This window comes from Triturus cristatus, chromosome 5_1, assembly GCF_964204655.1.
Source record: "Triturus cristatus chromosome 5_1, aTriCri1.1, whole genome shotgun sequence".
NCBI classification, from domain to species: domain Eukaryota; kingdom Metazoa; phylum Chordata; class Amphibia; order Caudata; family Salamandridae; genus Triturus; species Triturus cristatus.
Window position 1 is genome coordinate 719,500,808 of NC_140587.1, and position 288,358 is coordinate 719,789,165.

The following is a 288,358-nucleotide window of genomic DNA, read 5'->3' on the forward strand; positions in this document are numbered from 1 at the left end:
GCTGTCCATGGCATTTCAGTTCACCAACACACACAAAGTGTAACTAGTTCTACCTCTTTCCCTAACAAAAACCCAGACCTATAGGCTTTGCAGATGCTCATTAAAATACAGATTTCCTAAAGCATCCCTCACAACACTACAAGAAAATTGATATTCTTGGTTTGGCGTCTGAGGGCCTCATGTAGGAAGCCAAATACCGGTCGGTAACGGCCGATTTTCGGTAATTATACCGTTACCGACCGGTATTTTGGCTTTTGAGATGTAGGGGGAGACTTTCATGATTCGGTATTTACCGAATCGGTAAAATTACCGAATCGGTAATATTACCGATTCGGTAAATTTACCGATTCGGTAAATACCGAATCATGAAATGAGATGTAGGGGGAGTGTGTGGTGGGTGTGGGGATTCGTTATTTACCACCAACTAAAGGTTGGTGGTAAATGACGAATAGGTGACAAAAAGCATTTTTGTGCACGTTTAAGTGTGCAATGTGGCAGACATACATGCCCTTAGGGCATGTATGTGCGCCACATGTGCACACATGGCCGAATCAGGGGTGCAACAGGGTGTCAATGTGACACCCTGCCACCCTTGCATGTGCTCCCCCATTACCGAATCGGTATTTACCGATTCGGTAATGAGGCATACCTTCCCATCAATGGGAAGGTATGCCTCATTACCAAATCGGTAAATACCGAATCGGTAATTACCGAATTTTTCCGAATCGGTAATATTTACCGACTCATTACCTACATTGCATTTACCACTTCATAAATACCGAATCGGTATGATTCGGTATTTATGAAGTGGTAAATGCCAGCCCACCTACATAAGGCCCTGAATGAGGTATAACATTTCCATACTCAACATCTTTCAATGAAGCTAACAGACTATACAGTTAGTACTTTACCAATTTCCGTTTTCATTGCCACAGTTTACATTTTTTGTCCTAGCCCTGAGAATTTGCTTGAGAATTGATGTTTTGCAAGGGTTTAAAGAATGTATTTGATGAAATTTAAAAATGCAGTTATCAGATTTTAATAAGGGAGATGCAGTTAGTGGCCTCCTCTGAACTTGATGGCAATCTAAAATATTGCCAATGGAGTGTTCTCAAAATACTCCATCAGTTATGCCTAGGTGAGCAAACTGCACCAACCTAAAAGAGAAGAAATACATTACAGCCAGCATCAATCAAACAGGTGTACCTCAGGCCTCCACTCTAACTTAACCTTGTAAAATCAAGGGTTCGGGGGGGTGGGGGGGGGGCGTGGCTGGTACGCTCATCTGAAGCAAATCATATGAGACAAGCATGCAATTTGACTTTTTGAAACAAGTCAGAATGTATGGTGCTCGTATCTTTGTTTGCAGCATACAGGATATGTGTATTAGAAATTAGACACTCTCCTGGTATCAGTGCATTTGCAGAAATGCTCATTTTCAGCCAGCATTTCCTTCGGGTATTTGAAGAAAATCATACCTGATACTAAGAACCGGATTTTGTCAACAGGAGGTACTATAGAGAATGTGTTGAGAGCGTACTAAAAGTGAATAACAAGCACCAGGTTTTATGGGGAGGATGGGTGAGAACGTGTGATCCAGCAGAAACGGCGTACATTTTATAATCATTCACTTTATCCCTAATTTGTTATAATCAGGAACTTTGAAAAAAACGAGAGGTTTGGGCCCATATAAACTCAATAACCACTGACATATATCAGGTTCTCCAATAGATCTTTGGTAGAGCTAATAGGGACTCGATAATAAAAGACAGATGCTATTTCCCTCATGAGGCCCTCTAATGAAAGAAAAGCCTGTCCAGCAACATTAATCCCAATAAACATAGGTCTAAATATTCATCAATATTGACAGCAACTTTGCATACTTATCATGTTACTATTTTCTAAACAGTTCAAAATATGAATGGTCAGCACACAAGTACATAGGAAATATCAATTCTTCATTATTCTGTTATTGCAGGTAAATTCACAATAAGGAAACACAGCTCTTGACATCAAAATTCAATAACAAGTATAAGAGGAAAGAGATGAGAGACAAAAGAATAAATCATTGCAATATCAGTATGCAGATCAGAATTTCATATGAACCTAGATCAAAGAATACTAATGCACAGCGTGCAAGAGTCAGAAATAGCTAACCCTTCGGCCGAAAAGGTGTAGATTGAGCAACATCACCAGCCGATGAAGTGCAAGATAATCAGGATAGTCTTGCTCCAGAATTGCAAGGATAATAGCCAGCCAGAGTAGCATAGAGAGTACAGCAGCAAAGGCTTTCTTCTCATAGAAAAAGTTACTGCCAAGTTCTTTTCTCACGGTAATAATTATACCCCAAATGTTAAAAAGACCAACCCCCCTAAAGTTGCAACGCCACAGTTCCACACGATTTTATTGGTCAAACTTATTAAGTTCAGGAAAACTTTATTGAATCATACAAAGGTGTCAATACAAAGTACATCTTAAGAACCTCATTGTAAAATAACCAGCATCAACATATTTATAAGAATACGAATCAAACTTATAAATGTCAATATAAGAGATACAAGTAATCATCTGAATTCTGAAGACTAGTGAAATATAGGAAAAAAGTAGGAACGTTTAGGGGATCAGGGAGGTTTGGGAACTTCTTGTTGTAATGGTTGTAGCTGAAAAACTTCTGAGCACTTACATCAAGAAACAATGTAACAGGTGACCATAAGTCCAAACGTTTCGTTGCCATTGTAAGAGGATAAACAAAAGCAGTATCTAACCGGTGGTTATGGCAAACATTATAACACCAAGCTCTATATGAAATTTTTGTAAAGTCTTTCCAATTTATAGTGATGTGCTGAAAAGCAACAGCTAATAACAGATCAATAATTTTAACATTAAATGTCATGTTTTCCCATACAGGCGAGAGACTCCCTAAGAAAACATTAGTAAAGGAGAAAGGAAACGTAGTATCAAAAATTTAATTGATTTGAGTCCAAATTTGTTTCCAGAAATTACAAACAAAATCACAAGAAAACAACATATGAAATAGATCAGCTTTTGGAGATAAACATGTCCAGCATACATCAGAAACAGTTGAGTAACTTTTGCTTTAAACATATGGTGATAATAAAAGTCTATTATAAGCAAAAAACAGTGTTTGCTGCCCTAGAAGATTTACGTAATTTAGTCCATAAGCTCCTCCATAGAGGGATTGACCTAGGGGTCTGAAAGTCCTGTTCCCATGCTACCTCAATTGTGGATTTCTGTCTGGAAATTGCTGTGCGCTGTAGAAAATTATAAATAATGGAAGCTTTGGGAGATTATTTTAATATGGTAGATAGTTGTGAGAAGGAATCAGCGTTATTTGATAGAGCAGGAACACTGGATTATTGAGTGTAGTTGTTCATTACAGCTTCTTTTAAAAGACTGTATTTAGTAATAAATGAAGTAGGTAGGTTAAAAGTGTGGCTGAGTGAAGAGAAGGGAAAAAAAACAGATTGGGAAAATAACTGGTGGACCCAAAGTAATCCTCTCTGTCTCCAAGTTTTCCAGTAAAAAGTTTTATCACGGATAAGCAGGGTCTTAGAATTAAGAAAAGAGTCAATAGTGTGTCGTTGAGGAGGAGATGATGGCCGGAGGAGTTTAGAAGTCAACTTGATTATGGGGGTGGAAAGGGATTGCGGTTTATTTGAAAAGGAGAGATACTCTTGAAAAGAGAAAGGAGATAAGAATAGGTTTTCAACTAAAGTCCACAAAGGACGATCGTCTGTAGGGTCAAGCACCCAAACGGATGCCTGGCGTAGGAGAAATGCTTTCTGATATGTCCTAAAATCTGGAAAATTGACTCCACCTTCGTCTTTAGGGCGCATTAGTCTGTACAAAGACATTCTAGATTTTTGTTGTTCCATAGGAAGGAGGAGAGGATTGAATTGATTCTATGAAATAATTTGACAGGAATCGGGAGTGGTATGTTAGATATAGTATATAGAATTATGGGAGTCAACATCATTTTAATAGTGTCCAAACGTCCCCACCAGGAGAGATACAGAGGATACCATTTAGTAGTGAGGTCTATGAGCTTTTGAATGCATTTATTCAAACATAGTCTAACTGTGTCAGAAATGTTGGGAGTGATATAAAGTCCTAGATATTTAATATGATTTGGGCTCCAAGTGAAATTGGAGGTACTATAGTCTGGTTTAAAAGTATATTTAGTTAAGGGTAAGATTTTGCATTTATCGTTGTTTAGCTTATAGCACGAAATAACGTACTTCAGCTAGAAAGGCGGGAACTGACTCATGTGGATCGGACATAAAAAGCAAAATGTCATTAGCATAAGCTGCAAGTTTAATGTGAGAATCAGTCGTCCTGAAGCCATGTATATGTGAATTTTGGCGGAGTTTGAAAAGGAAAGCTTCTAAGGCCAAATTGAACAGAAAGGTAGATAAGGGGCACCCTTGACGGACTCCTCTACCTAAATCAAAAAAGGAGAATACCAAACCATTTAAAAGCATAAAACAAGTAGGTCCACTCAGCCCTATCAAAAGCTTTCTCCACGTCTAAAGCAATTGCAGCCAGGGAATGCTGCAGGCGGGAAGATTTGGACAGGATGTTAAAAAGAAGTCGGGTATTATCCGTTATAGAATGGCCCTTAACAAAGCCAGACTGCTCCTTCCCCAATAAATTTGGTAAGTAGGAATCCAACCTAATAGCTAATGCTTTGGAGAAAATGTTGTAATCTATATTAACCAGTGAAATGAGTCTATAGTTTTTGCAGAACTTAGGATCTTTACCATCTTTAGGAATTAGGCAAATGTGTGCTTCTGAAAAGGAGCCAGAAGAATTGTTAGAAGAAGTGAAAAAATCTATTAAGAAATGCAGCTTATGTAAAAGGAGTTTGGAAAAGTGTGAGTAAAATTCTACAGTGAAGCCGTCCGGACCGGGTGCTTTATCAGTTTTAAGATGTTGTAATGCAAACAATAATTCTTGTTGTGTAATATCTGACTCTAAGGAGGAGAAGTCTAGAGAGGAGAGGTGAGGTTTTGGTATGTGAGAGAAGAAATGTGATAAGGATTCGTCAGTAGAGATTTGTAAAAGAGGGAAAATTCACTTAAAATTTCAGCATCTTTAAATTTTAAGTTCAAATCATTATCATAAATCGATTCTATATTTAATTTGTTCTGCCTAACCTTTAAGTAATTAGCCAGTATTTTGCCGGCATTAGTCTTACCACCGTAGGACTTAGCGCTAGATTTTAACAAATATAGTGAGGCATCATCGGTCGATTTTTTGTTAAGTTGCATCTTAGCATTTATAAGAGCTGTAAGGCAATCTTTTGAGTGTGAAGTATACTAGGAGTGTTCTAGCTTTTTGATGACTTGGAGAAGATTTTTGGTCTGTAAACGGATAGCTCTACGTTATTTAGCCACAAAACCAATAATGAAGTCTCTCGCTGAAGCTTTGTAAGCATCCCATATGGTTGAAAATGAAATATGTTCCGTATAATTTAGTTCGAAATATTCATTAGAAAAGTTAGTGAAGGAAGTGGTAAAGTCTAGGTTTAAAAGAAGAGAGTTATTGAATCTCCATCTTTTAGGGAGTGAGGATTTGGGCAAAAAGTCGATACCGACTGAAACAGGAGCATAATCTGAAATTAAAATAGGACCAATATCTGCATTTGTTAGATATTGTGATATGTGGTGTGAAACGAAAATATAATCAATTCTGGACTGAGAATGATGGGTGGGAGAGTACAATGTGTATTCCCTGGTAGTTGGATTACACAGTCGCCAAGCATCCAGCAGCTTGTGTTGACTTATGGCATGAACAAAGGATTTATGTGGTTTGTTGGGAACAAAAGGGAATCTAGAGTTCCTATCAATAAAAGGGTCAAAAACCTGGTTGCAATCACCTGCTAATATGAAATTGTCTTCCATTGAGTGTGCAATCTGCTCGGCTATTGTGGGCCAAAAAGAAGGTTCACCATTCGTAGGGGCATAAACATTAAGAAGAGAAACTGGAACATCCCTTAATAACAGTTTGACAGATACCCATCTACCATCAGTGTCCAACTCTTGGGACAGGAGTGAAAGTGAAAGTGATTTGCGACAAAGTATCATAACACCATTGCACTTACCATCTCCTGGGGAAGAAAAAACATTCCCTACCCACCCCTTGTTTAATTTTAAAGATTCAGTATCTGTGAGATGAGTCTCTTGTAAAAATACCAAGTCGGCATTTAGTTTAGCTAAATGAGTAAGGACTCTTTGTCGTTTGATAGGCGAATTTAGACCCCTAACATTCCATGAAATGAGCTTCAATGACATAGGTAATCAGAAACGAAATACAACAAAACTCTGAGATAAACGTTTGATTAGTTGCAACAACATTGTGAATTATTAAAAGAAAGATAAAAGAATTGGATAAAGAGCAGAAAGGTAAATACAAGAAAAATATAAGGTATGGAAAAGATAGACCAAAGAAAAGAAGAGAAAGTTGGTGAAGAGTAAAACATAATACTGATGATAAAATGAGGCAAGTGTAGAAAAGATAAAATGCTGAATAATGGAATAGAAAATGAGAAAGTATAAAGGTAAGAATGAGAAAAGAGGTAGATGAAATTTTATAGGATACAAGAAGCAAAAAATGAGATCATGTACAAAATAAGACAAAAAAGAAAGGACAAAACGGAAAACATACTTACAGTGAGGGAAGGAAAAAGTGAGGAGAGGTGGAACCACAAGGAGTGGGTGAAACATCCAACGAGGACCGAACTGGACCTTGAGGGGAACATGATAAAACATATATCTGGCAATAGAAACGGAAAAAAGTAAAATAGTAAGATTGACTCTAACTTACATGCGGAACACAAACAAAAACTTGTTACACGGTAATAACTAGGAAATGAACAGAAAATGATATAGATATGATAAGCAACAAGAGAAATGACAATCGAAGTAGCAAACTGAAATAACTTAAGTTCCATGTGAGGAAGATGGAGCAGGAGATTCCATGGAAACTGTGCTATGCGCATTGATGAAACTTCGTAGACGCACTGGATCCTCATATGAAATAGTATTATTATTGTAAGTTACTTTGAATAGGCAGGGATGGAAAAGGCCATATCTGGCGCCCATGGATCGAAGAGATGGTCTCATATCCAAAAAGGCTTTACGTCTGGACGCAGTAGCTCTGGAATAATCCTGTGCAAAAAATATTGTGGCACCAGACCAAGTAATCTTTTGACGGGCTTTAGCAGCAGCTAGAACTTTTAACAAGTCTGTATACTCCAGAAAATATAGGATAACTCCTCTAGGCCGCTGTATGGACATCGCGTCGACGCTAGCACGACCCAGCTTATGATTACACTGTGTATTTAACCTGGTATCATCTGGCAAATGAAGAATTTTAGGCAGGAATGACTGAAAGAAGGCATTCGGATCAGTACCTTCAATCCCCTCCGCCAAATTGTAGATGCATAGGTTATTTCTCCTATTTCGATTTTCAAGATCCTCAAGCTGCTTCTGAAGAGTTGACACTTGAGACTTTAAAGAAGTGACGCAACTGGTGGTATCCTGAAGAGAAGAAACACTCTGTTCCACAGTTGAGAGTCTAGCATCAAGTTGTGACCAATTGTCAGATAAAGATTGTAATTTGGTGTTTGTTTCCTCCATAAAAGGTCTGAGGGCCCTGATCTCCTGCAATAAGAGTTCCATTGATACTGGAGAAGTTGACTTTGGCGGAGAAGGGGGGTCTTTTTTTAACCTTTTTGTGTTCGATTTCCCTGTAGAAGGCGGCACAGAATCCATATCTGCGCCGCACTGATCCGATGCGAGGAGACCCAAACTGTCCAAGTCTGAAAGTGCTGAGAAGACTTTAGAGTTTTTGATGAAGACGTGTTTGGGTTTGGATATGGCAGAACCAGTACCTTTTGTTCTTCCCATGTAAAATGACGTCACTTAGAACGCATCCCAGAATATGCAAATGAGTTGTATGAAGAGGCACAATGAGGTAAGTGGAGTCAAAACCAAAAAGCAAAAGAGCAACCTTCAGATGAAGAAAGACTCCAGCCCAGTCGCACAAAATAATATAGGCAAGCCAGTGCAATTCTCATAAATGCTGCAACAATGACACGTAATGTAAAATGAACGAAGTAAAGCGCCAGTGACCACCCCGCCTCAACCTCCACACAGAAACGAGGTGAAAATGGAACACTGCGCACCACCAGACTCCCACCTGTATATTGGAGGACAGATGTATGCAGCAAAAAGGCCTTGCGGGTGAGCAAAAAGCGTGCACGCTCCTATTCGAAAAAGGGTGGAGAAGCCAATATAGTAAAATATATTGTCTGAGTTACCATTGCTTCACCAATGCAGAAACAACAACAAAGAAGAGCTGCTGAGTAAAGACACATCGTGCTAAATAGAACAATATGGTGAGCACATGAAACTTGTACCTCAAAAAATAGCCATAACTGCAGTAGGTTGCACTTGTGAATGAAGATGATCCTCAAAATGGCGGTTGAAAATGCACTCTCTCATATCATATAGGGAGTTGAGGGCTGAATAGTAGAAAATCATGGAGAGAAAAAAACTTGCGAGAAGAACTGTAGGCGCGTTTCCCCCGCACTGGAGCAGGAGCCTCAGTGAAGCGCCGCCATCTCCAACGGGCGCCAAGCCACACCCCATTGGTCAAACTTATGAGGTGATCATCGTCCCAGTCAGTTCATCTGGATTTCTCTGTTAAAGTTCTTTGTTAAAAATGAATGTCATCATCGCTCTCCGGAAGCAGGAAAAGAAATTGTGATTTCTTCATGTCCTCACGCTCGTTTCCACATCAGCTTGCAACATAGTTGACACAATTATTCATAGAAAGTAATTATTCGTAGAAAGTACTACTCTAACTAGTAGGAAAGGAAATCCTAGTGATATGCTAAACACAGGTAAACAAATAAATCAGTATCTGAGAAATAATGAAGGACAAAGTACATTCTTCTGTGGCCTACATTAGGGAAAGGAAAATTACTCTAGCAGGGTTTGAGGTATTCATGGAGAAACCAGGAAAACCATTAGTTTTCTGAAGAATAAAACACACTTCATTTAAGGGAAACAAAAGAAAATACATAAGAAAATCAATTATTCAAGATTCATTATTATAATTAAATCCATAAGTATAATCTAAATGTTCAGGAATCAAGCTATTAATAATAATTATTTTTCTCTTGTTATGAAGAAAGGATAAACATTTCATGAAGCATTTTCTGTAATGGTTTCTATTATCACTGTTTCATATTCCTATAAGTAGGTTTTTAAATGCATATTTTCAAGTCTCTCTCTCGTAACCATTTAAAAACTCTACAGCATACAAATAATTAGCATTTCCCTGAGAAATAGAAATGAGTAATCAACAAAAGGGATAATATATTCCAACCAAATAAACCATACCAGCTACACAAAAGACACAAACAACTATCTTCAAGCTTCTGTCACAATTGTATGAGTACATAGAGCATTTGAAAACGATGCCATTAATCTAAATGGAAGGTTAGGAAAAGTCTAAACTCATCTCTGCTGTCCACTTTCTGTAAGAAAAAAACACAGTATTGCAGGTTGTTTAGGAAAAGGGCTTTGCAGACCGGGCTGATCACATGAATGTTACATAAGCCTCCAATGCAAACCGCAGGAGTATCTCACAATATGTGTGAGGTGATCTAACTGGCAGATTTCGTAATATAGTAGATGGCCCTGCCAAATTAAACACAGCATAGTGTGTCAGTGTAATTTTCAGCAGTCCAAGTAGAGACTATATTGTGTAAATAGCAGAAAGCAAGTCATTTTTCCCACTGCTAAAAGCGTCAAATTAATAGTTTACCTCTTTAGTGAGTAAGTAGCTTGGTACAATATTGACTGTGCTCTTTTTTAACCCTTAGCACAGTGAAACCTTTGGTTGTTTGAGTGCATTATAAAAGCTGCTCCGCAGTACATTAGCAAAAGAAAATTCCTCTAGGGTGACTGTACTGCCATTTCAATTGTAAGCATGGCATTACCCACACATTTGAACCTCAACAAATCAACTGCACTCAGCCCATATCCACTAACATTAGTGATACTAATACAGTGATGCCTCCATTGTGTGTTTCCCAGATAAAGGTTCTGTAACACATCAGGGCTAGTATCCGAGCACCTAAATTCAGGGATTAGGAGTTATTTTACCAGAATGGCAAATAACACACAGATCGAGGCCCACAAGGTCCAATTCTGAATGTGTTTCCACTTTCAGGGGAAATATTGGGCTGGAATCAGCACACATTTACCACCTGGGGTGACTTTACTTATGGCCAGGGTGTGGGGGGTAGATGGTAGCGAGAGGGCAGGGCAGATTTACCTTCAGTCAGCAGATGTTTTTCTAGCAGAAGCCAGGTGTGGCAGCTGCTTACAGCCTCAGCAGTTCTACTGACAAATCCAGGTCTGGTGTTTCTCTGCCCATAATTATTGGGTTCAGAGCTTGCAGACCTGATATTTAGAGACAGTTGGAAACTTGTAGTCTGCTGGAGCTGTATCCCTCTCAAGGGATTGCACTCCATCAAACTCATAATTTAGAGTGAAAAATACATGCCTGTTAACCTAGAGTGACCTAGTGTGACTTTGATTGGTGCAGCCCTGGACAGCACCCCTGTGGCCATCTGAAATTGAAACTGGTAGAAAGCTTTTGAGAAGGAGGAAGGAACAAAACAACCTTGTTGTTTTACCATAGAGGACACAGAGAAAGATGGGAAGGAAGAAATGCACAACAGTCGGTACATGTTTAATTTTAAATCACGGGAAGCCAAGGAAGAAGGAGGACCGGACGAGAGAGCAGAGCAAAGGAAAAGACAAGAATATAGGGATGCCAACATGTAATCTGGACCCAATACCAGGAGCGGTCAAATCCGCAAGGATGAGAATGGACCAGAGGAACCAGTGATAGAAAGGCACTGCCAAGATAAAGAGGTAGGTGAAGGGGACTTACTACTACTTCGAATCCTTGACCAAAAGGAGGGTTGTGTCTTACCAGGTGAGTGACGAGGTGGTAACAGGCCAGACTACTTAACCTTCTAAGCAATCTTCGAGCAATAAAAAGCAAAGTATAAAGAACTGTACTCTCTAGGGTCCATGAGGAGGAGCTTACACTGAGGCCCAGAGACCTGATACCTGGGAAGGAACAAGGGAAAAGTTTGAAATTTTGGACAAGTAAAAACGTATACCTCGGAAAAAGTCATACCTTACAGGAAAGGAAACCCAATAAGGAAAATCTGAATACTCCGACAACCTATCTCCTTTACAGTGATATCTAACATTTGTTCACTCGATGGCCCATGAAAAGGGGGTTCAACTGAGACCCAGAGACCTGATACCTGGAAAGGAACAAAGGAAGAAAAAGAAAGTTTGCACAAAAAAAAACATATTTCCAGGAGAAACTTAAAGAGTTATAACAAGTGCTGCCCTAGAAATCGCAAGACTTGCCTTATCGGAAAGAAAACCAAGTAAGACAAACGGTCTCCTCTTGTCATTTAGTAAATAACTAATTACAGCTCATGTCTCGCAGGGGCTCTTAATTTGTATGTTGATTTCAACCTAATTGTCCATCATCAGTTTCATTCTTCAGTGGACTAAAAACACACAAAGATCTCATTTTGAGTTATTATTTCACTCACAACATATTCTTGACAGCAAAGTGGGAAATGAACTAAGCCTAATATTCTGTCTATTTCAGGAAGAAAATCAGTTATTATTATGAGGACCTGGAGGCATAAAGGCATCCATCAAAGTACTCTTATATAGTGTTTGACACCAGCACTACCGATGTGATGCCCTACATAATCCAATACACTTATGAAGTGTGAGTGGCAAAATTACTTTATGTCTTTTGCTCTCACAGTAAAAAAATATCATATGCAAATGAGAGACTTTTGATATAAGCATTCGGATGTATGTTTCTTTAGCGCTAAATGTATTCAGTTGTTACATCTAAGAATAGCGCTTCAAAAAAGACCCAAATACAGTATATGCCAGGGATGCGTTCTGGCTCCCATTTTGTGTTTGATCAGTGTTCTGGCTCTCCTTTTGTTTTTGATCTAGATTAACAGGGTGGAGAATTATTAGTGCTCTGCTAGAAAAGACATACCACAATTGTGGAAATGCCCAGTGCTGGTTCTTTAATATGCAACAACGTGGTCCTCATTGGAAGGACAACTAATGGGTTATAAATCCTCCTCTATGGCTTCACAAGGTTACTGGGCCCAAAAGCTAGCAGCACAAAATGGAAGTTTCTATAATGAACCTACCACTCACTTGGTCCTCCGATGGACCTTGCTATGTGCTGAGAGGGGTTGCATATAAAAGGTACCAAAAGTCATCCAATGAGGACCAGCAATTGGATAACTGAACTACAAAGTTGATATCAAGCTCATCGATATCAAGCTCATGAGGATTACTCTCAGGACAACACTATAAAGGTAAACAATTATAACAGCAAGCCCAAATCTCCTGAAGAAATGCATGTGAGCCAAAATCATACATACCAAGAATTTAGCTAAAGTAGTACAGAATAATATCATTAGAATTTGGTGCTGTGAGATCTCTCTAATAGGATCTCCCCTTGTCATTAGTAAACCCAAATTGGAAATGCACTCTCACTTATATAAGGATAAAACATGACAGCGGAGTCAAAATAGTAAATTTAGTTTAGTTTACAAATATTAGAAAGATAAGTACATCAATATACAGCATAGGGTAATAATACCAATAACAAAAGCGTCCAAATAAATACCAAAAGCTCAAGAGTTCAGGAAAGGGATAAATTTGCCAGTTCAAGTAGTCCCCGATGGAAGAGACTACAATCGCATATAGCATATGCATCAATTCGGGAAAGAAGCTAGATGAGTCTGCATCAGGCAGGTTAGTTTGCAAAGTAAGTTCCGCAAATCTCCATCAGTAGTTTGTAATCAGCTGGCAAAACAGATCAGCAAATCGACCATCACCATTGTCATAAAATGTTCAAGAGAGAGCCAATGATGCATCTAGTCAGACAATATTATATTCTTAGCATTTCCGGGGAGACACCTCCTCGAGTCACCTCATCTGGTCAGACCACTCAGTCCCTTGGTCAATTCATATAGAGCGTGTGTCAGGCAACATAAAGAAGACACAAAATGCAGAGAAATAGGTAGGGCAATTACGCAGTTCTTAAGCCATCCGGTATGTGAAACGTTAAAAAAATACTCCTTTAGCTAGAACATAGGATGAAGTTCAAGAGGACAGTTTCCCAGGCAGATGTTATGAGATAGTAACACAATTATAACAAAATCTTTCGTTCAATGCGTATGAACTCAATAAGGAAATACACTGTTGCACAGTGAGCTTAGCAAGGCAAGAAAACTTCATGAATGTGTTCAGTCCCATATTAATTTAGGCTAATATGACGCAGTATATAGAATTCCAAGCATACATTCATAAAGGTATATGAAGATGTCATATTTTTCGTATAACTTCTGATGCACTTAGGAACACTTAGTAGGATTGCAAATAATACGTGTCAATATAGGGTACTTATAACTTTTTGTATGTACCAACACGTAAATACATTTCAAATCATATATTTTTAATGTCGTTTCAAACTAATGAAATTGTTATATAGGTGAAGTACATTCTCTATGAGTTTTACGGAAGCATTATCAATTAGAAATGTGTAGCACCTACTTTTCTTTTGTCCTTTTCGATGCACACGGTTACACACACAAAGAAGTAGATTTTAGTAAACTTCCCTATCATAATTAAGATTAATCATACTTTTTGATAAATCTCATTAGTTATTCTTTCATATAAATGATTATTCAGAAACAATTAGAAGTAAACTTTGTAACGTGAGAGTGCATCACTTGCATATTTTCTAACCCATGTTAATCAAATATAGTTATTCTTCTTGAGTAAATCACAACCTATGGTACCTATACATATATAATCTAAACTACTCTTATTCTGCATGCATTTAAGATGCTATAACTAAAATTCTTTGTTTTCATCATCTTTTCTATAACGTGTATTTGACAAACGTTTGTTTATTTTTCTCTCAAAAAGTGTAATGTTCGGGTTCTCTCGTCATTTATGGTAAATGTGGTTTTCCACTCCAACAGTATGTTGATTTCAGCCTAATTGTGCATCATCAGTTTCATTCTCCAGTGCACTAAAAGCACACAAAGATTTCATTTTGAGTTATTATTTATCTGAGGACACAGTCTTGATAGCAAAGTGGGAAATTACCTAAGCCTAATATTCTGTATATTTCAGGAAGAATAGTAACGTGTTATTATGAGGACCTGGAGGCATAATGGCATCCTTCAAAGTACTCTTATAAGGTTTGACACCAGCACTACCGATGTAATGCCCTAAATTATCCAATACCCTCACTGAGGTTGAGAGATAAATTTACTTTATATCTTTTGCTCTTATCGTAACAAAATATCATATGCAAATAAGAGTCTTTTGGTCTAAGTATTCAGGTGTATGTTTCTTTAGCACTAACAAATATCTATTGAAATGCTGCATAAAAGAAAAAGTATTCAGTGGTTACATCTAAGAATAGTGCTTAAAAAAAAGACCCAAATGCAGAATGTGCCAGGGATACGTTTTGTCTCCCATTTTGTGTTTGATCTGCGTTCTGGCTCCCTTTTTGTTTTTTGATCTATATAAGCATGTTGGAGAATTACTTGTGCTCTGCTGGAAAAGACATGGCACTATTTTGGAAATGCCCAATGCCGGTTCTCTTATATGTGGACAATGTGGTCCTCATTGTAAGGATCACTAATATGCTATAAATCCTCCTTACAGGCTTCACAAGCTTCATAAATTGCTTAGACATAAAAACAAATTTGATGATATCCTTTACCATGAGAAGTAGACCCAAAAATGCTAAATAAAGGACACATCTCATAGGAGGAGTGCGAGTTAGCAAAAGTTAGAAACTTCACGTATTTGGTGTTCCCGTCTGATTCAGCTTCAAACTAGGGTTTTTGCGTAACTTAAGAGCACAGCAATTTCACAGGTCTATTGAGTCTGCCATACATTTCCCAGCAAAGTTGCACCACAAGCCGGTGAAGGAGATATTACAAATATACAGGGGTAAGTCAGGGCCTGAGTAGGATATCGAGCGGACCACAACCGACCGACCGTCGCGTCTGCTGAAATCTGCCATTTCGGAAACACACATAAACCCATAATGACGGCGAGCAACGAGAGGATGGACGTCGACTTCTGTCATTTAGATAACTTGGTTTTATTTGAAGTTATTGCTGTTTTCTCTGCCTATGTTGACGGAATTGTACTCTGTAGGGTGTTGGATCCCGGGTATGGCAGAGGCCAGGCAGAATTTGAGTAGGCAAATCATCCATCTCTGGGGTTATGGGGCTCTGGAGAAATACATATTTTGCGGTCCTCTATTCAAAAACGGAGACATCATTCACGAGTGCCCTGGTAATTAATAAACCCTGCACAAATACATGCTTGCACAGAAAGGTTTTAGTGTGGAAAGTACCAGATTTGCTTAATTTTGAAGGCTAAACTTTTTTATCACACTGTATACATGCAGATACAGCACTGTATAAATACAAATACCGCAGGGGCGATATTTATTGAGTGCAACTTCACCTCATGTGTTATCACATTCGACATGGAAAAACAGTGGGCTGTGTTTGTAAGATATGTGTTTCCATTATTTAACGATAAAGTTGTTACCTACAGGTCTTACTGCCACAAGTACACTGCACAGTGAGCCAGAAAAACCCCGTTCGTGAGTGAAATGACTCGCAGCTCTACATGGCCCACCAACGGAGAAATTATTACATGACAGATGAAAGACATGACACAGCAGTGCGTCACTGGATGTTTATTGCACATCTAGTGCAGTCATGCAGCTGGAGCGGTACAGGGCAATGCCGAGCACACTACACGATATGGGCCCGTGGAGGGCCAGCCTGAGTCCATCCAGGGATGACAAGTCCTGCGGATGGGTACAGTCCGCAGTCTGGTCGCCGTGTCATTGGTCATCAAACAGGATGTGGCAGTCCATGTCGCTGTCCAAGGTGAGTGCATCGTAGTGTATCGGGAGTCAGTGGAAGGTCATGAGGCCATGTGCGGGACCAAGCAGAAACAGGCCAGGTGGCGGAAATGAATGCTAGTGCCTGGTCCTTCTGACCACAGTCCCATCCAGGTCCTCGTCCTTGGGTGTGTGCCCTGCGGCACCTGTGGGTGTTGCAGAACTGGCTGCGGCACTGTGTGCCACTGACACATCAGAGACCTGAGTCGATACGTCTGTCACACTGAGAGGCACTGACACACCAGGGGGCGGGGGTGTGGATGGTGGGGGGGAAGCAGCATTCATCAGCGCCACGCCTTGTGGCGGCAATGCCATGATGGAGGTCTGCAGGGAATGATAGATCCCAGCTACATTTCAATGATGTGCAGCGGTGGCTGCCATCCTTTCCGCTTCCATCTGCACCATGTCCTCCATGAGCCTCCGCATGTGTGCCAGCTCACGGATGGCCTCAATGGAGCCACTCTGAGCGGACAGCTGTTCTTCTCTCTGCATCATGACTCCAGCGATGTCAGTCAGGACTTGTTGGAGACCATGGGGAGGACATAGACACCCAAGGATGGCGTCCAGTTTGGCAGCCATGATGCCAAAGCCCACCCACACCTGCTCAGCCGTCTCCCTCTGGCACTCCAGCACACAGCGTTGGAAGGCCATGTGTTGTTCCTGGAGGTCTTGTTTTGGGAGAGTGCCGGGGCGGTGGGTGCCTCCTGCTGGGTGGTTTGGGTGGTGGGTGGGGTCTCATCGATGTAACTGGGCTGCCCTGATCCTGGAGGTGAGTGGCAGATGAGGTCAATGATGGCTTGAATGGTCTGGGTGTTGATGCTGGTGTTGTCCTCCTCGTCATCAGTGAAGAGTGGCCGGGACTGCTCTGCAGGAGGTGTTGACGGTGCCCCTGTGATGTGAAGGGAAGATGGTGTATTACAATGTGTCCACATGTATGTAGCCGCGTGGTACATGTTGACATTCAGACAGCATGGCATTGTACATTGTGACAGTGTGTAGATCTGGGCGAGGAATCTGCTTGATTGTGCATGTGTGCCATTGTGGCGATCTCCAACCATCCCCCCAGTACCTAGTGGTCACTCACTCTGTTGCGGTTGTGTTGTGTCCTGTCGAGCAGTGTCCGCTCCCCCGACTCCAGCCACAGCCTCCACACTGATGACTGTCAACACCAGCTCCTCCATGTCATCCAGCTCCAGCTGTGGCGCTGGGCCCCCACCTCCAGTTAGCATTGTGGCCTTCTGGTTGGTGGAGAGTTTCTCCTTGGTCTTCCTCTTGATGTCATTCCATAGCCTTGTGACCTCGTCCATTGTACTCTAGTGCTCTCCGCCGGCATTCACCTTGTCGACGATGTCCCGCCATATTCCAGTTTTGGTGCACAGTGACACGTTGGAGGTGACGAACAGTTGTTGATGGTGTTCCATCACCGCCATGACTATGATCCAGCTCGCCTGCGGTCTGAACTTCGTCTTCCTCGTCTTCTTGTCCTTGCCCTTCCCTGTTCCCGAGGTCCCGGGCTGGTCGTCCGGGGTGCTTATGGGGTTGCGCTCGACCTCTGCGCATGCTCCGGCTGCCTCCATGGTGCTTGGGTGTAGGTCAGTTTGTGTTTGTTTTTTCTGCTTTTATGGTGATTTTTCCCACCTGCCTGGTGTGTGTTGCAGGCCTGATGCTGCTTATCGCTGATTTCCTCATCGCGCTTTGGCCCATCGCAGAATTTTTGGTGTTGTGGTTTGTGTTTTTATCTCCATTGAGGTGGTTGTATCGCGGACCTTGTCTGTGGTTTCGGCAGACTATCGCATGCTACCGCCTTGTTGTGAATTCCACGTTGACACAGGGTTATTTTTCCGCGATGGGCTGCAATATTGAAAGTTGTGTTACGCTACACTTGAGGTAGTTATCACACGTTCTTGTGAATATACCCCTAAGTTGTAAAATCTAAAAACTGAACTTTACCCAATTTCCTAAAAGAAAGTCAACAACACCTTTTGAAAGTCATCAAAGCAGAGCTCTAGCTCGGTGGCACCTCTTGAACTGCAGATGAAGCTTTGCATTTGTACCAACATGAGCGACTTATTGCTCTTCTAAGGATTTTTCCAAACCTAGCTCCAAGCGGCCAGTCACAGGGCAAGAGTTAAGCTGTTGCAAGTCCTGGCTTGACAACTAAAGTTGAGGCAGAGGCATGGATTGAAGGCGTAGGTCTGGAGTAAGGAGTCCCTGGATCCCAGGAGGACACACTGCAGGAACTTACCCAGCATCTGCAACACCCACCATGAGTGCTTCACATTCACTGCATGCTCTAGTCATCAACTCACAGCTATTTTGTTTTCTTGTAACAACTCCACTTCCTCTGAAAATGCAATCTTACACATTCATTGATTTCAACTTTCAGGACATCCCAAGGGCACAGCAATCGGTGACAGCATGTGGTAACAATAAAGCGCTGCTCCCAGAAGTACAGCCTCAAACTTTATTTATGAAGCCAGGGATTTTACTCTTATTAATTAATTTATTTTTTGACAACTAATTTACAATGCTCTTTGACACAAAATAGACTGTTTGCTCCTTTCAGTAGTTTTCAAGAACATTGTAATGTGGATCTCAACATATGTGCCTGTTCTCCGAGAGACTGATCGTGCCAGAGCGATTTGGCAATTCTTGTCTATCTGTACAGCTAGTTGTAGGGTACTGATTGCAGTCATCATTGCACCCAACGCTGAATGCAGTTTCTGAATGCTGGCTCATCAATCTCCCATGAAAATCTGAAATAACTTGCCCTGGAATCTGCTAATAGTCAAACATAAAATCAAGGTTGCCACCTAGCTCTCTGCTTCCAGTCCTGGGCTTTACTATGAGGTGTACAACTGGATTTACTATAAGGTGTACACTTGGCATTACTATCAGGCGTAAATCTGGCTTTACAATCAGATATACACAACTGGCTTTACTAGGAGTTGCACAACTGGCTTTACTGCCGGTGTGCAATTGGTTCAAAGGAAGCAAACCAAGTTGCCAACTCCCAGAACACTTTAGGCTGTCATATGCAAGCCCAGGACTAAAAACGTGGTGCCCTGATGACAGAATGTGACATGATAATCCCACATAAAAAGTGGTCTTGCATTTGCGGGAGTTTGAGCTATCAGCATTAGAAATGACAATGCCTTTTTTATATGTGTTGGTTTTCAAAATACATAAATAAAAGGCATTGTCATTTACAATGCCAATAGCTTAAACTTTCGCAAATGCGAGACCTATTGCATTAAAAATGTTTGTTTAAATATCTTATCTGGTCTGAAGCTTTACCTGAACTTAATTTCAAACTCCGAAATAGATTTTATCATACACAGCTTTGTTTTAATATCCTCCATTATTTGGTTGCATTCCCTATGCAGGGACCTGGTTCTCAACCATTCAAAAACGTTTCTGGGATAATGTTTACAATCAAAGCACATCTCACTTTATGCTTTTTTGTACATTGTATAGTTCTTATTGCAAACGCTTCCTGGCCCAAATATTATGAGATGCTACTATTAGTCAATATAAAATTGGAACGGCTGGGGTCAACACATATTTGTTGTAGCATGTGGATTACCTTGTACTGAACGTTTTATTCTAATGTGCAGAAGTCTTTTTTAATTTTATGTAATCATTGATATGCACTTGTATGTCTATATTCGCTGAATAGGGTTTTATTGATTAATTAATTGATTGGCATTCTGGCTCCAGTGAACATGAACCTTAAGAGAACAAAGAATCATCCACCAACCCACTTAAAACATGTTGACTCTGTTCTGCATACTCTTCTGTTAAGGGTTGTATGTTATTATCTTTGTGTCCTTCCACAGAAGAACTGATATATTTTCACAGGTCCACCTGCAACTACTGCCCAGTAGATTATCATTGGCCCATAGTCAAATGCATATTTAAACCAACATAGTATCTTCAGAGGGAGAAACAGACAGGCTGTGAGTCACGCATCTCCCATCACTTACCTAGTCATAATGCATATTTGATAAAGGATGTATGACAATAAAACGCATGCATTTACCACACATGCATTTACCATGCAAGTTAAGTTAAACATTTCCATATATACTTTAGTAATTGTAAATCATTTTTATTTTTGGGGGGACCCTCCTTTTGTTTACATTATTATGTATTTAATTTTTTTCTTTATTGGGGGAGACCTTCGAAACCCACCCTTTAAAAATGACATCAACCCCCTTTTTTAACCTTACCACCCTATGCACTTACCCACCTCTAAACCCCCAAAATACCCTTTCCACCCTATACCCTTACCCATCCCTAAACCCTAAAAAAAACCTTACCACATATATCCTTAACCAGCCATAAGCCCTTAAAATACCCTTATCACCTCTACCTGTACCCACCTTTAAACCCTAAAAATGCTCCTACCTACCTCTAATCTATAAAAAATACCCTTACCATCATATACCGTTGCCTATCCCATCACTATAAATACCCTTTCTACTGTATATCCCTACCAACCCCTATACCCTAAAAATACTCACACCTGCCCCTAACCTATAAAAATACCCTTACCATCCTATACCCCTAACCATCCTGAAATCCTAATATACCCTTACCACCATAACACTGTGTCCACCCCTAAATGCTAACAAATACCCTTTCCATCCTATACCCTTACCCATTCCTAAACTCTGATATTACCCTTACCAACCGATACCGTTACCCTCACCATGCATAGTTTTCTCATCAATAATTTTACTGCAAATGTTACAGTGATATTATCAATGATGTCAAAGAAGGTGTCATGAGTGATGTATTATCTGGAGTAATTAGCAGTGCATGGGGAGGTTGCAAGTTATAGTTACCATATGGCATGTGTTATAGTTACTTGAAATAACTCTAAACTAAACTATAAAAGCAGAATTTCTATGGTTTGTGCGTGTAAAATTTGACACTAACCATTTCTATGGTTAAAAAAAAATTCTATTTCCTAACTATAGTGTCCCTGTAACCTTTGTTTTTTTCAGTGAATTTCTAGTTTTTTTTAAATTCAAGCAAGATACCCATCGCGATGCACGGCGGGGAGGGGGATTTACAGCTTCCCTCAATAGTTAGCTTGCTGCCCCATCTACCTGCTCCCTACCCTCTGTTGTCCACGCCCATGTACCAGCCCCCTCCCTCCTGTCCTGCATGTTCTAATGTACTGCCACTGCTCTCCATTTAGCTTGATGTCCATGGCCACTCCTCCTGCCCTCCATTGCCAATTCTATGCTCCATCATTGCCCTCCTGCTTAGCCTCTGTGCTTAGCTTGCTGCCCATACCCATCTTCCCCCTGCCCTCCCATGCCTGTGCTCATGTCCCTGTTCCCTTCTTTTTGTCCACCATGTTCCATGGACCTGCCCCTGCCCATCCTATCTACAAAGAGTGTTCTATTGAACTGAGACTGCCCCTCCCGACTGCCTATCATGGTCAGATGGCTACCACCTGACCCTAACACCTCCACCCTGCCTGTCCGAGTTCCATGCAGCCCCTATCCCCTCTCCCCTGACCTCCATGGTCCATTTTGCTGCCACTCCCTTCTGTTCTCCATGCTCTATTGTGCTGCCACTACTCCTCCTGCCTGCCCTGTGTGATCTGCTGTGAAGCTCTTCCCCCAGCCCTCTTTTGCCGGTGTCCAGCACTTACCCCTCACTTCTATCCTCCATGGTCCTTTGTGCATGCCCCTGAACCCTCCCTCTTGCCCACCATGGCTGTTGTTCTGCCACTAACCTTCCTGCTTGCCATGCATGGTCTGCTGTGCTGCCACAGCCCCTCCCACCTGCTCTATGTGGTCCACTTCCTGCCCCTGACCCCCACCTTCCCTCCATTGTCTGTGTGCATGCCATTATAGTCTCTCACACAGTGTCCCCTACCAAAGTCAACGCTAGGTGCAGCTGCACCAGTCTCACTGCCCTAAAGCCAGTCCTGCTCCCAGCAATGGGCAGGACAAGCATTTTCAGGAATAGGATGAGAGCTAACATCATACCCAATATATGCAGGAAAAGATCTATGTAAGTGGTGTGATACTTCCCCCAAATTCCAGCAAGCAAAACAAGTTAACAGACTTTTTGTAACTGATTCAAGGGAGAGTAGACTTCTCCCCTGAGAATTTTTGATAAGTTTTGTGATTAAATTTGCTAAAATGCCACAAACCCTTAGGGGCATTCATGAAATATTTAAGTACTCTCATGGTGCACCAGGGAAGCCTGGTTTTTCCTCGGAGTGGATCTCATTTTTATCAAATGTCTTAAGTCAGAAATTACTTCCATTATACCAAGGGCATCATTTTTTCCTGTGGAGCCCCTTATGCCAAGGAGTTCATTCAATATATGCCAGACATTTACCATGGATACTTCAGCCACAGCCATATGTACCTCGAAAAATTGCCTCCAGTATACGAGGGTCAGCATTTTGCCATTGACACCCTTTATAAAATGAGTGCAGGCTGTATGCTGGGTCTGGTGGCTCAGTGGACTAATGCGTCCACTGCAGAGGCCTGTGTTTGACCTTTTGGTCACAAGTTCAAATCTGGCTCTTCTCTGGCATAACCTGTGGTAGCGGTGGGCTCACGGTTATGACAACCGCGCCCCATTACAATTGGCCTTCTTGCAAGTGCAGCTGAGTGCAGAAGTAAGGGCCCTATCTATGATGGGTTTTACCATTCTGTATCAATGGGGAAATGTGTTCGCACAGATGGCCCTAAGTTATTGCCAAACTTCCAAAATTTGCACACACAGACAGACACACACACGCACATATATTGGTGCACCGTTGCACCATTTCCCTTTGGGACAAACAGTGTAGGAATGGGCCACCGAATCACAACCCCTGGGTGACTTGGTGTCTCTCCTCCATAACAGCCTTGAGCGAGTACACGTTGCACTGCTCTGTTGGGGATGTTTGAGTAAAGTTGGTTTTGCACAAAGACCCTCCCTGGGCAGTACTTGAGCCATCTTTAGTGTCTGTTGGGGCAGTGCCGGCAGCTGGTAAACTGTGTGTGAGGACCGTATGAAGTAACCAAGCTGAGGCAATGAGTTGCAAGCTGGTTATTTATTTGGCTACATGGAAAACAGAGCTCAGTGGACCAGCTCTGCCAACAGCCTCCACAGGAAAACCAGTACAGGAGGTTGCTAGGACACAAACATTCCATAAGCAAATACATCATAAGACATGCTTAAAGAAACATCACATAATAAAGAGATACATCACAACATATCTTCTTTTCCTACAAATAACAAAAAAACAAAAACAAAACAAAACAACAAAAAAATACAAAATTAAAATAAAACGATACCCTGTATCTAGTGGGTTAAATGATAATTCTAGAACTCCTCCTGTAAGGCATTTGAACAGGATCAGAGCAAACGTTTTTCATTGAAACAGATGTAACATTCTTTTCTTTAATCTTAACTATCCTATTCAGGTTCCACCAGTGACCACCATCAACCATAACAGCATTTCTATGTATTTTCACAACTTTTTTTTTTTTTTTTTTTTTTTTTTTTTGTTGAAACCGTTTATTGCAATCTCAAATATATACAAGTATGGGCCTACAACCTTCCGGCCGGCTGCTAAAGTGACAGAAGCAAATGACATACATACAATAAGGCACCTGACTTTGCAGAGACACTAAAGCAGGAGGTATCAACAACGTGGGCCACATGACTCTGAGCCCACAATACGGTTTCGTTTTATACAACACAACAACATAAAACCACACCCGCAAGGCAACCCGCGATCGAAAATGACGACACGTGCTCCTCCAGTGGGGGACCCCAACCATCCAAAGAAATCCAGTGAGGGGAAGGGAAACAGATCCGGGACTGGGAGAACAATGTGCCCAAGGCTGAGGGAGGGGGTCAACTAGGGGGATGGAGCTGGTGAAGTGGGAGGCAACAACGGCGGCTCGCAAATACCCCCGCGGTAGGCGTTCCAGGGGCCCCATATCTTCACCCATGCCCCAGGCTTACCCCGCGCCACATACACCACCTTTTCTCGGAACATGCACCAATCCATGTGTTCTTTCCAGGCTGACACCGCCGGGGGCCTCTGGGATCCCCACAGTTGAGCAATGTCACGTTTAGCTATCATATATCCCAGAGTCACCCATCGCGTCTGCGGAACCGAGTAATCTGTCGGTTCCCACACATTCAGCAAGCATCTCCTCGCTTCAGGCAACAGCGCGACATGCGTAACCGCTCGCAGGACCTCATGCACACCACGCCAGAATCGCTCCACCCTCGGACATTCCCACAGAATGTGCAAAAAAGTCGCCAAAGCACCACACCCACGCTTACACAATCCATCCTCGGCATAGCCCATACGCAGAAGCCTTGGCCCCGTCATATACACCCGGTGGAGTATCTTAAGCTGGACGAAGCGAAGGCGAGCCGGGATGGCCACCTCCTTCGGAGAGGCCACCGCGGAAATCCAGTCCTCGTCGTCCAACTCCAGCCCATCGGCAACCCAAGCCTCGCGGAGGCCAGTCAGTAAGCCCGAGCGGTCATTTATCAATTTCTTGTAAATGAGGGAGATCGTGCTGTCCGGAACGTGGCCATCTAGCACTCTATCCTCCAGGGGGAAGGACTCCGGGATGGAGGCCACGTCTGGGAAGACGGAACCCAGTGCGTGACGGATCTGCAGGTAGCGAAAGTATTCACTGCCCTGCAGCTGAAACTCCGCCTGCAGCGTCTCGAATGTTTTGAATCCTCCCCTCGTCCAGAGATCTCCCACTGTACTGATGCCTATCATGTCCCACCTCTCGAAGCCCTTCGAGGTCCACAAAGAGCCCAGCCTCTCCGACGCATACAACGGTGACGCTCGGGTCAAACGGTCCTTCCATCCCATAGCTGCATTAGCCGCGTGCCATACTCGCACCATGACACGCGTGGGTCCCGTCAAGCGGGAATCGGGCACGCTAGTGTAGAGCGCTCGATTGTAGTCGCCACCGGGCAGGAGCATTTTGTCCATTTCAAATGCCGGGTTTAGGGCGGGCCCATAGAAACCGTGATTAATTGCAGCTAACTGGGAGGCCCAGTAATACCGCTTAATATCCGGGAGGGCAATCCCTCCGTCGTACCACGGGAGCGTCAATTTTGCCAGAGCTATACGCGGCCTCCCGTCCCAAAACAGACGGCGCTGCAAGCTTTCCACCTCACGGAAGTAGCGCGCCGGGACCAAGTCCATAGTGTTCTGGAGAGCGTACAGAAAGCGCGGTAATGACATCATCTTGAACAATGCCGCCCGGCCGAGCGGCGAGAGCGGCAAGCGCCGCCAGCGCGCGACGTCCTCCTTCAAGCGCTGGAGGGGGGAAGCAGATTTCGCTCGTAGCGGGCCACCGGGTCCAGCGTAATATAGACCCCCAGGTATCGAAATCCCTGCGAGGCAATCTGGATCGGACAACCCCGAGGGAGGACAGGAGCCTCCCTGGAAAGCACATAGACACAGGATTTAGCCCAGTTGATGACAAGGCCTGAATTACGGCCAAAGGAGCGCAAAACATCGACCAGGACAATCAGTGACTTGCGCGGGGAGGCTAAGTACAAAAGGATATCGTCAGCGTAGAGGGACACGCGGTCCTCATACTCGGGGGTCCAACGGAGACCACGGATAGAAGGGTGCCACCGCAGCCACTCCGCCAGGGGTTCCAAGGCCAGTGCAAAAAGGAGCGGCGACAGGGGACAACCCTGTCGCGTGCCCCGTCCCAGCACGAATGGGGCCGAGACTCGACCATTCACCACCACCTGTGCCAATGGGTCCGAGTACAACAATTTGACCCAACTGATGAATCCCGGGCCAAATCCAAATTTCGCCAGCATCGCCCAGATGTAGGGCCATTCGAGCGTGTCGAACGCCATGGTGGCGTCCAAGGACGCCAAGATGGCCGGCTCCCGCACGAACGGAACACGCGCGAGCACCCCGTGCAAGCGCCGCAGATTAAGGGCCGTATTGCGATGGGGAATAAAGCCGGACTGGTCTTGGTGGACCAAATCGCCCACCACGCCGACCAGCCGGTTGGCGAGCACCTTGGCGAGGATTTTAGGCTCCGCGTTCAAGAGCGATATAGGCCGGTAGGATGTGACCCGGTCTCGCGGTCTCCCCTCCTTGTGGATAACCACGATGGTAGCCAGACGCTGGTCCGGCGGGAGGGAGCCCCGCGAGTGGGCCGCAAGGAACATTGCGCGGAGATGGGGTGCCAGTACATCCGGTCGCAGTTTATACAACTCGATAGGAATGCCGTTCGGGCCCATGGCCTTGCCAGAAGCGACCGAGCGGATGGCGAGGGCAATTTCGTCCGAGGTGGGGGCGGCATCCATCAACTCCCTGTCCTCCATTGAGAGGGAGGGCAGCGCGATGTCACGCAGCAGGGCATGGGAATCCTCCTCCGGGCAGGGAGAAACCGGGGAATATACCTCGCGGAAATAATCTGCGAAGCAAGAGACAATGCCTTCCGGCTCAGTAACACGTACACCATCCATTCTCTCAATCAGCGGGACCACACGACTAGCTCTCTCCTTCTTATCCAACCACGCAATCAACTTGCCAGCCTTATCACCCACATCATACAATCGCCCCTGTTGCTCTCTGCTGAGGCCCCTGGCCGCCTCCGTGACGAGGGACCTATAGGCCGCCTGCTTAAGGTGTAGAACGTGCAGCGCAGCGTCAGTCACCCCACTCCCCAGATCACCCTCCAGTTCAGTAATTTCGGCCTCCACCCGGGTCTCCTCCTCCTGTGCGCGCCTCCGGGCATGGGAAATAAAGGAGAGGGCCTCCCCTCTAAGCACTGTCTTGAAAGCCTCCCACAGGGAGATGGCCGACGAGACAGACCCCACATTCTCCTCAAAATACCGTTGCAAGGATTTAATCAAGTCCGCACGAATAGTGGGGTCGCGCAGGTACCAGGCATTGATTGGAGCTACCCTGCCCTCCCCCCTCGGGAAGACATCAAAGTGCAACAGGAGTGGGGAATGATCTGAAATACCCCGCGCCAAATGGCGCACCTCCCCCACTCTCCCGGCATAGGCCGCAGGGACAAGGACATGATCAAGCCGCGAAAGGCTACCATGGGCCCCCGAATGGAAGGTGTATTGCAGCTGAGTGGGATGCTTTAGACGCCAACAGTCCACCAATCCCAGTGTGTCCAAAAGGCCAGACAGCCACGCTTGTGCCCGGGGGAGGTCCCTAGGGGGATAGCGATCCATAGTCCCAGAGGCCACCGCATTGAAGTCCCCCCCAACCACCAGAAGCCCCCCCGGAAGGTCAAGCAGGAGGCGTCCCAGGTCCGCAAAGGTGGTGGACTGTAACCCCGGTGGGACGTACACTGAGACAAAGACAACTACTTTGCCCTCCATTCTCCCCACCAAGACAGTGTAGCGTCCCCTCTCATCATGGCGCACCTCGTCTATTTCTAGCGGGAGCGAGATCTTGACCATAATGCCCACCCCTCGTGAGCCTGATGTGAAGCCCGAGTGGGCCACCAAACGATAGCCACGCCGATTCATGGCACAAAAGGTGTTACCAATGAGGTGCGTCTCCTGCAAAAAGACCACATCAGGCGAAATCCGTTTCAGATATTGCAGGACCACACCCCGCTTAATCCTATCACCCAGTCCGTTAACGTTCCAGGACAACAAAGTCAGGTCCCTACCCCCCATCACATACAGAAGCCATCATTTGTCCCCCCGAGAGCATCTCAAAAACACCAATACAGTGAAGGGTTTGCCTTGCGGTAGAAACGAACCACACCCCACCCCAACCCACCCATCCCAACAGAACTCCCCCCACCCTGCACCCCTGCATGAGCCCAAACAGCCCCCCCAAAGTGCAGTGTGCCTGTCGCCCCATAGAAAGAAAACTAACTAGTCCCCCAGAGGAGGAGGGAGATCCCCCAAGAGACCCCACACGACCTCCACAGGAGGGGAACTTACCCTAACAGTCAATGGTGACAATAACACAGTCCAGAGCAAGGCCTACCATTAGTCCCTCAGTCCTGATCCGGCGGGTCCTCCCCACCAACCGCTCCCCCCCCACCCCCCCGGCCCCGATCTCCGGGCAAAGTGTCCAGCCAGTCCCCGGCCGCTTCGGGACGATCAAAAAAGTGCGTGCGGCCATCCACCTCCACCCTCAGCTTAGCCGGAAAAAGCATCGCATATTTGAGATTCAGGTCCCGTAGGCGACGTTTGACACCGAGAAAGCTCAGTCTCTACTTTTGGACCGCCGGAGTAAAGTCAGGATAGAAATTTATATCCATATTATCAAGTCTGACCGGCCCTTGTAGCCTGGAAGTCTGCAGGATAGCGTCCCTGTCCCGGAAATTGAAAATCCGGGCGATGAGAGGCCTCGGAGGGGCTCCGGCCTTAGGCCTACCCCCGGGGACCCTGTGGGCACGTTCCACTGCAAAGAATTTACTCAGCCCCCGAGGCTGGAGATGGGTGAGGACCAAGTCCTCCACAAACAGATCCGCTGCCTCTGCCTCGCGTCCTTCCGGCACCCCGATAATGCGGACGTTGTTTCTCCGGGCCCGACCCTCGGAATCCTCCAGTCGACGATGCATCAGGGCACTCGCCTGGCCAAGCCTGCGCACCTCCTGTTGGAGGGCCGCCACGTCAGATGTGAGGCCCGAGGTAGAGTGGGCCAAAGAATCGACCCGGTCATTTGTTTTTGACAGATCGGCTCTCACGAGGCCCACGTCCACGAGGACCGAGTCGATCTTCTGTGCCAGAGTGTCAAAGCGCTGGTCCACCGAGGCCTTCATCTCGGCAATGGCGCCCATGACGTCTCGGAGGGTCAGGTCCGTGGGCAGAGCAGGAGCATCAGTCGGGCCCGTAGGGGACCTACGCAGCGCCTCTGGAGACCCCTTCTGGAGGGTGTAGCGATCCATGTTGTTGGATTGATGGGCCGCGCCACGACGGGTCGACTTCACCTTAGCCCGGTCGCCATCTTGTTTTGTGGCCATGGTCGCGGTCCCCAAATCGAGCCAATCTCCTCAAAAAGGGGGTAGACAATCCCGTTCAAGGGCTCTGGGGGGGGGCGACCACCGCTCCGCAGGACGGACCGCAGCCGGCGGGCCGGCAGGGCACCCCAACGAGGCCACACCACCGCGACCCTACCTCGCCTGGCAGCAAGGAGGGCGCAAAAGCGAAAGTGAAAGTGCGGGGTGCGCGAGTCGCCCGGCCTTGCCCGCCGCTGTTATTCACTTTGTCGCCGGATCGCCCCACAACTCCAGTACGGGGGGCCGGTGTGGAGAAGGCCGCAAACCTTAATCGGTGCTCCCGCCGGTGTCCGAAGTCCGAATTGAAAACGGAAAACGGGCGTCACCTCAGTTTGGGTTCACAAACACAGTCCCCTCATCTAGGACAGGATTCGGTCAGGATTTATGCAGGAGGTCGCGGAGGTCCTCGGGAGCCTCGCACCTACGCGGCCATCTTGGGTGCGCGCTAGGCTCCTGAGATTATTTTCACAACTTTGACCGGCTCACTGAATTTACTGTTACCTTTCATGAAATGAATGCTAGACTTAATCTTGATCATGTCTCCCACGTTGAGTGGAACTTTTTTTACACCCTTCCGAGAATCAAAATACTCTTTCTGCTTTGTTTGAGTGATGGCCATTTTCTCACAGGCTAAGGACATCAGCTGACTAACATCAGACTCAGACTTGACCCACTTGCTCATCCATGCAGGTCTAAAACTGGTGTTGGGCTTACGCCCGCGCAAAAGCTCAAAGTGTGAAATTCCGGTAGAGGAGTGAGGAGTGGTTCTGTAAAACCACACCATCGTGTTTATAGATTTACAAATGTCATGTCCTCCTGCTCTTGCCCATTTAACACACTTGCCCACCCCTCGATTCATCCGCTCAACTAAGCCATTTGTTTGTGGGTGATAGAGCGAGCTTTTATAGTGTTTAACACCTGTGTCTGCTAGAAAAGCTTCAAATTCCGAGCTAACAAATTGTTTTCCATTGTCCGAGACCAGAGTCTCAGGCAGTGTGGAAATATGGATTTTTCTGGTCAGTTATGTCCCCTATCTTGGACCCCAACGGTTTCATGTATAAATCACAAGTACATGTATGTTTCCTCCAGTTCCAGTTATGAAGACGCAAACACATGTGCGTCCACCGCCAACATGTCCTCTTTCAGATCCGCCATGAATGGGCTGGATATTCTATCCCTAAGTATGAAAGGCCACCGGCTTTATATGGTTCACTTATCCCATTTTACAGTTCAGACGAGTAGGCCCTGATTCTGCCATCAAGCCTTTTCCTGCCTTCTGCCTCTGAAAGCTCCAGTCCGAGCTCGCATCTGTACCCATGAACTTTGTCCTACTCCCTGCGCGGCTAACGGTGCCTGACTCCAGCCTGTTGCCTGCCAAAAACTGTATTTCACCTTCAAGATTATCTGCTTTGCTCCGCTCCCTATCCAATGCATTCCTGTCTAGTAATTTAAGTAAACATTCTTTCAGCTACCGAGCAAAAGGCCCGGCTTCTCTGTCTTTATGCAAGTAATTCATAGCCCTGTTAATATGAAAGATTTCGGCCCTCGCATCTAGTGTAGACACTTAGACGCTTGTACACGCATTAACAGTCAGTATAGTCAGTATAGAATAAGATTCTATCCTAAGAAGACCTTTCTTTCTGGATAACATAGTTCTCTAAACATAGGATATTAGATATGATTTGGGATTAGGTTGACTTGACCCTCCAGACTTCTGTCGCCACATGTAGAGCTAAATGTCAAGTCCCCTTCACCCCCTAGTTACACGTCAGTCACACGTCATGCTGCTGCGTGCGCATCTCTGCCAAGTATTTCTGCTGACATTGCGAAATTCTTTCATGGAACCACCCATTTATGACGTCATATCCAATGACGTTCTTTAGTTACACCCAGTTACACCCATTTTTGCTACGCATGTATGTCTTATCTTTGCTATCAATTGTTACGCCTCCTCCATCTGTTTCACTGTAATGCCTATTGTATAAAAATGATTACCTGTCAATAAAGTTGGGTCTTCACTTCCTGAACCTTCATGGTGATGGAATATGGAGCTCATCGATTTAAATTGATTATGGAATAAAGCCCGTTCCGAACCTCTAATACCACGGATTCTGCCTCTTATTTTACTGAGCTATTGTTATAGATTTTCCGCATCAAATTAAGTCCCGGTAATTAAATTATTTACCACATGAATGGCGCCCGAACAGGGACACTTTCTCATCTCACGCGCCGGAGGTGCGTTGCAGGCCCGGTCTCCTGTCACGGCTGGACGGACAACAACGCGTACCCACAGGATTTCCTGTATCTCCCTCCTGCCGAGCGGGGGTAACTGAGGCTGCGATCAACACCCAGACGAGGCGGTGAGAAGTGCGAAGTATCCCGACCAGAGCCTAGCTGAGAGAGCAAGATCCGAGGTATACAGAGGCCCACCAGTTCCGAAGTCCCGAAGCTCCGAAGTATCGAGTCGAGTCCAGTCCGGTCCGAGTCCAGTTCAGTTCAGTTCCGAGGCCTTCCGTTCCGAGCTACCCGGTGAGTACCATTATCGGGGAGGCGTTCTGACGTGCACAAAGGTTGTGCCGGTCAAGACGGGTTTGGGTACACAAATCCGGTCTGCACTGTTTCAGCAGTGTACCTGTTCTGTTTAGCAGTATATCAAGTATGTCTAGTATATGAAGTCAGAATTATCTAGTTAGTATCGAGTATTATGCTTAGTGAACGGCCATCATTGTTGTTCATTAAATATTAAATGTTAAATGTTTTAAATACGTTCTGCATATTGTGGTATGAATGACTGTTCATTATTGTGTCTCGTTGTTTTAAACGTGTTCAAAATTTAGGTATCAGATCAGATCAGTTCTCAAAATGCCGCTCTTTTCGAAATTAAGACAGATCAAAACTAGAAAAGGGTTACTCGAAGAAGCTGTTCCCATTCCTCCTAGGGACACTCCAGGGTACTTTATGTATCATAAACATGGCCTAGACGCCATATTATTTCTTGATTTATGGGTAGACTACACCAAGGAATTACCAGAAAGTCACAGGTGGCCCGCAGCTGGGACCTGGGATGCAGATTGCATCGTGAAAGTAGAGGAAGAATTATGGAAAAAGAAAGCTAGACAATCACAGAAAGACGCCATTGAATTATGGCGTAAAGAATCGTATAGACGTACAGAAAAAGCACGTAGACAGGAAGAGAAGAGTAAGGAGAATTCAAATAAAGTTCGAGAAAATATATTAATTGAAGAAGGTACTCGAGTAAAATCAGAACAAGGAGACAGACAACGAAATACCCTTATGAATGGTATGTATCCTCTCCTGGCCGAAGAATTACCTAAGGCTACGCCGGAGATACCAAAAGACTTGCCACCCCCATTGTTTCCGATAAAGGTACATCCCAAAGGACATCCCAGAACCGCAGAAGATGTTTTTCTTTCCTCTTATTTAGACGACGCAGCTCCCGAGTATACTAATGCTGCGCCACATAGACCGCCTGCAGAAGGGGTTCAACGCCAAGACCCTCTTCCGTCTGTACCTCCGCAACAGCAAACTCCGACACAAGTTCAGGCAAGCACATCTGCTTCGACATCTGTATCCACACCTATAGTTGCTATATCACGTTCGACGAATCCTTTCACATCCAGCACCCCAGGTGGGGCTACCGGAGGTGCATCAAACATTTTTTCCACGCCACCCAGAGTAAATAAACTTTCCTTTCAAGAATTAGCTCACCAACGTACGCCCAAACTAGTAACTCCCAACACGCTCAAGGAACTTCTAATAGACTGTAGATATGACCCGGTGCCCGGAAAAGGGGACGAAATGGTGCTAGCATCATTACGTATCCGACGAGCTGCTATATATTTAGGGAAGCTACCAGGAATGACTACGCACTTAGAAAATATATATCACTTTGTCCAGTCAGGACGAGATTCCGAAAGTATTGACAGAGCCATGGAGTACCAAAAAGTGGAAATACAGGGGGAACTGTTACGTTTCCTCATAAATTGTGTGATCAGAAATCAAGACCGACCAGGGGTAAATCCGAAAGAAATGCAAATTCTTACCACATGGAGTCAGAATATATCAGAGGGGAGACACGATAAACGATCATGTATAGTAGCTATGTGCCGAAAAATCCGCAAAGAAATAGAACGAATACACGAAGACAGATTAGCAGTAGACGAACCTGAGCAAACAGAGGAGGAGGAGGAATTAGAACTACCCACAGGACAGTTAGAAACCATGGCCTATGTAGGTAGAGGAAGATCTTGCAATAATACTAGATGCTTCACTGATCCGATACGTCCGGTACGTCCAGATAATAGCAGAAATTTCCAAACTCCTATAATAAATATAAGGTCCCCCGAACATTCGTTCCAAGCCGCTGACAACCTACTCCGAGAACGAAGGGGTTATCATATACTCGATTCTATGGACGAACAAGAATTAGCCAGGTCAGCCGTTCATTGGGTTGACAGTCCCGGAAAGTATAGTGACGACACACTAGCACACACGTTTTTGAACCTCGCTCCAGATGAACAGCGTTTAGCTGGTACCTATATGATTCAACAACTCCTTATATTATATAAAGGCCAACACTCCGATCCTGGTCCATTACCTGATATATTGACTAAATTACTCACGAATAAATGGAGAGGTTCAGGTACTGAGCTAATCAGAGAAATACTAGAATCCAGAAAGCAGTACATTCTTTTTGTATGTCCCGAACATGTTTCACTGCCCATCAAGGAAAGAACGACGTACTATATGGATAGACAGAATCCCTTACGCGAAGTGCACCCGATAAAAGGTGAGGACAATCAGTTTAAACGTGTGTTTGTATACACACCCATATCTAAAATAGAACTATTGGAAATGAAGAAGGTGGTACCCAGTCATGATAAAGACCCAGCGGGTTTCCACCGTGAAATTAAAGACATGTTGCTCATGGGAGAGTATACCTATCCAGACATTATGACGATATTGAAGGTACTAATGCCTGCGGGCATTTATGAAAAACTCAAGGAAAAAGATTGGGAAGTGGGAGACCAAAAGATAGATTGGACCGCATTAGAAAACGAGGAAAAAGCCCGAGGTCCAGGTGCAGGGCTTGGGGAGAAGACCAAAACACTACCAGGTTTACTAGTACAGGTACTGCCACGTTTATTAACTACGAAAAAGGAAGACTGGGGTGCAATATCAGCCTGTAAACAAAAGCAAGATGAAGACACTAGTGATTTCTACGCCCGATTCGAAAAATGTTTTGGTATAAATAGTGGAATAAAAGCAAGTAGCGAATCGTATCCACATCTGTTTGTGACAAAGTTAGTTGAAAATTCTTTGCCCCAAGTTAAGAATAGAGTATTGAAATTCGAGAGTACCTGGCAAGGTAACACTCCGTCACAAATGTTACAAATGCTACAGTACCATCACAATAGAATTAGAGAAGAACAAGAACATGAACAAAGACGCATGAAAGACACGAAAATGAAAATGCTAGTTTCCCAGACAGTTCCAGCTGACGGTCATAAAAAGGGTATGACACAGTCCAGTGTTTCAACAGGTCCTGTAAAAGGAATGTGCAACTATTGTAAACAGCCAGGTCATTATGTACACGATTGTCCAGTTTTAAAACATAATATCGCCATAGGTAATACTAAAGAAAGACCACGGCCACCTAGACAGGATCAGAACACACAAGGAGCTCCGCAGCATGCACAGTCCATGCCAGCTCCGCAACAGTCCATGCCAGCTCCACCACAGCAGCCTATTGCTGCCACACAAACAACGACACAACAGATGTACCAGACCGCACAGTATGACTATCCTGATTATCAACGATACTCATGAAACAGCCTAGAGAGGGAAGTTGGCTTACCCCTTATTGAGGTCCCTGTAGATCAAGAAGGACCTTATGTACACAGTGAACTATTAGGCCAAGATAGAACATTTTTACTTGATCCTCTTTCAGATCCGCCATGAATGGGCTGGATATTCTATCCCTAAGTATGAAAGGCCACCGGCTTTATATGGTTCACTTATCCCATTTTACAGTTCAGACGAGTAGGCCCTGATTCTGCCATCAAGCCTTTTCCTGCCTTCTGCCTCTGAAAGCTCCAGTCCGAGCTCGCATCTGTACCCATGAACTTTGTCCTACTCCCTGCGCGGCTAACGGTGCCTGACTCCAGCCTGTTGCCTGCCAAAAACTGTATTTCACCTTCAAGATTATCTGCTTTGCCCCGCTCCCTATCCAATGCATTCCTGTCTAGTAATTTAAGTAAACATTCTTTCAGCTACCGAGCAAAAGGCCCGGCTTCTCTGTCTTTATGCAAGTAATTCATAGCCCTGTTAATATGAAAGATTTCGGCCCTCGCATCTAGTGTAGACACTTAGACGCTTGTACACGCATTAACAGTCAGTATAGTCAGTATAGAATAAGATTCTATCCTAAGAAGACCTTTCTTTCTGGATAACATAGTTCTCTAAACATAGGATATTAGATATGATTTGGGATTAGGTTGACTTGACCCTCCAGACTTCTGTCGCCACATGTAGAGCTAAATGTCAAGTCCCCTTCACCCCCTAGTTACACGTCAGTCACACGTCATGCTGCTGCGTGCGCATCTCTGCCAAGTATTTCTGCTGACATTGCGAAATTCTTTCATGGAACCACCCATTTATGACATCATATCCAATGACGTTCTTTAGTTACACCCAGTTACACCCATTTTTGCTACGCATGTATGTCTTATCTTTGCTATCAATTGTTACGCCTCCTCCATCTGTTTCACTGTAATGCCTATTGTATAAAAATGATTACCTGTCAATAAAGTTGGGTCTTCACTTCCTGAACCTTCGTGGTGATGGAATATGGAGCTCATCGATTTAAATTGATTATGGAATAAAGCCCGTTCCGAACCTCTAATACCACGGATTCTGCCTCTTATTTTACTGAGCTATTGTTATAGATTTTCCGCATCAAATTAAGTCCCGGTAATTAAATTATTTACCACAGCAGTCCCCCTCTCATCCAAACCTCTTTTAGGAAATCCACAATAACTTTACTGTTCGCTTCCTTAACAATCTTCACTTCTGGCAATTTAGATGCATAATCCATCATGACCAAAATGAAACGACAACCCCCAGGGACAATTTCATAGGGCCCCATGACATCTATACCCACTTTTAACCAAGGACCCTTAGGACACTCAATGGGGATCAAAGGAGGAACAGACACTTTCAAAGTTTTATCAGATGCACCACAGACACAGCAATTTACAACGACCATGTCAATCTCAGTGTCCGTACTAGGCCAGCAGTATGTGTCTTGGATGCGCCGTTTTGTAAGGGTAGAACCAAGATGACCTTCATGAGCCTTATGGATGATAGTCTTGCGAAATACCTCAGGAGGCACAAATTTATCCCCCCTTAACAACACACCATCTTCAACAGAAAGCTCATCACCAATCTTGCAGAAAGCTTGAAGAGAGACTGGAAGAGCCTTTTCTCTAGGCCAACCATTTCTAACAAGGGGAAGGACTTCACGAATCACTGGATCAGAATCTAAAGCGTGGACCCAATCAATCTCAGAATTAAGATTAAACTCAGGAAGATCTAGCACAGCAACAAGACAATCATCACAATCTTCATTGGAAAAATCTTCTAAACAAACCTCATCCATTTCATTTGCTATGATGGGAAAGCGGGAACGAAAATCCGCACGCACATTCTTCCTTCCAGAAATGTGTTGTACTCTGAACTGGTATTGCAGAAGTTTAGTCACCATGCGCATGATTCTAGGAGAGCAACATTTGCTAACACCTCCCCACAAAATGTTCACGTGTGGTTTATGATCAGTAAACAATAAAAAATACTTTCCCCAAACATAAGGTCTAAATTTTTCTCTGGCCCGCAAGCATGCCAACAACTCTTTTTCGATTACCGAATACTGCAATTCCGGAGTCCGTAACACACGAGATGCAAAACATACTGTGTTCTCACATTTTCTCCCCCATTGGGTTAAAGTGGCACCAATTCCTGCCTGACTAGCATCAACTGTCACACAGCAAGACAAATTTGGGTCAAAAGGTTTCAAAATGGGTCCACCCTCTAAAGCTGACTTAACCAGCTTCAAAGCAACCACGCACTCCTCATCCCACTCAAACTTAACCCCTTTCTTAAAAAGGTTACTAATTGGACGTGCAATTGATGCAAAATTGGGGATAAATTGCGAGTAGTACTCACATAATCCTAACAATGACTTGACCCCTGCTTTGTCTATTGGTTCTGGGGCATCTAGAATGGCTCGAAGTAGACCTGGACGAGGACTCGCCCCATCTTGAGATATGACGTGACCTAGGTATTCAACCTTTGAACAAAGGAATCTGCACTTCTCTTCCTTTAACACTACACCACGTTTTTTGTAGGGTGTCAAAACTTACCCCAGGACGTTATCATGCGTAGTAATGTCACTCCCAAAAATAAGCACATCGTCTTGAAACACTACAACGCCATCTACACCCTTGACTATATTTCTCATTATCTTCTGAAAAACAGATGCCGCTGAGGCAAGACCAAATGGCATGCGGCAGTAACAAAACGTTCCAAAAGGTGACACAAAAGCCGTAAGGTGACGTGATGCAGGATCTAGCTCAACCTGATGGTAGGCGCTTGCTAAATCAAGCTTTGTGAAAAATCGTGCTCCCTTGGTGAGTGAAAATAAGTCACTGATTTTTGGTAAAAGGTACAAATCTACCCATATTTCTTTATTAAGGGATCTTAAATCCTCGTCGCCATGAATATGAAGTAACCAAGCTGAGGCAATGAATTGCAAGCTGGTTATTTATTTGGCTACATGGAAAACAGAGCTCAGTGGACCAGCTCTGCCAACAGCCTCCACAGGAAAACCAGTACAGGAGGTTGCCAGGACACAAACATTCCATAAGCAAATAAATCATAAGAAATGCTTAAAGAAACATCACATAATAAAGAGATACATCACAACACCGTGGTGTCAGGCACTGTGGTTCTTTTGTTGTGTGTGTTGCTGGTGTTAAATGACGTACAGGAGCCGTGATTGAAGGTTTGGGGCCGTTCTCCGGCAGAGGAGTTGTTGTGATACCTTTTTGGTGTGGTATGGCATCTTTTAGAATGTGCTGGAAGACTCTCATTTGGAGATGTTGCCGAACTTGCTGTGTTTTGTTTGTTGTGTGGAGTCCAAAAAAGCTCAGTTGGAGTTGTTGCTTTGTTTTGATGTGTTTGCGGTATGTGCTGGTGACCTCTGGACCAGGGTGGATCGCGAAAGTGCACGTTTCCACTCTCGTTTTTTTTTTAAATTAGTGGCAGCAATGGTGATTTTTAGTGTATGGGGGACACTGTAAGTGTTTTGCCGTGCCTGGTGTTTGTGACTGCGATAATACCTGTAAGCATTTATTGCGAGATCCTTCCTTGCTGAGTTGCCTTTTTTTGTTTTGATGTGTGTGTTTTGGCCAGGGTACATTGGTGGGTGTGTGGTAGAGTTATTGTGGTGCCATCTTTTAGTGTGCTTTGTGGCAGTGGTGGCCACTGGTAGAGTATGTTTGAGATTCGTAGTTGGGGATGGTTGCGGTTCTTTGTGTTGCCAAGCTTTGGATCTGTCCTGGTGACCTCTGGCCCAGAGTGTGTGTGGAGGCTGTCTGTTCGAAGTGGTGTTGCCGTGCCTTTCTTTGGTGTGTGTGTGAAGACGGTGGTGGTAACTCCAGGGTGTGTTGAGAGACTCTCGGTTGGAACTGCTTTGGTGTGGGTGATCACTGGAGCAGTAACTGGGCATTGTTGTTTTCCCACCACATCTGTTTACGCTGTGAGGTGGTGGTAGTCATCGCTGTGTTGCGTTCAGTGATTTATTTGCTGTGTTGAGTTTCTCTTGCCTACAAACAATTTGACCTTGTCCATGTTGTTTCTCCCCCTCTCAAACATTGCCGGCTCCAGGCTCCAGCACCAGGCGATAGGACAGAGTGGCCTGCGCTCCCTGGCAGACCCCGGCTGCCTGACGCACAGCTCGGCCGAGTCCCCCTCCATGGCAGCCGCCAGCCCACCACTAGTGTGTCCAGCCTGGCCGAGCGAGGAACACGGGCACGTCCACCCTCTCGATCACTTCCAGCGACGAGTCCGAGTATGATCAGGGACCGGCCCAGACGGACAGACAGACAGACTCCACCGAGGCATCAGGAACACAGACTCGGAGAGCTGCAATGGACCTGAACTTGAGCACACTGACGGGGGCATGTGGCAAATTGCACTCTTCACAGACACGACCCCGCGCCCGCGCCACCCACGACGGAGGCTGACCCGCTTGCATGAAGATTCAAACTTGATATCTGGGAAACACACTCTGCCCAACTCCGTTCCGACCCTGAACCAGAAACTCCTCAGAGAGGGAAGTCAGACACCTCCTGACACCTATTTTGTTGGGTTCCCTTTCTTCTCTGTTTAGTCCAAGTGATGGTCAGCCAAGATGCAATCCTCAGTTTGTTTTTTATTTTTGTTCAGCAGACAATCATTTTCTTCGTAAGCACCTTTTATCTACTCTTCTGTCACTGCCTCTGTGGGTACTGGTCAATGTGGAAAAAGAAAAGTTTATTACTGTAAACAGATTTTAATTTTTATCTAAAAATTTTATATGAATGATGTATATCTGAAATGATTGCGGTCATTTTCCCAGCGTGTAATGTATGTGTAGAAATGCTTGTAAATGGATCTGAAGACGCCCCTTGTTTACTTTCGCCTCCCTCTTTTCACTCTTGTCCCTGCCATGTTTCCTTGCCTTTTCTCTCACACTTTCATTTATCTCTCCTAGCTTCGCCCATTCACTCTCCTCTCTCACTCTCATACCTCGCTGTCAGTCTCTACTTTCCCGCTCCATTCCTCTCTTTGTCTCAGTCCCACTTTCTTACTTTTTTTTCTCTCACTCAAAATGTTCTACTTAGTGAATCATCTATTTGTGTTACACTTGCTGCATTTCTAAATTATTTTTTCTGTGTCTCAGCCTCTCTTGTGTCTCACCTTCATCTCCTTTTGCTCCCTTCTCCCCCCCACTTTCTTTTTCTTCCTTACTCCAATCCTCTGTCAGTGTTTCACACATTTCCTCTCTCTTATCTTTCATTGTCTCGCTCATTCGCCCTCTCACTTTATCTCTGTACTATCTCCATTATTTCCTCCTAGCCTTCCTTCCTCCGCTCGTGTCTTCCCTCTGCCCTCTCTTTCCTATCTCCCGCTCTGTTTCACTCTCCTCCATTTGCCTCACGGTCTCCCGCTCTCTACATCTCCCTCTCTTGCGAGCTCATTCTGTTACGCTCTGTCCTTTCATCTCGCATTTTTTCCTAATATATCGCTTTTATCTTTCTTTTTTCACCTTTCCCATGTTTTCTCTCTCTGTCGCTACCCCCTCTCTCAGTCTCTTTCTTATTTCTCTCTCTATATCTCCACACAACCCCTCTCCCCTCTCGTTCTGTTTCTCCGTCAGTGATGTCATTTGAGATGTCATCAGTGATGTCACTGATCATGTCATGAATGATGTAATATGTGACGTCATCAGCAGTGCATTGCGTGAACTAACTATAACGGCGACATTTCTATGGTTTGTAGGAGTGAAATGTCCAACTATCTATAACTCCCCTGAAACCTTTGATTTTTTCAGTGAATTTCTAAGGTTTTTTAAATGCTAATGTCTAACTATAAAAATATATATATATATATATATATATATATATATATATATAATTTTTTTATTTCATATAACTTAATGTAATTTGAAATGTAATAATAGAAACTTCCCTGTTACAGTAATTATTAATGCACTTTATAATTGTCTTTAGTGGAATTTTTAATTACTGCACGTTAGCACTTTAAAATGCAATATGTGCAATATTCTGCCATATTAATTATTGATGTATTTTGATTTCATTTTATTTATGTCATTATATATAGGGAATTAGTAATTATTGCAAGTTGTCACTTTAAAGTGCAAAATGTGCAAAATCTTGTTATAGTATTTATTTATGTGTTTTTATATGTGTTACTAATGTAATTAGCTATGTATGATTAAGCTCATGTCTGATTGGTTTTATATCCTTTTCTTAGATGTACAATGTATGGTGAATAGATCTGGTTTTGTAATATTATTATGAATGTATAGGTAAATTCTTAAATAGTATTTGTGGTACAATTTTAAATATTGTGGGATGTGAAGATGTTTTGATTGCAATGATGTTTATTAATCAAGCAATAAAGATTTATTATTATCATTTATCATTTGAGTACAGGAAATCGTATGACAGGAGTTACCTCAAATATCGGTTGCAACATTTTTCTATGGATCCACCCCATATGCTAAGAATTGCATGCATCATGTCAGGGTCTTTGTCCTGGTGTGGTGGTGTGTGTTCTGTGTCCCTGCCACTGAGTATTAATGGGCTAGCAGCTTTCTCAGTTAGACAGTTTGGTTTCTCACAGCAAATGGTGGTGTCTTAATAGAATCATGTCACAGTCTGCAGTTTGCCATGGGTAACACCTCCCATCCATATTATATTAGTGCCCTTGTCCATAAGGCAAGAATAACCTCTAGTATGCCAGACCAGCAGCACACTTGCACGCATAACACACATACACTGACACACACATTCTTGCACACACACACTCTCATTATATTTCTTGCACTCTTTCGGACATTGGTACTCTGTCACACTCACACACAGACACACTGCCACTCACACTTCCATTAGTCAATCTGCTTTTATTGTGTTAGAAAAGCTTGCTCTGCTGCTTCTGCTATACTTGCTTTGCCTTTTTAGTGAAGTGTAATAAAAATGAATTCTTTATAAGCTGTTCAAAAATAAGAATATATGCCTTGTCAATGTTTGCTACAGGTGTGATGTGAATGAAAGTACACTTCCTTAAAATAGCTGTACGGGACATATATTTGGTTTCATGTGTGGATCAAGCAATTACAGTTTTGGAAATGAACTAATCCACATTCTAGCATGTAATATCACAGCATCCAACAGATCCTATGAAATGCTTGACTTATTTGGCAACCATGGATTTTATACAGTACCACTTTGCAGTTTGAAGATTTTGAGCAACAACTTACAATGTAAAAAAAATAAACTATAAGCCCGGGAATGAAACATTGTAGTGAATAGAAAATCAGGAATGGCTGAACGTCTGACACAATCCTCAATCCATCACCATACCCCAAAGCCTCAGCCCTAGTCTCCCTCCTTTCCCCATCCCACATTCTCAGTTCACTCTCCCTTCATGCACCAACCCCATTGTTGCAGATGTAAATAAGTAGGCATCTAGAGCTACATAAAGAGGGAATAGTCTGTGGGTGCCTTTGCAGAAATATGTGTATATTCTTGAAAGTTGTGTAATTTTTATGTGCAGAATCACAGGTGTGCTCGTGGAAGTGCTAGTGACTAGAGTGAGTGCAGCATGAGTGCTGCAAGTGTAGGGTAAAAAATGTGCTTATATGAGTGTTGGGTGAGCTGCATAAATGGAATGTGAGAGGAGGGCTGTTGTGAGTGTCTAGTGAGAGGAGTGTGTGCTGAGTGAGAGGTGTGAGTGCTGTAAATGCAGGGTGAGTGGTGTGCCTGTGTGTGGTGCTGGGTGAGCAGCTAGAGTGAAGGTTGATCTGTGAGGGTGACTGGTGAGTGTATGCTGAGAGGAGTTAATGCAGAGTAAGTGGTGTGTCCCTATGAGTTCCGGCAGACTAGTGTCCCTGTGTGCAGGCAGGATGACAGAGTGCCTGTATGAATGTTGTTTGTGTGGTGTGAGAACAGGGTGAGTGCTGTACCCATGTGAGTGAAGGGTAAGCTGTGTGAGTGACAGGAGTGTCTATGTGACTGCACAGTGAGTGATGTGACAGTGTGAGAGTAGGGTGGGAGGAGCGACTGTAGGGTGATTGATGAGAGATATGAGTTTGGGTGCGGGTGACAATGGAGAGTGGGAGGAATGAATCCATGGTGAGTGATATGCTTGTTTGAGTGATATTACAGAGTGAGCAGTGAGAGTGACAGGTGAGTGAAGCGTAACATGAGTGCAGAGTGAGTAGTGTGCTTGTGTAAGTGCAGGGTGAAAGCGTGGGTGCATGGTGAGTGGTGTGACTGCATTGTGATCACTGTGAGTGCAGGGTGAGTGGTGTGCTTATGTGACCACAAGGTAAGTGGAGGGAGAATGAAGTCAGTTCATGACAAGTGGCTTAAGTGCAGTGTTGTCCCTGTGAGTGCAGGGTTAGTGATGTGCTTATGTGAGCACAGGGTAAGATGAGGATGAACAGTGGGAGTGCAGGGTAACAACACAAGTGCAGTGTGATCACTGAGTGTAGGGTGAGCGGTGAAAGTAACAAGTGAGTGGAGTGTTATGTGCGTGCAGGGTGAGCGGTGTGCTCGTGTGAGTGCAGGGTAGGAGGAGGGTGAATGGCGTGAGTGCATGGTGATCAGTGTGAGTGCAGTGTGATCGCTGTGAATGCAGGGTAAACATGAAAGTGAAGGGTGAGCGGCGAGAAGGAGGACGGTGTTGTCTGAATGCAGGATGCAGTCCCAGACACCTGGAGTAACTCAACAGTGTATTGGCGGCCGGCATAGGCTGTCAGATATAAGTTAACCCTTGCTATTATTGCATCAATCAAGGATGGAGGGTGGAGGGAATAAATAATGTGCTGATCCTGCAACAAACTTCCAGTCTCCTGATTAGGGTTGCCAGCTGATCGGATTTCTACCGGCACCACCGGTATTCTGATGTCCCAGCCAATAGAAAAATAAGCAAAATCCCCTAAAGCAGGTAGTTTTAGCACCTATTTGTGAATACTTCAAACATCAAATATAAATAGCACTTTTAAAAGTGTTCTAGGGCTGCTTTAATGATCCATGAGTAATAACTAAACGAAACAAAAACAGAAAAGTAATGTTATAAATGAATGCATGCCATTTTATTTACAGCCCGCTTTAGTGTCAATGTGAGAGGCCTTTTTCAGACTCTTTAAAAACACAAATGCCAGGTATTTTTGCCTCGGAAAGGTGGCATCCCTAATCGTGAGGTGACCTTTCACGAAATGCATTCTCCCACTGGGGAAGTATAGCTAAAATACAAATGTAAGGAATAGGAGGAGTACAGACCCAGGGGGATGGGAACCAGTAAAAAACCACAAAGACTCGTTGGCCAGTTCATAAAGGCATGAAAATGGTCGTTTAAAGACCTGTGAAAAATTCAGGTGTGGCGGAGATTACACTCCCGACACTGCCCTGGCAAGCCCACTGCGGCTCAAGCTGCAGCAGACCGGGCTGAGACACATGACGGGTGGGGCTAAAGTAGGGTGACCAACCGTCCGTAAATTTCACAGACCATCTGTTATTTCAGCATGTTGTCCGTTGTCCGTCATCATTCCTTTTATGGACACCATTTGTCCGTAATTTGGGGGATTTCAGCAAGCTGTGCTGTTTCCCCGGAGAAGCCCTGATAAAAGTTTAAATGTTATTGCTACCGGGGCCAACTCGCACTTCTCAAACTGTAGAGGCTGTGTCAGACCCTCCCAGACTTCACACAGACTGAGGACTGGCCCACTGTCATTCTGACTTTGGCTGATTGTTACATACAGAATGACAATGGGCCCTTGGGTAGTTACAGCAGGGGGTGCATCTTCTCCCACATCTGCATAGGGCATGGCAGTGTGCTTTTGCTGAGCAGACATGCCGGAAGCATCAGCAAAAATCCGAATGAATGTAGACCAATCTTGTCATGAACTTGTGAGAGTTATAAGGTGAAGTTATTTGATTAATCTCGATGTTTACATTGTAATAATTTCCTAACTAGTACCATTTAAAACACGTTTCATGTTATTAGTTATCCAATAGGAAAACCCGACTACTACTTCATACCATAGAAAAAAAAACTTCCAGATGTGCACTATACTTTGGATCCTTACTTCCTGTCCTGAATTTGGTCCTTCTGACCTGAATTTTTGTCCTGAATGTTGACCCTTTTTAACACTCACTGTCCTGAATTAGTACCAATGCCAGTTGGTCACCCTGGGTTAAAGCCCTTTTTAGCCCTCTCTGACTTTTTCTGCATGCCGTGCTGCTCCTCCCCTCCCTCCTCTTGTTTTGACCATGGAGTGTTGACAAACTCTGTGCATGGTGAGTCATTTGTGCTGCAAAGGCTCTCCTCAGTGTAGTCCCACAAACTGTCAATTTGCCAATGCCGCATACATGCTTTGTGGCTTTGCGCAAAAGCGCTCCACGCTGTATGTTAGTGTCAAAGGCTATTTTATTAGGACAAGGTTGACAACAATAATTTAACCCAAACATCAATAACATATCCCATCCCCAAACTCAGATCTTTCATCCATCAGCCACTCACACACTCCAGTTACTCTTTCCCAATTCACTCAGCAACCTCTTCCCTTCTTCCATTCGCTTCCTCACTTATCATTTACCTCCTCCAGCATCTCGAGCCATCGCACTCTTGCATGCTGCACCCCCATCATAGACCTGCATCCCCCTCACCGGAGGGGTGAGTATGCCCGTCATAGACTCCCCACCCCTCCAAAGTACTGCCAACCAGGAAACCCCTAAAGGGCGGTTACCTGCCCCACCATGCGTCAGTGCACCTTTCGCTCTCAAACCCAACGGCACCAAATGGACTCATTCCACAGTTTACTAATGACATCCCTCATTTCCATCATGTAGTACGCGTTACCCATGTGCGAAAGGTGCACTCCATCATCTCGAAAAAGAAGTGGCTCTTGAAGTCGCAATCCCACATGAGCAATCACTTTAATACCGTTGTTCCCCCAAAAAACTCTCATTGCACGATTCAATTTTTGCCTCGCTGTCTTAACTGCAGCGGGCTTCAGTGCCCCCGCCAAATCCTTCTCGGCACAAACTCAGTCCATACAATACAGGTGCCTGCCAGATTGCTCCTCATGGCTTCCAGATCCCGTTGCATCAAATGTAGCAGGAACACGCCGGATTGCTTGATTAAGTCATTCTCCCCCAGGTGGATAATCAACATGTCCGGGCAGCCTCTTTGAGCCACCTTTTTCCTCAGCCAGGGCAACAAAGCTCCCCAGCGTATCCAACTCTTACCCCACCAGTGTACCTCATGGCAGCTGCTTCACAGGCCCAGGCTATGACCGTACACCTGCCTGTCTGCATATTTCGATGCCCAGTGTACAAACGAGTGTCCGACAATCCAGGTAACCGTCTAGGCTCCTGGACCCCCAATGCAACCTACGAAGAGAAACAAATATTAATACCACTGAACCAAACACACAACTACCCCTCCCGCACCCTTACGGCCTACTCCAACGACACACACCTGACTCATTTGCGCACATAGTGTTCGCAGCAGCGGGACCTCCATCGCCCAATTAGTTGAATCTTGTCCCAGGCCCAACCCAGGCACGATGCCGCCGTCGCTGCGCCAATACGAAATGAATGCTTCCCATACCTAGCAAAGTCCCTGCCCAAGCGCCTCAAAGCCATTCGTAACACCGCCAGTAACTGAAAAGCCGTCACCCGCTTTTGGGAAGCATGACAAAAGATTTCCCCAGCTACCTGCTGCATCCTTAGACAAAACTCTCCTCACTCCTGCACTGGGCATGCCTCCACGCATCCGCTGTTGCCCAGCCACACCCTCTTGCCCCTCCCAACCTGATCCGTCTTCGAACGACCCAACCAAATACCCAGACGCGTCCCATCCAAGCGCATGTCCTCATACACCCTACCAGCTTTGCCCCCCCCCACCAATTCGGACACCCGGAAAGCCCCAGAGAAGATCCAAATCATACACAAATGAAACACTGCCACCTCATACTCATCATAACAACAATGCGATAACTCAGCCAACAGGCCTCGCAACAGGTCAAAAGTAATCGCCTCCCTAGGCGCCTCCCCCCATCCCTCGCCCCTTTGACGCGCCCAACTTATCAACATTCTACACAACAAATCACTTTTTGCAGGATCAAAACCCATGTACAACATGCTGTAAAAAGAAATCCCCGCCAATTTTCCTGCAATCGTAGTCTGAGACAATCCTTTATCAATGCAGTCCAAAACAAAACGAATGACTCCCTGCTCACATCCTTGTCTGGACATGTGCCATGTCTCACTGGTCCATCCCAGAAACGCGACGAATTCAGACCACGCCAACCTGTAAGAGCGCCTCATAGAGTCAACTATGGAGTTCTCGACCAGGCCCACTACTCTCACTCCCCCCAAGGCCCAGATACCGTCAGGCACCTTGGTCTTGCAAGCCTCCGCTCCCGGTGCCAGATGTCTGAAATGCTGCCACTGCGAACGAGACAATGCATCCGCAATGTCATTGCTTGCACCTGGGCTATGTTGCGTGCGAAACAGCACATTAAAACGCAGGCATTGCAACATAAAACTTTGCAACAAGTGCAGCACACGCAGCACACGCAGGTCTCTTCCTTTCTGATTGCTCACCAAGTCCAATACTTTCCTGTTGTCCACGTGGAACAATACTGACCTGTTCTGGAACTCCGGGCCCCACACCTCTAGTGCAACCAGCAGTGGGAAGAATTCTAAGAAAGCAATGCTCGTGCCTTGTTTCAACCAATGCTCTGGTCACTGTTCCGCGCACCACCTCCCGTCCCAGAAGACCCCAAAACCGGAAGCCCCTGCGGCATCAGAGAAAAGCTGCACCTGCCAAACTATCTTGTCATCCACAAAATCCAGCGACACACCTTTGAAATCAGACAGGAACCTCTGCCACACAAGAAGGTCCGCCCTGACTCCCATCGAGATCCTGACTCTGTGATGAGGGAGCACCGCACCCGACATGGCCATGCCGAGACGTCTGCAGAAAGTCCTCCAGGCATGCACCACCCGGCATGCAAAATTCAAAAACCCCAGGAGTCATTGCACCGACTGCAGATCGATCTTTTTCTCCCAAATCACATGTAGCAGGAAATCCTGCATGTCTGTCACCTTCTGCTCGGGTAACCGGGCCATCCAAGCAACTGAATCCAACTTAATGCCTAGGAATGTCAGACTGCAGCTGGGCCCAGCTGTTTTCTCCGGGGCTAAGGGAACCCCGAAATCATGTGCTAGGGCTTGAAACTGACTAAGCGCTCTCTCGCACTCACCAGACCGTGCCCTCCCGACGAACAGAAAGTCGTCCAAGTAGTGAGACACCTCACGATGTCCGCTCCTGAATGTAAATGCCCACTGCAGAAAGAAGCTGAATGTCTTAAACAAAGTACAGGAAATCACGCAACCCATGGGCAAGACCTTGTCAACAAAGATGGACCCTTCGAACTGCATAGCCAGCAGGGAGAAATCAGCAGGGTGAATGGGAAGGAGGCGAAAGGCCGACTTAATGTCACACTTTGCCAATTCTGCACCCTGCCCACACACCCTCACCAAACTGATTGCATCGTCAACTGAAGCATACAAAACTCTAGGATCCTCTTCAGCAGTGAAATCATTGACAGATCTCCCTTCCGGCCAGGACAAATGATGAATCAGCCTGATTTCCCTGGGCTCCTTCTAAGGCACCACTCCCAAAGGTGATATAATGAGATCTAAGACAGGCCAATGGTCAAATGGGCCTACAATCCTACCTTCTAGCACCTCCTTCTGCAATTTAGCTGCAACCACACTTGGGAATTCCGTCGCTGACTTCAAATTCTCCGCCCATCTCTGCTCCCGGGGGTCCTGGTATCCCACCCGAAAACCCTTCATGAATCCCCAATGAATCCTCAATGCGGCCTTTCTATCGGGGTACCTAGAGAGCCATGGACCCATGGCCTCAACGTCAATGTGTGTAGGAGCCTTTGGGCCCAGCTTGCCCCCTCCCTTTGGTGACCTGCCACTGTTCAGATGGTGTGGCCAACGTGAAACATTGCGTGAGAGGGTGGCGTCTGCCACAGTTGGAGCACTCGTGCTTGAATTCGCATGGGTGCCGTGTGCAGAAACCCTTGTTGATGTTCCAGCATGCACCTGTACTAACCCCTGTGGGCTTGGGCAACTGTCCTGTTGACCCAGTGTAAGTGCTCTGTCCTCCATCTCCGGTGTAAGAGCTCTGCCCCCGCCCCAGTTTGGGCAGGACCGACTGAAAAGACCGGTATGTGACGGGAAGGCCACTGGCCGTGTGTGTAGATGCCGATGACTAAGTGGAGGACATCCACTGCATCCAGAGCTCCTGATCTACCTCACCCCATGGCTTATCGGGGTTGACGCATATCCTAGCCCTAAACTCCTCGTCATAACTGAGCCACGCGAAACCACCGAAATGCATCTGCGCTTTCCGGATTATGTCCATATACTTAAGCAATGCTATAGCCCGGACCAAATGCTTCTCGCAATATGTACTTGGGTAAATCAGAAAAGCCGACGTCCAATTCTTCATGTTAATCGGCACCCTCGGCCGCCTAGTCAGTTCCCACTCTTCCTCCTTGGAACCCTCCTTGGCCTGGATCTCCCTATGTAACAACTTGAACACATCGACATACTAATTTTTCCATATCCGTGACTTAGTCTTCTCAGATAAATGTGACCCCAATGCCATTGCCAGGCCCATGTATGGTAACTTTTTCTGATGTTTGTCATCTCCTTTGTCATCCTTCCCGTCCTGGTCATCTGTCTTGTCCGTCTGAACGCCTGCCCCTACCAGCTGCTTGATCCCCCCCCATGGGTACCACTGCCAACTTGGCAGGCCCTCCCGGGTCCCGCACAGACCCCTCACCCACACCCACTGACCAGCAGGCTTTCTTCCGCCCCTCTGTGTGGCCATTGTCCCAAGCCGCCACCAGGCACCCTCACCTGATAAGTTTGTGGGCGCCTCCCGATCCTTTCCTCAATGGAGGGCAGGCCGCCGCAGACCCCCTGCTGCTTCTGCCCGGCGTCTAGGGGCCGTCTTGCGCCCCGCCGACCCACTCATGCCTCTTTCAGCCTCTACCGCTGGCTTGTGCCCCTCCCCTAGACAATCTAAGCCTGAGGGGGCCCCAGCGCCATCAGGTCTCATAGCTGTCATGGCGGTCCCTACCCCCGACAACGGTGGCCTCGACTCATCCACCCAAACCCACTTGCCTCCCGGCCCTGATGCCCCTTGGCCAGGCCCTGGCCCTACTCTCACCTCCAAGCCGTGAGCCGGGGCCCCATTCCCCCCGAACACACATCCCGGGGACCCACGACTCTGGCCGCACACAATTCCTGCCACTTAAACTCGGTCTCCTGAATAATGCGGCACTGGTCTCAGATCTTTTCTTCCAGGGACATGCCTGCCCACCTGGTCCCAGCGGGCCCCAAGCTCAGGTCACTTGACTTTGGCCCTCGGGCCCCCAAAGGGCCGGGGGCACTCCCACCTACTGGCTCAGGAGGTCGGAGCTGTGAGTCCCACTTCCAGGGCCCCTGCCCCCCACCCTCCCTGTGAACAGGCCCCCTCCCAACCCCAGACGACAGATCCACAGGCTGATCACATCAATCCCCTTCCTCCCCCCACACAGATTCACTGCCAGACAGAATGAGGGCAAAATCCTTCTGCACTGGCTCTCCCAAGGCACCTTCCTCCTCCCCCCTCCTCACTATCTCCTTCCAGGTCCCAAAATGTTTCACCCAGTACTTGGATTCCTACCTCTGGAGCCTTGGACGCGCTGGGAGCGCTCCCTGAGGCCTCTAACCCAGACCCCTACTGCTGCATCACCGCGCCCCCGCCCCTCCCCACCATCCCTGCTGTCATGACAGGGGCAGCCGTCTCCACATCAGCACGTGCGGGGTGGCACTTACGCCGTCCCCCGCGCTTCACAGGCTCCACAGAAATCAGGCCCGGCCCCGCACAGACATACCTCTTTTGGGCAGTGGTGGCTCTTCCTGACATGCCACCACCGCCGCGGCAACTCCCACAGAGGCGGACCGAGGAGTGCGGGTCATCCTGACCCATGCCTGGTCCAGAACCCCGGGCCACAGGAGATCCGCTCTCCTGGCCTGGCCCAACACTTGAAGGGCAGCGCGGACCGCCGCTGCATCAAGCTCCGCCATACCCGGGGTGCAAAAAGAGTGCGTCTCGCTGTGGTGGAGTGGGGGTGTGACGAACGAGGGCACTACGGGAAGGGAAGATATGTGCAACCAGGTCCCCGACTGCACAGAAAAAACCTGCACCAATCGGCCGATTGGGCCTAAGCACAAATCCCTACTCTGTCCTAACTAAACACTCCAAACTAACCTAGACCCTTCCCTAATGACGCTGAGGGCAGGAAGAGGATGGAACTTCCTCTCCTGCCCTCTATAAACCCTAACTGTAACCCCACCCCTAAACCCACCCCCTAACCCCCTAACTACACCTTGTCCTCTTGTCTCACGCGAACACCCCGGGGGCAGACTGGTCTGCCAACCCTACTTCCCCCGGGGGCCGCATTGCTCGCTGTAGCTCTGCCTCTCTTGCGTTTCAGACCTCTGGAAGCATGTCTCATTTTCTCTAGTCCTATTGACACCTTTACCCTCTGTTTACACCAACTGTGCGGTGTCTCAGAATGAGGCCTGACCTACATGCCTTTCCGGTCATCATGTAGCCTGGCTTCCCTCCACAGCGCCGTCACGTCCGCGATGCAGCCAAACCTGGCGTTTGCATCTTCAGTGGTGCAGAAACTTCAATAGTAGCCTAGCTATTGGAGAGCCAGGTTACCGTATTTTTTGGACTGAGGCAGAGGCAAGGATTGGGACCGGAGCAAACCAAAAGGACAGGACCACATCCTGACCAGAGCTGAAGCAACGAGCTACGAGTGACATACTGATTGCACCCTGCGAGTAAGAGTACCAGACGGCTTCCTGTCAGGGGCATCCAATTCCAGTCCTGTCACCACTTCTACAAAACTGTCTTTAATGGATTCAGTAATTTAAATTACTCCGGACTACAACTCCCAGAATGCACTCTGCTATTAAATGGAACGCCATGTCACAGGGGCATAATGATAATCTTAATTTATGGAAGGCACTAAATGTGAAGGGTAATTCCCTATACACCTGAGAGTGAGACATGCTGTGTGAAGAGCTGTGCAATGGGAATAGAAGCATTATGCAGTATGGGAAAGGGGCTTCAGTGCACCATCGGGATTTATTTTGTTGTTAGTTCTGCGTCCACAAGGTGTTGTGCTCGAAGAAAGGAGAGGATTTTTCATTATCGGACAGGGAGACCTCTGCACCCTGACAGAATTACTCGCTCTAAGGGGGATATACATATTTGGAGAGGCTATGCATCCTAGGCCATATTTGCAAGGAAGTAACGCAGCGTAGTGCCACCAGCCATTTGGCTGCGCTGTGCTGCGTTACTTCAAAGACAAAGGGATGCATCATATTTACAACAATATGACATATCCTTGAGCTCTCCCCTGTGCTGCCGCACAATTGGATGACATGCGCCAATGCAGGCAGCCTTGCATGGTGCAATGGTGCCTGCGTTGCACGGATGATTTTTTATGTGCAGGAAGGGACACCTTCCTGCACAAAACCAATCATGAGAGGTGTTTTCCTCTTTCTATGTGTGCTGCAGAATGTACCACGCATAGAAAGAATAATAAAAGAGGAGAAATAAAAGTATTTAACCTTGTTGCACCTCCTTACGCCTCCTCTGGGGAGGGATAGGATTCTGACGCATTATCAGGTTCACAAAACGTTGTAAACCTGGGAATGCGTTAGAATCCATGGGTGTTGCGTGGGAACACCCACAGCAACACATAATGAACGCACCTTCCACGCAAAGCGCTGCGTGAAAAGGGGCTATATTTACAAGGACATGAAAAGCGACACAGGGTGGCTTTACATGTTCTTGTAAGTATGGAGCATCACACGGCGCTGCCGGTGCATCACAAAACACGATGCACCGGCGGCGCAAGGGGCTTGTAAATATGTCCCCCTGGATTCTGCACCGTGACGTGATGGGGTCTGCGCATGCTGTATTGTGGGGATTGTGCCCTCTCGAGCATCGATGGTATATGGCAGTCCTAGGTGCAGGGACTTATCGACTTATATTTCAATTTATATTAGAAAGGAGAACGCTTTCACTATAATAAAGTTTGTGTTTTTTTTAGATAAAAACAATGGCAGAACGTATGCATGAATGCATTTTCTGTGAACATTAAGAAAAAACATTGAACCATATGAAAGTGTGTTCAAAGTAAAAGCATCCGTGAACAAGCAGAATCTCACAGAAAGCCAGATCAGTGGTACGTATGCCTCTACAATTTATAATAATGCACGCGCCAAAAGAGGAAATACAATTTATTCTTGCAATTTTGCGGGATACCTGTACATGTATTTTCAGCAAACCCTCTGTCTCAAATGTTTTTGAATTACTAGTGCATGGCAAACAACCCCCTTTATTCACAGTTCCATGTTATAATCGTGCATTCGGCTACTCGTTAGTGTGCTGTCCATTGTTTGTAAAATGATTCCTTTGCACCGGGCATTTTGTTCCGTCCTTTTCACCCACTCAGTTTAACTACCTTTCGAGGGCCCTGGGTGACTATTGGAAAATGTCTTCCTGTTCACCATGCAGAAACTCTCAGCAAAGCTTGAAATATTTTCGAAAATGGGTTCCCTTCTGTTTCACCTAACATCCAAACGGTGTTGCATGTCATGCATTCCATAAATCCTTCATTCTGGCAGCCAGGGCAGTGGAGGCTAGCCAGAGATTCCATTTGTAGTCGGGGTTAAAAATGCTGTAAACTACCAGCTTCTCCCTGCAGATTAATCCAACCCCAGACATGCCTCTTTTTCTAGTTCATAATCCAGGTGAATATGGCACTGTGCTTTCCAGTGCTGCAGCTGATATTTCACAGCCAGGACAGGTTGAGTTTCTTTAATCATAAAACAGCTTTCTTTTACATGAGTTGTGACAGGCTTTCATCTTATCCTGCAGTCATGGTGTGAGCTTGGTGTTACTGGGCACTTCTATCCCCTATCAGTGAATTAAGAGCTGTAGTTTCCTTCTGTGAAGACAAGCCTTTGTAGGTCTCACCTAAGACAGTGCATTCGCTGTTAGCCTACAGTGGGCTTAGAGCCCACAAATTGCTTAGTATTGGTTGGTTTTACTGTCACTCATTTGCTTGCTTCTCATTCCTCACCTTACATAGGTGTTCCTTCCTCTTCTTGTATTTGCCCCTCCCCTGGAGCATGGATGTATTGCTTGTGTCCTTCCACTGTTCCTTTTACAGGCACTACTTCTTTTTTCTTTTTGTTGAAGCCCTCCATGAAGAGGGCATGTGTTCTCGCTGTCTCCCTTGTGTACTTCTCACATCTGTTTTTCCTTCTCACCCACCCTCAGTTGCCATTCTTGCTTCCTCCCAGCCTCTTGCCGTTCTCGCTTTCCAGCCACCCTCTGCTGTCCATTTGCTGCCCCTCACCCTCTGTTGTGAGCTTGCTGCCTCAACCTCTGCTGCTCTCCGTTATCAGTTGGCTGCCCCACATTCATTCCACACCACAGATTTCCGAATCATGCCACAAAATTCAACAGCACACCAAATAATTAAACTACACTACATACCACTCCACAACACAAAATAACCTTCCACACAATTACACTCCATAACACACAATCCCATGCCACATAATTCCAGTACACTCAATACCACATCATTACTATCCATATATTTCCACTGCACACCATGCCACATAATTTCACTCCAAAAATCCACTCCACTCCACCCCACTCCACTCCACCCAATTCCACAACTAACAATTCCAATCCAACCCACATAATTCCACTACCCACTACACACATACACTCCATAACAGATGGGTAAAAGACATTGTCATTTCCAGCGCCAATAGCTCTAACTCAAGTGAAAGAGAGACCTATTACATTTCCAATGCTTTTCTTCAAATATACATAAATCACAGCAAAGCCCTCTGAAACATCAATGCTGCTTTTATACCGAAAACGTTGTCACTGTTTGGGAGTTAAAAAGAAAAGGCATTCACAGAGTCACAGATCAGGCGTATTACCCTACCAAGCTAGCTTTATGAAGTGTGCCTCTCAAAGGTATAAAGTGAAAATCTCCCCTAGAATCGTCAGTAATTCCAAAACACTTGCATACTGCAGTAAATTGTGAGACTTGATGTACCAAAATAATTGTATACAGTCTGTGTACTATAACTGTTTGTATCTGGAATTTTTGAAATTCTGCATAATACCACAAATAAGTAGATATTTCTGTGGTATTAATGCAAGCAGACTTAACTTTAATATTTTTTTTATTCTGGCGACTTTTTCCAACATTTGCAATTTTATAATTTGCCACAAAAAGCGCCTCCCGCCTCATTCGCCTTCAACAGAGGAAGCGCATTACCTTCCGAGCAGGACTTTAAGTGAGGCAGGTTCTGCCGGAGCTCTCCATTTTGATCTCAGCATGAAAAATAAATCTGGACTCGCAGGTAGTACTGGCCCTGACCGGCCTTCTAAGAGACTCTTTTGTTGTTTGATTGTGATCTGAAGTCCACGGGGCCGAAAGGGTGGAGGCAGAGATTAGGCTTAGAATGTGGCATAATGACCAGAGCTGCCTACTTTGGAGGGGGAACCAGGTGCGAGTCTAGGCATTGGCACGACATCCTCTGATTCTGGGCAAATCACTTAATCACCTGTGCCTACCAAAAATGCAAATGTCCTTGTGTAATGTAACTGTTATCGTGTAGAAGCACTCCAAATCCTTCAGATTGAATTTGCGCTATGTAAAACTGCAAACAAAATAGTGCAAGAGGGGTCCTTCTGTCTGCTGTGCAGGCCTATTTTAGTAAAGTCAGGCAAACGGAATGCTTCAAGACATGCCATGTGCTTTGAAAGAGCAGTTAGGGCCTGGGCAGAGTAAGTCACATGTCAGACTATGTCTCCTTGGGGCTTATGGTCTGTGGCAAAGGCAGTCACATGACTGACATCTCTATGGAGCTTCTGGAGACGTCAGTCCCTCCCCACTCACTACAATGCACACCCGTCATTTGAGCGAGAGGTCTCAGAGGAGATGCCTTTCAATCCCAATACACTCTACTACGCACACCTATCATCTGAGAGAGAGGTTTCAAAGGAGAGGCCAGTCCATCCACACACCCTACTACACACACCGGTCATGTGAAAGAGAGGTCTCATAGGAGAGGGCAGTCGGTACCTATACAACCTACTATGCACACCCATCATCTGAGAGAGAGGTCTCACAGGAGACCACAATCTCTCCCCACTCACTACTACGCACACTAGTTATTTGAGAGAAAGGGTCAATGGAGGGGGGTTGAATGTAGAGCCTGGCCTGAGTCCCTGCAGTCAATACCCCACCGTGCACAACCGAAGGACATGCACGGCGGGGGGGGGTTGTATTTACGTATGGTAATTAAGTAATACGTTACGTTAAAAAAACTAGAAATTCACTGAAAAAAACAACGGTTAAAGTAAAGCTATAGTTAGGTATATCAGTGATAACATTAACGTTTTGAACTAACCAAACCACAGAAATTCACCAGTTATAATTAGCAGCGAATCTCCACGAAGTTAAGTTTTAAAAATGTGCTCTTTTTTCCCTAGTTTGCGTATGGAAATTTTGGGGTGATCCCTCAAGCAGGGGCTGAGAAAGAAGGTTGCTCCCAAAACACGTTTTCCCCATTAATTTTTCCATAAGAACTTTAGGCACAGCTACTGCCTAAACCGCTGAATGGATTTACACCAAATGTGGCGGAAAACTAGTTCTTGGTCCAGGAAGAGCGCTTTTCGTGTTTTGGTGTAAATCCATTCCATAGTTTCTGAGCAATTAATGGTCAATATCTTTGTATATCTAGGGAAGCGGATTTTCGGCAGATCCCAACAGATGTCAAGGTGAGAACTGATTGGCTGCCACCATCTCAATAAGAAAGTGGTGGAGTGCCATCTTGGGACTTGTAAAATGAGGGAAAAAAACATTGGCTTTTGTTTCTGAAACCCCTTCCGGGGTAGTCCAGGGCCTGTGGGGAAAGATGGGTTTATTTTTGGGAGGAGAGGGTGCATGTGGCCCCCATCCCCAGGCCAGTTCATGCTGGGGGACCCCATCCTCCTGGGCCCGGTGTGATTTTCAAGGAGAGGGAGGTGTAGAGCCCTCTTCCCCCCCCCCCCTTTTTTGACCCCGGGGATCCCATCTCCTTGGGTCCAGCATATTTTTTAACGGCAAGCCTCTAACGCCCCCCTGCACCTCATCCCTCAGGACCATGAAACTAAAGTGAAAGGGAGCTGTGCTGTCTGGCCCCCTTTCCTTAGCCATTAATGGCCCCGGGGACAACAATTCCCTGGGGCAAGTTTACAAGCTATATCCTGGGGAGCCCACCCCAGTCCTTAGCGATTTCCCTACCTGCTTCGCCGTCAAGAGGGAAACCTGTGTTTGGCTCTCGCTCGGCGGGAGCATTTTCAAAATCTCCGCCGATCAGAAGCAAACATAAAGTCTGCTCCCAGCAGGTGGGAACTTTGAAAAGGATCCTGCCCGCTGGAGCAGACTTTTGATCTTTTTCCCTGCTTGCACTGAAGTGGGCAGGGAAACAGACCAAAATATTGCTCTCACCTCAAGGGAGCAGCATTAGTAGCTGCTCCCTGCGGGCATGAGCAATGTTGGCTCACGCTGCATGCTGGGAGCTGGCTGGGGCTCCGGCCGCTGGTAAGTATATGATTGGTGCCCACTTTAAAAAAATGTGGGCCTCGAGGATGGAGTCCCTGGGCCGATAGCAGTTTTAGGAGGGGCCCCACCCCTTCATATAAAGGAGTGGCCTTGGGGATTGGAGTCCCAAGGGCCTAACAAGGTTTAGGGTAAGGGGGCACGCAGCCCCTCTCACCCTTAGTTAAAAAAAAGGCCCTGGGAATGGGATCCCCAGACCCTAATGAGGCCGGGGAGAGAAGCCACGGTATATGTGTTTACAAAGAACAAATGCTCCTAATGTACCATAGATGTGCACCTAATTTACCATAGGCGTGTAGAGGTATCAAACACTTCATAAATCTTTGTATTGAATAGTAACTTTGTGTGTAAGTGAAATTTGATGACTTGTGTTCATTATGATCCACACTAGTTTTTAGGCACTTTTAAAAATGTTTTCATCAGTACAAAGATTCTGAGTATTGTAAGCAGCCTTGAGTTATTAGACAGAATCGTCACAGCATGACAATTTCTACTTAACATAGAAGACTGTGTGCACACCAGGTACTAACCTATGTGCATGTGCTTAGTTTGCTTCAGAAGATGGGTTATCTGTTAAGTTTTCGTCACAGTATGAGGGCTTCAAGTAGTATGATCTTTAGGACCTTCAGACCTTGGTTTTTTTAAGGGAATAGTCGCTCTTTGGACAAGTTTTGCATGGAGTGTACACTGTTCTTAGTAGATATTTACACCTTATGTTTTTTAAAGGTGAGGGGTTCACTTACCCCCCTCCGTGAGCCTTGATAGGCCCTGGGGACCCCATCCTCCAGGTCCTTTTTTGTTATTAAATGGGAGGAGGGCTGCATGCCCCATCAGGGCCTTATTTGGCCTCAGGGGCCCCATCACCCAGGCAGTAGCTGCTACCCCACTCGGGTTGTGGGGTGGGGGCAGGCGCAGGGGGTAGGGGGTGAACAAAACATTTTTTGAAAACACTTACCTGTGACGGCCGGACGGGCACTGCCTCTCCTCTGCTCTCTATTCTTCCTGCTCCGGTCCTGCAGCAGGATACAGGAGGCAGCAGGAAGCACCCAGCTCCTAATAGCCAATCACAATGCTGCAATGCAACGTTGTGATTGGTCTGAGTGTCGTGAATGGGTGCTCAGCCAGGAAATAGGGGCCTGGGCATGTTTTCCATGCAGGCTGTAATGCAGCCTGCATGGAAAATATGGGAAGTGCGCATGACTACTTTGGGAAGCCGAGAGGGCTGAACAAACATTCATGTGCACTTAGGAGTGGGCAAACCACTCCTCCCCTGCTCCTATGTCCTCAGAGCAGTCCTGCCACGCCCAGAAAGCTGCGGCAGCAGAAGGAAACTTAAACTGATAATAACACAAGTTATAATTTTATGCTTCTGGCTGCGGAGCAGTGGGGTGAAGCTCCTCCGCCTTAGCGGAGGAGACACCACTGCACCCAGGACTGTTTTCTTTCAATTAAAGGGGAGGGAAGGCTGAGTTGCCCCCTCCCAGAACTTATCAGACCTGGGGGCCCCAGCCCCTGGGGCCTTTTTATAAAAGGGGAAAGAGCCATGTGGCCTCCCTCCCCAAGCCTTATTAAACTCTGGGGAACACATCCTCCCGGTCCTTTTTACATTAAAGGAAGGGGGCTGCTTGCCCCCCAAGCCTTATTAGGCCATGGGGACCCATTCCCCGGTGCCATTTTTTAAAATTAAAGATTGGGGAGGCTGTGGCCTCTCTCCCGAGCCTTAGTAGGCACTGGGGACTCCATCCTCCACTACTTAAAATAATGGGTTCGGGCTGGGTGGCCCCACTCACTGAGCCTTATTAGTCCCTGGGGACCTGAACCACCAGGAATGTTTTTTTAGTTAAAGGGGAGGGGGCAGCCTGGGCCCTCTCTATGAACCTTATTAGGCCCTGAAGACCCTATTCCCCAGGGTCACTACTTAAAAAAAAGAGGGGGCGTGTGGCTCCCTCCTTAAGATTTATTATGCCCTGGGGACACCATTTCCCCAAGGCTTTATTTTTAATTAAAGGGAATGGGGCTGAATGCCCCCCTCCGTGAGTCTGATTGGACCCTGGGAACAACATCCCCCAGGGTCTTTTTTCATGAAAGGGGAGGGGGATGCGTGGCCTTACTAGTCCCTGGGAACACCAATCCTTAGGGCTATTTTTTCATTAAAGAGGGGGGCTGCATGGCCCTCATCCCCCAAGCCCTAATAGGCCCTGGGGACCGCATCCCCATTTCCCCCTCCCCCAGTGCCATTGGGTATAGGTAAACGGTAGGGGCCATGTGCCCCCCGAGACTTATTAGACCCTGAAGACCCTAGGCCCACTTGTTAGAAATAAGGGTAAGGAGCTGCATGGCCCCCACGCAAGCCTTGGTAGGCCCTAGGGACCCTATCCCAGGGACAATATTTGTTTAATCAAATGGAAGGGGGGCCACATGGCCCCTCCTGCCCTAGTCTTTTTAGGCTTTGAGGACCCCATGCCCCAGAGCCACTATGATAATTAAAGGACAGAGAGGCTATGAGGCCCCCCTGCTCAAGCCTTTTCTGTCCCCAGGGAACCCATTCCCCAGGGTCCATACTGTTGAAGGTAGGTGCCCTGGTGCCCACCCGGGGCACCCACCATTTACTTGTTGGGCACTGCAGGGGAAGCCCCAAGGCCCCCACAGCGCCAGCCAGTCGCCCGCAAGCAGCAGAAGCCCGCATTGCTTGTGTACCTGCTCTCTACGGGTGGGCGCAATATTTTGATCTGTTTCAGTGCCTGCATCAGTGCGGGCAGGAAAACAGATCAAAAATGTGCTCTCAGGTGTAACAGTCATTTTTAAAACTCCCGCCAGCTGGGAGCAGACTTTATGTTTGCTCCTGCTTGGCAAACGATTAAAAAAAGCTCCAGCCAAGTGGGAGCAAACACAGGCTTTCCTACCCATGTCAGTGCGGGCAGGAAAACTGATATGCCCCAGGGGTGGGCTCTCTGGGACATAGCATGTGAGCCAGCCCCAGGGATCAATCAATCAATCAATCATGGAACTTATATCGCGCACTACTCACCCGTAAGGGTCTCAAGGCGCTTGGGGAAGGGGGTCTGCTACTGCTCGAACAGCCAGGTCTTGAGCTGTTTCCTGAAGGCCAGGTGGTCCTGGGTCATCCGCAGGTGGACGGGTAGGGAGTTCCAAGTCTTAGCTGCCAGGTAGGAGAATGACCTTCCTCCAGCGGTGGCTCTCTGGATGCGAGGGACGACGGCGAGGGCGAGGTTAGCGGAACGTAGCCGGCGGGTGGGCGTGTAGAAGGTGAGGCGGCTGTTGAGGTACCCTGGGCCTAGGTCGTGGAGGGACTTGTGTGCGTGGGTGAGGAGTCTGAACGTGATCCTCTTGTTGACCGGGAGCCAGTGCAGGTCTCTCAGGTGGCACGAGATGTGGCTGCGTCGGGGGACGTCCAGGATGAGTCGGGCGGAGGCGTTCTGAATTCGCTGAAGTCTTTTCTGAAGCTTGGCCGTAGTACCGGCGTAGAGGGTGTTTCCGTAGTCTAGTCTGCTGGTGACGAGAGCGTGGGTGACCGTCTTCCTGGTCTCGGTTGGGATCCATCGGAAGATCTTTCGGAGCATGCGGAGGTTGTGGAAGCAGGCTGAGGAGACGGCGTTGACTTGTCTGGTCATCGATAGGGAGGAGTCCAGTATGACGCCCAAGTTGCGTGCGTGGTCCGTCGGTTCAGGTGCGGTGCCTAGTGCCGGGGGCCACCAGGAGTCGTCCCATGCGGAGGGTGATGGTCCCAGGATGAGGACTTCTGTCTTGTCCGTGTTCAGTTTCAGGCGGCTGATGTTCATCCATTCAGCGACGTCTGTCATCCCTTCGTGCAGGCTGGCTTTGGCGGTGTCGGGGTCTCTGGTGAGGGAGAGAATTAGCTGGGTGTCATCGGCGTAGGAAATGATGTTGAGGTTGTGTTGGCGTGCGATGGCAGCGAGGGGTTTCATGTAGATGTTGAAGAGAGTGGGGCTGAGCGACGATCCTTGCGGGACGCCGCAGATGACTTCGGTGGCCTCGGAGCGGAACGGAGGGAGGCGTACTCTCTGTGTTCTGCCTGAGAGGTATGAGATGATCCATTCCAGAGCCTTCCCTTGGATGTCGGTGCCGTTGAGGCGTTGGACTAGTGTGCGGTGGCAGACAGTGTCAAATGCTGCGGAGAGGTCTAGGAGGATGAGTGCCGCTGTTTCGCCGTTGTCGAGCAGGGCTCGGATGTCGTCGGTGGCTGCGATGAGGGCGGTCTCGGTGCTGTGGTTGGCTCTGAATCCGGACTGTGATGGGTCGAGGGATCCGTTCGTCTCGAGGAAGGCGGCCAGTTGCTTGTTGACGACCTTCTCGATGACTTTGGCGGGGAAAGGAAGGAGCGAGATGGGGCGGAAGTTCTTGAGGTCGGTCGGGTCCGCTGTTGGTTTCTTCAGCAGAGCGCTGAGTTCGGCGTGCTTCCAGCTCTCCGGGAAAGTTGCTGTGTTGAAGGAGGTGTTGATGATGTCTCGGAGGTGGGGTGCGATGGTAGAGGCTGCCTTGTTGAAAACATGATGGGGGCACGGGTCGGTCGGAGATCCGGAGTGGATGGTGTTCATCATGCGTGACGTGTCTTCGGGGGTCACCTCGGTCCATGTCTGGAGGGTGGCGGCGGGGTGCGAAGGTACGACCGATGGGTGCGGGGGTGAAATGTCGAAGCTGTTGTGGATGTTGGCGATCTTGCGGTGGAAGTACGAGGCGAGGGAGTCGCAGAGGTCCTGTGAGGGAGTGATGTCGTTGTTGCCGGTGCTGGGGTTGGAGAACTCCTTGACGATGTTGAAGAGCTCCTTGCTGTCATGGGCGTTCTTGTCCAGTCGTTCCCGCAGAGATTTCTTCTTGGTGGTGCGGATGAGCTGGTGATGTCTGCGAGTGGCGAGTTTCAGTGCTGTTCTGTTGTCGGCGGTCTTGTTGAGGAGCCAGGCCTTCTCGAGGGTGCGGCAGGCCTTCTTGGAGTCCTTAAGTTCGTCGGTGAACCAGGGGGCCTTCTTGCTTCTGGGCCTGGTGAGGGGGTTCTTCAGTGGCGCGAGGTCGTCGGCACAGGAGGTCAGCCACTGCGTGAGGTCGAGGGCAGCTGTGTTAGGGTCCGTGGTCCTGACAGGTGGGCTCTGGCTGAGGGAGGTGGCGAGCTGGTCGGCGGTGATCTTGCTCCAGTTTCTGTGGGGAGCCTGCTTCGGGTGATGGTGGACCGTGTTCTTTCTGAAGCTGAAATGGACGCAGCTGTGGTCGGTCCAGTGAAGTCCGGTGGAGTGGCTGAAGGTGACGTGCTTGCTGGACGAGAAGAGTGGGTCGAGCGTGTGGCCGGCGAAGTGGGTGGGGGTGTTGACCAGTTGCTGAAGTCCGAGGTTGGCGAGGTTATCCAGCAGGGCGGTGGTGTTGCGGTCATTGTTGCTCTCCAGGTGGAAGTTGAGGTCCCGAGGAGGATGTAGTCGGCGGAGGGGAGGGCGTGAGGGCTGATGAAGTCGGCGATGTCTTCGCAGAACTGTGCGCGTGGTCCCGGGGGTCTGTAGATGAGGGTGCCTCTGAGGGTAGTCTTGGGGTCGGTGTGGATCTGGAAGTGCAGGTATTCGGCGGCGTTGAATACGTCGATGGAGTCAGTCGAGATGCGAATGGTGCTCTTGTGTACGATGGCGATGCCTCCTCCGGTCTGGTTGACGCGATCCTTCCTGATGATCTTGTAGCCGTCCGGGATGGCAATGGCGATGTCGGGGGCTGAAGAGTCGTTCATCCAGGTTTCCGTGAGGAAGGCGACGTCTGGAGATGCAGTGTCGAGGAGGTTCCAGAGTTCCACGGCGTGTCTGTGGACGGAGCGGGTGTTGAGCAGGATGCACTTGAGGTGGTTGCTGTTGTCCGTCTTGGTGGGCGTGGTGCTTGTTTGGAGGCAGGAGAAGTTGCAGGATCTGCAGGCGAAGGGTCCATGGGTGCGTTGCGGGGACGCTCGGTAGCATCCGGTGGCTCGGGCGGTTTTGAGTGCGATGAGCGTAGCGAAGTCGTAGGTCCTGCGGGGGGGCTGGCGGGCGCGGGGACCAGGGGGTCTGGCGCTGGGCGCGGTCCAGGCGCGGACGGGCGCAGACGGGCTTACCTTTGGCGCACCTTCGGCGCTCAGTCGGCGCTCCCGCTGCGCGCGTCCGCTGCGCGGTCGCTGAGGGGGCGTCATAAATAAGGAGCCGGGAGGGAGGGTCAGCGGGAGGCGGGAGCGGGGTGGCCAATGGGCAGGGAGGGGGGGCGGGACAGAAGGAGGAGGCGGGAGTGGGAGTGTGCGCCTGGGGCAGCGGCGCCGACAAAACGGCGGGAAAATCGGCGGGAAGCGACGGAGCCCAAGGAGTGACCAGGTAAGTGGCGGTGGTCAGCGGGCGTGGGGAGTGAAGGTAGCGGCGTGGGTGGCGACCAGGAAGCAGCAGGCGGTACCTGGGAGGCGGCGGAGGCGAGATGCAGGCAGCGGCGTCAGGTAGGTGGTCAGCGGAGGCAGGTAGGTAGCAGCAGTGGGAGGGAGCGTCCGTCTGTGCAGGCACAGGGGGTCGCACTGACCAGCCCGCGGGGTCCCCTTAAATAAGGAGCCGGGAGGGAGGGTCAGCGGGAGGCGGGAGCGGGGTGGCCAATGGGCAGGGAGGGGGGGCGGGACTGAAGGAGGAGGCGGGAGTGGGAGTGTGCGCCTGGGGCAGCGGCGCCGAGAAAACGGCGGGAAAATCGGCGGGAAGCGACGGAGCCCAAGGAGTGACCAGGTAAGTGGCGGTGGTCAGCGGGCGTGGGGAGTGAAGGTAGCGGCGTGGGTGGCGACCAGGAAGCAGCAGGCGGTACCTGGGAGGCGGCGGAGGCGAGATGCGGGCAGCGGCGTCAGGTAGGTGGTGAGGAGCGGCAAACAGGCGTCAGGCAGCGGAGGCAGGTAGGTAGCAGCAGTGGGAGGGAGCGTCCGTCTGTGCAGGGATGGAGTTCTCGGGCATTAATGGCTCAGGGAGAGGGGGGTCGCATTGCCCCCTACCCATTCGCAGTCATTTTTGCCATGCCGGTGGACTCCCTAAGTCCTTTAGAGACTTGGGGAGGGGGGCCGTGCCACTGGGTAGCTTTAGTTAGGTCTGTGGTTCCAAAGGTAGTGTGTTTTTTGTGATGCTAATAACTTTGGCCCTAATTGCCGAATCTCAATTAAACATCCCAAAAAGATGATCCATTGTGACTAGTTTGTGCATGGGGTGTGTTGGGTGATCCATAAAGCGGGGGCCGAGAAAGAAGGGGGTTCCCAAAATGCAAAAACCCCATGCATTTGACAGAGACTTCTTTGGCCAGGGCTACAGAAAAATAAATGGAATTACAACAAATTTGTCAAGAAGCTAAATATTGGTTCACAGATTATGCTTTTTTTGTGATTTGGTATAAAACCGTTCAGCAGTATTTGAGAACTTAAGCTTGAAATATATTTGTATATCTAGACGGTTGGGTTTGAGGGACTCCCTGGAGAGTCCCCCCAACCTAATTATAAAAATAGAGCATTCTGACTCGCCCAGGTAGCTTTTGTTTCTTTGAGCCATCTTGCTCCCATGGAAGCCAGACTCCTGTAGGAGCGAGCACTCTGATTAGCTGCCAGCATCACAAGAAAAATGTTGCTGGCAGACAATAGAAGCCTCGGGGACTTAGTCCCCTGTCCTGAAGTAAATAAAAGACTTATATAATGGAGCAGTGTAGGGATACCCTGATTTCCTAGTCCCCATGGGGGGGATCAACAAGGACCTCCCTGGGGACATAATACACTCACACACCCACTCACATCCCTATACAACCTCTTATACACCCACTCACTCACCCACACAACCACTCACATACCCAATTGCAGTACTTGATGATGGGCAGACTTGCCCTGTTTATTCCATTCATTTGAAATATACTTGGATACTGGACTAGGGAATGGAGGAGATGTTGTTAAGTCTATAACACTTCAATGGAGTATTTCAGGAAGACTTATATCCGGATTGATGGTTGAAATAGATGGAACTAACAGGTTGTTGTTGTAATAGTGGATTATCCAATAGAATTCTTCAGTATTGTTGGGCCCTGAAGAAGTCCATTTGTATATGGATATGGGAGAAATGTGTTGGCTGGCTTTGCTGTATACATATAATGCAACTTTATGAAAAAGATAATAAAGAAAAGTTTTTTTATTGATTTCTGAACTCTGTGGAAACATTTCCTAATCTTTTTAATTGTTACAAATGTGGTGCACATTTGTTTTTCATGTTTATCAATTCTCCATAGTTTAAGGTGGCACTTTTGGCAGAGGGTGCTTACAGGGGATGCACAGATTTAAATATATATTTTGAACCACATCTCTTGGGAGATAACAGTTTAGGTGTGGCAATCTTCTTGGTCCATTGCCATTTCTCTTTTTATATTAGCCCCTAGGAGGTGGTGGTCCCCGGGGTTTGGGGGGATCCGCAAGATGCCCCCCCCCCCCTCCATTTCATTTGATTTAGCCTCAGAAAGGTGGCAGTCCCAGAGGCCCTGGGGGGTCCATGGAGCCTCCTTGCAACATGCTTTATGCCCCTGGTAGGTGGTGGTCTCTGGGGCACAAGGAGGGGGGATTGTGTGCTCCATTCCTTTCAGGTTAATTAAAGCCCACATGCCCCCTGGACCTGACACACCCATGAGCTAAATAATACAGATGCACTTCTTATTTTATGTTTTTCAGTGGGAGCCACGGCTCCAGCATGGCTCCCGCCAAAACTTTAAATAAAGATAAACGTTTTTTTGACCTGTTGGGGTCCTTCTGAGCCCCCTCCCCTCCCAGAGGCCTAGGGAGTCAGGGTAGTCCTGCCCTGCCTGCCCCCTTCTCTTTTTTTTAACTTTTTTGAGGGACTCGGGTCAAGCAGAGTCCAAAGATGGCTGCCAACACTTCCTGGTTTGAAGTGTTGGCAGCCAATATTGCTTAGACCATACTTAGTCTGAGTTCTACATTTTAAAGGGAAAAGTAGTGTAGAACAATGTATTTTTAATTTTGTAAATTTTGTTTAAAAAATGTCTCTAACTACTGCTGTATTTACTGGGTAGTACTGTGGTACTCCGCAAACATTTGGAAAATATATAAAGAAATAAAACTCCTTTTACCTACCTTCACACACTTATATAAACCAACGTATCCCTTCCTATCCAATTATAAAATAGAAATACACTATATTTACCCTTAAAACCCAGGTCGCAGACAAAATGTGGTGCAAACAATATGGTTGGCTTTTCATTTTTTAAGGGCCTGCATCACCCAGTCAAATACTGTTTTATTATCACAATTTACTAATGCATACGGCAGAATTAGTGCAATATACAGCCGCACATTAAATCACAATGTGTTTTTATACATTATGGTAATGGTAAACTTACAGTTTGTGTTATTTTACCGTTGTTTGCTATTTACAAAGACATTATACTAGTAGTATGCACATCAAAAGATAGGACAGCCCTATCTTTTTATGTGTGGAGACTCTGCAGTCCCAAAGATACTTCTCCAATAATACATTTGTGAATAGCAACCTATTGTAAACTTACACAAAAGTGTAAGCTTACCTTTGTGATTCAGGCCCTATATCTTTATAACTACAGAACCAATTTAGATCTACTACCAAAAAGGACCCTTTACACGCCATGATCTATATTCCTGCAAAATTTCTGACTAAATGTGTTCCGTCATTTTCCTGTAAAGTCTGCTCTAACAATTTTCTATGACACAACATGCCACTCCACTCCACTGCAGAACGTGCCACTCCACTCTTTGACATGTCACTCCACTCTATGACACCCCTCTCCACTGTACTACAGTCCACTCCACTCTACGAGATCCACACTACTCCACTCTACAGCATGCCACTCCACTCTGCTATACATCACTCCACTGTACCTCACTCCACTCCACTCAATGACATGCCACTCCACTCTTTGACACTCCACACCACTCTACTCCATGCCATGCCACTCTACAATACACTACTGCACTCCATGTCACTCCACTCTATGGCATCCCACTTCACACTGCACCACTCCAGTCTATGCCACTCCACTCAAAGACACTGGACTCCACTCTTTGCCACTCTGCAATACTCTAATCCACTCTATGTCATTGTATGACACTCTACTCTACCTCTCTCAACTCTACACCATTCCACTGTAAACTATGACACTATAGGCCACCACAATGTATAACATAAGACACAACATATAAATATTTTTTTTTAAAGCAGGTGGGGTAAGCAACACAGGTGAGGAAACAACACAGAGTGGAAACAACATGTGGAGGGAGAGGGGGATGCAGCACAAGTATTTGGTAGAAGCAAAACCCAGGGCACATGTGTGGGAATCAACACACAAGTGAGGGTGGAAAAAAGTAAATGGGTGTGAAAGAGAGAGAGAGAGAAAGAGAGAGAGAGATTGAGAGAGCAACTTGGAGTATGGGACGTGAACAGGAAATGGTTGAGAGATAGAGCAACATGAAACTGGGGAGGAAAAGTGTCCAGGCGAGAAAGCAATGAGGGGAGGAGCACCGAGGATTGGCATGTCATGAAGGGGGATGGGGAGAAGCAGAAGTTGAGGGAGTGAAACACAGAGAGTGGGGGTAAGAGAAGCACACTAGCTTAAGACAAAAAAAAATCTCAAAAGTTAGCAGTGGAAGGACAAAAGTAAATTGGCAATGCTCCAAGGGAAGGACAGAAGAAGCAGCATCGTCTGGGACAGAAAGTAGGCCAGCAGCAAAATAAAAGTGGCCCGATTAGTGAACCAGATTGCTAAAAAAGTGGCCCACATCTGCAAATAGGACAGTTATGAACCTGTAAAGACATATTGTATAGATGTTTTACCAGGAAGCGGAGAATGTAAGCATTTGTGATTGCTGCAGGCAATGTTTGTGGTTATATCAGGAAACTCAACAGTAAAAACAGACCCCCAAACCTCCAAACAACCGGCCCCCACAGTGACCTACGAGACCAGCCCCTCTGGCACTACCTGATTGCCCTATAGGCCAGTCCGACCCTGGACACAAAATGGAGAAGGTAGGCCATAGAATAAGAAGCAGGCAAATGATAGTGACAGTAATGCCAACCAATGGTAAGCAATAGACTGGTTGTAAGTCCCTCAATGTTCCTGGTCAGCCCACAATATGTCTTTTTCAATGGACATCTGCACTGTCTAGTAAGCCTAACTTAAAAGGATACCTTATGTTCTATGGTTACTACTATGAACTACAACTCTTGTTTCCTACATAGCTCAGATCTCCTGTTTTAGCAGTGACAACAGGCTTATGTTGCCAAGTCGAATTGGCAGTTAAAAACTGTGCACACAGGTTGCATAGCACAAGTACTTCAGCGCTGAAGCAGGGATAAAGTGCACTATTTCCCAAGGCCAACAAAATCGAATTCAGAAAAATAAGATGGTTGAAGGCAAGAAAGTTTAGGGGCGACCTTGCACAAAGGCCAAGACCAACACTCTCTAACGATTAGATTTTTGTTCTAAAAACATTTTGACAATTTGGAATGTATTTAACAACTAATATACCAGGACAGGCACAGAGACATATACAAAAAGCCTGAAGATCAGGAGCCGTATTACATAAAGTGCCCTGGGGGCGCAATGGGTGTTGGAGCCCGATTTATGCGCCCCCAGGGCACTTTGGTATTATAGAAGGGGCCGCAGACGCTTGTGTGGCCCCTTCTGTAATACCAATAGCTTTGGCACACATAAAGCGTCAGTGCTATCTTCAAAAGGCCGCTCCCTCATTTGCATGGGGGCATGCCCCACTTTAATAAGGGAATTCCTTTGCCTCTGGGCCCACGCTGTATTACTGACGCGGGCACAGAGGCAAAGAAGCCCTCAGGAGGTGCACTGATAGTGTGCCTCCTAAAAGGTGACGCACTGTCAGTGTGCCACCTGATGGAAGCCCTCTGGAGGGGGCAAGGGGGTCCCATGAACCTTCCAGACATCCCCTTGCAGGTGGGTGCAGTCACTAACTGCACTCACCTGAAAGAGGATCTCTAATCTCCTTCAAAATTGCAGGCGGGTTGCTGTCTGCACTGTGAAAACACGGAGCGGCTGTGAAGCAGCCGCTCCGTTTTTCACAGGGATGCGCTGCCCCCAGGGCAGCATGAGTTCACAGCCCCCCAGGAGGCAGGGCATTCATGGTAATAGGGCGTAATTTCACTGTTTGAGCTGGGGCACTTTTTTAATGGGGCGCCCGGTGCAAACAATGAAAAGGCACAATTACCATAATACGGTCCCAGGTTTACAAAAGTGTAACATACATATCTTCACCAATTTGAAGGTTCTGATAACTATGTGCTTTTGAGTAATTTACACTTTTGTGTACGTTTACTACTTTTTGGCTATTCACAAAACCAGAGTGTAAGTTACACTTTTGGAGTAATTTCACACTCAAATTTTGTGAAGAGCAAAAACAAAAACATATTGAATTTACTCAAAAGTGAAATTACTCAAAAGTCTAAGTTACTTGTGTAAATTAGGCCCTTTATTTATTAGACCTTTTGATTGCCATACACACTTGCATTCTCTCGGTTTGTCTTGGTTTTCAGATTACTACTTAGGATTTTGATGCTGGTTTTTCTATTCAATTCCCTTTGCATTAAAGCACCTCACCCCGTGTGATTAAAACATATTAACATATAGTAAGCAGACCTACTGTCAACATTCAGCTCTACATATGGATTATGACACAAAATATGAAAACCATGATTTTAACCTGTACAGGGTTTTGTTGAATGTCCTGTATTGATTTTCTACTTATCAGGTTAGTTTTTACTTCAGTTAGCCATATGTGATTTTGTGACACCCATACAATTGCCTTTCTGGGTGGCAATGTTAATCATGCCTGTTCAGACTCCTGTTTTGTGCTGGTATTGAAAGAACAGAAGTTAGATAATCCTGTCAGAGATATTAGATGATATAAATGTTTATGAGTATGTTCTTGAAAAACAGTTGTTGGTGAAACGTTTTCAAGGGTTCTGTGAATAGTGCCGACCAATATACACAGTTTGTAATACTCAGCCATTCCACTTTGCTTTACAAGACATCCCCTTCTAACTTCGGCATGACACAGAACTTGGAAGGATTTTAGAATATTCTCCGACAGAGAAAATCACATCACTACAGGAAGTTGAATTAAATGTAGTTTATTGCAGCTTCAACAGCTCCACCGATGCGTTTCGACCACACGGTCTTTGTCACGGTTGGCGAATACTACATGATTTCTATAAAGTATACCATTCGTAAACTATGACAGCATAAGTTTCAACAATATTTGCAAACATTTTGAAATTAAACCAAGAAATACCAAGAAAGCTGCAGAACAACAGGCAGATTGTATAGACACACCTTACCGTCACTATCTATGGTTTGACCACAAGTTTTGCTAAAGGCAAACTGACGTAGCTGTACCTTCAGCACAGCTGTAATAACTATTCTCTTGAGTGTCACCTCAAGTAGTCTGTCATCAAACTGTATATATCATGTCTAATCCAAGAACATCACCTTAAAAACACAGTGTTAGGATCTATAGAGGAAGCTCATTTTTAGGTATGTCCTGAAAAGAGCTTTAGCTCTAGCTGCAACTGTAATGCACGTGTAACAATGTAGTTGTGATTGACAGCAATTCTTGACGGACACATATACTGGTGACATCTTTCACTTTGTCGCCACTGTACTTATTCTTCTTCCTCCAAACACCTTTCCATACCAGTTAAAAAGGAAGGTGCACAGGTTCTGATCTGAGTGGGGAAAAGAAAGAATTAAAAGTACCTGGATAGTAGGAAAAAATACTTTACTATTACCCCTATCCGGTATGGTTAAAAAAAGGGGAAGATTGGGAAATTAAAGGAGATAATGTGCCTAGGTTCCCCACTCAGACATTGACACTTCATTTACACATAGTACCAACTTTAAGTGCTCCTACTTCTCCGTAGGTCGTAGCACAGCCCACTCCGCAGGAGGACTGGAAGAACCCGATGATGAAGCATGCCACCAGGGGCAATCCTGGTGGGTGAGGGTTTTTTAAGGAAAACACAACTTTTTCTTCAGAAAAACATCAAAGTGGAAAGAAGAGGACCCTTTCGTGTAACAGAGGTACTCTCTATGATTATTATATGAAAATAGTAAACAGCCTTTTTCAATAGGCTGAACGGAGTGTGATAATCCCTACATAACCAGCAAAAGTGAATTATGCAAAGTCTGCTACTGGAAGACAGGACTGCCATCTGTAAAGAGCGTAATACCCAGTCTTTATCATTCTCCCTTTCTCTTTTCAAGTTTTTTAAATATGTGGGGACCTCTGACCGAATCGAGTGATAAAGGGTTGCAACCAAACGTAGGCAATAAGCAGTTCCAGATGTTTGTGGACCGGGGCTCCTAAGAAAAGGTGAGTGTGATTGACTAAGTATATCTATGTTGATCTGAGCCCTCTGTCTGGGTACCCTTAATCAATGCCCTTTTCAATGCTATAGTTGCTGGAGCTCCAGTTTCCATGACTTGGATAAGTACGGAGATGATCCTAATTTTTAAGAAGGGCTGTTGTAGTGTACCAGGTAACTACCATCTAATTAGTTCAATAGACAACTTGCAGAAGATTTTTTGTAAAGAAATGCTGGACGAACTGTTAGCCTGGATGCATGAAAATGAGATCCTTAGCTATTTCCAAGCCGGCTTCAGACCAAAAACTGGTAAGATGGACCAAGTATTTCATTTTCATATGCTTAGCTTGAACACAGAGGACATCAATCGGGGTAGCCTTTAGGTAATTTTGCTGATCTAAAAGTTGCCTTTCACATGGTCTAGATGATTTTGAAGGGGTTCGGTGGTCCGCCAGCTTTACTGGATGTAATAATTTGTCTTCGTCCAAACAACTTTGCCCGGTTTCATTGGGGCCTGAACGGTGAATTAACAGAGTCTATAATAGCCACCAAAGGTGTGCAACAGGTTTTTGTCCTGACTCCCACCCTTTTCTTACTGTTCAGAAATGGATGTGTGGAGTATCTGAGTCATAGAGAAAATGATTCACCTATTTTAGCTGTTTGAAAACACCTGGTCTATTGTTTGTGAACGATACCCTTCTAGTTTAAAAAAAAACCCTAGATGGAAACTCTAGAGAGATTTGCCTCTTTTTGCTCTGATCACGGCTTAGAGATTAATGTACTCAAAATGAAGTTTCAGACCATAAATCCACATAAGCATTTTAGGGGCTGATTGACCCTGGGCACGATTTTCCTAAAGAGAGTGTAAGAATTTGCTTATTTTGGTGTTCGGTTACCTTGCTTGGATGTCACACATATTGAAGGGTGTTCTTTTGTTGAAACACAGGTCGGCAGTCATATCCAGGTTCAGTAATCTATCATTTTTTCACACAGTTTCCCTATTTATAATGCCCAGGCAGTCAGCGCTGCACTGTATGGATCTGATCTCTGGGATTTTGCAATGTTGCCACCATGTGGGTTGCTTAAAATAACTTTAAAATATATTTGTTAAGTCTCCCCAAAAGTTCCCAGTTCTCATCATTGAGACTTGATTTAGCTCTAAACCCAATAGTGGGACACATTAAATTGAGACCTATTCTCTATTGTCTCCATATTTGGTATACAGAAAACTTGAACCACAAAAGAAGGCCCTGAGCGATATCTTTGAAGGCCTACTCATGTGAGTGGCACAATCATTGCTGCAGGCCCACTAGTAGCATTTGATTTAGAGGCCCTGGGCACATGTAGTGCCCTGTACTGGGGACTTATTAGTAAATCAAATATGCCAATCATGGAGAAACCAAATGCCATTACATTTTAAACACAGACCACATGCACTTTAGCGCTCATCAATAGTGAAAAAGTGCCCTGAGTTTTAAGACCAGCAAAAATGAAAGTTCAGCACTCAGTCAAAAATAGGAGTCCAGAGGCAAAAAGAGAGGGGAAACCATGTCAAAAGATGCCAGGTCTAGCACATGTCCCCTCCAGCATAAAGTGGTGAGAACAACCCAACCTCTTGGAGTTCTCCTCACTAAGGCAGAAGAACCTGGAAAGACCATCAGTGGTGGAGTGTTCTGTTCCAGGGCGGTGTTCCACCATAAATTCCATTCCCTGTACGGAGATGGACCACCTCAACAGTTTAGGATTCTCACCCCTTATCTGCTTTAGGCATGTCAGGAACCCGTTGTCTGTCTGAATCTGGAAGTGAGTCCCAAACAAGTAGGGACATCGCTTCTTTAGCGCCCAGACCACAACAAAAGCTTCCCTTTCTGTTGCGCTCCACCTCTGTTCCCTGGGAAGTAACCTCCTGCTAATGAAGACTACGGGTTGGTCTAGGCCCTCTTCATTTAGCTGTGAGAGCAAGGCCCCCACGCCATCCTCTGAGGCATCAGTCTGCACCATGAGTTCTTGGAAAAAGTTAGGAGACTTGAGCATGGGCGTTGTGCACATGGCCTCATTCAGGGTGTCAAAAGCGGTGTGGCAGGCCTCTGTCCAGATCTGCTGATGTGGCTGCTTCTTGGAAGACAGCTCTGGCAAGGGGGCAGCAATGGGGATGTGTTCCTTGATGAATCTCCAGTAATAAACAGTGACATCTGAGAAGGCTTTCACATCTATCTGGATCATGGAGGGTGCGTAAACCAGAATTGTGTCAAACTGTGGTTGTAGGGACTACACCTTGCCGCCCCATACTTGGTGGCCCAAGTAAACCACAGAAACCTGCCCTATCCGGCACTTACTGTTCTTGATAGTGATGCCAGCACTCTGCAGTACCCTCAGCACTTCCTGGAGATGGTACTAATGATGATCCACCCTGCTGAAGCTGAAGACTGCAATGTCGCCAATGTAGGTGGCACTGAAGTTCTCCAATCCAGAAAGGACCTTATTGACCAACCTCTGGAAGGTGTCAGGGGTGTTCTTCAACCCAAAAGGCATGACACAGAGCTGGTAGTGCCCTTCTGGTGTTGAGAATACAGACCTCTCTTTTGCCCCCTCAGTCAAGGCAATCTGTCAGTACCGAGACTTTAAATCAAACAAGCTGAGAAACTTGGCAGCTACAAGCCGATCAATGAGTTCATCAGCTCTGAAGATGGGGTGTGCATCAGTCATAGGGACCACATTGAGCCCACGGTAGTCTACACAAAGCCAGAGTTCAGGTGACACTGCATGGAGCAGCCTTGGGGACCAGAACGACTGAACTGGATCAAGGGCTGTTGGAGGGCTCAATAACTCCTAACTCCAGCATCTTAGAAGCTCCACTTTGATACCGGCCCTCACTCTGTCAGACAACCTGTAAGTTATGTGCTTAACAGAAAGGCTATCCACATTATCAATGTCATGAGTGCACAAATGGGTGACTCCTGGGGTGAGTGAGAACAGAGATCCAAACTGTCCAAACAACTGGCAACAGTGTCTCTGCTGCTCTACACTCAAAGCAGTGGAGAGCCTCACATCCTCTATGGACCGATCTTGTATTTTAGAAGACAGGAGGTTGGGGAGAGATTCATTCTCCTCCGCCATCCCATCATCTGTGACCATGAGTTTGGTCAACTCAGACCTTGTAAAATGTAGCTTGAGGTGGTTCATGTGCAGTATCCTCAAGTTGTTCCTGGGAGTTTGCAGGTCTACCAGATAGGTGACATTACTCTTGAACTTATTCACCTCAAATGGGTCAGACCAACAGTCTTGCAGATCATGGGGCTCTACAGGCGCCATTACACACACCTTTTGACCAGGCTGAAACTCAACCAGAGTGGTATTCTGGTCATACCAACGTTTCACGTCCCCCTGGCTAGCTTCCAGATTCTCCTAGACGAGTTTCCTGAAGCAGGAAGTTTGGTTGCGGAGGGCCAGCATGTACCTGAATATATCTTGGGGTGTCTTCCTGTGAGCTTGCTGTCAGCCTTCCATCACCAAACGGAGAGGTCTTCTCACAGGGTGCATATACGGAAGTTTAAAAGGGCTGAAGCCAACCCCGTTCTGCATCACTCCCTGTAGGCGCCTAAAGGACATGACAAGAGGCCATCCCGCTTACACCATATGAGAGACCCATAATCATACATTTGAGGGTACAGTTGAACCTTTTAACCACCCCATTGCTTTGGGGTGGTAAGTGGTGGAGAACTTGGGGATTAGTCCACACACCTTCCACATGGCTTTTATGTACCAGGATATAAAGTTGGTACAATGCTCAGATACCACCTTCTTGGGGAAACCCACGCGAGTAAAGATCTCCAGCAGTGCCCTGGCCACAGAGAGTGAAGTCACCATCCTTAGAGGGATAGCTTCTGGGTACCGGGTGGCATGGTCCACCAAGACCAGGTTGAACTTGTTGCCCATGACTGTCGTGGAATCCAGAGGCCCCACAATGTCAATACTCACCCGCTCAAAAAGGGTGCTCATGACAGCAAAAGATTATATATCCACCCTGTCTTGCCACTCACCTAGCAGGTGGGACAGGACCTGCAGAACGCATCTGAGGCCTTCCTCATTTAAGACCAATAAAAGTAGAAAGACAAGCCTGTGAAAGATCTTTTCTTGCCCCAAATGACCTGCCATGGGCACATCATGAACCAAATCCAAGAGCAAGGCTCTTATGCACTGAGGTACCACCAGCACATGGGCTGCCCCAGGCTCAGCAACTTAAGGCCCACTATACAGGAGATCCTTCTTTTAATATATAAGGTAAGTTCTAGAGGCGTCAGCAGCTGCCTGGGCCTCGGCCTGCTTCCGAAGACCCACAAGAGTAGGGCACTCTTTCTGCGTCATGCAGAATTCCTCCCTGGAGGGACATCCATCCTGCTGCCACTGGGACTGCTAAGGCAGGTTGCCCAGATAGACCACATCTTCCCCTGTAGGTTTTGGGGCTTCCCCCTCAGGTTCAGTCCCCCCCCGGACGGTGGGAATTTTAAGAGCTGGCTTCCCGCACCCCTTGCCCTTCCTTTTCTTGGCAGGCACCTTGGCCACTTTCAGACTCCATGTCCTTCTGATCACCCTCATGTGCTGCCATAGACCCTGTGGTCAGGCACATGCACAGAGGCAACCCCAACATCTCCAAGTGCGACCTGAGCTCCACCTCCTTCCAGGCGGTATGCTCCAGGTCATTGCCCAGCAGATGATCCACATACATAGATAGACTCGCAGCTACCCTTAAGGACCCTGAGACCCCCACCCATTTAAAGCAAACCTGGGCCACCAGACATTGGCGCTCACTGTTTGTCTACGGTAACTACTCGGTGGACCACATTAGGGACTACCTGCTCTAAAGACACCAGACCAGCACAAATTAAATTCAGCACACAGTCAAAAACAGTAGGTCAGAAGCAAAAAGACAGGGGAAACCACGCCAAAAGATACCAGGTCTAACAGTGGCACCTTTCCAGAACGCCATGAGGCAGATGATTGCTGGCGAGCAGTCACTTTCTCAGGATGTGAAGGAGATAATAGGCAATTAGAGGGCAGCCCAAGAGGTGTAAGTTGTCCAGCTTTGGGAAATTTATACCTGTCTTACCAAATAGACTACAGGCATATCTTCTCATTGGCTGACCCACCCATTCACACCAACTGTTGTTTTTTCTCCCAGTATGTCTGCCCCATCTGTTTCTTAACCAACACCGTTGTCTCCTTTCACTCAATTAGTGGGTGTCTATTTGCCCTGGGATTCCCAGTATCTGCATATGAGGAGTTGGTTGTAGTCATTAAGTTGAGCACACAATCTAGATTAGGAAATGGATGTTAAAGTTAAGTTGGACTTTGAACTTATTATTTTAATATAGCCTTTTCTTTTGGAATTTCTGATTTGTTTGCGATTTTTTGTGTTGGTCATCTAGGAGTGTTTAGTCCCTATTTTCATGTATAAATAGTTATGTGTGTGCTTTTTGTAGTCCTCCTCCAGGTTGACTTTTCCTCTTCAAACTTGTACAATATTGTCTTTCTTTGTTTGACCATTTTCAAGGATATTCTCCTTTTGAATAAATATATAAATATATTTATGTATTTATCACACAGATGCAATTTTGTGAAAGGTTGATATACAATGGGTGCATTTTTTGTGACTATGAATGAGTGAGGTGCTGCATGATATGTTTAGGGGTTTGGTGGATGATGTCCCCACCCACGGGGACATTAACATCTCTGACTATGCAATACTGGGCTCAATGGAAAGTGAGGTTGTGAATGGGAGCTTATGGGTTTGTGGCTGGAATGGGCTTTACAAGTTGGTGTTGTGCCATAGATGACTCCTGCATATGCCTTAGTCCTACAGATTGACAGAGGCAGTTGTGTGATATGGCCTTTTTCATTTGCAAGGCCTAAACATTTTTGCCTTGTATACTCCTTCCTCGACAAAGATGATCCCAGTACTATTTTGTATTTCTTGGAGATATTTTCCAATGTTAGGGAATAAATGCTTCTGTCTCTCAATCAACCAAAGGAGTCCTTGCTGGTGGGTTTCAATGTTGCACAAGCTCACCCCAGGTAATGTATATGCCTCTATACAGAGATCTGTTATTGAAAAGGTTCTAACTCCCAGAGGATAGGATTTGACCGTGCCAACTGCATCTCTAGCAGATGTGACCATCTTACCAAGTCAGTAGGTTGCTCATCATAGAGAGGAGAAGTTGCGGGGGAAGGGTGGAGATTGGTGAAAAGAGAAAGCTCTACCTTACCAGTGGTGTCTTCATGCTCAAATGATTATGAGAAGACCAGATTAGCTCATCATGGTAGAAGTCAGTGTCAGGAAACCCGGTTGGAGCTATAGCTTACCGTCTAAGACACAGCAAACGTACTCACGCTGAGCACATGTCGGGAAAGGAAAGGCTGGAGGTCCTTGTAGGGCATTGGGCTGTCTGGAGAGAGGATTCACATGCATAGACAGAATGCACTACACAAGAGCACCTCAATCCTGATCTACATTTTACGACAGGCCATTAACTTCCTATTCGTTTTTGAGACAAAGCAGTCATCTTGGATTTCTGGATCTAACTTTCCTTATGGCACACAGCATCCCCACTAGATACAGCATAATACCATCTTGCTGAAGCCAGGATCTTGGTACATGAATCTACAATTTATTTTATAGACATAACTGTTGCTTCCTGTTGGAGTTGTTTAAAGTATATTATTAACAAACAAGGAAACCCAAAAGGATTGGTCAAGGACCTTGAGTATAAGTATGCTACAAACACAGTGGTCCCTCTCATAAGGAATAGGGGAGAACCAATAAATATAAATACAATGAAATTTATATTGCGTTCTCCAGCCTGGTAAGAATAAGTTAATATTAGGAGAATTTGTGATACAACAATAAAGTGGGAACACAAACTCTGTGTTAATCAGAGTATGAACAAACAAAAAGGCTCAGGCATATCTTAATGCTTGGGAATTAATTCAACAATTGGCAAGCATAAATGAAGAAAAGCACCATAGCACATTTAAAATGATAGATATGATTGTGCAATATAAATTTCACAAATTGCGCAGAGTTGGCGATGCAGCATGCGCAATGTAGATTGTTTTATTTATTTATTTATTTATTTAACTCCGTACCTCCGTATGCCGGAGTTTACTATCCCCCATCCTGCCCCTTCCCCGTCCTGCCCTACCGCCCGCAGCACTCCCTCGGCAAGCCGCAACTGTACCATATACAGGGACTTATAACAAAATGAAATGTGCCAATTAGAAATATGTCAACTTTACCAAGTTTAAAGGGAGAGTGCAAGCATTTCATCACTGGTTAGCAGGAGTAAAGTGAGCAGAGCCCTATGGCCAACAAAAACAGGTTCAGCATAAGAAAGCAAAAACCAGGGGGAATGCCACTCAAATAATGGTCATTTTCAACAATCATAATCTTATGTGGAACTGTCATCCAGGATAGGACCAACAATGTCATCCTCTTCAGTGGTGTAGGCTGCGAGATGGCAGCTTGTAGGTGGATAGTTTTATCCCAAATGATTGCCTACCACCCTACACTAGTCATTGATATGGCATCTTCATCAGTCAGTTGGTCACCAGGAGTGGCAAGATAATGGTGAAGTGTTTAAGTGTCAGCCATTACAAATTATGTATATGTTATATTAAGATTTGTTTCACATTAGACGTCAGCAACAAGCAACACTTAAGCACAGCTACATGATATATATAGCTTAACCATATGAAGTTGATAGGTGATCCATACATGAACCTATAAATGACATATGATGGCATGTCACCTGCTACTGGCAAAGATGTTCCCTTTGTGAGTGTACCCCTCAATGTCACCTGTTGAATCAGTGTCCTTGTACACGGTGGTGGAAACACCCCTTTAAACCGGCCGCTGGACCGAATAATACTGGGAAAGTGAAAGGTACAAGAAAATGGGACTGAGGAATACTGACACAAGGGCTATGATCACAGACATATGTACACAAGCTATGTGGCATATTTCATTCACATGGTAAAAAGTCTCAAATCGCATACATTAGTTAGAAATGGATAATAATGAGAAAATCTACTTTTTTGGTACATTTCCCATGGTTTTCTCTGCTAAATAATCACTAACTGGTTTCTCAGCTGCAAGTGTTTCCTGTATGGCAATGTACTTCCAGAGTTTAACAGCCAAAGGCCACAACCTGCTTTTTCTTTGGCTGCGAGGGCTACAGAAAGGTGTATTCCGTATGCAGGATCTTGCAGGTGTCTGTAGTGTTAGGGTGGAGGAGGCAGTTACAGCCACCTTCCTAAGAAGCTTGATGCGTGATCAGGGAGGCATGTGTATGGTGGGGCTAGGCAGAGCTACGTAGAACTTTCAAAGTACTACTAAATCTTGGATGCGAAAATGGAAAGATATATGTTTTCAGCTTGTTCTCCATTAAAACCTTAGAGCCGAGGTTACTAAAACAGTGTTGGTGGTGCCATACGTTGTACTGCATTGGAGAACATCAATGTAAATGGGGTAAACAAGGGTAGCCCAGTTTTTTAATGCTACTAGTGTAATATTTCGAAAGCTTTGAACTGACCACTTACTTAGTGGGATCTTTGCAGGAAAAACCACTGGCAAACTGGGAAGTAACTAGTAGTGGCAAATCAAATAAGGGTGTTAACCCCACTTCTCCTAGATGCTGCATCAGATGGTTTTGCAGATCAAAGTGACGGATTTGACACATGCATACTTGTGCTTCCTGAAGCTTGCAAGACTGGGACACAGACTCCCTGAAGTGATGGGAAGTCCTGTGGGTGGCATGCTAGACACTGGAGCTCAGAGCACAGCTGGAAGTTTGACCACAGAGGAAAGACAACCAGAGTCACAAACTTGTGAGTGCAGGGCTTGGTAATAGATGAGAGACTGCTGAAATGTGGGTAGAGGGTGACCCGCCTTTACCAAGTCTTATGATTTAGTACTATGAAAGATTCAGCGCTAGCTGATTTCTGGTTGCCCTCCGGTTCATAATAAAGCATGCAGAAGACTCTTTTGTTGAACTAGATCAGCTGACCTGTTGTAACTGGTCTGGCATTGGACTTGCTGGAGATTCTTCATTGGAACTGGAAAGTGAGTTGTGTTATGTTATATTAATTATATTTGTAGATTTTTAAAGAGAACAATGGTCCCTGTCGCAAAGGAATTGAAGCAAGGTAATGAATATAGAACAGAATCGGCTCTATATTTTTCTATCCAGCAGGATAGTATGATTTAATCAAACATAATAACAAGTATCGAAGTGCTAAACGAACAATGTACAGTGGGATACAGTCCTGTATCCAATAGCAAGGGAGTAAAGAAAAGGTCTCAAGGTGCTGAAACGCAAAGGACAATTTCAGGCAAAACAAAGGAAAGCTTGTTGTATAATATGAACAATAAAACAAGCGTGATAATCAGCACAACCGTTACACATGGTATACAAATTGTTTGTGTGCATGGTGTTTAGGCAGTCGACGACGTTTCGATCCCATTTACATAGATGCCGGGATCATCATCAGGACAAAAATTAGTGTATGCCTGAACATTATAAGAGTGTAAACAACTATATACATATTCACAGGTAGAAATTGGGAGAAAAATAAGATGGGAGAAAAAACGGGATGAAAGTAAAGGTACAAGAATTAAGGCAAGAAACCCTTAGCATGTTGTCATAATCGCAGTGATATATTTAGACCTACGGAACGTGGGGGGTCTGTCCCAAAATTTACACAAATAACAATATAAATAGCATTCCTGTGATGCCATGTGAGATCTCACATGTCGTGACGTCATGTGCTTTGTTGGCACGCGTCATGATGTCACTTGGATACTGCCTGCAACTTGGTCAGTTCCCCCACTTCTCTTTATAGGACTTGTGCCCTCAAAGTCACCCTCCCTGATATGCACAGGTACTCTTTTGTACAGTAAGTCTCTGATTCAGGATCACTTCAGAAAAGGTTTTCTCAGTCAAAATGACCGGGGAGTCTCTTACCCAGGCACACGAGCTAACGGTAATTCTCTGTCACTTTACTCACTTGCGAACACACTGCTTTACACAAACGCCAATGCTTGAGGGATACTGAATGAAGAAGGCAGCCAGCTCCGTTAAATCGGCTTTTATGCATGTGTTTTGATATTTTGCTTTCATACATCTAGTTCAGTTTGCTTACACTACCAGAATTCTATTTAAAAAATATTTATATGTGCGGTATTATTTATGAGTTATCATTTCTGTTTTTGAAATTGTAAAGTCTGTAAGCATCCTTACCTAAATATTATCAAAACAAATAGCTTCTACCCTCTCTGATTAACAACGTGAACGCTGATATAGGGTTTTTCTATGCTTTACTGTATTTTCTGTATTGTTTTGGTAAAAGTCAATACAAATTTACTGAACTAAAAAAATTAAATTACCTCCTTGTTAAAGTTTATTTGCATAAAATAAGATCAGCGTACAGCTTACACCAATAGCTGTCTTATGAAGCATGGCATGAGCATGTTCTCTTTTGCAGACACTGAAAATATGAAACTTTCTGTTACTGTTGCCTTTGCACATAACACTAATATAATAGTTGACTAAATGCCAGCAACATTTGGAACTCATAAATGTTTTGATTTAAAACAATAGTGCTTTGTGACAGAGAGAAGGCAGTGAGTATTGGTTTGGAAAGCCAGTTGAAAAGTAAGCTCACAAATTCGATTTGTAAACTCTAGAATGCCAGCAAATCATTAGGGAATTAGCGGATTATGTCATCTGGTATAAATTGAGAGAATAACATTAGAAGTCTGGGGCTATTCAGAAAGTTTCAGCCTAATTAAGAAATTATAAATCACCTCCAAATCATGCAACTGTTACTCGATTCTGAAGCTTTTGGCAGGCATTTTATGTTTTGCAAACTTTTCAGTAGCATCTCAATAAAAATATGCATTGGTCACATGTCATCAAATATTATACAAATTCCTACCTCATACACATCCAGCACCTCTAAACAGACATACACTGCACATCTTTCAGCAACATGAGCCCATCCAGGATTCTGTTTATACTCCTTAAAGTGCACATGGAACCTGCTCTCTTGGTAGAGGAGTCAACCATGAAGAGTTCATAAACAAATTGCTGGAGCTACTTGGTGAAATCCTGTAACAAACCTTCTCCATAGCTAGCAAAACAACTTAAATGCAAACTTTGGACCAGATGTACTTAGCATTTTATTGGTCGCAAAAACTCTGGTTCAATTTGTTTGATTGTTAAAATATTTCTGAACCCTAAAATCTAGGATAGTCTTAGGTATAGGCAAGGTCTCATGGTCCTGAAGAAAGCCATAGATATATTTTGCATCAATCCAGGGCTGAAATATGTAAAGGTGAATAGGGTGGTGAGGGGAGTATCAGTATAACTTCCCATGTCTTGTTTCCAAACCTTGTGTAGGATCGACCTGAAAAAGTGATTTAATAAAGGATTAGCGTTTTATATTTCTGAATACAATGTTAGCAGTTGAGACAGTTACTCTCTTTTGCCTTCACCTCACAATCACAATAGGACTCCAAATGCTCAGGATTAGCCTGACTAGCCCCAGTTTGGTGGTTGCCAAGGAGCTACAGCTATGGTAAAGCATTCCGCCTAGAGTGGGTGAGTAGTTGCTTCCCCTTTTTAACTTATTACCTAAATATCACATGCACACTAGAGCCCTCAAACCACAAGTGTTTCCAATTGAATCAGAGCCTACAAGTTCAGTATTATTTGAGTAGTGCTGCCCAAGAAAAACAACTTTCAAGTGCAAGTGAGCTAATCAGTGACTTTGTTTTATGAGCACACTTTCTCCATGTACAAACATTTTATTTTGGTAACCTGTTTAAGACTCCCCACCCATCAGCCTCCTGTGATAGGTGACAGAAAACAACATCTCAGCTGACCCTGAAAACCCCCTACAGGAAAACACTAAGCAAGATCATAGGATGGGGGACGTATCGGAAGTGCATGGAGATACCAAGCACCATAATCCGTAGCAACAGGCACCACTAGCATATAAAACTGATTATGTGTCATGTCACCACTGAATTGTACCCATAATCGAGCCAGGGAACTCAAGGGAAAATAATACATTAGGCATGATGCTGATCTATAATTGTGGCAAAAGCATCCTGGAACAAGCTGGCTTGCACGCACATAAAAGAAACTGTGAAGCTTCCAGAACCTGCTAGAAACTTTGAGAACTGTGAAGCTTCCAAAAAATGCTAGACGCTTCCAGAACCTGTTAGAAGCTTCCAGCACTTCCTAGAAACTTCCAGAATAAGCTGCACAAGACTTTGAAATCTCAGCAGCCACCTTGGACTAAGAAGGTTATAAATATACCACCATATGAACCACACCCTTGTTAGCCATTCGGTGAGTCCAGAGAGATCAGTCGGAAAAATTAACTGTTGGCATCCTTCTGTCACTCCACCAGGTTCAATCATCCAGAGCCCCACTGATCCAGCTTGCGTTCATCAGCAGAGGTCATCTGTAGGAGAGGAGAAAAAACAACCAAGTTAAGGTATTGAACCAACTGTCTCGATTTAGATCATGTGTACTCATGAGCACAGACATTTTAGAACTTGCTGAGTCATAGTATTTGAGAACTACTGAAAAGCACAACCTAGGAGAAAGAAAGAGACTAAGAAACATGACTAGGAGATAGAAAAGAGTTTCAAGAAATGAAGTTGTGCACTTTGGGAAACTGAAAGCTGAACTCTAAAGAGACATCGAAATATTTATTTACATTATTTTGGAAACTGAAAACAGAACTCATAACAGGCATTTGAACTGTTCTTGGGCAAACAGTGAGAGTTTGGTGACTCACTTGGAAATCGTCAACCAGGCCTCACATGTGTAGTAATAATTTTGTCTGTAGGAATCGAAGTTTGTCATTCAGGTATTAATATTACCAAGAGTAAATGTGATACTTGTGATGTGATGGTATGATGGTTAGACCGGTCATCCTTAGAGTGGTCTTCCCACAAACATTTTGTCTGCTTACCTCCTCTTTTTGCTGTATCTTTTTGTAAGCCATAAAACTCTGAGCACTTTACCATAGCTGACCAGTGCTAAAGTGCATGCGCTTTTCCCCTAAACATGGTGACATTGGTATATACCCAATTTGCATATTTCGTTTAAGTATTAGTCCCTTCAAAAGTGGTATACCATATACCCAGGGCCTGTAATCTAAATGCTACTAGTGGGCCTGCAGCACTGGTTGTGTCACCCACACAAGTAGCTTTTCAAAACAGTCTAAGGCCTGCCATTGCAAGGCCTGTGTATGCAGTTTACTGCCACTTTGACGTGGCATTTTAAACCAATTGCCAAGCCTTAAACTCCCTTTTTATTCCACATATGTCACCCCTAAGGTAGGCCCTATGTAGCCCTAAGGGCAGGGTGCTCTGTAAAAGGTAGAACATGTACTTTTAAGTGTTGCATTTATTGGTAGTGACAAACAGCCAAATTCGTTTTTCACAACTGCGAAGCCTACTCCTCTCATAAGCTAGCATTTGGAATTCCTTAAAAGATTTTTAAGCTGCAATTCCTGATTAGAAAGGAGTAGTTGCATCATGTTTAATAACTTTAGAATGGTAATGATAAATTCTCTTTACTTTAACATTACTGTTTTGGAAATACCACTTTTAGAAAGTGGATAATTCTCTGCTCTTACTGCTCTGTGTGTCTTGCAGCCTGTCCCCAATACACGTCTGAGGTAGCTGACTGCTACACTTAGTGCATTCCCTCTTGACAGCCACAAACACAGGAAGGGTGGGTGTGACAGAGAACCCGTCTGCATTCATCTACATTCTTATAGCTCTTCTCGGGCAGGAAGAGGGAGGGGGAGCTGATTATTGCACCTGAATAGTCAGTGTCCTATTTCCAACACAAAGGGCTGATTACCCTCCACTGATAGTCTGGAGCCAGGGCTGGGATGAAAGGGGGGCCTGCACACTTCAAGGGCCTGCTTTGAAGTCACCCCCACTTCAAAGGCACAACAGTGTGTAAGTATTGGGTCTCTGACCCTACCAAGACACTACAATACTGGACCTGTGAAGAACTCTGCCAGAGGTAAAAACTGCTGTGTTACAAGGATTGCCACTCTGCTTCGCTGCTGCTCTGGGAAAACTGATTTTCTGCTTTGCTGGGTTACCCTGGTGCCTGCTGATCTCTGCCCTGCTGAGGACAAGGACTGGACCCCTCTCACTTGAACCCAGAATGACTTCAAGGGTTTGCTGGCTTGACCTCTGTTCTGAAGTCTCAGGGCCTTCAAAGACTTTCTTCAAACCTGCAACAGCACCCAGACTCTGCCATCTTTTAGTCCTGCCCTACCAAGTGGTACCAATTCAGTCCTGGGCACTTGAAAGGTGATTTATGCTGTTCAGAACCATAAAAATTGACGCAGTGACGACTTTGTACAGATCGGAACAGACGCATTGCCCTTCGACAATGATGCACGACTCTATTGATGACATTGCTTCGATGGACTGCATGGCTCAATGATGGCAGGCAGTGTGGCTCGATGATGATGCAGCACCTGCAGCATAAAAGGGTTTAGCGACGAAGCCTTCATCGACTGCGCGAATCAGAACTGACGCATCATCTGTATGCAAGGGATTGACGACTATGCAATGCCTCCTCTGCCCCTCACATCGAGTCTTTGATGTCAACGCTTACTCCATCCAAGGTACTCATACAATTATTGTCAATTTGTCTAAACCATTGGGGAGTATTTTTGTGGTGTTTTCATTGTGTTACTGTGTGTGTGTGTGCTGCAGAAATACTTTACACATTTCTTCTTTAGATACGCATGACTGCTCTGTGCCAAGTTACCAGAGGGTGAGAACAGGTTATCTTTTAGTGTGTATCAACTGACCCTGACTAGAGTGGTGGTTCCTGCTTGGACAGGGTGCATACCTCTGTGTGCATACCTCTGCCAACCAGCAACCCCATTTCTAATAATGATGTATAAGAACTAAACAAATATTTGCATGTGTGTGTATCCTTTTACAGATCGCACAAGGAGGAATCTTGAAGCATGAAAGGAAGATATTGATAGGTAGATCCAGGTGTAGACAACGCTAGGATTACGGTTGGTCAGTTTGTTATTTTGTCCCATCCCTCATTCATTTGGGGATCTCCGGTTGTGAGCCTTGACTTGTTCACTCTGTAGACCACTGAAGGGTGTGGTAGGGCTCTCATTGTGCATCGCTCCTGCTGGGCCATATATCTCAGGTTAGTGCTACTGATCAGACATTTACTTTGGGTTTTGGAACCCCCCCCCCCCGCCGTGTTGCCCTTTCCCAATAAACCACTCACCCTTCACCAGTGTAAGTGGCCTGAATGTCAGAAAAAGAGACCATGATATGCTGGAAAGGTCCAGCGCCTGGTCATCTACCATTGAGAGTCATGTGCTAAAGGAGGTAGCCCAGTTTTGCATAGCCATAGTAGGACAGATGCTTGGACAGTGGAGGCAAATGACACTAACCCTCACGGATGTAGTCTAGTAGCTTGTGTCTGCCCCCTAGCCCCATAGTATGACAAATACACTGTAGTAGAAGGCTTTTTTTTTACCATAGACACTGAAAATCCTGAGGCTGCAGGCTCATTCCAGCCCGGTTCCCCGACGGAGAGAGCGGTGTTCCTTCCTGAGCGGTTGCCAGGTGGAGGTCCATTTTCCACCCAGTTTACACGGGTGATGTATGAATCATTGAGGAGACGCACACCCTACAAGCAACTTGAGGGTGCCCTCTATATCCTTTGATACGTTATTTGTCCATTTCTGCAGTAGCTTACCAGGTCCTGATGAAAGCCGAGCCTAGTTAGGCACCACGGCTGAAACATGTTGACCATTATCTTATACATTGCTCCATTGATTACATTGAATTAGTGGGGCGTTCACTCCTTTTAATCTAGCATCGGGACGGCGGTGTCCAAGAGATTCCTCCTGGCCGTCCCGTAACTAGTTTTAACACACTCCTATTGCACTATTATTTCATCAGCACTGCACCCCCCACTCACACCCAGTTCATTTGTGTATTTAGTCCACCTTTCAGTGCAAAACACAAAACATCGTAAAGCTCTTACCTCTCGTAGAGGGGCCTATGGCCCCCTGAGAGTTTGAGATTTTTCTTTGGGATGAAAATCCCATGTGATGGGGTTTGTTACCCGGGGTGAGTGAATGACCACGTCTCTAAGGGTTTGCCCTTTCACCACGTACATTAGGCTTCTGTTCCTCATTTCACACACCACCTTTCTTCTTTGTTATTTCAGACCTCAGGATTTTCAGTGTCTTTAGTACTTTGTTGGGGGATTCAATCCTGTGCGGTCTTTAAACATGTTCCCTCTGACCCCCCGGTATCTAACCGTTTTGTGACTAGAGTTTTTTTTTACCATTTCAATGCCTTATTGAGGCATCTTCAAAAATGCACTGTAAGTGGAGAAGTGTGGCTCAATGGTTAGAGCGGCAGACCTCGATGCAGAGCACTGGTCCGGGACTAGGGTTCGATTCCCGTCGCGGCAGGGTCTCGGGCTATAAATTCCGCGGACCGGATAGTCTCGCCTCAGTGCCTATTCTAATCATGGGTCCCACGCTGCAACTCTGGGCAATAGCTTGCTTAATCTCCACAACGGCCCCACAGCGCTGGGGATGCCTGGCTTCACCCTGGGGATGCCCAGGAGTGGACATTTCACAGGGAACGCCAGGAAGGGTTCCCTAGCGGTATGAATACAGCGCCGGGAGACCCCGGTCCGGGGTAGCTGTGTGCTATATAAGTACTAGCACATTTACATTTACAGCACAAGCATAGACTTCTCTCCCAATACTCAATTTGCCTTTGAAATCAGTAGGCTATTCCCCTTCATGGCGTTAAACTTCAAAGACACCAAATGCTACGGCACAGCATGGAACATCGTTGTCCGAGAAGTATTTAATTCTATTTCTTTTTAAATGTTTCTCATTTTTCATGTGTGAACTCCAAGGAATTCACAAGAGCACTAATTAATTAAAATAAAGTGACCAATGAGTTTTGGCTGACGCCTTTAACTGGGTCTAACTGACTCTGCAACTCTGCAGTGTGCAACAATATATTGCCAGTCCTTCCTCCACTTTGATGACCCATGCAACACTAGAGCAGCAATTTCCTACTTTCTAAATTGGTAAATCAGTTCCACCATGTTTCTATCCGTATAGATTCTAATCATCCAACAGTTCATTTCTTTTACAGGCATCTCATTTTCATGTGATTTTTGCAGGTTTTCACTGTAACATATCTATTGTACGAATTCAAACTGCATAGTCATTTAAAATGACATTTTTCAGCTCATTTCTTAATTTAAACTAGAAAAGGTACAAGCACAAACAATCATTTGTTGTCACAAAACATCCGTTATGAAAATTTTGCTTGTATATATCAAGATAAATCCCTCCTCAAGGACCTTTCAAAAAGGATTCTTGCACACATCTATACTTGGTGCTTAGGTGTACGTTGTTATTTCCAACTTGTGCTTCTTTCTATACATACACATAAGGCACAGGACACAGCTCTCTTCACCCACGGAGACCCTGCCCTATCCAAACCCATAATGTGTCCTATGTACCCGTCCCACACCCTGCCCATATAAGGATGGCCTACCTAACCTCTATTTATACAATTTAAAGTGCATAGTGCATCCGATTAATTTGATTGTGCCAAAATGTGTGTAATTTTTGATGTTCTCAATGCTTGTTTACAGATGTTCCTATAATACAGTGCACCCAAGTACTATTTTGCAATTTATTTTTATTTTAAAGGTTTTATATAGTGCTGGCTAGACCCGGAGGTATCAGAGCGCTTTACATGAGTATCAGACCATAATTGCAGGTTACATCATTACAAAGGTTACACAGTTATTAGAGCCTGGCAACATAGTGACAAGAAAGGTCGAGACCAACAAAAAGGACATATACATAAGGGAAAAAGAAGGCAAGGGGAGAGATTCAGGGGAGGGGGGTAAGAGCAGGGGAAGTAGACAGAGAATGGAGGAGGGAAAGAGATGGGGAGGGTGAGAGACACATCATGGAAAGAGTAGGGGGAGGGTGACGGGGACACAAACCGGTAGATGAGTCAGAGCTGCGTCCAAGGTCCAGTAAGCTGTGATCCCAGGGGAAGTGGTATAATTTCCCCATCTCTGTAGCGAGAGGCTCCATATACGCAGTGGACTCTCTCAGAGGGATCTCTGAGACTCCAAGGCCTACATACTGGATCCTTCCCCAAAAAGGGGAGAGGGAGTGCTTTGGCAAGGGGTGCCATACCATACCTCAAGTGTGAGTGGCTCCCTAGGCACTGTGGACTCTCTTAGCGAGTTCACTGAGACTCCAGAGTATAAATATTGGATCTTTCCCCAACAAGGGGAGAAGCAGTGCTTAGTCAAAGGGCACAAAAGGACAGGGTGCTAGGTGGTGTAGCGGGCAAGGGGAAAGATTCAGGTGAGAGGGGATAGGAGCAAAGGAAGTAAGACAAAGAAAGAAAGAGTGCTAAATGGGAACAGATAGATAAATAGGAGACAAGGAAAAAGCAGAGTTACAGAAATACGATGGGGGGGGTGGGCGAGACAGGGAGACTGGGAGAAAAACTGCGCCCAAAGTCCGGCTGGGTAGGTGACGGTCCAGGGATGAACCAAGGCCGATATCCTCAAAAGCTGAACAGAGCAGCTCCACCGGGTGTGGGACATAGTGCTCGGACTCTGCTGTCATGATGGAGATCAGAAGTACTCAGAGATTGTCAGATTGGGGGGGGGGTGAGAAACTATGGTCCGACTGAATTCCAGACGCCATCTTGATGTCAGGCACAGTCCTGATAGGATTATGTAAGGAAAATTTCAGTTAGGACTCTTGGAAGGCAAGACAATTGATAGGGATCACACGTCAGGCTTCCTACCGAGAGCATCTCCACAGTGGAGTCATCATCTCAGGTATCAGTGAACAGGTCAGTCCAGGCAGATCAGACTCGTGAACATCCAAAGGAGATTATTTAAATGTTTAAATGTCACTGGCATATACCTTGGATAGCCCCTCCCACCGTCCTGTGCCACCTCGCACTCCCACCTTCTCTCCTCAGGGGTCTCGCTGCTCTTTCTAGTGTCTTGCGCAGGGGCTTCAAATCTTGCAGGCCCTGTGCGAAGTCTCACCAATAACAATCATCGATCCAGCCCATTCCAATCAATGGCCTGGGCTCCCCTTCCCCGCTCCGTGCAGTTGTTATGCAGGCTTCAACTCTCCCACGGTGCTGCACCTCAGCAGGCACTCCAATTCACCCAGCTGGGTCTCAAAGGCCTTCACCCCTGTCAGGGCCCACCAAAGAATCTGATTTGGCAGCTGGGAGGGGGCTCTCTACTTCTCTAGCGCCCTCCGGTGCGACTGCTGCTGATGACCGCACCATTCACCAGGCAGCCCGGCCGCTAGGCCTGCTTCACACTGCCCGCGGCCCCCGGCTTTCCTCCCTACCATCACAGTGTCGGAACGGTCCCTCGTCGGCACTCGCATACTCCTGTGGAGTCAGTACTCCCTTCAGGCCGCTTCCCTCCGTACTCCTCCGAGGTTCACGGGCTCCGTAGCCCATCTCAGCTCACAGGCGCCATTTGAAGTGTCGCCTCCAAATTCATCTGCATCGCCGGTCTCAGTGTTCCTGAGCGCTTTGTCACGGGTCGCCTCGTCCCTGCCTGCTCGCTAGTTCCCAGGGGGGATCAGCTACCGATTCCTCTGCATTTGGAGCCGATTAGCGGCCGAAACGCAGCCGAACTGGGGCCTGGCCCCCCGAGGCGCCCTCTCAGGGTCCGGGGACCGAGGCCTCTGCCTGATGACTGCTGCTAGTTACCGGTGGCACCGGGTCTCAGATGCTCCTTGCTGGCCTGGCCTGGGTTGGGCGGTGAGAGGGGACCTTCAGCAGAGAGGAAACATCACCATGGACCGGACCCAGAGAGGGCAAGAGAGGATTCGTGACACCCCACCCCCCCTGCTCCAGAAGATGGCAGGGGCCCCAGTGAGGACGAATGAGACCCAGAGGCGGCAGGAGCGGACCCTTCTTTACCGGAGAAGTTCCTGGTTGCGGACCTGGGCGAGTGCCCGGGTCTCCTCGATGCACCGTCGTCTGCTACACTCGGGCGTCCTCCGCTCTGACGGGGCCTGGCATCAGGGAGGTGCTACTGCTGCAGCGGGCCTCCAATGGCCCTTGTGGTCCCAGTAGTTCCCACATGAGACCTCCACTAAATGGGTAAGAGTCAAGATTCATCACCAATTTAAGACAATTCACACAACCAGCTCAAACTAAGAAATATGCTCTGTTCTTAATATAATGCTAAAATACACCCTTTCTGCATACTTATATGTCATCTGATGCTTAACATCTTTTCACTGTGGTGATCCACATAAAAAGTATACCCGTTCTTAAAGTGCAAGGTGCTTGATCCTCAAAGATCCTAAAGTGCTTAATTTCTCAGGGTACTCTGAGATATATTACAACTCCTGGTTCCTAAAGTGCAAGATGCTTAGTTCTAAAAGATCCTACAGTACTAGATCTTCTAGGGTATTCTAAAATATATTTCACCTGCTACTTACATGGGGTCACCCATCCTGATTGACCCCCCCCATAATTTGTATAATGTAATATCTGTATTTTAATCATACATATCATTTGATGCTTAATATTTTTCCTTGTAATGATCAACATCTAGAGTATACCTGTTCTTAAAGTGCAAGGTGCTTGGTTCTCAAGGATCCTACAATGCTCAGTTTCCCAGGGTACTCTAACATCTATGGCAACTCCTGCCTCCTAAACTGCGAGGTGCTTGATTTTAACAGATTCAACAGTACTGGATTTCCCAGGGTATTTTAAAATGCATAGTAACTCCTGCTTGTGTGGAGGTCAGCCTTGCTGCTCGACCTTCTATAAGATGTGCAAAGCAATTTCATGCATTATAATCATACATAAAATGCAATATACTGATAAGGTGCTATATATGTAAAGTGCCCTGTGCTCTACTAAAAAATCCTCTCCTAAGTATATTTAAATTCTTTTTCCTAATACTTTTACATTTTGTCACTTCCATAACAACAACGAACAAACCCCTAAGTGAGGGAAAGGAGAAGGAGGAGAGAATGAAAAAATGGAATCCAGAAGAGAGAAAGTGAAAAAAGAGACAGAGAAGATAAAGAAAGATTAGCATTGGGATAAGAGTCTAAATTTTCAGAAATAGTCCCAAATTTTAGTCATTCTCATATATCACAGTCTCATATTTGAGGTTAAAAGGCTAGATTTGTAGTCAGTCTCATATTCATTAACTGACATAAAGCTCCGCATCCGTATTGTGGCCCCAAGGTATTTCCATTCCTATGGATAATATTAACCGTGACTCTAGCTTTCTCAGTTCCTTTTCCTGGCCATTTCCCCCTGGGTGGGCCTTGATGTGTTTAATGCCACAATAGCTGAATGTTGACAAAGACCAATTGTGGAATTGTTCAAAGTGACAGGCCATCTGGTAGTTCCTCTCACTATTCTTTATGACCCTTATGTGTCGTAAAATTCTTCATTTCAGCTTGTTGATTGTGCTGCCCACATACAGTTTTTCACAACCACATTTGAAGACATAAATGGCATAGTCTGTATTGCACGTGATTATATCCCTGATAAACACCTCATGACCTTTAAAAGTTTGATAACTTTTACAGTTTGATTCATATTTACAGGAATTGCATCTTACAAAGCCTCCCATGTTCATCTGAAGCCAATTATTTTGCTCTTCCTTTCGATCATAATGGCTAGATGTTAAAATGTCTCCCAAGGACTTTGCTTTCATAGAGGTTATTTGTGGTCCTCTCTCCACAATCTCTCTGAGATGTTCATCTTTTTTCAGGATATGCCAATTCTTTAAAAGGATATTCTTGATGCTGGATTGCGCCTTGTTATGTTCCAAAAACAGCCTTTTCACTTCATGCTCTTTTCCATTCTGTGTATACACCAATTGTGTATATATATATATATATATATTCACTTAAAAAACCATAGGTTTCACACACGTTATAGTTAGGAATTAGCATTTAAAAAACCTAGCAAATTCACTTAAAAAACCATAGGTTTCACACATGTTATATTTAGCTGGACATTTCACTCGTAAAAAAACATTGAAATTCCCCCGTTATAGTTAGGTCAGATAACTATAACTCACGCGACCGCCACTCTATCACAAGGATGATGTCATCAGTGATGTCATGAGTGATGCCACTGACCATGTCATGAGCACTGGATTGCGGGCGCGCGAGTTATAGTTATCTGACCTAACTATAACGGGGGAATTTCATTGGTTTTTTACGAGTGAAATGTCCACCTAACTATAACCTGTGTGAAACCTATGGTTTTTTAAGTGAATATATATATATATATAAAAATATATATGCCGTTTAATGCTAAAATAAAGGACTCTGTTGTAAAGGATGGGGTCCTGCTTGTTATTGACATGGAAGTCACACATCAATAAGATGGTTGTCAAGCATAGACAGATAGTAGGGGTCATCCTTAAAGAGCACGGTGCCTCTCTCAGCAAACCCATAGCACCCGCTCTTCAGATCTATGAAGCCAAAGCCCTGGGCTCCGCCCTGTAAGGAGCAGAGCTCTGGATCTTTTCCAGCACAAACAAACTGAGCAGATCTGAGAACAAATACTTAAGAACCCTTGCCCTTTTGCCCCCAACTATCCCTTCCAACCCTTTGGGCTTGGGTGTAAAGAGGATTGAAGGAGAAACGAGGTTGCGCCTGTTACTATTCTGGAGAGACTATGGTCCACCTCTGAGCTTGTCTTTTATGCTGACAGTGTGTAGCAGCAGAATGACAGGAGCACCGCCACACGAAAAGGAAGAGAACGGAGGAAACGTGACTTTAAGAAAAACGAGGAAGCAAAGTTAAAGAAGCCGCCTCACAAGGCTCACAGCCACCTGAATCTGGCATGATAGACAGACTTCTATGTAAGGACCACTCCACAATATAAGGCTCCAACCGATTTATCAAACAGGAAAATGTGTCCTACAAGAACATTTGCCCTGAAGAAGACCTTCCCCCTAATAACAGACCAGGTCAACACCAGAAGGTCAAAACACGTCGGCATAACCAACATTGAGGCCATGATCTAGCAATTATTTCTATAGCCAGGGCACAAGCGGTACTGCATCACGGAAATCGTAATTTGGAATGATACCCCGGCCTAACACCAACTGCTCTGACCTCTATAGGGCTCCGGAACAGTATTGACACATAAATAATATAGAGGACCAGAGGAAATTATGTCCCCACTGTAACCATCCTATGGACATTAGTTATAACATTTGATGCTTTGTTACACACAGGATTCATCCTCAAAGGATTTGAGGTGTGAGGAGTTTGTAAATATGTGTTGTACATAAATAATGTAGAACTGTACTGTCAGTCATTTTTATGTTTCTGTAAATGTAACATTTGTGTAATTTAAAGTTTTGTACGTTGTCTTAAATAATGTCAAATACCAACAGTCCTGTATTGTCATGGTGTAATGTGTAAATAGTCTATGTATATGAAAAAATGTGTATATAATGTGAGTAAGAAAAAATATAAACACACAACTTGGCAAATAATCGGCAAAAATTCTTTTTTCGAACTAAAATTAAGTATGGGGTAGTATTTTTTCATCTAGAAAAAAACAACGAAAGATAAAAAGTCAATTTTTGGACTTGAATAAGGAGACTCATGTATTAATTGGAGTTTTATATAGCGCAAACTTGACATGGTATTGGGTATCAGAGAGCTTTACATAGCACCAGTTGCGTTACATGAGGACACATTCATTTTATGTTAGGCACGGGGAGATTAAGTGATTTGCCCAGAATCACAGGATGTTCAGTGTCATTGCCGAGACTTGAACCTGGTTTCCCAGATTGGAGGTCGACCGCCCTCGCCGTTAGGCCAACTCCTCTCCTTTATGTAAATTTATGGTCTGGGAGGCACACTTTTGTTGACAGCTGCCCTGCAGGACGTCATCAAGGCAGATTGTTTAAATAAAATTACCTGGCTTCTATACATCAAAAAGACATTGATCTTCCTTTGTATGAAAGACTTATGGGAATCACCAAGTGGTGGCCATATTCCTTCAAAGGAATCTCTGATAAAACACTACTGGTTAGATGTAATGTCCAATGACGTCCAAAAAGCTGGTAGTTCCACTTTGTCACTGGAGTTTTTTGATTTCAAGTCTTCTTGTACTTTTGAGCATTTCAGGGACACTAACACTGTGCCACTGCACAGTAAGTTGTGCTTCCAATTTAGAGTGGGAGCATTACAACTGAAATCTTTTACATCCACATGACTGGCATTGGAATCTTTGGTTTGCCCAGCTTGTAATTCTCACTAGGAAACTGTTCCTCAAGTTCTTTTTGCATGCCCAGATTATGCCCGCCCATGCTCCTTTTGGCTATCGCCTATTTGTAGGCAGTTAGGCGCACACAGACATTGTATTGCCCTTCGAATTCTTAGATGCGACTGTCAACCTTTATATGCCTGTGCGGTTGCCAAATACCTGGGTGCAATGTGCCTGGTACCAAGGAAGGTCTCCTCCTTCACCAGAGACATGGCTGATCGCATTGCTAATTGTCTGGTATCAAACAGCACTTTCTATTTTATTCTGTATCTCTTGAACGGACGTTTGTACAGCCACCAACCACACTTGCCTCTTTTTATACATACCCAGAGTTGTATGGGCCATTGTGCTGTGCTGCTTTTGTCTGTGATGTCCGGCTCTTTTACAATCATGAGACATTTGCCTTGCACTCTCTTTGCTATTGTTACGTTATATTACACCCATGCAGACATTCTTTGTTTTAATGCGTATATCTCCGTTTGAACTATTTGTTATGTATTTTATTGTATCTTGTGTTTACTTGTATGGCCTTAGCTGCCGAAATAAAGTTCTTTCTGACTTTGACTTACTTGCTAATAATGCAATTGTCAAGGCGTGTTTCAGAAATCTTTTAAACGTGTCTTTTTTCTTGTCATGCTATTTAAAATTCCCGCTGTTGTCACCACATTTATTGGCAAAAACATAAATGTTGGAGAATATAGTAGGTTTTGGGATTAGACAACTGATAGCCTGCCTTGGTACCATTACGATCGTCATGTTATGGAGAAAAAAACATCAACAAAAACGTCATTAAAAAAATAAACCTACACTCCCAAAGCAGTGCCAAACATGGCATGGGCCCTAGTGCAAGCCAGGAAATTGATCCTCTAACCCCTTGTTGGTTGGTACATGAACACAGCATTCTGAACATCCCTAGTTATACTTCATTAGGCCCCTCCGGTCACTGGGCACCGGTGTAACTTCACCTACTGCACCACCTAGTGCTACGCTCCTCGCCCAAACGATTACAACAAACACATAAGTTGAGGGTGGGTTTGCGAACACGTGAAACTGATGGACTGGGTGACATAGAGAAAGATTTGTCACATTGCGATTCATAAGCCTGAACAACGCAGAAACTATGTATCGGCGAATCAGCCGTTCCCGTGGCTGATGCAACTCGGTTGGGCTGTATGTACGCTGATGATACAGGCCCGCGGGCTCCACTACCGCCTGACTCTCGGTCTCGGAGGCACAGTGGGGGACACCAGCATATGGCGTCATCGCGTCACTCAGGTGTGCGGCTGGCCCCGCGGCGCAAGACTTCAGCTGACTTCCAGACAAAGTCTGGCACAGAAAGTACTGGGGGGCGTGTTATGCGAAACAGGGCGGAGATTCCCACGTCAGTAAAGGGTACCACATCAAGAATCCCCCCTCTTCCGCCAAGATCCAAAGGGTGTGAGCCGCGCGACGCCCTCAACCTGAGCAATACCAACAGGTCGGGAGACTCCCCGCGCCCGTCGCAGTCAGCAGGGGAGGAGGAGAACTTTTAAAGAAGTTTCGTGCAGAAACCTAAGGTGGTGTGTGTTTCGCCAGCACCAAACGCGGCCCCACCCTGAAGACACGCTACTTACCTGGTAGTCACCGGCGGTGTAATGTAAAAAAAACACGCCCGCCCGCTGCCATTGTGGTGGCGCTGCAGTAACCGCGGAAGCTGCGGCTGGCACTTGCCTCTGGAGAGCGTCTGGGAAGGTCCGTCCGTCTCGCTCTGCTGTTCTCGCCTGGTGCCGCTGCGAGGCAGGCGCTGCCAAATAGTCAGGACTGAACTCTGCCACCCCTTGGATCGTGCCATGGCCACCTGCAGTTTCCGGGGCTCGCAACGCTTCTGTCTGCTGCTGCTGCTGGTGAGTGACTGGCGGACTACGGGTCCCTGCAGGGAGAAGTGAGCAGCCCAGGGAGCACTGTAAGCGTGGGCTGGTGTCTTCACTGGGCCCCCAAGAACCGGCCTTCCCGGCGTCACCGCAGGATTAGTGGCGCGTGTCCATGGTCGGCCATGAAGGCGCTGATAGGCTTCGGCTCTGTAGAGTAAAGCATGCATTACGGTTTGAAACTTGCGTTAACTTTTGTAAGTGAAGCTCGAGTTGTCGCTAGCAGCTTGTGTGTGCTTTATCCTGTTACGTGTGTGCTTTGAGTTGATTTATTTAGGTATTTGATATAGCGGATCTAGCGCAGAGAAGCAACGGCGCAGTTTAGACGGAGCCATTTTAATGCAGCAGGAGCATCTCTAATGTGAGGTGCTGCTCAAAGATCGGTGTTTAGTGTGTGGTCTGGATGGAACCAGCGTGTGATGTGGAGAGGCTGCCGCATGATTAATGGGAAACTAGCCAGGCGCTTTACAGATTCATTTCATGTTGATTATTTTTTTACCGATATCCATGCTTTGGGACACAGTGAGAAAAGTGGTTTGCTCAGAACTACTCGTTATTTTGGAGAAGTCCAGAACGCGGGATTGGAATCCAGATCACTTTGTTCTTATCGACGATTTACATAAACACTAGACAAGGATTTGTCCGTTCTGAAAATGCTGGCCAGCCTCGGGATATCTTGTGATCTGTGATAATGGTGCTTCCCAGGCGCCGGTCTCCATTCACACCAAGGTGGGGCCTTGAGACTGTTGCATTGTGAGCCCTGCAAAAGACTCTAGCGCTCTGCGCGTAATCACACATTTGTAGCGCTAAACTGGCAACACTTTGATGAGTAAGCATTGTGACTGTGGCCATCCACTACGTAAGAAGTCACTGAAGCATTTATTCTTTTTAGTGTCTGCTGTGAATTAGTTTGTTTTGCTGTTAGTGTCGGCGGCCTGCTGTGCCTTCGGTGGGGGACAGCTCTCTCTGTCCCCTGGGCATACACAAGGAATGTTGACAGACAAACTGGAACTGCATCCCGCAGACATGTTTTCTTTGGAGAAAAGATCTCGGCTGAGTGCTCCGGTGCCCCCTCCCCGTCCGTGGGAGCTGCCCTTTCTCCCTTTGTGGCCTGCACTCTCTGTGAACTTTAGCAGGGTTTTCTCAGTTGCTCTGCTTGACCCCTTTCAAACTGCTGACCTAGGGTGTGTCATAAAAAACGCGTTTTCCATCCCCCAGTTAAAATCTGCACAAACCCCCGGCATATTTTTGGTTATTTGAGTAATCCTCCCAGGGATTTTGTTATCATGTGCATACCTCAGGCATATCACTGCGTTCACATTTTCTCTTGTGGTGTCCCTGCTCCATGAATTTCAAAACTAAGCATACCATTTTTCTTTTGTCCAAGAAATGTCCTAATGTCAGCCCGCTGTTGAGTTCACAACACTCGCAGTGCACTAACCCGTCACGGTTTTAGAAAGTGTTTTGTTGTTTTGTGACCTAAAATAGGACTCATGTAGTGCCAAGGACACAGCTGCGAATGTTGTTCGACCCACATTCATTATTTAAGTACCGTATTCAACTATCACTTAGTATGTCACTCGGGTTCGGTCCCAAAAGAAAGCCAGACCTCTTCTCTGTCTTTAACTTGACTCGATATTTCAGACGCTAGAGCTGCTTTTAAAATAAAACACACCTTTCCAACGCAATTACTTAATTTACTTGTTGGCCTCGTTAAAAAATTGAATATTCATCCCAGAAACTGGGTCTTCAATACTGAGACCTGAAATGCAAATTCCCAGAACCCTAAATGATGAAAAAGGAACTACCAAACAGTTTCGACTTTGGAACAGGTTCGAGCTGCAGGCCTGCATCAGGCCGTGCTATTAAGCTCTTTTCTTGACCCTCAGTGCTGTTTATTATTCCAAGGGCAATTATTAGTTGGCACTTTTGCCCACTTTTCCGAGGCCTTTAACAAACCGCTTGTGTAAAATGTAGCAATCACCTAAAATGGGGGCAACAACTTTTAGTGCTGTTTACTTCGCATGTTTTTACACAGAAGTGTATATCTACACCCATTCATTTGCATGCTTGCCTTAATCCCTATTGTATTTCTGCAACTTGGCCACACCTCATTTCAAAGATCACAACCTCTCCTTACCCCTGAGACCTTACAGCACCTAAGCTCCTGTAGCTCATTTATCAATACTGCCAAGGATTTCAACAAATTTACAGAAGTCCTATTAACTTTATTGTACCTCGTAGAAACTGGAGTAAATGCATGGAATGGTGTCCTTATGAGCACAAGACTAATTCAACTGACCAACAATAACTACTGAAGAAGACACCACTAACCTTAGGTTTCGGAGCAGCATGCTTCCCCAGCTAAAAGTGCTTCAGCACCTACCCAGGGATAGTAAGCACAATGCAATACAACCGCGTGCAAAATTGCACCGGGCATGAATGCCATGTGCACAGGTATCTTTTTTGAGACTTCAGTTTACACTGGTCAGAGGGCTCCCTCCGTTAGTTTCGTAGCCAGCATTGATTGAACAGACAGGTATTTTGAGATGCTTCTTTGTGTGAATTGCTCCCTGCAGTTGTGATTGCACAAGAATCAAAACATGCGGGGCAATTTAAAGAATGTCTAGTAGAGCTTTTTCTGAATCTGAGGATCCTTGTAGGTGCTTTTTTTAAATATACATTTCTGAACATATGAGGAGCCAGTTGAGGCGAATCATATTAAATTCTAAAACAGGCTAGGGCAGGTCTGTATTTTAACCAAATGTAATTCATATTTGGCCTGTGCGGCAACCAGCAGCTCTGTCTCCTGCCTTCCTGAAGAACTTTGATATTTCAAAACGATAATGTGTTTATAAAGCAGGCACACCCAGATCTTGGAGGGAAAACAGCTCTGCACAGTTTTTCATTCCATTAGTGCTGCGGTTGTTATGAAAGAAAACTTTACGCACCTGCAGAGGCAGGAAAATGGCACAACATGTTGGATCTTGCGCAGCCACGAAGAGGAGGTTTATTGGCAGATGACCTATTTGTCTATTGCTTCACCATGGAAGTGTAGCTATGTTTGGGGAGGGATGAGTGCACGTTTAGAGGTGATTATTTAGGATTAGTGTGTGTTTTTTGGTGAAACATAATCTTTTTATTTAAAAATTTTAAAAACAAAAAACGTTAATGGGTCATAGGCCACTAAAATAAGTTCAACGTTCTGTATAAACGGAAGAGGGTCCAATTCCTTAACTAGGACTATTCTCTGATTGATGTATGGCTCTACAACTGTGGCATTTACACATGTGTAGGTTACACTGTATTTACAAAGGCATAAAAACAGGCATATGGCTTTCAAAATAGTGTGCAGTGAAGATTAAGTTTAATTTACACAGTGATTATTTTCCCACACGGTCAGCCACATTTTATGTATATATCCATAGCCCCTGAGTTTGTGCTGCAGGGAAAGAACAATTGTGTAGGACAGTTGACTAAATTATGTGGCAAACAGAATTGTTTGGAGTTATATTGTACATTTTGGAATAGTATCAATTCATTATTTTGTCACTTGTATACATGTTCACAATGGTCAAAGGCTTCACCTCATTAGTCTCAGTTAGAGATGTAAATTCAGCAAGCCACTGTAAGGTGACCAGTTAATATTTGCAGAGGGCCTGCTACTACTCGGCAACTCACACTGCAGAGTTTTTAGTACATATTGCTCTTTTTGATCTGCAGCTAGTTTTTTGTTAAAATTTGCAAGTTATGGAGCAGATGGTGGTATGTGGAATGTGCAGCAAATCTACAACTATGCGAAAACGTTGCGACTGTAGAATCTCATAATTCCAGACGTCCTGTTCACATCCATATGCAGGCTTAGGGATCTTTTTAAATTCCCAAAATTGATATCTTTATTAAATCTAGTCAATTTAAAAGACAATAATGTACGGCAGTCAATAGATCTGTCTGACAGTGATTAAACCTTTTATGGTATTTTCTCGTGGTATTTTGTCAGCTTTCCTGCCCAAACAGGTGTTAACATACGACTACGACTGTCAGAAACGACAGATGTAAATGTGTAGTATTTAATAAAATGCACATTTGTCTCCTCGACTGTGTGCATTTTCTTAACGCATTATGTGAAATAAGCATGTTAAGGATTAGGATATAAGGCAAACATTTTTATTTAATTTAGGAAATGTTTATTTTCAACTGTAAAGTATTTTTATTTGTTTTTATTGCACATGTATTTAACTTTACAAATATTTTTTATTTGAACTTTGATATATTTCACTTTATTATGTTCTTTCGCCCTATGACCTCGCCAACCTATGAACATTGGAGAATTTAGAAAACTTTTTTGTTGGTCTATTTAGGTGTTATGCAAATGTTCATAAATTAACTTAATGAGATATGCATTTTGAATAGTCACGAGATTACATCTGAGTGTCACTTTTTCATGTTATTCCCTTGACCACTCCTCTGACAAATGCTTGTGGGTGCTCACGATTATATTTTAGGCCTAAACATATGAGGACATAATTTCAAACACATGTGCGCACACTAACACATACTTGCTTACCATTCAATAAGTTAAGTACAAGTATTTCACCATTTTAAATGATAAATGATCTTAAACCAGGAAAATCCTTCACAATTCGTCCTTTATTTCTTCAAGACTGATAAGTTCATTGGACCAAAAAATCTGAATTTGACCTTGGTTCTCTTCTTACTACTTACTGTACCAGTTTATTGGGTGGAAAGAGTCTACTCTGCTCCTGTGGTCATGCATCCCTTTTCTGGCCAGGCAATGGGCTTTTGTAGTCTGAGAGCTCATCAAAAACACTGACTTTACTTTTGACCCGGTGGAATGAAAGAATTCAGTTTTAATACTGGTTGAATTAAATACGGTGTCAGTCTTTATTAAAAAAAATCATGAAGGTGGGTATGTATTGCTTTCTGCAAATTGGAATATGAATAGACAAATAGGGAGCCGAGTTGATGACCTCGCTTGACACAGTTGCACAAAACGCTGACTAAAGAGAAACTATGATGTCATAGGCCAGGCATCAGGTTCCGCACTGTTGTGATATTAGGCATTTGCAGTTCCTTTGGCACTGCCCAGTTAAATCTGTGTCATCTCTGTGTGTGGTCATGCCAAGTATTCATCACTAACCATTAATGATGTTCTATGTATTGTAGATTGTGATTTGTAAGTATTTAAAGTACCAAAATATTCATGAAAAACAGGTCCCACAAATATGATTATGGTTAGTAAATAATTTTACAGATTAAGAAAATCGTCTGACCATAACAGAAATACAAAGGCAAAGAAACTATTTTTTTTTTTGGGCAGTATCAGTGAAGGCTGCAATTAGACATTTTTATCTTCTAATGGACAATTCACTGGAAAATTGCCCACAACGTTGGCCACAACCTTGAACTACATGTCAGGTTGCCTACTTTGAGTAGTAGTGACGGTGTTGTAAGATTCAATTGCATTTAATTTTATTTATTTAGATCTCTTACCAGATCAACAATTGCACCTAATTCCATCTATTTACATAACATTTTTGTATATAAATATTTTTAAAATCTCATTTAGAACATGAATAAGACACATTTAAAAAATTGTACGATTTATAACAAACAAAGTCATTCAGTGGACATTTATAAAAAGGGATCAGTGTTGTAAGATTCACTTTTCTTGGACTCCTGCTTTAATGAAAACGGCTCGGGATGAGTCATCTTACTGAAAGTGACCTCTCAAATACATTTGTTTTTTTAAGTATCTTTTTTACTACTCCTGGTAGCCAGTCTTTTTTGTAAGGGCTTGCTGGTGGTGCCCTTTATGAAGAAGTCTGCACCGATTGCTAAGACAGAGCTGGCACTAAGTAGAACCAACCTGTTGCTCCAGTAAGGAACTGGTCAGGCTAGATTGGCCTGGCAGCCCTTATGCGCTGCTGGCACGGCTGGCACTGCTGTCTCACTTCCGTTTTATCAGCTAGGAACAGATGCACACTGCACATTGTAAAGGCCCTTCTATTTGAATGGTTATCTGAAAGTGGCAGCTGCAGAGATGCTTGTCTGAAAATTTACAATATGGCTCCTTAAACCAGAGACTTTCTGCAGGTCAAGTAAAATATTCTAAAGTAATCCACTTTACAGGGCTCATCCCAGCCTAGAGCAGCAAGCAGCTTTTACAATTAGATGACTCACATCTAAATTGCCATCTATGGATATTGATGATGGTTTCCATGTATTCAAAACACATCCAATGTCGATCATGTAGCCTTGGGATAATCCCCACACAACTGCATGAAGGTACAAGTATTTGTTTCATGAAAACAGACCCGTCATTTTTCAAACAGTTTCATAGAACTTCATTTAGTGGTTGTGACGTGAAGTCACACGTGGTTTGCTAAAAGCAGTGACATATGCTAGAAAATAGTTATGCAATTCTGTTGCTGTCTAGATCTATATAAGCAGGTATTTGATTTTGTTTTTTTTATGTATTCATGCAATATAAGCATGGATCCAAATAAAGTCTTGACAGCGTATCCCTTGACTGGAATGTAGAGTACAGTATCTGTGAGGCCAATATATCTTCTCTCTTTTGCAACGACTAAAAATTGGTATTCTATTTTTTGCGCCTTGTCAGATGTAATTCAAGGTATCGGATGGCTAAATACCCTTCTTTAAGTTGGCTTCTTTATCTTACAAAAAATCTCAGTCTTACTTTTCCAGAAAACTGTAATCATGTGACTATGGAAGCCCATTTATTCCTTAGGGAGGAGGCCAAGATTCACAAATTAGTTTTATTTTGAGATTTCTCTTGGCAAATGCTTGGCTCTGAGCAGTCATTAATTCTGTATCACTTCATCTTTACAGAGATTTCCTAAAGACATTTTTAGTTGAACAGTTGATATATGGCAATGAAGGAAACACTTGAAATATGTGTAGGAGAAGGAGAGGATGTGAGGAGAGGATTTGGCCTAATGGCTAGGGCGGTCGATCTCGAATCTGTGGAACCAGATTAGAGGCTCAGCAACGACGCTCAACATCCTGTGATTCTGGGCAAATCATTTAATCTCCCTGTGCCTAACAAAAAAAAATGAATATGTCCGTCTGTACCGCAACTGCTGCTCATGTAAAGTGCTCTGATACCTTCGGGTCAAATTTGCGCTTTATAAAACTCCGGGAAAAAAAGTGTAATGGAGCAACTGTTGAATTTTTGGCTGCATCATTGCAGATTAGTATTAATTGTGCCAGAAAATGGAGTACCACATCACTTCCTTACATAAACTATGATCCCATTCTTACATATGAGGAGAAAAATCAAGTTAACTTCAAGGATACCAAAATGACGAGGTCTATGGTAAGAAAAGTGACTTTACTCTGTATGAGGCATCATGTTTGTTGGTAAGTAGATTAATACATGGGGTGAGAAAGTGTCCACCTCAAAGGATAAGGCCACTACATTCCAAATAAATGAAATAAATGTGTACTCAAGCCCAGTAATGTGATACAAAGCAGCTAGATTTAAATAAAAGGCAATGTGAAAAGTAAGGAGTGCCTGCACAGTAGAAAAAGTCGCACAAAACATAATAAAATCCCCAAACCAATTTTAAAACAAAGAGAAAGATCTTATGAGTAAAATAAGATAAAAATGACAAAAAAACAATAAGAGGCACCGGAGATATGAACTTTAAAAAGATTTAAGTGGAAATAGCGCCAAAAAGCACAAAGCCTCAATGATAGTCTATGGCAGTGGTAGACCGGTACATCAGCGCGATTTTAGCAAGATTGCGATGGAGCCTTGGTCGGATTATACAAGTGGACTGGTTCTTGTAAAAGTCAGGAAGTCAGAAAGTTTGAAAACGTTTCAAAGCCCAAACATAGAAAGGGAGTTTGCCACTTTTCTATAGAAAACCATTGCAATTTCTTCTAAGAAAAATCCTCCATGAGTGGGCCATCACTGAAATTGTAGCTGCTGCTGTGGAACCCAAGACTGGATACCTGAAGCAGGTCAGTCCTGCTGGAGTTCTGAAGCATTAGAAATTTCTTGCTGAAAACATTCAATGCCCCACAGCAGAATGAGACTTGGTAATTTTTTCAGAGGCGCTTGGAGCCTTGAAACTGAAATTTCATCTGAAGCCATGGAACTGCTGGTTGAATACTTTTTCTGGTGGGTCCCTCTGAAGCACTGGAGGAAAAGTTTTCAAACATTTCCAAACCTTTGTTCTGGTGCCCAAACAACCACAGGAGTACATTTCTAAGGTGCTCAGAGCCTCCGGATAGTGTACCTAGAGGCTCTCAGTTTGTCAGGAAGAGGTCAACATCAAAATCCAGTACAGGTCTAGTTGCCACTGGTCAGAGGGGCACTATAGGTAAAGGACCTAATGCCGCTTTTTGTGTCCTTGTAGCCACATAGGAAGTCAGCATACTGATCCTTGAAGAACAATTCTTTAACATGGGTTCAAGAGTGAGAAGGGCCAGCCTTCCAAGGCTCCTCTCAGGTTAGTGACAGGGGGTCCAGTCCTCTTCTGATCTTCCACAGGCACAGAAAGTGTTCTGATAAGGTTTCCAGGGGATGCCACATTTATGCTTGGTTCCAGCTAGTGGATGGAAGTGACTCCTGGGCACTCCCTAATCAATGGGATAAAAGTTCCTGGGGACTACACTTACCATTTTTTCCATCAGTTTCTGTGTGCTCTACTGACAAAAATTCAAATAGGATGATGAGTTTTGGCTATGCACTCCTTTTTCGACTCCAAAGGTAAAAAGCCCCAATCATTTTACAGTCATGCTACCTTGGTATGCCCCCTGTCCAAATACACAATTCATAACATGAAGTAACTATTCCCTACATAGAAATAACCCCCCAGTGCACAATCTTACGTTGCTAATCAATAACCAAACAATTATCCATCTGTTTTCTTTCAATATTTATTCATACTTATATATTTTTTTTTTTATAGTTTAGTGTGGTTTCTTAAATCCTTTGTCAAGCATAAAATAATATTTACAATGTTCTGCAATTCATTGATGGTCACTATGATCCTCAGGGGTTTTCACTTGAAACCTATTAGCCTTACCAATGCCTTTTCACACTAACCTCATACTGTCATCACTATCTCATACTGTATCACTATGACACCTGAAAGCCAGAAGCCAGTCTAATAGTGTCATAGTGTAATGCTACACTAAAAAATAACATAGAAGCATTCTTACTCTTAGGGTCCTGTTTATACGCTGAACCCCCTCAGCAGCCCCTACAATCTAAAATTCACATAATGTCTTTCTACATGTATTTTCCTTTTTTAGTGTAAGCTTTAAGAGCACAGTATCCTCAGTTGTGGGTACCCATCTCAGAAGATTATAAAATGGGATAGTGAAGTTATGTGCTAATTTTTCTTCTCCGATCTTACACAATTCAACATTAACACATGTATTGCAGTCTTTTTAAATGTTTTCCTCAAGTATCACTTTCTCAAAAAAGATACACAGCGTATTAATTTTCTGTTTTTAATGGTCAACATTTTGGGTTCTCATTCATAAAATGTACAAGCTAGTTTAGACTGTTGAAAACCATGTGTTTCTCATAGTTTTACTCCCACTAAGGGTTTGCCAAATCAAAATCAAATAGCATCTTTACAAATTTCTTTGATGCTTCTTATTGATAGGTGTAAGGAAACAGGCTTTTTAAAGGTTTCTCTCACTTTTTGCCCCCATTGGACTACTAGCTGCTGTTTTTGTGAGACTGAGAGTGCCAGAGGCCTGCTAACCAGACCTCGATGCCAGTGCTCTTGCCCAGTACAAAGTGTGTGTTCAATTGGCTATCCCCATTTGGCATGTACTGACTTACTTATAAGTCCCTAGTATATGGCATCAAGGGTACCAAGGGCAGGGAAGGCAGAGTGTCCACCCAGGGCTGCAGCACTGGTTGTGCCACCCTGACAGTGTCAAAAGTGTACAAAATGGCTCCCAGCGTGGCACTGCAGACTGGAAGGGCATTGTTACACTGCTAGTTCGACTCTTCCATTAAAACCAATGGAAAGCTATCCTTTCTCATAGTATTTTAGGGCCGAATACGATGCAGCCCGTAAACGCTCCAAACGATGGTTGGAGCCTTCCTGGCCACATTGTAATGGGCCGTTCTGATTACTTTCCGATCGCCGCATTATGATGTTGGTTGTCAGAAAGTAAAATGTCTAGTCATTCCAGCTGGCTTACGACGGGCTCATGGAGCCCTTCGGCCAGACCGAGCCGGCCCGTAGTCCCAAAGGGAAGGCCTTTCCGCCCTTGGGATTACGATGCATGCTTTCAGACATGGTTTTCATGCCGGCCTATCTGACATGGCAACCATCTCGGAAAGTGTGTTCGGGGGCCCACAGCAGGGCCCCCTTGGGTGCGCAGCTTCTGGTGGTGGGCCGAAGGGGCACCTATGGTGTCCCCCTGTTGATCCCTGCACCCCATGGCAGGTACTGGGTGCAGGAATGAACAGCACCTCCCATTTCCCTATGGGACCATGTATTACAACCCGTTTATGGCCTTAATGCATGCTCCCATAGGGAAATGTAGGAATGCGATCAAACAGTGTTCATTCGCTTCCTAATGAGGCAGTCAGGATTGCCGACCAGAGATCGGTCCCAGCACCTAGTCGGTGTTGGGCAGAAGTAATTCTGCCCAACATCGAAATCGGCCTCAGAATGTAAGTCTCCCCTAAGGAAACCCTTTAGAGAGCTATTGCAAGAAGCTGTATATTGTTAAGTAGACCATATAAACAAATATAAATGTCTTAACAGCAAAACCCCCAAATTGTTGTTGTGCTGGTGAAAAGTTAGTAGGCCCATTGGCTATTATAGGGTTACAGTCTGACACCCCAGACTGGCTACCTTATGAATGGGACTACCTAACTGGATAGTGCGAGGTGTCAAATTAATCATGGCATTAAACCCAACCTGATGCTCAATGCGAATTTAAGGTCAATTTTAAAGAGTTTTTTAGAAAGTTGCCACTCTTTGTCCCAGTGGTCCAGTAGCCTCACACAGACTGGGACCCACAGACCGCTTTCTTCCTGCCTAGGGATTGGTTGGTGTTCATGACTCCCAGGTTTAGGATTAAGCACTGCCTGCAGCTGGGAGATGTATCCCCTCCCCTTTGCCGGAAGCCACTTAGGGTGTTAGCCCAAAAGGGGAGCTTCAAAGTGGAATAACGCTCCTGAGTAGCTGCCTATTGTTCAGGCAGTCAAGCTGGTGACGGGGACAGAGAAGGAAGACCAGTGCCCAAATTGGTTTTCCCAGGGACATTTAGGCCCCAGGTAGCCACACCTATATGGTGGGCTACTGAGTTCCTTAAATCCATGGCAGGGTCCTGACATCTTCAGAGTGGCCAGAGTGGTGCACTATGGGAATGTCAGATGACACACATTGCCAGAAAGTCATCACCAAAAGTGAGGGGACCTGGTAACCCATTGGCTGATAACTGTATGGTCCCCTCTAGGCACTTAAGTGAGATAAATAGGGCACTCCTCGCACCCTGGACCCTCAGATCATTCTGGATTTGGAAAGAAAACCAAAGAAAGGCTGACCTTGGAATCAATCACACAAAGAGAGGCTTCACCCTCTGCTGGATGGCACCTGCTGCACGTTGAGCTTGCAAAGTGTGGACTGTGCCTGTGGTCCCTAGCTCAGGGAAAAGTTGATCCCCAGACCAGAGTAGTGACTCTAAAGAATAGTCTGCAGATCATCTGTAACCAACTCCAGGGACAAAAGAGTTGAAGCAGCCCAAACCAGCAAAGTGCTAGCCACTGGAGAAGATTTGCTGCTAGCTGCCACTGGGAACCTTGAACAGCGCAATCTTCGGTAGCCAAAAGTTGCACCCGATTCGGTTGGATCCGGGAGTGTCATCAAAATCTGGATTGGTCACTCCAGGGAGACACTAGCCGCCACTAAAGGATTTTGCACTAACCATGTACCTAGAGACCCAAATACCAACTGCTGCTGACATTCGAGCCCCAGAAAGAGGACTTTCTAGGACCCCGACCTCTGTGGCCAAAGTCACCCCACATCACACGTGTACTGATGAATTACCACAAAGGTATCCCAGTTCACCGCATCACAACCGGAGCATCCTTAAACATCTTGTCATCCTGCATTCCTAGCATGAAGACCACTCCATCATCGTCTATGGTGGTCGTGCTGTAAAGACTGGAACTGAACTGAAAAACACTCTAGTGGCCAGGTAATTGTTGAAATCTACCCCATTGGCCCTCTATACCTCCATTCTGTTGGATTTGGTTGTCCAAGCTGGGCCAGAGTAATAGTACTAACTTTGACAAACTATTGGAAAGTATGCAAACTTTTTGTTGGCCAATGCTTGTTTGCTGTTGAAATTAAAAGTGATAACATCTTTGATAAATCGAATTTCTGGAATCCTCTGGACAATTTTGCTCATCTTGCACTCTGAAAATTCATAAAAATACACTCTGTTTTTAGGTCTTGCCTAGGCAGCGCTTATGCTGCCTCTTCGAGACATGCTGTATTGAGGTATAGACTTGAAGCTCCGCACACTCTCCGCCCATATTCTTCAATGCCTTTTGTCATTGTCCTTTGTAAATGTTGGCTTCTGATTTGTTAATAAGCTTATTAGTCCCTCCTTAGTACCTCTCTATCTTCTGTTGTTACCTCACATGAGGACTGGCCCTTTTACATGTGTCTTTACTCCAGAGCTTTCATTAGTAGTTCCTAGAACTATTTACGTAATTATTGTACTCAGCATGCACTGGACACCAGCTTCAGTTGCGGCGGCTGCTTTTTCACATTTGCATGTCTTTTAAACTTTTAAATGTCCTCCTTGCACATATATCTGCTTGGGCGCTTTCTCCTTTGTTCCCTTTCCCTCCCCCATTTTACACCCTTCGTGTGTCTTTGTTTTTGTTTTAACCGGAGCATTGCGCTATAAATTTTAAATACGCTCATCCCCCCCACCTCCCCTGCTGCACTTATGCCCGCAAGACGGGCGCTGTCTTCTCTGAAAAAATATGGTCTTATATTTGCATACTTGAAAGGCAGCCATGCGTCTCACTGCGCCTGGCTCACCCAACTCATTTTTTAAATTTTTTTATTTGCACGCTAAATAATGGCAACCGGGAGACCTATGGCAGTGTAGTGCAGGGGATGCTGCCGGTAAGGGCGGTAGTGTGTGGGCAGCTGAAGTCGGGTGCGCTGTAATAAAGGCAGGGAAGTTAATTTGTACGCTTGCTGCAGCCGAAACCTTTCCTCCACACCCTTCAATTAAAAACACTCTCTAAGTCAGCAGTCTATTAACAGGAAAGTGAGAGCCGGAGTGCTTGGAGCGCTCATATCAGGAATAGTGACACCAAAGGGGATGATGGACGGAGCGTTTGAGCAAATCAAACACTCACCCCCAGTCAACTGATCTGGGTTTAATCCATCATCATTCTTTAGCTCACTACACCACCCCAGTTCAGACGTGGCCATATGCAAATCAGTCTGACCCTGTGCCTCATGGGAACAGTCCAGCCCGAATTGCCAAGCCATGTCTTGTCTGTACAGGAAACTAGCCTCCTGGGACCGGTTTCAGGTTCATAACCCTCCTCAGCCAGGCTATCTTGAATCCAGTGGCAAAGTGAGCAAGGGACCCACATCTGGGCATACCCTGCCAACTTAGGGCGAACAAAGTGATACCAAAGGGGATGATGGACGGGGTGTTTGAGCAAATCAAACACTCACCCCCAGCCAACTGATCTGGGTTTAATCCATCATCATTCTTTAGCTCACTCCACCACCCCAGTTCAGACATGGCCATATGCAAATCAGTCTGACCCTGTGCCTCATGGAACAGTCCAGCCTGAACTGCCAAGCCATGTCTTCTCTGGACCGGAAACAAGCATCCTGGGACCGGTTTCGGGTTCATAACCCTCTTCAGTCAGGCTATCTTGAATCCAGTGGCAAAGTGAGCAAGGGACCCACGTCTGGGCATACCCTGCCAACTTAGGGCAAACAAAGTGATACCAAAGGGGATGATGGACGGAGCGTTTGAGCAAATCGAGCACTCACCCACAGTCAACTTATCTGGGTTTAATCCATCATCATTCTTTAGCTCACTCCACCACCCCAGTTCAGACATGGCCATATGCAAATCAGTCTGACCCTGTGCCTCATGGGAACAGTCCAGCCCGAACTGCCAAGCCATGCTCTCCATGCCACTGGAATCAAGCTATCCTGGCTGAAGAGGGGTGAAACCCAGAAACCGGTCCTAGGATGCTTGTTTCCAGTCCAGGGAGGACCTGGCCTGGCAGTTCGGGCTGGACTGATCCCATGGGGCACAGGGTCAAGACTGATTTGCATATGGCTGGGTCCAAACTGGAATGGCATGGTGAGCAAAAAAACGATGGATTTAGGCCCAGATCTCTGTACTGGGGTGAATGTATGACATTGTTCTGCATTCTGTCCATCAACAGTTCTTTTTGTATTTGTCACCCCGAGTGGGACGGGTATGCTCAGACGTGAGTCCCCTGCTCTCCATGCCACTGGAATCAGGCTATCCTGGCTGAAGAGGGATGAAACCCCGAAACCGGTCCTAGGATTCTTATTTCCAGTCCAGGGAGGACCTGGCCTGGCAGGTCGGGCTGGACTGTTCCCATGGGGCACAGGGTCAAGACTGATTTGCATATGGCTGGGTCCAAACTGGAATGGCATGGTGAGCAAAAAAACAGTGGATTTAGACCCAGATCTCTGTACTGGGGTGAATGTATGACATTTTTCATCAACAGTTCTTTTTGCATTTGTCACCCCGAGTGGGACAGGTATGTTCAGACGTGAGTCCCGTGCTCTCCATGCCACTGGAATCAATCTATCCTGGCTGAAGAGGGGTGAAACCCGGAAACCGGTCCTAGGATGCTTGTTTCCAGTCCAGGGAGGACCTGGGCTGGACTGTTCCCATGAGGCACAGGGTCTAGACTGATTTGCATATGGCTCGGTCCAAACAGGAATGGCATGGTGAGCAAAAAAACTATGGATTTAGGTCCAGATCTCTGTACTGGGGTGAATGTATGACATTGTTCTGCATTCTGTCCATCAACAGTTCTTTTTGCATATATCAGGAATAGTGGCACTAAGTTGGAGTGGCTGACAATCTGGGTAAATGGTGGTGGATGGTCATCTTTGAGTGAGTGAAACAGCCGGTGATAGATGCCTGTCAAGAAGCCAGAGGCAGCAAGGTCTGCGAAGGAAGAGCTGCCAGGGAGTTGGCGGGAGATGTTCAAGCAACAGGAAAGTCTCATGGGAAACAGGCATGGTAGACAAGAATCGTTTTAAGTGGCGGCCGCGCGTCTCATTGCGGGTGTCCCACCAAACTCATTTTTCTTTTATTTACATGCTGAATGGCACCCGTGCGTCTCTTTGCACGGGGCTCAGCCAACTTATTCTTTTTTCATTTTTTTTATTTGCTTGCTAAATAATGGCAGCCGCAAGACCAATGGCAGTGCATTGCAGGGGATGCTGCCGGTAAGGAAGTGTGTGGGCAGCTGAAGTCAGCTGCGTGGTAACTAAAGGCAAGGAATTTTATTTGTACACGCTGCAGCAGAAACCTTTCCTCTACTCCCTTCAGTTAAAGCAAGCATTTGCAATGCAATAGGTCTCACATTTACGAGAGTTTGAGCTATTGGCATTGTAAATGACAATTCCAATAGCTTGAACTCTTGCAAAAGCGAAACCTATTGCATTGCAAATGCTAGTTATAAATTGGTGTCATATTTCTTTTGTGTTTTGTGGCTTTCTTTTTTATTGGTCGATACTGTTAAATGCTTTACACTAAGCTCCTTTGCCATAGCCACCCTGGGTTGAGCTTAAGGTTGTTCAAACGAGCGTCAGGGGACCGAATAAAGGTTTTGCGAGTGTATTCCACAATAAGGACTCACAGCCATATCAAATGATACACCCAGATCCTCAGAATAGGTAATAGAAAAGTATAATGAAGTTTAGAAAGCAATGAAAATGGTATATTTCTACATGTGCACCTAATCTAAAACATAGGTATTTTAAGCATGTGGAAGTTCACCTCTTTATAAAGAATAACTTGGTGCAAATAGAATTAAACTTTGTTTTTTATCACAAGCAAAGCCTTTTCACAGAGAAAAAAACGCTTTCTACTGTTCGAAATGAAACATGTAGGTGTTTGGGTGTTTGACACACCCAGTTTGGACCATTGCTCCAATCCTTTGTGTCCCTAGGAGAAAGACTACAGGTGAGGTTTGTGAATACCAACGAGCTACAACTTTGTAATTGTAGCACACATCCCGCATGAGCAAACCTGCCCATTATGTAAGAATCCTGTTGTTTCCACCCCTTTACTAAATTTCTCACACTGGCTAATCCACCACATTCAGAAATGGAATTTGCTGTAGTAAAAAATCACAAGTCCTTACTCTGTGAGTTAGAATTTACAATTAACAATTGCTTGTTGTACTTTTTGAGAACGAAAAAGGTTTTGTGGAGGAGGCCTCTTATCTCTGACAATCAAGGAATATTCATAGGTTGTTATTAGCTTGTATGGTTTCATATTTGATAAATAGTATATTTGATAATGGGGGCTGGGATTTCTTTATAGCAGGTAAAAATGTCATTATTTTGCACCTAATCTCTTCGTCCTCTGGTATAACTACTCCCAAAACGTCTGTGAGTGTATAAGTGTCTTACTTTGCTTTTTTTTCTTAGGGTTGTCAAGTGTTTGCTTCCACAGAGCTATAGCCGGCTTAGTTTCCCAAGCAAACCAACACATTTTTACCTCCAGGTATTCTACATTAACGGTGTTTTTTTTTTTTAACCCTCAATTCACAAAAATAAACAGGGCCCATTTTTTATCTTGTGATCTTTAAAGCAGAGGCATTCTATAAAATCAACATCAGGATTGCATATATTCCAGTCCCAGGTGTGTCCTATTCGTAGCTAGGGTAGCCACTGTATGGGTACCACTACTGCAAGATCTCATGCTATTGAATCACGCTGGGTCTCGCTTTTTGTATCAATTCACTTTCATTGCTAACCAGTTCATCATTACTAAATGTTCACGGTAGTATTGCTGTTTTTTCTCTGCTCTTTTTAAAAATATGTTTTCGAGCCAAAATTGTTGTTGGGCTTGCACACTGAGAGCAAAGTGTCCTTCATTTTATAAAGCACAGCTTATTGTTTCTTGTTCTGGTATTGAGGAAAGTTATTTAAAAAATGTGCATTCAATTAAATATATATTATGTGTGATGGGCTTCGACAGGCTTATACAGCGTGTACTGAAATGCTCTCTTCCCACCACACTGAGGTAAAATATTGCAGCACACTGCCGAAGGACTGTGAGATGTGAAATTAATTATTCGTATATGTGAAATGTATGTGTCAGTATTGATGGTCGTGCAGAGTAGGATCTCCGGAGTGCTAGTTGGTAGTAAACATGCACAAATAAATCTGATTCAGTGGGATTCTCGTGGCCCTGCACCCGGGGGACTCTACAGCTGCTGCCTGATTGGTGGCAAAGCCCTTCCGTCATTCTGTGCCGCTTGTATCAATAAAACCACGAGTCAGCAGGATGTGCGTCACCTTGATTCTCGGAATTTGGGAACAGTTGGCATCAGTAACAATGCAAGTGTGAACGCATGGATCACAATTCACCAACGTTTTTGCACAAAACAATCCAGATCTTTGCTCTGTGAATCAGGATTGCTTCACTTTTTAGTCAGTGAATTTCCTTTGTCTACACGAAACATCTCCCACTAGGATCGTTTTTTCTTATTAGACACAGTACGTATTTTTGTAAATATATATGACACGCCGTAGAAATATTTTCATTTACTAGAAGGAAACAGATCTGCAGAAATTACGGTAAAAATCATATCAATATGTTTTAGATCAATGCCAAAAATATTGAGAAGTTTCATTAAACTCTTTTCATTGTGTTAATTATGTATGTTCCTGGAACGTTTATAGAGGAAGGCAATAGAAATATGTGGTGTATGTTTCATCCCTTGCAAATATGTCTAACCCCTGGGAGTCCTGACGTCACTTTGTCCCCTCCCTCACACCAAACAAACCCCCACACATCTGTGTCCAGTGTCAGGCTGTCTTTGCCCTCACTCATCTTACCGAGGCCCTCTAGTGCAGTGCGTGGACACCCAAATGCAGATACCCGATGCATTCATTTTGAAGCCTCCCTGTTCAGGTGTCATCCCCCCCAACCCAGCCTGCAGCACAGCTGAAGTGCTGTTAGAATGAATGACCAAATTAGTCAATGACTGTCGTTGTGTTGCTCTAAGTTAACAGCTGCCACTGTGGTGAAGCAATCACTCTTCATGTTTGTACACAAGTTGTTTCTTTCTGGCAACTTTGGCATAGGTAGAACATCTGCGGGGATATTTCCTGGATGTTAAAAATCCGCAATGTGCAAAAGTGTGCTGGGAAAATAGAAATTCACTGTTTTCCTTATCATGTTCATTGGTACAATTTGCATGTGTAGGAGTCCCTGAGATCGCCAGTACCTCCCCATCTACCTGTTTGTGCTATTTTCAGGGAAGAAGATGCAGGCTGACTGTGCATGTCGCTGCAAAAGGTGGTAAATCATGGCAGAGAAGAATTCTAGCACTCCGGCAAACAGGGACCTGATATTGTTGGGGATGTCGATTGACAAAATGAGAATAAGTGATTCAAGAGAGTAACATGGTGGGTTCTGCTTGGCCACAGTTCCTTTAAAATAGCCCTTCTGGGGGTGATGGTCATGTATGAAATGGGTCCAAACATATCTTGATGATAAGGGCAATCAATAGCCAGATGGCTCATTTGCTGAAAAATTGGCAACGTATAGGGTGGGCCGAGTGGAGTCTGATTTATGTGAGGCCCTGATTAGTTGGGGAGTATATTGAGATGATCTTTTTATCAAAACTAATGAATGCAGTCTTGGATCGTCTACATTTCATTAACATATTGTTGCTTTACTCACTTTCAAGCTCACCAGATAAGCTGGATTCTCTGACATGGCCGACCATATCTGGTCCTACTATGAATTGCTTTCTCTCTGCCATAAACAGCTGTACTAATGAAGGGTAAAACATTCAACCCTGAATGGCGTGCAGACCCAGCTACAAAAGTTATCAAACGTGGGCTGGACTATTATTATCCATCAATAGGGGAACAGTGAGGCAATAAAGCCAAGATGAATGAACCATCACAAATCTGTCTAGATACCTTTTATAATGCCACAAGTTCTAAATTTAGTGTGCTGGCACACATTATTGAAAGCAAGAGCAACGCTGTGAAACAGATGGACAACAGCTTCTATCAGGAAAGTGTGACAAATAGGTCGGTGGCCAGAGAGAAAATATAGGAAATCTGGATGTAGTTATTTGTTCTGCAGTAGTATTTAACTTTGTTTTCCGTAAATTAGAGAGGCAAAGAAAGCTTATGGTGCTCAGGTTCAAGGAGTGGCAGAACTATCCAAAATATATAGTAACCTCACACAACCTGGTTGCATGAACAGCAAAATATTCCAGTTGGAGGAAATGACAGGACACTTGGAACAGTTATTGTTAAGCAAAGTTGAGCAAAGGAATAGAATTTAAGAACCTCCATACATAGGTAAATACGCTACACCTCACCCCACCTACAATAAACGAGCCAGTGTCGCCAACTGCTATAGAAGCCTGGCTCTCAAAGAGTAGATGATCAGACATTAGACTCTTGTCCTGCTGGAATGCTAAGGATATTATTGACTTCACTAATAGCTTTCTGATCTGCAACATGATTAGTCAATCCTTGGCAGATGTCCACATTCTGTAGCTATTAGAGCAGGCAGGCATCACCACTACCACCACCACTTCTCAAGAACCATACATTTGTCCTGAGGCACCAGGGATTTTAGGCCTACTGATTTAAAAGCAACCAGCAGCAGTTAACGGAGACAACTTGCTCTAAATGAGAGATTGGGGTAGCTGGTAATCCTAAGGTTTGTTGGATCTTCAGCTACCTTTGTTTGGCTGATCTTTGGAGTGGAAGGGGCACAAAAGACTGGCCTCTTTCCTTAATACAGGATCCTTGCAAATAATTAAAATTTGGATCTTTTCTTTTGAAATCTCGATCACTCAGCTATGCATCGCACAAGAATCTTAATGGTGTCACACTGCCAATGGCTTAGGGTGGTCAAGGTCTACTTTCAGATGTACTCTTGAGACACCCAGCTTGCAGCGCTCTCTGATGACTAGAGCCCTCAGTGGTGCCAAAATGCTCGCATTTCCTCTAAGCACCATGATGCTTCTCAGATCCCTTGCTGTTTGTGATTTATTAAAAACTCAATGAAGTATGAAGGGTAAAAGTTACTTGACACTGGTCTTTCTGTTCTCTCTCTTTAGGTTTTGTGTTCGCTTTCTCAAGCATGCAAGAAAGTAAAACTAAAAGTTCCCTCTACATTAGACCCGGGTGTGCTGATCGCAAAAGGTAAGATGTTACACCCTTTGGACCGAATGAACTACTTGTTATTATTTAAAGCCCTGCCAAGCTGCAATTTGAATGCATGGCCTTGGTTTCTGGCCAACATTCCTTCTTTCACACTAACATAGGGACTTCCAGCACTTTGTAAAACTGAATTTTCCATTGCGTTATATTAAAATCTGTTGCTGTGATGAAAGCTTCCATTCTTTTTACCTCCAGCTACTGAGGGACACACATGCGACAAGCTTTGGTAAAGCCAAGAGGTCTGGCCTTTATGCTGTAAAGCATAGCTAAATAAATCAAAAACTGCACTATTATGCACATGACCACATCATTTTGTAGGTGTGCACTCCTTCAAAATGCCATGCACGCTTATTTTTTAAATTGCTGATCCGAGTTGGATTAGTAAGTAGGAAAAAAAAGAAAAAGTATCGTTTTTTTAAAAACTATTTTTTTTATTGACCGATCTGTTAATTAATAAAAAAATGGTCCACGCATAATTTTGCATGGCTCTGCGCAGCATTTCTAGTATAACGCATCAATAGAAGCAAATATCTGGAATATCAGTCAGGAGAGCTAATTTCAAGAAGATTTGTCGAATATTTTAATACTTTTCTATAACATATATTGGTATGTCACACTGTTTGCGCTAGATTTGCAGGGCCGCCTGCTAGCACGGACTGCACACAACACTGAACTGCTAGGAGTACTGGGAAAGTCTGTCATATATTAATGTTATGTTTCTGAAGTCAGTAATATGCAAGCGGATGTCTTTGAAAGACAGCTGATGCTTGGGCTGAATGAGTTGAGTGTCAGTGACTTAATGCTATTATAGATGGATCATTGTTGGTGACATGTGAGACTGTCCCTGAAAGATGTGGTGGGTTTGGGAAAAGTCAGTGCCATGCAAGACACGTGCCTTTGGGTGTAGAGTCAATCATTTGTCACACAAGTGCCACTGTAATGTTAAAAGGATTGGAGCAGAGTACATCACATGGCAGAGAAGCAACACAGAGGGCCTGGGCAGCGGATGCAACACAAAGGATGGGGGAAGCAACACAGAGGGTGTGGGTGGAGAAAGCAACACACAGGTCATGGGTGGGGGAAGCAACACGGTAGGTGCAGAAAGAAGTACATAACACAGAGAAAGAGTAACATGGAGCTTGGGGCAAAGAGAAGCACATGGGTGAGAGAGGGCACCATGGAGCTGAGGTGTAGAAGCACATGGGCAAGATAAACACATGAGGGTAAGTGCATCATGAAGGGGGATGGCACACAAGCAAGAGAGAGCAACACTGAGCACAGCAGAAGTGAGAAGTACACATGTAGTCTCATGAAGTGCTTAACCAAAAAGAAAAAAAAGTAGTGCTTGAAAAGTAAGCAGTGGAAGAACACAAGTAATGCAGTCATGTTCCAGAGCAGAGACAAGCAAACACAAGAAGGAGAAAGAGGCCCACATAATCACATGAATAGAAAGCAAACAAATGAGTGACCGTAAAGCCAACCAATGGCAAGCAATGGGTGAGTCTTAAGCCCACTCTAAGCTGACGATACATATTTTAGCAAACAGTTTGCTGTGTCTGGTCGGCGAGGCCAAAAAATTGAAAGAAGTTAGTTACACTGTCATGAAGGGCATTACAACAGCGCACAAAGGACAAAAAACACAGTAAAATCAGCAGAGAAAGAGAAGACCAAGCAAAAGACTTCTTTTCATGCACACAATCCACTGTTCATAAGATGCTGTGAACATTATTTTGACAAAATTGCAGCACTAATACACTGATTCTAAGACTGTAGCATCGTGGAATGTCCAAGTTCTCTACACACGATTGCCTTTAGCATGGAGATTCACAATTATCTGAAAAACGTGTTGAAAAAGCAGAAATCACTAACAGTTCTCAAATAAATATAGAAAATAATTTAGCATACCCAGCCAAATAGTTGATATTCGAAAAAGAACGACATTCCTGAGATCTAGAAAAGCATAAGGCAAGGCAATTATCTCCAGGATTACCTCGTGATCCAGAAAAATGAATCAACATATAATTTCGTGATTGTAATGAACGCTGAGAAGGGAAGCACATTAAATTCAAAATACAAGAGCCGCAACTCTGGGAGAATAGTGTATGGTTATGAAGGTTCGCATTGTGTATCCTGTGGGTATGAGCAACAAAACAATAAAATCAGTGCATGATAATGGCAATGAAAGCTAAAGCCATGATTCCTGGCTCAAATTATTCTTAAAATATTTGAGCATCCATGTACAGGTGCATAGTGTGATAACTGACTCTTGTGCGGGAAAAAATAATACATAATCTAAATCTTTATAGGAGGAATTTTTGGCCCTGCTTCAGTTACCTATTCAATATACAACTTCAAGCTGGGATCAAGCATGAAAATCTAATCTTTACCTCACACCATTTATTGGAGCCCTACAAAAAGAACATTGCACACGCATTGTGCAAACGACAGTTCACACTAACACGAGAAGGGAGAGAATTAAGGCAAACACCATTGTGAGCTATTTTTAAACATCTCTTAGAGACAGGGCCACACGCTTTCACCAAAATCCTCAGTTAACCTGATTCATTCAATGTTCCTAAAAATGTACCTGGCACATCAAAGCACCAGATTATATTATCCCCGGGGGTACCCCTAATGATGTCCCGCTTCAGTTACTGAACTGTTAACTATCAGAACACTTTTTAATTTTCTTAGTTAAGAAATGCTTTATTAAGAAATAAACAATGCGAAATGCAGCCAAATAATGAAACGTATACAATGATGAGACATATTATGGTCATAATACAGTTATTTTTCAATTAGAAAAACCAAATTGGTCAAAAGGAGTTACTAGAACAATACTAAAAAGAACATATCTCAGAAATTTATAGAAAATACACGAGTGCTATATGGAGCAAGCATCATTTTATATATTTTGAACATTATTCATAGCGCCTCTATCACAACATTTCATTCACTGAAAAACTGCACCAATTTCAGAAGAACAGCAAAATACACACTGCACTAATTGTCAAGCAACTACCTCAATTGGAAGGACTACATACCATATGTTTTCTTAAAAACTTTTTTAGGATGTCAATGACAACTTCCTTTTTTTCCTGCTTAACTAAGATTTGTTGTAGTCCATTGCAAAAAAAACCCAAAACAAACAAACCATTGTTTATTTAGAAAACAATAACACAGCACACTAAATGTAAAGGATGCAGAGGGAGCCACAGACATGGGATTAACACTTCTGAGGGATGTCATATTTTTGCACCAGACCTCATAAATTGCTTGAGGCATAAACGTGATGAGTGTTGTCAGTGAGGGATGAGAGCATGATTAATGTTCCTTGGCCTCAACTTCAATTGCATTTTGTCTGTGGGCACTAGCCGCAATCCTCTTTTTTCTCCACCTATTTATGTTAAGTCACACAGAGTTTACCTGGTCAAGAGAGCAGTAACCGGTAGTTTGACTCTACATTTAATCTTCCTAGTGAATTATTTAATCTTTGTGCATTGTTAAATATTCTCCAGTGCCTCAGAACATTCACACGATTCATGCTTCCAGCTGCTGCTTGGGAGTAGCCTACAATTTTAGAAATGCCTTTTAATAAACACGACCGTTCACATTTTCAGCTGAACCCCAGAGGCAGAAAAAAAGCACATTCATCAAATTTAAAATTCGATGCTTCCATGAGGTACATCACAGTTGTATTTGTAAAGGATATCGTTCGAGTTGCAGTAAACAAATATCTTTGCTAATTGTTGTGTGACTGAGCAAAAAACTACTAACAGCAGAATGAGAAAACAGCACATTTTCATAGTATATATTTTTTATCAAAAAATTAGAATTCTCAATTTTCCAACCATCGGGTATTTTAGGACACTTTTCTGAGTTGATAATGGAGCCCTCAGACCCCTTAAAGTTCCTACAGCGGGCTGGCCTCCATCATAAAAAATAGGGGTACATTTAAGTGACATCCGCCTTTCTCCTGTCTAGTTTGATGGACAAGGCACTCCCAGCAGCATTGTGTGGACTTACAGTCAAAACTCACAAAATCTGAATCTCTATTTTGCCTGTGCTTTCACCTTAGCCAGTACCACAATGAATGACAACAGTAGTCATTCATTCTGAATTCTCACCCTGGAACAGTTTTAAACTATTGACAGAGTTGTAAAGCTAAACACCAGCTTTGTTCGTGCAGAATTAAAAGTTTGACTTGGTGAAAACGTATGCAAAAGAAAAAGCTGAAAAATTTAGTTGCCAGTGATTTTAAACTGGCAAATGCATTCATTATTTGACTGATAATCAATTGGACTTTCTGTATGGGACATTCAAAGCAGAAATCCTAAAGTCCACTTTTTGACAAACCTGCTGATATTGAAACACAGTTGCTAAGTCTACAAAAGATTGATCTGTATTGCTATGATTATATAATATCTTGTTTCGTAGGATTGGCAATATTGAAATACGTTGTAAGTTTCATGATTCATAATTATAGAGATACAATAATTTTATCTGCCGTAGCTCATGCTGTAGTGTTGCGTGATTGTCAGTCCAACCCCTAATTGCCCCTTTAACTGTGAAGACCCTCTTTGCTCTACACTCTCACCTTTTCAGGTCATCAGGTCCTATCGAATTTACGATGATCAGTATCCTGATGAATCTTCTCTATATTTGTGTCTGATCAACCTCCAGCCAGAATATCAGCCAACCCTGTACCAGGCACTACATGAGACTAGTTTATGAACGAGCATTATTTGGCTTAAAAATAAGTAGCATAAAAGCAGTAATTATGGAAATTTTTCATTATTACCTCGCTTCTCCCATTTAGACTAGATGAATCAAGTTTCTTCATCACATAGCCTTTGATTAATTTTGAATTGGTTTTGCTACCAAACATTTAGGGATCCAAATAAACTGGTATCCTTTTAAGAAATTTAAGAAATGTAATTTTCCATCAAATATTTGCTTTCCTAATTAAGCCATTTCATTTTGCCGTCATGTGCAGTAGCCTCGCCTTGAAAACTCTACTTCAGCACCTTGGTAATGTGTGTATGTGATTAGTACAGCACAAGGCTACCTAATAAAGCAATGGGGTGCTGTCCAAAAGGAGGGTTTACAATCATGTGGAGAAGGGGGGGGGGGGCGGTTAGTGAATGCTGGCATCACTTAGGAAGGACAAGGAAGGCAGGGTTGCCATATAATGATAAAGACGGTACAGCAGAGAGGACAGCAACAGGAAAATAGGTGGTAGGTGTTGCAGTTGGAGATAGGGATTTAACGTGCAGAATAGGAAGGGGAAATAGGTGTGAAAGTTACAATAGAAGGAGGGGTCTGGGAGGAGAGGAGAAGGAGGGTGGCAAAGGTCAGGGTTCGGAAGAAGTGAGGAAGAAGGGTTCCCATTCAGTGGCTCCAGCAGTAGGGTGGTTATGTTGCAATGAGGTTTTGCATGAAGAGGAATGTCTTCAGTCCTCTCCATAAGTAGAGAAGGAAAGGTGACCTTGCCTTTCAGATCTGAACTATGATAGAGATCCATGCCTTTGCAGTATAAAAGGAGAAGGCTTCGCATCCTATCTTCTCCGTCTTGAATATTCTTATTTCCAGTCCAAAAAATCTGATTGGGTTTGTAAAGGTGTCAGGTAGGGCTTGGGTAGCAATGGATTTGAAAGTGCCAAGAGGTCGAACAGGCCAAGACCACTATCATCTAATTGTTTGGTGCCGGTCTTCATTCTGCACTTTGATCACAGTTTGGACTGGTGGTCTTGCAGGACGTTAGTCGACTTTATTTACTCATTCTCGTGATGTTGTTTTGCACTGCCCATCTCGATGACCTTTCCTCTCCTAGAATTGGAAAGTTTGTGAATGACCAGTACTTACATAGCTATTAAGGTGCCATATTAACATTTTTTATCGTCTCCATCTAGATAGCCCATAATCTTGGGATATTTGATACCATTTCAAAATGCTTGTATAGCCTTCCTTGCAATTAGGACATCATTGTACTTATGAGAACAAAGTATTAACAGGGAACTTGGTGGGTTAGAGGCAGTTGTACCCTATCGTTGATTAAAGTTGACATTATCACGGAATGAACGCTACAGCAAACATTATAATTCTATGAAGCGAGGTGTGCAGTAGACTTAATTCTCGTCAGCTTGAGGAGGAAGGGCAGCTGCTATTGGTGAAAGCTATGCACATTTTGTGTTGACGGTCTGCAGGAAGGGCACCAAGACCATATAGATAAAGATAGCCTATTTGTTCATGTTATCTGCTGAGTGTATAGTTATTTGACTTAATGTTGGTTCTGTGACTAAGGTGGGAGGATCTCTTTGTGACTCATGGCCTGGAAATCAATCAGAAGTGCACCCACAGCTGAGATAAAATATGTTTGCAAAGTCCTCAGGCTTCTTCTCTTCTGATATAGGTGGGGGAGGTGGCTTTCCAAAGCTGGATAACCCCTCGCTTCGTGAGCAGTAAAGTACGGTCTAGAAAAGTAGCTGGTAGTTTGTTTTTCTTTGTGCATTGAAATGTACTTAGTGCGCATAGCTCCAAAACATTTATGGTAGTATAGCCTGTGGTCTGTCTGAGTTGGTATGAGATTGCAGGCCAGTAATGGTATAGGGAAAGGCAGGACCACAGCATGTGCATCAGGTCAGCTTCTTCAGAACCACAATGTGAGCAACATGTGTTAGCTCCCAGAAAAAAAATTGTTGATTTTGGCTGGGGAGAAGTAGACCCTGTGGAGAATGTTAAATTACATAGATGTAAACCTAGCATTTCTAGACACTTCTGAGGGTAATGCCAATATTCTTTCCCACTGATTGTCAGGGAACACAGTGTCCATTTCCGTTTCCCATCTATCACAGAGGATTATTAAGGATGATTTTTCTGTGTGTTCACACAGAGACTAGTCAACTAGCAAATGAGTCAACGTCCGTTTCCCATAATGTGGAGATATTGTATGACAGTATGAGTTTGTGGTTCATCATAATAAAGGTGTGTAGGGAGTGTGTCAGCACTTTAAACACTAGGATTGACCCTTGTGAATATCTAATTGCTCCATTAACTCATCAAAGGACAAGAGTTGTTCTTCATGGATCAAGTCACCCAAAGTCTGGACCCCTGTGATGTTTCAATAACTCAAGTCCAGGGACATCTGGAAGGTATTTTTCCTAGAAAGACCATGCAGAGGAACAGCTGGAACATATGGGGTAATTTGAGCCATTATTTGCAAGGCTCTTTAAAATCAGTGGTGTGCTTTGTGGAGCAACTGAGGGTGTGGGGGAATGTTCGCCATGATGAGGACCATGGAGCCTGGTCATTCAGCAGCATACCCTCTGCTGCTGGGCTACACGATAGCAGTGTTCTAAATTCAAGGCTCCCAGGCCATCTTTGTCTGTCGGGAGTCTCATCTTTACCTGTGCTTCCCTGCTGCACTTGCTTCCTCAGATAAGCTCACCCAGCAAGGTATCTAGGGTAGAAAAAACTGGGCTGGTAGATATAGTTACAGGTTTGAGAAATAAGGTGATAGTCGGGGAAGCATGACTATTTTGGTAAAGTGGCATGGTCCCTGAAATAGTCACTTAGCTTTGGAGCATTAACAATGCTTTAGTGATGTTGCCACCAAATCGATCTTGTTTGCAGTGGCAGATACATATCCCCAAACCTTTAAACAATCTGTTTTGCTAATGTATCATCCCTCCCCCAATATCCAAGCTAATCTCAGAGACACTTGGGAGAAGGGGGATTTTTGCCAGTTGATCCTTAGGTATGATACTTTAGCGATAGGCATAAAGTAATTCCTAGTGTATCCTGCCCACAAAAGTAATATCGCAATCCATATTGTCATGCCACAGCCTAGTAGCGTCTGCAAGGACAAAGGGGGAAGGCATTTGAGATGTTCTGCATGGTTGGTGCGTGCTTCGGTGAGGGCATTGACACGTGATACGTCAGCCACAGCATGCCTTTCTAGGTATCCTGGGGAGTTTTCTAGCTGTTTTATCTTTAGGGCCAGGGTTCGTCTAGTGCCCACTACTGCATTAGTATAGTGCCCACTGATAGTGAGTTTGAATGCTTTCCATTTCATTTGCACAGAAGAAGGTAGTTTCCTAATTAATCTCAAAGTATGTGTCAATATTTTTGTGAAGTGACTTGTGGAATACCTGGTTCTCTAGAAGGGTAGGTTGTCAACACTAAGAATTGGAGAATGTATTATTCCAAAGCTAATGCCTAACCATAGAGAGTTATGGTTAGAAAGGACTTTTCCCAGATAGTCTGTACTGGTGATAGAGGGGATTTGTGCCGTGGAACATACTATCTGGTTGAGTCTGAAATTGCAGTCATGGTGTGGAGATTAGAAAAAATAGACCCTTATCCCATGGTTGTTTTTGCACCAAATATCTATTAGGGGGTATTGATTCAACCAGTTTGCTAATTAATATTTAAATTAGGTGCTTGTGAAGTTGGGGTAAATGACCTGTCTATATTCGCATCCAACAAACAATTAAAGCCACCCAAGTAGCCATGGGACGCCACCCCATTGGGCTAGTATGTATGATAGGGGTTAAGGGAAGACGGCTTGACAAATTGGGGGCATAGATACCATCTAGTCTGCCTTTTTACCAGGTCATACCTACCCTCCTTATCCAGGATGCCCACATTGATCCAAATTAGTATGCCACATGAAAAAGCTGAATATTTTGTGAAAAAGACTTGGCCTCTCCAACACTTCTTTTGGGACATGGCTTCCAGTTCTGTTATGTGTGATTCTTGCAAAAAAAATGCAGGATGACTTCCATTACATTTGAGGTCATATGTTGAAGTTCAATAGGCCTGGATGTTCCCAGTGATCTCCTTCACTGTTAATAGTGAGATGACATTGTTTGCATGTTCTATAGCCACCAAGCCAATTTAACCTGAATGTAGTCCATTTAGATATAATTGGATCTGTGCAGTGATATCAGGTGCAGCTCAACTGCCAATATACTGTCAGATTTTGACACTCTATCCTTGAAGAAGTAATTGATTGCTTTGTTTCGGGTGCATGTCCTTGGAGAGAGTGAGTGGCATATCTTGTGCAAGTCATCACATTGTTTGTCTTGACTTGACTGGAAGAATGTCCTGCTTCTATTGGAGACTTAACTGATGATTGTTTTGTAGTAAGTCACTCAGACTTTGTGTACATCTTTTAAAACTGGCTTTATCAATGCATACTCAACTGCCAAATGCTCTATGGGCATACATTAGTTGCTTTGATCCACCATGGTGGCTAACTCTCAAGCAGCTATTGAATCCTAAAGAAACACAGAACTCTTTCTTCGACCGTCTGCCATTATGGCTCACCACATGTCCAAATATTCTGTCATTACTGCTGTAGTTTACCCAGAAGTCCAACATAACCCTTCACTCCTTTAGGGAATTATAGCTGTGACTATGTTTGTTTTGCCCTGTTATAGAAAACACCGCTACTGGGCAATTTTAACCTAATACTAGTTGTACCAAATAATAAACAGACCTTAAAAATCATTGATAATTCAGTCACTGGAACCACCAATTGTTCTCTTGCTCCAGCTCAGGCAGCAGGGCATATGCTGGACTTGGTATTCACAGACTTGACAGCTTAGATAATGTTACTACGATCAGCTTCTGCTTTGCTCACAAGTTGGTCACTTTACCTGTGATTATAGCTAAAACTAACCTCAAGCAGGTATCCAGACGTTTTCTTTCTTGGCTCCAGGCTTCACTGCCCAGCAGTGTCTGATGCAGAAGAAAATCTTAAATTAGTTAATTTCAAAATCACTATATCCCTTGACACAGTAGAAATGCTAGGATCCAGAAAACCCCAGCCTCCTACCAAGCCCTCTAAGAAGTTGGTCATTCATATTTAGCCACCCTAAAAGAAAAAAAAAGAAAATCTGGAAGAAACCATGGGGTATAACCAAATCAGGCACAGACTCTCTGGACTACCAGAAGGTAGTCCAGAGAGCAAATAAAATCATTATGACCCTCAGATAAATTAAAAGTAAAAAACATGAAGGTCTTCAAATCTTTGGAGAAACAACAGACTAGGAACACTTGAGGAATTCACCAATCGCCTCTGACTGATTCTGATAAAGCTTCATTCATTTCCATGAGGGCCAGAATCAGAAGTGTATGGCTGATGTCTTTGAGAAATCAGAACTATCTTCATTTGCACAATGAAACCCCTTTCTTTGAGCTTTTCCTATCTGCCTCTAACACAATGCATCTTAAAGAACTGTGCTAGGATGCCAGAAAGCCAAACCTTGTTTAACTGCCACATTAAATGGACACTTGCTTTAGTTTGGACATGATGTTACAAAAATACTCCTCTCTCTATTGGAAAGTTCTATAGGTTCTAAAACCGGGTTCACAATTCATCTGCTAACGTAACCTGTTGCACACCTATTGGAGCTGTAAATAACTGCCTTATCATGAATCTAAATTTGCTAAATAAAGTCATGGAGTCACTCATCAGCTCCAAGAATTTGCCAACTAATATCATACACAATAGTAGTCAAGTATGAGACCAGGTATGGCAACAGAAACCAAACTAACCAATGTCAGAGAAGACCTTTGTCACCTCTTGACACAGATCACTGCAAATCTAATCCAAGTCAATGTATATGCAATATATGACACAGTGGCACACCAAATACTGCAGGAACATTTGAAAATGGGCTGGATTCACTAGCACAGCTCTTCAGGTTTTGCCACATGTTCATTTCTCTTTTAAATTAGCGCCAAAAGATTAAATGGGCACAGTCACTTCCTCAGTAAAACACAAATTTACATTTTAAAATTTACATGAGCCCTTTGGCACATGGTATTTGTTACTTCCAGATTAATTTTCATATGTTTGCAGATGATTATCAGCTGGAGATCTGAGTAAACAGTGACATCAATCAGCAAAACATCATCACTGCATGCTTGAAACTTTAAGGATCATTATATAATATTTAATGATCGAACAATTGAAATTCTCATAAACAGAGGGTCTCCAACTAGCAGCTTGACTTTTAAATGGCCTAAGCAATTAGGCACAGCTCCATCCCCAGACTAAGCAAAAATAAAAGGCCAGGGTTGATTCTTTGAAGGTTTCCCATCTACACGTGCAATTTTGTATGTTGTAAATACATCAATCTCCAGTTTATGATGTGAAAATGGCTCCTACCTTTTCTTCTGCTAAGACACAACATTAACATTACCAATGCTCTTCATTTGCAACCATTTGACAAGAAAGATAGTTCTGTACTTGGTATCTTCAACATATGTATGGGATGTGGCCAGTTGCGGCTGCGGCAATACTTAAGTGGGGATTGGGCGGAACGGGCGATTAGGAGGAATAATTTTTTAACTTACCTGACGACTGGGCCGCCTTGGTCCTCTTCTCCAGTTCACCTCCCAGGATGCACTGGGGCACAGGCTCCCCACCAAATCCCAGTGCTGCTCTCAATACCATGAGAGCAACACCAGGATTGGCCTGAGTAGCTTGGGTTGCCACTCAGACAGTACCTAGAAGCCTGTGATGTTTCTCCAACTCGGCTGTGCAACACAACTGGGTTGGAGAAACCTAAGTTTGCATGTGTGTTTGGCTGGCCTAAGACAGCTGGTCAAACAGATGTGCGTAACTTACGGTGTGCCCTCCCCTCCTCCCTGCTATGCCTGTCCCCTTCCCTCCCTACACTTCAGTCATCGGCTCGGTAAGTTAGCGGTCAATTTATTTTTCACTTGACTGCTGACTGACTGACCAGTGGGGCACCCCTCCTCCTCCATTAAGCAGGAGCCACCACTGGATGTGGCCCATATTGCTTACAGATAAGTAGACTGTATTGCGCACTCATCCAAAACCTCCAATACATCATAGCAGACTTCATTACCACACAGCTAAGAATGAGTCAGAAAACTGAGAATCAAAATGATTTTGGTGATTTGTGCATAACTCTGATAGTTGCCACACTTAGACATGATGAACCAACCAAATTTGATAGCCTTTAAACGACACACAGACCATCCCATTATACTACAATTCACAGCCCCCTTACATTCAGTGCAACCACTACGGAAGCACAATTTTAAGATTTGGATGATGCTCAGCAAGTGCAGCTACAGCTATCAACTTTTCTGGAAGAGTCTGGCAAGGTGGACTGAATTTCTACCAGCATGCTAGTGATGCAAAGTGGTTTCTGACCAAATGCCTATACTATACAACTGATTGAAATAAATTCATTAAATAAATCAGGTGTGGAGTTGATCTCTGTTTTGACTGCCTCCTGCTAGAGCACCAACATTTTCGAGTCATCAGATCTGCAGACTCTTCCACTATTTCTCTTGTTGTCTCCGAGCACATTTGCTTTCCACAAACTCCTAACACACTGGCCATAGATGGGTATTCGTGGATTTGGATAAGAACAGGAGTGTTTTTGCTATTATTAGAAAGTCAGGGCAGTAGTGTTTCAGCTGGATCTCTACATCTGTGCTGGGGTTGGGTGCAACTACCTGGTATGTTACGTTAAAGTGGGAAGCGTTTGACAAATCTGCTTATCCTTGTTTCTACCTTTGGTTGAGATCCTTGGGTTAGAGACAAAAAGGAATAGATCAAAAGTGATTATAGTATGATCAGTTTGGTCTGTTATGGATGGCGTGTGATGACTGCCATGGTGGTAAAGATGAGGTCTAGCAGCTTTACTTTTGTATGGGTCGGTAAAGTGACCAGAGTCCAGCGAATCAAGGAAGGCATCCCTTATCACCAGTGTTGATTACTTGCCTGGGAGTATAAAGTCATAGTAAAAGATGTTGTTTGGAAAGCTGATGAGGATGGATATATCAGAGTTAAATGTTAGAGTGGAGATAAGTGGCTGGTAGTCGTGGTAGAATACGGTAGTCTCTGTGGCTGATTGTAGGAGATGGCAGGACAAGACCTGGAAGGTGTTAAAGATATGCTGCTCATAGAGTGCCTTACGGTAAGGGAAAGTTGGTAAGGTATTCTCAGACGCAAGAATACATTGTCTGATAATTTGAATCTATTCATTCAAAATAATTGTGTTGATCCTCATTCAAATGTATAGTTATTAATGTTCAAAATTATATACTGTTAAGACGTTAATGGTATACAGCATTAGTTTTCCTTTAACAGGACACCATCTTTAATGAACATATCTATTACATTTAATTATCTTTGAAAAATTAACTTCCTGTCTTGTCTCATGGCCTTACTCTTAGTACATGGAGGTATTTTTTCCTGAGTGCTCGGGTTTATCGAACAGCTTTACATATTGCAAGTATTTGAGAGAGATACTACCTTGTTCTTGTTTAAAAAGGATGTGGAGATCCTTTTTGGACAAACCCTACCATTCAATGATCTGCTTTTTCAAAATAGTCACTTCTCTTTGTATATTATTCGCATTCTACTGATTTAAATTGTGTGTTTCCAGACATTTGGTGATTTACAATTTCTAAAACTGTTATGGTATTTACCCTCTAATTAAAACTGCTCATAAGCAATACTTTCTGCTGTATTATTACTGCATGCTATTGGAACTGTTGTCCAGCTGCTGTGGAACCCAAAACTGAGGTAGTTAATGCTAAATCTTTCATGACCTAGCACTCTCTTAGCCCTCCTCGTAAGTCTTCCTCGCCACATGGTTAACAAAGTGAGCTTCAGCTCCACACCAGAACCCTCCAAAGCAAAAAAGTTAGCCTCCCATGCCTCCCATCCCTTCCCACTATGGCCGACCCATTACACCCTTGACCTCTATAAGAGGTGGGCCGGCCCCAACCTTTAGCCTGATTTTTTAGTTCTGCGCACATTCTCAAAGTGCACCGTTCAGGTAAGTGTGTTCCTGCTTTAGCGGGTACTTGGGTCCCTGGGTGGTGGCCCTGCTCTAATAGTCCCATGTGCTTGGGGATTCTCTCCCTTCCTTCCCCTGTTTCCTCTCTTACTGGGGCGGTTAGGCTCTGCTATAGCGAGCCAAGGGTTAATAGGGAGCAGCGGCGGGGGTCTGGGGCTCTGCCTGTCTGCCCCTCTGGCTGTGTTGGTATTCTATTTGGTGCATTGCTCTCCATCAGCTGTGCTGTTATGGTTCTTTTCCTGCTACCGGGTTCTCCCGGTGCGGGCGGGGCAGGTTCTTGTTCGACTCTGCTGGGGCGCCCTGCGTGCCTCTTCGCTCCACATTGGGCCGGATCCCGGGTGCGCTTCCCGCTTTTTGTCCTTTGGCAGTGGGGCTCGCGGACGGCTCGCTGCGTTCTGTGTGCTGTCTGCGCCCCGGCTTGGGTTGCTGTCGGCGTCGTGCACGTTGCTGCTGTGTCCCGTTTTCCTTTTGAGAGGGGCTGACAGAGGGTCGTGTGATCGACTCCTAGTGTTTGTTTCTTGTGGGCTCCTTGGTGCGGCATGGGCTTACCTGTCTTAGGCGACCAGGACGTTTGAAGTTCCCGGCGCCGTCATCTGGCAGCACGTCCTCGTCCGCCTGTGCTCGTAGCACGGTGCTAGCGGGTGTTCGCGTTCTTCGGTTGTGGGATACCGGCAGCCCGTCCTAACTTTTCCTGTGGCCTCCTGAGGGAGTGGTCCGGGCTTGTTCGATTTTCCCCACGCGGCTGGTTGCTGGGCGACAGGTGTTGTGAGGCTTTTGCATTTCGCTGAGCGGTTGTCTGTTGCGTTTTTCGCCTTTTTGGTGTCCTGCACTGTTGCTGTTCAGTCTGTGGCAAGATTTTGCTTGATCCGGCTGTACTTTCTCTTTTACATGGGGTGGATCCTCCGGTGTGAGTGGTGCTGGTTCTCAGACCTCCACTGGGCTTATTCTTCCTGTCCTTTGGGCCTTTGCTGTGCTCCTGGGGGGGCTGGAATCTCTTCCCCCCCAGCGTCCACGTATTACACCCCCCTGGTCTTTGTTTGTCGCAGCAGGGGTTATGGTCCTAGTGCTATTGCCCCAGGGTCATGCCTATGGTGTGTCCTGCCACTCTTGGTTGCCGGATTTTTTTTGTTGTTTCCTCCGGGGTCGGTTTGTCTAGGGGCTGACACAGCATGAGGCCCTACTGTACGTTGGGAGGTCTGGGCATTTCCGGCTCCCTCGGATTGGTATACTTTCAGAGGTCCTCTTGCAGTTCCAGAGCAGATTACCTGAGTCCCCTCTGCTTTTCTTCATTCCAGTTGGTGTTGGATTGTGAGTCGCGGGTGGTCGATATACATGCCTTTACTCTTTTACTGTCCATGCACTGCACCGTACTGGTCTTTAGCTTCTGTGTTCCCTCCCGTCGTGTTGGTGGTCTCGCTCGTGGCTGGTCTGGCCGCTCAGGGCTCCTTCATTTCCGTGATTGCTTCTCCTTCGACCCGATTGACTTACAGGTGGTTGTACATCCACCTGGGGTTTCAAGGGGCTGTTGGCTTCTGCTTGTCTGTTGGGGACGGGCTGCTGTTGGCACCTGTTCTTTCCTTCCCTGGGCTGTTTCTGTGGTTGCAGTGTGGGCTTTTGCTTCTGCGTCGGCTCCTGGGGGGGCTTGCATTTTCATGACCGGGGCCACTGTCCTAGGGGCTGTAGCTCACTGGTAGGTCTTGGGCCTCTGGTGGCGCAGGCTCCCACAGCTGTGGGTTCTCATCCTGCCATTGCTTTCTGTGTATCCCATTGTGGTTTATGTTTGTGCGATGCTTGATCATGGCACCCCTTTCTCCTCTTGATCCCTGCTCGGCTGGCGGCTGCTGCGCCCCCCTCCATGTCGAGCTTCTCCTCGGCTCCTGGCAGTTGGGGCTCTGTTGGGGGCTGTCTGTTGCCTCTCCTCACGTCCTGGGAGGCCTCTATCTCTGTTCAATGGGTCCTGCCTACTGCCTTGCCACCCTGTTGTCGCCTGTTCTCGGTGGTTGGGCTCACATACCCGTGTCCGGAGTGCTGTAGCTCATTGGTTGGTCTCCTGACTTTTGGTGGTGGCGGCTGGGTTAGGCCGGGGGTTCAGCACTCGCCTCTTCTACGGGGTACGTATTTGTGCTTGCGGGGTCGCCTTGACAATCTCTCAGGTTCTTCTCCAGCGGGGCCTGTTCGTCCGGTTTCTGCTTATCGTTGGGGTCTTGCCTTTCTCTTAGGGGCTCTTCCAATCCGGGTTTCTCAGTGCCACTGGGCCGTCATGGGTTCCGGTTCATACTCCTCTTCACCGGTTCCTATGCGTGTCCCTTCTCTGGCCGGTCTGGGTTTGGGTGTGTCCGTCTTCTTCCCCTTCCTTTTGGTCCCAGGTCGGGCACCCGGCTCCCTTTTTCCACCCTGTTTGCAGGTGTGGCCTGCGGTCTTCCTTTTCTGGTGTCCGCGTGCCGGGTGGTTATGGCCTTTTACGGCCTGTGGGGCGTGCTTTAGTTCCTGGTCGGTGCAGGGTCGATTGGTCCCCTTGTTGGCTGGTTTCTCGACTGGTTTCTGTTGGCCATGCCTTGGCTTGTCTGGGGTTTGCCCCTGCTCTGCGGGGGACTCTTGTTTCTATTCTGGGTGGTTTTTCACCTGCCTCATTCTCCGGGGGGTTACTGGGTTGGCCCCTTTGGCTTTTTGGCATGGTTGTGCTGTCCTTGACTGGGTCTCTTTTGTTCCAGTTTCACTTTCGGTCCCTGGTGGTGGCTCTATCTGCCTTCTCGTCCGGGCGCCCTCTTTTGCACTTTCCTCTGGCCCTTTGTTTACGGGGGTCTGGGCTTGTCTTGCCTGGACGGGGCATTTGACCTGTTGGTGGTGCTCACCTGGGTGCTTCTCTCTTATTTTCTGCTGCTGCGAGTGTTGGACCGTGGAGCTATGGCTCATAGGTTTGTGTTGTTCTTGTGGGGGTACAGGCTTGCACAGGACATGGGTTTGCCTCCTGCCACTTCTTTCGAAGTGTCCCATGTGGGTATATGTTCTGGCGGTGCTTTTAATTGTCCGAGGATGATGCGATGGCCCCGTTCTCCTTCACCGGGCGGCGCCTGCGATTCCTGTTCCGTATTTGCTTCCTTTTCTTCTTTGTACCTGGTTTTGGGGTACTGGGGCCTGCTGGCTCGGGTTGACTTCCTGGAGGTGTTGACGTTGCTCGGGCTCGTTATTCCTCTGCCCTTCTCGCCTTTGGTGTGTTTCTGCCTGTGGCCTTGCCTCCCTATCCTCTCCTGTTCCTATCGGCTCTTCATCGTTCGGCTGGGTAGCCCGTGGTTGATGACTGGCTGCATGGCCTCCTGGGTGCTTGCTTCGGTGGCTCACTTACTACATGTGGAACGTTACCGGGGCGGTTTGCTTGGCACCTGAGCGGGACGGTCTCGCTCCTCCGTGCTGCGTTCCCCTCCCTGCCGGGTTTTATCGGCTTTCTTGTGCTTGGTGGCCCCAGGTGGGCATTTGCTTCCTTTCTGCTTGCTTGTCCTTGGGCCTGGTCCCTTCTGCTCTTCGGGCTCCGTAGGCGTCCTTATGGGCTTTCCGCTTTTCGCTGTTGGCCAGTTGGGTTCCCTTGGGGGCTGGGCCGTTCCTGCAACTTCCTGGGTCTGTTTTGCCTTGTGCCTGGGTTCTCTCATTGGTGTTGCGCTCCCTTCCGGGGGGTTCTTTATGCGACTGGGGTCCTTGTCCCACCTGTTTATCTCCTTGCTGGTGGGGCTTTGGTGACTTTTGTTTTTTTTGTTGTTCGGTTGGCGTGCTGGGTTCTTTTCTGCACCTCATTACGTTCTTGCGGCTCCTGCCAGTCTGTTTTGTTTCATCTGGTTCCGCTGCTTCGGTCCTCGGGGGAATTCGACTCTCTAGCTGTTGGTGCTCCACCATGCGGTGTTGCTGTGTTTCGGTCGGCCTGCATCTCTTCCTGTGTTGGCTTTTTTGTTGGTTCACTGTGGTAGGGTTGCCCTCTGTTTCTTCGGTTCCGGCGTATGGGCATTTTGCTCCCTTCTCGCTTTTGGCTGTCCGTTGTAAATGTAAATGTAAATGTATGGATACTTGTATAGTGCACGACTACCCAGAGGCCTCTCGGCGCTTGTACGAATACCGCTGTGGAACCCATCCTGGCTTTTCCCTGTGAGGCGTCCACTCCTGGGCACCGCCAAGGTGAAGGCCAGGCATCCTTAGCGTTGTGGGGGCCGTTGTGGAGATTAAGCAAGCTATTGCCCAGAGTTGCAGAGTGGGACTCCATGATTAGAATGGCACCGAGGCGAGAATTATCAGGTCCGTGGAATTTTGAGCCCAAGACCCGCCGAGGCGGGGAATTGAACCCTGGTCCCGGGCTAGACCTCTGCATCAGGGTCTGCCGCTCTAATCATTGAGCCACACTTCTCCACGGTCTTGGTGTGTTTGGACCGGCTTGCTGCCTTCTGTTCGGGGCTTATTTGTTGTTGCTTTTGGCCCCATATGGTCTGGTTCCGTGTCTTCTCTGTCCTCCTTCGGTTGTTGGTTTGGGCGGTTTTTCTGGTGGCCCTGCAAGTCCCAGGTTCTCAGCCCTCCCGGTGTCTCTCTGTCCCGGGCTGGTTCTTCCTGCTCGTGGTTGCCTCTCTTGGGTGGTCCTTCCACTCATCTGGTCTTTTGGGGGTTTGCCTGCTTCGTTGGCATCCCCTTCTGGTCTTTTGGTTTCTTGTGAGTTTCCGTGAAGCGGCTTGGCTTTGGTATGTGTTCACTTTGTTAATCATGTGGCGAGGAAGACTTACGAGGAGGTAAGCCCCCAGTTACTTACCGGTAATCTTCATTACTCCGAGTATAGTCTCCCTCGCCACATGAGTTCCCATCCCACCCTCCCTGTCTGGCTATCGGCTTCATGTTTATGCTTGGTAGTTTCAGGCTGAAGGGTTGGGCAGGCCCGCCTCTTATAGAGGTCAAGGGTGTAATGCAGGGGTACTCACAAATTTTCTCTCGGGGGCCAAATTTACAGTGTGGTTTGTGGCAGAGGGCCGCACCGGTGGGGGCGGGGTCAGTGGGGGAGAGGGCGGGGCTAGAGCAACAAAAAAAATGTGACCATGAGGTTGAACACAGGCCCCTGCAGCAGACGCCTTCGCAATGCAATAGGTCTCGCATTTACGAGAGTTTAAGCTATTGGCACTGTAAACGACAATGCCTTTTATTTCTGTTTTAAAAACTAAAACAAAAATAAAAGGCTTTGTTATTTGCAATGTCAATAGCTCAAACTTGCGTAAATGCGAGACCTATTGCCTTTCAAATGCTTGTTATATCATATCTCCTCCCAAAACCTTCCCCAGCCCATCCCAATTGTGTTTCTCCATCTTCCGCTCTCCTTATCCTCTTCTTTCCCTCTCCTTTCCCCTCTCCCTTTCTCCACCATCTTACCTCTCACGCCACTCTCTTTCTGCTAGCTATGCATTTTCTTCTTCTTTTCATGCCTTAACTGTGTGTTTCTGCTTTCCCTGTTTCATGACACTGACCCTTGCCAGGTTCATGTCCATCCTGTGCCCCCAGGATTCAGAGTCCATGCATGTGCAGCTCATCACCCAGAGACAGCTCTTTGAATGCTGCGACCATCTCTGAAGTAACACAGCTTGGCGAGTTTATCTACTAACGTGTGGACCCCGTGAGACCTTGAAGCGAGGCATGGGGGAGTGAAAAGTACATGTTTATGGTGTAAATCGTGGCAATAGGTGCTTGCTGTCTGAGCCCCGCAATAAGTATAGGGTGGGCCAGGCATGTTCCGGAGCAGAAGTAGTGGGCTTATAAATGCGCATGTGTGTTTAGCCGACAGTCCTAGGCCGGCCAAACACACATGTGCACTTATGTTTCTCCAACCGAGCTGTGTTATACAGCTGTTGGGAGAAAAGCCACAGGCTCCAATTCACTGTCTGAGCAGCAAACGAGGCCGCTCAGACCAATCTTGGTGCTGCTCTCATGCTCTGAGAGCAGCGTCTGGATTGAGTGTGGAGCCTATGCTCTGAGGGCCCATCCCCTTCCAGCCCAAAGAGAGGAGCAGCGAGCCGTCTGTCAGCGGAAGCGAGTGGAGTGGCAGGTATGTTTTTTATTTTTTAACTTTTATATTATTTCTCTCCCCTCCCCATCGCCTGGCCCTTCCCCCCCTGAGACGGCCCTACCACTTTCGATAGGTGGCCGCCGCCACTGCAGTTCACGCCACAAATTGTGTTGTGCCTGTTCCTTCGGTAATCTACTGGTACTCTCAGAAGCATCCTTCTTTAATTCAGGGGTGGAGCTTCCATTTGTTCAGCCACACCAGCTTCAAAGGTCGACGGAACCATGAATATTGCTGTATTTTACAGTTCAAACAGAGAACATAGGGGGCCCACCGCCTTCCTTGCAATAGGGGTCATGATACACTGGCTATGACACTGCTTTAATGACCACAATCCGAGCATTACAGACTCCCTCATCCTAGCGCCCCTCCTCCTTCAGTAGGTAGTGTCACTTTTAGGTACACAGGAATCTGCAGACTGGCAGCACCTGGCAGGGCTGCATGCACGGGCCTCACAGCCAGGCACAGATCTCAGCGCATTACTTGGGCTGTGTGCACACATCTCAGTCAGGCACAGATATCAGCGCGTTGCTGGGGCTGTGTGCACACATCTCACAGGCAGGCACAGATATCAGAGCATTCCTGGGGGTGTGTGCACACATCTCACAGCCAGGCACAGATATCAGCGAATTCCTGGGCTGTGTGCACACATCTCACAGTCAGGCACCAATATCAGCACATTCCTGGGGCTTTGTGCACACATCTCACAGTCAGGCACGGATGCCCCCGCATGGCTGGGGCTTCATACACGGGCTTCACAGCCAGGCACAGATTTCACCGCATGGCTGGGCTGCATACACATGCCTCAGAGTCGGGAACATATCTCAGCGCATTGCTGGATGTGTGCACACATCTCACAGCCAGGCACAGATCTCAAAGCATAGGTGGGACTGTGTGCACACAACTCGCTGTCAGGCACAGTTCGCAGAATCTGGTAAGGGTGTGTAGTGTACATAAATCTAACAGTCTGATAGGGACTGGCGACACACATCTCACAGCCAGTCACAGATCTCAGGGTTTGCATGCTGTGTACATAGATTTCACATTTTGGAAGGGGTTGTGTGCACACACCTACAGATCTCACATACTGGCAGAGGCAGCGTGCCCAGATCCCAAAGCCAGGGAGGGGCTGGTGCCCATGTGAGTCTGACAATCGCTGTGTGATAGTCGGTCTCAGATATCACAGCAATTCTACGGCGCGCGCTGAGTCAGCTTCCCTGGAATCCAAACCGCCGCCGCGCCCAAGTACTTCACAGGTCTTTTAAAGGCCAAGTCACTTGTTAATGAGGCTTTGTTGTATTTCATCTCTTCTTAGCGCCCCTGCATCTCCCCTCATTCAGCTCATTCAGAGGGGAGATGCAGGGGCGCTAATAAGAGGTGAAATACAACAAAGCCTCATTAACAAGTGACTTGGCTTTTAAAAGAATCGCCCGCCCGGTCCGCGCTGCTGCAACCGGCGGTGCTTGCACAGGTACGATGTCTGCAAGGTCCACGGGCCACCAGGGAAGGCTTGCCGGGCCGCTGGCGGCCTGCGGGCCGTACTATGAGTACCCGTGGTGTAATGGATCGGCTATATTGGAAGGGATGGGAGGCATGGGAGGCTAACTCTTTTGCTTTGGAGGGTTCTGGTATGGAGCTGAAGCTCACTTTGTTAATCATGTGGCGATGAAGAATATACTCGGACTAATGAAGATTACCGGTAAGTAACTGGAGTATGACCTAGCACTCTCTTAGTCCACCACCTTTTGTCTTCTTGCCAAGTCATGTGACATGTCCAACCTACTACAGATGCATAAGGGTACATCAGACTTCTTATTAGCTTTCCCAGTTCTGAGAATATGATCCAGTCCAGGTTTTTTTTATCTGTATTCTGAGACTTGCAGTGCTGATTAGATAAGGGGACAAGCAGGGCTACAGAATCCTAATGCAAAGAAACGTCTGAATTGCATCAGCTACTTATACATGGAACTGTGACTCATGGGCACACTGTAAACATGAAACTCACACATGGAACTGGGAAACACTGACTTGGTGGGTCATAGCCCATTTTATAGTTCCAAAGACTAGGGCATTTGAAAATGGGACTATCTTGGATCCGCTTTGATATTATATTTGTTCAAAAGTACCTAAAGACCTGAGTGATTATTAAAGCATTGTGATGCTAGCGTTCCTGCATTAGTCCTTAATCGTCAACGTAGGGTGCACTGTTGCGCCATGTGTTGCAGAGTTTCGGCGTCAAAGGTAATATTTATTATACCAGCAAAACAGGGGTCTGTCATTGTGAATTGCTGCACTTGTTTTCACCAACTGGGACATTGTATAGACCGCCAGTGTGGCACAAGTTACTGATAGTCTTAAACTGAATCCCATGTCCCTGCAAATGAGTAGATCTAGAAGAAAGACACGATTTCTAATTGTTTCCTTTTGAGTTGTCTCCTATGTTGCATTCGATGAGCGAGGGCGGATTATTTTATTTCATTTTAATTTCTTTGACCTCTGTTTTTTTGTTTTTAACTTTCATGGTCTTACAGTAATTCATTTGATTTCAATTCAGAAAATCCCCTTAGTTTCAAAATGTCTTTCTTGGAATGTCAAAAATTCACTGTGGGACAATGCGTTCACAGAAGAGCCACAAACGTTTTAGTATTTTAAGTCCAGTTTCTAAGTGCCTTAATCTAACGTTGTTTATGCCCCAATTATTTTTCAGTTAACGTGGCCGATTGTCTGAACTCCGACCATCTCATTGTCCGGTCCAATGACCCAGACTTCATAGTCGGAAACGATGGCTCGCTCTACGCCAGACAGAGCATTTCAATGTCTTCGGGGAAGCGGACTTTGACACTCAGCCTAGAGGATGCGATAACGGGAGTTGTAAAACAGCTTACTGTTAAACTGAAACACAAAAATAAGGTAAAATAACTCCTGTATTTCATTGTGCTTTGTGTAGAGGGCACAGTTATAGTATGCTACATACAGTGCTTGAAATGGAAACATACAAGTGCAGGTACTCTGTACCTGCATGTTTCTGAGAAGTGCCGGTACTCTCACTCTCAAAATAAAAAAGTGCCAGTACTCCTTACCGGGAAGTACCGGCCCATATAAAGCTCTGGTTATATGTTGTCAGGTGCGTAGATACCTGTGGTGCAGCAGCACCGGAGCCCGAGGCGCCCCATGAACGCCGATTATTGCTGTATTTCACTGGCCCATCAGCAGTCATGGGGGTATTTCCTTGCTGGCGCTATGTCCCACGCATCCTCGCCACGCACCTGTTTGTGGTATTATTTTCCAATGCAGTGTGAGCTTTGCATATTAAAAAACACGTGGCTTTCGCAGTTATAACCGTTTCTGCTTTTCCCAGTGTCCATTGTATGTATTGCTCCTCAAATGTATTTAAAGGGTGAAATAATCAATCTCGGTCTGTGACTTGCCACTGTGGTATCGATTGCTATCATGTTGCAGACTAGAGTAATTTTCAGAGGAATTCTTGCTACTCACAGTAACTTTGTAGCAATTTGCTGGAAATGGGACCTTGGCGCAGGGAAAGGGTCCCGCTAATAGTTAAGTCATTAAGTCTGAAAACCTCGATTATATAGCACCCAGGCTGCATTCTGTTTGGCACAGGGTATGTTTTAAAAAATAGATTCCACAACTAGAAGGAATATGTGACCTAGAAGAAGGAATATAAGACTAAAATGCCACGGAATCATGATTTTAAATGAGTGAATTCGAGATGAACACTGCACAGGCTAAGGCGCAGTGATCCGTAATAAAAAAAAATGCTTTCGACCTTGTGCCTTCTGTACATTCTAATAAGGGCGAGATTTGTGTCGTTTTGTAATAATGTAAATAAGGTTATTGCATTTTTCCATCTCGATGGTAGGTAGCCATGTAGGCGACCTGGCCCGGGTGCAGGGCAAGGCCACCCCTGGCAGGATTCAGTTTGAATGTGTGATCCTCTGACGGTGCAGGGATCTTTCTCTTGACGCTTTCCCCTCAGCTTTATCCAGCGGAGAGATGCCCTTCTCTTGTGATGCCATATTTGTCAACCTGTGGTTTTACATTTCCTACTTCGTTTCTTCCACTTTGCACTTCCAGTAACGTGGCACGACACCAGAGCACTTTTAAATTACAATGTATGTGGCAAAAGCACCGGCAGTTCTAAAAAGCAGGTGCTGTGACGGGTCTCTCTCGAGCTCTCCATAATAGTAACACCTGTTACTGCAGTGCATTATGAGTGCTTTTTAAAAAATAAAGTCATTGTTATTGTTTCAGAGTAGCTTACATTCCGGGGGGCAGCGGCATCACTAGAAGTGAATCGACCGTAAGGGGGGCCCACTGAAATGCAGATAAAAGAGCTGGTGGCCACCTGCCAAGGTCACATACATATATATGTTCACTTAAAAGTTTAAATCTGATTTGTGTGTGTGTGAGCTCCTTCCTTTCTGCAGGCCCGTAGTCAGGTGGTGCGCTATGATCGGGGTAGCGCAAAGTTAAATGAGTGTCCTATCATGAAGCTGACATCGCATTCAAACAGGGAGCTTGGGTGAGACATGGTGAGAAGACGAGCTTAACCTGGGCTTTTACAGAGAGCAGAAAGAAGGGTGAGAAATGAGCCATGAGAAGATGTTTCTTACTTGTATGTTAGATGGCATTTGAAGGCAGAGCAAAAGCTGCAATTTCAGCCTCTGGGTATGTCACCGGAGAAGGACCTCTCCAATATGCACTTCTTTTCGAAAGGTGTGGTGCAGAGAGCTGTTTCTGTTTTTGGATTCCATGTTTGGTGCCCCCTGACAAGGATAACTTCTAAGAAAGGGGACTGTTGAAGTGTAAGGCTCTCCTGGTGAGGCAGTCACTTCCATGCAGCATCTCTGATCCAGAGCTGGTCATTCAAGGAAAGGAGGAGCCGGGGTGCCTTGTTTACACTCCGGCACTGGCCAGGCTTGGCTGGTGCAGAGTGTGTTGGGTCCGCGGTTCCGGGCTGCTGCCAGGGGTTAAAAATAGGTTTCTGAGTAGAGCCTCTACTCATGGGAGTCCCAGGGGCTTAGTTGCTTTATGTGTTGGTCAGAAATCTCGCAGGATCATGTCAGGCAGCTCTAATCGGGGGAGTCTGATTTTAGGCCTGAACCATAATCAATGCAGAAAATGACCAGAAATTTTAGTGATAAGGCTAAGTCTTGTGTAAAGTATGCGCTTTAGGGGTTTGAGCGTCTGTAATTAAAATCTTGCTCTGTTAGCCATGTCTTTTCCAGGCTCTTTGAAGTGAAGGTTTTCATCCAGGAGGAATCCAAGTTTGTTGGCAATGTGAGCACGTTTTAGAGTAATGTCAATATTCTTGATGGCTTTGAGCCAAGCCTGCCTGGGTCTGCAGTCTGCAGCTCGGCGAGAGTGTTAGAAACGGAGCCTTCGAGGAACGGAGATTTATGCAACTATTGGGGAATGGCTTGAAGCGCTGGCCTGTTCTTGGAGATGGATTCAGGCCGTGTCCAATTTAGAATACATGTGAGTCTCAAAGAGGTGTTGAAAGAAGATTCAAAGACCTTTAAGAAGGGTTCCAGGTGCTTCAACCTAAACTTTGAAGTTGATTGGCACAAGGATGGGGCCCTGAGGCGCAGCAAAGTGAGAAGCAGCAGGCAGAACATTGAGGTAAATAACTTGACACATTTCCAGCCCACAACATTTACTTGTTCCTTTGCCTCTAGAAATAGGGTGGGACTGGGAGTGGTTGTGGAATAACCATGCGTGTTCCTCGCCCTCAGTTCATGTGTCACATGAAATCATCAAAGCGGTTGAAGTTTTCCCGCCACCTGCTCTTTCATGCACTAGTTTGCACTTTGCCTGTTCTACAAGCACTCAGAAGTTATCTGCACGACATTCATCCATTGGCATCAGTTCACGTGTGTATTTGTCTACATTCCAGGAACACAAGACACACAAGACGAGAATCGCGAGAGAGGCCCTGCTCAGGCGCACAAAGCGGCGGTGGGCTCCGCAGCCCGTTTCCATGATGGAGAACTCCCTGGGCCCCTTCCCGATGCTGGTGCAGCAGGTGAGTGCCAAGCCGAGGCTGCAGTGGTTTCCATGCCCTACGCTCCGTTTTTCTTGTGCAAATGTAGCCCAGGACACATTTTAGCCCATAACCCTACATTTTGTTCTATTCTTTTACATATGCAATCCGCAAAGTGTACTATATTGTTAAGGGCTTGTCATGAACTCTGCTCCGAATGTTATCTCTTAAGTTGTATTTTCCCTTTCTGTGCTCAGTCCACTTGTTTTGTAATTTCTCGGATACATTTTCATGCCCTATCATGAACTGCAGTGCAAACACGTGTAAGTACACCCTGTGCAAAGAGAGCTACTTCAGCTAAAAAAAAATGGTGGTTGGTTGTCGCTTACTCTAAGTTCATTGAGTTCCCACCACGCCTCAAGGTAAATCGTACAACAGGTACTGAGTTTTCTGGGCGTGAAGCCACAACCTTTCCCAACATAGTACTTGCTGAAAGCAAGCCCGCGTGCGTATTTATGAAGTTCATACTAATGGAGGCCTTCATTCTGCGTTTGTGAACTGCTCTAAATTTAACGGACCGTTATCGCCATCTACTGGGTGAATGTAGTCATGGCAGAGACTGTCTCCTGCACATTATTATCTAACAGAGTTCATAGTTGCTTTTCCAGGACAAACGCAGGTGTGACCATTGCTAAGGTAGCCCAGGGCTCATCCAGTTGAGACCTGGCCCGTGTTTCTGCTCCCAGCTCGACGCCTTGAACCGCTTTCGCCAAGTTCAGTTCTGGTATACATTTGTTTAGCTTCTAAACTTGGAATTCCTATTGGTGGCATTTTGCTCATATAACATTTTTTTAGGCAGGCAGCGGTCTATAAATTGTCCCACGAAATATTTTGTATTGAGTTTGGATACAATGCGCCTCATTTATGGGGAATTGGTGTAGATTAGTGCCGCAAGTCTTCTTGCTCGGCTGCCCTATGCCAATGTGAAAGAGCAGGAATGCACAGTATTTGTGAAATACGGTGGATTCCTGTCCTTCCCCCTGCACTGGTGCACAATTTTCTGCCTAGCGTCAACGTGGGCATGCTAGCACGATAGTGCAAGGGTGCCCCCGTTGCAGGCAGGATTGTTTTTGTGCAGGAAGGAGCACCTTCCTGCACATAGACATGCAGATTAGCTTTGTGTGGCTCATAGATATGATTGAGAGGCTTACGCTGCCCAAGCGTCAAAAAAGTGACTTTCCTTTGGTGCACGCCTCATAAATAAGCACCTATGGGACTAACGTGGATGGATTTGGGGGTTTCTTTATTTCATACATGCTAGTGGTCGTCCTGTTCCTCCTCCCGCATTGCAGTGTGGTCAGTCATGTTCCCTTTCAATGTACATAAGCAAGAATCTATACTCAGTACTTTTCCCTCAAAAAAGCTATTACTTATCATTAAAGCTGCACATCAGGAGTCACTTGTGTGGCCATATTATAGAGGTGCCCGGGGGGCACAACAGGTGTTTGCGCCCACTTTATGCATCATCGGGGCACTTTGGTATTATAGAAAAGGCCGCAGGCGCTTGGGCATCCCCGATAGCACTGCAGCAAATAAATCGCTAGCACTATCCTCAGAGGGTGTTCCCTCATTTGCATGGGGACATGGCCCCATGCAAATGAGGGAACTCCTTTGACTCTGCACTCGTGCCATATTTCAAACACAGGCGCAGAGGCAAAGAAGCTCTCAGGATGCGCACTGACAGTGCGTCACCATGGCACACTGTCAGTGTGCCCCCCTGACAGCAGCCCTCTGGAGGAGTTAAAGGTTGGACCCATGGACCCCCCAGACATCCCCTTACAGGTGGGTGCAGTCACTCACTGCACCCACCTGTAAGGAGATCTCTATTCTGCCTTCAAAGTGCAGACGGGTTGCCGCCTTCACTGTGAAAACAAGGAGCAGCTTCATAACAGCTGCTCCATTTTGTTCAGGAATGCTCTGCACCATATCGCACCACATTTACATTGTTTGCACTGGGTGCACCTTTTAAAAGGTGCGTCCGGCGCAAAAAATTAAAATGTTCTGTTTGCATACTACGGGTCCCGATATGGTAAAAAACATGCCTCGGCCCTTCACATCTTGCGACCCGTTGGCCAGTACACCAGTGGCATTGTTCATTGATACGCCCCTGATTATTTTCTCCTACATAACTATACCATAACAGAGCCTAACTCTCCAGAGCAAAGGATGTTCCCAGTGTTGCACTTTGATTCCGATAATACCTGCCTGGAAGATGCGGCATTGACAGGCGTCTTTATCTTTTCCACCTTACTGCTTGGTAATGGAAAGATTCCAACTACACTGCTCATCCTCCCCTTGATGCTGGTTGTGCGTTCAATGTCACGACTGGTCAGATCTTTTGTGCTCTTTCCTCACACCAGAGATTTCTTCAGTGGCCACCACCTCTGAATAACATTTCTTTGCTGTTTAGGACTTGGTATTCCTTGGTTGACATAGCTTCATAGACCAAACTTAAGTGACTGACTCAAGGGAGTTTGGTCTCAGTCATGGAATTCTTGCCGGATTTCTTCACATGTCTAGTCAGGAAGGTGGTGTAGACACACGTCATTAGAGTGACAAAGAAAAGTGGCTGAACAAAGCGACATAGCTATCGTTAATGAAGAAGGTATGGCAACACTGGGGTATACAGTACATATATTGAGAACAAAGGAAGCGCTGCAACCACCCACAAGCCCGAGCGTGTCCAGTATGTATGAGTCTCTCACACATTGTGCCATTTTAGGCAAATATGTGCCAAGCCCCCCATGGCTCAATACCCAAGAACTTCACTCTGTGCACAGAGATCAAGTATTTCGAGAAAATGTACCCCACAAGTAAATTGTGATTTTGCTATAGATGTTAAGTCTATTTTTATGTATCCACAGGATCATAGATTTTTTTTTTTTTTTTTTTGCATTTGAATAAACTTCTCTTTGAAGACTTATGCAGGAGTGACCTCCCTAGCTATGTTTTTTTCTTTCTTACAGATTCAGTCCGACACCCAGCAAAATTTCAGTATTTTGTACAGCATTGCTGGGCCTGGTGTAGACCAGTATCCTACTGGTATTTTCTTCATAGTGGCACAAACTGGAGAGATCAAAGCTACAAGAGCAGTAGACCGTGAGGAGTTTCCAGAGTTTAAAGTAAGTTTCTCTGATTTTATTTTCATTAAAACCTAATATTTTTTGTACAGAAGTGAGAGATATGAAGCACACTTCCCAAACCCATAATGCCTCACACCTATTTTGTTCTGTTTGCCTCTCAGGGAATTCCATGACATCTCCCAGCTTTGTTTTATTCGTTTGCAAAATATTTAGGACTTGTAGAAATCTATTTCGAAAGCCCCCCCAAATAAGGGAACTCTTTCAACTGAGATAATAATGATGGTTACTATAGACATATACATGTTTTTGATCCTTCTTACTATCCATTGTTGAACTACCAGAATAGTAAGTCTGACGTATCTTGACAATATACATATTTCTTCATGTTGTATACATGTACAGAACATCAAATCTATATTGCTCTTAGCTAAACTGGAGTAGTCACTATTCCAGATACAGTATTCTTGTAGGACGACATTTTAGTTGTTGATATTCTGACCTACAACCCGACATGTTACTCCTCTGTTTATGTAGTCTGTGCAGCATTTGTTTGGTGTGGCTGGCTCCACGAAAAGTCGACGGAGTGAGCTGGGGATGTGACCTTGGATAGTCCTCATTGTGTTGTCACAGAAGTAAATAAAGAAACCTGTTTTTCACTGCTGTGACTTTGCATCGTAGGTAAATGGCACAGAGGCAAGTTCTTGTCTCTTGCTCAGCCTAATCCAAACCTCTTGGGACCCTCAGGAAGTAGGTGAATGGCAGGGGATGTGACATCATCCAATTCTGACTCCTTTCTCTCAGGTCTTTAGACTTCCGAGGGAGAAATCAGATCTGTTGTTATGCTCAGCTGAGTATCTCAGTTTGACAGTACATCGGATGTCTGCGCCCTAATCTTTAATATAAAGCATCTCCAAGGCATTAGGGAAGAAGCGAGCCAAGGTGCCAGAGAGAGGGTGGCTGGAGCCCAGGTACTTATAAATATATTGAAAGGAAACTGAGCAATGAAAGAAAGAAAGGCAGCTCGATGACTGGTATCTTCTTTAAATACGATTAGGAATGGGGGCATGAGGTGGTCTGAGAAAGACTTCATATTTGTGAGTGAGGCATATGTTGTACGGGCCTCCCATAACCCCTCTTCTCATGCACAGCTAGTGTGATTGGATCAGTCTGAGGTGCCCATAGTGGGCATGCATACACAATATGAAGTTTCACATATAGGTGTCAACAAAGGGGTATATTTTACCTCTGGGTTTCAACAGGTACAATAGACAATGGTAGCGTAGCACCCTTTAGCAAATATTTCACTTTGAAAGTTTCAATGGAAAACAGCTTGTTCTGATAACTACCCATCTATATACAAAACTGCCATGAATGCAGAGAGCAGCCAGCAGCTCACACTATCATCAATACAATGGGGGATATATCCTGGATATCTAAACTATATCGAAACAACTGGATGATAATCCATTCATTTGAGCTCACTGTGATAAAGTCGCCTGAATACAGTTCTGTCAGCAGGTGCAGGATCACGTATAGCTTAGTAGTGCGCACCATTTAAAGAGCCTACATGGCAGGGTCGTTTCTTGCTCTGAGTTCATGAAAGGTCCACCCCCTCTGTATAGAAGTTCTTTCGTCAGGTATTAATATTCTCCGGCATCAAGCTACTTGCCTTCCCAAGATGCCAGCTCAAGTCCACCGAGGTGCTTACTAAGGCAGGTGTGTTAGACAGATCCTTTCCAGATTTTCAGTCGAACCGCCTACTGTGTAAATTAGTTCCCTTTAAATGTATTGTGTGTGATGTTATGTTATCTTAAGTATAAAACCTGAAAACCTGGCATTGATCCAGCTTCCCTGGAAACATGTTGGATGACATTGAACTGAATATTCTCACGGTGGCTACCATCTAGAGTCCCACTTCCGCACGCTAGTACATAATGTACAGTCTACTATCACTTTTTACTGGAGGCCTGCAGCGATGACAGGCTGGGGCGGTTGTACACCGGTGAACATGCATGGGCTAACTTTGATTGCTGCTGGGCATACAACATATTCTTAGTTGCTGTAAAAGAATATCTGTCACGTGTTGGCACCTTACAAAGTTTGTGTAACAAATTGTTGAGATTGCATTTATGCAGTGCATGAGAAATAATATAGGTGGTGAAGAATGCAATTCACTCAGAGGAGTCCTCCATGATGCAGTGTCCTGAGCTCTGCTGGTAAATGTGTTTCTCAGGACCGTCTGGGGTATTGCTGAATGGCCACCAGTGAAAGAACATGTCTGCAAATTGCCTTAAAAGCCACAACGGACCTTACTTTCTAGAGACAGCAACATTATAAAGAATTGAAAAAGAAAGGCAAACAATGAGAGCAACTGAAAAGCGGGTTTCACATGAAGATCATTGGATATAGGGAAGCTGGCTTACGGTTATAAATAGTTAGCATGTACAGGAAATGTAATGTTGACCTACAAAGGGAGGGGCAGAGTATGTAGAAATGGCGACCCTTTATCATGGATGTCAGTTCATTAAAATGGCAAGGGTAGCAGAATTGACATGACACCCCATTTGACTACTGATGACACCATGGTGTTCACCCGTTGTCCCACACTTAACCCCTTAACAGAGATGTGCTTGATGTTTAGTGGCTAAAGGAAGATCTCAGAGTGGAAACTACAGACTGTAAACATGGCCCAGTGCTGTGATTTCCCTCTGTTCCTGCAGCTGCCTTCGTGACCCTATGAGCAAGGGTACCAATGTTAGGATTTGGTTCCTGAAGAACTATTCAGGTGTAACTGTTCCTGTTCCTGTTCTCTAATCTTTAATGACTCTGCATAAGGAGTTAGGGATGCCTCACACCATTAGTATAAAAAATAGAACACTGTTTGCCCTGCATGGAAAATAGCCACACAGTCAGCATTTCTTAGAAAATAATTTGCTTGCTGCTTAGCCATCATTCTTCAAGCCTGTTAGCCATGCAGAAGGCAAGAGTTAGGCAAGTATTTCATAATTCCAGTGTTTCCTACCCAAGGGTTGTTCTCTTATGAAGAGTAAATGTAGGATTTTTGGAGGAATGCTGTAGTTACCAAACCCTTTCCCAACATTTTGAAGGGCCTCATTCCGACTTCCCCTGTAATTCCGATGCAAGCGCACATGGGTGTTTGAATCTAAATTGGGATTAATAGTAGTGCACAGATTGCTGCATTTACTTAATTCTTTCACATTCACATTTTGTTAGGGAAACCTTGGATTTTCAATGGAAGATATTACCTGCCCAAAGACCTGGACTTTTGTAACAAGGTCCTATGTGTATTGTTTTATGTAGGTATAAACACGTGAAAACTCACTGTGAAGTACAACTAATGTTATCCAGTGTGTAACAATATCTTTACCTTTTTCCCTAGATGATTGGCTATGCCAAGACAGCTGATGGTTATTCACCAGAATCACCGCTTATCTTTGTCATTAAAATTGAGGATGATAACGACAATGCACCCCAGTTTACAGAAGAATCTTTTTGTGCTTCACTCTACGAGCATTCTAAAGCTGGTAAGGAAATATCTTCTTACATATAATGGCTCACAAATCACAACCTTTATATATATTTTGATGTTAGGAAGGTTGCAGACGTAATGTATTTGGAAGACCAGGTTCCTGTAATCCTTAGGGTTCACTCCAACTCTGAATATTGGAGTAGTTTACCACTGGTGTCATGGGCCAGATTAATATTGGACCCCAAACTGAAATACAGAGTACTCCTTTTGGGCACTTGACTCTCAGTAGTAATGATTCAGAACAGTCCAGGCATAAACAAGGAGATGATTAAGCCTGGGTGGAGTTTGCGAAGTACCGTGGAACTCCTCAAAGTTTAAAATAAACTTTGCCGCGCTACGCGGAGCTCTGCAAGCAGCGGAGTTTCTTTAGATAAATGCAGTTCGCGGTGATTTTCAATGCCAGGTGCTTGTCCACACTGTGCAATCATCACGAACTGCACCATGACCAGTGCAAGCAGGCGCTGCTTCCTTTCTGCCTCTCGAGTAGATTTTTACTCGAGCTGCAGCTTTCTCAACACAAACGAACAGTTTCTCAGCACAAGTGGTCGCGAGCATATGCGACCACTTGCAGTGAGAAACCTGACCACCCGCGTTGAGAAATCTCGCCAGGAGGTTGATTCTCCATGCTCACGATCGTCAACATCAAGTTGGCGAGGAAAAATCTCGCTGTGAGGTGGATTTTCCTCACTTGCGCTCGCCAACTGAACGTTAATGAACGCGAGCGAGGGAAAAAACTCTGCTCCGCGTAGCGGAGTTTTTTGGAACTCCGCAAAACACGGAGTGCTGAAAACTCCGCTAACTCCATGAGCAGAGCAGAGTTCACCACCCAGACTTAGAGACAATGAGGATTTGGCACTCCAAACATGGTAAAACATGATAATATCACTAAATATCATAACTTTTAGCCAGCACTCTGCTGCATTTAAAAAGTGCTTTAATACTTTAATATACATAGGGCTAAGCCGTACGCATGAAATAAGGAAACACAAAGACTCTGTAGCACATTCCTAGCTAGAGTTCTGAACCCACATGTTGTTGTTATAACAACTGAGCGCAGTGCAATATATTTTCTTTTTAACATTGAAGTCTGTGGCCAGTGTTAGTTAGAAGAGTTTTGTTATTACTTCCTGCCTTTGTGATCCTGGAACAAAGGCTCATTTCATTAGCACAGAATCCTGGCATACAATTTATTGACTTCATTAGCGACAGTTCATACAGTGTGCTCGCAAGCACATCCCTGGCTGTTCTAAACACCAAGCATAACCTCAGCATCTCATTAAATACAGTTAACTGGCTACCAGGCAGATTGCTACACTTCAGACAAAAATGTATCCCTTTTGTATGGTTGAGATTTGTGCTACTATTCAAAGTATCAAGAGTTTTATGAAGTCTTGATGCACCGGCCATAAAACCTCTTTGGGCAAAATCATTGCACCCTCCCAAATTGTTAAGAAGAGTCTACCCATAGGCTGGCAACCCAAATAGATACTAAGGGGAAGAGGGAGGCACAGTTCAGTGCCTAGGTACAACCAGTGGAAGTTCACCAACTCCAAAGCTACAGGTGGACAACAAGAGCTCGTTCCAGTGTCTGTATGCTAGAATCCCCTTACAGGACTCAAGATATTTACAAGGTCCCATACACTGCCAATCACAATAAGAATTTCTCTGCTCTAGGGGTGCTTAAATGACTAGGGACATAAACTCTAGTCTTCAGCAACAGACAGGGACCATGGTTTCAGATATGTAAATCTATGAAAGCACTTCATGGGTTTTGATGTGGTCCATGGCTCTAGAATCAAGATGCCATCTTCCAGTTATGTCTAACCACTCCAGAGCAGGGTGCAGCCAGGGTGGTCTTAAGCCTCTTTCAAGTGAACTAAAAGGTACTCACAGGCTTCGCGGCACCACGGCTGGGTCAAGGACGACACACACTTATCAACAGATGTTTTTTTCCCTGTTACTTCAGGTGATGCAGGTAATTGGAGGTTGATGATGTCCCGAGCTGCTGGATGGGGACACCTCATGCTTGAGATCTTGTGAAACCCAATATTGACTCCCACAGGTTTTCTCGCTTCAACTGGGATTTTGTTCTCTGGCGAGCAAGCATGCCCCCAGATAAGGTGCAGCACATCATTTATTCTCCCCAGACAATAGTCTTCTTGGCACAGAACAACATAACATCTCTTCTTATTGAATCTGGAGTGTAAATTTGTTGCATCTTGATGTAGGAGGGCAACTCCTATCAAAGTGCAATCCCTGGGGCACAAGTCTGTCTGCTGCAGTAGTTTACAGCTCCACCTTGGATTGATTGGAATCCTGGAACAACTTAGTGGTCATAGGGATAGTTACTTATAGTTAGAGCTGACCAGCCAGCACACCCACAGCATTTAAATTCTGGATGAAAGGACTCCTCCAATCAATGACTTCTCGGCCTGTGTGTGATCAGCTCGGGCTAGGGGCATTGACAACAGCCTCTCCTGGACTGTTTCTAACAAGCTCATGTACAACACTTGTACAGCCACTGACAGCAGGCTGCATAGCTCGCAGATGCAGATCACGAAAAGTGAGGGAGGAGTGTAGAGTACACTGGATAAAATACTGCAGCTATGTCTGGCGTCTTTTGGCTATATTTGCCCTATATAAATACCACAAACTTACACACATTCATATATCCATACAAACATAGCTGAAGAGGGAGGATGCCTTAACATCCCAATCCAGAGGAACACTGTAATGCTTACAGAGGGCAGGGAGAGACTCCTGCAGGAAGGGACAGGAAAGCATAAAGGAACGGCTCTTGGACAGTAGATACTTAGGCAGTTTTCCACAATGCTCACGACCATATTGAGTTGCCACTACCAACATGTGCTATCCCAAAATGGATTCCACCAGGCACTGTAACAAAAGGCACTAATTCTCACACTGCCCCAATACGAACAAAATGTGTACACGCCTTCCACACACTTTCAATATGCATGGAAGTGAAAAACCCTGTTGAAGAGAGACTGGCAGACGTTCTACCTCTTATAGTCTTTGTGCATCTCTACATGAGAGCACTGGGACAAACACATGACCCTCGAATATAATTCAAGTTTCCTTAACAGCCTGCCCCACAAAGCAGTTTCGACTTCCTTAAGGAGGGATGCACTTTGGGCGCCCCTTTGAACTTGTGACACTGCCATGTGGAGAGGAGTGGCTCACTGGTTAGAGGCGGCAGACCCGTAAGCAGAGAATCGGCCAGGGACCAGGATTCAATTCCCGATGCGGCAGGGTCGTGGACCAGGGTCAAAACGGACTAGATAATTCTCGCCTCGGTACCTACTCTAACCGGGAACACACTTGGCAACTCTGGGCATTAAGCTTGCCTCATCTCTACAACGGCCCCCACAGATGCCGGGGATGCCTGGTTTCACCTTGGAGATACCCAGAAAGGGACCATCTCACAGGGATAGCCAGGACGGGTTCCCCAGCGGTCTATAGCGCCGGGACACTTCCGAGTAGCTGTGCGCTGAATAAATTAAAATAACATAACATGGGGTCATATGATTGTTAGGCACACTAGAAAGGGTAGATTGAATGAACAACTGATATAATCTGCTTAGGAAAGCAACAACATAGGGCAGCACACTCCAGCAAGGCATGCAGGTTACTTTCCCTGCTAAGAGTGTTCATAGTTAACTGTAAAATCTTGTCTGTGGACTCATTTTACTTATTAGAAAAGACCATTTCTTGTTATTTGAGGTTACGCCTGTAGTGTAACTGAGAACCAATACTTGTGGCTGGACATTTGTCTATGCTATGTCTGTGTTGTATTTTTTGTACTTCCTGTTCCTCGAATTAGACTGATTTGAAGACACTTGCTCTTTGGACTTTTAGGATGAATGTTCAATTTTGTGTTTTTTCATTTTGAGTTTCAAAGGCTTAACATTAGACAACAAAACACATTCTCTATTGGTTTATTTAAATGGTGTTCTAATATCTGCGGAGGTCATGGGAAATATTTTGCCAGTTGGAAAATGAACCTGTTAACCTGATGTATCTGTTCTTGCTCTGCTTATTTTAAAGCATTACATTTTAGGCTGTGCTTGTGAAATATTCTGCATTTAAAAATAAATAAAAGGCGCTTGGAATCCGCCCAATACTTACCTGAACTTAACATTCATTCATTCCAATGTCACGCTAATTCCCATGCTTCTGATTGGTCAGCACATCATAACTTTGTTACTTACTCCTCTGCTTGCCTATCCATGCCATGGCATGGAGCTTTGCCCAAGAACAGCTTCCAGTCACTGGCCACTGACTAATGCCAAGTATCCTTCCACTGGCTACGTACACAGAAGGTCATTTTTATTTAATTTCTCATCGAGCACTCCATACGAATGCATCTGTAGGCTGCCTTCTCTTCTACCAACTTGTTGTTGTCCTTCTCTACTGCGTGCCTGTAGAGGTACTTTTAATTTTTTTTATTGCATTTTTATATTAATACATAAACTCAGGCAAATCACTTAGGGCCATATGTAGGTGGCCTAACATTTACCACTTCATAAATACCGAATTTTACCGATTCGGTATTTATGAAGTGGTAAATGCTATGTAGGTAATCCATCGGTAATATTTACCGATTCGGAATGGGTCGGTATTTTAGAATCGGTATTTACCGATTCGGTAATGGCAACTGGCTTCCCATTGATTCCTATGGGCCAGGAGGCCCATAGGAATCAATGGGAAGCCAGTTACCATTACCGAATCGGTAAATACCGATTCGGTAATGGGGGGAGCACAATCAAGGGTGGCAGGGTGTCACAGTGACACCCTGTTGCACCCCTGATTCCTGCATGTGTGCACATGTGGCACACATACATGCCCTAAGGGCATGTATGTCTGCCACATTGCACACTTCTAAGTGCAAAAAAATGCTTTTTCAAAGCCATTCTTCATTTACCACCAACTTTCAGTTGGTGGTAAATAACGAATCCACACAACACCCACACACTCCCCCTACATCTCGTTTCAGGATTCGGTATTTACCGAATCGGTAAAATTACCGATTCGGTAATTTTACCGATTCGGTAAATTACCGAATCCTGAAATGTGCCCCCTACATACCAAAAGCCTGAATACCGGTCGTTAACGGGATTTTTACCGAAAATCGGCCGTTACGACCGGTATTGGGCTTCCTACATATGGCCCTAAATCTTCCTGTGGCTGCCAGCGTTTGTTGTTGGGTGCCCGTCCACCGCCCACCCGTCGCTGCCCGCTGAGCTCCCATTACACAAATCCCCTCCCCGACCCTGCTTTTTATATTTTTTGGTACAGTTTTATATAACGCCAAAGCAACCCAAAGGTATTGGAACAATTTACATTAGCTCCAGTTACTTTACTCAAGGACACATTAATTTTTAGAGGCACAGAGAGATTAAGTGATTTGCCCAGAATCAAGGATGTTAAGACAACGCAGAGACTCTAACCCGGTTTCCCAACTCTAAAGTTGGCTGCTCTGGCCCTTATGTCACACCCTTTCCCCAGAGGACACCACATCCTCTACCTAGTCTCAGCATCAGTTCCACATTTTGGGATTATGGGCAAATCACTTAATCTCCCTGTGCCTAAACCCAACAAGCATTGCAAATACCAATAGGTTTTCCCCGTGCAAAGTCAGTTGGTTTTGAGAATGTTTTTTTAAGATGTTGTACAGCTGGGCTGGCTGCTGTACAACATGACTTAATTTATAAAACATAAGAGCTATCTCGCAGACAGCATTGACCGTTCCACAGCCCTTTTGTAAAACTTTAAAACAGGCTGCAGAGCAGCTAGCACTGGAGCCACCTATAGTCTGCCGAGAGGAGAGGTCATAGGGTACAGTGCTAGACAAATGAGAGGGCCAAAAGCAGAGAATAACATCCCAGTTACTTCACCTCAGCCAGAAGCAGGAATTAAATCTGCAGCAGCTCCTGCGGACAGCTGCGGGATCGACCATCCTCAGTGCTTTTCTCAAGCGGAACCACAAAGATAAAGACAGCCATTGATGACAAGACAGCTGCATAGGCTTCTGGGGCCACCTGCGAACAGAGTCAGGCAGCTTCTTTCTCTGCATACTAACAACACAAGACACACTTGGATCCATCAAGCATTGTTCAAGTGTTAACTGTTCCATAGCAGTATGACTTGGTGTGATGCGTCGTGGGCTGGCGGATGACATGTTGCAGATGACACAAGATCTACCTGGAGAGTCTGGGCAATTATCTAGGTCTAATGCATTCTCTGATTTTAGTAAGCAGTTCACCTTCTTTATTGGCACTGCCTTATTGTTACCTTTTTATTTACTCTTTGCAGGGAGACATTCAGCCTGTATATTGAATATCTCTGGCCGAGCTCTTCTCTGTCTTCACTATAAGTTAATATATTTCCACCCCAGCTGTTGCCTGACATACATGTCATTCTTCTTCTTTACATACCCCTTATCTGCAATGTTAAGCTCTGACTCTTTCCTCTGCAGCTGTCCTTAGTTCCCCTTTCACTTTGCGACAGGAACACACTATAATTTCTCCACTTACATAAGTACAGCTTGTCCTCTATGGACTCCCTAAACTTGCACAACACTATTGCTTTAACATCCTTTGTGATGGTATTAAAGCACATTTTCCATACCACGCACCTTTGGTGGGGATCTGGGACGGCCACCAACTAAACACGAGGAGGCTTCATTTGATAATATCTGTTTTGTTGGCTACTGTGTTTAGTAGTAGAATTGTTTGTGGGAGCCAATGCCAAAGTAAACAACCATTGGCAGAGCCAATATGTTTCGTATATGCTAAATGTATTAGCTTTGTCAATGTTGCACAGCAGTTGAGAAGCTTGGAACATGGCTGAAAGTAAATTAAAAACACTATGATGTTGTGAGAGCTGGCATATCATAGCACTTTTCTTTTTCACTTCAAGCCATGTTGCACTGCAGGTCAACTGCTGTCCACCATGTTCAAGAACATTGAAAAGGCAATAGATTTTGCATAGTCGAAAACTATTGCCTTTGCCAATGCTTGTTAAGTTTGAAGCTGTTAGAAGCTGGTAGAAGATATTGCAAGATTATCTATCATTGTTAAAAAAAAAAACAACTCTATCTATACATGAGTGCCAAGAATCTGGGCAGAAGGAAACTCTTGAAATCAGGTAAAGTGCCACAATAACTCGGCTCCTCTCTCTCCTGAAGGTGCTACATATCTAGTGACATTCTACAAAAGGACTGTCCAAGGTGCAAAAATAGAGCAGGACAGTTTTGTACCATTTTATTTGCTGATAAAATTGGCAATAGGGTAAAACAGCTTTACCTATTTTTTTCCTGATTTCCTAGGCCATCTAAAATCACGAGATGCTAATAATGCATTAACTGTTTTCCCAATGTCCTATTATGTAGCAGGAAATATAGCGCACAACCCTGCGTCTACAGTTTTGCAAAACTCTTTAGGTAATATGAACTGCATCATCATCTGTTGGGTCCAACCCTAATGACAGTAGCAAAATGGAGTTTCTCTGATCTTGTCCCACTGCAAAATTAGAGCGGTGCCTAAGGGGGTGGGTAGCGCTTTAACGGGCAGAAACTTCACATCTCCTGAATTGTATGACTTGATTTATTTATTTCTCTCTTAACTAGGGCCACTGGAATTATGCAATTATGTGACTGCAGAGATTTTCACATATTTATAGATTTGCTGCATTTGCCACATAATCCATCGTCTGCTGCAAAAACTGCAGGTTTTAACAACAATTTTTTTAAATTGTTTCCAGCTCAAATAGTTCAAAAGTTACTAAACACAGAATGACGCGTGTTGCCACGCAGAGAAAGGCCCGTCTCGCAAAGGTTGCCTGTCACCTATCTGTAGATGATTGCTATATTTGGGTGTGAAACTGGTACTAATAAAGTGCAACTAATGCTCGTACAGTGTTAGCAAGTTTAAAAATGACAAAATAATGAAGTAATATTATCACAAACTGTACTACAAAATACTGTATAATTTGCCTTTTCTTGCAGTAAAATTTACTGAAATCTGCCGCATAGTTTGGCTTTCTCCTGTCACAGAATTCCACTGGCCATGGTCTTAACACGAAAAGTGTATTGTATACCATGGTCTTCGATTCACCAATTTTCCAGTAGTAGCAGAAGTAACATAGCACATGCATTGACCTTAAAGAGATTGCACAGGAATTAACAATATACGACCCCAAACATTTAAAAAAAAGCGGTAACATTACCTTAATCTTGAAGACATCATAATAATTGGCATTCTTGAAGACCCATAATAACTGCATGATTTTAGGTAGATACTAAATATAGGAGGGTGCTGACATGATCTATGAAAGTGGTGGGGCATATTAATTGTTCTGGTCTGTAGCGAATGAGCAAATCGAGTGAGGCAAATCTCTCCTAGGGGAACTCTGTGAGGTTCTCGCCCGGGATCAATTTGAAAAAAGAATAGAATTAAATAATTTATTTTAAAGCACAGTTTTCACATAAATTTGCTAAAATGCCTCACGTTCTGAAAAGGGATACATTAATAATTTATCTCTTTTCATGGTGTACCATGCCAGTGAAACCTGGTGGTCTCCAGGGGTTTTTCAAAATGTGCTTTGTGTATCTCTGGATGTAAGAAAAGTCCTCCATTGTGACAGGGCCAGCACTTTGTCATGTCTGTCCCTCATGCAATATGTGCCTCTTAAGCTAAAAGGTAAATACACTGTGCACTTGCCAGATTTTAGCCATTAATATTGAACATATAAATGGGTTACCATTATGTCAGATTCACTCTTATTTGCCAGGCACAGCATTTTGTCATAGTTTCCCTACTTCCATATGCCAAGGTTGTCCTCCTTAAAACAAGAATTGGCTCCAATGTGTTAGCTCAAGCTTTTTTACATGGGTGCCCCTATGTCAAGAATTACCTCTAAAAGGTCATTTTTAGATTTTTTTTCAGGTGTCTGTCATGGTAATAGTTGCCTATAGTCAGCCAGCACCAGCATTTGTCTTTGGATACCTCTATTAGCCAAGAATTACCTCCAGTATGCCAGGACCAATGGCATAACACCAAATTCTTCTTTGTACCCATTACATTAACTGCTTTACACTCATTTTCACTCACTCACTCACTCACTCACACTCATTCATTCTCCCTATCTTACCCTCACTTTTACTCACACTCATTCTTACTCTCATTTATATATGTTCATTCACTTACATGAACTCTTACTCACTTCTTTCATACTCAATCTCACTTATTCACACTCACTCATATGTTCGCTTGCTCTCACTCAAACTTCTCCACACACCCACTATTACTCACTTTTACTCTCACTCATTCTCAATCACAAGTGCAATCACTCACTGTCACAACTCATTCTTCCTCAGTCATTCTTGCTCACGCCCTCTCACACTCCCTCCCACTCATTCTTAGTCATTCATTGCCACTTACACAATCTCATTCAGTTGCTTTCACTCTTACTCACTCCTTAGACTGACTCACTTACTGAGACTCAGTCACACTCATGTCTCACTCACACAAATGCTGACACATGAAGACACAAATACACACACATGCAGATGCTGTCTCCCTCTCATAAACACATTCAGTCTTAGTGTTATAACAAAATGAGTAGAAAACTGGAAAAGCGGTGCTCCAACAACCATAAAAGTGAGTATCTTCTGTGTTTTTGGCACTGAATGTGCCATTATTGAGGCCAGGGGTCACAAAGGCAGTACCAGCAGTTCAAAGAAGCCTGTCGCCCCTAGCAACCCCTAAATGATAGACACACATAAAGTGAGGTGTGAGGCAATTCTATCTGCACCTATTATTAAGTTTGGTCAAAGGTTTTTTGTTGAGCTTGTTTAGGGAGCTGAGGATCTGAGATTCAATACCCCTAAATCTCCAATGAAACCATGAACAAAAATAACATGATCCAGCACACCATAGAAGTTATATACAGTACAATTTAGTAGATTCCAACAAGAGTAAGTCCAATCAGCAGGTTCCGTTTAAAAATCCTTTATTTCATTTTCTTCTTTCAAATCTGCGTAGCCAACGCGTTTCGTCCTTACGGACTTCTTCAGGGCTACAAGTAATCATAGACATACATGTAAACAATAAGTAAAGTGCTCTGTATTTAAACAGCGTCATATTTACAATCTTATTTACAAAATAAAAACCCTATATTACAATATACATCATTATACATAATTTACAGAGGCATAAACAAATCCTTTCGAACCTGCTGAGAACGAAGTATAATATTTGAACTGGATTTCCAATGTTGGAACTAATCCTATCCCAAAGATATCTTAGAAAACTATCTTGTTTAGTTTAAATGGTATCTACATATAATATAATAACAGATATAAGAAATTATATGTAGATACCATTTAAACTAAACAAGATAGTTTTCTAAGATATCTTTGGGATAGGATTAGTTCCAACATTGGAAATCATGTTTGCCAACAAGAACCTATCCAGTTCAAATATTATACTTCGTTCTCAGCAGGTTCGAAAGGATTTGTTTATGCCTCTGTAAATTATGTATAATGATGTATATTGTAATATAGGGTTTTTATTTTCTAAATAAGATTGTAAATATGACGCTGTTTCAATACAGAGCACTTTACTTATTGTTTACATGTATGTCTATGATTACTTGTAGCCCTGAAGAAGTCCGTAAGGACGAAGCGCGTTGGCTACGCAGATTTTAAAGAAGAAAATTAAATGAAGGATTTTTAAACGGAACCTGCTGATTGGACTTACTCTTGTTGGAATCTACTAAATTGTACTGTATATAACTTCTATGGTGTGCTGTATCATATTATTATTATTTTTTTCAACCCCTAAATGATGTCCATGCATACCACATGTTCCAAGAGTAGCACAATCCAAGGAGATTGGAAATGGAAACTAAATGGAAGAAAACAATATTCTGTTCAGTCAGTTATGTTGGTCAGTGAAATGTGGGAGAACAGTCCATAAGGACAATGGGTATGTCCACTCAAATGTATTGTCTAGATTTAAAATATATAATAAATGTACTGATTGCCAGATTATTTATGCTTATTTGTTCTTGTTTTCAGGTACTATTGTAGGACGAGTGAATGCTACAGACAGAGATGAGCCGGGTACAATTCACACCCTTATAAAATATTCCATAATAAACCAATTTCCCGTTTCTCCTCGACTCTTCGCCATCAATGCTGACACTGGTATCGTCACTGTCACGTCACAAAACACTGACCGAGAGGTAATATTGTCAAAGCAAGTCGCCTACTTTTGTTCAGTTTCATTTAGAACAGTTGAGTAAACTCAATTCAGGAATTAAGTTCCCCCCTCCCTTTATCATTCCTCCCTACACAATAAACTATCTTTAATCCTGTTACCATACCCAGTAGAAGCAGGAATCGTATTGAAAAAACTCCCGCAGCTGCCACTCAGGGAACAAAATGCCAACATGTGGGGACCCAAGGGCTAATTTAACAAACAAAAAAAAAACATATTTTTAGTATGTGCACTTTATTCACCTTAATTACAGAAGATGCCTCGTTTTTTTAAATCATCATTTTCATTTTATATTGAAGCAGTGATCTAATTCAGGGCATATGCTACTAGAAATTGTACACATTTGTGTTTCATTTTGCCTCTGCTGGTTAAATGTCCAATGTAGGTTTGAAGGTATTGTGATATCAGCTAAACCGCTCCACGGGTGGTTTGAACCTTTTGATTTAGCCAGCGCTTATAATCTATTTCTCCGGTTGCAAGATTGACTTGTTTCAGTTCTTGGTTGGCCAAGCTAAATGGACACTGGACTTCGGCTGCAGCCTGCATTCTGATTTGCTTCTGAGCTAAGTGTGATAAAATGGGGATCTATGTGAGCACTGAATGTAGTCTGAAAGTAATTGTTTTCTACTGCTTTTCTCCTGAATATACTGATGCACTTTACATGTAAACCAGGATGAAAGTTGAGTGAGTGAGCAAGCCACAGTAGCTCACCATGTGTCCAGAGGCCAAGGTCACCTTCAATGTAGAGCACCTTTTCGTGTACTGAGGAAGAGAGAGGAGTCCACCAGCTCCTCCCTCTTAAAGGCAAAAATAGCCTACACGAAAGTGTAGTCACTTTCAAGTTTGCAATTAGTTTTGAGAGAGGCCTTTTGGTTTCCATATTCTTTCTGTGAATAGCCTTTCGTTTGTTGGGTTTCTTTATGAGGTGTACTTTACAGCTTCCACTAGTTGTGCATTTACTCCAGGAACTAGTTACGAATGAGAAAATGCTGGAGCACAGTTGATGCCTATAATTACTTTTCTTCAATACCTTTCTTCCAATAGACCATTATATTGAGGATATGATCTATTTTACAATTTACTATAATTACCATCTGTTCAATTTCTTAATTAAACATTATTGTTGCTTTGTCTTCATGCAGTCACCCACATTTAAAACAATTATCTCATTTTAGTGCAGCAGGGTTTATATAAAATTAGATTATGACAATTCTTTTTGAAGTTCATAATTGCCTGGGATTTCTTTATCTTACTCTTCCATTTCATGGTAAGGTAATGCTTGTGACTCTCAGACCTCAATTTGTGAGTGGCCTGGAGCACTGACCCAATAGGATACCAGTCTGGGCCCTTCTTCGTTTCCTGGTGTCTCCAAGCTCAAAATGATCAGGATCACAGAATCCAGACATGATAATTCTGGGCCTGGAAACACACAACCCGACTTTAGAGTAGAGCTGCGAAGGCTGAGGGCAGATCCTACACTGTAAAGACAGCACGAGTCAAACACCAAATGCTTTCCCTCACCTAATCTAGCCTCCCCTACCCTATGGAACCCACAACACGAGCCTGCAAAAAGCTCCTTAGGTTTAACACCTGCCCCAATTAGGTATTAAATGTGGGTGACTTTCGGCCCATTGTTCCCTAAAAGAAAAACAGCATTATCCCGGTCCACGTTATTCCTCATTCTGGGAGAAATACATTTTAGCCCTGAAATTAAGGAGGAAGGATACTGACATGAATCAGAAATTCTGACCTTCCGGTATCTCAACTAAATCCCAGAACCTTGTAATGGGGCCAAAATGTAGTTTTCCGTTTCAAATTCACCGGCTAGTGAAACAATTTAAAGCATTGTGTTAGGCATGTGCTGTTGCAATTTGTGTACATTTCAAAATATTTGCTGTAATCTGATTTTCTATTTTAATTTATTTTTAGTTGAATAATGAATATGTGCTATTAATTAAAGCACAAGACATGGGTGGACAACCTTATTCATTGTCATGTACAGGCACAATGACCATTACAATTGAGGATATCAATGATTGTGCACCTACGTTCACTGCTGCCTCAGTAAGTACATGTTGTATCTTGATTATTTCTACTAAATGGTTCTTTTTACCTCTCGTTTCAAATTGCATGCTGCTGTTCTTCTGGAGTCATTGTGTCACTTGCATCAAGATTCACATTCTTGAAATTCATGGGTGATCAGCGGATGGGGATTATTTCACACAAATGACCGTTTCACTCTTAAATGTGTTTTTTAATACAGTACCAAGGAGAAGTGAATGAAAATGAAATTGACGTGGTAGTCTTGTGTATCCCAATAAAAGACGACGATCAAGTCAACACACCAAACTGGCGGGCAAATTTCTCGATTGTTCAGGGAAATGAGGATGGAAAATTTCAAATAGTGACCAATCCAGAAACGAATGAGGGATGTTTACGTGTTGTAAAGGTAAGAACATTGTTGTGTGTTGATGGTATTGTCCGTTCATTGCTATGGTGATTTAGTTGTGTAAGTGCACCTCGAGAGCATTTTTAAACAATGCATCATGCCCTCGTCACACCTCCTTCTGTGCTGATGTAAGCACATTTTTCAAGAATGCATCTGCCCTGTTTAACTTGGATAATATTTTGGGGAATGCTTGGTGTATATTCTTTGCAAGGTCTATCCGATTGTTTTAATATCTGTCAGGGAAATCATGAATGCTTTTGCACATTTCCCCCTCTGCACACTGCACAATATTTTGCTATAAGGTTTACCACAGTGTGTGATCAGTGGATATCGTTCTTCCAAACTGCACGTTTAGAGCCTTAGTGATTATGTTCAGGTGAATATTGAGCACGTGAAGAATGTAAAAACCACTGGTGACTTGCAGCAACTGATCCATGGGCAAGTTCTTAATTCAGATGCACTCATCACTGCATCAGATGTCAGTGCTTGGAAAGGAGTGTGAAGTTGTTTTGGTTCTAGGATACAATGAATAAATATGAGGGGTACTTACCAAAATACCGTGCCAGCACGAGCAGCATATAAATTCCTAAGAAAAAATGGTGCAGCATACTCACCAATATTCTGTGCCCCCATTTAGGTAGGAGTGTTCAGGTTTTGAAATTGTTAACTTAGCATAATGGTGACACAGAAATTATATCACTTAACTGTTTTTTACAGTGATGAGATCAGCACAAATTACGAAAGAATAGAGATCTACCTGTCCTGGTCCAACAAATGACGCAGAGGACAGTTGTTCTAGCCACTCTCGAATGCTAACAAGCTGTGCCAAAGGCAAGAGGTCTGCTCTTGACAAAACTGGTGCAAATTTGTGCAAGAGTTACATTTATTCTTTAATTTAATTCCAATTATATACCACAAAGATTTTGAAAAGAAACAAACAAAATAACACCTGGCACCACGTAAACGTTGGTAAACGCATGCTTACAATGAACAATTGAAAATAATCAATCATTCAAGCAGGCATAGGGCTTTTGAACAGGTACAGAGCCCATTTTAAATTCTGAACCATGCCGCAGGAACACATGATTATTTTTGGTGTAATGAGAATGTACTACTGCATCTGAATTAGTGGGACCTAAAGACATTGTATAAACACACACAATTGAGTAAAAAGTATAAAGGATGGGTTAAAAAACTGCACTGAACTCTATCTTCCAGACCTACCTGTGTCCGTGAGCCGACAGGGATCAAATCTAGTTGGAAACTGTTGTCACAAAAACCAGAGGCCCCTTGAAGTGGAAGGTAGACAGACAGCGGCGTAATGCTTTGCTGTGTATCACGTCATGGGGTCAAAAATCAGCACAGCCTGTTACTCAGAGAAAGAATCAATTTCTGACAATGCCTTTAGCTCAAAGTTTCTAATGTGATTGATACACAAATATGAAGAAAAAGGGTCTGTCTCTCCATTCACCTCTTCATTGCCCCTCGCCTCACTGTCCTTCTTTCCTCTAAATTGTGAATATGCCTCTAGTTTTACTTTACAGGGAAGATTCTCTAGGTAGCACCTGGCTGGCTTCCCTAGGCATTATTTGTATGTGTTTCACTGTAGGTGGTGCAGTTAATTGCAGATGTCTGCTCAAGCCTACTGATTGCTGTTGGGACAGAGGCTGTATTAGTGGGTGGTAGGAGTACCTAAAAAGTGATACCCTAGCACCTAAATCGGTAGGGATGTCAATTAATATGTAATATTTAAAAACTCTTTTCTTTTCAGCCTCTTAACTATGAAGAAAAAAATCGTTACCAGCTGCAAGTTGGAGTAACTAACGAAGTACATGTTATTTCTAAATCGGGCACAAAAACAAATGTGAGGAACACTGTTCCTGTTACGGTTCTCGTAAGGGATGTGGACGAAGGCCCAGAGTTCATGCCTGTCATTTGGTACGCACGCATTAAAGAAGGACTACCAGTGGGAACACTCATTTATACATGCTCAGCGAAAGACCCAGAAACGAAAACGAGTGACGGCATAAGGTACAAACGAGAATTGCATTCCTTTTCGCTACTATGAAGGATGCGCAGTGTGCAAATGTTAATGAAGCTCTGTACAATTTTAAGTGTGGAATTTAAAGTTACATTTTGTATCCCAAAACAGCTACCAGAAGGTAACTGATCCTTCATCATGGGTCACCATTTCTTCGACTTGTCAAATAACAACTGCTAAAATTCTAGACAGAGAGTCGTCGGAAGTAACCAAAGGCACGTACAATGTGACGGTCCTCGCTACTGACCAAAGTAAGTGATATAGTCTCTATGACGATCTCAGTCTTAGTAAATGTGAGCTTAGTGTATTATTAGCTGATATTATGGGGTTAAAGAATATGAATATTGCTTTAATTCATTGTATAGTGTACAGTAGTTGTGATTGGCCACAAATAATATTGTCCGTTCTGTGGGTTTGATCAGTTTTACTAATACGTTTTCAAACTTGTTGACCTATCCAAAGAGACTGTTTTAAAGTTACCACAGTATCAAATTTGCAGTAGTACATTGCACATAGGAATCAATTTTATTTTTGCTAATGTCATACTAATACTGCTAATACTCTTTGGGGTTCCAATACAAACAAGTGTAGCATATTGCACAGAAAGACAGAGCTGCTAGTGTAGAGTCAAGGACCACAGCCTGGATTCCCCTGCAGACTTTGATCTGTGCCTACGTGTCCAATCATGTGAAATATTAAATGGATATGAATATACTACAAAATATTTGGTGAAATGTGACGTAATATCAATATGTGGCTGTTAAGATTCTTTGTTTCCAACCAAACATTGAGATATAAAGCTTGCCAAAGGCTAACGCATATTTGTTCTCTTCTCCCTCTATCCATGTGACCTGTCCTATAGGTTCTACTCAAGCACCACTTAGTAATCACTATATAAATGTGATAATAAAATTCAACAGAACTCATTACAGATCGGGGAGAGAAATCTAGGTGGGACACTTTTGACGACCTTTGCTCCCGCTGCGCTGACACAGAAAGATCTCTTAATAATTGAGTGTTAAATGTTTTATTTAATCACCTTACTTATCAGAGTAAACAAGTCCACTGCAACTTCCAAGCCATGCTTTTTCTTTCGTCTAGTGAATACATTTCTGCTGGAAAGTTCCAAACACAAGCAATTAGGAGAACTTTAGTTTACCATATCAAGTTGGCTCATTTGTAGATCTCCATTTTACTGTTCATTTAGAAAAAATATCGTTCTATTGGGTCTAGATTTTCTGTTCTTTAACTCCGGTGGGGCAATCTTGATGTAAATGATATTTCGGACACAATATATTTTCAGAGTATATCTAGGCCATGATGTTGTGGTACCATACTATGCCTTCTGTGTAAGCATTTGTTCATAAACTTTATCTCTTATGCTATATCCCAAGTTCATGCAAGTTTGAAAACTATTAAGTACTCAAGCAGTCTGAAGACCTTCGGTCTTTGTAGAAGCCTTTTGTCATTTCATGCAAATCAAATTGTGGCTCTGATTCTTTTTCTGTATAACATAGGTACCATTATTTTATGCACCAATTACTATTGCACAACCTCTTTGTTATATAATTAGGTTACTTAGATGGGCATATAGGGCCTGATTTAAAATGTGCCAGATAGGGTTCTCTGTCCCAAAGACAACATAATACCTGTCTCCCCAAACCATTGTTCACCTATCTAATTTAGACATGTGCGGACCTTAAGTTTTTTGTCGACAGAGCCTCCGTTGACTGTGCCGACCAAAAATGTCCTCCAATGGCTTGTCTGATTAGGGGCTGTTGAGTAAAGGACATTACACCACCCTCCCCCTTCAATGTGGAAGTTGTCTTTATTTACCTGTCGTTCACCTCCAGGAAAAACCTGGTGGTGAGGAACAGATAACAAAATGATGTCTTCATCCAGGGAGAGAACTCCCTGGGTGTGGAGGTGTCATTAGTTCTTTCATTGTCCTCTGAAAAACAAAACAAAATGTCAAATGTTTGATAATCAGCTATTAAAAATCAAAGGCAGCCATCCACCAAACCTTTTGTACATTGAAAGTAACCACTGTGATGGCACTGATCTATCTGATACATTGTGCACTTGTAGATAGTAGTCTGTCAGGATGGTGGAGATATGACCTCTGCCAACTTGAAAAGTAGAATAATGTCCATCAAACAGAAAATCTGGCCCTTAATCTGATGTATAGGAACTCAGTTGCTCTGGACATATTTGAAAAATCTTGTCCTTAGCAGAGATCTCCTACTGTTACTAAAAATGGATGAGGGGTAAAGAAGCTCAAATTGAAACCAGTAACACGTGAGAAATGATGCACTCAGAATTATTGTTCTCTTGTAGGTGGCAAGACTGGAACAGGAACTCTGGTAATTACAGTTGACGACGTAAATGATAATGCTCCAAACATCACAAACACGGAACCACATATGTGCCTACTGGGTAAACGATCAATTACAATTGAAGCACAGGATCTTGATGATGTTCCTAACTCTGCACCCTTGAAATTCAGTTTGGATGACAGTAGTATTCCTGATCTTCAAAGAAAATGGAGGATAACACAACGTGATGGTAGGTAAAAATAACACTGTCAATTGACCACTCTTACTATGGAAACCATGTCATATTTTAACTCTCCGACAAATGCATCAAGTTGGTGTAGCTCTTGGGTGAAATTATCCACTCAATTGAGTCATATGTGTAATTGCTTGATATCAAAGATTAGAGTTGCTGGTGTATTTATACAAACTCAAAACCTATTTTTTCTTTTTTTAAATGCAAATTGAAACATGAGAATTTTGTTAGCAGTTGGAAACAGAAATGTATTCATTAAACTGGAGTATCACTTTTTGCATTCTACATAAGCTAATCTTCTCAACCTTTACAAGTTTCCTAGTAGTAATGGCCTGTTGTTCTGTTTGAACCTGGGAGGAAACATGGAGTGTAATCCACTCAAGTAGCCCCAAAAGGATCTTGTGAGAAATTGGGTTGTTGGTTGAGGGGGTGTGATCCCTCAAACAAAAGTCACAATTGATGTTAGGGTGAACCACCAACAGTCACAAAATTAACCTGTGTGTATCCCTCTGGTAGCTTGGCACAAAAGCAGTCAGGCTTAACTTAGAGCCAATGTATAAAGTATTTAGGTAGCACTCAAACAGCAATAAGTTGAAAACACAACACAAGAAAATTCCACACCAATTTAGAAAGATAGAGGACATTTTAATAAATTATTTACACCAAAACAACAAAAATCAAGTGAGTAGAACAAGAGTTATGTATTTTTTAAGTTTAAGGTAAAACCTAGTGCCTAACAGCTCAAAGCGCCAACCGCAGACATCTAACTGCTCAAGACCAGGTCAAAATCGGAAAATATGACCGACCACTATGCAGCGCAGGTTGGATGCCAAGAGTTGATTGGGTCCGGTCGGCAATTACCTTCGGACATAGAAGAAATATAAAGGGGAATTTAATAAATTATTTGAAATCAAAACAACAAAAACCAGTAGGTAGAACAGGAGATATACAGTTTCAAAGTTTTAAAGTAAATATAGTGCTTAAAAGCTCAAAGTGCCAACTGTGGTTTTCTGGTTGCGTTGGACACGGACAAAGTCACAAGTTCATGCTGACCACGATGGAATACAGGCCTGATACAGGTACCAGGTTAGTCTTACTAAGAATTGTACCTTATGTCCTTGATGCAGAGCAATGCGTCTCGCTGCATCAATTCCAATGAGAAGCTGAGTGTGTTGTGATATGAGGGCCTGCAGTGCATTGTCTTGCTTAGTTGGTTCTGATGAAACCCACAGTTGGGCCCGGAGGAGTGCACTCTGATATCAATCATGTGTCTAGGACTGGGGGGACACCTCTTATGGATCAGGAATAACTTCAGCAAAGGTCAGCAGCAGGGAACAGGCAGGTCAGGTTGAATCTGGGCAGTTGGGCAAATGAAGGGCAGGTCTCTGGAGCTTGTTATGTCCCCATAGTTCAGAACAGGAGGTCAGTCAATTAGCCCTTGGAGTCACTCTGGTGGTTCTGGGTTCAAGAAGCAGGTCCAATCTTCCTTACTCAGGCAGCAGGACAATCCTTCTTGCAGCAGGGCAGTAGGGCAGCCCTTCCAGGTGCAGGGCAGCAGAGCAGACCTTCTGAGTCTTCCACGGGTCCAGAAAAGATCAGAAGAGTGGATTTGAGGGTCCTACTTTCATACCTAGCGCTAGTTTTGAAATGGGAGAAGCTTCTGGAGTTTTCCTCCCACAGAAGTGTTTGGAATTTCCTCCTTCACAGTCTGTCTGCAGTCACAATAGGCAAGTGTGTGAGCTGAGGGAGTGGTTTTGAAGTGTCAGCTCCGCCCCCCTCATCGAGTCTGGATGGCCCATCCTGTCAACACCTAGGCTCTCTATTGTGATACTGTGTGGGAGGAATATACAAAGGCCTACTGCCAACTACCCTACGATACAGGTATGAAATGATTAGGGCAAGAAAATTCCAACTTTCTGAAAGTGGCATTTTCAGAATTGTGACTTAAAATTCGACTTTACCATTAAGGATGACTCTAAATTACAATTAATTAGAGTGTACACAATACCATTTCTACCTGTTCCCAATCAAAAGTTGTCATTTAGTAAGTGTAATAAGGTAACCCAATGTTATCCTATGGAAGAGGTTTGTGGGAGTTTTTCACCACCAGGACATGTAAAGCTTAGAAGTACACGTCCAACTTTTTAAATACACTGCACCCTGCCCTATCAGCTATTTAGAGCCTACTCCAGGGGAGACATATATATATCAACAAAGGAAGGTTTAGGACTGACAAAAAGTTTATTTTTGCCAGGTCAAAATGGCAGATTACAACTGCACACACAGGCTGCAAAGGCACCTGCCTGCTACATGTTTTAAAAGGTTACTTATGTGGGTGGCACAATAAGTGCTGCAGACCCACTAGCACCATTTAATTTACAGGCCCTGGGTACATGTATCACCACCTTACTAGGGACTTAGAAGTAAATTAAATATGCCCATGGGTGTTAGCCAATCTTACCATGTTTAAAAGAGAGAGCACAGGCACTTTAGCACTAGTTAGCAGTGGTAAACTGCACATAATTGGAAAAGTCAACACAAACAGGTACAGAAAACAGAAGGGGTGAAGGTAAGACATATGGGAGATACCACTCAAGGGTGTCAAGTCTTAACAATCCTGATTCAGAAAGCATTAAAAATCAGAAACCTACTTCCACATATTTCCTCCTACATTTGGAGTGTATCTCTAGTTTTTGAGCTTTTCAAATAATCGCAGGCATTGCTGTTTGAAGTCTGTGATGTCTGTGTATTTCTTCAATTACTAATCCCCTTTGCTTAGTCACATAATTGGTCCATGATGTGAAAAATCCATGTGAGTAGGTACCGCAGAAATGTGCATTTGCAAATACAAAGTTGTGTCATTTTTTTTGACTCCACATGACAATGTTTATTAATGAGACACCCTTTATTGTCAGAGAAAATGTGGGGTGGGGGGGGGGGGGTCGGGGGTCTTCATTCCCATCCTGGAAATGGTTTTTGAGATAAAATTAAAAAAAAATTCTGGGCTCAATATGGTCACCCAAAATATTTGTGAAAACCCTCATTTATGATTTTTTAAATGTTTGTTTAATATTCTGCTGTCACCTGGAACACCAACTACTATTTTCCTCCCCTGAACCTAAACATATGGTAATGTAAAGTTTCCCATACCAGCAGATACTCCATCATTGTAGGTGCACTACACAGTAGGCTAAAATATAAATATGTTTATCCTGCTTCTGTAATCAAGATGTGTACAATAAGTGATATTTAGGTGTTTAAAACTCTTTTTGTAAGATGTTGGTTCATTGAATCTGTCAAATGGGAACAGAATGTTTCCCCATTCTTCACTATGAAAAAAAGCCACAGTGTAGAGCTAGACAGCACTGCTCCCGGAAGAGGGAATGCAGCATGGGAAATTGGATAAGAATAGTTGCTTCAATGAGCAGTACATTTTTACTACGTGATACTGCCTGATATATTCTTTCATATGCATTTATATCATGGCTGTCACATGCTCTTAGATTATTGATGTGGCCAACTTCCCAACTCCTTGAGATTTCTTTGCTTTCTAAGGAGGATTACAATCGTTTTCTTGGAAGCCCTTACATGAGTTTAAAGTAAAATATATAGCCCATTGAGAAATACTTCCGAAGACAGCAACACCGTGATGTTCAGGATATCCTTTTATTTCTATTTTCTTGATCTTTTCCCTAATACTTCATCGTGCGGCATGTGTGCCACTATCTATTGCTTTAAATATTGGAAAATGCACTTTGTAGTTCTGCAACATCAACATTGTTTGCACAGATGTTGTAATGTTAAAGAAATGGAAATGTAATTGTGCTTGTGAAGATGTTCAGTTAAAACCGCATATCTAGAATAATTCCATAGATCGTTCTGTCTGTATGTCCAGTGATGAACTAGCATGTTTCGAAGCTTACCAACAATGTTCTCAAAACATTTTGCTTTTGTTTTTCAGGCACTTCCATGACACTCGAAGATATTGCTAATCAGCCAGTTGGATCATACGAGGTCCCTATCAACATAGTTGACCAGCAGGGCAAGGGACAAACCCACAAAGTGCCAGTTGATATCTGTGACTGCCCTGATGGTATCAACTGTCCAGGCTCCATTGGACGCAGAGCTGCAGGCGATGCTTTTCTTGGTCCCTTGGGTATACTGACACTGATATTGCCAGCATTACTTTTGGGCCTGTTGCTATGTAAGTATCTTATTTCATTTGACTGTGGTATTGCATTGATTATTGTAGTGTAAACAAAATCTTAGTGTGTGCAGGGGCTGTTTCTGCATTAGGGCTCTGGGGCTGCTCTCTCTGAAATCCCTACACATTTAGTTCACAGAATATTAAATAGGTCAATCTATTTAGAGATACGATCGTATCGCTAAATAAAATTGTTGTATTTAAGGTTGGGCTGTCTGCCCCAGGCTGCCCGCCCTGTCTCACTCTGAAGCAGTAGACGAAAGTCAGGCAATAAAAGAACTTTCTATGTTGTAACAGACGCCACAAGACTTACCGTTCTAAAGCACTTTATTGCCAATGAAGTCTATGGTGGTATCCACTGTAGGCCGATAACCCTCTCAGCGTCACTGTTTTGGGCATCAGAGTCTGAATCCCTGTGTGAGGCCAGCCATCTGTCATTCACAGGCCTAGATCCCACCCTTTCCCATTTGTCACACGGTAGGACTGGATGCAAGCACATGTGATTTGGTGCCTTATCCTTGGTAATGGTAAGTGTTGTAATGCTTATCTTCTTTATGAATATTGTGCTGAGACCCCTGGTCACACTAACCTCCCCCACTTTCACACACCAGGCCCTGGCTGCAGGTTGCTGGCCTCGTTGGAAGTGAAGCTGCTGTATTTGTCCCCCAGAAAATTGATCCAAAGCATAAGCATTTCTTTTGTGAAGTTGATCCAAATATCCAAGTCAAGCCCAAAGAGAGAAATATGTGCTTGTACTAAGACAGTTATCTGCTGTATGACATTAAAATTGGCCCTATCTTCATGCCCTTAACATTAATGCCAAAAACATGCATTGGTTTACGAACAATGAATGTTAAAAATGTTAAGGGTCTACATGTTAGCGATTTGGTTTCTCTCTTATTCCTCATTTTACTTATTTTTGCATTCCCCGAGAGTGTTAGCTGTTTCATCATGATGTGCCTCTGTATTGTGTTTTTCAAGCATCTTATTACTCTTGCATAGTGCATACTTTAAGTCGTGCCAGGTGTTTATGAGGGGATTGAATTGACAGTTGCGGTGCTGAGGCTGAAGGCAAAGCAAAGTACCTGTGAGTGGGTTGACGTCTGCAGAGCACACAGAACAATGGTCATGTATTCCAGTTGCAGTTGGAATTCTGTGTAAATGTGTGTGAAGGGGTACACAGATGTCAAAATATTTACAAGGAGAAAGCCAAAGGAAATAAAGTGCTTAAATGTCAGTGAGTGCAGTGTACGCTTGGGGGGTGGTGAAGTGAGGGAGATGCGAGAAAGTGCTTTCGGGGAGTGTAAAAAGAGGTTGTTGAAGAGGAAAGAGAGGCAGTTAAAAATGTGCAGATGAATGAGCTATGCAGAGAAAAGAGCATACATATCTAACATAAAGCACACTTAACTGAAGGCCAATACTCCTTCCATATTCCTTAATTATATTAAATTCACAGACTCACAATTTTAGAAATGAAACATTTCCAATGTTAATTATTTATAATACATCATTGTTGTTACTCATTTATCTTAAACAGCTAACAACCATTGGCAAAGCCAGTCATACTGACAGGTTTGGTGTATGTCAGTTGCCGTGTTATATATCTGGATGCAAAAACATCTTAGAGAGAAACCAAAGTACCGGTCGGGTGGCACACTATGGGAATCACAAAAATGTATTTTACATCTTCCCTTTTAGAAAGTCCCCCACTTTTTATAGTCCATTTAAAGACCTGTCTCCTCATTTTGCTAAATGACTGATTGCAGTCAGCAGCTGTGGGTGCCTCCTGAAGAGTGGTTAGTATAAGTAGACATACGGGAAACCCAAATATCAATATGGACCACTGGTAATCTGTAGTTTAAGCAACAAGGGTCCCATAGTAAATAGATAAGAACCAATATTCTAGGGTAAAAAATACCCAGGAATTATTCAATGGGACATATAGCAACCATTTTGTTCCAAATTTAACAAATAAATATAGAAGATCAACCCCTCCAGGGTAATCATCAACAAGTGTCATAACCACAAAGCGTACAGGCAAAGAACATTAGGTGACCATCAATAATGTACATAATAAAGGTCACTTATTCATAGAACAGAACACTACTGCACCCAAGAATCATATATACACATTTAGAGGGTCAGAGTGCTTTTAGGTAAACAACGTTTTGATCCATTATTAATATAGGATCATCATCAGGACAACATAAATATATGCCTAATTACATAAATAATATGCAAAAGTTATCAATAGTTAACACCTCTAGAAGTAATGATGGAAATCAAAAGAGGAAATAAAAAACGAAAGTTAAAGTCTCAGACTTTTTTTTAACAAGAGCATGTAGAAGTAGTCAAGCGTAAAACTCACGATCATGCTGATCATGGTAGTGCGGGTGAGCCATAATCAGTGAACTATCTTTGGAAAACATGCCGATACGGGCGGTGCACTGCCAACATTTTTTACATTTCAGTTGTAAACTTTTCACAGGTCCTGGAAAAAGAGCGTGCTGGTAGTGAAAGTGCACCTAACCATGCATCATGCACTTACTAAAACAGTTATAATTGGTGTTCCAAGAATGGTAGTTCGGAGACCATGAGGAATGTCAGCTTGACAAGAATCCTTGGAAAACTTCATAAAATCAGAAAGTCCCTCCAAGAAGTCAATATCTACGAGCACGAGGCCAAAAATAGTAAGGGCAATAATCTGAGGATAACAGAAGCCACTTGACTACTTCTACATTCTTTTGTAAAAACATTTCTGAGATTTTACCTTTCCTCTTTTAATTTCTCTTTAATTTTCCTTCCTTACATATACAGGTGTTAACTATTGTTAATAAGCCAATCTAATAAAAGGTGAAAATGCTCAGTAAGTCAGTACAGCAAGTGTTTTTGAGAAGCAGGCTGCACATTACTGTTGTCTCCTTCTCTGTCCTAGAGCAGTTTGGAGTTTTCAGAACTATGTATAGCGCTAATTCAGAAAGAACGTGTACAACATTTTAAACATTTTCCTAATTATTATCATCAAAGATTCAAAGTAAAACCTTAGACTAATAGCAGGCTCTCAATTAAGCAACAGTGTGAGCACAACTGTGCCAGATGAATTACTTCACTCAAAACAATTTTTAATAAACATAGATGAGTTACACAGTGATGATTCATCCTCAGACTGATATTTATATTTCAGCATTACTGTTGAGGCTTTCTTCCCTTCCTTGTTTAACTGCCCGTATCATTTAATCTATCTTTAACTCTGCATCTAAGAGTAAAAGAACACAAATTTACCGAGTACTGCCTTATTTAAGTATTTGTGTGTGTAAGTCGGTTCTCCATGCCAGTTTCTTAAGGACAATTTAGCAGCTATATTCATCAGCACACATCGACTCAAAAAGGGCAAGTGCTGACATTACATTAAGAAAGTAAAAAAATGAGATACACCTTTATTTCCGTCTTCTGCAGGTAGGGCGTTATTCCAAAATTACCTCTTATGCATGTGCTGGGATGACATTGGTCTAAACCTTTACTAAAGCATCCAAACATGCATTTTGTAGCACAGTTTGATCTACTGCATTGCTGCACACAGACACTCAGTGGTGGCTGGTGACATTTGAAAGTGGTGAGGTTTAAAAGTTGGGTATGACTTTTATATAGCAAGTGAACCAAGCAAACTTAATGCCTAAATGTGTGGTCCAGGGTGAGTCCTCCTCCCGACCAGTTTTTTAAAAATAATATATTGGCAAATGGTGCATTTTAAAGCAAATAGATTTAGTTGGAAAGCAAGCTTTATAAAGCAGTAGGAACATATAGTCTTGAAATAACGAACACATTAAAAACTGCCCCGTACCTTACTGCATTAATATGCTCAACAGTTACTGTAATGTGCAAATCGTACAGTGCAACAACTTCAGCCCTTTAAAGTGTGTGCTTGCCCTGTGTCTTGCACGGCATGTGGCATCAACTTTGAAAGTAAATGCTGTAACCAGGACTCTGTTTTAAACACAGTGGTCCCTAAACAAGGACGATGAACTTTAAAGAATAAACATAGAACCAGAGTCAGTACTATATTTGAAGCTGTCCAGCTGGACAGAAATGCTTTTAATTCGTAAAATTGACATGAAAACAATAAAGTGGGACACCAGCCTGCCTCCTACTAAGAATAAATACAGTATATTCAAAGAAACAGAAAAAACAAACAGGAAGGCTCGGGCAGAGTGACTTGCTTGTATATAATACATTCAATTAGCCTTGGGTGCCAAAGTGAGGGAGGTTAACATGACCAGGGGTCTCTGCACAATGTGCATAAAAAGATAAGCATTATAACACTTACACCAATACCGAGGACCAGTCACCAAGTCAGATGTGCTTGCTTCCAGTCCTACCGTCTGATGAATAGGAAAGGGAGAGACACTGACTGCATCACTGGCTTATAGTGAATAGCACCATAGACTACAATGGCAATGAAGGGCTTTAGGATGGTAAGTCCTGCGTTCTGTGCTACAGTGCAGAAAGTTGATTTACTGCCTGTCTTCCATCTCCTGCTTCAGAGTGAGGCAGGGCGAACAGCCTGGGCCAGACAGCCCAACCTTAAATATATTGAACAGTTTGGAGATATTATCATATCTCTAAATAAATCAGTCTGTTTAATATTTTTTTAGCTAAATAAGTAGGAATTTCCGAGGGGCGTAGCCCCAGAACTCTAATGGAGAAACCACCACTTGGTAGAAGGCAAGAGTAGGTCCCAGGACAAGCAGGAGCAGGATGCAAGAGTGCGGCAGAGAAGATAAAGGAAGAGCAAAGGTAGAATATGACAGGTGGAGGAAAGGCAAAGCGAGGCTGCAATCAATTAGTAAAGCAGAGGGATTTTCCTTTTAGAGAATGAAAGTGCTCTCAAAAGGGCCCACAAAAAAGTAGGGGAGTGAGCTATCCCCCAGTAATAAAGACCTCATTTAAGCACAGAAACACTTCATATTAGCAACTAGCTCAAAATACAGGAACCAATGATGAAAAAAATCATTGCATGGGAGGCATACTCATTGCTAAGCACTCGTCTCTGGTGATACTTGATGTTAATACACTCTAAGTTAAAACTATGGGCTTGATGTATAAAGTATTTTTGCACTTGGAAAGTTTGTGGTGCTCAGAATTGTAGGGCTTTGTGAAAGCAGAAACCAAATTCACAATGTGCTGAAATGGCATAATGAGTCCCAAATGGATCTGCAACTTGCTATGTTCACATTGTTATTCCTTGCAACTCGTTGGGAAAAAGGGGCATGAGAGGGGTGTGCCAAATTCCTGACATCTCACAATGGTATATATCAAATGTTTGTGACTTTTACCATGGTTGTAAATCAATAGTCAGATGCCAAAACCCATAGTTTCATGACCTTCTAAAGGAACTCCGCCTTCATTCCTCTCTATGGTCACAGAAATCCTTTTTGACTTGCAATATCCTTATCATATACAGCAGGGGATACTTTATCCCTTATATGAAGTGTAAGTTGTTTTGAGGGTCAACTTCCACTATGAAAATGTAGGCTGAGGTCTGCAGGCATAGGGCGAGAAACACCACAGTTCGAGGCATATAAGCTGTAGATCATATGCGTTAGCATAGATCGCCATCTGGTGTTGGGCTCGTATGTTTGCACTTTGTTTTTCTTCGAAGAAGTCTTCCTAGTCACGAGGTAGGTGTCTCCTCCTTACGATGATAGTGCGCATGGGCATCGACTCCATCCCCAGATTGTTTTTTTCTGCCATCGGGTTCGGATGTGTATTGCGCCGCTCCGGGATCGTTTTTGAACCTTTTCGCCGCGTAATCCTTACCACTCGACAGTATTGTATTCGATCGAGGGTACCATTTCGATGCACATCGTTAAATCCAACTACTTCAATCAATGCTTCGACGTGGGCCGTGAGGCCTACCCGTGCCGACCACGCCAGCAGTCCATGGTACGGACTCCACTTAAAAAAATGCCCCTGGTGTGGTGCTAAGTTCCCACACACGGATCTGCATGAGGTCTGTAACCTCTGCCTCTCTCCGGAACACGAAGAAACCAAGTGCGAGGCCTGTCGATCATGCCGATTGAAGAAAAGGATTTGTGACCGTCGGGCTCAACGTCACGAGATGAGACGCGCCACTAGTCCGGGGCCAGACCTCTTCGGAGAAGAGTCAGAATTCCAACACCGCACCGAAGAAGAAGAACACATTTCCGTGTCTGAAGCTGATGACTCTGACATGGAAGAGGAGTTGAACGTCACTCCGGCTCAACAAACCTTGAGTAACGTGCCCCAGTTGCCCACAGAAACACCAAAGACTCCGGTTACACCTTCGCCTTCGGGCTCAGGTCGACACCGTGATACCACTTCAGATGCCCTGCTTTCGAGCCCGGCTATGAAACATAAAGACAAGTCTTCCAGCTCAGGATCGAGCCGACCTCATGCAGGTGCCGAACCCACATCTTCGGCACTGAAACACAAGGCTAAGTCTGACGCTCTGCTGTGGGCACCGAAAAGATCTTCGGCACCGAAAGATTCCCATAAACCGAAGGCTTCGGAGCCGATACCACGAAACCAAAAGCTTCGGAACCGACACCGGTTAATCCAAAACCATCGGAACTGAAACCAGTTAAAGAGAAAACTTCGGAACTGAAACCAACTAAAGAAAAGCCTTCGGATCCGAAACAGGGAAAAGTCAAGCCTTTGGAGCCCAAACATCCCGCACTGAAGAGCAGCGAACCTAAGCACGGAAGCCCTCTTCAACCTTCCGAATATAAACAGACTCCATCCAAAGAACTTCCGCCACAAGAATCTTTGGATCCCAAACAAAAAAAGTTGCATATTGACCCTGAAACTGGAAAACTTTGAGGAACACTTCCTAAAAAACGGAAGCTGGATATCCCTGAAGACTACCGTTTACCTCTAAAGAAAAAAGACATGGGTACTAACCCCTGTTCCCCTTACATACTTCTCTCTCCTCCACCTTTGAACCCAAATCTACTAACTTATTTATTTATTTATTTATTTTTCACATTTATAAAGCGCACTGTTACCCAGAGGTGTCCTGGCGCTGATTGACAGTGAGTGTATGAAACAAGTGATTAGTGTGAGAAGAGCCACGTCTTTAAGGCCCTCCTGAAGGACAAGAGGTCCGGCAGTTGTCTAAGGTGCAGTGGCAGAGAATTCCATGCCTTAGCTGCACCTAGGGAGAAACTCCTCCCACCCCAGCGAGCTTTCCTGACTCTGGGGATGACTACCAGACCCTGCTCTGCTGACCTCAGCAGTCTTTTAGGTCTGTGCCATTGAAAAAGCTGAGAAATGCAGTGGGGTCCCAGGCCATGCAGGGCCTTGAATGTTATGCAAAGAGATTTGAAGATAATTCTCTTGCGAACTGGTAGCCAGTGTAGTTTTACCAGATCCTGTGACACTGAGGCAAATTTAGGTGTGCCTGTGATCAGTCGGGCTGCCGCATTCTGCAAAGTTTGGAGTTTGTTGAGAAGCCCCTGTTGGGCATTCAACAATAAGCTGTTGCAGTAGTCTAGTCGCGACATCACTAGACCTATGACCACCGTCTTCTTGTATTCGTCAGCAAGAAAAGGCAAAACTTTCCGAATAGTTTTTAGGACGAAGTGAGTAGCTGAGGAGAGTGCATTGATTTGAGGTCTGAAGGACAACAAATCGTCCATCAGAACGCCCAGATTTTTAACCTTCCAGACCGGAGCTGGGGGGGTGCCCATTTCCTCCGGCCACCAGCACGGGGACCAGAAGTTATCTCTGGACCCAAAAAGCAACACTTCGGTTTTAGCTGAATTAAGTTTAAGGCAGTTTTGCGTCATCCAATTACTGACTTCCCGCATACAGCCTCTGAACCTTTCCGCGGTGCTGTCTGTTTCCCCCGGTAGTACTGAAACTACTATCTGAGTGTCATCCGCGTATGATGTTAACTTGAAGCCAAAAGATCTGATGACCGGTGCCAGGGTGGAGACGTATACATTAAAAAGGGTAGGGCTCAAGGAGGACCCCTGAGGGACTCCGCAGGGAAGCACGAAAGGGGTAGATTCATAGTCCCCCAGCGCCACCTTTTGAGTCCTGCTGGACAAAAAGGCATTCAAGATTTTGAGCGCATATCCTTGAATGCCACTAGCCCTGAGCCGGTCCACAAGTATCTTGTGGTGGACCGTATCAAAGGCTGTGGACAGGTCCAGCAGGATCAGGGCGGCTCTGCCTCCTGCATCCATCACTGTTCTTACGTCCTCTGCTGATTTGATCAATGCAGATTCGGTGCTATGGCCCGCCCGAAATCCATGTTGAGATGGATCCAGGCTCTGACCTGTCTTCAAGAAGGCGCTCAGCTGCGAGTTTAGGATACCCTCTAGGATTTTTGCTGGAAGTGGCAACCTGGCAATAGGCCGGTAGTTGTTCAAATCGGTCAGCTCCAGATTCGGTTTCTTCAACAAGGGAAGAATGGAAGCTTGTTTCCAACGTGAAGGGAACTCCCCCGTGTCCAGCATAGCATTGAACAGTGGAGTGAGACCTGCGGCCACAGTCGATGAGGCAAGTTTGGCCACACTGGCTGGGCAGGGGTCATTAGGGGAGCCAGATTTTATCCGTTGAAGACGGTTTTTCACCTCCTCCTCCCTAATGGGGGAGAAGTTCAATAGCCTAGGTGAGTTGCTATCTGCCTCTAAGTTGGTTTCTGGAGCGGCCATCTTGGCACGAGTGTCTAATGGAAGGAAGATGTTTTCTACCTTATTCTGAAAGAATTTCGCCAAGTCTTCACATAGTTTGCGACTGGGAGGTATCTCCACTGGTTTGGGGGCCGCCAGGGACGATACTGTGCGGAACAGTTCCACGGAGGAATTACCGGCCTCCCTAATGCGTTTTGAAAAAAACTCATGTTTAGCTTCTTGAATCGCGAGTTTATACCTTTTCAACTCTGCGTTGAGAAGCTTCCTATCCTCCTCTTTATAATTCTTCCGCCAGAGTCTTTCCTGTTTTTTGCAAAGCATTTTATGGTCCCTGATATGTTCAGAGTACCACGGTGCCGAGGGGTTAGAGCGTGTGGAGTGATACGTTTTAGGAGGGGCTAGGTTAAGGCAGGCAGCCTCCAACCAGCCCGTATAGGCAGTGGCAGCATCTTCCAGGTTGACTGGGAGGGGCTCCATGGAGATTTTAAGCAAGTTTTCTAAGGCCTCTCCATCTATGTTTTTCCACCTCCTGATCACTCTGGGGGGGTTCAGGACTTTACTACATCTGGGAGGCGTGGCTAAGGTAATTTCAAATTGCACCACCGAATGATCAGACCAGGAAACCGGTTGAACTGCAATGAGTTCTAGGTTGGGAAGATTAGAAAAGATCCCATCTAAGGTGTGTCCTGCCCTGTGGGTCGAGCCGGTGACCCTTTGGTTCAGCTCCATACCGTGCATCAGTTCTATTAGGTCTCTCGTGTCCGAGTCAGAATCACACTCCAGATGAAAGTTAAAGTCTCCTAGCAGAGTAAAAGTCTTAGCGCAAAGCGCTTCTTCTAACAGACCACTGAGTGCAGGGAGGAACGGGGCTTTGGGTCCTGGGGGCCTGTAGATCAAGCCACCCTTGAGAGTTTGATGGTTGGACAGAGTAAAGTTGTAAATAAGTGATTCGAATAAATCCGCAGTGGCCGACTGGAAGGATCCTCTGATCGAGTTGTGATAAATAATAACAAGACCTCCTCCCCTTTTACTTTCTCTGTTTTGGACAAAGCACTGGTACTCAGTGGGGGTGGCCTTAACAACATCTGGGCCTGAGGCAGCGTCAGTCCAGGACTCAGTGATAAATGCTATCAGAGATTTGGTTTCGATAATAAGCTCCGCTAACTCTGAACTATGTTTCACCAGGGATCTGGCATTCAATAGCATGCATTTAATTGCTGCGTGTTCTTTCCTCATCCTAGGAATAGGTAGGGCAGTGAGAGAGTTACTAGGTTGCCAACCTAACAAGGGGAGAGCCTGTCCACAATTGATGCAGCACTGAGGGGGAAGTATCTCCTCCTGCATTTCCAGGATCACGCAACCCGGGCTCCTGCATTTGCGCCACAGAGCCAGGAGAGTGTCACGGCTGTAAATGTGACCGCTCGAGTAGTTCCTTGACCCAGGACCAGGGGTTACGGCACTAGGCGCGGGACCGGCGCGGACGGGCGCAGACGGGCTTCCCTTTGGCGAGCCTTCGGCGCGCCGCCGGCGCGCCCGCTGCGCTCGTCCGCTGCGCTTCCTGAACAAGGTGGCCATTTAATCCTAATCAGGTGGGGAGGGGCGGAGCACTGGTCTGAACGCCCAGCTCGTCTGGAGGAGGGCGGGACAAGGGCTACAGGACAGGGGTTCGAGCGCCAAAAGTGCAAATAGTGCAGTTAAAATCAAAGAGCAGTAAATACGATAATTTTAAAACAAAGCAATCAGCAATGTAAAAAGCACGATCACAAACAGGCAATTTACGGAGCATAGAGTCCCAGCACCAGTCACCAGCAAACTCACCACCACCACATTTCTCACCTGTGCCACAGGATGATAATGATAGGGATGGGGACGGGGATGGGGACTGGAATGGGGATGGGGATAATAATGAGGGCAACATTCCACAAGACTCAGACCCCTGGGGTGATTATGATAAGGACCCGGATCATACTAATGACCCCGATCTTTATCCCTCCAGACAATCACCACCAGATGACAATATTGGTTTCGCACAGTTTAATAATAGAGCTGCTAAATACCATGGGGTGGAATTACATACTGATCCCTTGGACGAGGATTTCTTAGTAGAAATGTTTGCTCCCTCCCAAAAAACCACACATACTTTGCCCATGCTCAAAGGGATAATAAAATACGCCAGCAAGGTATTCAAAGACCCTGTTAGAGCTAGAATACTGACACCAAGGGTAGACAAAAAATATAAAGCCGCTTCTACAGACCCAATTTACATCAGGGGTCAGGTACCTTTAGATTCTCTTGTTGTTTCAAATGCATGCAAAAAGGCAAATTCTCAAACAACAGGTGACACCCCTCCTCCTGACAAGGAGTCAAAACTTATAGATGTATCAGGCAAGAGAATCGCATCTCAAGCTGCCAATCATTGGCATATTGCCAATACACAAGCTCTCCTGGCGCGTTATGATAGAGCTCACTACGACGAGCTAGAAAAACTGATGCAACACTTACCAGACCAATACAATGCTAAAGCTTACGACCTCATTCAAGAGGGTAAGCTCATTACAAACACTTCCAACAAATGTGACCTTGATGCAGCTGAAACAGCCTCGCGTGCACCAGCGTTTTGCTACGCCGACACGCTTGGATTCGAATCTCAAGATTCAAACAAGAAGTACAATCAGCACAACTTAATCTGCCATTTGATCAGGAACATCTTTTTGGCTCCACAGTCGATTCTTCATTGGAAAAAATGAAAAAAGACACTGAGACTGCTGAATCCATGGGGGCATTGCAACTACCCTCTAATAGGGGCTCCTTTCGTCGCTCCTTTTATAGGGGTGGCTCAAAGACAAGTGCATCAGAGAACACCTCCTTGTCTTATAAAAACCCCAATCAATCCTCCTCATCTAGAGGATATTTTCGGGAAGGATACAGAGGGAATAACATTAGAGGAAGAGGCAGAGGTCACTCTGCCCGCACTTCCCCTACCACCAAACAGTGACTTCCCTCCACTACCCCTGATCATTCCACTCCTGTTTGGGGACATCTCTCACAGTTCCTACCTGTCTGGAATTCCATCACAACAGACAAGTGGGTAAGACAAATTATCCAATATAGTTATTGTCTGAAACTTAACTCCCCTCCCCCAAACATCATGTCCTCAGAATATCTGACCCTCCTATAACAAGAAGTTATCTCCCCTGTTACAAAAACATGCAATAGAAACAGTCCCCTTAGCTCATCAGGGCACAGGGTTCTACTCGCTCTATTTTCTAATCCCAAAAAAAGGACGGCTCTCTCAGACCAATACTGGACCTCAGACAGCTAAATCTCTGCATTCAATCCAATCATTTCCACATGGTCACCCTCCAACAGGTGCTCCCATTGATTCAGCAAGGTGACTTTCTTTCCACTTTGAATCTAAAGGACGCCTACTTACACATTCCCATTCACCCCGCTCTCAGGAAATATCTCAGGTTTGTGGTGGAGGGTCAACACTACCAGTTCAAAGTCCTCCCATTTGGGGTCACCACAGCACCCAGAGTTTTCACCAAGTGTCTAGCATAGTTGCAACTCACTTAAGAAGACAACACATTCCCGTGTTTCCTTATCTGGACGATTGGCTCATGAAAGCCAAATCACAACAAAGCTGTGTTCAACAAACCCACAAAACAACTCAGTTGCTTTACCGATTGGGATTCACAGTAAACCTCACCAAATCTCACCTCCAACCGTCCCAACACACAAGAATATCTAGGAGCTACAATAGACACTTGCAAAGCTCTAGCATACCCCAGCCCAGTCAGGATACTCAACATACAAGCTCTAATACCACAATTTCAACCTCAACACTCATTATCAGCTCAAGTGTTCCTGCAATTAATTGGAATGATGGCATCTTGCATTCTAATAGTCCCTTATGCAAGACTCCAAATGCCTCCTCTACAGGAATGCTTGGCACGTCAGTGGAACCAGGCTCAAGGCCAGTTGACAGAGCTGGTGTTGGTAGAAAGCAGCACCCATCGCTCTCTGCAGTTGTGGAACACACAAAACCTTTCCAAAGGGCGGCCATTCCTCGACCCGGTTCCACAGATAGTTCTAACAGCAGATGCATCGCTCACCGGCTGGGGAGCTCATATACAAAATCATACCATTTAGGGCCTGTGGACTCCACAATAAAAACAGTTCCACATAAACCACGTAGAACTTCTAGCAATTTTTCTAGCATTAAAAGCCTTTCAAGTCCATCTTCTACACAAAGCTGTCCTAGTCCGTACAGTCAACATGACCGTAATGTACTACATACAAAAACAAGGAGGTACACACTCCCTACAGCTCTCGCTTCTAGCTCAAAGCATATGGAAATGGGCCATTCCTCAAAAGATATATCTCCTTGCGGAACACCTTCCAGGAATAGACAATCAGATTGCAGATCTGCTCAGTCGTCAGCGTCAACAGATCCACGAATGGGACTTACTTCCTTAAGTTCTCCTTCCATTCTTTCAAAGGTGGGGCTACCCAGAAATAGATCTGTTCGCCACAGACCAGAGCGCAAAATGCCCAAACTTCGCGTCCAGGTATCCACACCCATTGTCCAAAGGCAATGCGCTATGGATGAACTGGTCCGAAATATTTGCTTACGCTTTTCCGCCTCTCCCGCTCATTCCATTAGTGGTTTGGAAGCTCCAACAGCATTCACTCAAAATTATCCTGATTGCTCCCACATGGGCTCGACAACCGTGTTTCACAACCCTCTTATAGCTATCTGTAGTGTTTGCAAAAAAGGGGGTACCCTGAACGAATTTCCTAAATCAGGGTCTAAATTTCACAAGTGGGAAAAACCTTTAGGAAATTTGATCATAAAATGTGGACCTAAATGATTTTTTATACAAGCAATATATACACACCCATGCGTTAGATATCAAAAATATATTTTTTATTTATATAGAAACATTTTCTTTTTTTATAGAATAAAAGAAGAGAGGAAGAAAACATTTATCCTCTCCAAACAATATCATACTTTGTACAATGATAATATGCATTAATTCGTTATACATCTTTATCAAACCATGATTCCTACGGTAAATATTCAGTAATGCTGATATATTCACATAGGGCCTGTTTATATACAATATTATATGCAAAGATCACATACAAGAATGATCTGGGTTTTTTTAAAGGAGGAAACATAGATTGTACAATGGAAAATTCACTTTATTTCATCAAACAATAATCGTAATAGGCATGGCTGTTGGAAATCTGTGTCCTACGTGCATTTCTGCGATGCGCCTTCATCAGGAAGCCATGAATGGTTTAGAGAAACCACCTTATTGAATACTTTCAGTAATCTGACAGTAAATCTAATGGAGGTTGAGTTACTTGATGACTCAATGAACCTATATGTATGATTACTGCTGTTATTGTCGGATAAAATAACTATCAATTCAGAGGTTTAGGTGTGTACTGTAGAGGGAGATGAGAAGGGGAACGTGCTTATTCATCCAATTTATTACAAAGATGGATAGTTCTAAAGGCATCTCATACTGTGTTTTGGTTTGTTACACAATTAATGTGGCTGCTGCTTTAAAATGAAGGACGAATACGATCAAAAGAGTCCGGTACCGGAGACTGTATGGCTAGCTGTAGTTCCTCATCACAAACTACACCTCTCACCCAAGCTTCTCACTCACAACCATGGAGAGATAAGACATCCAGATCCCAATCAACTCAATCTTGCGATCTGGCACCTGAAGTCTTAGAGTTTAGCTACCTTAAACTCCCGCCAGACTATATGAACGTCATTAAAGATGCTAGACGTCCTACCACAAGAGCATGCTACGCAGCAAAGTGGAAACAATTTGTAATTTACTGTACAAACAATCACATCAATCCACTAGATGCTTCTATTCAAAACATCATTTGCTATCTCTTACACCTACAACGCTGTAATCAAACCATACACATCTATACGATTGCATCTCGGTGCAATAGCTGCTTATCTACAAAACAGACAACACTTGTCTTTGTTTAGAATGCCCCCTGTAAAAACATTCATGGAAGGACTCAAAAGAATCATTCCCCCTAGAGTTCCACCCTCTCCAGTTTGGAACCTTAATATTGTCCTTACAAGACTCAAGGGTCCACCGTTTGAACCTATGCACAAATGTAAACTACTGTTCATCACTTGGAAGGTAGCCTTCCTTATAGCCATCACATATCTTAGAAGAGTTGGTGAGCTCCAGGCACTAACCATACAAGAACCATTTTTGCAAATTATCACAACAGAGTGGTTCTTAGGACTAATCCAACATTTTTACCTAAAGTTGTTTCTGCCTTTCACCTCAATTAGTCTGTTGAACTACCAGTGTTTTTCCCTCAACGAGACTCAGTGGCAGAATGTGCTCTTCACACACTAGATGTTAAAAGAGCAATACTTTATTACATTGAACAAACAAAATCTTTTAGAAAAACCAAACAACTCTTTGTTGCTTTTTGACCCCAGCTTAAGGGCAATCCCATTTCAAAAACTGGTAGTGGACGATGGATAGTTAAATGCATCTAACTATGCTACATAAAAGCTAAACACACATTAACTAACCCCCTAGAGCACATTCCACACGAAAGGTAGGGGCTTCTATGACATTCTTAGGGAATATACCCTAGGATGACATCTGCAAAGCTGCGACTTGTTCTACACCTCACACATTCACAAAACACTACTGTGTAGATGAGCATGCAAAACAACAAGCTAGTGTGGGCCAGTCTGTCTTAAGAACACTTTTTGAAACTACTGCAAAAGATACAGGTCAGCCACCACTGGGAAGATAACTGCTGTATAGTCCATGCTAATGCATATGATCTACAGTTCATATGCCTCGAACGGAAAATGCTACTTACTCAATATGCATCTGTTCTTGGCATGTAGTGCTGTAAATTCATATGTACCCACCCGCCTCCCCGAGTACCTTTATCTGATGCAGTATTATCTTACTTAGATACAACACACATGGGGCCCGATTCACATAACTTAAGACAAAATCCTAAACTTACTACCATTTTGGTATTCACAGAAGGCACTTACTCATTTTGGTATTCACAGAAGGCACTTACTCATCAATGAGTAATTGCCTTCTGTGAATACCAAAATGAGTAAGTTACTCAAAATGAGTAAGTTACTCATTTTGGTATTCACAGAAGGCACTTACTCATCAATGAGTAAGTGCCTTCTGTGAATACCAAAATGAGTAAGTGCCTTCTGTGAATACCAAAATGGTAGTAAGTTTAGGATTTTGTCTTAAGTTAGTTCTGTGAATCGGGCCCAGTGACATCCTTTTCTATTCTTACTAACTCCATCATCACCCTTTTTTGGCGAAAACAATCTGGGGATGGAGTCGATGCCCATGCGCACTATCATCGTAAGGAGGAGTCACCTACTTTGTGACCAGGAAGACTTCTTTGAAGAAAAACAAAGTGCAAACATTCGAGCCCAACACCAGATGGCGATCTATGCTAACGTATATGAATCTACAGGTCTACATGCCAAGAACAGATGCATACTGTGTAAGTAGCATTTTCCTTCTGTGACTACTGCATGCTCTATTTAGGAGCAGGGGCTGCATAGTTGGTATCTTGCAAATGCAGTATTGGAGTTCAGTTGTCTGGTACAGCTGTCCATCTCTACATTCAAAGTCATTCTGTTAGATTCACAAAGGGAATCTTGTTTCTTTAGTTTGCACAGATCGGGATTTCTGCAAATCCTATCAAACAGATATTTTGTTCTGGGACTAATAAGTGCATCTGTTAAGCTGAGAAAATGATCTCTAATCCGTCATAAATGAGACCCACATATCCTAATGTGACATATATGGCAGAGTTGTGGAAGCTTTGTGTCTATTTATCCAAGCAAGTTAGTCCACCCTATCTGTCAAGTATGAAGTGACTGACATGACTGCCAAAGATTTCAGGATAAGTGTTATTCTGAAGGAACGCTCTACTTGGAAATACACCTCTATTGAGTTTGACACATTTTTTATCTCGCAATCATTCTGTGTTTAGACTTCAGATTTGTATTATCTTCTGAGCACTCTTTGTCTCTGAGAGAAACTGATTGATGTCTAAGCACTTGCTCACCTTGTAAACACGTGTCATCAATATAGACGTGGGTCTTTTCTCTCAAAAAGGCCCTCTGTTTTTCTCTTCTGTCTAGATTCTTTATTAGATGAGATGAGTAGTAGAATGAGCCACAGCAATTTTGGGTACTAATTTGCAGATGGACATTTTTATTTTCTTAATGGAATGAACAACTTTTTAAATTATTATATGCCTGGTATAGTCATAGTTTCAAAAGATTCTAGCGCTGAAATGTTAAAATTATGAAACTTAACTCAAATCTACTGCTGTTTCTGTTGTGTAAACAGTAATTTAATGCCCGTGGAATCATTTTATTGGAAATTAATCTGCAGAGTGTGGTGTTGTTTTTGCTTCTATGCTTTTCCCCTGCCTAAGTGAAGAAAGGACTCCACATTCACCAAGCTAATGGAGTAGTACTGAGCACAATGTTATAGTATTTTTTATGAAGGATTTGTTATGATTGCTCCTTTTCACTGACTTCTGTAGTCCAAGTCACATAAAGGGAAAGCTCAACGGTTCTGATTGTGTATGTTTCTTTATTGTAGGTTTGCTGCTCTCATGCTTCTGTGGTGGTGATGCTGCTGGAGGGAAACACTCAAATAAGGGCTTTCCTGATGATTTGGCACAACAAAATCTAATTGTTTCAAACACTGAAGCTCCAGGGGAAGAAGTAATGGTGAGTGTTCTTAAAATGTGTACCAAGAATGTGTGATTCACAAATAAATAAACAACCAATTATAGATTTGCACGTATTCACCCAATTCTAAGGTGTAATATTTTCACATGCAGAAGTAATTTTCTCCACAAATCCTGAAACTAGACTTTTTTTAAAATGTACTAACATGCACAGTTTTGCACATTTGCCTCACATAAATATGTGGCTATGGTTAGGTTGCTTTATTATTTAAAAAAGGCATTAAGAAAATGTATAAGCACATACCCACATACTAATCTATGTTTTTCAAGCATTGCCAATGCCCACACTCGACTCCGTGAACTGGGATCATGTATGCTCCAACAGCAACTTATTAGAATAGTGTAAAATCTGTCATACTTTACAGTTTTCTATGGCATCAAAAAAATTACTCGAATTCCGAATTTTTTAATTCTATGAGCATGATTTGAGGACATATTGTGTTGTAAGTGTTATTTCCAAAAGCGGAAAGTTTTATGTATCCTAGTCTGACAAACCAAAGACTGCGCAGTCACTGGTCTCACATATCTGTCTGATCAGCACAGACAGGGATTTTCTAAAAGTCAGACCAGTCGCTTTAAATAGGACAATCACTTGCATTCGATGTGAACAAGCATTTGCAATGCAATTGGTCTTGCCATTGAGACCTTATAAGTATTTAGCCATGCAGCTCATTATCCTGGGTGCTGCAACATGTACTGTTTTAGGATGTTTTTCAGACATGCCCCTATGTCATTCATACAGTGGTGCTGCCAGGCAGCTGGTCTGTCCTGTGAGGAAAAGGTGTAACCAGTCCTTCCACATTTCTGCATTGTAGGCAGATGTCCAACAAACCCATACTAAAACAACATTAGGTCAGTATTCCATACTGAAAGTGGTGCGCAGAAGACGCTGTTGGTATTGTAATCCCTTGTTGGTGCTATTTCAGAAAGCACATCATGTTGGTGGTCACATCATTTGTGAATGCCTGTATGTAAGGGACTGGGTGACTGGTGGATAGAATGATTTGGATGTGATCACACAGTTTTGTTATGGTGAACTTGGGATTAAAAGCAGTCTTCCTGGTTCCAAAGCTGCCAGGCCCCTATTAATCACACCCACTATGGCGTGCTTTCTTGGATAGGAGAGGAGGCTTTCTTCGAAGTGGCCCACGATTGTCTGCAGTTGCGTAGCCACAGTGGGGTAGGGGGTCATCCCAGTAGCTGGCATGCAGAACAGGTCATGCATGCCCAACCACGGCTAGTAGTAAACACCCCTGTGTGGATTCTCGGACATGCCGGGTCTCCTCACGTGGAATGCGCTCAATGCCCGGGCAGCAGCGCTCTCCGCCGGAGTCCACCGAGGACTGCACGTAAAGCACAAATGAGGGACCCAGCCTCTGGGTGTTATATATCATATGCACCAAGAAATAAAGCTCTCTTAAAAAGAAGGAGGAGAAAAAGAGGGAGGAATTCAAGCTCAGACCCTTTAATTGGGACCGACAAACCCCCCCCCCCCCCCTCTGCAAACTCTGGATTGTTATGCTCACAAAAAATCACCTTCCTTCTTCCCGAGCTTTTGTCATGTAGTGAACCGCACACTTCCCACTCAGAGAAGGGGGGGGCATTTCTTTACCTGCTGGGGCATCAGGGCCTAAGCCTTATATGAGCCACATACAATGAGAGGATTTCTGACACACACAAATCCCAATGCTGTCCAGGGCTGGCGCGAGCAATTGCTTGGCCAGCTCTTTAGCTCCATGCTGCAATCACAACAACATTCAATCTTTCTTCTCTGCCTTTTTGCTGCAGTGACTCAGAGCTGAGGTGGGTGGTCATGGTGGTCGGACAGAGTGCACCCCAGTGGGAGAGATGAAAATGAATCAGCGGGCGTGGCATGCGCTGACGAAAGGAAACACAGCCATCAGCCGAGCGCCAGCCAATGCAAGCAAAAAAGAGTGCTTCATAAAGTGTAATAAAACATGAAGAGTAGGAGCAGTTGTAACAGGGGCAGTCCTCATGGGAGGTTACAACAGTAGAATAGGAGGGACTACTAAGCAAATTAACGAACAAGAAACAGGCATTTACCAAAGAACAGTCAAAGGAGCTAATTAAAAAGATGGACTTTGCTTAAAGCCATATTCCAGATACAGCATGTCTCGAAGAGAGAGGGCATGTACTGCTTAGTAGGGCTGGGTGTCAAACTTCACTCTGCTGGCAGAGTTTGCAGAGTTTTAACCACTCTGTGTTATGCTAGGAATGTGGAGTTCATTAAAAACTCCGCAACCACAGCAGAGTGGAGTTTACTAGCACCTGATTCCAGTCCCGACTCCCCCGCGTTGTTCTCTACTCCTAATATATCTACAGTACAATCATACAATTAACACACTCTAGTGGTAGATGGTGGTATCATAAAGCCAAAACCTTCAGCCAATCAGGAGCGACAATGAGCAGCATGTTAGACTGTGTTTTGGAAACGCTGCAACATGCTTCCCTCCTTTTCTCATTAGAGGGAGCATGTGTTGGAGTTGGCCAGTGACCGCATACTACTCCACTCCAAGCAACCCATGCAAAGCGACCAGCCCGGCGGAGACCCCTAATTCACTCAGCCATGTCACATTGCAGTGAAAGCTCTCAGTCTCAATCTGAAAGCTGGAGTAGCTCGGGCACAAGCAGCTCTAGCCATAATAAATTACATCAGCATGCAGCTCTGGCTGTAACATCAGTGTGGCATTTTGGTTGCAGAATGTACTGTGGACCATCCTGTGCTCGAAAGTGCATAAACTAGTAAGTGATGGCTGCAAAAGTTTATGAGGGAAAGTACTATTAGGAGTGCTATATTATTGTATTATGTGTGCTGTGGGTGGTAAATTAAACTTTCTGTGTTCCTCAGGTTTTCAGTCAAAATAAATGTTTGTACATAGAGAGATACATCTTTAGAAATCAGCACAACACATGAATGGTTAATGCACAGAATGTTCACCACTGTGGGCTTCTCCAGCGATCACTCGTTGCTTTATTCAGGAAAGCCATGTGAAAGGATAACGTCCTCTCCACATATGCTTCCTAGGCCACAAATGCAAATTGCAATACTTTTATGTCCCGTAACTCTGTTAAAGTGTAATGCCTTCCTTGCTTGTATTTTTTTTCGCTACAGTTGAGTAGACTTGCTTCTGTTAATATGAATTGTGCGTCCTCCTGACTCTGCCTGTGCTGTCACTTTTTCACTGTCTCCTTGCAGGTGCAGGACACCTCTCTGTCTCTACCCTGTCACCTATGTTGAGTACTGACCATGTGTCCTTCTTTCTCCTAGTCTGTATGTAGGAGAATATCCATAGGGTATAATCTGTTTGTAGTAGCTGTCTCTGGCAGTCTGTCTCTCTTACGTCCATAGAACCGATTCGGCCCAATGCTGCAACCAGCAGCGGTAAAACCAGTCTGAAACGACAGCTCACTTTCTCCTTTTATTTATTGGGCCTTTTGTATAGCACCACACACACTGCAGAGGGATAGCTTCAGCATGTGTTGTTGCTTTATGAAGGGGACAGTCACACAATTGTTAAATCAATATGGAGGCATGGCATTGGCGTGTAGAGCCTGGGGCAAGGGCACCATGTGCTCACAGCTATCTGAGGTGTCTCGCCTAGTATGAACCGCTCACAAGATATGGATTTGCCTTCTGAGGAGCTGTTGAGTGTTTGATGCAGGAAACTGTGTTTAGGTTACCTTTCAAGTCAGATCCGGTAACTCTGCCAGCTCGCAGAACTCTGCGAAATTCGTCAAAGTTTTTTGGTAACTCTGTGGAATTCTGCAGAGTGAAACTCAATGAGCTCCGCCCAGGCCTACTGCTTCGGTGAGAACTACAACCTATTTCGGGAAGTCATGCCATGGAATGAAGATGAATGAATAAATTGTTATTTAAGTCACTAGAATATTTACACATTATAGTGCCAAAGATGAGAAAAAGATTTAAAAAAATGCAGAGGTATTTCTGCCAAAGGTAAATGAATAAGACTCTGCAAAGAAAAATACAAAAATAACAGCAAAAATAAAAATTACCAGATTTAATGGTACTTATTGTTCGAGGTATATGACCTGCAGATTACACAATTGTGCATAGATCGCCATCTAGTGTTGGGCCCGGATGTTTGCAGTTTGTTTTTCCTCTTGGAAAGTCTTTGGAAGTCACGAGTTCGGTGACTCCTCCCTCGGATCGTATTGCACATGGGCTTCGGCTCCATCCTCAGATTGTTTTTTTCCGCCATCGGGCTCGGATGTAATCTTCGCGCTCCGGTTCCGAACAGCTTCCAGTTCGACGATCGACGCGCAATCCTCACCCCAATTTGCGGTATTGTTTTCTCCCCACTTGACGCGCCTCTCATCGGCAAGTCTTCGGTTCCAGTCGTCGACGGCGGCCTTCGGGCCTACCTAAGCTCCGGTCCGGGCTAATGGAAAGGACTCCATTTAAAAAGTGTCCTCGATGTGGGTCAAAATTCCCCCACACCGATCTCCACGAGGTGTGCAACCTCTGCCTCTCCCCTGAACACGAGGCTCGAGACTGTCCGGCGTGTAAATCCTTCCGGTCCAAGAAAATGCTTCGGGACCAAAGAGCCAGAAGAACCATGGCACACGCTTCGGCGATCCCGGACGACATCTTCGGGGAAGGCGTCGACGCTCCGGAAGAACACCACACCGACGAGGGACTCGTCAGCGCCTCCGAAGCCGACGATTCAGATGTGGAGGACATCACTCCGGCACAGAGGGTCGTGAGTACTACTACCCCCCCCCACACCCTCGCCGGTACCGAAAAAAGCCTTCGGTCACGCCTTCGCCTTTGGGCCAAAGCAAGACCAAAGACACTGCTTCCCACACCGCACCCTCGGGGCCGGTAAAGAAGCCGATTAAGCCTTCAGGTGGCTCGGGCTCGAGCCAGCCCACCGTCGGAGCCGATAAACACCCTTTGACACCGAAAAAGAAACCGGCCTCCATCTCGACACCGAGCCCCACACCAAAACACTCAGGTCGAGACCCAGCTCCTCGGCACCGACCCCATCCTCGGTACCGACAAAAGCCCACAAGGCCACCGGCACCGACATTTCGAAGCCGAAATCCATCTCGGCGCCGACGAAACAACCAGAGCTCCCAAAGCATGGTCCCAAACAGCGAACCAGCACCGCTAAGCCTAAAAGATCAACGGCCCCGACGCCTTCGGCGCCAACCGACCAACCAGCCTCTCCACGACTATTTACACCGGATCCCTTACAAAAAACATTAACTAAGGATCCCAAAACTGGACATTTAATGCTCTCTATCAAAAAGAGACAATTAGACAAGCCTGCTCCGCCTCCAACTCCAAAAAGGAAGGACTCTGCTACCTCCCCTTTCAGATTACCTTCCCCACCTCCACCACCTCCTCCACCTTCCCCTCCTCCACCTCCTCCACCTTCACCACCCCCACCTCATCATTCCCCCACTCCATTTCCGGATGATGATGATCACGGAGATCCATACGACGATATGGGGGATGTACCCCAAGATATACCTACAGGGGACCCCACTCCCACAGGCTCCCCAGACCCATGGGACAATTATAACATCCCTGATGTCCCTAACGTCCCACAAGACGACCTTTACCCTTCCAGACCTTCTCCACCAGAAGACTCCTTGGGGTTCAATCAATTATTGCAAATGGCGGCACACTACCACGGGGTAGATTTACATACCGACCCAGTGGAGGAGGATTTCCTCCTAGACACATTTGACACCACAGTCTCCAACATTTCCTTCCGGTCTGGACTACCATCACCTCAGGCAAATGGGTAACACAAATAATTTGGCCAGGCTACTGCCTAGAACTGTATCTCACTAAAAGTGATGAAATGCTACTGTACTAAAAGACAAAGTCAGTGTGTGTAAACAAAGGAGGAAAAAGAAATCTTTTCTATTAAAGACGAGAACCCTCACTCACCCGAGGGTGACATGCTTCATCATTGGGTCCCCTCTTGCACACTGCAACCGCAAGGTATACAGTGTGGGCTACAACTCTCAGAGAAGAATAAGAGAGGAGCGTGAGGTGTTTTAATGAGGATGCCAACTTAGGCAGGGGGAGTAAGGGGCAGAGTGTAAGTCAAACAAAATGTGAGTAGATAAAACTAGCTATAGGGTAACAAAATTTAATTTAATAATAGTTCCCATCAGCTACTTGCTAGAAATAAATAAATAAAAGAACGGCTCAAACTGGTTCTCCCATGTTGCACATGTGTGGAGGTTGACTTTGACGTTTTGGAATTGATATTGAATTTATTTACTATCTTTTTCTTCAGAAACACTGGGCCGGACTGCAGCTGGTTCTGTTGTCATAAACACCTTACCACTGAGTATGGTCTGTAATTTAGTTTTTGTTCTACAAGCAGAGTGATAATATTGAGAGGTCCTGATGAATGCCGCGAACAAGTAGTCATCTGGCAGAAACATGTCGACCACCAATAACTAGGATATTATTTCAATCCTAAATCACCTCATTTCAACTCTAGCTGATGGGAACTATTAAGACACTGACTTTGTCTTTTAGTACAGTAGCATTTCATCACTTTTAGTGAGATACATTCATTTGGAGTTAGTGGTGCTTGGTGCTTTGTTTTACTCCACCGTTAGAACCCTTTAGTGTGATACATACTGCCTAGAACTAACATCTACCCCCCCAAACATTCAACCCAGACAACGCCCAATGTCACCAGAACATCTACGGCTACTCAAGCAGGAGATAATCTCCCTCCTAGACAAGGAGGCAATAGAACATGTTCCAGCCAACCAACAAAATATGGGGGTCTACTCCCTGTATTTTCTCATACCAAATACGGACGTAACTCTACGGCCCATCCTAGACCTTCAGACCCTAAACACATACATACACTCAGACCACTTTCATATGGTGACGCTTCAGCAGGTACTTCCGCTACTTTCCCAAAACGACTTCCTCACCTCTTTGGACCTAAAAGATGCTTACTTCCACATTCCAGTGCACAAGGCCCACAGGAAGTACCTCGATTTGTAGTGGACGGCCAACACTACCAATTCAAAGTGCTCCCGTTCGGAGTCACAACTGCACCAGGAGTATTCACCAAATGCCTAGCAGTGGTGGCAGCACATCTGCGAAGACAACACATTCACGTCTTCCCTTACCTAGAAGACCGGCTGATAAAAGCCAGTTCATACAATCAGTGTGTACAACACACACACACCACCATCCAGCTACTTCATCAGCTGGGCTTCACGGTAAACCACGAAAAGTCCCATCTCCACCCATCCCACGTAAAACAATATCTAGGTGCCACTATAGACACCTCAAAAGCGCTCGCCTCCCCCAATCCTGCCAGGATTGCAAGCATCCAGGCTCTACGCGCAAAATCTATAGCACAACACCCCCTTCCAGCTCGGGTGTTCATGTAACTAATAGAGATGATGGCCTCTTGCATCTTCATAGTATCTCACGCAAGAGTCCAGATGCGTCCCCTCCAAGAGTGCTTAGCGCACCAATGGAACCAGGCCCAGGGTCAATTAACAGATCTGGTATTGGTAGACGGTCGTACCCATCGCTCTCTGCAGTGGTGGACTACCACAATCCTTTCCAAACATCGACCGTTCCTGGACCCGGTTCCACAGATAGTACTAACAACAGACGCATCGCTCTCCGGCTGGGGAGCTCATCTATTACATCTCACCATGCAAGGCAAGTGGTCACCTCAACAGAAGCTACTCCATATCAATCATCTGGAGTTACTAGCAATCTTCCTAGCCCTAAAATCCTTTCAGACACAAATTTTGGGCAAAGCAGTCCTAATCCGCACAGTCAACATGACAGCCATGTATTATATTCAAAAACAAGGCGGGACACACTCTCCACAGCTCTCTCAATTAGCACAGAGCATATGGAGATGGGCCATACCCCGGAAAATCTTTCTCCTAGCCCAGCATGTCCCAGGAGTACAAAACACTATAGCAGATCTACTCAGCAGACAAACACAACAACTCCACGAGTGGGAACTTCACCCGCAAGTTCTTCACCCATACTTTCAAATATGGGGGCATACACAGATAGACCTCTTCGCCACCCACGAAAACAAAAAATGCCCAAGCTTCGCCACCAGATACCCACACCCATTGTCCAAAGGCAATGCGATATGGATGAACTGGTCAGGCAGATTTGCCTACGCTTTCCCGCCTCTCCTACTAATTCCAATAGTAGTGTGCAAACAACAACATCACTCCCTCAAACTAATATTGGTAGCGCCAACTTGGGCCAGACAACCGTGGTACACCACACTACTGGAACTATCGGTAGTACCACATCAAAAATTACGCCTCTCTCCACACCTCTTAACCCAGAACCATGGTGAGATCAGACACCCAGACCCAGCTCAGCTCAACCTTGCGATCTGGCTCCTGAAATCCTAGAATTTGGGTACCTAAATCTTCCCCCTGACTGTATGAACGTCATCAAAGAAGCTAGGTGCCCTACCCCTAGAGCGTGCTACGCCGCCAAGTGGAAACATTTTGTTATCTATTGCCATAACAACACCATCAATCCACTAGATGTGTCCATTCAACACATCATAGGCTACTTGCTCCACCTACAAAGGTGCAATCTGGCCTATACGTCCATTCGACTACACCTAGCAGCCATAGCAGCTTACCTACAAAACAGGCAACATTTCTCGCTCTTTAGAGTACCTGCAATTAAACCCTTCATGGAAGGCCTTAAAAGAATAATTCCCCCCAGAGTACCACCCTCACCTGTGTGGAACCTAAATATCGTTCTTATCAGACTAGTGGGATCTCCTTTTGAACCCCTACACAAATGTGAACTTCAATTCTTAACATGGAAAACCGCCTTTCTTGTAGCCATCACTTCCCTCAGAAGGGTCAGTGAGATACAAGCATTTACTATTCAAGAACCTTTTCTACGAATGCACCATAATAAGGTGGTTCTTCGTACCAACCCAAAATTCCTTCCCAAAGTCATTTCTCCTTTCCACCTAAACCAATCTGTAGAACTACCAGTATTCTTCTCGTAACCACAAACTGTTGCAGAAAGAGCTCTTCACACACTAGATGTCAAACGAGCTTTACTCTACTACATCGAGAGAACACAACCTTTCTGTAAGACCAAACAGTTGTTTGTCTCTTTCTCCCCACCACACAAAGGCAACCCCATCTCCAAGTCAGGGATAGCTAGGTGGATTGTCAAATGTATTCAAATTTGCTACAATAAAGCAAAACAAACGCTATCCGTTCCCCCTAAAGCCCATTCTACACGTAAAATAGGGGCTTCAATGGCTTTTCTGGGTAACATCCCATTAGATGATATCTGCAAAGCAGCTACATGGTCAACACCGCACACTTTCACCAAACACTATTGTGTAGATGTGCAAACTAAGCAACAAGCTAGTGTGGGCCAGGCTGTACTCAAAACATTATTTCAAACCACTGCAACAGATACGGGTGGTCGCCACTAACGGTGGGAACTGCTATATAATCTATGCACAAGTGTGTAATCTGCAGCTCATATGCCTCGAACGGAATATGCTACTTACCAGTATGCATCTGTTCTTGGCATGTAGAGCTGCAGATCTACACACGCCCACCCGCCTCCCCGGCTACCTGTAGCTGTTCCAGCTTATCTTATTTAGACAACACACACATGGGCATCTTCACTGTTATTACTACGCTCCATCTTTCCCTGCTGGCGAAAAACAATCTGATGATGGAGCCGAAGCCCATGCGCAATACGATCCAAGGGAGAAGTCACCGAACTCGTGACTTCCAAAGACTTTCCAAGAGGAAAAACAAACTGCAAACATCCGGGCCCAACACCAGATGGCGATCTATGCACAAGTGTGTAGATCTGCAGCTCTACATGCCAAGAACAGATGCATACTGGTAAGTAGCATATTCCTTATAGACATCAGAAAGATGAGAGACTGAATTAACTTTGATGAGATCCGAACTTGTGAACTGGGGATCACAGCAAACGAGAGAAGGAGACACTTCTGTATCTGAAACATCTTGCTCACATAAGGTGTCTAAATCTTTCCTAATTGCCAACGTTTTAAATGTTACATTGGGCTAGTATTTCTCTGCTGCTAGGCATTTGTCCATTAGACTATTCCAAGATTGCCCACTGTGCTTGTGTTCTTTGCTTACACGCCGTTTCTGAAAGGGGCCAAAAGGCTCTGCATGGAAGCGATCTGTAAAAAAAGAGGAGATCCAGTTGTTGATTGTGTGCTTGATACCAGTATCCTTAAGCCAATCTAACAGAATGTATTGGAGTACTTTGTCTAAGACTGCTGAAATGTTTAATAAAATGAGAGCAGTTGATTCTACTGCATCTGTCATTCTAATATCATTTCTAGGAGAGACTAATTCAGACTCAGTCCTTATGTTCAGTCAAAAACCTGATTTACAGTCATTCAGTAGATTATGATCTTTGATACATGTGGACAGTTATTGATTAACAAAGCTATCAGAGGATCTTTGCAACCAGATGCAGAAGTGAAATGGGGCAATAGTTAGATGTGTCTGACAGGTTTATGGATGCCGTTTTAAGCAAAGGGTCCAAAAGATCCTTTTTCCAACAGTCAGACACAATACCAGAACTCAGAAAAGAATTGCAGAGCATTGTGAGAAATTATGCTAGAGACAGAACTAGTACCTTGTCTACCTTAGCCGGGAAAGTAAGAACAAGTGAGCCTGACGAGATGATCTTGATCTTACAGATAATGTCAGTTTGACTAACTGACATAAAAGCAGTCCACATACACATTCAGTTGTTCGGCACAAGTGATAAAGGAACGTAGATAAAAAAATCTTCTTCTGAAAAAACAAATCGCAAAGTTGCGGTCAAAACTACTGAGTGGGTGCCACACAGTAGTAACTGCTTCAAGGCAAGCAAGAGTATTAAATGTAGAAAACATTTCCCAGTGGAAATGTTTGCAGGTGAAATACACTCATGGTCGTACTTGGATGTAGTCTACTGTACAAGCTTTTTGTTTGGCGCAGCTAATTTTTATAAGTAGCTTTATTGACATGGAATATGAGCATCTTTATATTCATTAAATGTTTTGCACCATCTCTTAGCAGAAGAGAGCTCTTCGGTAAACCTAGGAGCAGACAGCATTGTCCGATGGAACATCCTGGGTATTCGGTGGATGGTGGCATCTAGCTAGTGCCATATTCGCCCAACTATTGAAAAGAGCAGAATTGATTTTGACAGCAGGATTAAAAGGTCATCATTGTAGATTTTAAAATAGAAGCAAAGTGCAGAATGTCTAATTTGGAACAAGAATGGTACAAAAGCCTTGAGTAGATAAGGGGGCTCTATGTATGAGATATAGGCTTGCTAATAGTAAAGTAGATAGCCTTATGATCAGACCTCATTACGTCGAATGAGGCCACAGACTAAATTAGAGATTGTGAGTCAAAATAGGACCAATAGTGTATCCTGCTGAATACGTGGGTCCAGACACTTATTTAGGGTGTTTAAGAGCAGCACAATAACTAATTAGCTGTTCGGAAGTCAAATCTGCTTCATCATTGACATGTAAGTTAAAATCTCCTAGAACAATTATATTGTTGATTTCCCATCAAATAGCAGAAATCAACGCAAGCAGGGAAGTAAGAAAACTGTTGACCAGTGCACGTGGTCTTTATCTAAGTAAAATCTTAATGGAAAGATTTGGTTTAACAGTTAACTTAACATTTCTGAATCCTTGATGTGACCTACAAAAGGATGGATATAGTTGTAGTAAATTTACAAATTACTAAAAGTCTACCACCAGCCCTAAAAGTGATAAATCTGCTTCATATAATAACCTGGGGCGATGGACGGCCAGTGCAGTACCGGAACCTGAGTCTTGTTTCAGTTATGAAGGCTAAATGTAGGTCATTGCTGAACATAAGGTTCAGTACCTCAATGCCATTTATGCATTGTTAAGAACACTACTAAGGGCCAATGTTTCACCATGAGAACGTTGTGCACCCCGAACATCTTTCACAGAAAATCGATGGGACACAAAATCGAGTGCAAAATATTCCCAAAAAATATTGACAGGTAAGTAAGTCTTGATTGTCTGTACCTCACTCCACACATATATACTTATGCAACACATAAACCTTTATGGTATGTAGATGTGTGGTCAGAAATAGGTAATCTATACTTCTACAGACACTTACCTTTTGATATTTTGTCCCTTGATCTTCTGTCCTTGATATTCTTGCACCACGATATTCTGGGGGTGCAGAGTAAGTCATACAATCCATGAGAACAACTCGGACAATGCTTAAGCAATAAACTATATGGAAGGGACATGGAAGGGAGAGGTGAAAACTTGAGAAGTTTGTGGAGAATTATATAGGAGTATTGACACTGGAAGTTTTGAGAAATTCTAAAGTGGGAGTAAAAGATGTGAGACAAAGCTCAGAGGTGTTAGCTAAATCTATATTTAAGAAAGCATCTAAGGCTGTCCAGTTAATGGTGCTATGCTAGTGGATGAAACAAAACAAGTAAATGGTGGGAGATACACTTCAGTCAAAAGTGTTGTTTTCAAATACTTACTGGTTGCTATGGCTATGGTAGTAGGAATACAATCAGGATATGTGAGAGGCTAGTGCAATAGTCAGGGCGCAGTTCTGACCATAGTTTACAGCACAGCATTTTGCACAGGCAGTCTCCGGTTCTAGGCTTTGGTTGAAACGTAGCCCATACCTAGACTCCTTAATCTACTTGCATAGCTTTAAAGTGCTTGTCTTGTGGAAAAATATATAATTATCGCAGTAATCTCTGGCTAAGGTAACCTTGCCACTGTTTCTCAAATGACACCTTAAGAGCGAGCTACTGGTTCGAGTAAGTGCATTCATGTATGTATTTATAACATGGCATGAAGTCCAGAATATAAAAAACAGAACCAAGCCTAATTAATTATTTATGGGTTACTATATCTGGGCCTACCTAACACTTTTACTAATAGTCTTCGTTTATATGAGGGTTGCTTTGCCTATTTACAGACCAGATAGAGTACAGCCTCTAGTGTAGCATGCCTGGTCTTAGCTGTTTGTCCTAAATACAAGCACTACAAAGTGCCTAGCTCTAGCTTCTCCTGCAAAGTAGTCCTTGGCACACGGTTACAGCTGTTGCTTTCCCTAACGAAACCTGTACAGTGTAGTGCAGTACCCCCCCAAACAACAATACAGCAAGTGCGAGCTGCTACAGGTCACTGACTTCTCCCAGCTGCCATTCCAGTGGGTGGGTGTCCGCATGACGCACTGAGGAAATACCCCAGCCACTGAAATGCGCTGCTGGTGGTGGTAAAACAACTCAGACCCCAAACACACGCCCCCATAATTATCTAATGCTTCCATTGCCACCCAATCACAGTTAGCATTTTTAATTTATTAAAAGTTCTCCTCAGTACGCGAAGTGGGCTTTTTGTCCTCCAATCACAGTCGCTTCCTCTGTTTGGTGTGGCGTCTATTTTCAAAACTGCTAATACAGAACTGAGTGAGAGTGGCAGGGGTGGATGAGATGGGGCAGCGCGCAAACGTCACCTGAAGGAGTCTAACCCTTCGAAACCAGGGGCAGACTTTCAAGCGTGCGCGGGGACCCATTGCCAGGATACAAATTTGATTGACAAGTACAAACTAGCTAATAATAACAAGTGCCTGTGGCTCTTAAAGAAGCAAGGACTGGTAAGGGCGGTGGGGCGAAGGTGACAGCACATGGAGAAATGGTGGGTGGCAGGGAAGGGAGGGAAAAGCAGTAACGTAGGGAAAAAAACAAGGCAGTCAAAGTAACATGCTGATCAAACAAAAGCTTCTTGGAAGCTCAAACAAAAGCCTTGTGGGCTGAATGCAAATGCCACCAGCTAGGCATGTGTCACTTGAAAAGTACAGAAACACCACATGTCTAAAACACAAGCAGTGAAGAAACAATAAATAGTGCCGCAAAACTAGCATAAATAGACAGGTGGGACAGAGTACATGTAATAGAGCCAGTTGCCATGTGCGGAAACCAGGCACCAAAAGGAGGGACAAATACATCCAATGCCCCACTGAAAAGCCAGCATTTCAGAACAGCACACAAATGAATGGATGAAAATTGATTGGCGTGCTTGAAACCCACAGAGTACATACAGCATGTCTCAAAAAGATCGCGTATGCTCTGTATCGACGAGACCTAAAAAGAATCTGCCATTCTTGACCTCTCATAGAAGCTTTTCTCTAAAAGTACTTTTTGGGGGGAAAAATATAAGCTGATTTTTCGGTCCATCAGACGGTGATATTTGAAGATTTATGGCAGAGTATTTAATTATTTAAATGATCATTCAAATGATTTAAATGACACAGAGATGACGTTGACCATTTCTATTATTTAGTATACAAAATCCATAACCTGTGCCATGCATTAGTAAGTTAAGAGGGAACACTTTTCTCACACTGTGGAACACCATTTTCAAGATCGAGAACACAATAATGTGAAATATGCTTCCACATGGATATTTTTTAACTCAGAGCATCTGAGTGTTATTCATCATTGTTTGGAGAATGCAGTCCTGTTGGTCTACCGTCTCTAAGCTCCTCTCGGTGTCTGAATTGAGGTATTTTATGTCCCGTTTTGAGGCTTGCAACTCAACCACCAAACTGTACACTGCATGAAATGAACATCTCTAGGGTAGCAGGGCAGGACAGATGGTTCCAGGAGGCAGTACAGAAAAAGAAACACACTGCACCTTGCTACACACATTAACTTGTTCAAATATCTATCTCTGCAAAGCAGTATTGTTTGCTTACAATGTTTATATTTTACTTTGTATGTATACACATATAGATCTATATACATATAAAGCTATTTAGACCCAACTACAAAGTCAGATATAAACATTTCAAGTGCACACACGCGTCCCTATTACCTCTCCATTACTTATATACACATTGAGAAGTCCTAATTGAATGGATTATCCAATATTGGGATTAGGCTGCCGAACTTTGAATTTGGGCCTTACAGATTTGAAATTGTGTTACATCAGGGCTTAATCACATAGATATGTGGGTTTAGGAAAGGTGTGGTCATTGTTTGAGCAAAATGCCTTGGAATCAACTTACAGGAGATCATATGAAACAGTACTACGTGTCTACCATTCACAGGGAATACTACGAAGCTAAAACCACCTTCTTGTTGTTGTAGTTAGAACTGAACTTGTTCCTCTGCCTCTAGTGACTTTCCTTTCCATGATTTCTACTCTGGTGTATCTTGAATCTCAATTAAATAGTTTCAATGTCAGAGCATAGCTTCTTTTGCTGTTCGCTCTTGAATTCCTTATTAGTTTCCTTCACACTTTAGCAGTGTTTCAACTCTTTTTTAAATCTATTGGTAGAACTCTTCCTTGCTTTATCTAGAGATATGGTTTGGACTGTACTGACCTTGCTTTCATAAATAATTATTTTTTCCATTTATATATTATCATTGAAGTCATTCATTGCTGTTTTGTCAACATTAAAATATTTAAATTAGTTTCATTCATTGCAAATCCATTATACTAACTTTGACACCAGTTTACAAAAGCATTTGAACATCTATGTTTAAATGAATTGTGCAAAAACATGATTTACAAGTGCAAATTTATGTTTTGTATTCACGTAGCATAGTTTTACACTCCCTTCCCTCCCAAATTACACTGCCGGAGCAGTCTCAATGGCGCAGTGTAGGGGACAAGCCCATAGGCTCAACCTAGCTTAGACTTTATGTGCCTGAAATCTTCTGTAATCCTTTTAGAGGCTTGGCCTGAGGTCTCCATCCATGATTCCAGATAGGGGATAGCAGACTCTTCACAACAAAGTCCATTCAGCATGCAGCAGATGGGTGTCTCTAACAGTAGAGGGCTCAGCTGTGTGCTTCTCTGAATCAGTCTTCTCAACTACACTATTGCAGTGATCTCTATAGTGCAGGACAGTGTACAAGCCAGTGGGGTGATCCAACAGGTATGTTGTGTCCCAAAAGACACTTCTTTCTTGTAGCTGGTTGACCAGAGGTCTCGGCCCCAAATCGTTTTAACAACCTTTTTTTAAATTAGTCCAATATTGTGTATTATAGCACTGTAGTGAATCTGGTCTTGTGGGTAGTGGTCAGCCATTGCAAGCGCTAAATGTATATACACTCCAAAATCTTGAGGTTTTTGGGTTCTTACCAAATTTTTCTTTACCCATTCTCTGCCTACAAATAGTGGCAGATTTTCTCCTGTCAAGAAGAAGTGCAAGTCTGTATATTAGGCGAGACATGCAAGGGAATACTCCTGAATTCGGTTTTGGAATAGGGAAAGAATTTCTTCACATCAAGAATATAAAGTTACAAAGTTCAATACACTCATGAGAAACATTTTCGCAGCCATCATTGTATACTATGTACAATTACCCAGGTTAAATGCTATTGCATTGCTGCAAACTGGAATTACAAAAATGTTTCCAGTAGTACTCAATGGAACCTGCAACTATTGCATGTTTCCACTCCTGGTAACCTTTGACATTTCTTGAAATTCATAAATGGTTACTCAAATGTAGTTGTAAAACTCCAAGTGTAAATCTTCAAATATTCAGACATTAAGTTTGTAAGTTGTCTGCATATTGCTCACAGTAGCGTCTTGCTTCTTAACTATGTTTAAATGAATAACTAAGATTCCATTTTATTTTGTAGGATGCAAATTTTAAAGTTCCCATCCATATCACCAATGCTAATGTAAGTGGACAGGCACCATCTGGATCTGGTACGCTTGGACATGGAGTAAAAACAGGAGGACAACAAACAACAGGATTAATTATGAATGGGCAGCAAAATATGGAAACCATTCGAACAGGGCAACAAACAATGGAAATGCTTCGAAGTGGACACCAGTCATCGGGCTCAACTCGAGGAGGACACTACTTGTTGGAACCAGGGAAATATTCCTATGCAGAATGGCAGAATTTTATGCACGCTCATCTGGGAGAGGTAAGTAGTTTTCAATGCATGTTTAATTTTGCTTCATGTATCTATGTGAATGAAACTGTATGAGGGCTGTCTATTAACGTTTATATTCAGATCTGCCCCAGAACAAATTACATGCAAAATGGAAATCACTCTTGCTCAACCTGGTTTACATTGCAACCATCCATCCCCCAACTAAAGGTGACGAACACAATCAAATTCAGTTTAAATTCCAAAAAAGGTTTATCGGGACACATATGTTGACTATATGAGTAAACAACATTCTGTAGTCTCTCAATACTTTCAGTTTGGCAAACCCCTCATAACAAAGCTTCAGACTTTCTGTGTGAGTTGTCCTGATGGAGAATGACATGATGCATTCACATAGTTTTGCAAGCCAGACTTAAAATGGCATCATTATATGCAGCTGGGTCAACGAGGTTGCACTCTGTCAAAGGAGGAGAAGAGATCTACAGCCCTTCAAACATTGTTTTTATGTCCTGAGGAAGTAAACCATTCCAGGAATGACCACATGCAAAAGACTTTTGATATTCATTCAATTGGCAGAGACAAGATCATTGAGGGATTTAACAACATGAAGTTGTGCATGAATTGTATTTGAACACAAAGTACACTATGCCCACAAGATTCAGAATTGGAATTCATTTTCTACTAGCAGATTGCTGCCAGGCCAAACTCAGTTTAAAAGGTCTTAAATTATATTAACTCAGCACTGTTTTGCTTATAAAGTCACCCATGCAGCTATCAATTTTTTCTTCTCTGATATCATTTGTCTGTTTTTAGGTCGAGCCTAGAGCAGCGCGCATGTGCTGCTTGCAAGACTTTTAGTAAGGGGCTTCAGAAAGCTCACTAAGCTCACCACATGCTCTTGCGTGTGTTTTTGTTTCTATTGGGCTTTGCGTGCATCTTTCTAAGAAAGACAGCAGGCAATTGGGCAAAATCGGGTGCATGTCCCGCCTTTGCTCTGCCCACGGCCTATAGCTTGCGGTTACCCGCACGGGCGACATCTGTTTTGAAGTATCATGCACAGATGCGGGCGCGATAATTGAAAACAGATTGCTAGCTGTGGCGCGCATGCACACGCACCGCTCGGCTGGGTTCAGCTGCCTTGAAAGGCCCAGGACTACGAGCAGGACTGGCAGCCCAGTGGGTCTCGCCTCCCTCGTCAACGCTTCTCTTTAGGCGCTTTCATCGACTGAACTCCCCGTTCTGAAGTTTCATGGCTGCGCCTGTCTATCGTGCGGCACTCGTGAAGCACTGCGAGGTGTCGAATGCTCCCTCCTTATTCTTAGCTGCCAGGCTCTTCCCATGTCCTCGTTTCCCCTCTGAATCTGCTTCCACTCGGCAGGCTGGGGAATTACACCGAGGGCTGCCACTGCCTCCTAGCTTTCAGAGGCGTGCACATCAGATTTTTGTCTCACTGCTCGAGGTACCTTTCTTTTTTTCACAACTACTTGCTAGGGGTTTTCTTCCCCTTTTGGCATGCGCAGGGATCTTGTTTCGCTCCCGTGTCACTCCCTTCTGCCTTGCAATAGCTACACCTTAGACCGTCTCTGCCCCGCCTGCTCTGGTGGAGACTCCTCTTCCTCCCCCACAGCTTTATACCATAAAGTTTCTGGGCTGCCTGGGCTGGAATGCCAGCCGCCAGCTGCAAACCCTGCAAGAAAGCCTCTGCTGCGTGAAACTCGGGTGCAAGTGTGGACCGTAGGCCAGCCCTGCCAAGCAGCCATCGTCTGCTGGAGTAAGACAGCGTGCCCAGCCCGCTCGCAGAGGTAGGTCTGTCTCTCGCTTTCTGAAAAGGGCCGTGTCTGCTTGTTTTTTGTTGTTGTAATTCTCAGAGTGCCTCGTCATGCCCTCGTGCACCCAGCCCCCTCCCCCTTTCTTCCTGTGCGCACGTCTCTCATCCTCCCATCCCCCCAACCCCACCTGCCTAAAGGTGCTTAGGTGCACAGGAAGGAGGTTGGAATGCCCTGGCCTCATGTAACCCCTTAAGCCGCGAGACTGTCGCGAGGTGCTGGTCTGCGAATATGAGGGGTCTTTGAGACAGAGGCGCTGTTGTGCACGAAGATAATTGAACCTCCCTGCTCTTTAAATGCCTTTCCACAGACCTAGTGCCGATGAGAATGCACACGAGAGTGGGGGCTATGGGTGGGAGGGGGAACTGAAGTTCTTACTGTATAGGGGTGGGGGTCCGATGCAGCCTCCGGCGAGGTTTTGGTTCTGGACCCAATGTTACTCGTGTGTGAGGGTGTTTTCTTTTATGCTGCCGTCATATTAAGGTTTAGATATTTCTTTTGTGTGTGTGCTTGAGCTCGACTGAAGTCCATTCAGGCACGTGCTTGTGAGAGTGAAGATCAAATGCTCGTGGCGTGTGTGAGGTAGCGTGTTCTGCACAACTACTGTGACTGGCACAGTGTGACATTGGACGTTTATTGCCCATCTGTCTGTATTGCTGTTCAGCGCCCAGTGTGATGCGTGTCACTTTCTGCCCCTTTCGCCCACAGAACTTTGCATCCTGGGTTTTGTGAGCGTATTAAAATGTAAAAAGCAAAAACTAAATAACACAGACTGCCATGTGCCTTTGCTGGCTGAAGGTTTCACTAATTCTGTATCTAGGTGTAAAAGGAGGGCGTGCAGGCTCCTGAGATGTTGGGTGTTCATAGATTCGTGTTACCACTGTATCTTGGTGTTAAAGGAGGGCTTGCAGGCTCCTGAGATGTTGGGTGTTCATAGATTTGTATTCCCACTGTATCTAGGTGTTAAAAGAGGGCGTGCAGGCTCCTGAGATGTTGGGTGTTCATAGATTCGTGTTCCCACTGTATCTAGGTGTTAAAGGAGGGCGTGTAGGCTCCTGAGATGTTGGGTGTGGATAGATTCATGATATCACTGTATCTCGGTGTTGAAGAAGGGCGTGCAGGCCCCTGAGATTTTGGGTGTTCATAGATTCATGTTACCTCTGTATACAGGAGTGGAGGGTGGCATTTGTGCTGATCTAGACCAGTACTAATGTAAGGTAATATGCTATTGGTCTCTTTTTTGCTCCCTTCCCCCTTTAGCACATGCTTATTTGGCAGCTTTCCTTGAGTTGATTAGCGAACATGTTTTTACATTGGCACAAAGAACAGGTACAGCGACTGTGCTTGCGCAATCGCTTCACTGTAGAATGCATGCAAGCTAAAGGTTTCTTTCTGTTTATAAAACATTTCATATTAAGGAGAGCATCAATGGTGCCTAAGATATTCTGCGTACAGAATCTCAAAAAATGTGTACTAGCAGTCTGCAACTAGAGAGGATTTACACTCTGGGTCTTAACAGTATGGTCTGCAAAATCTGCACTCTTCTTCCTGTGAACCTAGCAGGATCCTCCCCCTGCTTATTATGGTTTTATTGCAAACTGGGTGGTCTACACTCCTGCCTAGGGTTCTGAGCCTAGCAGGATGCACTATATGCAACTTTCTAGGAGTCTGGGCATAGAAGGGTTCTTTAAACTCTCTTGTCTATGGGCATTAGCCTAACACAGGGCCCTGTATACTTACTCAGGATCTGAGTCTAGAGCAGGGCCCTTTGAATGTTCCTTCCTGAGGGTGCAGAACAGGCTTCTTTCTTGGTGTCCTCATACTATGGGAGGGTCCATTGCACTATTCGTCCCTCAGGTCTAAGCCCAGCCTTATGCTAGACGAAGTCATATGCACTACCTTTTCCAGGTGGTCTTGGTTTAGAGAAGAATCCTTCACAACTACATTTGCCCCTATCCTGATTTTTGTGGATCATTTCAAACTTTTATGGGAAATCATATATGTTCTGTTTGCTGCAAAAACTCTGACATTGCATACAATTAAAAAACAAGTATTGGCATAGCCAATAGGTCTCTCCTTTGGGACCTTATAAGTATTCAGTTATGTAGCACAATATCATTGGTACAACAGCATCAACTGTTGCATGGCTAAACACTTATAAGGTCCCAAAGGTGAGGCCTATTGGCTATGCCAATGCTTGTTCTAATGGTACAAAATTTAAGTCAGATATTTTTTTAATCTGTTCTAGTCACTTATTTTCTGATGGATCATTCTAACAGCAAATAACTGGCATTGTAACTGGTCCCACAGTGGCTTCAGAACCTCTTTCAATAGCTCCTGTAAAGCCGACAGGTGATGCCATCAACTTTTATTGCAGCTCCATCTCACCTTCAGACATGGAGCCACATAGAGGCATCCCCTGCGTACTAATATCAATTTCCTTTTTCCACACCCAGCTTGCTGATTAGGAGCATTGCTTAGTCTGACTTCGTTTATCACCAAATTTTCAAATTCATGGTGGTAGAGATGGGGGCATCTAAATTATATGTTCAGTAACAGCAGCAACACTCTTCATCCTTCTCTCCATCTGGCACCATTGCCAAGCCTCTTTGGCTTGTCCCCAGTGTAATGTTGAGGCTGGTGGATGACAGTATCCAACACTGCCTGATTTACTGGTGCCCCATTGCTTTAGACCATTAGGTCCTTCAAATTATCCAAGTTGGTTGTGCCCTTCCTTTTCTGGATGCGCCTCCCCACAGTTCCACAGTTTACTGTCACACTTCTGCAGATCATGTTTGACCCCATCAAAAGAAATCATGGTTTTGCCAACCAAAGGAGTGTTTAAACTGAAACCAGAGAGAGGAATGGAGTGCTAATCACAATACTCTGATCCCGCAAAAGGACAGGGTCTGAAACTGATTCTGAACTTCAGACTCTTGTACTCCTGTACTCAAAATGGCGTCACTCAGCTTCTGTAGGCCTTGGGACCCAAGTACTGAATGGTGACTCTGGACCTGCAGCATGCACTTTCAAGTACCAGTCCTGTAGTCCCATAAGAAATACCTTTGCATTGCAACGCTGTCATTCAATTTCCAGTTGATTGTACTGCCATTCAGACTTGCATCAACTTCGTGAGCCTTTACAAAGATCATGTTGGTGGTTATGACTCACCTTCACTGGTCAAGAATACATGTTTTCCTGTACCTGGACGAATGACTGCTAAAGATGGGCTCACTGCTGTGGAGTTTGGTTCATCTGCATTGCTGCCCACCCCGTGGGTTCTCCATCAGCAGTTCCAAATCTCATCGCAAGACACAGCTGAGGATTCCCTTTACCGGGGTCATTCTGGACATGGTTGCCTTGAAATCCTTTTTATAATGATTTTGGGACATTCAGGCTATGATCTCAGTGGTTCAAGTGAGGACTTCTGTTCTGCCCTAATGATTGTGAGGCTGTTTTATCTTTTGGCATTGGGCCTCTTGCTGATGTTTCACGCCTGTTTTCCTATGTGGGCCCCTCAGTGAAATCTGTGTCTGCACTGGGCTAAGCACTGGAGACATCTTTTGTACAGAATCTTCATGTTTGACGTTAAGGTTCAGGACCTTTGATGGTAGATGACAGATACCAAAATGTTGTCTGGCAAGCCATTTTTCTTGCAGCCTGTATAGCTCACAGTAGAAATGGGTGCATCATGTTGGCTGGGATGCCACTTGAACTTTAGGTGATCAGAAACCTCTGGGCTCGGATGGAGCTTTGCCACCACATAAATCTCCTGGCACTGCGACCCATCTAGCTTACCTTAAGGGCCATTTAGCCTTCCATCAGAGGCAGGTTGATACATATGCTCAAGGACAACATGACCACCATCTGGTACTGCAACAAAAGGGCGGAGTGGGGGTTGATGAACATTGTCTATTAGAAAGGAGGCTTTGTTGATGACTGACTGACTGGAGTTACCTGTTGGCTAATCAATTAGTGGGCTTCCTCAACATCATTGGCTGATGACTCAGCAGGAATCATCATGTGAGTCATGAGTGCTGTCTGCACCCAGAAGTGGCAGGGGTATCTTTTGCCCAGAGAGGTGTGTCAAAACTATTTGGCTACATTTGAAAATACTTAATGTTCAACCTTTTGTGCTATGAGGTTTCCCCAGGGGTTTACAGGATATGCATTACCCCTTCTGTGGAAATCACGTCTGCTATAGGTCTGCTATGGGTGTTCCTGCTTCTGCCACAGATCCAGCTGGTTGAGAAGAATGTCAAGCAGACTGGGCACAGCTGATTCTCCTAGCCCCGATTAGGACAGGAGGCTTTGGTACTCTCAAGTGCTGGTCTGGCATCTGCCATCCGCTTTGTCTTCCTCTTCAGTTGGACATTCTGTCCCAGCAGCAAAAGAGAGGGTGCTGCACCAAAACTGCCAACATCTGGACATTAAGTAGGATCAACTGAGGACTTTGTTCTGCTATCTTAGCTGGTGAATGTCATGAAGTTGCTCACCGGCCTTCTACTGAATCATTTTTTTGGGCCTGTAGTCCAAGTTTGACTCCTGGTGAAGAAATGGCAGGTTGATTTCTTAAATGTCTTCTAAATATGTTTCTTCATGCCCCCTTCAAGATGCCGCATTTGGGCCTTAATGTGGTCTTAAAATCCTTAATGTGTGCTCCATTAGAGACTCTTGACGGCTGTGCTCAGATACTCTTGACCCTGAAGAACTTGTTTCTCATTGTCATCACTTTTGCGCCGTGTCTGCAAGCTCTAGGCCCTGCCAGCTAATGTAACGAATGGCACACTTTTCCTTCCTAATTGGTGCTTAGGAGTCATTCAACGTTTCTCAGGAAAGTTGTGTCACCTTTCCATGTGGGATATCCATCACACTTCATATGTTATTTTCTTAATTTATATTATTTTGCTGCAAAAAGAAATGTCAAAAAATGTAGGAGAATACAAGGGATGCTCTTATTACATACTTGTAACCCAACTGAAAACAACAATGAATCACAGAACAGAGTGGAGTTCTAGTACACATCACAAAGGGTTGGATTGCTAGCTTGCTCTTCAGTAGCCAACCCACTTGGGAGATATTCAGAATTCTGAAGCTTTTTCAAGATCCACCACTAAGGTATTGGGTTATAAAAATACTTTTGAATGTAGATCACATGCATAAACCTATTAATAACCTGTACGCGTGTTACAAGTATTCTTTTTTTTCAAGGTCACACTATTTCTGACATAGCTACCTCTTGACAGCTACCTCTTGACCTAGCTACTTCTTAGCAGCTTTTGATGTAACTTAAATAGCAACCACAAGCACTACAAGAGATTCAAAGGTTACAAATTAATCCACAGGAATTCCAACTGCACAGGTGTTCCCTCCAAAACACAAGTTATAATACATGTTTTTAGAGAAACCACTGATCACTCCCTTAATAGGATACGTACCATTTACAATTATAGAATTGTATTTTACATAAATTGATGCTTTGATGTTTCACATCAGATAGACATGTGGGTCGTTCTGACCACAAACTACAACAAATTTCACACTATTTCTGATATATCTTGGGTGGTTGAGGTACTTGAAAACCTATTTAATACGAATCTTTATTTTAAAATGTATTTCATTGGGATGCAGCTTCCTGAGTACGTTTGTAGCTATTGTCGTCATCAGAACATTCTGCTTTCTGTACATAAAATTAGCAATTTTGTTGAAATGCCCCACCACTTTAGCACAAACAGTAACAAAACATGCTCGTTTGGTTCAGTCCGTTTTTGAAAGAATGTAATTCACTTTATGTATTAAATCCTTAAAAAAGAAGCAAAATAGAAGACATTTTGCACTCAAAGGAGGACTTACAATTTTGATTTACTCATTAAATAACTAATTGTAAATCTTAATCACAATTTCACCCTGTATTCTGTGTTACTAAATTGAATTGGGAGAATTTAAAGCCACCTCCAATTGTGTGTGGAAATGTATTTTCACCTGATATATTTTCTAGAAAAGGGGGTATCTTAAAGTTAAAATCTGATTGGCTTGTCAACACTTTTCCACCCACGTTAATGTAGAAATCAAAGGCACTCACAATAAAGACTGTGATTTGCATTTTTTTGTTTACACTTTTTGTTCCAAATTTTTCCAACATAAGAATCTATTCATAACTGTATTTTTCCCCAAGGAGGTTACATACTTTAAACCTATTACAGTAATAAAGTCTTAATTAGAGGATTATCTAAATGTTTTATTCAATTTTTTAAAGCAAGACTATGCTTTCCCTAGAAATAATGTATTGCCAACGTAACTAGAAATACAGTCACCATGATTCAACCATGAAAAGCAATTTAGGGTAAATTTCTTCATCAAACTGTGCTTTAGTTTTCTGAAAGAAATAGTGTAAGAGTTGCAGTACAACACTTTGCCTTTGTCAATGATTCAATGATACATGTTTGTAAAGTTGCTCAATGTGTTAAGTGACATATCTTTTTTTTATCTGAACAGAAGGTGTACCTTTGTGGTCAGGATGAAGAACACCAACGTGCTGATGATTATGTTCTGCCTTACAATTATGAAGGAAAAGGATCTGCTGCCGGTTCAGTAGGATGCTGCAGCGACATCCAAGGAGAAGACGAGAGGATCGAGTTTTCAAAAACACTGGAACCAAAATTCAGGACATTAGCAGATATTTGCACAAAGAAATAAAGGCACATGCTGGATCATGTAAAATGACTTTTTCCTCTGCCACCAGATTTTTAAAACGGTATTAAGTGGTCATCTGATGACATTATGATATCCAGGACATCATTTTGCGACTCTTTGGTGCACATCTGATGTGTGGTTCCCTGCATTGTCACTATAATGTAAACTGTTATCAAAAGTTACCTTAGGGAAAGGATAACAGGTTGACAAAGTTTTTAGACTTGATCGATTGTATAGAAATCGGAGGCATACGATTCTAAAAATTATAATGCCAGGAGCAGGGACTGTGGGAAAAGTTATTAAGGCGCCTCTACAAAATTCTTCCAGAGTAGCATGGTACAGAATGTACTAGCAACTTATAGTATTAGAAGCACATCAGCCAAGCCAGCTTATTGTATAAATTGGAGTTGTACAGCATAATATTTTTCTACTTTTGAGACAATCTATAAATGAATGGTTGAAACTCATGCACTGAAAAGGGTTGTATAATGTTATGCTCATATTTGTAACTGCATTAGAAAAGTTTATTTTTCTGATCTCTTTTAAAAACATAGATTTTCTGCACAATAGTTCACACTTGGGCTTTCATTCTTTGTACCTCTGCATTAAGGTTCTTTCGAACTTTGACATTTAGCACCACATTTTTAATTGAAGGAGTAAGAATAGTGTACAAAGGTTTTTAAATGGATCACATTATGACTGTGATTTTATTTTTTAAATATATTTAAAAATGTTTTTGCTATTCATCAAGTTACCCACTGCCTTTGCTAGCTTCCATGCTCATCCTAAAGCTTCCATAGCTTTTCTTCTTTAATTTTGTAATAAAACATAATGGTATTTGATTTCTGTTGATTTCATTGTCATTTCCCACACTAATCTCACATCTCACAACTTGGTGTTGGATGTGAGATTGTCATACACATTCAGTTAAGTAAAATAAAATGTGCTGTAGTGGAATAAATGTTCCCATCACCTCATAAAATACCAAAAAACATTATGGTATGTTTCTAATAACTAATGGATGCCAGGAAATAATTTTCCAACCATCTATTTGCTTCAGATAAGAGAGGTACAAAACTTTGCTTACTCCGTAAATATAGATGTCCAAGTTCCAGGTTTTGGTGGTATGTTCCTCATTAAATGAGCGACTTGTATTCATGACTGGAAAATGGGCCATAGTGGAACTGAATTCAATTCAGAATGTGGGCCTATAATAGTTTAAACTGTTTTGAGTGTCGGTTCAAATTGAATGTTGTCATACATTATCTGTAAAAATACACGTCTTCTACCTTTTAGCGCTGTCACTTGGAGAAAACTAAACTTCGTTTCAAGTTTGCCTTAATATATTATGCCATATTTTTTAAATTGTACAGTGATTGTAATTTTTGGCATATTTTTGTACGGCATTACCCTTAGACTTTACAATGCGGTATGTACATATTTTTATGAACAGTTTATTTAGGTAAAGTTACTTTTTCAAACAGTTGCACTCTTCTCCAAGCTTAGCCTTTTACCCAGAAACATATGGGCTATTGAGAGAGCTCCATAACGTCCAGATCGTGTACAGTAATGAGTAGAACAGTTTACAGTAAATTAATGCGAGTCAATGCATTTAGAAAGCTAACAGCTAACATGTTAAATGATGTTTTATTTAATTTGCAAAGCTCTGGTTTACATGTAAGCTCTACTTTCAAGTGCTCCAAAAGACTTATTTTGTAAATTAGGATTTCTAAAAATAATTAAAATGATCAATACCATTACTTTCTTGCCTCATTGACTTATTATTCACCATTTTTACATTCTCCTGTAGTTTCTCTTCATACTTACTTCTTCAATGATGGTGCATTTGGGGCAATGTTCTAACTCCTTTATTAGCCACTGTGTAATGCTATTTTTAGCCAGGGTCCAGGAGCGTTTGATGTTTATAATATGTAAATGACAATTGTTCAAGATGTGGGGAGGAGATGTGATCTAGTAGCTAATTTTCCAGCTGGAGAATCAGAAGACCACATTTTGCAGTGTTTCAATTGAAACAGTTACTAAGCCTTGTATAGTGTCTGCCACAGATATATGAACAAATGACTTGCATTTGTATGTAAACAAACATCAGGCCAAAGAAAACTTAAAGGTCTTTTAGTTCCTTAAAGGAATGCAATCCCTTTAGTTAGACTCCTTACTCATAAGTATGTTCTATTTCCAAAAAAAGGATCATTCAAGCCTAGGATAATGTATTTAATTAAGTCATACATTCAGAATGTGATTACTGTCCCCTGAAGGGAGTGAATAGTTAACCTCGAATATTTATCACAAGCTTTCGTCACTTCGTATGATAGGGCACTATCAAATTGTGGCTGCAATAAAGATGTCTTACAAAGCTCGATGTACTATCTTTCAATCAAAAGTAACTGTGTCAGTGGTACTCCTCAGAGTTTGAAACTTCCCACTCTACATCTCAGAAATATCTGTCCCTTGATCCCTCAGAGATTTTGACTGTTTCTTCATTGAATTAATGGTTACTCTTTTTCATTCCAGCACATCCTTCTTGCAGGCACATGCTCGATTCCTGGTACTCCAAGCTTCACAGCAGTATTTTACAGTGATGTTTATGAAGCTAATACTTAGAAACATCATGGATGACATAATTTGTAAACTGAGACAGTTGAGCTTTCTAGTGTGTTTCAGTTACATTTCCCTTGCACCTATTCTATTTTCACTTCCTCAAGCTCAACCACTGAATCATGCATTCTGTTTGGCCACTAAGCAGTGCTTGATGTGTTTTTTAAAAAAAGAGTAAAAAAAGAAGCGTAGATGCCAAAATATTTTTGAGAGTTCACTGTCAGCATTGCAGAATTCACAGTTGAAGGATACCAAGGCTGTTTAGTGTTATTAAAACGCATGCCACTTGCTTCCTTCACCATATAATTTAGGTCTCTTCATCACACTTTTGAGAGTTCTTTTTCATCTATGTTTTCTTAGTTAGTAATTGTTATCCTAAATTTGTTTGCCTCTTTCTTTCTCCTCTTTCTACCTTTCCTTTGCTAAGGCATGAAGACAGATAAGTCCCCACCCCAAGCATGAGTGATGGTTCCCACCACCTGCTGCCAAACGCACACATTAAGTATTGCCCATATGTATAGAGCAATGGCCACCAATCAACCACAATGTGCTGTTGAGTAGACAAAGCAGCCCATCTGGTTGTCAAAAGAAACGACAGGGTATTCCAACAGTCACACGCCAAAGAAGATGAAGAAGAAGATTTTAAGAGTAGGCAGTTAGTAAATGTTAGAAAAGTATTCCGAAAATTATTATTATTATTTTTTTTAAACACATCCAGGTTTCCTTTAAGAATACTGGCTGCATTTTTTTTAATTGCATTATTTAAAAGCAATCACGAACCTTGTGGTCTGCTGACATCTGCTGGCCACCATCCCTGTGTAGGCTGTGATTCCTAGTGGGTTGCAGTTTGTGACCAAACTCAATAATAGTATAAAGAATCTCAACAAGAGTGGAGGGTCTACGGGATACAAATTTAAAGACTCAAACAGAAAAAATCCCAATCCAAAATCTAAATACAAAACTAACTGTGAGTCTATAGGGCTAGGTGGACTTCATACAGCTACACCATCATGACTAAACCAAAAAAGTGTGTTCCCACCAAAATATCTCTCTGGATATGTGCATGCATTTAAGATCTATGAATGCATCAAAGGTTCCCATCACCCACATAAAGTGGCTTGCCTCATCATTTGGGAAACCAGGGACTTATCTGGAAACCGGATGCCACCAGGTTGTCATGAGGCAGGGTTCAGAGTACGTCCCGGATGCTCCTATGGCAATGTTGTTCCAATGGGAAGACCACTCTAAGAATTTGTGTGGGGTGATGTGTGCAGTGCAATTGAGTGAGTGTGGTGTAATAAAATTGGGAGCAAGGCACAAAAAGTGTTTATTGAAGTGCTGCCTTGGTACAAAATTAAAACAGTGCTTTTAACAGTTTTAACAAATAACTGTGGTGGAAGTGGTCGACATGTTTCAGCCTTGGTTAAATGTACCCTAGCTTTCATCAGGACCATATAAGCTACTGCATCTTCAATGTGAAAAAAGGTAAATCATACGACCTGCACCTGGAATAGGTGTGGAAGAAATTACCTGTAAAGGTGGAAACAAACATGATAAGAATAGTATATCAGAGGTGAAGCCTAATGGATGATAAGTCACACAACACATCAAAATTAATGTTCAATTGTGCCAAATACGTATTAGTAGGAAAACCCTTTCAAAAAGATCAAGGTACAACAAGTTTAACACTTACCCGGGTAAATCTGGGTATTCGCCTCGCCTCACCTGGCAACTGCTCAGGAAACAGGAGGCCCCGCTCTAAAACAATGAATAAGAGGCATGGTCCATACTGTAATGTGACACATTACCTTAAAAAACCGGAGACGCTTATCCTTTAAAAACAGGGCAGAGAAACATAGGCATAGTCCCTAAACCGGGGCAAAGCCCTATCTGATCAGAATATTACTGATGGTCATCTTGTAAATAATAGAGAAATATCATGGCGTTGTAAAATTGTGTAGACAAAGAGGAGTGATACTGTCTGTACTCGTCTCTAATCTTATATACGGTTTCGTCTATCGAGAACAAGCATGTATATGAGATAACAAAGGGAACCAATAGTATCCGATATCTGGATAGCGGGTGGAGCTAGCTCAAAGCCCCTATAGTGTGGCTACAGCGGCATAACAGATAGAAAAGTCAATGTACGAGCCATGTGGCGTGCAGACCAGCCCCTGTAGACAGCCCCTATAGTATCGCTTCAGCGGCATAACGAGTAGAAGAAATCATCTGTACGAGTCATGCGTGGCATGCAGATCATGGTATGTGTGCACCGGTCTTACCTCTCCGTCGGTACCTCGGGCAACTGCTGAGCCAGAGGGGAGGTAAGCGGTCCTAATGTCTTCAATCTTTTATACACTCCAATGCAAAGATGCCGGAATAGCGTCCAAAGAGGACGCCCACAGATGACGCGGTTGCACGTGATCCGGGCATCATGGGAGTTGTAGTTTGGGTGCCGGGCGATATCATTAGCCAAGTCAGTAGTAGTTCATCCCAGGAATATAGCAGTGTAATAGGACGATGTCTTGTCTCATTGTGGAACAAAAGGTCCATTATTGTAATGATTAAAAGTAATCAGAGTGAGCCAAGTGTAGTGCGCTTTCAATATTTTAAATGATCGTGAAAAGATGCGCGCATAGGTTACAGGAAGTAATGAGACGTTCTCCCAACAATGGTGGGGCTAGTAGTCATAAGGAGATGGTATATCAATGCTGTTACAAGTCTGATGGAACAACTCAGGTTGTGTGGGGATAAACTCACGAGGAATCACACTAGCACTCTATACTGCTGGTCAAAGTCTAGTAGAGCAACTAAAGTTGTGTGGGGAATCTCAAGAGAAATCACATTAGCACTCTATATTGCAGGTCATCACAGCGATGTCCAAGGTATTTGGTCATTTAAACCCTGGACATCGCTCTTTAGTTTAAACACCCATTTCTGCTCTTTGAGGAAAAGAAATTTCTTAATATCACTGATGTGAGATGGAATAAAAGGCTGTTCCAAAATGATCCATCTCAGATCCTCAGGTTTGTGATTAAGAGCAAGGAAGTGACTAGTCAATCTGGTGGCTTGTTTATTGCGTCTTATGGTGCTCTTATGTTCACTGATACGGGTTCTGATCTTACGTGTCGTCATACCAATGTATCGAAGTGAGCAAGGGCATGTTATCTGGTAAATCACTCTGTCAGAATTACAATTTGTATGTTTGCGTAAAATCCAAGGTTTAGCCAACCCTAGATCGATCGATTTTGCTTGTTGTGTCTGAGGACATACAGAGCAGGAGCCACAGGGATAGTGGCCCTGTACTGGTGGAAGGTCCCACAATGTTGACACTCCCAAGGATGGCTTGCTTTTGGGTCTTGTATGAACAAGGTTATCACGCAAACTGGACCCTCGTTTGAAAGAGAACAGAGGGGGTGGAATCTTGTCATTTCCAACATTTAAGATATGCCAGTGTTTTCGTACCGACTTTTGAACACTATTGGAAAATGTGCTAAAAGTGGTCACTACCGTCATTCTGGTCAACGGTTCCTTAGGAACTGGAGGTTCAAGTAAGGCATCCCTGTTATTATTGGACGCCCGTTTGTAAGCTTTTTTCACCAGATGAGATGGATATGAAGTCCAAGAGGGTAGCGACAGTGCCGTGCCAGATTACCAAGATATCATCTTCTGGACATTAGAGATTGTGATACCATAACACCAACACACTCCAGGGTTTAAATGACCAAATACCTTGGACATCGCTGTGATGACCTGCAATATAGAGTGCTAATGTGATTTCTCTTGAGATTCCCCACACAACTTTAGTTGCTCTACTAGACTTTGACCAGCAGTATAGAGTGCTAGGGTGATTCCTCGTGAGTTTATCCCCACACAACCTGAGTTGTTCCATCAGACTTGTAACAGCATTGATATACCATCTCCTTATGACTACTAGCCCCACCATTGTTGGGAGAACGTCTCATTACTTCCTGTAACCTATGCGCGCATCTTTTCACGATCATTTAAAATATTGAAAGCGCACTACACTTGGCTCACTCTGATTACTTTTAATCATTACAATAATGGACCTTTTGTTCCACAATGAGACAAGACATCGTCCTATTACACTGCTATATTCCTGGGATGAACTACTACTGACTTGGCTAACGATATCGCCCGGCACCCAAACTACAACTCCCATGATGCCCGGATCACGTGCAACTGCGTCATCTGTGGGCGTCCTCTTTGGACGCTATTCCGGCATCTTTGCATTGGAGTGTATAAAAGATTGAAGACATTAGGACCGCTTACCTCCCCTCTGGCTCAGCAGTTGCCCGAGGTACCGACGGAGAGGTAAGACCGGTGCACACATACCATGATCTGCATGCCACGCATGACTCGTACAGATGATTTCTTCTACTCGTTATGCCGCTGAAGCGATACTATAGGGGCTGTCTACAGGGGCTGGTCTGCACGCCACATGGCTCGTACATTGACTTTTCTATCTGTTATGCCGCTGTAGCCACACTATAGGGGCTTTGAGCTAGCTCCACCCGCTATCCAGATATCGGATACTATTGGTTCCCTTTGTTATCTCATATACATGCTTGTTCTCGATAGACGAAACCGTATATAAGATTAGAGACGAGTACAGACAGTATCACTCCTCTTTGTCTACACAATTTTACAACGCCATGATATTTCTCTATTAATTACAAGATGACCATCAGTAATATTCTGCTCAGATAGGGCTTTGCCCCGGTTTAGGGACTATGCCTATGTTTCTCTGCCCTGTTTTTAAAGGATAAGCGTCTCCGGTTTTTTAAGGTAATGTGTCACATTACAGTATGGACCATGCCTCTTATTCATTGTTTTAGAGCGGGGCCTCCTGTTTCCTGAGCAGTTGCCAGGTGAGGCGAGGCGAATACCCAGATTTACTCGGGTAAGTGTTAAACTTGTTGTACCTTGATCTTTTTGAAAGGGTTTTCCTACTAATACGTATTTGGCACAATTGAACATTAATTTTGATGTACTGTGTGACTTATCATCCATTAGGCTTCACCTCTGATATACTATTCTTATCATGTTTGTTTCCACCTTTACAGGTAATTTCTTCCACACCTATTCCAGGTGCAGGTCGTATGATTTACCTTTTTTCACATTGAAGATGCAGTAGCTTATATGGTCCTGACGAAAGCTAGGGTACATTTACCCAAGGCTGAAACATGTCGACCACTTCCACCACAGTTATTTGTTAAAACTGTTAAAAGCACTGTTTTAATTTGGTACCAAGGCAGCACTTCAATAAACACTTTTTGTGCCTTGCTCCCAATTTTATTACACCACACTCACTCAATTGCACTGCACACATCACCCTACACAAATTCTTAGAGTGGTCTTCCCATTGGAACAACATTGCCATAGGAGCATCCGGGACGTACTCTGAACCCTGCCTCATGACAACCTGGTGGCATCCGGTTTCCAGATAAGTCCCTGGTTTCCCAAATGATGAGGCAAGCCACTTTATGTGGGTGATGGGAACCTTTGATGCATTCATAGATCTTAAATGCATGCACATATCCAGAGAGATATTTTGGTGGGAACACACTTTTTTGGTTTAGTCATGATGGTGTAGCTGTATGAAGTCCACCTAGCCCTATAGACTCACAGTTAGTTTTGTATTCAAACTCAATAATATTCATGATTTAAGTCAAATTCCATTTGCAACCCTCTAGGAATCAGTATTATGTCAGTTTACAAAATACCACACTGGTCGCAAAACTTTTGGTCCCCAATTGCGTTCAGTGCTACGTAATCTGACCCATTGGGCCGTATTGGGCTTTACTATATACCGGGATTTAGGTCCAGAAGAAATAGTGTGTATCTCATATGGGGCCTCAAAAAAGCTGAAACATGTCTACCTGTGGGATTCTGGATTAATATGTGTCCATAACATCCCAATGCTCATTTTAATTTTATTATCCCCCTTACAATCTGACAAGAAACATCATTTAGCATTATCTATAAGGATTTCTAACCATTTGTTGGATCCAATATTAACCATAAAGGTATACACATATCTCCATTCCAAGTTCTCCCAAACATATTTGGGAGCCCATCTGTCCCCCCAAGAATATTGGATGGGTGAGGCAAACCAGATGATGATGATGGCATAAGATGCCACAAGGTTCATGAATGAAGGTATGCTTTACATTTTTTTGAAATCCACACATTGAGAATGTCCATTAAAAACCTTCACAATTTCTGGGGCTACTCTCACATCCAAAGTGCCTTTTTTCATTTTGTAGCTAAAATCTATGTGGCCAAAGTGATGCACAAAAACAATGAGGAGAATGAAAAGCAAAAGGTAGCCTCCAACTTAGCAACACTAACAGTGAAGAATGGAGCTTTTCCCCTAGGGAAGTCCAGGGTTTGCCATGGGGATATTCTATGCACTCTGGTAGCAAGGACAGCTGTGATTTGTAGTTTGTCTTATTTGAAGCTGTAATAGGCTTGTGTAGTAAGTAACATTTAACTTGCATTAGTAAAACCATCCATTATAAGGGCAGATATCTTTTGGTGTTCCTGTAACCTTTTGCTGAAAAAGCCCTGTTGCTGATTATGATCTCAGCCACTAGCAATTACTAGGCATGGACGAAATTTAAATTATGCTTATGTAACTTGCATAATTTAGGGAATCTTGCTATAAGCTTGTTATGCGCAATTCCCAAAATGACACCACATTGTGGGAGCATTGGAACGAGAATGATCAGAACACAAGCAGTTTTTGTTCCTTGCTCTTGTGTTTTTGGTGTCCTGATTTAGCGCAAAATGTGTCCTTGTGTACAAATGGACAGGAGGATGCAATTCACCCTAAATTTAGCACTAAGTGGCAGATTTGCATTTTTCATAATTATGTGCCATTTTTGCCTAATTATGCATATTATTACTGAAATGATTATGTGAAAGCAATTTGTGTGAAACTTGCACACCCCTACCTTATTCTAGGCTGCATACCAGTCAATCTTTATGTTCCTCACTGGGCCACTGCTACTTTACTCATGAAAGAGTTAATAAAAATGTGATGGATGGAATGCTTGATTTAATCTTGGCCACTGGTAATCACTCGGGCCGCACACCAGTCCATTATTATTTTGCACACCATGCCACCTCAATTTGGACCCAGCCATATGAAAATCAGCCCTGATTCTGCAACAGTAATTCAAGCATTCCATCCATCACTTTTTTGTATACTTTAGTGTGTTACCCTTTGTGGGACGGGTATGCCCAAATGTGGGTCCCATGGCACTGGAACTAAGCAATATCTGGCTGATGAGCCGTAACTAGGCTGAAACCAGTACTGCTTGTGTTCCGTTTCAGAGGTGACTGACCTGGCAGTTTGTGCTGGAATGTTCCCATTGGAACGAGTCAATGTTGATTTGCATATGGCCGGGTTCTAACTGAGGTGTCATGGTGTGCAAAATAATGATGGGCTGGGATGTGGCTTGAGTGATTACCAGTGACTGAGATTAAATTACGCATTTCATCCATCACTTTTTTGTCTACTTTAGTCTGAAAAAAGAGGTCATTGATCCTGCCCCATTAGGAACACTCCAGCTAGAAATGCCAGCCACATTCTTTCTGAATTGGAACACAAGAACCCCATAGAATTTCCATCTATGGTTATCTAAAACTAAGATGCAGCTTGAGTCCTTTACCACACAAACCATGGGACATTTGCAGGTAGCATCTACGCCTGGGCTGACCAAAATAAATAGAAACCACCATATTTTTCCATTGTATATACTGACTGGCAAAGCCCTTCAGTGATTGCCATGATAAAGTTGGACATGTATGGCAAGAAGTCCAGCTTTACCTTTGTGGACCTGGGTTTCACCAGCCCAGGCACTGGGGATCCTAAATGATTTCTACAGCTCCAGTGCTCCTGTTGGACCTGGCCCTTTTTGCAGGGTCATCCCTGAACTTTTTGCCTTCCTCCAAGCCTTTTTTCTGGCATGGTGTTGGTGGTTCTAGGACTCTGGGCACTCTTAGCACTGCTGTCCAGTGTAAAGTGCGTGTGCTCTCTGTGGTAAACATGGTAAGATTGGTCTACACCTGTTTGGCATATTTAATTTACCTGTATGTCCCTTGTAAAGTGGTATCTCAGATACCCAGGGCCACTAAATTAAATGCTACTGGTGAGCTTGCAGCGCTGATTGCGCCACCCACCAAAGTAGCCTTTCAAACCTGTCTCAGGCCTCTGCCATTGCAGGGCCTGTGCGCGCAGTGTTACTGCCGCTGTGATGTGGCACCTAAAGTGTGTGACATGTCTGTGACCCCCCTTTTACTGCATGTCAGTCACCCCTAAGGTAGGCACTAGCTAGCCCTATGGGCATGGTGCATTGTAGGTAGAAGGTAGGACATGTACTTCACAAGTGTGACATGTCCTGGTAGTGACCAACAGCCATTTTGGTTTCTCACTGCTGTGAGGCTGCCCTGTCATAGGAATGCATTGGGGATTCCCTGATAAGTGTTTCAGTGGTAATTCCTGATATGAGAGGAACAGCATGGTCAAGTTTGGTATGTTTGGAAACAGTAATAATAAATGCTGCACAAAGGTGTGCGCAGATTTAGTGTCACTATTTTAGAAATACCACTTTTAGACGTTGCTAAAAGAACTATTGATGGACAGAATGCAGAACAATGTCATACATTCACCCCAGTACAGAGATCTGGGCCTAAATCCATCGTTTTTTTGCTCACCATGCCATTCCACTTTGGACCCAGCCACATGCAAATCAGCCTTGACCCTGTGCTCAATGGGAACAGTCCAGCCCGAACTGTCATGCCAGGTCCTCCCTGGACCGGGAACAAGCATCCTGGGACCGGTTTCAGGGCATCACTCTTCATAAACCAGGCTAACTTGAATCCAGTGGTGTAGTGAGCACGGGACCCACGTTTGGGCATACCCTTCCCACTTAGGGTGACAAATGCAAAAGAAACAATTGATGGACGAAATGCTGGAAAATGCAATAATTCATCCCCAGTCACAAGAATCTGGGTTAAATCCAGCATTCTTTTGCTCACCACACCACCCCAATTTGGACCCAGCCATATGCAAATCAGTCTTGAACCTGTTACTTGTGGAAACAGTCCAGCCGAACTGCCAAGCCAATTGCTCCCTGAACCGGAAACAAGCATCCTGGGACCGGTTTCAGGGCATCACCCGTCATCAGCCATGCTAGCTTGAATCCAGTGGTGCAGTGAGCACAAGACCCACGAATGGGCATACCATTCCCACTTAGGTAGACAAATGCAAAAGAAACAATTGATGGACGGAATGCTGGACATTGCAAACTTTCCCCCCCAGTAACGAGGATCTGGGTTAAATCCATCATTCTTTTGCTCACCACTCCACCCTAGTTTGGACCCAGCCATATGCAAATCAGTTTTGACCCTGATCCTTGTGGCAACAGTCCAGCCCGAACTGTCAAGCTAGGTCCTCCCTGGACCGGAAACAAGCATCCTGGGACTGGTTTCAGGGCATCACCCTTGATCAGCCAGGCTAGCTTGAATCCAGTGTTGTAGTGAGCATGGGACCCACGTCTGGGCATACCCTTCTCACTCTTGGTAACAAATGCAAAAGAAACAATTGACGGACGGAATGCTGGACAATGCAAACAATGGATGGACGGAATTCTGGACAATGCAAACATTCACCCCCAGTCAAAAGGATCTGGGTTAAATCCATCATTCTTTTGCTCACCACACCACCCCAGTTTGGACCCAGCAATTTGCAAATCAGTCTTGACCCTGTTCCTTGTGAGAACAGTCCAGAATGAACTGCCATGCCAGGTCCTCCCTGCACCGGAAACAAGCATCCTGGGTCCGGTTTCAGTGCATCACCCTTCATCAGCCATTATAGCTTGAATCCAGTGGTGTAGTGAGCACTAGACCCACGTCTGGGCATACCCTTCCCACTTAGGGCGACAAATGTAAAAGAAACAATTGATTAACGGATTGCTGGACAATGCAAACGTTCACCCCTAGTCTTACCGATTTGGGTTAAATCCATCATTCTTTTGCTCACCACACCACCCCAGTTTAGAACCAGCCATATTCAAATCAGTCTTGACCCTGTTGCTTGTGGGAACAGTCCAGCCCGAACTGCCAAACGACGTCCTCCCTGGACCGGAAACAAGCATCCTGGGACCGGTGTCAGGGCGCACCCTACATCAGCCAGGCTAGCTTGAATCCAGTGGTGTAGTGAGCACGGGATCACGTTTGGGCATACCCTTCCCACTTAAGGTGACAAATGCAAAAGAAACAATTGATGGGCGGAATGCTGGACAATGCAAATATTCACCCCCTGTCACAAGGATCTGGGTTAAATCCATCATTCTTTTGCTCACCACACCACCCCAATTTCGACCCAGCCATATGCAAATCAGTCTTGACCCTGTTACTTGTGGGAACAGTCCAGCCAGAACTGCCAAGCCAGGTGCTCCCTGAACCGGAAACAAGCATCCTGGGACCGGTTTCAGGGCATCACCAGCCATTCTAGCTTGAATCCAGTGGTGTAGTGAGCACGGGACCCACGACTGGGCATACCCTTCCCACTTAGGATGACAAATCCAAAGAAACAATTAATGGACGGAATGCTGGACATTGCAAACATTCCCCACACCAGTCACAAAGATCCGGGTTAAATCCATCATTCTTTTGCTCACCACACCACCCCAGGTTGGACCCAGCCATATGCAAATCAATCTTGACCCTGTTCCTTGTGGGAACAGTCCAACCCGAACTGCCAAGCCAGGTCCTTCCTGCACCGGAAACAAGGATCCTGGGACCGGTTTCAGGGCATCACCCTTCATCATACAGGCTAGCTTGAATCCAGTGGTGTAGTGAGCATGGAACCCACGTTTGGCCATACACCTCTCACTTAGGGCAACAATTGCAAAAGAAACAATTGATGGACGGAATGCTGGATAATACAAACATTCACCCCCAGTCATAAATATTTTGGTTAAATCCATCATTCTTTTCCTCACCACACCACGGCAGTTTGGACCCAGCCATATGAAAATCAGTCTTGACCATGTTCCTTGTGGGAACAGTCCAGCCCGACCTGCCATGCCAGGTCCTCCCTGGACTAGAAACAAGCATCCTGGGACCTGTTTAAGTACATGACCCTTCATCAGCCAGGCTAGCTTGAATCCAGTGGTGTACTGAGCACGGGGCCCACGTCTGGGCATACCCTTCCCAATTAGGCCGACAAATGCAAAAGAAACAATTGATGGACAGAATGATGGACAATGCAAACATTCACCCCTGTCACAAGGATGTGGGTTAAATCCATCATTCTTTTGCTCACCACACCACCCTAGTTTGGATACAGCCATATGCAAATCAGTCTTGACCCTTTTCCTTGTGGCAACAGTCCAGCCCGAACTGCCAAGCCAGGTCCTCCCTGGACCGGGAACAAGCATACTGGGACCGGTTTCAGTGCATCACCCTTCATCAGACAGGCTAGCTTGAATCTAGTGGTGTAGTGAGCACGGGTCCCCTGTCTGGGCATACCCTTCCCACTTAGGGCGACAAATGCAAAAGAAACAATTGATTGACAGAATGCTGGACAATGCAAATATTCTCCCCAGTCACAAGGATGTGGGTTAAATCCATCATTCTTTTGCTCACCACACCACCCTAGTTTGAACCCAGCCATATGCAAATCAGTCTTGACCCTGTTCCTTGTGACAACAGTCCAGCCCAATCTGCTAAGCCAGGTCCTCCCTGGACCGGAAACAAGCATACTGGGACCGGTTTCAGTGCATCACCCTTCATCAGCCAGGTTAGCTTGAATCCAGTGGTGTAGTGACCACGGGACCCACGTCTGGGCATACCCTTCCCACTTAGGGTGCCAATTGCAAAAGAAACAATTGATGGAAGGAATGCTGGAAAATGCAAGCATTCACCCCCAGTCATAAGGATCTGGGTTAGATCCATAATTCTTTTGCTCACCACATCACCCCAGTTTGGACCCAGCCATATGCAAATCAGTCTTGACCCTGTAACTTGTGGGAACAGTCCAGCTCAAACTGCCAAGCCAGGTCCTCCCCGGACCGGAAACAAGCATACTGGGACTGGTTTCAGAGCATCACCCTTAATCAGCCAGGCTAGCTTGAATCCAGTGTTGTAGTGAGCACGGGACCACCGTCTGGGCATACCCTTCTCACTTACGGCGAGAATTGCAAATGAAACAATTGTTGGACGGAATGCTGGACAATGCAAACAATTGATGGATGGAATGCTGGACAATGCAAACATTCAACCCCAGTCACAAGGTTCTGGGTTAAATCCATCATTGTTTTGCTCAATACACCACTCCAGTTTTGACCCAGCCATATGCAAATCAGTCTTGACCCTGTTCCTTGTGGCAACAGTCCAGCCCGAACTGCCATGCCAGGTCCTCCCTGGACCAGAAACAAGCATCCTGGGACCGGTTTCAGTGCATCACCATTCATCAGCCAGGCTAACTTTAATCCAGTGGTGTAGTGAGCACAGGACCCACGTCTAGGCATACCCTTCCCACTTAGGGCGACAAATGCAAAAGAAACAATTGATGGACGGAATGCTGGACAATGCAAACGTACACCCCCAGTCATACTGATCTGGGTTAAATCCATCATACTTTTGCTCACCACACCACCCCAGTTTGGACCAAGCCATATTCAAATCAGTCTTGACCCTGTTCCTTGTGGGAACAGTTCAGCCCGGACTGCCAAACCAGGTGCTCCATGAACAGGAAGCAAGTATCCTGGGACTGGTTTCAGGGCATAACCCTTCATCAACCAGGCTAGCTTGAATCCAGTGGTGTAGTGAGCACGGGACCCACGTTTGGGCATACCCTTCCCACTTAGGGTGACAAATGCAAAAGAAACAATTGATGGACAGAATGCTGGATATTGCAAATATTCACCCCAGTCAAAAGAATCTGGTTTAAATCCATCATTCTTTTGCTCACCACACTACCCCAATTTGGACCCAGCCATATGCAAATCAGTCATGACCCTGTTACTTGTGGGAACAGTGCAGCCCGAGCTACCAAGCCAGGTGCTCCATGAACAGGAAGCAAGTATCCTGGGACTGGTTTCAGGGCATAACCCTTCATCAACCAGGCTAGCTTGAATCCAGTGGTGTAGTGAGTACGGGATCCACGTTTGGGCATACCCTTTTCACTTAGGGTGACAAATGCAAAAGAAACAATTGATGGATGGAATGCTGGTCAATGCAAACATTCACCCCCAGTCACAAGGATATGGGTTAAATCCATCATTCTTTTGCTCACCACACCACCCCAGTTTGGACCCAGCCATATGCAAATCAGTCTTGACCCAGTTACTTTTGGGAACAGTTCAGCCCGAACTGCCAAGCCAGGTCCTCCCTGAACCGGAAAAAGGCATCCTGGGACCGGTTTCAGTGCATCACCCTTCATCAGCCATGCTAGCTTGAATCCAGTAGTGTAGTGAGCACGGGACCCACGCCTGGACATACCCTTCTCATTTAGTGCGACAAATGCAAAAGAAACAATTGATGGACGGAATGCTGGACAATGCAAACATTCACCCCCAGTCACAAAGATCTGGGTTAAATCCATCATTCTTTTGCTTACCACTCCACTTCATTTTGGACTCAGCCATATGCCAATCAGTCTTGACCCTGTTCCTTGTGGGAACAGTCCAGCGCAAACTACCAAGCCAGGTCCTTCCTGGACCGGATACAAGGAACCTGGGACCGGTTTCAGGGCATCACCCTTCATCAGTTAGGCTAGCTTGAATCCAGTGGTGTAGTGAGCACAGGACCCACATCTGGGCATACCCTTCTCACTTAGAGGGAATTATTGCAAAATAAACAAATGATGGATGGAATGCTGGACAATGCAAACATTTACCCCCAGTCACAATGATCTGAGTTAAATCCATCATTCTTTTGCTCACCACACCACCTCAGTTTGGACGCAGTCATATGCAAATCAGTCTTGACCCTGTTCCATGGTGGCAACAGTCCAGCCCTAACTGCCAAGCCAGGTCCTTCCTTGGCCAGAAACAAGCATCCTGGGAATGGTTTCAGGGCATCACCCTTCATCAGCCAGCCTAGCTTGAATCCATTGGTGTAGTGAGCAATGGACCCACGTCTGGGCATACCCTTCCCACTTAGGGCGACAATTGAAAAAGAAACAATTAATGGACGGAATGCTGGACAATGCAAGCATTCACTCCCTTTCACAAGGATCTGGGTTAAATCCATCATTCTTTTGCTCACCACACCACCCTGTTTGGACCCTACCATATGCAAATAAGTCTTGACCCTGTTCCTTGTGGGAACAGTCCAGCCCGAACTGCGAAGTCAGGTACTCCCTGGACCGTAAACAGGCATACTGCGACCGGTTTCAGGGCATCACCCTTCATCAGCCAGGCTAGCTTGAATCCAGTGTTGTAGTGAGCATGGGACCCACGTCTGGGCATACCCTTCTCACTTAGGGCAACAATTGCAAAAGAAACAATTGATGGACGGAATGCTGGACAATGCAAACAATTGATGGATGGAATGCTGGACAATGCAAACATTCACCCCCAGTCACAAGGTTCTGGGTTAAATCCATCATTCTTTTGCCCACCACACCACTCCAGTTTGGACCAAGCCATATGCAAATCAGTCTTGACCCTGTTACTTGTGGGAACTGTCCAGCCTGAACTGCCAAGCCAGGTACTCCCTGATCCGGAAACAAGCATACTGGGACCGGATTCCAGGCATCACCCTTCATCAGCCAGGCTAGCTTGAATCCAGTGTTGCAGTGAGCACGGGACCCAAGTCTGGGCATACCCTTCTCAATTGATTGATGGAATGCTGGACAATGCAAACAATTGGTGGATGGAATGCTGGACAATGCAATCATTCACCACCAGTCACAAGGTTCTGGGTTAAATCCATCATTCTTTTGCTCACCACACCACTCCAGTTTGGACCCAGCCAAATGCAAATCAGTATTGACCCTGTTCGTTGTGGCAACAGTGCAGCCCAAACTGCCATGCCAGGTCCTCCCTGGACTGGAAACAAGCATCCCTGGACCGGTTTAAGTGCATCACCCTTCATCAGCCAGGCTAACTTGAATCCAGTGGTGTAGTGAGCACAGGACCCGCGTCTGGGTATAACCTTCCCACTTAGTGCAACAAATGCAAAAGAAACAATTGATGGACGGAATGCTGGACAATGCAAACATTCATCCCCAGTCACAAGGATCTGGCTTAAATCCATCATTCTTTTGCTCACCACACCACCCCAATTTGGACCCAGCCATACGCAAATCAGTCTTGACCCTGTTACTTGTGGGAACAGTCCAGCCCAAACTGCCAATCCAGGTGCTCCTTGAACTCGAAACAAGCATCCTGGGACCGGTTTCAGGGCATCACCGTTCATAAGCCATGCTAGCTTGAATCTAGTGGTGTAGTGAGCACGACTGGGCGACAAATGCAAAAGGAACAATTGATGGATGGAATCCTGGACATTGCAAACATTCCCCCCGATCACAAAGATCTGGATTAAATCCATCATTCTTTTGCTCACCACCCCACCCCAGGTTGGACCCAGCCATATGCATATCAGTCTTGACCCTGTTCCTTGTGGGAACAGTCCAGCCCGAACTGCCAAGCCAGGTCCTTCCTGGACCGGAAACAAGGATCCTGAGACCTTTTTTCAGGGCATCAACCTTCATCTGCCAGAATAGCTTGAATCCAGTGGTGTAGTGAGCACAGGACCCACGTCTGACCATACCCCTCTCACTTAGGGCAACAATTGCAAAAGAAACAATTGATGGACTTAATGCTGGACAATACAAACATTCACCCCAGTCATAAAGATCTTGGTCAAATCCATCATTCTGTTGCTCACCACGCCACCTTAGTTTGGACCCAGCCATATGCAAATCCGTCTTGACCCTGTTCCTTGTGGGAACAGTCCAGCCCGACCTGCCATGCCTTGTCCTCCCCGTCCACAAACAAGCCTCCTGGGACCGGTTTAAGTGCATGACACTTCATCAGCCAGGCTAGCTTGAATCCAGTGGTGTACTGAGCACGGGACCCACGTCTGGGCATACCCTTCCCACTTAGGGTGACAAATGCAAAAAAAAACAATTGAAGGATGCAATGCTGGACAATGCAAACATTCACCCTAGTCACAAGGATGTGGGTTAAATCCATCATTCTTTTGCTCACCACACCACCCTGTTTGGATCCTACCATATGCAAATCAGTCTTGACCCTGTTCATTGTGGGAACAGTCCAGCCTGAACGGCTAAGCCCGGTCCACCCTGGACCGGAAACAAGCATCGTGGGACCGGTTTCAGTGCATCACCCTCATCAGCCAGGCTAGCTTGAATCCTGTGGTGTACTGAGCACGGGACCCACGTCTGGGCATACCCTTACCTTTTAGGGTGACAAATGCAAAAAAAACAATTGATGGACGGAATGCTGGACAATACAAACATTCACCCCCAGTCACAAGGATCTGGGTTAAATCCATAATTCTTTTGCTCACCACACCACCCTAGTTTGGTCCCGGCCATATGCAAATCAGTCTTGACCCTGTCCCTTGTGGGAAATGTCCAGCCTGAACTGCCAAGCCAGGTGCTCCCTTAACCAGAAACAAGCATACTGGGACCGGTTTCAGTGCATCACCCTTCATCATCCAGGCTAGCTTAAATCCAGTGTTGTAGTGAGCACGGGACCCACGACTGGGCATACCCTTCTGACTTAGGGCAACAATTGCAAAAGAAACAATTGATGGATGGAATGCTTCACAATGCAAACAATTGATGGACGGAATTCCGGACAATGCAAACATTCATCACCAGACACAAGGACCTATTTTAAATCCATCATTCTTTTGCTCACCACACCACTCCATTTTGGACCCAGCCATATGCAAATCAGTCTTGACCCTGTTTCTTGTGGCAACAGTCCAGCCCGAACTGCCATGCCAGGTCCTCCCTGAAAAGGAAACAAGCATCCTGGGACCGGTTTCAGTGCATCACCCTTCATCAGCCAGGCTAACTTGAATCCACTGGTGTAGTGAGCACAGGACCCACGTCTGGGAATAGCCTTCCCACTTAGGGCGACAAATGCAAAAGAAACAATTGATGGACGGAATACTGGACAATGCAAACATTTACCCCCAGTCACAATGATCTGAGTTAAATCCATCATTCTTTTGCTCACCACACCACCTCAGTTTGGACGCAGTCATATGCAAATCAGTCTTGACCCTGTTCCATGGTGGCAACAGTCCAGCCCTAACTGCCAAGCCAGGTCCTTCCTTGGCCAGAAACAAGCATCCTGGGAATGGTTTCAGGGCATCACCCTTCATCAGCCAGCCTAGCTTGAATCCATTGGTGTAGTGAGCAATGGACCCACGTCTGGGCATACCCTTCCCACTTAGAGCGACAATTGAAAAAGAAACAATTCATGGACGGAATGCTGGACAATGCAAGCATTCACTCCCTTTCACAAGGATCTGGGTTAAATCCATCATTCTTTTGCTCACCACACCACCCTGTTTGGACCCTACCATATGCAAATAAGTCTTGACCCTATTCATTGTGAGAACAGTCCAGCCTGCACTGCCAAGCCAGGTCCTCCTTGGACCGGAAACAAGCATCGTGGACCGGTTTCAGTGCATCACCCTCATTAGCCAGGCTAGCTTGAATCCAGTGGTGTACTGAGCACGGGACCCACGTCTGGGCATACCCTTCCCACTTAGGGTGACAAATGCAACAAAAACAATTGAAGGACGCAATGCTGGACAATGCAAACATTCACCCTAGTCACAAGGATGTGGGTTAAATCCATCATTCTTTTGCTCACCACACCACCCTGTTTGGACCCTACCATATGCAAATCAGTCTTGACCCTGTTCATTGTGGCAACAGTCCAGCCTGAACTGCTAAGCCAGGTCCACCCTGGACCGGAAACAAGCATCGTGGGACCGGTTTCAGTGCATCACCCTCATCAGCCAGGCTAGCTTGAATCCTGTGGTGTACTAAGCACGGGACCCACATCTGGGCATACCCTTTTCACTTAGGGCAACAATTGCAAAAGAAACCATTGATGGATGGAATGCTTCACAATGCAAACAATTGATGGACGGAATTCTGGACAATGCAAACATTCACCACCAGACACAAGGATCTGGGTTAAATCCATCATTCTTTTGCTCACCACACCACTCCATTTTGGACCCAGCCATATGCAAATCAGTCTTGATCCTGTTCCTTGTGGCAACAGTCCAGCCCGAACTGCCAAGCCAGGTCCTCCCTGAAAAGGAAACAAGCATCCTGGGACCGGTTTCAGTGCATCACCCTTCATCAGCCAGGCTAACTTGAATCCAGTGGTGTAGTGAGCACGGGACCCACGTCTGGATATACCCTTCTCACTTAGGGCAACAACTGCAAAAGAAACAATTGGCGGACAGAATGCTGGACAATGCAACCATTCACCCCAGTCATACCGATCTGGGTTAAATCCATCATTCTTTTGCTCACCACACCACCCCAGTTTGGACCCAGCCATATTCAAATCAGTCTTGACCCTGTTCCTTGTGGGAACAGTCCAGCCCGAACTGCCATGCCAGGTCTACCCTGGACCGGAATCAAGCATCCTGAGACCGGTTTCAGTGCATCACCCTTCATCAGCCATGCTAACTTGAATCCAGTGGTGTAGTGAGCACGGGACCCACGTCTGGACATACCCTTCTCACTTAGGGCAACAACTGCAAAAGAAACAATTGGCGGACAGAATGCTGGACAATGCAACCATTCACCCCTAGTCAAAAGGATCTTGGTTAAATCCATCATTCTTTTGCTCACCACACCACCTCAGTTTGGACCCAGCCATATGCATATCAGTCTTGATCCTGTTCCTTGTGGGAACAGTACAGCCCGAACTGCCATGACAGGTCCTCCCTGGACCGGAAACAAGCATCCTGGGACCGGTTCCAGTGCATCACCCTTCATCAGCCAGGCTAGCTTGAATCCAGTGGTGTAGTGAGTTCGGGACCCACGTCTGGACATACCCTTCCCACGTAGGACAACAAATTCAAAAGAAACAATTGATGGACGGAATGCTGGACAATGCAAAAATTCACCCCCAGTCAAAAGGACCTGGGTTAAATCTATCATTCGTTTGCTCACCACACCACCCCAGATTGGACCCAGCCATTTGCAAACCAGTCTTGACCCTGTTCCTTGTGAGAACAGTCCAGAATGAACTGCCATGCCAGGTCCTCCCTGCACCAGAAAGAAGCATCCGGGGTCCGGTTTCAGTGCACCACCCTTCATCAGCCATTATAGCTTGAATCCAGTGGTGTAGTGAGCACACGACCCACGTCTGGACATTCCCTTCTCACTTAGGGAGACAAATGCAAAAGAAACAATTGATGGACGGAATGCTGGACAATGCAAACATTTACCCCCAGTCACAATGATCTGGGTTAAATCCATCATTCTTTTGCTCACCACACCACCTCAGTTTGGACGCAGTCATAAGCAAATCAGTCTTGACCCTGTTCCTTGTGGCAACAGTCCAGCCCTAACTGCCAAGCCAGGTCCTTCCTTGACCAGAAACAAGCATCCCGGGAATAGTTTCAGGGCATCACCCTTCATCAGCCAGCCTAGCTTGAATCCAGTGGTGTAGTGAGCAATGGACCCACGTCTGGGCATACCCTTCCCACTTAGGGTGACAATTGAAAAAGAAACAATTCACGGACGGAATGCTGGACAATGCAAGCATTCACTCCCTTTCACAAGGATCTGGGTTAAATCCATCATTCTTTTGCTCACCACACCACCCTGTTTGGACCCTACCATATGCAAATAAGACTTGACCCTATTCATTGTGTGAACAGTCCAGCCTGCGCTGCTAAGCCAGGTCCTCCCTGTACTGTAAATAAGCATTGTGGGACCGGTTTCAGTGCATCACCCTCATTAGCCAGGCTAGCTTGAATCCAGTGGTGTACTGAGCACGGGACCCACGTCTGGGCATACCCTTCCCACTTAGGGTGACAAATGCAAAAGAAACAATTGATGTTCGGAATGCTGGACAATGCAAACATTCATCCCCAGTCACAAGAATCTGGTTTAAATCCATCATTCTTTTGCTCACCACACCACCCTAGTTTGGACCCAGCCATATGCAAATCAGTCTTGACCCTGTTCCTTGTGAAAACTGTCGAGCCTGAACTGCAAAGTCAGGTTCTCCTTGAACCGGAAACAAGCATACTGGGACTGGATTCAGTGCATCACCCTTCATCAGCCAGGCTAGCTTGAATCCAGTGTTGTAGTGAGCACGGGACCCACGTCTGGGCATACCCTTCTCACTTAGGGCAAGAATTGCAAAAGAAACAATTGATGGACGGAATGCTCAACAATGCAAACAATTGATGGACGGAATGCTGGACAATGCAAAAATTCACCACCAGTCAAAAGGTTCTTGGTTAAATCCATCATTCTTTTGCTCACCTCACCACCTCAGTTTGTACCCAGCCATATGAAAATCAGTCGTGACCCTGCTCCTTGTGGGAACAGTCCAGCTCAAACTGCCATGCCAGGTCCTCCGTGGACCGGAAACAAGCATCCTGGGGCGGGTTGCAGTGCATCAGTCTTCATCAGCCAGGCTAGCTTGAATCCAGTGGTGTAGTGAGCAAGGGACCCACGTCTGGGCATACCCTTCTCACTTAGGGCAAGAATTGCAAAAGAAACAATTGATGGACGGAATGCTGGACAATGCAAACAATAGATGGATGGAATGCTGGACAGTGCAAACACTCACCCCCAATCAAAACGTACTGGGTGAAATCCATCATTCTTTTGCTCACCACACCACTCCAGTTTGGACCCAGCCATATGCAAATCATCCTTGACCCTGAACCTTGTGGCAACAGTCCAGCCCGAACTGCCATGCCAGGTCCACCCTGGACCGGAATCAAGCATCCTGGGACCGGTTCCAGTGCATCACCCTTCATCAGCCAGGCTAGCTTGAATCCAGTGGTGTAGTGAGTTCGGGACCCACGTCTGGACATACCCTTCCCAGGTAGGGTGACAAATGCTAAAGAAACAATTGATGGACGGAATGCTGGACAATGCAAATGTTCACCCCAGTCATACCGATCTGGGTTAAATCTATCATTGTTTTGCTCACCACACCACCCCAGTTTGGACCCAGCCATATGCAAATCAGTCTTGACCCTGTTCCTTTTGGGAAGAGTCCAGCCTGAACTGCCATGCCAGGTACTCCCTGGACCGGAAACAAGCATACTGGTACCGGTTTCAGGGCATCACCCTTCATCAGCCAGGCTTGCTTGAATCCGGTGTTGTAGTGAGCATGGGACCCACGTCTGAGCATACCCTTCTCACTCAGGGTAACAAATGCAAAAGAAACAATTGATGGACGGAATGCTGGACAATGCAAACAATTGATGGATGGAATTCTGGACAATGCAAACATTCACCCCCAGTCACAAGGATCTGGGTTAAATCCATCATTCTTTTGCTCACCACACCACCCCAGTTTGGACCCAGCCATTTGGAAATCAGTCTTGACCCTGTTCCTTGTGAGAACAGTCCAGAATGAACTGCCATGCCAGGTCCTCTCTGCACCGGAAACAAGCATCCTGGGTCCGGTTTCAGTGCACCACCCTTCATCAGCCATTATAGCTTGAATCCAGTGGTGTAGTGAGCACACGACCCACGTCTGGACAATCCCTTCTCACTTAGGGCGACAAATGCAAAAGAAACAATTGATGGACGGAATACTGGACAATGCAAACATTTACCACCAGTCACAATGATCTGGGTTAAATCCATCATTCTTTTGCTCACCACACCATCTCAGTTTGGACGCAGTCATATGCAAATCAGTCTTGACCCTGTTCCTTGTGGCAACAGTCCAGCCCTAACTGCCAAGCCAGGTCCTTCATTGACCAGAAACAAGCATCCTGGGAATGGTTTCAGGGCATCACCCTTCATCAGCCAGGCTAGCTTGAATCCAGTGGTGTAGTGAGTTCGGGACCCACGTCTGGACATACCCTTCCCAGGTAGGGTTACAAATGCTAAAGAAACAATTGATGGACGGAATGCTGGACAATGCAAATGTTCACCCCAGTCATACCGATCTGGGTTAAATCTATCATTGTTTTGCTCACCACACCACCCCAGTTTGGACCCAGCCATATGCAAATCAGTCTTGACCCTGTTCCTTTTGGGAAGAGTCCAGCCTGAACTGCCATGCCAGGTACTCCCTGGACCGGAAACAAGCATACTGGTACCGGTTTCAGGGCATCACCCTTCATCAGCCAGGCTTGCTTGAATCCGGTTTTGTAGTGAGCATGGGACCCACGTCTGAGCATACCCTTCTCACTCAGGGTAACAAATGCAAAAGAAACAATTGATGGACGGAATGCTGGACAATGCAAACAATTGATGGATGGAATTCTGGACAATGCAAACATTCACCCCCAGTCACAAGGATCTGGGTTAAATCCATCATTCTTTTGCTCACCACACCACCCCAGTTTGGACCGGGCCATTTGGAAATCAGTCTTGACCCTGTTCCTTGTGAGAACAGTCCAGAATGAACTTCCATGCCAGGTCCTCTCTGCACCGGAAACAAGCATCCTGGGTCCGGTTTCAGTGCACCACCCTTCATCAGCCATTATAGCTTGAATCCAGTGGTGTAGTGAGCACACGACCCACGTCTGGACAATCCCTTCTCACTTAGGGCGACAAATGCAAAAGAAACAATTGATGGACGGAATACTGGACAATGCAAACATTTACCACCAGTCACAATGATCTGGGTTAAATCCATCATTCTTTTGCTCACCACACCATCTCAGTTTGGACGCAGTCATATGCAAATCAGTCTTGACCCTGTTCCTTGTGGCAACAGTCCAGCCCTAACTGCCAAGCCAGGTCCTTCATTGACCAGAAACAAGCATCCTGGGAATGGTTTCAGGGCATCACCCTTCATCAGCCAGCCTAGCTTGAATCCAGTGGTGTAGTGAGCAATGGGCCCACGTCTGGGCATACCCTTCCCACTTAGGGCGACAATTGAAAAAGAAACAATTCATGGACGGAATGCTGGACAATGCAAGCATTCACTCCCTTTCAAAAGGATCTGGGTTAAATCCATCATTCTTTTGCTCACCAAACCACCCTGTTTGGACCCTACCATATGCAAATAAGTCTTGACCCTATTCATTGCGGGAACAGTCCAGCCTGCACTGCTAAGCCAGGTCCTCCCTGGACCGGAAACAAGCATTGTGGGACCGGTTTCAGTGCATAACGCTCATTAGCCAGGCTTGCTTGAATCCAGTGGTGTACTGAGCATGGGACCCACGTCTGGGCATACCCTTCCCACTTAGGGTGACAAATGCAAAAGAAACAATTGATGTTCGGAATGCTGGACAATGCAAACATTCACCCGCAGTCACAAGGATGTGGTTTAAATTCATCATTCTTTTGGTCACCACACCACCCTAGGTTGGACCCAGCCATGTGCAAATCAGTCTTGACCGTGTTCCTTGTGGGAACTGTCCAGCCTGAACTGCAAAGTCAGGTACTCCTTGAACCGGAAACAAGCATACTGGGACCGGATTCAGGGCATCACCCTTCATCAGCCAGGCTAGCTTGAATCCAGTTTTGTAGTGAGCACGGGACCCACGTCTGGGCATACCCTTCTCACTTAGGGCAAGAATTGCAAAAGAAACAATTGATGGACGGAATGCTGGACAATGCAAACAATTGATGGACGGAATGCTGGACAATGCAAAAATTCACCACGAGTCAAAAGGATCTTGGTTAAATCCATCAATCTTTTGTTCACCTCACCACCTCAGTTTGTAACCAGCCATATGCAAATCAGTCTTGACCCTTCTCCTTGTGGGAACAGTCCAGCTCGAACTGCCATGCCAGGTCCTCCGTGGACTGGAAACAAGCATCCTGGTACCGGTTGCAGTGCATCACCCTTCATCAGCCAGGCTAGCTTGAATCCAGTGGTGTAGTGAGCACGGGACCCGGGTCTGGGCATACCCTTCTCACTTAGGGCAAGAATTGCAAAAGAAACAATTGATGGACGGAATGCTGGACAATGCAAACAATTGATGGATGGAATGCTGGACAGTGCAAACACTCACCCCCAGTCAAAAGGTACTGGGTGAAATCCATCATTCTTTTGCTTACCACACCACTCCAGTTTGGACCCAGCCATATGCAAATCAGCCTTGACCCTGAACCTTGTGGCAACAGTCCAGCCCGAACTGCCATGTCAGGTTCTCCCTGGACCGGAAACAAGCATCCTGGGACCAGTTTCAGTGCATCACCCTTCATCAGCCAGGCTCACTTGAATCCAGTGGTGTAGTGAGCACGGGACCCACATCTGGACATACCCTTCTCACTTAGGCCAACAATTGCAAAAGAAACAATTGATGGACGGAATGCGGGACAATGCAAACATTCACCCCCAGTCAAAAGGATCTTGGTTAAATCCATCATTCTTTTGCTCACCACACCACCACAGTTTGTACCCAGCAATATGCAAATCAGTCTTGACCCTGTTATTTGTGAGAACAGTCCACCCCGAACTGCCATGCCAGGTCCTCCCTGGACCGGAAACAAGCATCCTGGGACTGGTGTCAGTGCATCACCCTTCATCAGCCAGGCTAGCTTGAATCCAGTGGTGTAGTGAGTACCGGACCCATGTCTGGGCACACCCTTCCCACTTAGGGCGACAAATGCTTAAGAAACAATTGATGGACGGAATGCCGGACAATGCAAATAATTGATGGATGGAATTCTGGACAATGCAAACACTCACCCCCAGTCACAAGGATCTGGGTTAAATCCATCATTCTTTTGCTCACCACACCACTCCAGTTTGGTCCCAGCCATATGAAAATCAGTCTTGACCCTGTTCCTTGTGGCAACAGTCCAGTCCGAAATGCCATGCCAGGTCCTCCCTGGACCGGAAACAAACATCCTGGGACAGGTTTCAGTGCATCACCCTTCATTGGCCATGCTAACTTGAATCCAGTGGTGTAGTGAGCACGGGACCCACGTCTGGACATTTCCTTCTCACTTAGGACGACAAATGCAAAAGAAACAATTGATGGACGGAATGCTGGACAATGCAAACATTCACCCCCAGTCACAAAGATCTGGGTTAAATCCATAATTCTTTTTAACACCACACCACCCCAGGTTGGACCCAACCATATGCAAATCAGTCTTGACCCTGTTCCTTGTGGGAACAGTTCAGCCCAAACTGCCAAGCCAGGTCCTCCCTGGACCGGAAACAAGCATCCTTGGACCTTTTCAGTGCATCACCCTCATCAGCCAGGCTAGCTTGAATCCAGTGGTGTACTGAGCACGGGACCCATGTCTGGGCATACCCTTCCCACTTAGGGTGACAAATGCAAAAGAAACAATTGATGGACGGAATGCTGGACAATGCAAACATTCAACCGCACTCACATGGATCTGGGTTAAATCTATCATTCTTTTGCTCACCACACCGCCGTAGTTTGGACCCAGCCTTATGCAAATCAGTCTTGACCCTGTTCCTTGTGGAAACTGTCCAGCCCGAACTGTCAAGCCAGGTACTCCCTGAATTGGAAACAAGCATCCTGAGACCGGATTCAGGGCATCACCCTTCATGAGCCAGGCTAGCTTGAATCCAGTGTTGTAGTGAGCATGGGACCCACGTCTGGGCATACCCTTCTCACTTAGGGCAAAAATTGCAAAAGAAACAATTGATGGATGGAATGCTTGGCAATGTAAACAATTGATGGATGGAATTCTGGACAATGCAGACATTCACCCCCAGTCACACAGATCTGGGTTAAATCCATAATTCTTTTGCTCACCAAACCACCCCAGTTTGGACCCAGCCATATGCAAATCAGTCTTGACCCTGTTCCTTGTGAACTGAATGCTGGACAATGCAAACATTCACCCCCAGTCACAAAGATCTGGGTTAAGTATATCATTCTTTTGCTCACCACACCACCCCAGGTTGGACCCAGCAATATGCCAATCAGTCTTGACCCTGTTCCTTGTGGCAACAGTCCAGCCCGAACTGCCAAGCAGGTCCTCCCTGGACCAGAAACAAGCATCCTGGTACCGGTTTCAGGGCATCATCCTTCATCAGCCAGGCTAGCTTGAATCCAGTGGTTTAGTGAGCACGGAACCCACGTCCGGACATACCCTTCTCACTTAGGGTGACAAATGCAAAAGAAATAATTAGTGACGGATGGCTGGACAATGCAAACATTCACCCCCAGTCACAAGGTTCTGGGTTAAATCCATCATTCTTTTGCCCACCACACCACTCCAGTTTGGACCAAGCCATATGCAAATCAGTCTTGACCCTGTTACTTGTGGGAACTGTCCAGCCTGAACTGCCAAGCCAGGTACTCCCTGATCCGGAAACAAGCATACTGGGACCGGATTCCAGGCATCACCCTTCATCAGCCAGGCTAGCTTGAATCCAGTGTTGCAGTGAGCACGGGACCCACGTCTGGGCATACCCTTCTCACTTAGGGCAACAATTGCAAAAGAAACAATTGGTGGATGGAATGCTGGACAATGAAAACAATTGATGGACGGAATTCTGGACAATGCAAACATTCACCCCCAGTCAAAAGGATCTGGGTTAAAACCATCATTATTTTGCTCAGTACACCACCCCAGTTTGGACCCAGCCATATGCAAATCAGTCTTGACCTTGTTCCTTGTGGACGGAATGCTGGACAGTGCAAACATTCACCCCCAGTCACAAAAATCTGGGTTAAATCCATCATTCTTTTGCTCACCACATCTTCCCAGGTTGGACCCAGCAATATGCCAATCAGTCTTGACCCTGTTCCTTGTGGCAACAGTCCAGCCCGAACTACCAAGCCAGGTCCTCCCTGGACCACAAACAAGCATCCTGGGACCGGTTTCAGGGCATACCCTTCATCAGCCAGGCTAACTTGAATCCAGTGGTGTAGTGAGCACGGGACCCACGACTGGGCATACCCTTCCCACTTAGGGCGACAAATGAAAAAGAAACAATTGATGGTCGGAATGCTGGACAATGCAAACATTCCACCCCAGTCACAAAGATCTGGGTTAAATCCATAATTATTTTGCTCACCACACCACCCCAGGTTGGACCCAGCCATATGCAAATCAGTCTTGACCCTGTTGCTTGTGGGAATATTCCAGCCCGAACTGCCAAGCCAGGTCCTTCCTCGACCGGAAACAAGGATCCTAGGATCGGTTTCAGGGCATCACCCTTCATCAGCCAGGCTAGCTTGAATCCAGTAGTGTAGTGAGCACGGGACTCACGTCTGGGCATACCCTTCTCACTGAGGGCAACAATTGCAAAAGAAACAATTTATGGACGGAATGCTGGAGAATGCAAGCATTCACCCGCAGTAGAAAGGATCTTGGTTAAATCCATCATTCTTTTGTTCAAAACACCACCCCAGTTTGGACCCACCCATATGCAAATCAGTCTTGACCCTGTTCCTTGTGGGAACAGTCCAGCACGAACTGCCAAGCCAGATCCTCCCTGGACCGGAAACAAGCATACTGGGACCGGTTTCAGGGCATTACCCTTAATCAGCCAGGCTAGCTTGAATCCAATTTTGTAGAGGGCACAGGATCCACGTCTGGGCATATCCTTCTCACTTAGGGTAAGAATAAAAAAAATAAAAAAATTGATGGATGGAAGGCTGGACAATGCAAACAATTGATGGATGTAATGATGGACAATGCAAACATTCACCCCCAGTCACAAGGTTCTGGGTTAAATCCATCATTCTTTTGCTCACCACACCACTCCAGTTTGGCCCCAGCCATATGCAAATCAGTCATGACCCTGTTCCTTGTGGCAACAGTCCAGCCCGAACTGCCAAACCAGGTCCTCCCTGGTCCAGAAATAAGCATTCTGGTACCGGTTTCAGTGCATCACCCTTCATCAGCCAGGCTAAATTGAATCCAGTGGTGTAGTGAGCACAGGACCCACGTCTGGGCATGCCCTTCCCACTTAGGGCGACAAATGCAAAAGAAACAATTGATGGACTGAATGCTGGACAATGCAAACGTTCACCCCAGTCATACGGATCTGGGTTAAATCCATCATTCTTTTGCTGACCACACCACCCTATTTTGGACTCATCCATATGCAAATCAGTCTTGAACCTGTTCCTTGTGGCAACAGTCCAGCCCGAACTGCCATGTCAGGTCCTCCCTGGACCAGAAATAAGCATTATGGGCCTGGTTTCAGTGCATCACAATTCATCAGCCAGGCTAAATTGAATCCAGTGGTGTAGTGACGACGGGACCTACGTCTGGACATACCCTTCCCACGTTGTGCGACAAATACAAAAGAAACAATTGATGGACGGAATGGTGTACAATGCAAACTTTCACCCCCAGTCAAAAGGATCTGGGTTAAATCTATCCTTCTTTTGGTCACCGCACCACCCCAGTTTGGCCCCAGCCATATGCAAATCAGTCATGATCCTGTTCCTTGTGGGAACAGTCCAGCACGAACTGCCAAGCCAGGTCATCCCTGGTCCAGAAATAAGCATTCTGGTACCGGTTTCAGTGCATCACCCTTCATCAGCCAGGCTAAATTGAATCCAGTGGTGTAGTGAGCACAGGACCCACGTCGGGCATGCCCTTCCCACTTAGGGTGACAAATGCAAAAGAAACAATTGATGGACGGAATGCTGGACAATGCAAACGTTCACCTCAGTCATACGGATCTGGGTTACATCCATAATTCTTTTGCTCACCACACCTCCCTATTTTGGACCCATCCATATGCAAATCAGTCTTGAACCTGTTCCTTGTGGGAACAGTCCAGCCCGAACTGCCATGCCAGGTCCTCCCTGGACCGGAAATAAGCATCCTGGGACCGGTTTCAAGGCATCACACTTCATCAGCCAGGCTAGCTTGAATCCAGTGGTGTAGTGAGCACGGGACCCACGTATGGGCCTACCCTTCCCACTTAGGGTGACAAATGCAAAAGAAACAATTAATGTACGGAATGCTGGACAATGCAAACGTTCACCCCCAGTCATACGGACCTGGGTTAAATCCATCATTCTTTTGCTCACCACACCACCTCAGTTTGGACGTAGCCATATGCACATCAGTCTTGACTCTGTTCCTTGTGGGAACAGTCCAGCCCGACCTGCCATGCCAGGTCCTCCCTGGATCGGAAGCAATCATCCTGGGACCGGTTTCAGGGCATCACCCTTCATCAGCCAGGCTAGCTTGAATCCAGTGGTGTAGTGATCACTGGACCCACATCTGGGCATACCCTTCCCACTTAGGGCGACAATTGCAAAAGAAACAATTGATGGACGGAATGCTGGACAATGCAAGTATTCACCCCGAGTCACAAGGATCTGGGTTAAATCCATCATACTTTTGCTCACCACACCACCCTGTTTGGACCCTACCATATGCAAATCAGTCTTGACCCTGTTCATTGTGGGAACAGTCCAGCCTGAATTGCTAAGCCAGCTCCTCCCTGGACCAGAAACAAGCATCCTGGGACCAGTTTCAGTGCATCACCCTCATCAGCCAGGCTAGCTTGAATCCAGAGGTGTACTGAGCACGGGACGTACGTCTGGACATACCCTTCCCACTTAGGGCGACAAATGCAAAAGAAACAATTGATGGACGGAATGCTGGACATGGCAAACATTCACCCCCAGTCACAAGGATCTAGGTTAAATCCATCATTCTTTTGCTCACCACACCCCCTCAATTTGGACCCAGCCATATGCAAATCAGTCTTGACCCTGTTACTTGTGGGAACATTCCAGCCCAAACTGCCAAGCTAGGTGCTCCCTGAACTGGAAACAAGCATCCTGGGACCGGATTCAGGGTATCACCCTTCATCAGCCTTTGCTAGCTTGAATCCAGAGGTGTAGAGAGCACGGGACCCACGACTGGGCATACCCTTCCCACTTAGGGTGGCAAATGCAAAAGAAACAATTGATGGACGGAATGCTGGACATTGCAAACATTCCACACGAGTCACAAACATCTGGGTTAAATCCATCATTCTTTTGCTCACCACACCACCCCAGGTTGGACCCAGCCATATGCAAATCAGTCTTGACCCTGTTCCTTGTGGGAACTGTCCAGCCCGAACTGCCAAGCCAGGTCCTCCCTGGACCGGAAACAAGCTTCCTGGGACCACTTTCAGGGCATCAACCTTCATCAGCCAGGCTACCTTGAATCCAGTGGTGTAGTGAGCACGGGACCCACGTCTAGACATACCCTCCTCACTTAGGGCGACAAATGCAAAAGAAACAATTGATGGACGGAATGCTGGACAATGCAAACATTCACCCCCAGTCACAGGGTTCTGGGTTAAATCCATCATTCTTTTGCTCACCACACCACTCCAGTTTGGCCCCAGCCATATGCAAATCAGTCATGACCCTGTACCTTGTGGCAACAGTCCAGCCCAAACTGCCAAACCAGGTCCTCCCTGGTCCAGAAATAAGCATTCTGGTACCGGTTTCAGTGCATCACCCTTCATCAGCCAGGCTAAATTGAATCCAGTGGTGTAGTGAGCACAGGACCCACATCAGGGCATGCCCTTCCCACTTAGGGCGACAAATGCAAAAGAAACAATTGATGGACGGAATGCTGGACAATGCAAACGTTCACCCCAGTCATACGGATCTGGGTTAAATCCATCATTCTTTTGCTCACCACACCACCCTATTTTGGACCCATCCATATGCAAATCAGTCTTGAACCTGTTCCTTGTGGGAACAAGGCAGCCCGAACTGCCATGCCAGGTCCTCCCTGGACCGGAAATAAGCATCCTGGGACCGGTTTCAAGGCATCACCCTTCATCAGCAAGGCTAGCTTGAATCCAGTGGTGTACTGAGCACGGGACCCATGTCTGGGCATACCCTTCCCACTTAGGGTGACAAATGCAAAAGAAACAATTGATGGACGGAATGCTGGACAATGCAAACATTCAACCGCACTCACATGGATCTGGGTTAAATCTATCATTCTTTTGCTCACCACACCGCCGTAGTTTGGACCCAGCCTTATGCAAATCAGTCTTGACCCTGTTCCTTGTGGAAACTGTCCAGCCCGAACTGTCAAGCCAGGTACTCCCTGAATTGGAAACAAGCATCCTGAGACCGGATTCAGGGCATCACCCTTCATGAGCCAGGCTAGCTTGAATCCAGTGTTGTAGTGAGCATGGGACCCACGTCTGGGCATACCCTTCTCACTTAGGGCAAAAATTGCAAAAGAAACAATTGATGGATGGAATGCTTGGCAATGTAAACAATTGATGGATGGAATTCTGGACAATGCAGACATTCACCCCCAGTCACACAGATCTGGGTTAAATCCATAATTCTTTTGCTCACCAAACCACCCCAGTTTGGACCCAGCCATATGCAAATCAGTCTTGACCCTGTTCCTTGTGAACTGAATGCTGGACAATGCAAACATTCACCCCCAGTCACAAAGATCTGGGTTAAGTATATCATTCTTTTGCTCACCACACCACCCCAGGTTGGACCCAGCAATATGCCAATCAGTCTTGACCCTGTTCCTTGTGGCAACAGTCCAGCCCGAACTGCCAAGCAGGTCCTCCCTGGACCAGAAACAAGCATCCTGGTACCGGTTTCAGGGCATCATCCTTCATCAGCCAGGCTAGCTTGAATCCAGTGGTTTAGTGAGCACGGAACCCACGTCCGGACATACCCTTCTCACTTAGGGTGACAAATGCAAAAGAAATAATTAGTGACGGATGGCTGGACAATGCAAACATTCACCCCCAGTCACAAGGTTCTGGGTTAAATCCATCATTCTTTTGCCCACCACACCACTCCAGTTTGGACCAAGCCATATGCAAATCAGTCTTGACCCTGTTACTTGTGGGAACTGTCCAGCCTGAACTGCCAAGCCAGGTACTCCCTGATCCGGAAACAAGCATACTGGGACCGGATTCCAGGCATCACCCTTCATCAGCCAGGCTAGCTTGAATCCAGTGTTGCAGTGAGCACGGGACCCACGTCTGGGCATACCCTTCTCACTTAGGGCAACAATTGCAAAAGAAACAATTGGTGGATGGAATGCTGGACAATGAAAACAATTGATGGACGGAATTCTGGACAATGCAAACATTCACCCCCAGTCAAAAGGATCTGGGTTAAAACCATCATTATTTTGCTCAGTACACCACCCCAGTTTGGACCCAGCCATATGCAAATCAGTCTTGACCTTGTTCCTTGTGGACGGAATGCTGGACAGTGCAAACATTCACCCCCAGTCACAAAAATCTGGGTTAAATCCATCATTCTTTTGCTCACCACATCTTCCCAGGTTGGACCCAGCAATATGCCAATCAGTCTTGACCCTGTTCCTTGTGGCAACAGTCCAGCCCGAACTACCAAGCCAGGTCCTCCCTGGACCACAAACAAGCATCCTGGGACCGGTTTCAGGGCATACCCTTCATCAGCCAGGCTAACTTGAATCCAGTGGTGTAGTGAGCACGGGACCCACGACTGGGCATACCCTTCCCACTTAGGGCGACAAATGAAAAAGAAACAATTGATGGTCGGAATGCTGGACAATGCAAACATTCCACCCCAGTCACAAAGATCTGGGTTAAATCCATAATTATTTTGCTCACCACACCACCCCAGGTTGGACCCAGCCATATGCAAATCAGTCTTGACCCTGTTGCTTGTGGGAATATTCCAGCCCGAACTGCCAAGCCAGGTCCTTCCTCGACCGGAAACAAGGATCCTAGGATCGGTTTCAGGGCATCACCCTTCATCAGCCAGGCTAGCTTGAATCCAGTAGTGTAGTGAGCACGGGACTCACGTCTGGGCATACCCTTCTCACTGAGGGCAACAATTGCAAAAGAAACAATTTATGGACGGAATGCTGGAGAATGCAAGCATTCACCCGCAGTAGAAAGGATCTTGGTTAAATCCATCATTCTTTTGTTCAAAACACCACCCCAGTTTGGACCCACCCATATGCAAATCAGTCTTGACCCTGTTCCTTGTGGGAACAGTCCAGCACGAACTGCCAAGCCAGATCCTCCCTGGACCGGAAACAAGCATACTGGGACCGGTTTCAGGGCATTACCCTTAATCAGCCAGGCTAGCTTGAATCCAATTTTGTAGAGGGCACAGGATCCACGTCTGGGCATATCCTTCTCACTTAGGGTAAGAATAAAAAAAATAAAAAAATTGATGGATGGAAGGCTGGACAATGCAAACAATTGATGGATGTAATGATGGACAATGCAAACATTCACCCCCAGTCACAAGGTTCTGGGTTAAATCCATCATTCTTTTGCTCACCACACCACTCCAGTTTGGCCCCAGCCATATGCAAATCAGTCATGACCCTGTTCCTTGTGGCAACAGTCCAGCCCGAACTGCCAAACCAGGTCCTCCCTGGTCCAGAAATAAGCATTCTGGTACCGGTTTCAGTGCATCACCCTTCATCAGCCAGGCTAAATTGAATCCAGTGGTGTAGTGAGCACAGGACCCACGTCTGGGCATGCCCTTCCCACTTAGGGCGACAAATGCAAAAGAAACAATTGATGGACTGAATGCTGGACAATGCAAACGTTCACCCCAGTCATACGGATCTGGGTTAAATCCATCATTCTTTTGCTGACCACACCACCCTATTTTGGACTCATCCATATGCAAATCAGTCTTGAACCTGTTCCTTGTGGCAACAGTCCAGCCCGAACTGCCATGTCAGGTCCTCCCTGGACCAGAAATAAGCATTATGGGCCTGGTTTCAGTGCATCACAATTCATCAGCCAGGCTAAATTGAATCCAGTGGTGTAGTGACGACGGGACCTACGTCTGGACATACCCTTCCCACGTTGTGCGACAAATACAAAAGAAACAATTGATGGACGGAATGGTGTACAATGCAAACTTTCACCCCCAGTCAAAAGGATCTGGGTTAAATCTATCCTTCTTTTGGTCACCGCACCACCCCAGTTTGGCCCCAGCCATATGCAAATCAGTCATGATCCTGTTCCTTGTGGGAACAGTCCAGCACGAACTGCCAAGCCAGGTCATCCCTGGTCCAGAAATAAGCATTCTGGTACCGGTTTCAGTGCATCACCCTTCATCAGCCAGGCTAAATTGAATCCAGTGGTGTAGTGAGCACAGGACCCACGTCGGGCATGCCCTTCCCACTTAGGGTGACAAATGCAAAAGAAACAATTGATGGACGGAATGCTGGACAATGCAAACGTTCACCTCAGTCATACGGATCTGGGTTACATCCATAATTCTTTTGCTCACCACACCTCCCTATTTTGGACCCATCCATATGCAAATCAGTCTTGAACCTGTTCCTTGTGGGAACAGTCCAGCCCGAACTGCCATGCCAGGTCCTCCCTGGACCGGAAATAAGCATCCTGGGACCGGTTTCAAGGCATCACACTTCATCAGCCAGGCTAGCTTGAATCCAGTGGTGTAGTGAGCACGGGACCCACGTATGGGCCTACCCTTCCCACTTAGGGTGACAAATGCAAAAGAAACAATTAATGTACGGAATGCTGGACAATGCAAACGTTCACCCCCAGTCATACGGACCTGGGTTAAATCCATCATTCTTTTGCTCACCACACCACCTCAGTTTGGACGTAGCCATATGCACATCAGTCTTGACTCTGTTCCTTGTGGGAACAGTCCAGCCCGACCTGCCATGCCAGGTCCTCCCTGGATCGGAAGCAATCATCCTGGGACCGGTTTCAGGGCATCACCCTTCATCAGCCAGGCTAGCTTGAATCCAGTGGTGTAGTGATCACTGGACCCACATCTGGGCATACCCTTCCCACTTAGGGCGACAATTGCAAAAGAAACAATTGATGGACGGAATGCTGGACAATGCAAGTATTCACCCCGAGTCACAAGGATCTGGGTTAAATCCATCATACTTTTGCTCACCACACCACCCTGTTTGGACCCTACCATATGCAAATCAGTCTTGACCCTGTTCATTGTGGGAACAGTCCAGCCTGAATTGCTAAGCCAGCTCCTCCCTGGACCAGAAACAAGCATCCTGGGACCAGTTTCAGTGCATCACCCTCATCAGCCAGGCTAGCTTGAATCCAGAGGTGTACTGAGCACGGGACGTACGTCTGGACATACCCTTCCCACTTAGGGCGACAAATGCAAAAGAAACAATTGATGGACGGAATGCTGGACATGGCAAACATTCACCCCCAGTCACAAGGATCTAGGTTAAATCCATCATTCTTTTGCTCACCACACCCCCTCAATTTGGACCCAGCCATATGCAAATCAGTCTTGACCCTGTTACTTGTGGGAACATTCCAGCCCAAACTGCCAAGCTAGGTGCTCCCTGAACTGGAAACAAGCATCCTGGGACCGGATTCAGGGTATCACCCTTCATCAGCCTTTGCTAGCTTGAATCCAGAGGTGTAGAGAGCACGGGACCCACGACTGGGCATACCCTTCCCACTTAGGGTGGCAAATGCAAAAGAAACAATTGATGGACGGAATGCTGGACATTGCAAACATTCCACACGAGTCACAAACATCTGGGTTAAATCCATCATTCTTTTGCTCACCACACCACCCCAGGTTGGACCCAGCCATATGCAAATCAGTCTTGACCCTGTTCCTTGTGGGAACTGTCCAGCCCGAACTGCCAAGCCAGGTCCTCCCTGGACCGGAAACAAGCTTCCTGGGACCACTTTCAGGGCATCAACCTTCATCAGCCAGGCTACCTTGAATCCAGTGGTGTAGTGAGCACGGGACCCACGTCTAGACATACCCTCCTCACTTAGGGCGACAAATGCAAAAGAAACAATTGATGGACGGAATGCTGGACAATGCAAACATTCACCCCCAGTCACAGGGTTCTGGGTTAAATCCATCATTCTTTTGCTCACCACACCACTCCAGTTTGGCCCCAGCCATATGCAAATCAGTCATGACCCTGTACCTTGTGGCAACAGTCCAGCCCAAACTGCCAAACCAGGTCCTCCCTGGTCCAGAAATAAGCATTCTGGTACCGGTTTCAGTGCATCACCCTTCATCAGCCAGGCTAAATTGAATCCAGTGGTGTAGTGAGCACAGGACCCACATCAGGGCATGCCCTTCCCACTTAGGGCGACAAATGCAAAAGAAACAATTGATGGACGGAATGCTGGACAATGCAAACGTTCACCCCAGTCATACGGATCTGGGTTAAATCCATCATTCTTTTGCTCACCACACCACCCTATTTTGGACCCATCCATATGCAAATCAGTCTTGAACCTGTTCCTTGTGGGAACAAGGCAGCCCGAACTGCCATGCCAGGTCCTCCCTGGACCGGAAATAAGCATCCTGGGACCGGTTTCAAGGCATCACCCTTCATCAGCAAGGCTAGCTTGAATCCAGTGGTGTAGTGAGCACGGGACCCATGTCTGGGTATACCCTTCCCACTTAGGGTGACAAATGCAAAAGAAACAATTAATGGACGGAATGCTGGACTATGCAAGCATTCACCCACAGTCATATGGACCTGGGTTAAATCCATCATTCTTTTGCTCACCACACCACCTCAGTTTGGACGTAGCCATATGCACATCAGTCTTGACTCTGTTCCTTGTGGGAACAGTCCAGCCCGACCTGCCATGCCAGGTCCTCCCTGGATCGGAAGCAATCATCCTGGGACCGGTTTCAGGGCATCACCCTTCATCAGCCAGGCTAGCTTGAATCCAGTGGTGTAGTGATCACTGGACCCACATCTGGGCATACCCTTCCCACTTAGGGCGACAATTGCAAAAGAAACAATTGATGGACGGAATGCTGGACAATGCAAGCATTCACCCCGAGTCACAAGGATCTGGGTTAAATCCATCATTCTTTTGCTCACCACACCCCCTCAATTTGGACCCAGCCATATGCAAATCAGTCTTGACCCTGTTACTTGTGGGAACATTCCAGCCCAAACTGCCAAGCTAGGTGCTCCCTGAACTGGAAACAAGCATCCTGGGACCGGATTCAGGGTATCACCCTTCATCAGCCTTTGCTAGCTTGAATCCAGAGGTGTAGAGAGCACGGGACCCACGACTGGGCATACCCTTCCCACTTAGGGTGGCAAATGCAAAAGAAACAATTGATGGACGGAATGCTGGACATTGCAAACATTCCACACGAGTCACAAACATCTGGGTTAAATCCATCATTCTTTTGCTCACCACACCACCCCAGGTTGGACCCAGCCATATGCAAATCAGTCTTGACCCTGTTCCTTGTGGGAACTGTCCAGCCCGAACTGCCAAGCCAGGTCCTCCCTGGACCGGAAACAAGCTTCCTGGGACCACTTTCAGGGCATCAACCTTCATCAGCCAGGCTACCTTGAATCCAGTGGTGTAGTGAGCACGGGACCCACGTCTAGACATACCCTCCTCACTTAGGGCGACAAATGCAAAAGAAACAATTGATGGACGGAATGCTGGACAATGCAAACATTCACCCCCAGTCACAGGGTTCTGGGTTAAATCCATCATTCTTTTGCTCACCACACCACTCCAGTTTGGCCCCAGCCATATGCAAATCAGTCATGACCCTGTACCTTGTGGCAACAGTCCAGCCCAAACTGCCAAACCAGGTCCTCCCTGGTCCAGAAATAAGCATTCTGGTACCGGTTTCAGTGCATCACCCTTCATCAGCCAGGCTAAATTGAATCCAGTGGTGTAGTGAGCACAGGACCCACATCAGGGCATGCCCTTCCCACTTAGGGCGACAAATGCAAAAGAAACAATTGATGGACGGAATGCTGGACAATGCAAACGTTCACCCCAGTCATACGGATCTGGGTTAAATCCATCATTCTTTTGCTCACCACACCACCCTATTTTGGACCCATCCATATGCAAATCAGTCTTGAACCTGTTCCTTGTGGGAACAAGGCAGCCCGAACTGCCATGCCAGGTCCTCCCTGGACCGGAAATAAGCATCCTGGGACCGGTTTCAAGGCATCACCCTTCATCAGCAAGGCTAGCTTGAATCCAGTGGTGTAGTGAGCACGGGACCCATGTCTGGGTATACCCTTCCCACTTAGGGTGACAAATGCAAAAGAAACAATTAATGGACGGAATGCTGGACTATGCAAGCATTCACCCACAGTCATATGGACCTGGGTTAAATCCATCATTCTTTTGCTCACCACACCACCTCAGTTTGGACGTAGCCATATGCACATCAGTCTTGACTCTGTTCCTTGTGGGAACAGTCCAGCCCGACCTGCCATGCCAGGTCCTCCCTGGATCGGAAGCAATCATCCTGGGACCGGTTTCAGGGCATCACCCTTCATCAGCCAGGCTAGCTTGAATCCAGTGGTGTAGTGATCACTGGACCCACATCTGGGCATACCCTTCCCACTTAGGGCGACAATTGCAAAAGAAACAATTGATGGACGGAATGCTGGACAATGCAAGCATTCACCCCGAGTCACAAGGATCTGGGTTAAATCCATCCTACTTTTGCTCACCACACCACCCTGTTTGGACCCTACCATATGCAAATCAGTCTTGACCCTGTTCATTGTGGGAACAGTCCAGCCTGAATTGCTAAGCCAGGTCCTCCCTGGACCGGAAACAAGCATCCTGGGACCGGTTTCAGTGCATCACCCTCATCAGCCAGACTAGCTTGAATTCAGAGGTGTACTGAGCACGGGACGCATGTCTGGACATACCCTTGCCCCTTAGGGTGACAAATGCAAAAGAAACAATTGATGGACGGAATGCTGGACAATGCAAACATTCACCCCCAGTCACAGGGATCAGGTTAAATCCATCATTCTTTTGCTCACCACACCACCCTAGTTCGGACCCAGCCTTATGCAAATCAGTCTTGACCCTGTTCCTTGTGGGAACTGTCCAGTCCGAACTGCCAAGCCAGGTACTCCCTGAACCGGAAACAAGAATACTGGGATCGGATTCAGGGCATCACCCTTCATCAGCCAGGCTAGCTTGAATCCAGTGGTGTAGTGAGCACGGGACCCACGTCTGGGCATACACTTCTCACTTACGGTAAGAATTTCAAAATAAACAATTCATGGATGGAATGCTGGACAATGCAAACATTCACCCCCAGTCACAAGGTTCTGGGTTAAACCCATCATTCTTTTGCTCAACACACAACTCCAGTGTGGACCCAGCCATGTGCAAATCAGTCTTGACCCTGTTTCTTGTGGCAACAGTCCAGCCCGAACTGCCATGTCAGGTCCTCCCTGGACCGGAAACAAGTAGCCTGAGACCGGTTTCAGGGCATCACCCTTCATCAGCCAGGCTAACTTGAATCCAGTGGTGTAGTGAGCACGGGACCCATGACTGGGCATACCCTTCCCACTTAGGGCGACAAATGAAAAAGAAACAATTGATGGACGGAATGCTGGACAATGCAAACATTCCACCCCAGTCACAAAGATCTGGGTTAAATCCATAATTATTTTGCTCACCACACCACCCCAGGTTGGACCCAGCCATATGCAAATCAGTCTTGACCCTGTTGCTTGTGGGAATATTCCAGCCCGAACTGCCAAGCCAGGTCCTTCCTCGACCGGAAACAAGGATCCTGGGATCGGTTTCAGGGCATCACCCTTCATCAGCCAGGCTAGCTTGAATCCAGTAGTGTAGTGAGCACGGGACTCACGTCTGGGCATACCCTTCTCACTGAGGGCAACAATTGCAAAAGAAACAATTTATGGACGGAATGCTGGAGAATGCAAGCATTCACCCGCAGTAGAAAGGATCTTGGTTAAATCCATCATTCTTTTGTTCAACACACCACCCCAGTTTGGACCCACCCATATGCAAATCAGTCTTGACCCTGTTCCTTGTGGAAACAGTCCAGCACGAACTGCCAAGCCAGGTCCTCCCTGGACCGGAAACAAGCATATTGGGACCGGTTTCAGGGCATTACCCTTAATCAGCCAGGCTAGCTTGAATCCAGTTTTGTAGAGGGCACAGGATCCACGTCTGGGCATACCCTTCTCACTTAGGGTAAGAATAAAAAAAATAAAAAAATTGATGGATGGAATGCTGGACAATGCAAACAATTGATGGATGTAATGATGGACAATGCAAACATTCACCCCCAGTCACAAGGTTCTGGGTTAAATCCATCATTCTTTTGCTCACCACACCACTCCAGTTTGGCCCCAGCCATTTGCAAATCAGTCATGACCCTGTTCCTTGTGGCAACAGTCCAGCCCGAACTGCCAAACCAGGTCCTCCCTGGTCCAGAAATAAGCATTCTGGTACCGGTTTCAGTGCATCACCCTTCATCAGCCAGGCTAAATTGAATCCAGTGGTGTAGTGAGCACAGGACCCACGTCTGGGCATGCCCTTCCCACTTAGGGCGACAAATGCAAAAGAAACAATTGATGGACTGAATGCTGGACAATGCAAACGTTCACCCCAGTCATACGGATCTGGGTTAAATCCATCATTCTTTTGCTGACCACACCACCCTATTTTGGACCCATCCATATGCAAATCAGTCTTGAACCTGTTCCTTGTGGCAACAGTCCAGCCCGAACTGCCATGTCAGGTCCTCCCTGGACCAGAAATAAGCATTATGGGACTGGTTTCAGTGCATCACAATTCATCAGCCAGGCTAAATTGAATCCAGTGGTGTAGTGACGACGGGACCTACGTCTGGACATACCCTTCCCACGTTGTGCGACAAATACAAAAGAAACAATTGATGGACGGAATTGTGTACAATGCAAACTTTCACCCCCAGTCAAAAGGATCTGGGTTAAATCTATCATTCTTTTGGTCACCACACCACCCCAGTTTGGACCCAGCCATATGCAAATCAGTCTTGACCCTGTTCCTTGTGGGAACAGTCCAGCCCGAACTGCCAAGCCAGGTCCTCCCTGGACCGGAAACAAGCAGCCTGAGACCGGTTTCAGGGCATCACCCTTCATCAGCCAGGCTAGCTTCAATCCAGTGGTGTAGTGAGCACGGGACCTACGTCTGGGCATACCCTTCCCACATATGGGGACAATTGTAGAAGAAACAATTGATGGACGGAATGCTGGACAATGCAAGCATTCTCCCCTAGTCAGAAGGATCTGGGTTAGATCCATAATTCTTTTGCTCACCACACCACTCCAGTTTGGCCCCAGCCATATGCAAATCAGTCATGATCCTGTTCCTTGTGGGAACAGTCCAGCACGAACTGCCAAGCCAGGTCCTCCCTGGTCCAGAAATAAGCATTCTGGTACCGGTTTCAGTGCATCACCCTTCATCAGCCAGGCTAAATTGAATCCAGTGGTGTAGTGAGCACAGGACCCACGTCGGGCATGCCCTTCCCACTTAGGGTGACAAATGCAATAGAAACAATTGATGGACGGAATGCTGGACAATGCAAACGTTAACCCCAGTCATACGGATCTGGGTTAAATCCATAATTCTTTTGCTCACCACACCTCCCTATTTTGGACCCATCCATATGCAAATCAGTCTTGAACCTGTTCCTTGTGGGAACAGTCCAGCCCGAACTGCCATGCCAGGTCCTCCCTGGACCGGAAATAAGCATCCTGGGACCGGTTTCAAGGCATCACCCTTCATCAGCCAGGCTAGCTTGAATCCAGTGGTGTAGTGAGCACGGGACCCACGTCTGGGCCTACCCTTCCCACTTAGGGTGACAAATGCAAAAGAAACAATTAATGGACGGAATGCTGGACAATGCAAACGTTCTCCCCCAGTCATATGGACCTGGGTTAAATCCATCATTCTTTTGCTCACCACACCACCTCAGTTTGGACGTAGCCATATGCACATCAGTCTTGACTCTGTTCCTTGTGGGAACAGTCCAGCCCGACCTGCCATGCCAGGTCCTCCCTGGATCGGAAGCAATCATCCTGGGACCGGTTTCAGGGCATCACCCTTCATCAGCCAGGCTAGCTTGAATCCAGTGGTGTAGTGATCACTGGACCCACATCTGGGCATACCCTTCCCACTTAGGGCGACAATTGCAAAAGAAACAATTGATGGACGGAATGCTGGACAATGCAAGTATTCACCCCGAGTCACAAGGATCTGGGTTAAATCCATCATATTTTTGCTCACCACACCACCCTGTTTGGACCCTACCATATGCAAATCAGTCTTGACCCTGTTCATTGTGGGAACAGTCCAGCCCGAACTGCCAAGCCAGGTCCTTCCTGGACCGGAAACAAGGATCCTGAGACCTTTTTTCAGGGCATCAACCTTCATCTGCCAGAATAGCTTGAATCCAGTGGTGTAGTGAGCACAGGACCCACGTCTGACCATACCCCTCTCACTTAGGGCAACAATTGCAAAAGAAACAATTGATGGACTTAATGCTGGACATGGCAAACATTCACCCCAGTCATAAAGATCTTGGTCAAATCCATCATTCTGTTGCTCACCACGCCACCTTAGTTTGGACCCAGCCATATGCAAATCCGTCTTGACCCTGTTCCTTGTGGGAACAGTCCAGCCCGACCTGCCATGCCTTGTCCTCCCCGTCCACAAACAAGCCTCCTGGGACCGGTTTAAGTGCATGACACTTCATCAGCCAGGCTAGCTTGAATCCAGTGGTGTACTGAGCACGGGACCCACGTCTGGGCATACCCTTCCCACTTAGGGTGACAAATGCAAAAAAAAACAATTGAAGGATGCAATGCTGGACAATGCAAACATTCACCCTAGTCACAAGGATGTGGGTTAAATCCATCATTCTTTTGCTCACCACACCACCCTGTTTGGATCCTACCATATGCAAATCAGTCTTGACCCTGTTCATTGTGGGAACAGTCCAGCCTGAACGGCTAAGCCCGGTCCACCCTGGACCGGAAACAAGCATCGTGGGACCGGTTTCAGTGCATCACCCTCATCAGCCAGGCTAGCTTGAATCCTGTGGTGTACTGAGCACGGGACCCACGTCTGGGCATACCCTTACCTTTTAGGGTGACAAATGCAAAAAAAACAATTGATGGACGGAATGCTGGACAATACAAACATTCACCCCCAGTCACAAGGATCTGGGTTAAATCCATAATTCTTTTGCTCACCACACCACCCTAGTTTGGTCCCGGCCATATGCAAATCAGTCTTGACACTGTCCCTTGTGGGAAATGTCCAGCCTGAACTGCCAAGCCAGGTGCTCCCTTAACCAGAAACAAGCATACTGGGACCGGTTTCAGTGCATCACCCTTCATCATCCAGGCTAGCTTAAATCCAGTGTTGTAGTGAGCACGGGACCCACGACTGGGCATACCCTTCTGACTTAGGGCAACAATTGCAAAAGAAACAATTGATGGATGGAATGCTTCACAATGCAAACAATTGATGGACGGAATTCCGGACAATGCAAACATTCATCACCAGACACAAGGACCTATTTTAAATCCATCATTCTTTTGCTCACCACACCACTCCATTTTGGACCCAGCCATATGCAAATCAGTCTTGACCCTGTTTCTTGTGGCAACAGTCCAGCCCGAACTGCCATGCCAGGTCCTCCCTGAAAAGGAAACAAGCATCCTGGGACCGGTTTCAGTGCATCACCCTTCATCAGCCAGGCTAACTTGAATCCACTGGTGTAGTGAGCACAGGACCCACGTCTGGGAATAGCCTTCCCACTTAGGGCGACAAATGCAAAAGAAACAATTGATGGACGGAATACTGGACAATGCAAACATTTACCCCCAGTCACAATGATCTGAGTTAAATCCATCATTCTTTTGCTCACCACACCACCTCAGTTTGGACGCAGTCATATGCAAATCAGTCTTGACCCTGTTCCATGGTGGCAACAGTCCAGCCCTAACTGCCAAGCCAGGTCCTTCCTTGGCCAGAAACAAGCATCCTGGGAATGGTTTCAGGGCATCACCCTTCATCAGCCAGCCTAGCTTGAATCCATTGGTGTAGTGAGCAATGGACCCACGTCTGGGCATACCCTTCCCACTTAGGGCGACAATTGAAAAAGAAACAATTCATGGACGGAATGCTGGACAATGCAAGCATTCACTTCCTTTCACAAGGATCTGGGTTAAATCCATCATTCTTTTGCTCACCACACCACCCTGTTTGGACCCTACCATATGCAAATAAGTCTTGACCCTGTTCCTTGTGGGAACAGTCCAGCCCGAACTGCGAAGTCAGGTACTCCCTGGACCGTAAACAGGCATACTGCGACCGGTTTCAGGGCATCACCCTTCATCAGCCAGGCTAGCTTGAATCCAGTGTTGTAGTGAGCATGGGACCCACGTCTGGGCATACCCTTCTCACTTAGGGCAACAATTGCAAAAGAAACAATTGATGGACGGAATGCTGGACAATGCAAACAATTGATGGATGGAATGCTGGACAATGCAAACATTCACCCCCAGTCACAAGGTTCTGGGTTAAATCCATCATTCTTTTGCCCACCACACCACTCCAGTTTGGACCAAGCCATATGCAAATCAGTCTTGACCCTGTTACTTGTGGGAACTGTCCAGCCTGAACTGCCAAGCCAGGTACTCCCTGATCCGGAAACAAGCATACTGGGACCGGATTCCAGGCATCACCCTTCATCAGCCAGGCTAGCTTGAATCCAGTGTTGCAGTGAGCACGGGACCCAAGTCTGGGCATACCCTTCTCAATTGATTGATGGAATGCTGGACAATGCAAACAATTGGTGGATGGAATGCTGGACAATGCAATCATTCACCACCAGTCACAAGGTTCTGGGTTAAATCCATCATTCTTTTGCTCACCACACCACTCCAGTTTGGACCCAGCCAAATGCAAATCAGTATTGACCCTGTTCGTTGTGGCAACAGTGCAGCCCAAACTGCCATGCCAGGTCCTCCCTGGACTGGAAACAAGCATCCCTGGACCGGTTTAAGTGCATCACCCTTCATCAGCCAGGCTAACTTGAATCCAGTGGTGTAGTGAGCACAGGACCCGCGTCTGGGTATAACCTTCCCACTTAGTGCAACAAATGCAAAAGAAACAATTGATGGACGGAATGCTGGACAATGCAAACATTCATCCCCAGTCACAAGGATCTGGCTTAAATCCATCATTCTTTTGCTCACCACACCACCCCAATTTGGACCCAGCCATACGCAAATCAGTCTTGACCCTGTTACTTGTGGGAACAGTCCAGCCCAAACTGCCAATCCAGGTGCTCCTTGAACTCGAAACAAGCATCCTGGGACCGGTTTCAGGGCATCACCGTTCATAAGCCATGCTAGCTTGAATCTAGTGGTGTAGTGAGCACGACTGGGCGACAAATGCAAAAGGAACAATTGATGGATGGAATCCTGGACATTGCAAACATTCCCCCCGATCACAAAGATCTGGATTAAATCCATCATTCTTTTGCTCACCACCCCACCCCAGGTTGGACCCAGCCATATGCATATCAGTCTTGACCCTGTTCCTTGTGGGAACAGTCCAGCCCGAACTGCCAAGCCAGGTCCTTCCTGGACCGGAAACAAGGATCCTGAGACCTTTTTTCAGGGCATCAACCTTCATCTGCCAGAATAGCTTGAATCCAGTGGTGTAGTGAGCACAGGACCCACGTCTGACCATACCCCTCTCACTTAGTGCAACAATTGCAAAAGAAACAATTGATGGACTTAATGCTGGACAATACAAACATTCACCCCAGTCATAAAGATCTTGGTCAAATCCATCATTCTGTTGCTCACCACGCCACCTTAGTTTGGACCCAGCCATATGCAAATCCGTCTTGACCCTGTTCCTTGTGGGAACAGTCCAGCCCGACCTGCCATGCCTTGTCCTCCCCGTCCACAAACAAGCCTCCTGGGACCGGTTTAAGTGCATGACACTTCATCAGCCAGGCTAGCTTGAATCCAGTGGTGTACTGAGCACGGGACCCACGTCTGGGCATACCCTTCCCACTTAGGGTGACAAATGCAAAAAAAAACAATTGAAGGATGCAATGCTGGACAATGCAAACATTCACCCTAGTCACAAGGATGTGGGTTAAATCCATCATTCTTTTGCTCACCACACCACCCTGTTTGGATCCTACCATATGCAAATCAGTCTTGACCCTGTTCATTGTGGGAACAGTCCAGCCTGAACGGCTAAGCCCGGTCCACCCTGGACCGGAAACAAGCATCGTGGGACCGGTTTCAGTGCATCACCCTCATCAGCCAGGCTAGCTTGAATCCTGTGGTGTACTGAGCACGGGACCCACGTCTGGGCATACCCTTACCTTTTAGGGTGACAAATGCAAAAAAAACAATTGATGGACGGAATGCTGGACAATACAAACATTCACCCCCAGTCACAAGGATCTGGGTTAAATCCATAATTCTTTTGCTCACCACACCACCCTAGTTTGGTCCCGGCCATATGCAAATCAGTCTTGACCCTGTCCCTTGTGGGAAATGTCCAGCCTGAACTGCCAAGCCAGGTGCTCCCTTAACCAGAAACAAGCATACTGGGACCGGTTTCAGTGCATCACCCTTCATCATCCAGGCTAGCTTAAATCCAGTGTTGTAGTGAGCACGGGACCCACGACTGGGCATACCCTTCTGACTTAGGGCAACAATTGCAAAAGAAACAATTGATGGATGGAATGCTTCACAATGCAAACAATTGATGGACGGAATTCCGGACAATGCAAACATTCATCACCAGACACAAGGACCTATTTTAAATCCATCATTCTTTTGCTCACCACACCACTCCATTTTGGACCCAGCCATATGCAAATCAGTCTTGACCCTGTTTCTTGTGGCAACAGTCCAGCCCGAACTGCCATGCCAGGTCCTCCCTGAAAAGGAAACAAGCATCCTGGGACCGGTTTCAGTGCATCACCCTTCATCAGCCAGGCTAACTTGAATCCACTGGTGTAGTGAGCACAGGACCCACGTCTGGGAATAGCCTTCCCACTTAGGGCGACAAATGCAAAAGAAACAATTGATGGACGGAATACTGGACAATGCAAACATTTACCCCCAGTCACAATGATCTGAGTTAAATCCATCATTCTTTTGCTCACCACACCACCTCAGTTTGGACGCAGTCATATGCAAATCAGTCTTGACCCTGTTCCATGGTGGCAACAGTCCAGCCCTAGCTGCCAAGCCAGGTCCTTCCTTGGCCAGAAACAAGCATCCTGGGAATGGTTTCAGGGCATCACCCTTCATCAGCCAGCCTAGCTTGAATCCATTGGTGTAGTGAGCAATGGACCCACGTCTGGGCATACCCTTCCCACTTAGAGCGACAATTGAAAAAGAAACAATTCATGGACGGAATGCTGGACAATGCAAGCATTCACTCCCTTTCACAAGGATCTGGGTTAAATCCATCATTCTTTTGCTCACCACACCACCCTGTTTGGACCCTACCATATGCAAATAAGTCTTGACCCTATTCATTGTGAGAACAGTCCAGCCTGCACTGCCAAGCCAGGTCCTCCTTGGACCGGAAACAAGCATCGTGGACCGGTTTCAGTGCATCACCCTCATTAGCCAGGCTAGCTTGAATCCAGTGGTGTACTGAGCACGGGACCCACGTCTGGGCATACCCTTCCCACTTAGGGTGACAAATGCAACAAAAACAATTGAAGGACGCAATGCTGGACAATGCAAACATTCACCCTAGTCACAAGGATGTGGGTTAAATCCATCATTCTTTTGCTCACCACACCACCCTGTTTGGACCCTACCATATGCAAATCAGTCTTGACCCTGTTCATTGTGGCAACAGTCCAGCCTGAACTGCTAAGCCAGGTCCACCCTGGACCGGAAACAAGCATCGTGGGACCGGTTTCAGTGCATCACCCTCATCAGCCAGGCTAGCTTGAATCCTGTGGTGTACTAAGCACGGGACCCACATCTGGGCATACCCTTTTCACTTAGGGCAACAATTGCAAAAGAAACCATTGATGGATGGAATGCTTCACAATGCAAACAATTGATGGACGGAATTCTGGACAATGCAAACATTCACCACCAGACACAAGGATCTGGGTTAAATCCATCATTCTTTTGCTCACCACACCACTCCATTTTGGACCCAGCCATATGCAAATCAGTCTTGACCCTGTTCCTTGTGGCAACAGTCCAGCCCGAACTGCCAAGCCAGGTCCTCCCTGAAAAGGAAACAAGCATCCTGGGACCGGTTTCAGTGCATCACCCTTCATCAGCCAGGCTAACTTGAATCCAGTGGTGTAGTGAGCACGGGACCCACGTCTGGATATACCCTTCTCACTTAGGGCAACAACTGCAAAAGAAACAATTGGCGGACAGAATGCTGGACAATGCAACCATTCACCCCAGTCATACCGATCTGGGTTAAATCCATCATTCTTTTGCTCACCACACCACCCCAGTTTGGACCCAGCCATATTCAAATCAGTCTTGACCCTGTTCCTTGTGGGAACAGTCCAGCCCGAACTGCCATGCCAGGTCTACCCTGGACCGGAATCAAGCATCCTGAGACCGGTTTCAGTGCATCACCCTTCATCAGCCATGCTAACTTGAATCCAGTGGTGTAGTGAGCACGGGACCCACGTCTGGACATACCCTTCTCACTTAGGGCAACAACTGCAAAAGAAACAATTGGCGGACAGAATGCTGGACAATGCAACCATTCACCCCTAGTCAAAAGGATCTTGGTTAAATCCATCATTCTTTTGCTCACCACACCACCTCAGTTTGGACCCAGCCATATGCATATCAGTCTTGATCCTGTTCCTTGTGGGAACAGTACAGCCCGAACTGCCATGACAGGTCCTCCCTGGACCGGAAACAAGCATCCTGGGACCGGTTCCAGTGCATCACCCTTCATCAGCCAGGCTAGCTTGAATCCAGTGGGGTAGTGAGTTCGGGACCCACGTCTGGACATACCCTTCCCACGTAGGACAACAAATGCAAAAGAAACAATTGATGGACGGAATGCTGGACAATGCAAAAATTCACCCCCAGTCAAAAGGACCTGGGTTAAATCTATCATTCGTTTGCTCACCACACCACCCCAGATTGGACCCAGCCATTTGCAAACCAGTCTTGACCCTGTTCCTTGTGAGAACAGTCCAGAATGAACTGCCATGCCAGGTCCTCCCTGCACCGGAAAGAAGCATCCGGGGTCCGGTTTCAGTGCACCACCCTTCATCAGCCATTATAGCTTGAATCCAGTGGTGTAGTGAGCACACGACCCACGTCTGGACATTCCCTTCTCACTTAGGGCGACAAATGCAAAAGAAACAATTGATGGACGGAATGCTGGACAATGCAAACATTTACCCCCAGTCACAATGATCTGGGTTAAATCCATCATTCTTTTGCTCACCACACCACCTCAGTTTGGACGCAGTCATAAGCAAATCAGTCTTGACCCTGTTCCTTGTGGCAACAGTCCAGCCCTAACTGCCAAGCCAGGTCCTTCCTTGACCAGAAACAAGCATCCCGGGAATAGTTTCAGGGCATCACCCTTCATCAGCCAGCCTAGCTTGAATCCAGTGGTGTAGTGAGCAATGGACCCACGTCTGGGCATACCCTTCCCACTTAGGGTGACAATTGAAAAAGAAACAATTCACGGACGGAATGCTGGACAATGCAAGCATTCACTCCCTTTCACAAGGATCTGGGTTAAATCCATCATTCTTTTGCTCACCACACCACCCTGTTTGGACCCCACCATATGCAAATAAGACTTGACCCTATTCATTGTGTGAACAGTCCAGCCTGCGCTGCTAAGCCAGGTCCTCCCTGTACTGTAAATAAGCATTGTGGGACCGGTTTCAGTGCATCACCCTCATTAGCCAGGCTAGCTTGAATCCAGTGGTGTACTGAGCACGGGACCCACGTCTGGGCATACCCTTCCCACTTAGGGTGACAAATGCAAAAGAAACAATTGATGTTCGGAATGCTGGACAATGCAAACATTCATCCCCAGTCACAAGAATCTGGTTTAAATCCATCATTCTTTTGCTCACCACACCACCCTAGTTTCGACCCAGCCATATGCAAATCAGTCTTGACCCTGTTCCTTGTGAAAACTGTCGAGCCTGAACTGCAAAGTCAGGTTCTCCTTGAACCGGAAACAAGCATACTGGGACTGGATTCAGTGCATCACCCTTCATCAGCCAGGCTAGCTTGAATCCAGTGTTGTAGTGAGCACGGGACCCACGTCTGGGCATACCCTTCTCACTTAGGGCAAGAATTGCAAAAGAAACAATTGATGGACGGAATGCTCAACAATGCAAACAATTGATGGACGGAATGCTGGACAATGCAAAAATTCACCACCAGTCAAAAGGTTCTTGGTTAAATCCATCATTCTTTTGCTCACCTCACCACCTCAGTTTGTACCCAGCCATATGAAAATCAGTCGTGACCCTGCTCCTTGTGGGAACAGTCCAGCTCAAACTGCCATGCCAGGTCCTCCGTGGACCGGAAACAAGCATCCTGGGGCGGGTTGCAGTGCATCAGTCTTCATCAGCCAGGCTAGCTTGAATCCAGTGGTGTAGTGAGCAAGGGACCCACGTCTGGGCATACCCTTCTCACTTAGGGCAAGAATTGCAAAAGAAACAATTGATGGACGGAATGCTGGACAATGCAAACAATAGATGGATGGAATGCTGGACAGTGCAAACACTCACCCCCAATCAAAACGTACTGGGTGAAATCCATCATTCTTTTGCTCACCACACCACTCCAGTTTGGACCCAGCCATATGCAAATCATCCTTGACCCTGAACCTTGTGGCAACAGTCCAGCCCGAACTGCCATGCCAGGTCCACCCTGGACCGGAATCAAGCATCCTGGGACCGGTTCCAGTGCATCACCCTTCATCAGCCAGGCTAGCTTGAATCCAGTGGTGTAGTGAGTTCGGGACCCACGTCTGGACATACCCTTCCCAGGTAGGGTGACAAATGCTAAAGAAACAATTGATGGACGGAATGCTGGACAATGCAAATGTTCACCCCAGTCATACCGATCTGGGTTAAATCTATCATTGTTTTGCTCACCACACCACCCCAGTTTGGACCCAGCCATATGCAAATCAGTCTTGACCCTGTTCCTTTTGGGAAGAGTCCAGCCTGAACTGCCATGCCAGGTACTCCCTGGACCGGAAACAAGCATACTGGTACCGGTTTCAGGGCATCACCCTTCATCAGCCAGGCTTGCTTGAATCCGGTGTTGTAGTGAGCATGGGACCCACGTCTGAGCATACCCTTCTCACTCAGGGTAACAAATGCAAAAGAAACAATTGATGGACGGAATGCTGGACAATGCAAACAATTGATGGATGGAATTCTGGACAATGCAAACATTCACCCCCAGTCACAAGGATCTGGGTTAAATCCATCATTCTTTTGCTCACCACACCACCCCAGTTTGGACCCAGCCATTTGGAAATCAGTCTTGACCCTGTTCCTTGTGAGAACAGTCCAGAATGAACTGCCATGCCAGGTCCTCTCTGCACCGGAAACAAGCATCCTGGGTCCGGTTTCAGTGCACCACCCTTCATCAGCCATTATAGCTTGAATCCAGTGGTGTAGTGAGCACACGACCCACGTCTGGACAATCCCTTCTCACTTAGGGCGACAAATGCAAAAGAAACAATTGATGGACGGAATACTGGACAATGCAAACATTTACCACCAGTCACAATGATCTGGGTTAAATCCATCATTCTTTTGCTCACCACACCATCTCAGTTTGGACGCAGTCATATGCAAATCAGTCTTGACCCTGTTCCTTGTGGCAACAGTCCAGCCCTAACTGCCAAGCCAGGTCCTTCATTGACCAGAAACAAGCATCCTGGGAATGGTTTCAGGGCATCACCCTTCATCAGCCAGGCTAGCTTGAATCCAGTGGTGTAGTGAGTTCGGGACCCACGTCTGGACATACCCTTCCCAGGTAGGGTTACAAATGCTAAAGAAACAATTGATGGACGGAATGCTGGACAATGCAAATGTTCACCCCAGTCATACTGATCTGGGTTAAATCTATCATTGTTTTGCTCACCACACCACCCCAGTTTGGACCCAGCCATATGCAAATCAGTCTTGACCCTGTTCCTTTTGGGAAGAGTCCAGCCTGAACTGCCATGCCAGGTACTCCCTGGACCGGAAACAAGCATACTGGTACCGGTTTCAGGGCATCACCCTTCATCAGCCAGGCTTGCTTGAATCCGGTTTTGTAGTGAGCATGGGACCCACGTCTGAGCATACCCTTCTCACTCAGGGTAACAAATGCAAAAGAAACAATTGATGGACGGAATGCTGGACAATGCAAACAATTGATGGATGGAATTCTGGACAATGCAAACATTCACCCCCAGTCACAAGGATCTGGGTTAAATCCATCATTCTTTTGCTCACCACACCACCCCAGTTTGGACCGGGCCATTTGGAAATCAGTCTTGACCCTGTTCCTTGTGAGAACAGTCCAGAATGAACTGCCATGCCAGGTCCTCTCTGCACCGGAAACAAGCATCCTGGGTCCGGTTTCAGTGCACCACCCTTCATCAGCCATTATAGCTTGAATCCAGTGGTGTAGTGAGCACACGACCCACGTCTGGACAATCCCTTCTCACTTAGGGCGACAAATGCAAAAGAAACAATTGATGGACGGAATACTGGACAATGCAAACATTTACCACCAGTCACAATGATCTGGGTTAAATCCATCATTCTTTTGCTCACCACACCATCTCAGTTTGGACGCAGTCATATGCAAATCAGTCTTGACCCTGTTCCTTGTGGCAACAGTCCAGCCCTAACTGCCAAGCCAGGTCCTTCATTGACCAGAAACAAGCATCCTGGGAATGGTTTCAGGGCATCACCCTTCATCAGCCAGCCTAGCTTGAATCCAGTGGTGTAGTGAGCAATGGGCCCACGTCTGGGCATACCCTTCCCACTTAGGGCGACAATTGAAAAAGAAACAATTCATGGACGGAATGCTGGACAATGCAAGCATTCACTCCCTTTCAAAAGGATCTGGGTTAAATCCATCATTCTTTTGCTCACCAAACCACCCTGTTTGGACCCTACCATATGCAAATAAGTCTTGACCCTATTCATTGCGGGAACAGTCCAGCCTGCACTGCTAAGCCAGGTCCTCCCTGGACCGGAAACAAGCATTGTGGGACCGGTTTCAGTGCATAACGCTCATTAGCCAGGCTTGCTTGAATCCAGTGGTGTACTGAGCATGGGACCCACGTCTGGGCATACCCTTCCCACTTAGGGTGACAAATGCAAAAGAAACAATTGATGTTCGGAATGCTGGACAATGCAAACATTCACCCGCAGTCACAAGGATGTGGTTTAAATTCATCATTCTTTTGGTCACCACACCACCCTAGGTTGGACCCAGCCATGTGCAAATCAGTCTTGACCGTGTTCCTTGTGGGAACTGTCCAGCCTGAACTGCAAAGTCAGGTACTCCTTGAACCGGAAACAAGCATACTGGGACCGGATTCAGGGCATCACCCTTCATCAGCCAGGCTAGCTTGAATCCAGTTTTGTAGTGAGCACGGGACCCACGTCTGGGCATACCCTTCTCACTTAGGGCAAGAATTGCAAAAGAAACAATTGATGGACGGAATGCTGGACAATGCAAACAATTGATGGACGGAATGCTGGACAATGCAAAAATTCACCACGAGTCAAAAGGATCTTGGTTAAATCCATCAATCTTTTGTTCACCTCACCACCTCAGTTTGTAACCAGCCATATGCAAATCAGTCTTGACCCTTCTCCTTGTGGGAACAGTCCAGCTCGAACTGCCATGCCAGGTCCTCCGTGGACTGGAAACAAGCATCCTGGTACCGGTTGCAGTGCATCACCCTTCATCAGCCAGGCTAGCTTGAATCCAGTGGTGTAGTGAGCACGGGACCCGGGTCTGGGCATACCCTTCTCACTTAGGGCAAGAATTGCAAAAGAAACAATTGATGGACGGAATGCTGGACAATGCAAACAATTGATGGATGGAATGCTGGACAGTGCAAACACTCACCCCCAGTCAAAAGGTACTGGGTGAAATCCATCATTCTTTTGCTTACCACACCACTCCAGTTTGGACCCAGCCATATGCAAATCAGCCTTGACCCTGAACCTTGTGGCAACAGTCCAGCCCGAACTGCCATGTCAGGTTCTCCCTGGACCGGAAACAAGCATCCTGGGACCAGTTTCAGTGCATCACCCTTCATCAGCCAGGCTCACTTGAATCCAGTGGTGTAGTGAGCACGGGACCCACATCTGGACATACCCTTCTCACTTAGGCCAACAATTGCAAAAGAAACAATTGATGGACGGAATGCGGGACAATGCAAACATTCACCCCCAGTCAAAAGGATCTTGGTTAAATCCATCATTCTTTTGCTCACCACACCACCACAGTTTGTACCCAGCAATATGCAAATCAGTCTTGACCCTGTTATTTGTGAGAACAGTCCACCCCGAACTGCCATGCCAGGTCCTCCCTGGACCGGAAACAAGCATCCTGGGACTGGTTTCAGTGCATCACCCTTCATCAGCCAGGCTAGCTTGAATCCAGTGGTGTAGTGAGTACCGGACCCATGTCTGGGCATACCCTTCCCACTTAGGGCGACAAATGCTTAAGAAACAATTGATGGACGGAATGCCGGACAATGCAAATAATTGATGGATGGAATTCTGGACAATGCAAACACTCACCCCCAGTCACAAGGATCTGGGTTAAATCCATCATTCTTTTGCTCACCACACCACTCCAGTTTGGTCCCAGCCATATGAAAATCAGTCTTGACCCTGTTCCTTGTGGCAACAGTCCAGTCCGAAATGCCATGCCAGGTCCTCCCTGGACCGGAAACAAACATCCTGGGACAGGTTTCAGTGCATCACCCTTCATTGGCCATGCTAACTTGAATCCATTGGTGTAGTGAGCACGGGACCCACGTCTGGACATTTCCTTCTCACTTAGGACGACAAATGCAAAAGAAACAATTGATGGACGGAATGCTGGACAATGCAAACATTCACCCCCAGTCACAAAGATCTGGGTTAAATCCATAATTCTTTTTAACACCACACCACCCCAGGTTGGACCCAACCATATGCAAATCAGTCTTGACCCTGTTCCTTGTGGGAACAGTTCAGCCCAAACTGCCAAGCCAGGTCCTCCCTGGACCGGAAACAAGCATCCTTGGACCTTTTCAGTGCATCACCCTCATCAGCCAGGCTAGCTTGAATCCAGTGGTGTACTGAGCACGGGACCCATGTCTGGGCATACCCTTCCCACTTAGGGTGACAAATGCAAAAGAAACAATTGATGGACGGAATGCTGGACAATGCAAACATTCAACCGCACTCACATGGATCTGGGTTAAATCTATCATTCTTTTGCTCACCACACCGCCGTAGTTTGGACCCAGCCTTATGCAAATCAGTCTTGACCCTGTTCCTTGTGGAAACTGTCCAGCCCGAACTGTCAAGCCAGGTACTCCCTGAATTGGAAACAAGCATCCTGAGACCGGATTCAGGGCATCACCCTTCATGAGCCAGGCTAGCTTGAATCCAGTGTTGTAGTGAGCATGGGACCCACGTCTGGGCATACCCTTCTCACTTAGGGCAAAAATTGCAAAAGAAACAATTGATGGATGGAATGCTTGGCAATGTAAACAATTGATGGATGGAATTCTGGACAATGCAGACATTCACCCCCAGTCACACAGATCTGGGTTAAATCCATAATTCTTTTGCTCACCAAACCACCCCAGTTTGGACCGGCCATATGCAAATCAGTCTTGACCCTGTTCCTTGTGAACTGAATGCTGGACAATGCAAACATTCACCCCCAGTCACAAAGATCTGGGTTAAGTATATCATTCTTTTGCTCACCACACCACCCCAGGTTGGACCCAGCAATATGCCAATCAGTCTTGACCCTGTTCCTTGTGGCAACAGTCCAGCCCGAACTGCCAAGCAGGTCCTCCCTGGACCAGAAACAAGCATCCTGGTACCGGTTTCAGGGCATCATCCTTCATCAGCCAGGCTAGCTTGAATCCAGTGGTTTAGTGAGCACGGAACCCACGTCCGGACATACCCTTCTCACTTAGGGTGACAAATGCAAAAGAAATAATTAGTGACGGATGGCTGGACAATGCAAACATTCACCCCCAGTCACAAGGTTCTGGGTTAAATCCATCATTCTTTTGCCCACCACACCACTCCAGTTTGGACCAAGCCATATGCAAATCAGTCTTGACCCTGTTACTTGTGGGAACTGTCCAGCCTGAACTGCCAAGCCAGGTACTCCCTGATCCGGAAACAAGCATACTGGGACCGGATTCCAGGCATCACCCTTCATCAGCCAGGCTAGCTTGAATCCAGTGTTGCAGTGAGCACGGGACCCATGTCTGGGCATACCCTTCTCACTTAGGGCAACAATTGCAAAAGAAACAATTGGTGGATGGAATGCTGGACAATGAAAACAATTGATGGACGGAATTCTGGACAATGCAAACATTCACCCCCAGTCAAAAGGATCTGGGTTAAAACCATCATTATTTTGCTCAGTACACCACCCCAGTTTGGACCCAGCCATATGCAAATCAGTCTTGACCTTGTTCCTTGTGGACGGAATGCTGGACAGTGCAAACATTCACCCCCAGTCACAAAAATCTGGGTTAAATCCATCATTCTTTTGCTCACCACATCTTCCCAGGTTGGACCCAGCAATATGCCAATCAGTCTTGACCCTGTTCCTTGTGGCAACAGTCCAGCCCGAACTACCAAGCCAGGTCCTCCCTGGACCACAAACAAGCATCCTGGGACCGGTTTCAGGGCATACCCTTCATCAGCCAGGCTAACTTGAATCCAGTGGTGTAGTGAGCACGGGACCCACGACTGGGCATACCCTTCCCACTTAGGGCGACAAATGAAAAAGAAACAATTGATGGACGGAATGCTGGACAATGCAAACATTCCACCCCAGTCACAAAGATCTGGGTTAAATCCATAATTATTTTGCTCACCACACCACCCCAGGTTGGACCCAGCCATATGCAAATCAGTCTTGACCCTGTTGCTTGTGGGAATATTCCAGCCCGAACTGCCAAGCCAGGTCCTTCCTCGACCGGAAACAAGGATCCTGGGATCGGTTTCAGGGCATCACCCTTCATCAGCCAGGCTAGCTTGAATCCAGTAGTGTAGTGAGCACGGGACTCACGTCTGGGCATACCCTTCTCACTGAGGGCAACAATTGCAAAAGAAACAATTTATGGACGGAATGCTGGAGAATGCAAGCATTCACCCGCAGTAGAAAGGATCTTGGTTAAATCCATCATTCTTTTGTTCAAAACACCACCCCAGTTTGGACCCACCCATATGCAAATCAGTCTTGACCCTGTTCCTTGTGGGAACAGTCCAGCACGAACTGCCAAGCCAGATCCTCCCTGGACCGGAAACAAGCATACTGGGACCGGTTTCAGGGCATTACCCTTAATCAGCCAGGCTAGCTTGAATCCAATTTTGTAGAGGGCACAGGATCCACGTCTGGGCATATCCTTCTCACTTAGGGTAAGAATAAAAAAAATAAAAAAATTGATGGATGGAAGGCTGGACAATGCAAACAATTGATGGATGTAATGATGGACAATGCAAACATTCACCCCCAGTCACAAGGTTCTGGGTTAAATCCATCATTCTTTTGCTCACCACACCACTCCAGTTTGGCCCCAGCCATATGCAAATCAGTCATGACCCTGTTCCTTGTGGCAACAGTCCAGCCCGAACTGCCAAACCAGGTCCTCCCTGGTCCAGAAATAAGCATTCTGGTACCGGTTTCAGTGCATCACCCTTCATCAGCCAGGCTAAATTGAATCCAGTGGTGTAGTGAGCACAGGACCCACGTCTGGGCATGCCCTTCCCACTTAGGGCGACAAATGCAAAAGAAACAATTGATGGACTGAATGCTGGACAATGCAAACGTTCACCCCAGTCATACGGATCTGGGTTAAATCCATCATTCTTTTGCTGACCACACCACCCTATTTTGGACTCATCCATATGCAAATCAGTCTTGAACCTGTTCCTTGTGGCAACAGTCCAGCCCGAACTGCCATGTCAGGTCCTCCCTGGACCAGAAATAAGCATTATGGGCCTGGTTTCAGTGCATCACAATTCATCAGCCAGGCTAAATTGAATCCAGTGGTGTAGTGACGACGGGACCTACGTCTGGACATACCCTTCCCACGTTGTGCGACAAATACAAAAGAAACAATTGATGGACGGAATGGTGTACAATGCAAATTTTCACCCACAGTCAAAAGGATCTGGGTTAAATCTATCCTTCTTTTGGTCACCGCACCACCCCAGTTTGGACCCAGCCATATGCAAATCAGTCTTGACCCTGTTCCTTGTGGGAACAGTCCAGCCCGAACTGCCAAGCCAGGTCCTCCCTGGACCGGAAACAAGCAGCCTGAGACCGGTTTCAGGGCATCACCCTTCATCAGCCAGGCTAGCTTCAATCCAGTGGTGTAGTGAGCACGGGACCTACGTCTGGGCATACCCTTCCCACATATGGCGACAATTGCAGAAGAAACAATTGATGGACGGAATGCTGGACAATGCAAGCATTCTCCCCTAGTCAGAAGGATCTGGGTTAGATCCATAATTCTTTTGCTCACCACACCACTCCAGTTTGGCCCCAGCCATATGCAAATCAGTCATGATCCTGTTCCTTGTGGGAACAGTCCAGCACGAACTGCCAAGCCAGGTCATCCCTGGTCGAGAAATAAGCATTCTGGTACCGGTTTCAGTGCATCACCCTTCATCAGCCAGGCTAAATTGAATCCAGTGGTGTAGTGAGCACAGGACCCACGTCGGGCATGCCCTTCCCACTTAGGGTGACAAATGCAAAAGAAACAATTGATGGACGGAATGCTGGACAATGCAAACGTTCACCTCAGTCATACGGATCTGGGTTACATCCATAATTCTTTTGCTCACCACACCTCCCTATTTTGGACCCATCCATATGCAAATCAGTCTTGAACCTGTTCCTTGTGGGAACAGTCCAGCCCGAACTGCCATGCCAGGTCCTCCCTGGACCGGAAATAAGCATCCTGGGACCGGTTTCAAGGCATCACACTTCATCAGCCAGGCTAGCTTGAATCCAGTGGTGTAGTGAGCACGGGACCCACGTATGGGCCTACCCTTCCCACTTAGGGTGACAAATGCAAAAGAAACAATTAATGTACGGAATGCTGGACAATGCAAACGTTCACCCCCAGTCATACGGACCTGGGTTAAATCCATCATTCTTTTGCTCACCACACCACCTCAGTTTGGACGTAGCCATATGCACATCAGTCTTGACTCTGTTCCTTGTGGGAACAGTCCAGCCCGACCTGCCATGCCAGGTCCTCCCTGGATCGGAAGCAATCATCCTGGGACCGGTTTCAGGGCATCACCCTTCATCAGCCAGGCTAGCTTGAATCCAGTGGTGTAGTGATCACTGGACCCACATCTGGGCATACCCTTCCCACTTAGGGCGACAATTGCAAAAGAAACAATTGATGGACGGAATGCTGGACAATGCAAGTATTCACCCCGAGTCACAAGGATCTGGGTTAAATCCATCATACTTTTGCTCACCACACCACCCTGTTTGGACCCTACCATATGCAAATCAGTCTTGACCCTGTTCATTGTGGGAACAGTCCAGCCTGAATTGCTAAGCCAGCTCCTCCCTGGACCAGAAACAAGCATCCTGGGACCAGTTTCAGTGCATCACCCTCATCAGCCAGGCTAGCTTGAATCCAGAGGTGTACTGAGCACGGGACGTACGTCTGGACATACCCTTCCCACTTAGGGCGACAAATGCAAAAGAAACAATTGATGGACGGAATGCTGGACATGGCAAACATTCACCCCCAGTCACAAGGATCTAGGTTAAATCCATCATTCTTTTGCTCACCACACCCCCTCAATTTGGACCCAGCCATATGCAAATCAGTCTTGACCCTGTTACTTGTGGAAACATTCCAGCCCAAACTGCCAAGCTAGGTGCTCCCTGAACTGGAAACAAGCATCCTGGGACCGGATTCAGGGTATCACCCTTCATCAGCCTTTGCTAGCTTGAATCCAGAGGTGTAGAGAGCACGGGACCCACGACTGGGCATACCCTTCCCACTTAGGGTGGCAAATGCAAAAGAAACAATTGATGGACGGAATGCTGGACATTGCAAACATTCCACACGAGTCACAAACATCTGGGTTAAATCCATCATTCTTTTGCTCACCACACCACCCCAGGTTGGACCCAGCCATATGCAAATCAGTCTTGACCCTGTTCCTTGTGGGAACTGTCCAGCCCGAACTGCCAAGCCAGGTCCTCCCTGGACCGGAAACAAGCTTCCTGGGACCACTTTCAGGGCATCAACCTTCATCAGCCAGGCTACCTTGAATCCAGTGGTGTAGTGAGCACGGGACCCACGTCTAGACATACCCTCCTCACTTAGGGCGACAAATGCAAAAGAAACAATTGATGGACGGAATGCTGGACAATGCAAACATTCACCCCCAGTCACAGGGTTCTGGGTTAAATCCATCATTCTTTTGCTCACCACACCACTCCAGTTTGGCCCCAGCCATATGCAAATCAGTCATGACCCTGTACCTTGTGGCAACAGTCCAGGCCAAACTGCCAAACCAGGTCCTCCCTGGTCCAGAAATAAGCATTCTGGTACCGGTTTCAGTGCATCACCCTTCATCAGCCAGGCTAAATTGAATCCAGTGGTGTAGTGAGCACAGGACCCACATCAGGGCATGCCCTTCCCACTTAGGGCGACAAATGCAAAAGAAACAATTGATGGACGGAATGCTGGACAATGCAAACGTTCACCCCAGTCATACGGATCTGGGTTAAATCCATCATTCTTTTGCTCACCACACCACCCTATTTTGGACCCATCCATATGCAAATCAGTCTTGAACCTGTTCCTTGTGGGAACAAGGCAGCCCGAACTGCCATGCCAGGTCCTCCCTGGACCGGAAATAAGCATCCTGGGACCGGTTTCAAGGCATCACCCTTCATCAGCAAGGCTAGCTTGAATCCAGTGGTGTAGTGAGCACGGGACCCATGTCTGGGTATACCCTTCCCACTTAGGGTGACAAATGCAAAAGAAACAATTAATGGACGGAATGCTGGACTATGCAAGCATTCACCCACAGTCATATGGACCTGGGTTAAATCCATCATTCTTTTGCTCACCACACCACCTCAGTTTGGACGTAGCCATATGCACATCAGTCTTGACTCTGTTCCTTGTGGGAACAGTCCAGCCCGACCTGCCATGCCAGGTCCTCCCTGGATCGGAAGCAATCATCCTGGGACCGGTTTCAGGGCATCACCCTTCATCAGCCACGCTAGCTTGAATCCAGTGGTGTAGTGATCACTGGACCCACATCTGGGCATACCCTTCCCACTTAGGGCGACAATTGCAAAAGAAACAATTGATGGACGGAATGCTGGACAATGCAAGCATTCACCCCGAGTCACAAGGATCTGGGTTAAATCCATCCTACTTTTGCTCACCACACCACCCTGTTTGGACCCTACCATATGCAAATCAGTCTTGACCCTGTTCATTGTGGGAACAGTCCAGCCTGAATTGCTAAGCCAGGTCCTCCCTGGACCGGAAACAAGCATCCTGGGACCGGTTTCAGTGCATCACCCTCATCAGCCAGACTAGCTTGAATTCAGAGGTGTACTGAGCACGGGACGCATGTCTGGACATACCCTTGCCCCTTAGGGTGACAAATGCAAAAGAAACAATTGATGGACGGAATGCTGGACAATGCAAACATTCACCCCCAGTCACAGGGATCAGGTTAAATCCATCATTCTTTTGCTCACCACACCACCCTAGTTCGGACCCAGCCTTATGCAAATCAGTCTTGACCCTGTTCCTTGTGGGAACTGTCCAGTCCGAACTGCCAAGCCAGGTACTCCCTGAACCGGAAACAAGAATACTGGGATCGGATTCAGGGCATCACCCTTCATCAGCCAGGCTAGCTTGAATCCAGTGGTGTAGTGAGCACGGGACCCACGTCTGGGCATACACTTCTCACTTACGGTAAGAATTTCAAAATAAACAATTCATGGATGGAATGCTGGACAATGCAAACATTCACCCCCAGTCACAAGGTTCTGGGTTAAACCCATCATTCTTTTGCTCAACACACAACTCCAGTGTGGACCCAGCCATGTGCAAATCAGTCTTGACCCTGTTTCTTGTGGCAACAGTCCAGCCCGAACTGCCATGTCAGGTCCTCCCTGGACCGGAAACAAGTAGCCTGAGACCGGTTTCAGGGCATCACCCTTCATCAGCCAGGCTAACTTGAATCCAGTGGTGTAGTGAGCACGGGACCCATGACTGGGCATACCCTTCCCACTTAGGGCGACAAATGAAAAAGAAACAATTGATGGACGGAATGCTGGACAATGCAAACATTCCACCCCAGTCACAAAGATCTGGGTTAAATCCATAATTATTTTGCTCACCACACCACCCCAGGTTGGACCCAGCCATATGCAAATCAGTCTTGACCCTGTTGCTTGTGGGAATATTCCAGCCCGAACTGCCAAGCCAGGTCCTTCCTCGACCGGAAACAAGGATCCTGGGATCGGTTTCAGGGCATCACCCTTCATCAGCCAGGCTAGCTTGAATCCAGTAGTGTAGTGAGTACGGGACTCACGTCTGGGCATACCCTTCTCACTGAGGGCAACAATTGCAAAAGAAACAATTTATGGACGGAATGCTGGAGAATGCAAGCATTCACCCGCAGTAGAAAGGATCTTGGTTAAATCCATCATTCTTTTGTTCAACACACCACCCCAGTTTGGACCCACCCATATGCAAATCAGTCTTGACCCTGTTCCTTGTGGAAACAGTCCAGCACGAACTGCCAAGCCAGGTCCTCCCTGGACCAGAAACAAGCATATTGGGACCGGTTTCAGGGCATTACCCTTAATCAGCCAGGCTAGCTTGAATCCAGTTTTGTAGAGGGCACAGGATCCACGTCTGGGCATACCCTTCTCACTTAGGGTAAGAATAAAAAAAATAAAAAAATTGATGGATGGAATGCTGGACAATGCAAACAATTGATGGATGTAATGATGGACAATGCAAACATTCACCCCCAGTCACAAGGTTCTGGGTTAAATCCATCATTCTTTTGCTCACCACACCACTCCAGTTTGGCCCCAGCCATATGCAAATCAGTCATGACCCTGTTCCTTGTGGCAACAGTCCAGCCCGAACTGCCAAACCAGGTCCTCCCTGGTCCAGAAATAAGCATTCTGGTACCGGTTTCAGTGCATCACCCTTCATCAGCCAGGCTAAATTGAATCCAGTGGTGTAGTGAGCACAGGACCCACGTCTGGGCATGCCCTTCCCACTTAGGGCGACAAATGCAAAAGAAACAATTGATGGACTGAATGCTGGACAATGCAAACGTTCACCCCAGTCATACGGATCTGGGTTAAATCCATCATTCTTTTGCTGACCACACCACCCTATTTTGGACCCATCCATATGCAAATCAGTCTTGAACCTGTTCCTTGTGGCAACAGTCCAGCCCGAACTGCCATGTCAGGTCCTCCCTGGACCAGAAATAAGCATTATGGGACTGGTTTCAGTGCATCACAATTCATCAGCCAGGCTAAATTGAATCCAGTGGTGTAGTGACGACGGGACCTACGTCTGGACATACCCTTCCCACGTTGTGCGACAAATACAAAAGAAACAATTGATGGACGGAATTGTGTACAATGCAAACTTTCACCCCCAGTCAAAAGGATCTGGGTTAAATCTATCATTCTTTTGGTCACCACACCACCCCAGTTTGGACCCAGCCATATGCAAATCAGTCTTGACCCTGTTCCTTGTGGGAACAGTCCAGCCCGAACTGCCAAGCCAGGTCCTCCCTGGACCGGAAACAAGCAGCCTGAGACCGGTTTCAGGGCATCACCCTTCATCAGCCAGGCTAGCTTCAATCCAGTGGTGTAGTGAGCACGGGACCTACGTCTGGGCATACCCTTCCCACATATGGGGACAATTGTAGAAGAAACAATTGATGGACGGAATGCTGGACAATGCAAGCATTCTCCCCTAGTCAGAAGGATCTGGGTTAGATCCATAATTCTTTTGCTCACCACACCACTCCAGTTTGGCCCCAGCCATATGCAAATCAGTCATGATCCTGTTCCTTGTGGGAACAGTCCAGCACGAACTGCCAAGCCAGGTCCTCCCTGGTCCAGAAATAAGCATTCTGGTACCGGTTTCAGTGCATCACCCTTCATCAGCCAGGCTAAATTGAATCCAGTGGTGTAGTGAGCACAGGACCCACGTCGGGCATGCCCTTCCCACTTAGGGTGACAAATGCAATAGAAACAATTGATGGACGGAATGCTGGACAATGCAAACGTTAACCCCAGTCATACGGATCTGGGTTAAATCCATAATTCTTTTGCTCACCACACCTCCCTATTTTGGACCCATCCATATGCAAATCAGTCTTGAACCTGTTCCTTGTGGGAACAGTCCAGCCCGAACTGCCATGCCAGGTCCTCCCTGGACCGGAAATAAGCATCCTGGGACCGGTTTCAAGGCATCACCCTTCATCAGCCAGGCTAGCTTGAATCCAGTGGTGTAGTGAGCACGGGACCCACGTCTGGGCCTACCCTTCCCACTTAGGGTGACAAATGTAAAAGAAACAATTAATGGACGGAATGCTGGACAATGCAAACGTTCTCCCCCAGTCATATGGACCTGGGTTAAATCCATCATTCTTTTGCTCACCACACCACCTCAGTTTGGACGTAGCCATATGCACATCAGTCTTGACTCTGTTCCTTGTGGGAACAGTCCAGCCCGACCTGCCATGCCAGGTCCTCCCTGGATCGGAAGCAATCATCCTGGGACCGGTTTCAGGGCATCACCCTTCATCAGCCAGGCTAGCTTGAATCCAGTGGTGTAGTGATCACTGGACCCACATCTGGGCATACCCTTCCCACTTAGGGCGACAATTGCAAAAGAAACAATTGATGGACGGAATGCTGGACAATGCAAGTATTCACCCCGAGTCACAAGGATCTGGGTTAAATCCATCATATTTTTGCTCACCACACCACCCTGTTTGGACCCTACCATATGCAAATCAGTCTTGACCCTGTTCATTGTGGGAACAGTCCAGCCTGAATTGCTAAGCCAGCTCCTCCCTGGACCAGAAACAAGCATCCTGGGACCGGTTTCAGTGCATCACCCTCATCAGCCAGGCTAGCTTGAATCCAGAGGTGTACTGAGCACGGGACGTACGTCTGGACATTCCCTTCCCACTTAGGGCGACAAATGCAAAAGAAACAATTGATGGACGGAATGCTGGACATGGCAAACATTCACCCCCAGTCACAAGGATCTAGGTTAAATCCATCATTCTTTTGCTCACCACACACCCTCAATTTGGACCCAGCCATATGCAAATCAGTCTTGACCCTGTTACTTGTGGGAACATTCCAGCCCAAACTGCCAAGCTAGGTGCTCCCTGAACTGGAAACAAGCATCCTGGGACCGGATTCAGGGTATCACCCTTCATCAGCCTTTGCTAGCTTGAATCCAGAGGTGTAGAGAGCACGGGACCCACGACTGGGCATACCCTTCCCACTTAGGGTGGCAAATGCAAAAGAAACAATTGATGGACGGAATGCTGGACATTGCAAACATTCCACACGAGTCACAAACATCTGGGTTAAATCCATCATTCTTTTGCTCACCACACCACCCCAGGTTGGACCCAGCCATATGCAAATCAGTCTTGACCCTGTTCCTTGTGGGAACTGTCCAGCCCGAACTGCCAAGCCAGGTCCTCCCTGGACCGGAAACAAGCTTCCTGGGACCACTTTCAGGGCATCAACCTTCATCAGCCAGGCTACCTTGAATCCAGTGGTGTAGTGAGCACGGGACCCACGTCTAGACATACCCTCCTCACTTAGGGCGACAAATGCAAAAGAAACAATTGATGGACGGAATGCTGGACAATGCAAACATTCACCCCCAGTCACAGGGTTCTGGGTTAAATCCATCATTCTTTTGCTCACCACACCACTCCAGTTTGGCCCCAGCCATATGCAAATCAGTCATGACCCTGTACCTTGTGGCAACAGTCCAGCCCAAACTGCCAAACCAGGTCCTCCCTGGTCCAGAAATAAGCATTCTGGTACCGGTTTCAGTGCATCACCCTTCATCAGCCAGGCTAAATTGAATCCAGTGGTGTAGTGAGCACAGGACCCACATCAGGGCATGCCCTTCCCACTTAGGGCGACAAATGCAAAAGAAACAATTGATGGACGGAATGCTGGACAATGCAAACGTTCACCCCAGTCATACGGATCTGGGTTAAATCCATCATTCTTTTGCTCACCACACCACCCTATTTTGGACCCATCCATATGCAAATCAGTCTTGAACCTGTTCCTTGTGGGAACAAGGCAGCCCGAACTGCCATGCCAGGTCCTCCCTGGACCGGAAATAAGCATCCTGGGACCGGTTTCAAGGCATCACCCTTCATCAGCAAGGCTAGCTTGAATCCAGTGGTGTAGTGAGCACGGGACCCATGTCTGGGTATACCCTTCCCACTTAGGGTGACAAATGCAAAAGAAACAATTAATGGACGGAATGCTGGACTATGCAAGCATTCACCCACAGTCATATGGACCTGGGTTAAATCCATCATTCTTTTGCTCACCACACCACCTCAGTTTGGACGTAGCCATATGCACATCAGTCTTGACTCTGTTCCTTGTGGGAACAGTCCAGCCCGACCTGCCATGCCAGGTCCTCCCTGGATCGGAAGCAATCATCCTGGGACCGGTTTCAGGGCATCACCCTTCATCAGCCAGGCTAGCTTGAATCCAGTGGTGTAGTGATCACTGGACCCACATCTGGGCATACCCTTCCCACTTAGGGCGACAATTGCAAAAGAAACAATTGATGGACGGAATGCTGGACAATGCAAGCATTCACCCCGAGTCACAAGGATCTGGGTTAAATCCATCCTACTTTTGCTCACCACACCACCCTGTTTGGACCCTACCATATGCAAATCAGTCTTGACCCTGTTCATTGTGGGAACAGTCCAGCCTGAATTGCTAAGCCAGGTCCTCCCTGGACCGGAAACAAGCATCCTGGGACCGGTTTCAGTGCATCACCCTCATCAGCCAGACTAGCTTGAATTCAGAGGTGTACTGAGCACGGGACGCATGTCTGGACATACCCTTGCCCCTTAGGGTGACAAATGCAAAAGAAACAATTGATGGACGGAATGCTGGACAATGCAAACATTCACCCCCAGTCACAGGGATCAGGTTAAATCCATCATTCTTTTGCTCACCACACCACCCTAGTTCGGACCCAGCCTTATGCAAATCAGTCTTGACCCTGTTCCTTGTGGGAACTGTCCAGTCCGAACTGCCAAGCCAGGTACTCCCTGAACCGGAAACAAGAATACTGGGATCGGATTCAGGGCATCACCCTTCATCAGCCAGGCTAGCTTGAATCCAGTGGTGTAGTGAGCACGGGACCCACGTCTGGGCATACACTTCTCACTTACGGTAAGAATTTCAAAATAAACAATTCATGGATGGAATGCTGGACAATGCAAACATTCACCCCCAGTCACAAGGTTCTGGGTTAAACCCATCATTCTTTTGCTCAACACACAACTCCAGTGTGGACCCAGCCATGTGCAAATCAGTCTTGACCCTGTTTCTTGTGGCAACAGGCCAGCCCGAACTGCCATGTCAGGTCCTCCCTGGACCGGAAACAAGTAGCCTGAGACCGGTTTCAGGGCATCACCCTTCATCAGCCAGGCTAACTTGAATCCAGTGGTGTAGTGAGCACGGGACCCATGACTGGGCATACCCTTCCCACTTAGGGCGACAAATGAAAAAGAAACAATTGATGGACGGAATGCTGGACAATGCAAACATTCCACCCCAGTCACAAAGATCTGGGTTAAATCCATAATTATTTTGCTCACCACACCACCCCAGGTTGGACCCAGCCATATGCAAATCAGTCTTGACCCTGTTGCTTGTGGGAATATTCCAGCCCGAACTGCCAAGCCAGGTCCTTCCTCGACCGGAAACAAGGATCCTGGGATCGGTTTCAGGGCATCACCCTTCATCAGCCAGGCTAGCTTGAATCCAGTAGTGTAGTGAGCACGGGACTCACGTCTGGGCATACCCTTCTCACTGAGGGCAACATTTGCAAAAGAAACAATTTATGGACGGAATGCTGGAGAATGCAAGCATTCACCCGCAGTAGAAAGGATCTTGGTTAAA

General features: G+C 45.3%; 1 protein-coding gene and 1 long non-coding RNA gene across 3 annotated transcripts; one reads left to right on the forward strand and one right to left on the reverse strand.

Annotated features, from left to right (window-relative positions):
• Window positions 1–81,435: 81,435 nt before the first annotated feature.
• On the reverse strand, window positions 81,436–98,407 carry LOC146831411 (uncharacterized). Its single transcript, XR_014961568.1, has 3 exons — window positions 98,271–98,407; window positions 84,601–84,731; window positions 81,436–83,666 (listed from the first exon to the last, which is right to left on the reverse strand). It is a non-coding gene; the product is annotated as an uncharacterized LOC146831411 (long non-coding RNA).
• On the forward strand, window positions 97,819–219,014 carry DSC2 (desmocollin 2). Of its 2 annotated transcripts, none has more exons than XM_085605711.1 (16): window positions 97,819–98,540; window positions 118,963–119,047; window positions 141,705–141,907; window positions 144,915–145,043; window positions 148,028–148,183; window positions 151,545–151,689; window positions 162,796–162,962; window positions 164,927–165,061; window positions 165,261–165,446; window positions 167,218–167,477; window positions 167,599–167,738; window positions 169,825–170,052; window positions 174,017–174,259; window positions 191,607–191,737; window positions 208,475–208,768; window positions 217,057–219,014. In XM_085605711.1, exons 1-16 carry the CDS (start codon window positions 98,487–98,489, stop codon window positions 217,255–217,257), a joined length of 2,757 nt encoding a protein of 918 aa, XP_085461837.1. In that variant the 5' UTR covers window positions 97,819–98,486; the 3' UTR covers window positions 217,258–219,014. The 2 variants fall into 2 exon arrangements, with proteins under 2 accessions (XP_085461837.1, XP_085461838.1); XM_085605712.1 differs by having other exon boundaries at window positions 98,081–98,761.
• The last annotated feature ends 69,344 nt before the right edge of the window (window positions 219,015–288,358 follow it).

Coding starts and splice junctions, on each gene's coding strand:
- DSC2 (XM_085605711.1), top strand. CDS start 98,487: ATGGCCACCTGCAGTTTCCGGGGCTCGCAACGCTTCTGTCTGCTGCTG. Junction 151,690..162,795: donor CTACGAGCATTCTAAAGCTG/GTAAGGAAATAT, acceptor TCTTGTTTTCAG/GTACTATTGTAGGACGAGTG. Junction 167,478..167,598: donor AAAACGAGTGACGGCATAAG/GTACAAACGAGA, acceptor ATCCCAAAACAG/CTACCAGAAGGTAACTGATC.